Source organism: Chiloscyllium plagiosum, unplaced genomic scaffold, assembly GCF_037043375.1.
Source record: "Chiloscyllium plagiosum isolate Xiang-an unplaced genomic scaffold, Cpla_swu_hap1 HiC_scaffold_25, whole genome shotgun sequence".
NCBI lineage: Eukaryota > Metazoa > Chordata > Chondrichthyes > Orectolobiformes > Hemiscylliidae > Chiloscyllium > Chiloscyllium plagiosum.
The window spans coordinates 2,772,354-3,060,711 of record NW_028270163.1 but is presented as its reverse complement, the minus strand read 5'-3'; the positions used below and the strand labels follow the sequence as shown (position 1 = coordinate 3,060,711).

At 43.3% G+C, this 288,358-nt stretch overlaps 4 protein-coding genes across 13 annotated transcripts in view; 3 read left to right on the top strand and 1 right to left on the bottom strand.

The window, feature by feature from the left end:
• Positions 1–113,421, top strand: part of unc13d (unc-13 homolog D (C. elegans)) — a 198,255-nt gene extending 84,834 nt beyond the window's left edge. For 3 of the 4 annotated variants that reach the window (XM_088000394.1, XM_088000396.1, XM_088000393.1), the window contains 26 exons: positions 2,837–2,881; positions 4,628–4,696; positions 10,771–10,849; positions 11,602–11,709; positions 11,911–12,003; positions 14,065–14,168; positions 14,796–14,919; positions 18,341–18,465; positions 21,357–21,447; positions 23,077–23,133; positions 33,533–33,630; positions 34,201–34,252; positions 41,222–41,352; positions 43,254–43,374; positions 45,822–45,965; positions 48,575–48,667; positions 49,292–49,528; positions 53,960–54,028; positions 74,345–74,424; positions 78,342–78,447; positions 81,233–81,304; positions 83,279–83,362; positions 91,177–91,297; positions 91,398–91,524; positions 106,211–106,413; positions 107,890–113,421. In XM_088000394.1, coding sequence (XP_087856520.1) covers positions 2,837–2,881; positions 4,628–4,696; positions 10,771–10,849; positions 11,602–11,709; positions 11,911–12,003; positions 14,065–14,168; positions 14,796–14,919; positions 18,341–18,465; positions 21,357–21,447; positions 23,077–23,133; positions 33,533–33,630; positions 34,201–34,252; positions 41,222–41,352; positions 43,254–43,374; positions 45,822–45,965; positions 48,575–48,667; positions 49,292–49,528; positions 53,960–54,028; positions 74,345–74,424; positions 78,342–78,447; positions 81,233–81,304; positions 83,279–83,362; positions 91,177–91,297; positions 91,398–91,524; positions 106,211–106,413; positions 107,890–107,993 — 2,737 coding nt within the window. In that variant the 3' untranslated portion in view covers positions 107,994–113,421. The remainder of the gene's footprint in view (positions 1–2,836; positions 2,882–4,627; positions 4,697–10,770; positions 10,850–11,601; positions 11,710–11,910; positions 12,004–14,064; positions 14,169–14,795; positions 14,920–18,340; positions 18,466–21,356; positions 21,448–23,076; positions 23,134–33,532; positions 33,631–34,200; positions 34,253–41,221; positions 41,353–43,253; positions 43,375–45,821; positions 45,966–48,574; positions 48,668–49,291; positions 49,529–53,959; positions 54,029–74,344; positions 74,425–78,341; positions 78,448–81,232; positions 81,305–83,278; positions 83,363–91,176; positions 91,298–91,397; positions 91,525–106,210; positions 106,414–107,889) is intronic. The other variant, XM_088000395.1, reaches the window with a different exon arrangement.
• A 964-nt stretch (positions 113,422–114,385) lies between these two features.
• LOC122561961 (histone H3.3A) lies at positions 114,386–119,070 on the top strand. The gene is made up of 4 exons (XM_043714295.2): positions 114,386–114,460; positions 115,791–115,935; positions 116,451–116,604; positions 117,129–119,070. Exons 2-4 carry the CDS (start codon positions 115,808–115,810, stop codon positions 117,255–117,257), a joined length of 411 nt encoding a protein of 136 aa, XP_043570230.1. The 5' UTR covers positions 114,386–114,460; positions 115,791–115,807; the 3' UTR covers positions 117,258–119,070.
• A 15,312-nt stretch (positions 119,071–134,382) lies between these two features.
• On the bottom strand, positions 134,383–254,087 carry LOC122561959 (uncharacterized). 7 transcript variants are annotated; one of them, XM_043714294.2, is made up of 18 exons: positions 203,476–203,573; positions 198,787–198,823; positions 178,896–179,003; positions 175,617–175,701; positions 175,378–175,453; positions 173,943–174,099; positions 170,863–170,908; positions 170,296–170,354; positions 164,458–164,493; positions 160,515–160,567; positions 156,946–157,078; positions 154,981–155,177; positions 153,417–153,462; positions 150,770–150,835; positions 147,210–147,269; positions 146,516–146,598; positions 142,464–142,558; positions 134,383–135,209 (listed from the first exon to the last, which is right to left on the bottom strand). In XM_043714294.2, exons 6-18 carry the CDS (start codon positions 174,081–174,083, stop codon positions 135,175–135,177), a joined length of 1,050 nt encoding a protein of 349 aa, XP_043570229.1. In that variant the 5' UTR covers positions 174,084–174,099; positions 175,378–175,453; positions 175,617–175,701; positions 178,896–179,003; positions 198,787–198,823; positions 203,476–203,573; the 3' UTR covers positions 134,383–135,174. The 7 variants fall into 7 exon arrangements, with proteins under 7 accessions (XP_043570229.1, XP_087856512.1, XP_087856513.1 ...); XM_088000386.1 differs by lacking the exon at positions 175,617–175,701 and having other exon boundaries at positions 203,476–203,572; XM_088000387.1 differs by lacking the exon at positions 198,787–198,823 and having other exon boundaries at positions 203,476–203,492.
• galk1 (galactokinase 1) lies at positions 247,938–287,986 on the top strand. The gene is made up of 8 exons (XM_043714289.2): positions 247,938–248,099; positions 252,665–252,854; positions 256,484–256,603; positions 258,491–258,626; positions 278,844–279,025; positions 280,743–280,893; positions 282,569–282,731; positions 284,746–287,986. The coding sequence occupies exons 1-8, from the start codon at positions 247,938–247,940 to the stop codon at positions 284,815–284,817; spliced, it is 1,176 nt and encodes a 391-aa protein (XP_043570224.2). The 3' UTR covers positions 284,818–287,986.
• Positions 287,987–288,358: the final 372 nt, after the last annotated feature.

Below are 288,358 nucleotides of genomic sequence, written 5' to 3'. Positions count from 1 at the left end.
AGTGGGAGGGGTGTTAAAGTGTTCGGCCACAGGGCATTGTGGATTTTTTCGTGTGTGTCCATGAGATGTTCTCTGAAGCATTCCGCAAATAGGCATCCTGACTCCCCACTGTAGGGGGGACCACATCTGGAGCAACGGACACAGTAAATGACATGCGTGGAAGTGCAGGTAAATCTCTGACAGATGTGGAAGGCTCCTTTCGGGCCTTGGACAGAGGTAAGGGGGAAAGTGTGGGTGCAGATTTTGCAATTTTTGTAGTAGTAGGGGAAGGTGCCGGCAGAGGAGGGTGGGTTGGTGGCTGGCGTGGACCTGACAAGAAAGTCATGGAGGGAATGGTCTTTACAGAACGTGGATAGGGGTGGGGAGGGAAATATATCCCTGGTGGTGGGGTCTGTTTGTAGGTGGCAGAAATGGCGGAGGATGATGTGGTGTATCTGGACGTTGGGTGGGGTGGAAGGTGAGGACCAGGGGATTCTGTCGTTGTTGAGGTTGGAGGGGTGGGGTTAGAAGGCAAGGTATGGGAAGTGGATGAGATGTGCTGGAGGGCATCTTCGACCATGTCGGAGGGGAAATTGCAGTCTTTGACGAAGGAGGTAATCTGGTATGTTCTGTGGTGGAAATGGTCTTCCTGGGAGCGGATGTGGCAGAGGCAGAGGCAGAGGAATTGGGAATAAGAGATAGCATTTTTACAGGAGGCAGAGTGGGAGTTGGTGGTTTGTAGTAGATGTCCACGTTGAGTCAGTCACCATTAGTGGAGATGGAGAGGTCCAGGAAGGGGAAGGAGGTGTCCGAGATGGTCCAGGTGAACTTAAGGTCGGGGTGGATAGTGAAGTTTAGGGTGAGAGGGGAAAGACATAAAAGCGACCGAAAGGGTAGCCTTTTTACGCAGAGGGTGGTGCATGTATGGAATGAGCTGCCAGAGGAAGTGGTGGAGGCTGGTACAATTACAGCATTTAAAAGCCATCTGGATATGTACAAGAATAGGAAGGATTTAGAGGGATATGGGCCAACTGATGGCAAATGGAACTAGATCAGGAGCATTGACGAGTTGGAACAAAGGGTCTGTTTCCGTGCTGTGCATCTCTGACTCTACAACCTGACTAAAAACCATTTCTGCCCCTTAACAATCTACAGAAATTATCTAAAAATAAACACAACATACTTTGTGCAAAAATACAGTTTAGCACAATCTTAATGCTCAAAAACACCGATCTGGCAAAATAATACCAATCCTTGACCATTGAATCCTACAGTATAGAAGCAGGCCACTCGGCCCATCGGGTTCACTCCAACCCACCAAAGAGCATCCCACCCAGACCCAACTGCTACCCAACGCTGTAATCTTGCATTTCCCATGGTTAATCCACTACATTCCTGATGATGCAGCACATTCCTGACGAAGAGCTTATGCTCGAAAGGTCGACTCTCCTGCTCCTCAGATGCTGCCTGACCGGCTGTGCTTTTGCAGCACTACACTTTTTGACCATGGCTAATCCACCTGGCCTGCACATCCCTGGACACTATAGACAATTGAGCATGGCTGATCCATTTAACATGTACACCTTTGGACTAACTAGAGCAAACCTACGCGACATGGGTAAAATGTGCAAACTCCACACTGACAGTCGTCCAAGGCTGGAATTGAACAGCAGTCCCTGGTGCTGTGAGGCAGCAGTGCTAACCACTGAGCTACCAGTCCCCCGTTAAAATTAAAAGTCAATCAAGAGACAGATCTCAGGACACACAGAATCTTAAAAAAAATGCCCTCATCTTACTCACTGTTATAGTTACAAAAAGAAAACAGATTAACTTAGAAGTTTAAGACCATAAGACATAGGAATAGAAGTAAGGCCATTCGGCCCATCCAGTCCACTCTGCCATTCAATCATGGCTGATAGGCATTTCAACTCCTCAAGTTTTATAAGTCTTAAAAATCAAACTGTTAATTGATCAAGCTGAAAAACCAAAGATCGTCCTCTTTCCTGTAGTTTCAGGCAGTGGTTTTTAACAAAAAAAATCAGATACCTGTGCAGCTGCATGTGAAGCTGGACATTAGACCTCCCATGTCTGGTTTGTTGTTTCAGTGAGATCCGCTCTCCAGAGCTGTTGCAATTTCTCTGACAGCTATGAAACAACACTTGTTAGCTTCTTCATAAGGAGCTGATCTCAGAGTCTTATGCAATTCCTCAGTTTTACATGGTTACGGTCCTGAAACTCTCTCTCCTTTCTCCTTTTAAAGTACTGTATCTTTGATTTTGATTTATTTAAAAGTTCAAAAAACAATGCAAAACTTATAAAAACTATAATGACTACCCCAAGGAAGTGAGTAAATCCAGATAAGTGCTGAAAAAACCTTAAAACCAAGAGTAGCTCTCATAGCCACAATATTCTCCTGTCCACCATTTTTTTTCTTGGAACTCCTCAAGGAAGCCTTCTTTTGCCTCTCCATCCTAAACCCGAACATCAGCTAATTCAACACTGACCTGGATTAGGTCAGATCTGAATAGTGTCAGACCTGTATGATCTTTTGCTCTATCTGGGGACAGACACAAAATTATCAGGATCAGCTAGGGAGGCAGTGTGAAGGATTCAGCAAATAGTGGGATATTCCTTCCGGGTTTTGGCTAATTGAGGCACAGACAGAGGACGGGGTCAGCTCTGTTACAAAAAGACAAAAGATCGACACTAGACACTAGACTTGCTGCAACCCTGCAGCATAAGCCATTATACTAATCATATAGGCCATATCATTCATTCAAATGAATTGACTGGAATCTATTATCACTGTCCTCATTTCAAAAATCTCTGTTAATAATTACTGTCTCTTTTGTTGCAGTCAAGTCAAGGATGTCCATCATACTGAATTGCACATGGACATGTGGTGAGTGATCCCACTTGGTGCTGTTTTGCTTGGAGGGTATTGAGGGTACACTAGGACATGTCAGCTTTTTGGAATATATCTGAAATGACATTGAACCAATAGAGGAGAAGGTCATTTAATCCATTGCATGTGAGCAATCCTAAGCTAATTTCACTGCCCTGTTGTCTCTCCATAGTTCTGCACTTACATATACTCTAGATTTCCTCTCATTTCCCTTCCCCGCATCTTATCCCAGATCCAACCTTCCAACTCGGCACTCCCCTCTTGAACTGTCCTACCTATCCATCTTCCTTCCCACCAATTTGCTCCACCTTGCGCTCCGACCTATCACCATCATCACCCCACCTTCATCTACTTATCGTATTCCCAGCTACTTCCTCCCTCCATATCTCAGCCCCCTTGGGTCACCCCCTCATTCCTGATGAAGAGTTCATGTTTGAAACATCAACTGTCCTGCTCCTTGGATGCTGCCTAACCGGCTGTGCTTTTCCAGAACTACACTCTTCGACAATCTAGGTTTAAACAGAGCCATAAGAGGCAGCTGGGGAAAACATTGCCACACCAGGGTTGTGTCACCCTGGAAATCATATACAGTCCTCCTCTATGTAAAACTATACCACAACAACAAGTTTACATTTATGTAACATCTTTGTCCTAATGTCCCAAGGAGTTTCACAAATATTGAGCCAGATAGGAGATATTAGATTATGTGTCCAAAGTCTTGGTCAAGGAGAGAGTGGTTTTAAGGAGCATCTTAAAAGGAGGAAAGACAGTTAGAGAGGAAGAGGTTCAGGGAGGGAATTCCAGAACATGGGGCTTAGGCAACTGAACGCACTTAAAATCAGAATGAACAATAGACCAGAACGAGTGGAGTGCAGATATCTCAGAGCATTGTGAAGATTACAGAGATAGGGAAGAATGAGGGCAAGAGGAAAATTGAAAACTAGGATAAGAATCTTAAAATTAAGACAAGGCATTAGTCTAGGTCAATGAGCATATGGGTGATCAGGGATACATTATAGACAAACATCCTAAAACTGAAGAAATACCAAACAGGCTAGGGTACATTCTCCAGAGACTTTTATACATTAAATATATGGCACATACTTTCTAACCTCAGAGAGCTCATAGTTACCCAGTTAAAGAAGTCAGAAGAGGAGTCAAACACTATGTCTCACACACAGATTACTCTAGATTCTGCAGTTCACACAGCCTATCAACCAACAAGAAATCATCCAATATCTTACTCTGGATATCAGCTCCTGTTTACCCTCACCTGTGAACTCGTCAACTTAAAAGATTCACAACCTTACACTCAAATCTGTATGTGATCTCAAACTTCTTTGTCTCTTTAACATTCTCAGGCTCTTGATCTTCTGGATAACCTGCATTCCTCCATCTGTGGCTTCTTGGGTGCCCTTGAATTTTTCTGCCCCTCCATTGGCAGCTTGCCTTCAGCTGACTGACTTCTGGAATTCCCTCCCTAAACCATTCTGCCTTTCTCATTTAAGATATAAATTCAATCATACTCCTTTGACCAAGCTTTTGTATCACTTCATAATATCTCCACATTTGGCTCAGAGTCATAGTGACCTACAGCACAGAAAAAGGCTCTTCATCCTTCATGTACATTCCTATGAGGGGTTTTAGGATAATTTTCTACACTGCAGATGCTATGTTAATGTAAGTTTTTGTAAGTTTGATGTTGAATACTTTTCTCTTGTTTAAGAGGTTGTTTGTTTTCAGGGACCTGGATAACGATGAATCTGTGAAACACCGACTGGGAGAGATCCAAGGCATTGTTGGACTGAAGAGGTGAGCGAGTGACTCACTGCTGTCTGATTTGTGAGATCTGATTGCCTTGTGATGGTGACAGATACTGATGGATCCATCACAGAATATACAGTGCCTGAAATTCTTGTTATTTTAGCTGTAAATTGATTTTTAGATGATGACCATTTGGGATGGGGTCCCCTACCCTTATTCTTCGACAGCAGGTTCTGGTAGTGGTTACGATTCAACAACTTACACCTCCCCTGGATACATCTTTTTGTACCTTTACTTGTCCCATTACTATTCCTTTTTTCATAATCACTTTTGTTGTTAACCACTTCAGCTCTCCGCCTGATTGCAGACCTCCGGCACGGTGGCACAGTGGTTAGCACTGCTGCCTCACAGCGCCAGAGACCCGGGTTCAATTCCCGACTCAGGCGACTGACTGTGTGGAGTTTGCACATTCTCCCCGTGTCTGCGTGGGTTTCCTCCGGGTGCTCCGGTTTCCTCCCACAATCCAAAGATGTGCGGGTCAGGTGAATTGGCCATGCTAAATTGCCCGTAGTGTTAGGTTAAAGGGGTAAATGTAGGGGTATGGGTGGGTTGCGCTTCGGCGGGTCGGTGTGGACTTGTTGGGCCGAAGGGTCTGTTTCCACACTGTAAGTAATCTAATCTAATCTCCCATTTTGGTCTCTCTGTTTATTGCCCTCACCACACAATCGCTCACCCTCCCTTGAGATTTGCTGATGAATTGCTAATGGTTGCTTTGGTCAGTTTTTCCTCTGAACACAGTCTTCCATCTCTAGAAGTGCACAAGGAGTTGGTGGAGGTAATGGTTAGGAGGCTGTGGCCAGGTATCGGAAGGTGAAGGGCTTGTTCACCTGTGTGTGTGAAAACAGGAGTTCTATACCCAAAAGGCCACTTCAAAACCCCTATTATTGAAGATCAAGTGTAGGGCCAGGAGTGGGTCACAAAGGCGCTCGATTTTGCTCTGCCTCTCATGAACCCTGCCCACCCTCTCCATTTTGATTTCCTTTGTGTTGAGAAATCTCTTAATCTCAATGTCTGTACAGTATGTGTGTGAAATAAATATCTTGGACTTCTAATCCAAAATCCAAGCTAATATTCTGGGCATGAGTTCAAGTCGCACCATTGCAGGTAGTGAAATTTCAATTCTGTAATAAAAAAGCTAGCCCAAAAGTGACTATGTAATCATTATTAATTGTTGTAAAAACCCATCTGGTTCTCTCAGGTCCTTTGAGGAAGGAAATCTACCATCCTAACCTGGTCTGGACTACATGTGACTCCAGACCCACAGCAATGTACTTGACTCTTAATTGCCCTCTGCGGCAATTAAGGATGGACAATGCCAGCGAAACCAATGTCCCACAAATTAATATTTTTTAAAAATGAAGACATTTCTCCTCATCTCAGGTTTTAAATATTCAATTCCTTCTCCTGAGACAGTGTATTTAGTCTTTCAGCCAAGGGCAATAACCTCCCAGTATCTACCCTGTCAATTTTTCTCATTTTTTTAAAAATGAGTTTCAATGAGATTACCTCTCATTCTTCTAAGCTCCAAAAAATATGGACCCCCTTTATCTATCTCTCCTCAAAAGACAATGATTTGGAGATGCCAGTGTTGGACTGAGGGGTACAAAGTTGAAAATCTGGTGTTGTGTGATTTTTAACTTCAAAAGACAGTGGTATCATCCCAGGAATCATTCTAATGAACCTTTGTTGTTTCCCTTTAAGTCAACTGTATCCTTCCTTTAGTAAAGAAATCAAAACAATACTCAGTACACCAGGTGTAATCCCACTAGTCTTTTGTAGCAATACTTTCTCACTGTTCTCTTCCAAACACTTTGCAAGAGAATTTAATAAACTATTGTCTTCCCAAATACTTCTATACCTGCATGTCAGATACATGTTTTAATTGTGATTTATAGGACCAGGAATAAGTCATTCAGTCCCTTTGAGCTTGTTCTACCATTGAGGAGATCGTGGCTGATCTGTGGCCTAACTCTACATACTTGCCACGTGTCCCTTAATACCTTGGCTTAACAAAAATTTATTTATCCTGGATTTAAAATAAACTGATCAGCATTCACTGCCAATTATGGAAGAGAGTTCTCAACAGCTACCACCCTTTGTGGGTAGAGGTGCTTTCTAACATCTCTCCTGAATGGTCTGACCATAATTGTCATATTATGACCCCAATTCAAATACCCCAAAGTTGCCAGCCAAGTGGATAGGGTTGTTAAGAAAGCATATGGTATTTTGGCTTTCATTTAACAGAGGGATCGAGTTTAAGATCTGCGAGATTTTGCTACAGCTTTATAAATCCCTGGTGAGACCACACTTGGAATATTGTATCCAGTTCTGGTTACCCTACTATAGGAAAGATACAGAGGCTTTGAAGAGGGTGCAAAGAAGGTTTACTAGGATGCTGCCTGGACTAGAGGGCTTGCCTTATGAAGAGAGGTTGACTAAGCTCGGACGTTTCTCTCTGGAGTGGAGGAAGAAGAGAGGTGACCTGATCAAGGTATACAAGGTAAAGAGAGGCATGGATAGAGTCCATAGCAAGAGACTTTTCCCCACGGCAGGATTGACTAGCACGAGGAGAAAGGTATAGAGGGAACGTCAGAGGTAGGTTCTTTATGCAGAGAGTTGTGAATGCGTTGCCAACTGTGGTGGTGGAAGTAGAGTCATTAGGGACATTTAAGCGACTGCTGGACATGCACATGGATAGCAGTGAATTGAGGGGTGCGTAGATTAAGTTATTTTATTTTACATTAGGATTAACCTTCAGCACAACATCGTGGGCCAAAAGGCCTGTTATGTGCTGTACTTTTCTATGTTCTATCTAATTCTAGAATCCCCAACTAGTGAAAATAGTTTATCTTTATATACCCATCTTTTCCTGTTAATATCTTGAAGACTTCAATCATACCATCTTCTAAATTCTACTGAAAATAGGTCTGGTTTGTATAATCTCTCCTCATAACAACTCCACCCTTTAAAACATACTCTACTTTTTCATTCATTTGTCTATGTTATATTTGACCTGCTTCCAGTTTTCCAACTCATAACATGTGTAAAATAACCTCCTTATAGCATTTCGATTTAGCTTTGTATTGTCAGCAAACATGGATTTTTTCCAACTCATTCTTTTATCTAAATGATTTACATAGTTTGTGAATACCTGCCTCTTACAGCTCTTCACTAATCACATCTTTCAGTCATTTAATCGTTCCTCAATCCATGTTGATACCACACTCCCAATTTGATGACTCTTAATGTGGTATAGCAACTTCAGGCTGGGGCTCATTGGAGATGCTGCTATTATGTTCCCTTCCAGCTAGAAAATTGGTGAGGTAAGCCTGCCCCCAACCCCAGCATCTGCCTTGCTGTCATTTGTTTCTTTAATGCAAGATTTCCTTGCCTTTGTCAGTAAGAATTCTCACCTTAAAGAGCTGCCAGCCAATCAGTGCCAGCTTGGAGTAAAGGCCATTGCTGCAACTGCAGGCAGTTCCACCACACATGGAGTCAGAAATCTTGATGGATGGTGGGGTTGGGGGGTTCTGGTAGATGGGGTGCCTCTATTGGCCCAAGAAATCCAGAGAGAAGTACCGGTATCTTGTCTGATGGCAGCCTGTGCAGGGCTTCTATGTGGCGTTGGCCTTCCCTCACGTAAAATATTAGTGGCAGCAGGATAAGGCCCTCAGTATTTGACCCTTTAAGGGCCTCAATAAGCCTAAAGACAAGCAGGCTGCCTGAAGATCTCCTTACTATTTAAATCGTACACAGTGGTTGGTGCTGATGGTTAGGTGGAAAGACCGTCCATTGGATTCTATATGCCACCCCTCCATGTGCACGCTAGATTATCTCTTGGTTATGTCTTGACTGTGGTCATTCTCCATTTTAAATGCCTAATTCATGGATTGTTAGTGAAATCAGGATTGCAAAATGTTGGTTCGTGGAAGTGTCTATATTGACAAAACTGAATCGCAAACACACTCCAATGCCACAGTGACAGAGTTTGATGAGTGGAAAATGTTAATTATTACTTCACAAAGTTTAATTGTCATACAGAATTAATTTCAATGTATTCAAAATGGATAATTCTAAATTGCATAAGCTGATATACAGTCATAGTGATGTACAGCATGGAAACACACCCTTCCATGCCGACCAGATATCCCAACCCAATCTAGTCCCACCTGCCAGCACCCGTCCCATATCCCTCCAAACCCTTCCTATTCATATACCCATCCAGATGCCTCCTAAATGTTGTAATTATACCAGCCTCCACCACTTCCTCTGGCAGTTCATTCCATACATGTACCACCCTCGGAGTGAAAAAGTTGCCCCTTAGGTCTCTTTTATATCTTTCCCCTCTTACCCTAAACCTATGCCCTCTAGTTCTGGACTCCCCCATCCCAGGAAAAGACTTTGTCTATTTATCCTATCCATGTCCCTCATGATTTTATAAACCTCTATTAGGTCACCCCCTCAGCTTCGGATGCTCCAGGGAAACCAGCCCCAGTCTATTCAACCTCTCCTTATAGCTCAAATCCTCCAACACTAGCAACATCCTTGTAAATCTTTTCTGAACCCTTACAAGTTTCACAACATCTTTCTGATAGGAAGGAGACCAGAATTGTACGCAATATTCCAGCGGTGGCCTAATGTCCTGTACAGCCGCAACATGACCTCCCAACTCCTGTACTCAATACTCTGACCAATAAAAGAAAGCATACCAAACGCCTTCTTCACTATCCTATCTACCTACGTCTTTATTTTCAAGGAGATATGAACCTGGTCTTTTTGTTCAGCAACATTGCCTAGGTCCTTACCATTAAGTGTATAAGTCCTGCTAAGATCTGCTTTCCCAAAATGCAGCACCTCTCATTTATCTGAATTAAACTCCATCTGCCACTTCTCAGCCCTTTGGCCCATCTGATCAAGATCCTGTTGTAATCTGAGGTAACCTTCTTCACTGTCCACTACACCTCCAATTTTGGCATCATCTGCAAACTTACCAACTATACCTCTTATGCTCACATCCAAATCATTTATATAAATGATGAAAAGTAGTGGACCCAGCACTAATCCTTGTGGCACTCCAGTGGTCACAGGCTTCCAGTCTGAAAGACAACCCTCCACCACTACCCTCTATCTTCTACCTTTGAGCCAGCTCTGTATCCAAATAGTGAGTTTTCCCTGTATTCCATGAGATCTAATCTTGCTCACCAGTCTCCCATGGGGAACCTTGTCGAACGCCTTACTGAAGTCCAGATAGATCACGTCTACCGCTCTGCCCTCATCAATCCTCTTTGTTACTTCTTCAAAAAACTCAATCAAGTTTGTGAGACATGATTTCCCACGCATAAAGCCATGTTGACTATCCCTAATCAGTCCTTGCCTTTCCAAATACATATACATCCTGTCCCTCAGGATTCCCTCCAGCAACTTGCCCACCACCGACATCAGGCTCACTGGTCTATATTTCCCTAGCTTATCCTTACCACCTTTCTTAAACAGTGGCACTGCGTTAGCCAACCTCCAGTCTTCTGGCACCTCACCTGCGACTATCAATGATACATATATCTCAGTAAGAGGCCCAGCAATCACTTTCCTAGCTTCCTACAGAGTTCTAGGGTACACGTATTAGTGAAACACTTGTCTCCAGCTCAGTATTCCCCATCATTCCCATCTACAGTTCACAACTACCTTCATATCCCAGATTCCCCAATCCAATACTCCCCAACTTCCGTAGATGCCACCTTTCACTGAATAATCTATGCAATCCAACAATGTTATTTTCCCCTAACCGTTACCCTACACGCCCCAATCTCATCACCAGTCCATCATTTTTTCAGTGCCAATCTATATTCCCTTCTCTAAGCAGTCTCCAACCTGATACCCTCTCCATTTACTCCATACATGAAGGACCTCCCACTATCCCACCACAGTCAATTGTATCTGCCTTGACTATTCAGCCTGAAACTCAATTATGATTCTGGTGTCTGTGATTTGGCTACTGGATGTGTCTGTAACTTACTGTCTGATGGATTCTTGGTGCCTAATACCAATTATGATTCATGGTACAGGATTTTCAAAGATGTGAAGAAGGCTGCTCGAAAGCATGAACAGGACGATTTTCTGGGAAATGTGATCATTAAACTACAGGTGAGACAGTATGAGTGGACTTTAACTGAGAGTCGACAAGACCAGAAGAAATAGGAACAGGAGTAGGCCATTCAGCCCCTTGAGCCTGCTCCACTATTCGGTAGGATCAAGGCGCTTCACACATGAGTCTTCATCAGATGTTTATACAGACACACCAAGTGGCTGATGCCTGACTTGATTGTCCTGTGTCCATACCAGAACATGCTGAATCAGACCTACTAGATCCAATCAGAGTGTTTCAGGAAACACAGGAAACACTGAGAACAAAACCCCAAAACCCTGCAGTCTAGGCACAGAGTGCAGCCTTTTAACACTGCAGAGAATTATACAAACCAGGGCAGAGTGGTTTCTATCACACTTTTCATGACCACCGGACAACTTAAAGTGCTCTAAAGCTAATGAAATGCAGATGTACTGAAGAAAAGATGATTTCCAGCAGGTATTATTTTGATAGTAATGTTTTCAGACGGGATACTTGCAGTCTATTTGACCACTAAATCCGCAGTTTTGCATCTCATTTGTTAGTAAGAAGCTGTCTAATTCTTCTTGAAATATATTCAAATGTCTTGTTCCATTAGCTGAATCTAAATTAATCAGTTATTGTTTATTGATGCTGTTTTTTGAGGATTGAATGTCTCAGCCCAAACACCAGAACTGAAGGAGAGGATTGAATAGGATGTATAATGTGTGTGAAAGTTATGGATTCAATGTTTTGTTTGTTCTCACTTATGTTTTATTGTTGTATTTTACAGGATTTACCATATACTCCTGAAGATAAATGGTATTCTCTAGGACCTTGTACTGAGACATATCCTGATCGCGGGAAATGCCATCTCCAGCTAAAACTTATCCATGAAGAGGTAGAGATAGTATAGACCATGCCATATACAAATGCAGTATGCTATTGAGTAAAAGAAAGCATTAAACTAAATGCTACAAGAGGTTCTCATCCTCTGTTATTTTCGTGAAGTGAATTTAGTGGAGGCTGATTCTCACACTATGTGTAATTTACTGAAGAATCTAACAGAAGGAGGATTTATACACTATGTTTCTGTTCACAGAGGGACACCTCACTGAGCAAACAAGAGCCAGTGTTCCGCATCCATCGCAATCTGCTGCAACAGTTTGTACAGTATGATCGACTGCAGAAGCAGGTACAGATATTTGTGATGATGGGTGAGATGGTGCATGGCTGGCAATGGAACAAGTAGGAGTGAGCATGTGGGTAATTTCGGAGAGAGAGTTGAATGGGAGGGTCATTGTAGAGTTGGCCTAGCAGCTGGTATTGTATTATTGCTCAGATCTCAGAAAGGCATGATATCGTTAAAGCAGCTAGATAGCATCATCACTTGTGATGATTTTGGACAAAGGGTCTCCATTTTACTCTCTGGACAATCAGCTATTCTATTAGAAGCCAGTGAGCAGCTGGCCAACCAGCTAGGCAGTCAGTCAACTAAATATGTCATGTAAGTAAGACCTAAGTAAGCACATAACCCAGACTACATATGCAAGTCATATTATTCAATATAGTTAGTCGTTAATCAACTTTCAGTTATCTGTCTCAATAAGACCTAAGTTTCTGTGGTATATGCTATGTGGCCTAACATATAGAAAAGTATATAACATTAGTGTGTGTGTACTGGAATGGTGTTTGCAGAGAGCAGGAAAAGACAAAACTAAAAGCTGAATGGAACAGGCCTGGCACAGCTGCCTGGTAAAATGTGGACCACTGATGTGAAACAGATGTTGGATCTATTACTGAATGGATTGAAACATTTATTAGGCATATGCCTTGAACAATTATATATGATTACCTGACATTGGGCATCTGTCTAGTGCTGCTAGGGCATGAGACATAATCCTGTGAACCTGATGGATTTTACCCCATTAAACATACAAAAGGGGCTAGATTTTTTTCAGGCCAGCTGATGAACCTGGTTAATCCTCCTGAGAAGCCCCAAACAGGCTCCATCCCAAGCTGCTGTTGGGCACTCATTCCTTTATGGGACTAAGTCTGACGAGCAAGGTCTGCCAATTGATCAAAGGATCAAGAGCCCTTTATGCTCAGCAGTGCCCCCGAGAGGGGTGGTCACTGCTGGGACTACACCAACCAGAACAGGCAGCATGGAAAGTGGAGTCGGGGTTTCTGGTACCAGTCAACAAGGTCACAGTGATGATGTGCATGGTTGGTTAGTATGGAGTTGAGAAGGTTCCCAAAGATGTGGCCTCTGCTACATGGGAGCACTTTCGAGACCACATAATGCCTGAATACGAGCCCCCTGACAACCCACCTCAACTCTGAGTTTGCAGGGAGGCTGCCAGGGTTCACAAGGCATCCTCCCCACGATGTGGAGCCTGTCCACTGCTAGTAAAAAGCCAGCATTGAAAGGAATAGGTCTTCAGGCACAGTTTCACTCCATTCCCAGAGTGGCCAGAATGTCATGTCAGTGGGGCAGTCCATCCCCAAATCCTCTTTTAACCCTTCTTCCCAATTTTCCAACCACTCAGTCTCCAGCCCATTTCAAGCCATAAATTAATTCAAAAATTAGCCCACGGAGTCCAAATTCACCTGCAGAATATTAACACTGATAAACATAATGGAAAAGTCTGCCTTTAGTGAGATTGACACACATCATAAACAGAATTTCTGCCGCAATTCTTCCATTTTCTGATTTTTAGATTAAATTTAATCCTTTTGCCAAAATGCACAATTGCGCTTTTAAATCAGGTTGTGTAGATGAAGATTTGTCACTCTGTGTAAAGACATATCAACACACTACTAATCTTCACAGATATCCCTGAATATTCTTTCTATGCAGAGTCCAGCTTATCCTTATTCATATAAACATCCTGACCCCATACCCATACCATTCCTGGAGGAGAATAGCCTACTGCTAAATGGGTATGGATCTAGAGAAGAAAATCGGGTAAAAGAGACAATACCCAGTTCACACAGTCAGGGCTGTTGTGGGAAAATGCAAATCTTCATCCTGTCTCAGAATGGAGGCTTGAGGTGATGGTTCTATCCTGAGGGTGAGAAATGAAAGGCAGATTGGGACATTTGCTGTTCTCTTTGGAAGGCTACCTGGGGTTACTCAGGGTCAACATTAGAGGCCAAATTGGCCAAATTGTATTACAAAATTCATCCCAGTTCTGAAAAATTGAATTTCCATCAGCGATTGGCTTGATGTGACTGTTCACTGTTTACTTTGCAGACTGAGGCTATCCAAGGGGAAATGGAACTCAGTACATCAGCCATCACCATCTTGTCACTTCACGCTACACAGAATGATCTCTCACCCTTCCACCAAGATCTGGCGTGAGTATCTGATTATGATTACTGCGGAAAAGATGGAGCAACTAGTTTGTCCTGAGTAACACAGCACTGTCTAAACTTCCAATTTTAAGTTTATATTCCAAACAAAATATCCATAGTCTTTACAGAATTTCTCTGAAAATTGCACTGATATATTAACCATGGGACATAACACAAGGGGTAGCACTCATGAGACACGAAGTGCTCTTGTTTGGATCAAACTTTAGCTGAGGGCCCTCTCAAAAAGAGTCAACTGAAAGAACAGAGAGTGCTCCTAGCATCCTAACTCAAAACCTCCCCTACAATTAACAATCACTAAAACAGAGTAAAAAATTAAATTACATTACAACTTTAAAATACTGAAATACTATCTACTGCTGACAGAAAGAACTTGTCACTGCATTTCAACAAGCACTTCGTTGGTTATGAAGAGCTATGGGATTTCCAGAGGTGACAAAATACCAGTTAAATATATGTCTTTCTTCTATATTGTACAGATGGTGACATTTATCCTAAGCGTTTATCTAGTGTGCCTCCAAGGCACTCTAAGCTTCCTTCTATCAGCCCTCGGTTATGACCTTGGATTTCCTTTTGTACCCTGACCCTAGTGTATTGGCTTGTTCATTACAGGAAGTGGTTGGCCTATAGCAAACTGTACCGCCATGTGGAAGTCAGCTTCATCTCCTTGCTCCAACATCTCACCAGCATTGAGTACCAGTGGGGATTGGCACAGGTCACACTGCAGCAAGAGGCCGTATGTATGAACTGCAAGCTGTGGGGTCTTCAAGGGGACTGTAAATCAGGGGATACAGATCAAGATTGTGAACTGGATGGGGCAGGGTGGCGGTTGTACACACAGAGGTTATAAATCAAAGGATACAGTCGGAGAGTGTGAACCAGGAGACACACAGAGACTGCAAATTGGGGGCACATCTAGATATGTGAACTGGGAGGACCCACTGAAAGTGTAAATCAGAAGTTTGGAGGGGGGTGGGGGTGGGGTTGTACAGTCCAAGAATGTGAACAAGGAACATACAAAAACTATTAATGGGGAGATACCATTCATTAGGAAAGATGTGTCCCTGAGAGAGCGCAGAGGTGGTGTTCTGGAATGTTTCTACTGAAAAGGGACTTTAACCACAGGTTAGGGTAGAGAAACTGGGCTTCTCCTTACAGCCAAGAAGATTGAGGGATGCGGGATTACATCAGGTTTAGCTAAGGTAGATGAAGAAAAGTTGTTGTCATAAGCTGTTGGTGCAAGGTCAAGAAGGGTGGAGTCAAGATTTAAGATTTGGCAAAATATATAGAGGGAATGTAAGGATAAACATTGTTATGCAGTACATGGTAATAATCTGGAACTGTAGAGAGTGATGAAAGCACTAACATGATTATCTGAAAAGACACATGATGGATAAAGTTGCAGGGCTACAGAGTGACAATGGGGAGATGGCACTCACTGGATTGCTCTACAGAAACCTGACATAGAATTATCAAATCCCCTACCCTATTACTCTACATTTACCCCTAATCTACACATCCCTGAACACTATGGGCAATTTGGCACAGCCAATTCACTTAACGTGCACATCTTTGGATAGCTGCATGGGCCAAAAGGCCACCTTCTGTACTTGAAATGATCTATGAAACTAGACTATCCTTTCTGCATTAACTAGAGTTGGAAAACCTGAGCTTGAGATTCTAACCTTAAGAGTCACGGATGAGAAGTCAGAAACTGTAGAAAATATAGCACTTGGTTGTGAGAATGTTCAGAGACTTCACTCTGTATCTAAATCTAAATCCATGTTGTACCTGTCCTAGGAGAGTTTGATGGAGATAGTGTTGAGAGAGCATTGCTTTCAGTTTAAAAGAGTAGAGGGAGTTTTATTCTGTATTTAATCCTGTGCTGTCTCAGACTTGGTAATGTGTGAAGGGTTGAGAGAATTTTGCTTTCAGTTTAAAAGAATAAAGGAAGCTTTATTTTCAGTTTAAAAGAGTAGAGGGACCTTTATTCTGTATCTAAGCCCATGCTGTGCTCGTCCTGCAAGTGTTTGGTGAGGTCAGTCTAGAGGGAGCTTCACTCTGTGTCAACCCACATGCTGCCCCTGTACTGGGATTTTCTTATGGGTGATGTAGAGGCAGCTTTATTTGCAGGTGAAAAGATTAGAGGCCCTCTGGATTTAAGGAAACTTTATTCTATCTAACCCCGTGCTGTCTCTGTCCTTAGATTGTATCATGAGAATATTGTGAAGGGTGTTTTAAATTACAGTTTAAGAGAGTAGAGAATGCTCTATTCCATTTTTAACCCCATCCTGCACATGTGCTGAACGTGTTTTATGAGGACAATGTAGAAGGAGAGTTATTTTGTATGCTGTCCATCTTGTTAGTGTTTAGTGAGAGTAATGTGGAGGCTGTTGTAATTATAGTTAAAAGAGCAAAGCAAGTTTTACTCTGTATCTAACCCCATGCTTTACCAGTCCTAGTAAGAGTTGATGGGGACAGTTCCGTGGGAATCTTTACTTTTGGTTTGCGAGAGTTTGCTTTAATACTGTGCAGATCCAGTCCTGGGACAGTTTTGATTGGGACAATGTGGAGGGAGTTTAATTTCAGTTCAAAAAAGAATAGATGAAGCTGAAAAAAGTCGTGAGAGCTTTACAATGCTGTCCCTGTCCTAATAGAGAGGATGCTGCTGAAAATGTGTTGCTGGAAAAGCGCAGCAGGTCAGGCAGCATCCAGGGAACAGGAGAATCAATGTTTAGGGCATAAGCCCTTCTTCAGGAATGGGGAAAGTTTGTCCAGCAGGCTAAGATAAAAGGTAGGGAGGAGGGACTTGGGGGAGGGGCGTCGGAAATGTGATAGGTGGAAAGAGGTCAAGGTGAGGGTGATAGGTCAGACTGGGGTGGGGGCGGAGAGGTCAGGAAGAAGATTGCAGGTTAGGAAGGCGGTGCTGAATTCGATGGATTTGACTGAGACAAGGTGGGGGGAGGGGAAATGAGGAAACTGGTGAAATCAGAGTTCATCCCTTGTGGTTGGAGGGTTCCTAGGCGGAAGATGAGGCGTTCTTCCTCCAACCGTCATGTTGTTGTGGTCTGGCGATGGAGGAGTCCAAAGACCTGCATATCCTTGGTGGAGTGGGAGGGGGAGTTGAAGTGTTGAGCCACAGGGTGGTTGGGTTGGTTGGTGCGGGTGTCCCAGAGGTGTTCTCTGAAACGCTCCGCAAGTAGGCGGCCTGTCTCCCCAATATAGAGGAGGCCACATCGGGTGCAGAGGATGCAATAGATGATGTGTGTGGAGGTGCAGGTGAATCTGTGGCGGATATGGAAGTTTCCTTTAGGGCCTTGGAGGGAGGTGAGGGGGGAGGTGTGGGCGCGGTTGCAGGGGAAGGTGCCGGGAGTGGAGGTTGGGTTGGTGGGGGGTGGGGATCTGATGAGGGAGTCACGGAGGGAGTGGTCTTTACGGAATGCTGATAGGGGAGGGGAGAGAAATACATCCTTGGTGGTGGGGTCCGTTTGGAGGTGGCGGAAATGACGGCGGATGATGCGCTGTACATGGAGATTGGTGGGGTGGTAGGTGAGGACCAGTGGGGTTCTGTCCTGGTGGCGGTTGGAGGGGCGGGGTTCAAGGGCGGAGGAGCGGGAAGTGGAAGAAATGCGGTGGAGGGCATCGTCGACCACGTCGGGGGGGAAATTGTGGTCCTTGAAGAAGGAGGCCATCTGGGTTGTACGTTTTTGGAACTGGTCCTCCTGGGAACAGAACCCCACTGGTCCTCACCTACCACCCCACCAATCTCCATGAAGCTTTACTTTCAGTTTAAAAGATTAGAGAGAGCTTTACACTGTATCAAATGCGTGCTGTCCCTGTCCTGGGAGTGTTGATGGGGACAGTGTAGAGGGAGCTTCATTCTGTCCCTAACCCTGTGCTGTCCTGTTGTTACTGACACTGATTTTTGAAATATTGATTCGCATGATACTCCTGTGTTAAAATGACTGACCATGAGTGTTAAAAATAATGAAGAAAAAGTAACTTTCCTGCAGATTTGACAGTCATCTCCTGGACATGATTGAAGGTGGTAGATTACAGTCAATCGAATATCATGAATGGTGTTGTGTGTTTGACTGTTGTTTAACAAATGTTGTGGTGACCAGTAAATTAAATGCTGACTTCCAATTTCCTAACAGCAAGATGAACTAGCTGAGTCTTTCAAGTCATTCCTGGATTATGGAATTTCTCTTATCCAGAAGTACAGGGATGTCTTTCCAATGTTTGACAACAAGTCTACAGAACGCCAGCAATCTCTGCTCAGGTTAGTTATTTCCAACTGTTGTTCTGCACTGTGGTCCCCTGTCACAGGAGAGCACGTCCATTCCCAGACCCCACACGCTGTATCACTGACCATTCCCAAATCTCTTCACTTTAACAATGACCACAATGTTTAGTGAAGATGTACTGGGGATGCAGGTAACTGTTCTGAAGTTCTGGAAACAAAATTATGTGGATCACTGTGTATATCTGTCGGTAATCTCAGGACATCAAACTTGGCAGCATTTGTATGGAGGTAGTGCAAGCAAACCTAATGGACTGGAAATCTACATCAGGGTGAAGCACATATAGGCTATGGAGAAGATCCATGTCAATGCCTAAACCAGTAATTATATTCTGAGTGGAACAGGGGTGTGTTACTGTGAAGAGTAGCAGGATTTGTAGGTAATAGTTCAGAGAACATGAAAGGCTATAAAATAGATGATGGAATTCTCAGCTTTATCAGAAGATGTAGAATATGAGAACCAAAAGGTGGTAAGAAGCCAAAAGAAAACCTCATTGAGACCACAATGCAGTTTTGAGTCTCACACAACAGGAAGATATTGAGCTAAGAGAGAGAGGACAGCACAACCTCAGTAGGATGCTGTCCATTAGGAGGAAACATAAGTGCAAAGAAAGACTTCAAATGTTGTGGAAGCTGGATCAATGTCAAGGATTTTCCATGCATAAGTAAAGGGTAACTTGGTGACGGGATACCAGCCTGTGTGGAGCTATTTCAAGAATGTCTTCACCTAACATCATCCTGGTGAATGTTCTTTCATGTTTTTCATTCTCTGGCTTTGCCTCTCCCTCAGGCATTGCTATCTTGAGTCCTACCTAGAACTTAGAACATAGAACATAGAACAATACAGCACAGAACAGGCCCTTCGGCCCACGATGTTGTGCCGAACATTTGTCCTAGCTTAAGCACCTATCCATGTATCTATCCAATTGACGCTTAAAAGTCACTAATGATTCTGACTCTGCCACTCCCACAGGCAGCGCATTCCATGCCCCCACCACTCTCTGGGTAAAGAATACCCAGACTGGGTAAAGAGTCCTGGAGCTCTTCTGGTTTTTGCTTCACACCTGAACTCATTCTATTGTCCTGCACTCCATCTAATGGCAGAAGCTGCAGCATGTTGGTCATCCCAGCTATTACTTGCACTGACCAACATCTGCCACTAGGTAGAGTCTGGTCAGGGTAAACATACAGTGGAGTGTGGTGAGTGTATGTTCTATTATATTATGACCATTGAAAAGGAGTGATTGATTCCCCTTCTTTTAATCCCCCTTGATCAATCACATCAAATTTTTCCTTTAGCACATAGCTATTATACTTGAATTAAACCTAGTTAAATCAAGTCAAAAATGTAGGAGAGCCAATTCTAATGCTTCCTTGAGTGACAGATAGCAGAGTTTGCTTACTGTAACACATGCACACAACATAAGTAATAAAATTAAAAAGTAGATGGGGGTTGGGGAGAAGGAGGTTGTCTATGCAGACAGGGCAGTTGCAGATTAAAATTTTTAAGAGTGAACGCTGAGTCCCAACAGTTTCACTGTTGTCGTCTTTCCTCGGGAGTGGCGAAGCCTGGCGAAGCCTGCAATTTGTTGCTTTTTGAAAGAGGTTGAAAGCAAGAGGGAGTGAAAGATTGTCAGCTGTTATCAATCCATGTTGTTATCTCAGACATCTCTTACTCAAAGGCTGCTTTATGGATACTGGCATCTGTGTCATTGTTTCATTCCAAGCTGGAAAGTTGTAGGTAACTTTTCATCCCTCAATATATGCATCCATGTCCGAATGAAACAAGAGATGCAAATTTCTTGATGCCTCATTGAGTTTCAGTGCCTCTTGGATAAACTGATCATTCTGAAGCAGTTGGCTTCATGTATTATTTTTGGGTATGTCAGGAGATCACAGCAGCCATTTTAAGTCAACAGTGTACATGGAAGTCTCAGGTATTAAAATCAAAAATGACATGTGAGTATTGATAATCCATTTTCAGTAGTGTTGTAATTATTATTTAAGTATTAATTTTATATTTGGTAATATATTTTAATTTGCAAGTCATTTCTGCTAAGAATGCACAATGCTGCACATCTGTGGTACAGTATTTCAACTTATTTTTTTCTGGGTGAGGAATGTCTGAAGGAATCTAGCTTTAGCTTTAGCATTGATTCCATGGAAACCCATGATTTGCTCAAAATAATTTTGCATTAAGTCACAACTTTCAGAAATGCAACTATAACTTTAAGTGAGGACTTACTGTACAGGGCATTATGATAAGAATGTTTAAAATGAGGAAAGGCTTGCCTAGTGTGGCTAGTGTGGCTAGAAGCAATTGTTTCTATTTAATTTTTATTAGGAGTTATCATAGAGTCAAGATTCAAAGTAAGAGTTAGAACAGAGAGCAAGAGAAACCTTATTCGAAGGCTAATGATTGAGGTTGAAATTGGGTCTACATTGAAGAACAGATTAGAGGTGTTTTGATTAAAAGGTTAATGGAGCAAAGTAGTGATCATGGTAACTGGAATGTGTGCAACAATGGCAGTTCCGGTATGTTCAGGCAGATGGGCTGGAATTATGTTCAACATGGACTACTTGGACCGAAGGGTCTGTTTCTATGGTGTATGACTGTATGTGTTGGCCATCCTTAATGACCTGGTGAGACACTTTCTTCAACCACTGCAGTCTTTGTGATGAAGACACACTCACAATGTTATCAGGAATAAAATTCCTGAATTTTAACCCAGCAACAGTGAAAGAACATTCATGTAGTCCCAAATTACCATGGTGAATGATAGGAATAGACAATCTGCATTGTCTAATATTCTTGTTAATGCGATATATACTTCTGAGTTTCTTTCACAAAATCTGTCCTTCCATCACAGGGTCCTGGTGCAGATCTGCAAGATGAAGGCTTTTCTGAAACTTTGCCCTTCAGTTCCAGATCTCCATGACAGAGTTGTGGAAGCGATTAAGGTACAGTTCACCCCAAAAAGATACTTGTAACTTTTAATAATAGACATGATTTTGTGCAAAAACCGTACTTGATTCACAGTAATCCTAAAAGCTGCTCCTGGGCGTATGACTACGTCTTTATAAGTATTCTTGGCAATTACATTGTCTGGTGAAGGGAGGTTTGATTCGGTTACGAATATGAGGTTGGATTGTGGAGTGCCTGGGAGACTGGATTGTAATGTAAATGATAAATTGGATTGACTGGGAGTTTGGATTGTGTAGTAATTGTGAGATTGAATCATTCATGAATCAGAGATTGGATTGTCTATTGAATAAAAGATTGAATTGTGAGATTAGACTGTACTGTGACTGGGAAATTGGATTGTGTATTGAATGAGACTGAATTGTTTGGTATTTGAGAGACAAGATTGTAATGTGACTGGGATTTGGATTGTGCAGTGATTGCAAGATTGAATGTATTGTGATTGGGCAATTGGATTGTGTTGTGAACAGGAGATTAGATTGTTGGGAGGTTAAATTATAATGGGAGTTTGGATTGTGTAGTGATTGGAAGATTGGATTGTTCAATGAATCAGAGTTTTGATTGTGTAGTTAATGGGAAATTGGTTGCTATCATGACTAGGAGAAAATGAGGACTGCAGATTGCTGGAGATCAGAGTGTGGTGCTGGAAAAGCACAGCAGGTCAGACAGCATCCGAGGAGCAGGAGAATCGGCGTTTCGGGCATAAGCCCTAAGACTTGTGGGTCAGGGCTGAGAGATAAATGGGAGGGAAGGGGAGTGGGGTTGGGGGGAGATAACTGGGAAAGCGATAGGTGGATGAAGGTGAGGGAGAAGGTGATAGATCAGAGGAGGCAGTGATGGAGGGTCCGGAGGGCAGAGCCGAGTTGGCGTTCCTCCTCCAGGCATTGAGTGGTAACGGTTTGGCGTTGGAGGAGGCCCAGGACCTGCATGTCTTTGATGGAGTGGGAGGGGAAGTTGAAGTGTTTAGCCACAGGACGGTGGGGTTAGTGTGGGGTGCAGGTGTCCTAGAGATGTTCTCTGAAATGATCCGCAAGAAGGTGTTCTGTCTCCCCGATGTAGAGGAGCCAAAACGGATGCAGTAGATGACATTTGTAGAGGTACAGGTGAATTTCTGACAGATGTGGAAAGATCCCTTGGGGCCTTGGACTGAGGTGAGGGAAGTAGTGTGGGCGCAGGTTTTGCACTTCCTGCGGTAGCAGGGAAAGGTGACAAAAGTGGGCTGGTAGGGGGTATGGACCTAATAAGAGAGTTGCAGAGGGAATGGTCTTTCCGAAACACTGATAGGGATGGGGAGGGAAATATATCTCTGGTGGTAGAGTCCGTTTGGAGGTGGTGGAAGTGGCGGAGGATGATGTGTTGTATGTGGAGGTTGGTGGGGTGGAAGGTGAGGATCAGTGGGGTTCTGTCCTTGTTGCGTTGGGAGGGATGGGGTTCAAGGGCAGTGGTGCATAAAGTGGAGGAGATACGCTAGAGGGCTGGTGTCATGACTGGGAGGTTGCACTGTATATTGACTCAGGAATGTATCACGAATGTGAAATTAGAGTGTGAGATTGGATTGTATGTTTTGACCATTCTGTTATGAATATCCCTTTTTTTTTCCACTACAGAATGGCACCAGGGACTGGTATCAAGTCCATAAACAGTTATTGGAACCCATGATAAAGGTACAATAGTTACTGAATTATAGAGAATCTGTTCATTGAAAATTGCATTAGCACAATAGGAAGGAATGACCTAAATTCAGGAAATCAGGATCAGAAGCAGTGTGAGTAGAGATGAGGAATGATAAAGGCAAGAGGATATTTGTTAGAGTTGTGTACAAGCCTCCCAACAGTAACTACAGAGTACAAGGAAGAAATAAACAGGTAACAGGTTTGGTAATTATCATTGTGATTTCAAGCCCATACATCTAGTTTAAAAAAATAAGATGAGAAAAGAATAGTGTAGATGAGGGATCCATTGAATGTTTTTGGGATAGTTTCTTACACCAGAATGTTATGGTATTAACCACCGAGCAGGCTATTTTAGAACTTGTTTGAACAATAATATGAGTTTAATTTCTCACCCTATAATGAAAGCACTGAGTTGTAGTAACTGTAATACTTTTGAATTTTACATACAGCTTAAGGGAGAGAAGTGGGTCCAAGACTACTACTTTTAAATTTAAACAGGAGCAATTAGGAAGGCTTAAATGCAGAACTAGTAAAAGTGAACTGGCAATTTAGGTTAAGAGGTAGTTCAATAGAGATGCTGCGGCAAACATTTAAGGGGACATTTCAGAAAGCACAGAATAGATACATTCCAACAAATAATATAAATTTTAAGGGATGGACCTGCCATCTGTTGTTATATAAAAAAAGTCAAAAATAATATCATACTCCAGAAGAAGTACAGTTGTGCAAAAATGGATGGCAGGTCAAAAGATTGGACAGAACATTTAAAAAAACCAATGAATTACAACAAGATTAATGAGGAGGGAAAAATTGGAGTACAAGAGAAAGATAACCAAAAATATAAAAACAAATAGGAAAAGTTTCTTCAGATATATTTTAAAAAAAGAGTTAGGAAAGTACATATTGGTCCTATAGAAAATGAGTCTGGGGAATTAGGTAGTGGAGGATAAAGGGATTGGAGATTAATTGAACAGATATTTTGTCAGTTTTCACTTGAGATGATACAAGTAGCATCCCATCAGTAACTAAATGAGGAATTGTGAAAGGGAGGGAGGAACTCAGGAAAAATTACAAGTTGCAAGTGGTACTAAGTAAATTGTTGGAACTGCAAGTTGGTAAGTCCCCAGGTCCTAGAATCATAGAATCCTACAGTGTGGAAGTAGGCCATTTGGCCCATTGCTTCCACAGCAATCCTCTGAGGAACCTCCCACCCAGATCCACCCCCTACCCTATCCCTGTAACTCTGCATTCACCATGGCTAATCCACCCAGCCTACACATTCCTGTCCACTATGGACAATTTAACATTGCCAATCCACCTAACCTTGAATTGTGGGAAGGAACCAGAGGAAGCCCACAGAGGCACGGGGAGAATATGCAAACTCCACATAGGCAGTCACCCAAAGATGGAATCATACTTGGTTCCTGGAGCAATGAGGCAGCAATGCTAACTGCTGATCCACTGTCCTGCCCCAAGTCCTGATGGATTTCACCCTAGGGACTTAAAAGAAGTAGCCAGTGAGATAGTTAATTGGTTAGTTTTAATTTTCCAAAACTCATTAGACTTGGAGAAGGTTGCTTTAGATTGAAAAATAGTTAAATTCCTTTATTCAAAAAGGGAGAGAGACAGAAAGCAGGAAACTACAGGTAAGTTAGCTTAACATCTATCATACGGAAGATGTTAGAAGCTATTATTAATGACATTATAGCAGGGCACTTATATAAAAGCTCAAGATATTCTGGCAGAAGCAACGTGATTCTGTTAAAAGGAAATCATTTTAACTGATTTATTGGAGTTCTCTGAAGATGTCATGTGTCCTGTGGATAAAGGGAAACCAGTGGATATATTGTGTTTAGATTTCTAGAAGGCATTTTATAAGATGCCACATCAAAAGGACATTGCAGAAGATAAATGTTCATAGTTTAGTGGGTAACAGATTATCATGGATAGAAGATTGGCTGGCTAACATAGAAGCAGAGAAAGGAATAAATGGGTCTTTTTTTTCAGGCTGGCAAGATGTCATAAGTGGTGTGCCACAGGAGTTGGTATTGTGGCCTCAACTCTTTACAATTTACAGAAATGATTTGGATGAAGGGATCAAAGGTATGATAGCTAAATTTGCTAATGACACAAAGAGAGGTAAAATGAGTTGTGAAGAAGAAATAAAGAGCCTACAAAATGATCTAGATAGGTTAAGTGAGTGGGCAAAGATCTGGCAAATGATAGAAGATTGGTGGGAGAATAGGAATTTGTCAATTTTGGCAGAAAGAATAAAAATGAAGCAGATTATCTAAATGGTGAGACATTGCAGAGCTCAGATGCAGAGAGATCTGGGTGTCCACATGCATGAATCATAGAAGGTTAGTGTGCAGGTACAGCAAATAATCAGGAGAGCTAATGTTACATTTTACTGCAAGTGTAGGGAGGTTATGCTCGGTTACAGAAAGCATTGGTGACACCACATCTAGAGTACTGTGTCAAGTTCTGGTCACTGTGCTTACAGCAGGATGTTGTGGTGTTGGAAACAGTTCAGAGAATTTGTAGAATCATACAGCACAGAAGAGGTCCTTCAGCCCATTGGGGCTCTAAATTACTCTAAATCTACATTCGAACCATTATCTACCACTTAGCCTATAGCTTTGAAAGTTACGACACTTCAAGTGTTTATTCATCGTATCATAGAATGCCTATAATGTGGAAACAGGCTATTTGGCTCAACAAGTCCACACTGACCCTTTGAAGAGTATCCCACCCAGACCCATTCCCCTACCTAATTACTTTACATTTCCCGTGACTATTGCACCTAACCCAAACAACCCTGAACACTATGGACAATTTAGCATGGTCAATTCACCTAACCTGCACTTCTTTGAACTGCAAGAGGAAACCAGAGCACTCAGAGGAAACCCCATGAAGACACAGGGAGATTGTATAAACTCCACACAGTCACTCGAGGCTAGAATTGAACCCAGGTCCATGGCGCTGTGAGGCAGCAGTGCTAACCACTGAGCCACCGTGTTCATGTACTTTTCACAGACTTTGAGATTTCCCATCTCAACAACCCTCCCTGTGCATTCCAGATTCCCACCCATCATCTAGTTGAAAACATTTTCCTCAAATCCCCTCTAAACCTCCTGACTTTTACCTCAAAATTATGTCCTCTTGTATTGACTCTTCAACTAAGGGGATTGGCTGCTTCCTATCCACCCTGTCCATTCCCATCAGAATCTTATACACTCTCTCAGCTTTCTCTGCTCTAAGAAAAGCAACCCAAGTTTATCCAGCTTCTGTTCATAGATTACTTGGGATGGAGCAATTTACCACCTGGTGAATCTAATCCGCATCCTGTCCAGTGCAATCACATCCTTCCTATAGTGTGGTGACCACAACTACACACAGTACTCTAGGTAAGGCCTAACAAAAGTCCTGTGCAGCTCCAATATAATTTCCCTGCTCTCATAATCTATGCCACAGAGTCAGAAGGCACATTACACTAGGTTTATTTGAAAGCACAGGTTTTCAGAGCACTGCTTCTTTATCAGGTGAAGTCACCTGAAGGAGTAGTGCTCCTAAATGCCAGAACTGATAAAGGCAAGTGTCCTGTATTCTTTCTCATCTACCCTCTTAACTTGTCCTGTCACCTTCAAGAATCTGAACAGTACCCCAAGACTCCTCTGAACTTCCTAGTGTCCTGCCATTTATTGAATACAGAACAACCTCGATCATCTGAATAAGACAGCAGGGAGTATTTTGTTTAGATAACCAATTGTTCGGATAACTGATCTGATCATAAACAAAAGAAGCATTTACATGACTTTGAGATCTTGTTTGGATAATCCGAAATTCAGATAACTGATTTTGGATAACCGAGGTTGTTCTGTACTTAGATATCTTGTTTCTTCTACCAATATGAATCATGTTACATTTATCAGGATTAAGTTCCATCTGCTAGCAATCTTCCCATCTGACTAATCCGTTTACATCCTCCTGTAACCTAACACCTTCTTCTTCAATGTCAACCACCTGACCAATCTTTGTCATCTGCAAACTGAATTATCATCCCTCCCACCTTCTCATCTGCATCATTTATGATTATCAAGCAATAAAGGACCCAGCGTTCATCCTCGTGGTATGCCACTGCACACTGAGCTCCAGTCACATAAACAGCCTTCTACCACCACCCTCTGTCTCCTAGCACTAAGCCAATATTTAGATCCAACATGCCTAGTAACCCTGGATGGAGTGAGGACTGCAGATGCTGGAGATCAGAGCTGAAAATGTTTTGCTGGAAAAGTGCAGCAGGTCAGGTGTTGCTGGAAAGGCGCAGCAGGTCAGGTTGTTGCTGGAAAAGCGCAGCAGGTCAGGTGTTGCTGGAAAAGAGCAGCAGGTCAGGTTGTTGCTGGAAAAGCGCAGCAGGTCAGGTTGTTGCTGGAAAAGCGCAGCAGGTCAGGTGTTGCTGGAAAAGAGCAGCAGGTCAGGTTGTTGCTGGAAAAGAGCAGCAGGTCAGGTTGTTGCTGGAAAAGCGCAGCAGGTCAGATTGTTACTGGAAAAGCGCAGCAGAGAAACGTCGATTCTCCTGTTCCTTGGATGCTGCCTGACCTGCTGCGCTTTTCCAGCAACACATTTTCAGCTCTAGTAACCCTGGATCCCTAGACTAATACCTGGAATAATATAGAAAATAAGTGCAGGAGTAGGCAATTTGACTCCGAGTCCACACCATCATTCAGTATGATCATGTCTGATCATGCAGTTTCATTATCCCATTCCCACTTTCTCTCCATACCCCTTGATCCCTTTAGCATCAAGGGTCATGTCCAGCTGCCTCTTGACTATCTCAAACAAACTAGCCCCAACAGCTTTCTGTGGAATAGAATTCCACTGGTTCACAACTCTGAGTGAAGATATTTCTCCTCATCTCAGTCCTGAATGGCTTACCTCTTCGTCTTAGACTGTCACCCCTAGTTCTGGACTTCCCCCAACATTGGGAACATTCTTCCTGCATCCAACCTTTCCAATCCCATCAAGATTTTATTTGTTTCTGAGATCTCCCTGCATTCTTCTAAACTCCAGCGAGTACAATCCTAGTCGATCTAGTTTGTCTTTCATGTCAGTCCTGCGAACCTGGGAATCAGTCTCGTGGTCCTTCGCTGGACTCACTCAATGGAAAGAATGTCATTCTTCAGATTAGGAGGACAAAACTGCACACAATACTCAAGGTTTGGCCTCACCAAGGCCCTGTATAACTGCAGCAAGACTTCTTCTACACTTAAATCCTCTCGCTATGAAGGCCAGTATGCCATTAGCTTTCCTCATTGCTTGCTGTACCTGTATGCCAACTTCCAGTGAATGTTCCACCATGACACTAGGGTCTTGTTGCACCTCACCTTTTCCTAAACTGCCATTTTCCTAAACTGCCAATAATCTGTCTTTTCTTTTTCACATTTATCCACATTATATTGCATTTGCCAAGTATTTGCCCACTCAGCCAGCCTGTCCAGGTCACCCTGCAGCCTCTTAGCATCTTCCTCAAAGGACACACAACTCAGCTTAGTATCCTCTGCAAATTTGGAGATATTGCATTCAGTTCCTTCGTCCAAATTGTTAATGTATATTGTGAACAGATGGGGTTCCAGCACTAAACCCTGTGGCACCCCACTCATCACTGCCTGCCACTCTGAAAAGGATCTGTTTATTCCAACTTGCTGCTTCTTCTCTGCCAACCAGTTTTCTAAACACATCAATACATTACCTCCGATATTATGAGCTTTAATTTTCCTTACTAATCTTATATAGAACCTTGTCAAAAGCTTTTTGAAAGTCGAGATAAACAACACCTTCTGATTCTCCCTTATCCACACTACTGGTCACATCCTCAAATAACTCCAGAAGATTTGTCAAGCATGATTTCCCTTTAGTGAATCAATGCTGACTTCAACCAATTCTGTCATCATTTTCCAAATGCATAGTTATTACATCCTTAATAATTGACTCCAGCATTTTCTGAGCTGGAAATGTGTTGCTGGAAAAGCGCAGCAGGTCAGGCAGCATCCAGGGAACAGGAGAATCGACGTTTCGGGCATAAGCCCTTCTTCAGGAATGAGGAAAGTTTGTCCAGCAGGCTAAGATAAAAGGTAGGGAGGAGGGACTTGGGGGAGGGGCGTCGGAAATGTGATAGGTGGAAAGAGGTCAAGGTGAGGGTGATAGGTCAGACTGGGGTGGGGGCGGAGAGGTCGGGAAGAAGATTGCAGGTTAGGAAGGCGGTGCTGAATTCGATGGATTTGACTGAGACAGGGTGGGGGGAAGGGAAATGAGGAAACTGGTGAAATCCGAGTTCATCCCTTGTGGTTGGAGGGTTCCTAGGCGGAAGATGAGGCGTTCTTCCTCCAACCGTCGTTTTGTTGTGGTCTGACGATGGAGGAGTCCAAAGACTTGCATATCCTTGGTGGAGTGTGAGGGGGAATTGAAATGTTGAGCTACAGGGTGGTTGGGTTGGTTGGTCCGGGTGTCCCAGAGGTGTTCTTAAGGTCTTTCCTGGCTAACTTGTATCTCTAACTGAGCCTTCATATCTCATCCTAACATAAGCCTTCCTCTTCCTCTTGACAAGAGATTCAACTTCTTTAGTAAACCATGGCTCCCTCGCTTGACCACTTTCTCCCTGGCTGGCAGGTACATGCTTATCAAGGACATGCAGTAGCTGTTTCTTGAATAAGCTCCAAATTTCAATTGTGCCCATCCCCTGCAATTTCCTTCCCCATCCTATGCATCCTAAATCTTGCCTAATTGCATAATTGCCTTTCCCACAGCAATAACTCTTGCTCTGCATTATATGCCTATTCCTTTCCATTGCTCTAGTAAACATAACGGAATTGTAGTCACTATCACCAAAATGCTCACCTTCCTACAAATCTAACACCCGGCCGGGTTCATTACCCAGTACCAAATCCCCCTTGTTGGCTTGTCTATATACTGTTTCAGGAAGCCATCCTGACGCATTGGACCCATCTAAAGTACTCGAACTATAGTATTTCCAGTTAATATTTGGATAGTTAAAGTCCCTCTAACAACCACCCTGTTACTCTTGCTCTTATCCATAATTATCTTTGCTATCCTTTCCTCTACATCCCTTGAGCTCTTTGAAGACCAATAGAAAACTCCCAACAGGGTGATGTTTCCTTTCCGGTTTCTAACCTCAGTCCATTCTACCTCAGTAGACGAGTCCTCAAATGTCCTTTCTGCCACCATAATATTGTCCTTAACTAACAATGCCACACCTCCTCCTCTTCTACCATTTTCTCCGTTCTTACTGAAACATCTAATTCCCAGAACCTGCAACAACCATTCTTGTCTCTGCTCTATCCATGTCTCCAAAATGGTCACAACATTGAAGTCCCAAGTACCAACCCATGCTGAAAGTTCACCCACCTTATTCTGGATGCTCCTGGCATTGAAGTAGACACACTTCAAACCACCTTCCTGCTTGCCGGTGAACTCTTGCGACCTTGAAACCTCATTTCTGACCTTTCCACTCTCAACCTCCTGGACACTAGAACTACAATTTAGATTCCCATCTCCCTACTGAATTAGTTTAAACTCTCCTGAAGAGCATTAGCAAATATCCACTCCCCAGGATATTTGTACCCCACTGGTTCAGGTGTAGACCATCCCATTTGTAGAGGTCCCATTTACCCCGAATGAACCTCAATTATCCAGGTATCCGAAACCCTCCCTCCTGCACCATCACTGTAGCCACGTGTTCAACTGCTCTCTCTCCCTATTCCTCACCTCACTAGCACGTGGCACAGGCAACAAAGCAGAGATAACAACTCTGTTTGTTCTAGCATTAAACTTCCACCCTAGCTCCTTGAATTTCTGCCTTAAATCCTCATCCCTTTTCCTACCTACGTAGAATCCTACAGTGTAGAAACAGACCAATATGCCCAACAAGTCCACACCAACGCTCTGAAGAATATCCCACTCAGACCCATTCCCCTATTACGCTGCATTTACCCCTGACTAATGCACCTAGCCGACACATCCCTGAATATTATGGGCAATTTAGCATGGCCAATTCACCTAACCTGTACATTTTTGGGCTGTGGGTGAAAACTGGAGCACCCAGAGGAAACCCATGCTGGGAGTACTGGGAAGAATTTGCAAACTCCACAAAGACAGTTGCCTGAGGCTGGAATTGAACCCAGGTCTCTGGCACTGTGAAGCAGCAGTGCCTTCCGAATTAAACCATTTGTCCTCCTCTGCTGAATTTTAAATTTAACCTAGTCCTCAGGTTTGCTGCTTTTTCTGGCAATTTTATATGCCTTTTCTTTGGCTTTAACACTACCCCTGATTTCCATAGTTAAAAATCACACAACACCAGGTTATAGTCCAACAGGTTTAATTGGAAGCACACTAGCTTTCGGAGTGACGCTCCTTCATCACACTAGCGTCGCTCCGAAAGCTAGTGTGCTTCCAATTAAACCTGTTGGACTATAACCTGGTGTTGTGTGATTTTTAACTTTGTACACCCCAGTCCAACACCGGCATCTCCGAATCCTGATTTCCATGGTTGTTAGCCATGGTTGAGCCACCTTCCTGGTTTTACTCTTAGCCAGATAGAGATGTACAATTGTTGAAGTTCATTCATGTGTTCTTTAAATGTCTGCAATTACCTATCCACCATCAAACCTTTATGTAGCCTTCACCAGCCCGTACCATCAAAGTTAGCTGTCTTTAAGTTTAGGACCCTGGTCTCAGATTTAACTGTGTCACTCCCTTAATGGAGAATTCTACCATATAATGGTCACTCTTCTCCAAAGGGTCTCACACCACAATGTTGCTAATTAATCCTCTCTCATTACATAATACCCAGTCTAGGATGGCTTGCTCTCTAGTTGTTTCTCAACATATTGGTTGAGGAAACCATCCCTCATACATTCCAGGAAATCCTCCTCCATTGCATTGCTACCAGTTTGGTTAGTCTAATCAAAATGGAGATTGAAGTCACCATAATAACTGCTGTACCCTTACTGCATGCATTTCTAATTTCCTGTTAGATACCATCCCCAACCTGTTAGTTGGTCTGTACACAACTTCCACTAATGTCTTTTTCCTTTTGGTGTTCCGCAGCTCCACCCATACAGATTCCACATCATCCAGGCTAATGTCCTCCCTTACTATTCTGTATATCTCCTCCTTTGTTAGCAACAGTGCCCCACCTTCCTTTCTTTTCTGTCTATCTTTTCTGAAAATTGAATAACCCTGGACATTGAGTTCCCATATTTGGTCACCCTGGAGCCAGGTCTCTGTGATCCCAATTACATCACATCCATTAATAACTTTGTGCAGTTAATTCATCCACCTTATTACAAATGCACAAATGAGCAGATTGCTTATGGGAAAGGTCTAGAAAGGCTGGACATGTATCCTGTGCAGTTTAGAAGAATCTGAGGTGACTTAATTGAACAGAAGATCCTGAGGGGACTTGACTGGGAAGATGTTCAAAGGATGTTTCCTCTTGTGGGAGAATCTGGAACTAGGCGCCATAGTTTAAAAATAAAGGTGATCCATTTAAAACAGACACGAGGACATTTTTTTTTCTCTCAGAGGGTGGAAATTTGGAATTCCCTTCCTCAAAAGGCAGTGGATACAGAATCTTTAAATATTCTTAAGTCATAGGTAGATAGATACTTGATTACCAAGGGGGTATAAGATTATCACAGTTATGCAGGGATGTTAAAATCTGATCATCCATGATCTTATTGAATGTTACAGCAGGCTCGAAGGGCTGAGTGGCCTACTCCTGTTGTTTGTTCATATGCAGTATTTCTTACTCAGTGAAGGCTGGGAATGCTTTGTTTTGTTCTGTTAGCATGTGTGCAGATATGTGATGGAAAATATACCATGAAGAATTGGAACTTGTAGTGAACAAGAATAGGCAAATGGAGATTGAACAGTTTCCCATCTAACTGACAAGGCAGGTACAGCACAGGTTAGATATAGAGTAAACCTTAATAATATTATAGCTTCTGCGTTCGTGTAGGGTAGGGATTCCAAGGATTTACAATCCTTGAGTGAAGAAATTTCTCCTCATCTCAATACTAACTGATCATCACTGATACCGATACCTTACACTTTCTAGTGGAAATTACTGACTGCTTTCCATTTTCATAAACTCAGGAGAAATGTTCATGTGTACCATCATCCCAGTTGTGATGAGTCAACCAGCATAGAGTTGATTTATTGTTCTGTGGCCCATTCACATTCCACCCTTATCAGCATGTCTTCAGTGATTAAAAAGATCACATTTGTCCTTTGGATCTCAGACTACTTTTATTCAAGTGTGATATGAATGATCATTTTTGGTTTTAACCTTCATCATTTACCATCTTTATAGACTGAGGAAGAAATTGTGAAATCGCTGCTGATGTTCATAGACCACCTAAATAATGACCTATTGAACGACCGGAAAAAGCGGATGAAGATTTTCATGGGGTAGGATCCTGTAAACTCTTTGCATTCAAAATCACACTGGCATGTCATTGTCTAACTCCAGTTGTCCTCCAAAGCCTGTGAATGTTAGGCCCTCTTTCTGATATGGAAATTCACTGGTCTCAGCTGCTGGTTAATGAATTGGGACAAGAGAGCTACAACTCTGACTTGTGTAATTAACCCTTTAGGGCTGCAGTTCCCTTGTGTAGCTAACCCGTTAATGCTCTTAGTGTTGTCTCATGTAAATAACCTGACAACAATCTCTATACTCATGTGCAATTAATCCACTATCATTCTTGGTGCTCATGAATAATTAATCTGTTATTTCTCTTAGTGCTTTCCAATAGTTGCCTATTATCAACAGAACCTTGTGATCTCTCTCTCTCTGTGCTCTAGTAAATTAGATTGTATATGCCCTCAGTGCTGTTGTGTAGTTGAGCCATTGGAGCTATGACAAAATCAAAACTGAGAAAGTTAGAATAGTAAATAGAAATTAACTGGACTTGTCTTCAGACCATGTCCTGACTCAGTTTCGCCAAAATTGTACTGACTGTTTTATTTCTCTTTTCATAGCACTATCAAAGTGAATCTGTTCAATATCACCTACTTGCAGTTTCAGGAATTGGTAAGTATCAATTCAGTTACACCAATCCTGGTTGTAAATTAAACTGTGATCATCTCTGACAACACTCTTTTCAGAGACCATGGGTGAATGTAAGAATACTGGGATCAACAACCCTGACAGGAACATGTGGTTAGCACTGCTGCCTCACAGCGGCAGGGACTCCTGTTCGATTCCAGCCTTCAATGGCTGTCTGTGGGGAATTTGCACATTCTCCCCATGTCTGTGTGGGTTTTGGCCAGGTACTCCGGTTTCCTCCTATAGTCCAAAGATGTGCAAGTTAGATGGAAAGGCCTTGTTAAATTGCCTATAGTGTTCCCTGGTTTGTAGGTTAGGTGCGTTAGCCATGGAAAATGCAGGGCTTCATGGATAAGGTAGGCAGATGGGTCTGGGTGGGATGATCTTTAGAGAGTTGGTGTGAACTTGTTGGGTTGAATGGCCCATTTCCACACTTTGGAATTCTATTAAAACATGATTCCCTGGGATCAATACCCTGACCAGAGGATGATTCCCTGGGATCAATATCCTCTCCGGAGCATGATTCCCTGGGATCAACACTCCAGTAGGAACATCATTCACTGGAATACCCTGAAGGAACATGGTTCACTGGGATTTGATTAATCCTTAACCTCTTAGACATTAGGGACCATTTTGTAATTACAAACCAATTGTCACACAGAAAAACATTATACCCAAATCTGGTTAAGTGAACATACTTATATCAATAAATTTTATCCTACTCGAAGATCAAACGAACCCACATACCTTACATTTTACTATCATCCATGTGCCTATCCAAGACTCACTTAAATGTCCCTAATGTATCTGACTCTAACACTACTGCTGGCAGTGCATTTCATGCACCTCTATAGAGGTGTATAAAGAACCTACCTCTACTATCTGCCTTAACCCTTCCTCTATTCACCTTAAAATTATGCCCCCCCCCATGATATTTGTTAAGGTTGTAAGTTCAGGGTTACAGAATGAAGCAGGGCTCAGTTTTGTTTATCTGAGAGCTTTTTGTGATAGTTATATTTTTGTTGTGTGGGTTCCTTCTTCACTCTCATTAAATCATTTATTAGGTGATGCAGTCATCAAGTCATAGTTCAGCATGGAAACAGACCCTTCAGTCCAACTAGTCCATGCCAACCAAATATCCTAAATTAATATAGTCCCAGTTGCCAGTATTTGCCCCATATCCCTCTAAACCCTTCCTATTCATGTACCCATCTAGATGCCTTTTAAATGTTATAACTGTACCAGCTTCCATCACTTCCTCAGGCAGTTCCTTTCCACACACGCACCACCCTCTGCATGAAAAGCTTGCTCCTTAGGGCTTTCTTAATTTCAGGATTACTACCCGTACCACGGTCTAATAAGGCTAGGAACAGAGAGAGAGTACAGTTAAGCACGTAGCTACAGAGCTGGTGTAGGAGGGAGGGCTTTAGATATATGGTTCACTGGGGAAGGTCGGACCCCTATAAGAAGAACGAGTTGCACCTGAACTGGAGGGGCACCAATATCCTGGGTGGGAGATTTGCTAGAACTCTTTGGAAGGGTTTAAACTAATGTGGCAGGGGTGTGGGAACCAGAACAACAGGCCAGTAAGTGCAGGGACTGGGGACAAAAGTGAGACTGAGAAAGGCATAGTGGAGAGTAAGAGCAGGGAGAGGGAAGTTATAGGGCTCAGAGAGACTGTAGGTCTGGAGTGCATTTACTTCAATGTAACAAGTATAACAGGTAAGACAGCTGAACTAAGAGCATAGAATCATATGTTATTGCCATTATGGAGAAGGGACAGACTGACAGCTTAACATTCCAGGATATTGCTTTTAGATCAGACAAAAGGGGTGGGAGAGTTGACTTGCTGATAAGGGATCACCTCACAGCTGTGTTGAGGGAGGGCACATTGGAGGGATCTTGCAGTGAGGCATTATGGGTGGAGCTCAGGAATAGGAAGGGGGAAATCACAATATTGGGAGTTCCTATAGACCTCCCAACAACCCACGGAGGGAGAGGAGCAGATATGTAATCAGATACTGGAAAGGTATGAAAAAAGCAGGGTAGTTATTTTGGGTGACTTCAACTTTCCTCTTATTGACTGGGACTCCCTTAGACCCAGGGGCTCAGGTGGAGAGCAGTTTGTTAGATGTGTCCAAGAGGGCTTTTTGAGACATTATGTTGACAATCCAACCAGAGAGGAGGCCATATTAGACTTGGTATTGGGGAATGAGCCAGGACAGGTGATCAATGTTTCTGTAGGAGAGCATTTTGGGCTTACTGGCCATAACTCCATAAGATTTAAAGTAGTCATGGACAAGGTCAAGAGTGGTCCTCGGGTGAGGATGCTTAATTGGGCAAAGACCAATTACACCCACATTAGACAGGGACTGGGGAATATAGATTGGGAGCAGTTATTTGAGGGCAAATGTACATTTGGCATGTGAGAGGCTTTTAAAGACCAGTTGATTAAAGTACAGGATGTGTATGTCCTTGCAAAATTGGAGGATAGGAATAGCAGGATTCAGGAACCATGGATGATAAAGAAATTGTAAGCTGAGTCAAAAGGAAAAAGATCTATGCAGATACAAACTGAAACGTCCTTGAGGAGTATAGAAAAATTAGGAAGGAACTTAAATGTGGAATTAGGAGGCTAAAAGGGGCCGTGAAATGTCTTTAGCAAATAGGGTCAAGGAGAATCGCAAGGCTTCTTATACATTTTCAGAAGAAAGAGGGTAGCAAGGGACTGAGTGGGTCCATTCAAGGATGAAGGAGGGAAGTTATGTGGGAGAGATCCTTAATGAGTACTTTGTACCGGTATTTACCAAGGAGAAGGACATGACTGATGTTGAGGTCAGGGATGAGTGTGTGAATACTCTAAAGAATGTCAGTATATTGAAGGAGGAGGTTTTGGATATCCTGAATTGCATTAAGGTATACAAGTTCCCAGGGGGAGATGGGATCTATCCCAGGTTACTGCGAGAAGCAAGGGAAGCAGTAGGAGGGGCATTAGCAGATATCTTCACATCCTCTGTGACTACAAGCAAGGTTCCAGAAGTCTGGAGAAGAGCCAGTGTTGTTCCCTTGTTTAAGAAAGGAAGTAGGGATAATCCAGGAAATTATAGGCTGGTGAGCCTGATGTCTGTGGTGGGGAAGCTCTTGGAAAAGATACTAAGGAGCAAGATATATGCATATTTGGAAGAAAATTGACTAATTAGTGACAGGCAGCATTGTTTTGTACAGGAAAAGTCATGTCTCACCAACCTGATTGAATTTTTTGAAGGGGTGACAAAGATAATTGATGAGAGAAGGGCTGTGGATGCAATTTATCTGGACTTTAGTAAAGCATTTGATAAAGTCCCACATAGCAGATTGGTACAAAAACTAAAATCATGTGGGATTCAGGGTGGGCTGGCTAGATGGATACAAAACTGATTTGGACATAGAAGACAGAGGGTAGTAGTGGAATGGTATTTTTCAATGGAGACTGGTAACAAAGTGGTGTTCCACAGGGATCCGTCTTAGGTCCTCTGTTGTTTGTGGTACATACAAATGAGCTGAGGAAAATGTGGGTTGTCTGATTAGTAAGTTTGCAGGTGACATGAAGATTGGTGGAGTTGATGATATTGCTGATAATTGTCAAAGAATACAACAGGATGTAGATAGTTTGGTGACTTGGGCACAGAAATGACAGATGGAGTTTAATCCAGACAAATGAGAGGTGATGCATTATGGAAGATCAAATTTAGGTGTGAATTATACTGTAAATGGAAGAACCCTTAGGAACATTATCATTCAAATGGATCTGGACATGCAGGCCCACAGTTCCCAAAATGTGGCAACACAGGTGGCCAAGGTGATTAAGAAGGCAAATGGAATGCTTGCTTTCATTGGCTGAGGCTTGGATTACAAGAGTTGGCAAACCATATTGCAGCTACATAAAACCCTTGCTAGGGCACATTTGGAGTATTGTGTGCAGTTTTGGTCCCCACACTATCAGAAGGATGTGGAAGCTATGGAGAGAGTGCAGATAAGGTTTACCAGGAAATTGCTTGGGCTCGAGGATATTGGCTATGAGAAAAGTTAAAAAGACTAGGATGGTTTTCACTGTAAAGACAGTGGCTGAGAGGAGACCTGACAGAGGTTTAAAAATTTTGAGAGGTGTACGTAGGGTAGATAGTCAGAGGATTTTTCAATTACAAGGGGGCACAGGTTCAGGGTTGGGGGGGTGTTAAGGGAGACATGCGAGGGAAAATTTTCATGCAGAGAGTGTTAGGAGGCTGAAATGCATTACTAGAAGAGTTGGTGGAAGCAGGCACATTGGGGACATTTAAGATGCACCTGGATGGTTACATGAATAGGGAGGGAACAGAGGGATAATGGACCAAATAAGAGCAGAAAGTTTGTCTTTTTATAGTTTAGTTAGGACATGATGATCAGCACGGGCTTGGAGGGCCAAAAGACCTGTTCCGGTGCTGTACTTCTCTGTTGTTCTTTTGTGAATCTTCCTCCTCTCACCCTACACCTATGTCATCTAATTTTGGACTTCCCGACCCCAGGGAAAAGACCTTGGCTATTCATCCTATTATGCCCCTCATGATTTTATATACCTCAATAATGTCATCCTCCAGCTCTCCAGGGAAAATAGCCCAGCCTGTTCAGCCTCTCCCTATAGCACAAACCCTCCAACCCTGGCAACATCCTTGTAAACCTTTTCTGAACCCTTTCAAGTTTCATAACACCTTTCCTTAGTAGGGAGTCCAGAATTGTACATAGTATTCCAAAAGTGGCCTAATCAATATCCTGTATAGCTGCAACATGATCTCCCAACTCCTATAACCAGTGCACTGACCAATAAAGGCAAGCATGCCAAACACCTTCTTCACTACCTTATCTACCGGCAACTCCACTTTCAAGGAACTATGAATTTGCAATCCAAGGTCTTTGTTCAGCAACATGCCCAGGACTTTCCCATAAAGTGTATACGCCTGCCCTGATTTGCCTTTTGAAAATGCACACCTCACATTTATTCTAAAACTCCATCAGCCACTCCTCAGCCCATTGGCACATGTAGTAAAATGTGTGGTGTTTGTGTTGATTATAGATTATTTGGAATCTCACAGAAATGAAATAAGAAAAATTCATTGATGTTCTCAAGAATGATTAACCCTCCATTAAGCTTCAAGATACACTGCAAAGAAAGGATTAACTTCCTAGACACCATTGAGTTAAATTGACAGAAGGCAACAGGCCCAAGTTCATAAAGTCATAGAGGGGTACAACATGGAAACAGACCCTTTGATCCAACCTGTCCATGCCAACCAGATATCACAACCTAATCTAGTCCCACCTGCCAGCACCTGGCCCATATCCCTCCAAGCCTTTCCTACTCATATATCCATCCAGTTGCAATTGTACCAGCCTCCATCACTTCCTCTGGCAATTCATTCCATACACATACCACCCTCTGCGTGAAAAGTTTGCCCCTTAGGTTCCTTTAATAGCTTTCCCCTCTCACCCTAAACCTATGTCCTCTAGTTCTAGACACCCCCACTCCAGGGAAGTGACTTTGTCTATTTATTCTATCCAATCCCCTCATTATTTTATAAATCTTGATAAGGTCACCCCACAGCATCTGATGCTCCAGGAAAACTGCCCCAGCCTATTCAACCTCTCCCTATAGCTCAAATCCTCCAACCCTGGCAACATCCTTGTAAATCTTTTCTGAACCCTTTCAAGTTTCACAAATCTTTCTGAATTGCATACAGTGTCCTGTACAGCCACAACATGACCTCCCAACTCCTGTACTCCATACTCTGAGCAATAAAGGAAAGCATACTAAATGCCGTCTTCACTATCCTATCTACCTGTGACTGTACTTTTAAGGAACTATGAACCCACTCCAAGGTCTCTTTGTCCTAGTACATTACCATTAAGTGTATAAGTCCTGCTAAGATTTGCTTTCCCAAAATACAGCACCTTGCATTTAACTAAATTAAATTCCATCTGCCACTCATCAGCCCATTGGCCCATCTGATCAAGATCCTGTTGTAATCTAAGGTAACCTTCTTCGCTGTCCACTACACCTCCAATTTTGGTGTCATCTGCAAATTTACTAACTTTCCCTCTTATGCTCACATCCAAATCATTTGTATACAGTAAGCACTGATCCACTACTTCACATGAGGCACAAAGTGACTCATTCGCAAATGATAAAGTTTCTGCCTTATGGATTAGAAGCAACAGCTGACAGCAACTGGTAAGTGAAAAACAACCGGCTTTCTTGAGCTTCAGGTTTTTTCACTAGAGTGGGTGGTACTTCTTCCCTTTCCAGATATCCAAAAGACTTCATTCACACCCATAAGCTGGTCAATAACAGAGTTGTCAAATCAAAGAACTAATCGGAGTTATCATCAGGCTAATGACTTTTAGTCATCCACGACTGATCACGATTCCACAAAACAATTAGGAATCTAGCTGAACCTAGTTGCCTGCTGAATTTTTGGTAGGACAGAACTTAAACATTGCTAAAAAAAATTATATGTTAAAACTTTTCATCTCGCATTTATGGAAACAAGAATGTGAGAAACAGACGTGGCAAAAAAAAGACCCTATAACAACTTTTCCCATGGCAGTGCATTGACCAGTCAGAGTGTAACTGCCTGGTCTGAGAATTAAGATTAACAATTAATTGTTCTTGGTGTATCTCCAGGCTAATCATTGTCCAGCCAATCAGCACCCTCTTCCTATTTGCATAAAATGGTGTCTCTTCATTTCTTCGCAGCATCCCTCTTCTATTCAGGCATATAGAGTTGTGATATTTTTCAGCCATGACTTAATTGAATGATGCCACAGATTTGAGGAGCTGAATGAGTGGCCTGGCTTCTAAGACCAAAAACCATTGCTTCATATTGTCCCAAATCATCCAGACCAGTAAGTGTGCCTCACCTAGTATCATCTGCTTGTTGCTAGGTTGCTCAGGATCTGCAGGAGCAAGTGATAAATATTGGAGCTGGCAAATCCAAGGCAACTGTTGAGGGTCTATTCCAACTCTTCCAGAAGCTCAAACAGCTACAGCATCAAAAAATTTACTTAGTACCAAAGTAAGTACCAAAATTCACCTCTGAATGTATGTATATCATAGTGGCTACAAGAAACTCATGTACCAACAGTCTTGATTTATTTAGTGTACCAAATCACATGTACTCACACAGTCAACCACTGTCATGTATAAATTTATGCAATGTACCTCCAATACATCTCTGGTCACACAATGCATGCCAGCAATACAATAGTTATTGATGGTACAAAACATGCTCATGTGCTCACACAGTACATGTTCAACACACATTTACTATACCTCTATATCATATACTAAAATAGTTCATTGTTAACATGCATTTTCTTACTGTGTACATCTGATATGTATTCACATAAATTGCAGCTAACACTCAGGTACTCTGTTCAAGGATATTCTTGTAGATGTATTGTAAATGTCCTTTATAGTACTCTAAAGATTTTGTTCCTGGAAAATCATAATCCAGAGGACAAGAGTCCACATTCCATCAACTCGTTTAAAAATCTGGAAATAATTTGCTGGTACCAGTAGGAGACAAGTTATCAATATAACAAGTTTGAAGCCAATGCACAAAAGGAGCAAAAGGGAAAGTCTGTGATCGGGTGGAAAACAGGAGAGCTTAAAGAATTAAAAAAAAAATTAGTGCAGCATGGAAAGAGAGGGAAATGGGAGAAGAAAACAGGATGATTCTGAGATGGTAACTACAGGTAGCAGAATTATGACTACTAGCTGCTGTAGGGAGAAAATTTGGTGCATTGGTTATGAACTCTGTGTCAAATCCAGATGGCTATAACTTGTCAAATCAAAAGATGAGACATTGTTTCTTTGAGCTTCACTGGAACAGATTCTGAAGACAGAATGTCACAGTGGGAGTGAAGTTGAGAATTAAAATGACAGATAACCAGAAACTTGGAGTCGTGCTTGTGGAGCACAAAGTGGTCACCCCATCCATGCTGACCACAATGTGAGCAGTAAATGCAGTAACTAAATGAGAGAAATACAGATGATATGCTGGGCTGTAGATAGTGGGGAGTGAAGAGATAAAATAAATCACATTACATCTCTGGCAATGGAAATGTGCCATAGGATAGTCTACCCCATGCCATTATAGAAGGTGTACCATGCATGTACCCTATCCTTACTTGTTCAAGTTCCCAAATAGTTATTTTTGTGCTTCTTTCAATTCAGTTTACTGTATTGAGTGCTGTTCACCAGGAGACCAATGCACAACTATTTTGCAGAACACCTTCTCCAGTTTGCAAGCATGATCCCGAGCTTCCCAAGCAAGTCATTTTAATTTTCCAACACAATCCCAATTAAATTTAATTTTCCTTGGCTTCCTACACTGTTTCCATAAAGCTCAGTATAGGCCTAAGGAACCAGACCAAGATTAGGCACTTCACAGTCTTGCAGCCTAAACATGCAGTTTAAGATTTTTAGATCACAAATCCAGCCACTCATCTTCTAGTTGACAGTTGTTGACAATGATTCTGCTGCACCTTCCCTAGACTTAGCTTCTGTTTCTTCACATCCCCATTATCCTCTCCTTCTACTTTGATTGCACAGTCATCCTTTATTTCATTCAACTTCTGTCTTCACAGCTCTTCCATTTTGTTTTTTGCCCCTCCTTTGCCCTGTCTCTATACTCTCTCAAAATCCGTTGCATCTCCTGCTTTTCCCAATTCTGATGCAAGATTATCAACCTGTAGTGTTAAGTTTGCCAATGCACAGCTGTAGCTAGACCTGCTAAGTATTTCCCCCAGTTTTAGAAACATGAACAATAATGCCTGGACTGCCGCCATCTTCTCTACCATTGCGAACCTGCTAAATCTATCAAACCTCCTGATTTGTGACCAAATCTTGTTTTTATGCATTAGCCACTGTGTGTTTCAAACAGTTTGAAGATTGGTTCCCTGTGTTTTTCAGTGACACCACTCTTCCATTGGATGGCTTCCACAAATGGTTCAGTGAGTCTTTACCCAAGTGGTTGCAGATGGTATATGAGAATTCGGTGGAGATGGTTCAGCGGGCTGTGTGGAAAGACCAGGTATCACAGCTCTGAAATGAATAACCCGTGAGCTAATTGCTTTGTGTATGTGATGTGTGCCAGTCAGGACTATGTGGTTAGCATTCCTCTGTTGTCTGCTTCAGAAAAGCAACAGAGGAAGGGGACAGGATGGGTTGATGGGTTTTCTACTTTGAGAACTTGGTTAACTGCTCCATAAATGGAAAGGTAAAGACTGTTTGCTGACTGTCTGGCTGTCGGGAGATTGATACTGAATGTCTTGTGGGTGCTTGTCTGTGGGATTTGCTGAACTTAATCTGCCACAGAGAAATAGACCATTAGCCCAATTGGGGTCCTGTAAGCACAAGCCAGCCTATGAAATGAGGGCTGAGTCAAGTCAACCTTGTCTATCACAGTGTATAGGTTTTTATGAGGCAATATTACGTTTCACTTCACCTTCACTTTATTGTCATCAGAAAATTCTGTATGAAATTCATTTTGGGAATGTTGTTCACATGGTTAAAAAATAACCAAATAATAACAATAAAGCAAAAAGATCCTCTACATCAGATATCTGAATTTAACTAAATCATGTACAAAAACTATTCCAGTGTAATTAGTGTAATCAGTCAGTGAGTCCACATATTCTAATTCCTACATCAGCTCCTGTTAGTTATCCGAATGAATAAAGGATGCAATGAGCTTAGGGGCCAATTTGTCCTCCATTGGCAGGATTGTAGCCTCTTTCTCTAATGTATGTAACAGTCGTCCTTAGGAAAGAGGTGATTCTCATTGCTCGGGACAGCCTTTCATCACAATTCTCTCGCAGATTTCATCAAGGAAGATGAGCTCATCAAATCCCCTTCCTACCTGGTTCAAAAAGCTCTTTATCCTGAAAGAGTTTGAATTCTCAAGACAGGCATACCAAGCCAAGGCATTCCCAAAGCAAAACATGCTCAACTACTAGCATACAGCTTTTGATTTTGATTGCAGGACTAATCAAAAACATTTTAAATTCCTGAATATAACCAGGTATGTAATGCATACATCTGTGCATTGATTCCTTCAATTCAACATTTCTTGACACTAAGATAGTTGTAGTTATTAACAATTTTAATGCCTACATCATGGATTTTGACAGGAGCAGCATAATTAACTGGCTTTCTCCTTAGGTCTACAACTCATTGTCTTTGAGAGCAGGAAAGAGGAGCCTGTGGTGTTGGAGGTATATTAGCACGGTTAGAAGCCATGATATGGAGCTGCCAGTATTGGACGGGAGTGGATAAAGGCAGAAGTCACAACACCAGGATATAATCCAACAGGTTTATTTGAAATTACAAACTTCTGAAGCTCCGTTCCTTCATCAGGAGTCTTCACCTGATAAAGGAGCAATACTCTGAAAGCTTGTGATTTCAAATAAACCTGTTGGACTATAACCTGGTGTTGTGTCTTCTGAGCATGGATCAAGGATTGGCTAACTACTGGAAGATAAATAGTTGGGATAAGGAGGGCATTTCAGGATTGTGATCTGTAATTAGTGGAGGGCCACAGGGATCAATGTGGTATATATAAATAGGTGGGAAGGCAACTTAAGGATGGAACATCGAATCTGCAGAAGATATAGACAGGTTAAACAAGTGGGCATAAGCTTTGCAGATGGAATATATTGTTGGAAAGTGTGAAGTTATACACTTTGGCAGGAAAGTGGAGTTGAGGATTATCAGATCTGCCATGATGTCAATGAATGGCGGAGCATAACTGATGGGCCGATTGGCCTATTTTTGCACCTATGTCTTATGGTTATAGCTTTCAGTTTGACAGAATTGTAATCGCACCTTTTTTACAACATCGTCACCGAATTCCTAGTTTTAATTGTTATTCCTCATAAGATTCTCAAATATCATACCATCAGCATACTCCAAGATCTAATTGCGCCACCGTGCCATGTTAATGGTTAACACTGCCTCACAGCACCAGGGACCCAAGTTTGATTTCAGCTTCTGGCACTGCCTGAGTGGAGTTTGCACATTCTCCCCACATCTGCATGGGTTTCCTTCGGGTGCTCTGGTTTCCTCCCACAGTCCAAAGATGTGCAAGTTAGATGGATTGACATGGTAAATTGACAATGTCTAGGGGTGTAGGCTAGGTGGATTAGTTGTGAGAAATGCAGGGTTATAGCGTAGGGGGCTGGGTCTGGGTGGGATGCTCTTCAGAGGTTCAGTGTGGACTCTTTTTATTTTGATTTTGATTTAAGCTTTATTGTCACATGCACTCAAGTACAGGAGTACAGTGAAAAGTGTACAATGTTGCCACACATGGTGCCATTTTCGGTATGAAGGTGGACTAAATGGCCTGCTTCCACACTACAGGGATTCTGTGATTCCATGACAATCATTCATAGAGAGGATGAAACATATCAGTCACATTCAGTAGCCCTGAGGAGATTCTAACATTCAAACAGAAACTAACTGTCAGTATTATTTCTATAGCTGGAGTCTCTGGGGGATAAGAATAAACACAGTACCTCTGTTGTGGATATTGGAACCTGCTTTGCCAAGATCAAACACACTTGGACAGAGCTGAGTTGGCCAGAACCTGAAGAAGCTTTTGTCATCATGGTCAAGCTAACAGAGGTGAGTTTGAACCTTCTGAAGCAGCAGGGCTATGATATTAAGTAAACTTTATTCACATCATTGGGCTTACCATGATGGTAAGGTTCCCTCTATTACCCCTCTACCCAACAGAATTTTGTTTTGGCACTTTGGCCTAGACTTTCATCATGAGTCAAGTGCAAATAGTCATGAGAATTCCTTGCTCCATGATTTGATCTTGCCTCTTGCACGGCTTGTGTGGTGTAACCTGTTTGCCTCACTCTATCCAAGTTTTTTTTCACCCTATGATCTGTTTGTCCCTGCTTACTATAACCTGCCTGTACTACTCACAAAGGTTTTCACTGTACTTAGCTGCATGTGAGAATAAATCAAATTAAAATGCCAAAATACAAAATGCTAAAATACAAAACACTTTCTCACCCCTCTATCATTCGCCAATGCCTAGCGTACAAAATATAAGATACTGTGCGTCCCAAAACACTTACCACCTTACCTTTATATTAGAAACATCTCAGAACTGACTACAAGACTCCAATGTCCTCTGAGAATAATGACAGCACACAAACCAATAGCCATATTTCACCAGCTACTATCAAAGACAAAAGACCCCATACCTACTACTTGCACCTACAAAATATCAAGCAGCAACTGCGAGAAACATTGTCAGACAAACGGGCAGAAAATTTCACCACCAGAATACATGAACATCAGCTTGCAACAAAACGACATGATCAGTTCTCCCTCATGTCAATATGCGCTGACAATGAAGGACACCAATTCAACTGGGACAATGTTACGATACTGGGACAAGCAAAACAAAGGCAAGCTCGGGAATTCCTGGAGGCCTAGTATTCATCCACTGGTGCCGTAAACAAACTTACTGAAATAGATCCCATCTACAGACCACTACAGCTCAAAACCGGAAATAGTCATGACAGACAAAACTGTATACACTGGGCAGATCACAAAAACAGTGCTTCATCTGGTGGCTCCACAGCACTGAAGATGGCACCCAGAAAGGGAACAAAATACTTGAGAAAAATGTCAACCAGCTCAGTGAACCAACCAACAACTCCAGGGGAAAATTGTCTTCCAGAATTTGCTGTATTAAAAAAAAACTAGATCATAAAACCCATTTATTAAAATTTGTTCTTTCAACTAATAAAGCCTAATAATAACAAATCTTTTTGTGCATAAAACCTTATAACTGAAAGCATTAAAGTGGAATTCTAATTAATTCCAAAGTGTCTATAGCCATTTGTAGCTATCAATCAAACTGAAATGGCAGGTACCTTGATTTAATAATGGACGATTGCGATATCAGTCAAGTGGCAGCAATCCATTAATAGAAAGGTATGACAGAAATAACAATCAGGTTTCATTATAAAAAAAAAACTATCAGGCAATATTTTCAAGGATTTAATGGAGACGACTTTTAAATCCCTTGATAGCTCCCTTTGACACTTGCTTTTCAAACGTCGTCTTTAAATTTTGACGTTCCTCTGACAGCTCATCTAGACACTTTTGATAATGTTCACTTGACAGTTTCTAGTTTTAACAATTGAGTTTTTCAGGTCTGTTGACAGATTAAATGAGCTTGACTATTAATTTTTTTTTTTTTTTTACACACATTCATGCCTGCTTTTAGTATTTCCGATGGGTACCAATATGTTCTACAGCAATATCCAAGGGGACCTTAACTCTCTCAACCCTGGCTATCCAAAGAAAGGAAAAAAGTTCAGTCCTGTTCTGAGCGGGTCTATGCTTTGCATTTTGGGTTTCACAATCCTGAACTACCATAATCCAACTTGAACGAAGGCAGCTGGTGATATAAATGGTCAGCCTCCTCCCTTGTGAAAATGGGCACTGCCATGTTCAGTGGTGGGCCATGTCACTTCCAGGCTTGTTCCCCCATGAGATTTTTTTTCACCATTACAAGTAACCTGGAGTAATTTTGACTGTGCTGCACATGGTGAAAAGAGCTGTGCTGAGCATGGAAAGTGGTTGCCAGCAGGCCTGGGTTTGAGTCATCTGAAGACACATAAGGTCCAATTCACACTCTATAATTGACTACTTACAAAGAGGACTGAGGGAGCTACAAATTTCTCAAGGGATTTTTGATAGTCTCCAACTCTCAACCCCGATATAGGCATTTTCACCACAGAGCCTCATAAGAGATGTGCCTAGTTGTACCTTCAGTGTTTTTAGTGCCTGCAGTACAATTTAGAATTGGGTAGCTTGGGGTCATTAGGGGCTCATATAATGTTAAACCAAGTTGCACTCCCTCTCAAACAAAGCCACAAGATTTGAACAAATACAAGAAAAAAATCAAAAATTCTTGATAAGATAAAAGCACAACTGTAGTTCACATAGAATGTTGAGAATGAATCTGATTTCACTCTCCACTGTGCCATTACTCACCTGTAGAACATCTGTTTCAGTGTAATCATAATCCTGTGTCAAATCTTCAAACCTCATTGAATATCAGTGACAGGTGAAAATTCACCTGTTTATAGAGGTAATCTGATCAGTATAAAAATTGCTCTAATAACTTTGAAGCTCTGCCTGTTCGGTTTGACTGCACACACATCTGTAAAATTGACGATCTTCATGCATTCTTTACATTGCAGGACATGTGCAAGATTGCATTGATGTACTGTCGGCTGATTGAAGAGAGGGCAGAAGAGCTATCAGTCAAGCACTATCAAGTAAACACACGTGATGTGAGTGTAACACATCGGGATCCACACCTGGATTAAACGTGTAGTAAAACCTTCCACATCTGCATCTCATCAAGGCAATGTATCATCAGTAGTAGATATTGATCAGCATTTTATTAAGCATTCACATGAACAAAATGATATGTTGCAGATAGCTGTTGATAGAAACAATTGGATGTGCTAGTCAGTTAAAACCATATTAATTCCCAGATTTGGCCACCACTAGCAATGCCAAGATTTATTACACATACCCAAATTGGCCTCAAAGTGGTACATGTCCTTCCAGACCTGCTGTGGGCTTAGTGGTGATGGAACTTTCAAAGATGTGGGAATTTCAGGAGCAATGAGGCAGGGATGGTGGTCATTTGTCCATGTCATGGTATGTAACCAGCCCCAGAGATCCAAGTCTCACTGCACTCTTGCTGGAAATGTGGATTGAGGGGTTTTGGATATGGTGGGGAGGGGAGAGGTTGAAAATCATATCAAGCAACCTGTCGTATCTTTACTCTTATCAATTATGTTGATCTTGGTCCACTATGGTAATTTCTCAATTTGGAGTGTTAGTGGAGGCTGAAGGAATGGCAAAGAATTTCCATTGATGCAAATGTCCAATACCTTCAATTCCAGTCAGACATCCATGGAGTGAGGTCACTACAATTATGTGTCGTTCTCAATAATATGAAGCAGCTATGGGAGGTTATCTCCAAACTTCCAGAGGAACTAGACTGGCAAGGCCTGAAGGAAGACACAGCCGATATGATTCCAGAGGACCAGATCCAAAGCACACTGCACACTCAACTGGAAACATTCAATAGCTCAATCAACAATAAGATCAAAGGTGTGCTCCAAACCCTTGCACAGAAGGTATGGAAGATCCTTCAATGTAACCAGAATGTCCAGAATAAAGGCATCTCGCGGTACTGTTGAATTTTGGGGAGTGTGTTCAGTTACCCAGTTGACCATTTGTAAACAATGTTCGGGAAGATATAACGTTTGTTTAAAAAGCAGCAGTTTAGATACGATATGCTATTAATGAGAATATTATAATTTAAAAAGGAAATATATGGCTCATGACAGATAAGAATGCTTCTCCACTCTCAATGAAAGAGATGGGGTGGTGGTTTTGAAGTGGTGGGGTATTTGTCCCTGATGTCATACAGTCTTTGAAGGTAGGAGAAAGTGAGGACTGCAGATGCTGGGGATCAGAGCTTAAAAATGTGTTGCTGGAAAACGCAGCAGGTCAGGCAGCATCAAAGGAGAAGGAGAATCGACGTTTCGGGCAGATGTTTCCTTTGATGCTGCCTGACCTGCTGCGCTTTTCCAGCAACACATTTTAAAGTCTTTGAAGGTAGTCTTTCATCACAGCTGTTTTTATTCTTCTCTCGAGCTGATGTAAGGGAACTCCTAATCTTCTCTAAAGATTTTTTTTTTTTTCCCCTGGATCATCACCTCGCCTATCCCTGTTAATATCTTATTTTGGGCTCTGGCCATCTTTGCTCCTCCCACCCCTGCTCCCTGCAGCCCCAAACAATACCCAAAATGGTGTTTGAAAGAAGAATAGCCACAAGAGACTCCTGCACTACCTTCCTACCCCTTCTGGACAGTGACCCATCTATATGACTGAACCCCTTGAAATCTACTAACCATGACTCTGTGCCACCTGTATCCTCCACAGTATCTCCAGCCGATCCAAGTGGTCTGATATTAGACAGATCCAAGCACACCACCTGCAGTCATAGTCTCCAGGGGTAGTAAACTACTCCCTAATCTCCCACCTCCAGCAGGAGGAGCATGCCACTCATTGATTGCCCCTTAAACATTTGCTAACATGGACGTGCCTAAGAAGATCCACACTTTTCTCAAATCAAGTGTTTGTAGACTACTGCTGACACACTATGCTGCCTATATTCTATAAGGCCTAAAAGAAGAAGCTCTAAGTATGACCTTTTTTAAAAAAACCTCCATTCTATTACTCAGTTTTTTTAATATTAAGCATACAGAAGGGGGAAAAAACAAGTTAAATTCTTAAAATCAAGGACTTAGTTTAAACTCTCAGCAACTGAAAACCACCTCCTCCTTACATCCTCCAACTCCAGTTCTGAATAAAGGTATGTCGATTCCCTCCACCTCCTGGATTCAGTCTTACAAAAATAACAGATCCAGGAATCCTGCCCCTCCATCGTTATTTAAACTGCTACTAACAAACTCTCAATTAAGAAGTTGAAAAGGTCAATCTTCCAAGATCGATGCACACTAAAACAAAAACCTCTCTCTAGAGCCATTGACACCTCAGCAAACATGTGGATAGGCCTCTCCCACAAACTCCATATAAACCAATCTCTCCATCCTCACCTTTTTCAATTGGACTAAAGAAGTTCCAAAAATAATTTTGAATTAAAAAGTGTTTGCTTTTGTTCTAAGAAAACAGGAAAATTACAAGAAAATCCTCCAACACTGGAGCAGGTGCAAGATCACACTACTCCTCTTCTGCCTTTTTTTTAATATGTGGATGATGGTCTGACTTGGAGGTTCACAGTTACAGTTTGAGTTGTTCGTCTGTTTCTAGTTGTCGAGCAGGTAGCTACATCCTCCAAATTATCATAGAGTCAGATAGAAACGGATCTTTAGCCCATCCATTTCTATGACGACCAACAAATCCCAAATTTCTACTATCCTGAGTGAAAAACATTTTCTTCAGATCCCCTCTAAGCCACTGATTCATCAAGTTAAATCTGCCCTCTTGCCTTAGGCAGCCTGCCATGCAGAAAATATTCTCACTACTGGATACTCAATGACTCGAGACAGAGTTAAGCAAAAATAGCTCTTTGACTGAGAGCAAATACTTCACTGTATAAAAACAGATCATTTCCTTTTTAATTCTTGCCTAGTTATCTAGAGACAGGTAAAAACAATGACTGCAGATGCTGGAAACCAGATTCTGGATCAATGGTGCTGGAAGAGCACAGCAATTCAGGCAGCATCCGAAAAGCTTCGAAATCGACGTTTCGGGCAAAAGCCGAGATGCGTTGGACGACCGACTTGACACTGACATTTTCTACAAACCCACCGACTCCCACAGCTACCTGGATTACACCTCTTCCCACCCACCTCCTGCAAAAATGCCATCCCGTATTCCCAATTCCTCCGCCTCCGCCGTATCTGCTCCAGGAGGACCAGTTCCACCATAGAACACACCAGATGGCCTCCTTCTTTAGAGACCGCAATTTCCCTTCCCACATGGTTAAAGATGCCCTCCAACGCATCTCGTCCACATCCCGCACCTCCGCCCTCAGACCCAACCCCTCCAACCGCAACAAGGACAGAACGCCCCTGGTGCTCACCTTCCACCCTACCAACCTTCGCATAAACCAAATCATCCGCCGACATTTCCGCCACCTCCAAACAGACCCCACCACCAGGGATATATTTCCCTCCCCACCCCTCTCCGCCTTCCGCAAAGACCGTTCCCTCCGTGACTACCTGGTCAGGTCCACGCCCCCCTACGACCCACCCTCCCATCCTGGCACTTTCCCCTGCCACCGCAGGAACTGTAAAACCTGTGCCCACACCTCCTCCCTCACCTCCATCCAAGGCCCCAAAGGAGCCTGCCACATCCATCAAAGTTTTACCTGCACATCCACTCATATCATTTATTGTATCCTTTGCTCCCGATGCGGTCTCCTCTACATTGGGGAGACTGGGCGCCTCCTAGCAGAGCGCTTTAGGGAACATCTCCGAGACACCCGCACCAATCAACCAAACCGCCCCGTGGCTCAACATTTCAACTCCTCCTCCCACTCTGCCGAGGATATGGAGGTGCTGGGCCTCCTCCACCGCCGCTCCCTCACCACCAGACGCATGGAAGAAGAACACCTCATCTTCCGCCTCGGAACACTTCTACCCCAGGGCATCAATGTGGATTTCAACAGCTTCCTCATTTCCCCTTCCCCCACCTCATCCTAGTTTCTAACCTCCAGCAACACGATCCCCTTGACTTGTCCGGACTTGTCCGACCTGCCCAGCTCCTTTTCCACCTATCCACTCCACCCTCTCCTCCCTGACCTATCACCTTCATCTCCTCCCCCACTGACCTATTGTACTCTATGCTACTTTAACCCCACCCCCACCCTCCTCTAGCTTATCTCTCCACGCTTCAGGCTCTCTGCCTTTATTCCTGATGAAGGGCTTTTGCCCGAAACGTCGATTTTGAAGCTTTTCGGATGCTGCCTGAATTGCTGTGCTCTTCCAGCACCATTGATCCAGAATCTAGAGACAGGGGTTATTGAGAGACAAATCTTCTTGAACCCAAACAACAGGGGAAAGTGGCAGAAGCGTGTGCAGCATCACAGTTTTACGCAGTGTTGAGTGTAGACTAGATCAGATGGAGATGACAAATTCCCTTCTGTGTAAGTCATTGCTGAATCAGTTTAGGTTTTTATAACAATCCAGTAGCGTTTGTGCCTATGTTCTCTGATATGCCCTCTCATGAAAGCTCAATATATGCTGTTTGGCTAAACTCAAGTGAGGTTAAACTCCCCACCAGCAATGTATCAGCATTATTTTTAAATTTCCAACGATAGCCAAGAGGCAAGATGCTGTCATTGTTTTCTCTGAAGGAACCTTTTCCAAACAATGAGGAAATTTTCTTCATTCTTCAAACTGAGCCCTACTTACCTACACATCTCCAAAACAAAAGTATGACCTGTTCAGAGGAGGGATTGTAGCAAAACTAAATGCTATGCTTGATCTCTCTCACTGTTCAATTGTTAAGTGATGGCTAATCATCCATACTTAGAGTTTCTGCACAGTTCTTTCCTCATTTGCTTTTGTTGAAGACCAGCAGAAGCTGCTGCAAAATGGCCATTCCTAACATTACTTCAACTGGAGTAACAATGGGAGAGACCAATGTAAGGTAGTTCTTGAGATGGTATCAAGTTAAAGAGCAAATTAACCTCCTCAGTCATGGCTGACTGAGCCATAAAGTCCAAGAACACAATATTTGGCTTCATGAATGACTAACTGTAGTCAGTTCTACAGATATTTTTGGGAATAGAGAAATGGCAGTTCTTGGTTTCCCCTGTGGCTTGGGTTCAATTCCTTGTATGTCCAGTTGATGCAATTATGTTTTATTCACCTGTTACTGTGTTATAGCGAATTCTTTTCTATCGCCATTTTAGTCTGCGATTTACAGTTTGAAATGTATGATAATTAAAGTTGGGAGATGTCTAATTGATGCAAGTACATGGTTAAAGAACTTATCAAGTCTAAGTCTATCCTTATCTTGACTTTTATCAGCTGCAAGCCGACATAAAGATTCACATCTACAACTTGTCAGCATCCAGTGATACCATTCCATTGGATGATGTAAGTAATACGTCAATAACACCACCCAAGGAAGTCACAGTTACTGAAAACGGAAGGTTGAGTTGTTTTGCCAGGACACACACTGACTGCTATTAAAAGTAAACTCCCCAATTGCTTGCTTTTTAAATGGAGCTGCAAACTTAGAGATCCTGGACATATGGTATGATCTTGGTCTATAGTGAGCTGTAGTTCAAGTGTCAACTGTGGCTCAGTTGTAGCACTTATTGCTCCTGCACATCAGAAGATTAAGAGTTCAAGTCCCACAGGTGAATGCAAAATCTAGAGTGAGACATTCCCACTGTAGTACTCTGTGTATGCTGCATGATTGGAGGTGTCATTTTTTCAGCTGAGATATTAAGCCTTATCTATTGTCTCTGGAGGCAAAAGATGCTGCAGCACAATTTTAAAGAAAAGTAGTGGTGTACCGCCAGCAACCTGGCCAATACCTATACCTATATATTGGCCTCAACCAAACCATTAAATAAGTTATCCAGCCACTATCTTATTACTGTTTTTGGAAGCTGGTTACTTGCAAATTATCTATGGCATTTTCCACAATATGCCAGAGACTACATTATAATTACTGAGACATTCTGAAAGGTACAATATTTTTGAATGTTGTAATAAACTTTCATTCCCCATGTTGTAAAGAAAAAGATCAGTTAAGGGTTCTGATTGATTTGTGGTGAAACCTGCTGGAAAGTATATTGCATCAGGCAGCTATAGGATCATGCACAGCAACACAGTTGAATGGTCTGGTGTTATTTTTTTTGTCAAGACTAACCTAAAAAGGCTGGCTTAGATCAGTTATCAGAAGGTGCTCAATGTGTGCTTTTAAAAACAAAAAGAGGAGAAATAATAAGAGGGAAGGGGTTACAACATTAGGGACTAAAGTGAATACTTGAAATGTCAAGGCCACCACATGGAATATTGACCATCAAGTTTGAGGTTTTCAAACAGAAACATAAACGAGCAGGGAACAGAGGGAGACAGTCCATGTACATGCAGATGAGATTAATTTAGAATGGCACCATGGTCAGCACAGGTGGGCTGAAGGGCCTGTTCCTGTGCTTTACTGTTCTACGTACATTAGCAGTTGCCCAAATGGTTAATTGTCATCAGATTGATGTATTAGTTAATTAGAGTTGAACATATACCCAGAGTTTGGAGGACAATGTACATAGGAAGCTGGTTATGGCTGTTGGAGGTCAGTCATCTCAGCTCCAGGAAATCTCTGTAGGAGCTCCTCAGGGTAAGTGTTTTTAATCAACATCTTCAGAAATGATGCACCTTGCTGCAGACGGGACTTGTACACAAATCTTCTAGCTCAGAGGTAGAGATGTTACCACTGCATAACAAGAACCTAGTTCCCCATGTTACTACCCTAGACCCAACCAATTTGCCCATCCATGAGAAGTTCACTGATTACACAATATTCAGCAACATTCACAACTTCTCACATACTGAAGCAGTCCATGTCAAATGCAACAAGATCCGGACAATTTACAGGCTTGTGCTGAAAAGTGGCAAGTAACATTTGTGCCACACAGATGCCAGGTAATGATCATCTCCAATAAGAGACAGTTTAACCAATGTCCCTTGATATTTTTCCCATCACTTGATCTGTTACTATCACTATCCTGTGGTTACCATTGACCAGAAACTGAACCAGATTAGCCATATAAGTACAATGGCTACAAGAGTAGGTCAGAGGTTAGGAATCCTGAATCGCATAAATCGCCAATCCCCAATACCTGTCCACCACATACAATGCACAATTCAGAAGAATGTTGGAATACTCCCCACTTGCCTAGATGAGTGCAGCTCCAACAACACAATCCAGGTCAAAGCAGCCCGCTTGATTGGCACTACATCCTGAAACATGCAGTCAGTCCACAACCAGTGCTCAGTAGTAGCACTGTGTATTATCTACAAGATGCACTGCGTGAAATTCGCCAAAGCTGCTCAGATAGTGCCTTTCAAACTGACAACCACTTCCATCTAGAAAGATAATGGCAGCACATCCATGGGGGCCTCCAAGCCACTCACCATCCTGACCTGGAAATATATTGCCATTCCTTCAGTGGTATTGACTCAATATCCTGGACTTCCCTCCCTAACAGCACTGTGGGTCTACCTACAGAAGTTGAACTGCAGCAGTTCAAGGTGGCAGCTCATCCTCACTTTCCCGAATGCAGCTAGGGACAGGCAAGAAAGTGCTGTCCCAGCCAGTAATACCCACTTCTTGCAAGTGAACAATAAGAGTTATAGAGTCTTACAGTACGGAGACAGGCTCTTTGTTCCAAACTGGTGCATACTGACCAAAACATCCATCCACGCTAACCCCATTTTCCTGCACTTGGCCCATATCCTTCTAAACCTTTCCTGTCCATGTATTTGTCCAAATGCCTTTTAAATGTTGTTAATGTACCTGCCTCAACCATTTCTGCTGGCAGCTCATTCCATATGCATACAGCCTTCTCTGTTTTTTTTAAAAAAATTGTCCTTCAGGTTCTCTTTTATTCTTTCACCTCTAAACTTAAACGGATGCCCCTAAGTCTTCAATTCTCCAACCCTGGGGAAAAGACTGAGTGAATACACTCAATCTGTGCCTCTCACTATCTTGTACACCTCTAAGTTACGCCCTCAGTCGCCTACACTCGAAAGAAAAAGGTCCTAGGTTGTCCAGTCTCTCCCTATAACTCAGACTATTGAGTCCAGGCAACATCCTTGAAAATGTCTTCTGCACTCTTTCCAGTTTAGTAACATCCTTCCTATAACAAGGTGACAAAACTGAACACAATACTTCAAGTAAGGCCTCACCAACATCTTTTACAACTGCAACATAACTTCCCAATTTCTATACTCAATCCCTTTACTTAAGGCCAGTGTGCCAAAAGCCATCTTCACTACCCTGCCTGCCTGTGAATCCACTTTTAGAGAACTGTGAATCTGAACTCCAAGGCCCCTCTGTTCCACAACACCCCTTAAGGCCGTACCATTCACCATGAAACTCCTACCTTGATTTGACTTTCCAAAATGGAAGACCTCACACTTATCTATATCCATCTATCTGCCATTTCTTGACCCACTTCCCCAGCTGATCAAGGTCCTGCTGCAATTTCTGACAACCTTCCTCACTATCCATGATACCGGCTATTTTAGTGTCATCAGCAAACTTACTAATCATGCCTTTTACATTCTCATTCAAATCATTGATGTAGATAACAAACAGCAGTAGGCCCAGCACCGACCCCTGAGACACTCCACTAGTCACAGACCTCCAGTCTGACAGCATCCTTCCACTCTTACCCTCTGCTTCCTACCATTAAGCCAATTGTGTATCCAATTTGCCAGCATCCGATCTAACCTTCCAGAGCAGCCTACCATGTGGAACCTTATCAAAGGCCTTACTGAAATCCTTATAGACTACGTCTACCACCCTGCCCTCGTCAACCTTGCTGGTCACTTCATCGAAGAACTTTAATAAATTTGTGAGGCATGATCTCCCATGCATAGAGCCATGCTGACTATTCATAATCAAACTCTGTCTTTCCAATTTTATCTCTTAGAATCTTCTCAAATAACTTACATACCACAGATGCTAAGCGTACTGGTCTATAGTTCCCAAGCTTTTCTTTGCTGCCCTTCTTGAATAATGGCGCAAAATTCGCTATTCTCTCGTCTTCTGGGACCTTACCTGTGGCTAATGATGATGCAAAAATACCAGCCAGGGCCCCTGCAATTTCTTCTCTAGCCTCTTGTAGTATTCTTGGATACATCTGGTCAGGACCACGCGATTTATCCATTTTCATACATTCTAATACATCCAACACCACCTCGAATATGATATGGACTCTCCCCAAGATATCACTAAATGATAACATGTCTGAACATCTCCTGTTCTTCCTCTCGGAAAAGTACAACATTCTCCTGGTTTAGAGTTGTTTCTAGATTTTTGTTTCCTCTATCATGAAGACAGAAGAAAAATCTTTGTTCATCTTTTTCTAAAGAGTTGATCACGTAACTGTGTGGCTGGAGTCACGTGTAGGCCAAACCAGGTGAGGATGGCAAATTTCCCTCCTTAAAGGACATGAATGAACCTGTTTAGTTTTTATGTCTCTCAATGATTGTTCATAGTCATCATTACTAGAGCTAGCTTTTTTTTTCATCATGTAATTGAGAAAGTTACACTCCATTCCATCATAAAACCTACTAAGATTCAAAACCCTGTTGCCAGAGAATTGAGTTGGCTCCTTTTGGAATTCTAAACCGGTCTGTGCACAGATGCTGCCAGGCCAGCTCAACTTCACCAGCACTTTATTTTTAATTCAGATCTCTATCATCACCAGTATTTTGTTTTACTTTGTCTTTATTTATGGAAATATCTTTAAATTCCTTATTCTCACAGTACCCAATGTTCCCTGTAATATGTAAGATAATTCTTGTTTCCCACCATGTTCTCTTATTTCCCCAGTTTTTGGGGATGGTGATGAATTGGAGGTGAGTGCTACTCACCAACTGACAATCTGCCCCTCCCTGCCTATTTGCAGGACTGCAGTGGGAGGTTACGCTAACTGGGTGTGAACAGCTGGGATGGTCCAGTTCTCTAAACTGGGAATCTCGGAGTGAATAGTTGTTATGTAGAAGTTTTTCAGCCACCATCGCTGTAACTTGACAGTGGGGATGAGGATTAATGACCACAATTGACTGTGGAGACACCCTTCAGTAAAGGGGTTTGATGGAGAGGAGCAGGGGAGTTTATGCAGGGAGGATGTCAGTGGACAGAGGCTGTGGACTGGTGGGTCTATGAATTCCGCCTCTTCCCCAGGACCTGGTATTTACAGGGGCGCTCCCCCAATTCCAACCGCACCATGTGACCTCAGCCTGGGGGCTCACACGCGCTCTCAAACTCTAGGTGTTGGCCACCATCTGAACTATAGCTCCCATCAGGCCCTGCAGACCACACCTCTGTCTAACGCCAAGCTGCGGCCATCACTGGGTAAGTGCAGGGCCCGAAAGGCAGCATGGGTAATGACCATCCAATGTGTGTTGGAAGAAGTGAGCGGATCAGAAAGTTGTGTGGAGAGAAAAATAGTTAATGTCTAGAGTCTGATCTAACTTTTGTTCAGAACTGAAAAGGGGTGGAAAATGCTGTGTTTTTGAAAATTATTATTATTACTGTAGACAGTGGGGGAGTAAGCACGAGGGGAACAGATGGTGAGGGTGCCTGGGGTCTAAACTAGAGGGTAATAGGTTTTAAGGTGAAACGGGAAAGATTTAAAAGGGAGCTGAGGGTGTATGGATTGAGTTGTCAGAGGAAGTGGTGGAGACTGGTATGATTACAGCATTTTAAAGGCATCTGGATGGTTACATTAATGGGTTTAATAGGTAATTGGGCAAATGCTGGTAAATGGGATTAGATCGGATTGGAATTCTGGTTGGTGTGGATGAGTTGGACTGAAGGGCCTGTTTCCAAGCTGTATGACACACTCTATAAGCTTGTGCAATTTGGAAGAGGGAAGTGTGGAGGATAGAGAGGATGGAAGGAAGAGCGAGCAAGGAAGGACTAATGGAAAAATAAAGGGAGCTAACAGCAAACTGCATTGACATGGTGTCTTCATTCCAGTAAAACACACCAATCATTGAATAGTACTGTTATAAAGCATAATTTAACAAAGCCACATGATTGATAACTAGCTTGATGGAGATTTTTGAAGTGGTGACAGAGGGTTGCTGAGGGCGAGGCTGTAGATGTGGTTTATGTAGACTTCCGGAAGGTATTCAATATAGTGCAAATGAATAGACTTGAGAAAGGTTACAGTTTATGGAATAAAAGGGACAGCAGGAGCAACATGAATGTAAAAATGTCTAGAGACAGGAAGCAGGTTATAGTTAATGGAATGTTTGTTTGTTGTTTTTCCAATATTGGGAGCCTTGCTTTTCCTGATATATAGAGTCATAGAGATGTACAGCATGGAAACAGACCATTTGGTCCAACACATCCATGCTGACCAGATATCCCAACCCAATCTAGTCCCACCTGCCAGCACCTGGCCCATACCCTCAACCCTTCCTATTCATATATCCATCCAAATGCCTTTTTAAATGGTGCAATTGTACCAGCCTCCTCCACTTCCTCCGCCAGCTCATTCCATAGACGTACTACTCTGTGTTCGCAGGTAAAGGGACGGCTGGAAAATGGGAAGCCTTCAAAAATGAGATAACGAGAATCCAGAGAAAGTATATTCCTGTTAGGGTGAAAGGAAAGGCTGGTAGGTATAGGGAATGCTGGATGACTAAAGAAATTGAGGGTTTGGTTAAGAAAAAGAAGGAAGCATATGTCAGATATAGACAGGATAGATCGAGTACAAAGGCAGTGGAAGTATACTTAAGAGGGAAATCAGGAGGGCAAAAAGGGGACATGAGATAGCTTTGGCAAATAGAGTTAAGGAGAATCCAAACATTAAGGACAAAAGGGTAACTAGGGAGAGAATAGGGCCCCTCAAAGATCAGCAAGGCGGCCTTTGTGTGGAGCCGCAGAAAATGGGGAAGATACTAAATGAATATTTTGCATCAGTATTTACTGAAAAGGATATGGAAGATATAGAATGTAGGGAAATAGATAGTGACGCCTTGCAAAATGTCGATATTACAGAAGAGGAAGTGCTGGATATCTTGAAACCCATAAAGATGAATAAATCCCCAGGACCTGATCAGGTGTACCCTAGAACTCTGTGGGAAGCTAGAGAAGTGATTGCTGGGCCTCTTGCTGAGATATTTGTATCATCAATAGTCACAGGTGAGGTGCCAAAAGAATCAGAAAATTGTCTTGTACACACTTAACAAATTCCTCTCCATCTAAACCCTTAACACGATGACAGTCCCAGTCTACGTTTGGAAAGTTAAAATCTGACCGTAACCACCTTATTATTCTGACAGATACCTGAGATCTCCTTACAAGTTTGTTTCTCAATTTCCCTCTGACTATTAGGGGGTCTATAATACAATCCCAATAAGGTGATCATCCCTTTCTTACTTCTCAGTTCCACCCAAATAACTTCCCTGGATGTATTTCTGGGAATATCTTCCCTCAGCACAGCTGTAATGCTATCCCTTATCAAAAATGCCACTCCCCCTCCTCTCTTGCCTCCCTTTCTATCCTTTCTGTAGCATTTGTATCCTGGAACATTAAGCTGCCAGTCCTGCCCATCCCTGAGCCATGTTTCTGTAATTGCTATGATATCCCAGTCCCATGTTCCACTCCCCGAGTTCATCTGCCTTCCCTGTTAGTCCCTTTGCATTGAAATAAACGCAGTTTAATTTATTAGTCCTACCTTGTCGTTGTCTGCCCTGACTGTTTGACTCGCTTCTGTTCTCTCCAACTGATCACTTTCCTCACTATCTCCCTGGGTCCCACTCCCCCCACACCTAACTAGTTTAAATTCTCCCGAGCAGCTCTAGCAAATCTCCCTGCCAGTGTATTAGTCCCCTTCCAATTTAGGTGCAATCCGTCCTTCTTGTACAGGTTACTTCTACCCCAAAAGAGATTCCAATGATCCAAAAATGTGAATCCTCCTCCCATACACCGGCTCCCCAGCCATGCATTCATCTGCTCTATCCTCCTATTCCTCCCCTTACTAGCTTGTAGCACCGGGAGTAATCCAGATATTACTACTCTCGAGGACCACCTTTTTAAAGTCCTGCCTAACTCTCTAATCTCCCTTCAGAATCTCAACCTTTTCCCTTCCTATGTCATTCGTTCCAATGTGGACAATGACCTCTTGCTGGCCCCTCTCCCCAGTGAGAACATTCTGCACCCTCTCTGAGACATCCTTGATCCTGGCACCAGGGAAGCAACACACCATTCTGATTTTTCGCTGCTGGCCACAGAAACGTCTGTCTGTACCTCGGACTAGAGAATCCCCTCACACAATTGATCTCATGGAACCCGATGTACCCCTCTTTGCATTAGAGCCAGTCTCAATGCTGTTCGTGCTACGTTCCCCTGAGAATCCATCACCCCCTACATTTTCCAAAACCGCATATTTATTAATGATCTAGATCTTGGTGTGCAGGGGACAGTTTCATAATTTGTGACAGCACAAAATGTTGAAGAGTTAAAAACTGAAAAGGATGGTGTTGAGCTTCAAAAACATGTTGACAAGTTGGAGTGGGTGGATAGGAGGCAGATGAAGCTCAGTGTGAAAGGTGATACACTTCGGTAAAAAGAACTTGGGAAACAGCATAAATTAGAGGGTACTATTCTGTAGGAGCAGAAAGGGGTGCTGATGTACATTTTAATTAAAAATGGTACAACAGGTAGAAGGTGCAGTTAAAAAGTTGTCAGTATTATAGGAGCTTGGAAGACCAAAGAAGGAAGAATAAGGTGAATTTATTAAGAATACTATTTAGAGCTCAGCTGAAATGTACAGTCTAGGAGCCACACTATAGGAAGAATGAAAGCATTGGAGAGAGTACAGAAGGTTTACAAGAATCGATCCAGGGATGGGAAACTTCAGTTATTTAGACTGGAGAAGTTCAGTCTGTTCTCATAGAGTCATAGAGATGTACAGTAGGGAAACAGAACCTTCTGTCCAACCTGTCCATGCCGACCAGATATCCCAACCCAATCTAGTCCCATCTGCCAGCACCCGGCCCATATCCCTCCAAACCCTTCCTATTCATATAGCCATCCAAATGCCTTTTCAATGTTGCAATTGTACCAGCCTCCACCACTTCCTGGCAGCTCACCCTCTGTGAAAAAGTTGCCCCTGAGGTCTCTTCTTTATCTTTCCCCTCTCACCCTAAACCTATGCCCTCTAGTTCTGGACTCCCCCACCCCAGGTAAAAGACTTTGTCTATTTATCCTATCCATGTCCCTCAATTTTTTAAACCTCTATAAAGTCACCCCTCAGCCTCTAATGCTCCAGGGAAAACAGCCCCAGCCTGTTCAACCTCTGCCGATAGCTCAAATGTGCCATAGTGCCATAGTGATGTACAGCAGAGAAACAGACTCTTCGGTCCAACTTGTCCATGCCGACCAGATATCCTAAATTAATCTCGTCCCATATGCCAGCACTTGGCCTATATCCTTCTAAACCTTTGCTAATCACATACAACATTTCAAAGGCATAATTGGGTAATTGTACCAGCCTCCACACTTCCTCTGGCAGCTCATTCCATACACTTACCATGTTCAGCTGGAAAACATTGCCCCTTAGATTCCTTTTAAATCATTTCCCTCACACCTGAAGCCTGTGCCCCCAAGCTTTGGATTCACCTATCCTGGGTATAAGACCCTGGGATTTCACCCTATCCATGCCCCTCACAATTGTATCAACCACTAAGGTGACCTCCCAGCATCCGATGCTCCAGGGAAAACAGCCCCAGCCTATTCAGTCTCTCCCTATATAGCTCAAACCCTCAACCCTGGCATCTTCTTTGCGCATCTTTTCTGAACCTTTTCAAGCTTCACAATATCATTCCGATAGCGGGGAGACCAGGACTGAAAGCAGAATTCCAGAAGTGGCTGAATCAATGTGCTGTGCAGCCGCAAAATGACGTCCCAACTCCACTACTCAATGCACTGATCAGTCAAGGCAAGTACACCAAACACCTTCACTACCCTGCCTATCTATGATTCCAAGGAACTATGAACCTGCACTCCAAGGTCTCTTTGTTCAGCAACACTCCCCAGGACCTTCCCATTAAGTGTATAATTCCCGCCCTCATTTGCTTTTCCAAAATGGAGCACCTCACATTTATCTGAAATAAACTCGATCTGCCAATCCTCAGCCCATTTGATTGAATTCCCATTGTACTCTGAGGTAACCTTCTTCGCTGTCCAGTGCGCCTCCAATTTGGTGTCTACTGTAAACCTACTGTAAACTATACCTCATATATTTACATAGAAATCATTGATATAAATGATGAAAAGCAGTGGACCCAGCACCGATCCTTACACCATATTGCTCATCACAGGCCTCCAGTCCGAAAAGCACTACCCTCCATCTCCAACCTTCCAGCCAATGTGTATCCAAACAGCTGGTTCTCTCCGTATCCCATGGTGTCTAACTTGCTAACCAGTCTGTTATGTGGAACCTTTTTGAATGTCTTTCTTAAGTCCAAGTTAGTGATTTATGTACAAAGACATGCTGACTATCCGTAACCATTTCTTGCCTTTCTAATTACATATAAATCCTGTCTTTTAGAATGCCTTCCAACAGCTTGCCTGCCACTAACTTCAGGCTCACCAGTGTATTGTTCCCTGGCCTTTCCTGACCACCTTTCTCAAATAATGGCGCCTGTCTTGCAGCACCTCACCTATGGCTATTGATGATACAAATATCTCAGCGAGGGGTCCAGCAATCACTTCCTTAACTTCCCACAAAGATCTGTGATACACCTGATCAGATCCCACAGATTTATTCAGCTTTATGTATAAGACATCCAGTACAACCTCCTCTGTAATATGGACAGTTGTCAAGTTATCACTATTTATTTCTCCAAACTCTCTAGTTTCCATATCCTCTTTCAGTAAAAGCTGACATGAAATCCTCGGATAGTATCTCTCCCACCTTCTGTGGTTCCACAGACAGCCTTGTTGATCTTTGAGGGTTCCTATTCTCTGCCTGGTTACTCTTTTGTCCTTAGTGTTTTGTAGAATCTCTTTGGATTCTCCTTAAACCTCTTTTCCCCCCCAAAGCTATCTCAATCCTCCAACCCTGGCAACATCCTTGTAAATCTCTTCTGAACCTTTTCAGGTTTCACATCTTTCCGATAGGAAGGAGACCAGAATTGCATGCAATATTCGAACAGTGGCCTAACCAACATGACCTCCCAACTCCTGTACTCAATACTCTGACCAATAAAGGAAAGCATACCAAACGCTGCCTTCACTATCCGATCTACTTGTAACTCCACTTTCATGGAGCTATGAACATGCACTCCAAGATCTTTCTGTTCAGCAACACTCCCTAGGACCTTACCATTACATGTATACGTCCTGATCAGTTTTGCTTTCCTGAAATGCAGGACTTTGCATTTATCTGAATTAAACTCCATCTGCCACTTCTCAGCCCATTGGCCCATCTGGTCAAGATTCTGTTGTAATCTGAGGTAACCTCCTTCGCTGTCCACTACACCTCCAATTTTGGTGCCATCTGCAAACTTACTAACTGTACCTCTTATGCTCACATCCAAATCATTTAAGTAAATGACAAAAAGTAGAGGACACAGCACCGATCCTTGTGGCACTCCACTGGTCACAGGCCTTCAATCTGGAAAAACAACCCTCCACCACCACTGTCTTCTACTCTTGAGCCAGTTCTGTATCCAAATGGCTAGTTCTCCCTGTATTCCGTGAGATCTAACCAGTCTCCCATGTTGAACGCCTTACTGAAGTCCATCTACCACTCTGCCCTCATCAATCCTCTTTGTTACTTCCTCAAAAAACTCAATCAAGTTTGAGACATGATTTCCCATGCACAAAACCATGTTGACTATCCCTAATCAATCCTTGCCTTTCCAAATACACTACATCCTGTCCCTCAGGATTCCCTCCAACAACTTGCCCACCACTGATGTCAGGCTCACCGGTCTATAGTTCCCTGGCTTGTCCTTACCACCCTTCTTAAACAGTGGCACCATGTTTAGCCAACCTCTCACTTCCAGCACCTCACCTGTGACTATCAATGATACAAATATCTCAGCAAGAGGCCCAGCAATCACTTTCTAAATACTCAAATGTTATGAAGTTCCCATCCTTGCCACCTTGTCAAGCAGTGAGAATCAGATGCTCCCCACCCTCTGGGTGGCTTTATTTCCCCTTCAATCCCCTCTAAACCTCATACCCCTTATCATAAATCTATGGACCCTATTTATTGGCCCCTCTGCTATGGAAAAGAGCAAGGATTGGTCTCAATTGGGGGTAGGTTGATTTTAATTGAATCAGATGTGATTTGACCAGAGTGGACCAGGAGCAGATACTTTCAGGTAAATCTGTGTCCGATCTGGAAGATGCTTTCAAGAAAGAACTATGGAGACACTGCCAACTTTTGGAGTGCTGTGTACAGTTCTAGTCATCCTGTGATAAGAAGGATATTATTAAATTGGAGAAGGTTCAAAAAGGATTTACAAGGATGTTGCCAGGACTAGAAGGCCTGAGCTTTAAGAGAGGCTGGATAAACTGGGAATTTCACTGGAGACTAGGGAGTTGAGGAGCGACCTTTTATAGAAGTATATGAAATCATGAGGAATCTAGATAAAGTGAATAGCAAGGGTCTTTTCTCTAGCGCGGGGAAGTTCAGAACTAAGGGAAAGGGAAATATTTAAAAGGGATCTGTGGAACAATTTTTTTCTCACACGTAGTGGTTTGTATGTGGAATAAACTGCTAGAGGGAGTGGTAAATGCTGGCCCAATTACAACATTTTAGAAGACATTTGGACAGGTACATGAATATGAAAGGTTTAGAGAGATAGGGGCCATGTGTAGGCAGGTGGGACTAGTTTAGTTTGGGAAACTTGGTTGGCAGGAGCGAGTCAGACTAGAGGGTCTGTTTCCATGCTGTATGACTCTTTAACGTGTTCCAATAAAGAAAAAGGACGCAACCATCAAATCCTGTCATTCCTGGATATCAAAGAATATACAACATTGGATTAAGAGAAAGAGATTTTTGGCAGATATCAAGGCCTTAACACAGCAGAAATCCTAGAGATGGTCAGCATATGCAAGAGGGAACTTAGAAGGGAGATAGATTAGAGGAGCTGAAATGGGACATGAAAGGAATCTGGTACTGTTAGTCTAAAATGGAGCACATGACCATGGACTACTCTTCAGAATCTGTATCATTCTCGGATACATGCATCTACATTAAGGACAGACACCTCAGTACCTCAATCTACCACAAGCCCACAGATAACCTCATGAAGCTGCACTTCTCCACATTAAAGAAGCCATCCCAGATGGACAAGCCCTATGCATAGACAGGATCTGGTCAGATGAGGAGGAATGCAGTGGACACCTGAAGATTTTGAAGGATGCCCTAATAAGAATGCGATACGGTGCTCAGCTCATCGATCGCCAGTTCCAATGTGCCACAGTGGAAAAACTGCAATGACCTCTTCAGAAGACAGACCCATCTGGATTGGAGAGACCAAGCCATGTTCTTCGCAACCTTCAACATGTCATCGATGATGACTAACATCCTGCCAAGGTTATCCCAACACCTCCACTTCTGTGGGCGGCACGGTGGCACAGTGGTTAGCACTGCTGCCTCACAGCGCCAGAGACCCGGGTTCAATTCCCGCCTCAGGCGACTGACTGTGTGGAGTTTGCATGTTCTCCCCGTGTCTGCGTGGGTTTCCTCCGGGTGCTCCGGTTTCCTCCCACAGTCCAAAGATGTGCAGGGCCAGGTGAATTGGCCAGACTAAATTGCCCGTAGTGTTAGGTAAGGGGTAAATGTAGGGGTATGGGTGGGTTTCGCTTCGGCGGGTTGGTGTGGACTTGTTGGGCCGAAGGGCCTGTTTCCACACTGTAATCTAATCTAAATCTAATCAAACAACTGCCAAATCTTAACCAGACCATCATTCACAGCAAACTACCCAGCCTTCAGGGCACCATCGACCACAACACCTCGTAACCCTGCTGTGGCAATCTCAGCAAGACATGTCAGATTAACAACATGGATACTACCATCACACGTGGGAAAACCACCCACCATGTATACGACAGATACTCATGATTTAGCCAATGTTGCCTATCTCTTACGCTGCAGGCAAGGATGTCCTGAGACATGGTATGTTGGTGAGACCATGCAGATGCTACAACAATGGACACTGCACAACAATTGCCAGACAGGAATGGTACCCCCAAGTTGGGGAACACTTCAGCAGTCAAGGACAATCAGCTTCCAATTTCTGGGTAAGCGTCCTTTGAGAAAAGCAACAACACAGAATCGCTGAGCAGAAACTGTCAGCCAAGTTCCATACCCATGAAGGCTGCCTCAACCATGATCTTGGGTTTGTGTTGCACTACATGTGACCCCACCACACTGTTCTGTATCTATAAAATCTTCCTTACTGTCCTGTTTTGAGACCATAATCTTGGTAAATTGTTATGACCTCTCTACCTTAAGTAATCCAAAACTGTACAACTTAATTATTACTTTGGGTTGGACCCTCGGCATGCAACTCTAACACCTATCATGTTATTCCAGTCAAATAAAAATCAAAAGAACTGTGGATGCTGTTAATCAGAGGGCAAAGGTTGCTGTGGGTGCTCAGCAGATCTGGTAGCATCTGTGAAGGAAAATTAGAGTTGATGTTTTGGATTTGGTGACCCTTCCTCTGGTTTTTCTTCACAGATGCTACTGGAATTTTCCAGCAACTCCTGTTTTTGTTCCATGTTATTCAGTCATTTGGTTTACCATTTTTGATTTTTTGTAATTATCTCCCTGCCTCATTTATTTGGATTAAAGGTTATCCCTTTGGTGGTGGTTTAGCTATTGACACTTTACTTACACCGTCTGACACCCTTGGTTACCTGCAGAGACTTATTATTCAACACTCCACTCACACAATTTGTACGATCTTTTGATCTCTCTGTCCATAAATTCTGTGATCTTCCCTCTCACTTCATCTGACGAAGGGCTATGCTCCGAAAGCTTGTGATTTTAAATAAACCTGTTGGATTATAACCTGGTGTTTGTGTGATTTTGAAGAATGGAGCAGAGATACAGACCAGTCAGTGGCAGGGAAACAATTGGAAGTAATTCTGAGGGATAGAATTAATGTCCATTTGGAGAGTTAAGGATTGTCAAGAACAGTCAGCATGGTTTTGTTTTTTGTAATCCCCTGTTTTTTTTTCAGTGTAAGACACAAGGTGCACGAATCTTTATTCAAATTTCTACCACTAGTAAGCAAAGAAACACCCAAGTGACCAATGACAAGCAGTGCCCTTCACATCAAAGGGCAATGCTATGTGATCAAACAGTGAAGGGGAGAGCAGGGATTAAATCAAAATAGAGTTGGAGGGGGACAGCATGGTTTTATTGAGGGGAGGGTGTGTCTGACCAATTTGATTGAAGATTTTTGAAGAGGTGACCTGGTGTATAGTCTACTTGGACTTCAACAAGGCTTTTGATAAGGTCTTCCGTGGGAGAATGATGGCAAATGTAAGCGCCCATGGTAGCCTAAGACCAATGACAAATTGGATCCACAGTTGGCTGAGTGTCAGGAAGCAGAGGGAATGTTTGAGGGGTAATTTTCCAATTGGAAGTCTGTCCAGTGAGGGTGGGGTTCCACAGGAGTCCCAGGTATTGGGACCCCTGCTGACTGTGGTTTGTAGAAATGATTTAGACTTGACTGCAGGAGGGTTGGTTTGGAAATCCTTAGAACATTGGAAGATATAGATGCGCTGATCAGTGGCAAATAGAATTCGATCATTTGGGCAGAACAGACAAGGTGAGGGAATACATGGTGACAGGCAGGACCCTGGGAAGCACCAAATCAGAGGAACCTTGGTGTGCATGTACACTGGTCCATTAAGGTATCCGAACAGATGTATAAAATGGTTAAGAAGGTATATGGTATACTCATCTTTATTAGTCAGGCATAGAGTTTAAGAGCAGTGGATCATGATTAAATTGTATTGGTTGGGCCACAGCTAGTATATATAGTTCAGGAATCCAACTTCTGGGGGCGGGGGGGGGGGGAAAGTGATAGCACTGGAGAGGGTGTAGAGGAGATTATCAGGATACTGTCTGGGCTGGAGAGTTCCAGTTATGAAGACAGATTGGAGAGACTGAGATTGTTTTGCTTAGAGTACAAGAGTTGGCAGGTCATATTACAATTGTAATGAGAGGGGACGAAAAGAGAAAATGCTGGAAAATCTCAGCAGGTCTGGCAGCATCTGTAAGGAGAGAAAAGAGCTGACGTTTTGAGTCTAACTGACCCTTTGTCAAATGAGAGGGGACATTATTGAGATGTATAAAATTACGAGGGATAGGCTAGACAGGAAGAAACGTTTCTTCTTTATAAAGGATCATTGACCAGGGCATAGATTAAAGGTAAGAGACGGAAGGTTTAGAGGAGATGTGAGGAAAATATTTTTCGTCCAGAGGGAGGTTGGAATCTGAAACACAATCTGTAAGGGTTGTACAGGCAGAAACCCTCATAATATTTAAGAAATATTTGGATGTGCACTAGTGATGCCAATGTATACAAGGTGGCAATGTATACAAGGCGGCAATGTATACAAGGTGTGGGCGGCACGGTGGCACGGTGGTTAGCACTGCTGCCTCACAGCGCCAGAGACCCGGGTTCAATTCCCGACTCAGGCGACTGACCGTGTGGAGTTTGCACACTCTCCCCGTGTCTGCGTGGGTTTCCTCCGGGTGCTCTGGTTTCCTCCCACAGTCCAAAGATGTGCAGGTCAGGTGAATTGGCCATGCTAAATTGTCCATAGTGTTAGGTAAGGGGTAAATGTAGGGGTATGGGTGGTTTGCGCTTCGGTGGGTTGGTGTGGACTTGTTGGGCTGAAGGGCCTGTTTCCACACTGTAAAGTAATCTAAAGGCTATGAGCTAGGTGTTGGAAAATGAGATTGGAATAGTTAATGGGCTGTTTTTGACTGGCATAGATGCAATGAGCTGAAGGGCATTTTTCTATGCTACAGACCTGTCTGACTGTATATGAGGAAATGTTCCTTCCCATTTTTCCTATCACCGCCCCTCATATCCCTCTCAGCTCTAAGGAAAGCAACCTAGTCTGCCCAATCTTTCCTTATAACTGAATCGCTCCAGACTAGGCAACATCCTAGTGAATCTCTCTACACCCTCTTTTGTACAATCCCAACCTTCCTATCATGTGATAACCACGGTGCTCCAGTTGTGGCCTAATTAGCATTATATAAAGCTATATCATGACTTTTGTATTCAGTGCCTTGACTAATAAAGTATAATGTCCGCTCTGTGAAGTGTCATCTAAACTCAAAACGTTAGCTTGTTTTATCTCCATGGATGCTGCCTGACCTGCTGTGTTCTCCAGCATTTTTCATTTTCAGAAGTGTCCCATATGCCTTTTTAATAATCTTATCTACCTGTCCTGTTGAACATGCACACAGAGGTCCCTCTGATTCCCTGTACTTCCTAGGGTCCTACTGTTCATTGTGTACTCCTTGCATTGTCAGTCCTCCCAAAATGCATCACCTTGCACTTTTTAGGATTAAATTCCATTTGTCTGTTCTCCCATCTGTCCAGCCTATCTATATTTTCTGTCTAAAGCTTTCCTCCCTGCTGTTTACCATACCATGAATTTTTGTTTTCTTTGTGAACTTACTGATCATACCTGCTCCACTCATATAGGATGATAGGACAGGGAAACGGTCTGGGTGGTTACTCTTCGGAGGGTAGGTGTGGACTTCTTGGGCTGAAGGGGCAGTTTCCACACTGTAGGGATTCTAATAATTCTAAAATAAAGATCGTTAGAGCTCCTCTCTTGCCTCCCACAGCAGCTTTGAATACATTTCATGTGGGCTTGGAGAGTTGTCCTACATTGTCTTTCTCTATAATGATTACAGAGTACACATTTAAGAGTACACATTTAAAACCTCGCTTACATCTTGGGGCACCACACCTATTGCTAATTTTATCCCTAATGGTCCTAATTTTGTTGCGCCAAATATATTTATAAAATACGTTTTGAGCTTTCCTTTATTTTACCCACCAGTGTTTTCTCATTCTCCCCATCACTCTCCTAATTTATTTTTAAGTAACATCCTGGAGTTTCTATGCTTCTCTTAGACTTCACCTGTTTGGGCTCTTGGAATCTGCCAAAATCTTACCTTTTTTTCCTTATCCCCAAACATATACAGCCCTTGACACACAGCGGTCTGTGGTCTTGTTGGTCCCACCCTGCACCTTTATAGGAACATGTTGGCCCTCTGCATTATTCCTGACCTTGACCTATTCCTGATGAAGGGCTTTTGCCTGAAACGTCGATTTTCCTGCTCCTCGGTTGCTGCCTGACCTGCTGTGCTTTTCCAGCACCGCTCTGATCTAAACCATGGTTGATACTGGGTGAGTTAGCATAGAGGGAAGAGAAACCAGCGATGGGTGGATTTCATGGGTTGCCATGAGTTAACACCAAGTTGGCACACAAACTTGGCATATAGGCTATAAAGTGTCATGGGTGTGTGTACAGGGTCATTTTTTGGAAATGAGGGTACGAGGGATTGTGGAGGTGGCCACAGGGATGTACTTTGGAATTGGAGGATGTGGGAGTTATGATGGGTTGATATAGGGAGGTGAGGAATATTGTTTATATTATTCCTTTTAAAAAATTGAACAGTTCTGGACCCCTGAGTAAGGGCATCTGGCCAGCTTGTCTCTTAATCCAGTGTCCTCCTCAATAATTCTGAGGTCACCGACCCTGACGTCTAATGTTGTCTGCACACCCAGAAAGTCTGGTGTCCAGGAGCAGCCATTTTTAGATTCAAAGTTTGTGAGAAGATTTGTAGCTCGGGTGCTCTTGTTGTGGTTCTGTTTGCCGAGCTGGGAATTTGTGTTGTAGACGTTTCGTCCCCTGTCTAGGTGACATCCTCAGTGCTTAGGAGCCTCCTGTGAAGCGCTTCTGTGATGTTTCCTCCAGCATTTATAGTGGTTTGAATCTTCCGCTTCCGGTTGTCAGTTCCAGCTGTCCGTTGCAGTGGTTGGTATATCGGGTCCAGGTCGATGTGCTTATTGATTGAATCTGTGGATGAGTGCCATGCCTCTAGGAATTCCCTGGCTGTTCTCTGTCTGGCTTGTCCTACAATAGTAGTGTTGTCCGAGTTGAATTCATGTTGCTTGTCATCTGCGTGTGTGGCTACTAAGGATAGCTGGTCGTGTCGTTTCATGGCTAGTTGGTGTTCATGGATGCGGATCGTTAGCTGTCTTCCTATTTGTCCTATGTAGTGTTTTGTGCAGTCCTTGCATGGGATTTTGTACACTACATTGGTTTTGCTCATGCTGGGTATCGGGTCCTTCGTTCTGGTGAGTTGTTGTCTGAGAGTGGCTGTTGGTTTGTGTGCTGATATGAGTCCTAGTGGTCGCAGTACTCTGGCTGTCAGTTCGGAAATGCTCTTGATGTGTGGTAGTGTGGCTAGTCCTTTGGGTTGCGCAATTTCATCAATAGATGCCTAAGGGAAAGACAACGGAACGAGGACATGCCGCAACTAGCCACAAAACGACACGACCGGCTATCCTTAGTAGCCACACACGCAGATGACAAGCAACATGAATTCGACTGGGACAACACTACTATTATAGGACAAGCCAAACAGAAAACAGCCAGGGAATTCCTAGAGGCATGGCACTCATCCACAGATTCAATCAATAAGCACATCGACCTGGTCCCAATATACTGACCACTGCAGCGGACAGCTGGAACTGACAACCGGAAGTGGCAGATTCAAACCACTACAAATGCCGGAGGAAAGATCACAGAAGCGCCCTGTATTAATAGATGCCTAAGGGAAAGACAAAGGAACGAGGACATGCCGCAACCCAAAGAACTAGCCACACTACCATACATCAAGAGCATTTCCGAACTGACAGCCAGACTACTGCGACCACTAGGACTCATATCAGCACACAAACCACCAGCCACTCTCAGATAACAACTCACCAGAACGAAGGACCCGATACCCAGCATGAGCAAAACCAATGTAGTGTACAGCAAGGACTGCACAAAACACTACATAGGACAAACAGGAAGACAGCTAACGATCCGCATCCATGAACACCAACTAGCCATGAAACGACACGACCAGCTATCCTTAGTAGCCACACATGCAGATGACAAGCAACATGAATTCGACTGGGACAACACTACTATTATAGGACAAGCCAAACAGAGAACAGCCAGGGAATTCCTAGAGGCATGGCATTCATCCACAGATTCAATCAATAAGCACATCGACCTGGACCCAATATACCGACCACTGCAACGGACAGCTGGAACTGACAACCGGAAGCGGCAGATTCAAACCACTATAAATGCTGGAGGAAACATCACAGAAGCGCTTCACAGGAGGCTCCCAAGCACTGAGGATGTCACTTAGACAGGGGACGAAACGTCTGCAACACAAATTCCCAGCTCGGCGAACAGAACCACAACAGCCATTTTTAGAAGTTGGGTTCACACAGCTGACGTTTCTCCCAATTCTGTGCACCCAATTCCTAGAATGTTTCAGGGTAATTTTGCTTTAAAATGTAAACCTTTGTCAACTTAGATGTGCTATACTAACTTACACAAATTTGTTTATACTACTTTAGATGATTGTTCCTTTAATGAGCTTCCTGGAAAATGAGTTTGCATACATGGACACCAACCTAGTGCAAGAAAATTTTCAGAGGTCAGTAATTCAATAAACTTTCCGGTAGAAAGAAAATTATTTAAAATCACTGGAAATGTTGGAAATACACAACAGAATGCAGTCTATTTGGAAGAAGAAAAGAAAGTGAGGCAAAAGAGGAGGGGGAGTGACGTTTTTGACAAGGGATAGCATTACAGCTGGATTGAGGAGGGATATTCTCTGAAATAGTTCCAGGGAAGTTATTTGGGTGGAACTGAGAAGTAAGAAAGGGATGATCACCTTATTGGGTTTGTATTATAGACCCCCTAATAGTCAGAGGGAAATTGAGAAACAAACTTGTAAGGAGGTCTCAGTTATCTGTAAGAATATTAGGGTGGTTATGGTAGGGGATTTTAACTTTCCAAACATGGACTGGGACTGCCATAGTGTTAAGGGTTTAGATGGAGAGGAATTTGTTAAGTGTGTACAAGACAATTTTCTGATTCAGTATGTGGATGCACCTACTAGAGAAGGTGCAAAACTTGACCTACTCTTGGGAAATAAGGCAGGGCAGGTGACTGAGTGTCAGTGGGGGAGCACTTTGGGACCAGCAGCCATAATTCTATTAGATTTAAAATAGTGATGGAAAAGGATAGACCAGATCTAAAAGTTGAAGTTCTAAACTGAAGAAAGGCCAATTTTGACAGCATGAGGCAAGAACTTTCAAAAGCTGATTAGGGCAGATGTTCACAGGTAAAGGGAAGTCTGGAAAATGTGAAGCCTTCAAAAATGAGATAACGAGAATCCAGAGAAAGTATATTCCTGTTAGGGTGAAAGGAAAGGCTGGTAGGTATAGGGAATGCTGGATGACTGAAGAAATAGAGGGTTTGGTTAAGAAAAAGAAGGAAGCTTATGTAAAGTATAGACAGGATAGATCGAGTGAATTCTTAGAGTATGAAGGCAGGAGGAGTATACTTAAGAGGGAAATCAGGAGGGCAAAAAGGGGACATGAGATAGCTTTGGCAAATAGAGTTAAGGAGAATCAAAAGGATTCAAATACATTAAGGACAAAAGGGCAACTAGGGGGAGAGTAGGGCCCCTCACAGATCAGCAAGGCGGCCTTTGTGTGGAGCTGCAGAAAATGGGGGAGATACTATACTAGTATTATGCATCAGTATTTACAGTGGAAAAGAACAAAGAAGACAAAGAATGTAGGGAAATAGATGGTGATGTCTTGGAAAATGTCCATATTACAGAGGAGGAAGTGCTGGATGTCTTGAAACACATAAAAGTGGATAAATCCCCAGGATTTGATCAGGTATACCCTAGACTTCTGTGGAGAAAGTGAGGTCTGCAGATGCTGGAGATCAGAGCTGCAAATGTGTTGCTGGAAAAGCGCAGCAGGTCAGGCAGCATCCAGGGAACAGGAGAATCGACGTTTCGGGCATAAGCCCTTCTTCTGTGGGAAGCTAGGGAAGCAATTGTGGGGCCTCTTGCTGAGATATTTGCATCATCGATAGTCACATGAGGTGCTGGAAGACTGGAAGTTGATTAACATGGTGCCACTGTTTAAGAAAGGTGGTAAGGACAAGCCAGCGAACTATAGACCAGTGAGCCTGACGTCGGTGGTCGGCAAGTTGTTGGAGGGAATCCAAGGGACAGGATGTACATGTATTTGGAAAGGCAAGGACTGATTAGGGACAGTCAACATGGTTTTGTGCGTAGGAAATCATGTCTCACAAACTTGATTGAGTTTTTTGAAGAAGTAACAAAGAGGATTGATGAGGGCAGAGTGGTGATGTGATCTATTTGGACTTCAGTCAGGTATTTGACAAGGTTCCCCATGGGAGACTGGTTAGCAAGGTTAGATCTCATGGAATACAGGGAGGACTAGCCATTTGGATACAGAACAGGCTCAAAGGTAGAAGGGTGGTGGTGGAGGGTTGTTTTTCAAACTGGAGGCCTGTGACCAGTGGAGTGCCACAAGGATCAGTGTTGGGTCCACTTCTTTTCATCATTTATATAAGTGATTTGGATGTGAGCATGAGAGGCATAGTTGGTAAATTTGCAGATTACACCAAAATTGGAGGTAAAGAGGACAGCGAAGAAGGTTACCTCAGATTACAACAGGATCTTGATCAGATGGGCCAATGGGCTGAGAACTGGCAGATGGAGTATAATTTAGATAAATGTGAGGTGCTGCATTTTGGGAAAGCAAATCTTAGCAGGACTTATACACTTAATGGTAAGGTCCTAGGGAGTGTTGCTGAACAAAGAGACCTTGGAGTGCAGGTTCATAGCTCCTTGAAAGTAGAGACGCAGGTAGATAGGATAGTAAAGAAGGCATTTGGTATGCTTTCCTTTATTGGTCAGAGTATTGAGTACAGGAGTTGGGAGGTCATGTTGCGGCTGTACAAGCCATTAATTAGGCTACTGTTGGAATGTTGCGTGCAATTCTGGTCTCCTTCCTACTGGAAGGATGTTGTGAAACTTGAAAGGGTTCAGAAAAGATTTACAAGGATGTTGCCAGGGTTAGGGGATTTGAGCTATAGGGAGAGGTTGAATAGGCTGGGGCTGTTTTCCCTGGAATGTCAGAGGCTGAAGGGTGACCTTATAGAGGTTTATAAAATCATGATGGGCATGGATAGGATAAATAGACAAAGTCACTTCCCTGGGGTGGGGGTGTCCAGGACTAAAGGGCATAGATTTAGGGTGAGAGGGGAAAGATATAAAAGAGACCTAAGGGGTAACCTTTTCACGCAGAGGTGGTGTGTGTGGGGAATGACAGCGGAAGTGGTGGAGGCTGGTACAATTGCAACATTTAAAAGGCATTTGGATGGGTATATGAATAGGAAGGGTTTGGAGGGATATGGGCCGGGTGCTGGCTGATGGGACTAGATTGGGTTGGGATATCTGGTTGGCATGGACAAATTGGACCAAAGGGTCTGTTTTCATGCTGTACATCTCTATGACTCTCTGACTTGCTCAATTTGTTGTGTAACTAAAGTAGAACTACAGAATGAAAGATCATAAACAAAAATAGAAACTGCTGGAGAAACTCAGCAGATCTGGCAGCATCTGAGAAAGGAGAGTTAACATTTCGAGTCCAGTGACCCTTCTTCAGAGTTGATACTATCTCGGAAAAAGTGGTATGTGTGCGAATGACAGGAGAGTGAGAAAGAAAGTTAGGCAGTCAAAAGCATGGTGGATAGTAAGCCAGGGAAGGAGAAAATCTGATAAAGGGGACAATGAGTGGGTGAAAATGGGTTAGCTTTGCTGAATGCAACCCATTTCATGACCTCGCCTGTGAGTTGGGCATGGGTAAAAATGTGGAAGGAGATGTTCAGGTTTTAAGGCTGCGGAGAGAAAAATCATATCAGTCTTTAGTTCTGGTGAAAAGATGCAGTCTAAATAGCTTGCCTTAAATATAATGGGGCTTCAGGACGGGGGTCCATGCTCCCAGATGTGCTGTGAATACAAAACTTGTGGAAAGCTGAGAGCTAGTATCAAAACAGCATCCAATTGACTATCTCATTCTGTGTATTTTCGGAAACCATAGTAATATTCTGTTCTTGCTGTGATTGTAGATGAGGGTATACAGTATACTGTTCATTTGATTTTAATGGAGTATATCAAAAGGATATAATTAGAGGGATATGGGCCAAATGGGACTAAATCAGACTAGGATGTCTGGTCAGCACAGACAAAGTGAACCAAAGGGTCTGGTTCTGTGCTGTATGACTGTATGGGTATATAAATGGCAGTTCATAAAAACCGAAAGCACTGTAAATCAGAAACAAAAACAAAAACTTGCTGGAAATATTCAGCAGGTCTGGCAGCATCTGAAGAGAAATCAAAGTTAACACTTCAGATCCGGTGATCCTTCCTCCTGCTGAGCTTTTCCAGAAACTTCTGTTTTTTGTTATATATGGCAGTTCATCATATTAGCCATTCTCTGACTTTCTGACTATTCTCAGCCTTCTAGGTTACCTTTGGACAGATATACTTGACATCATCTACTCAACGTCACATCAAGGTGGTGTTTCTCAGAGGTTTTATTTGAAGCTGAACCATACTTTGGAGGTGAGATTACTTGGCCAATTCGAAGTAGATGTGATGTGATACCTGGAGCCCAAAACTGTAAATTCCTTCCCAATACAGAGCTGCTGTTGTCATATTTTATTCTAACTGACTTGGAGGCTCTGTACCCTTCCAACACTGCCACCACCACCACCCCCCCCACCAAAGCCATGAGTTAAAGGACCGAAGGAAGTAATTTTACAAAATTATGCTCATAATAGGGAGGCCTGTTCTTTTGGAATACATGCAGGAATCCATCCATAATACTGATAGGGAGTGGTGCTGGAATTCAAGCACAGAAAGTAGGAGCAAGAGTACGCCATTCAAGCTTGCTGCTCCATTTAGTATGATCATATCTGATCCTCTGTCTCAAAGCTGTGTTCCTACTTTCCTCCCATTAAATTCCACCAGCTACTGTGGTGGTATTTGAGCCCATATCCTGGATCTCTGGATTATTAGTCCAGTGTTTTTACCGCTTCACCAGTTCCACTGTCCTAAAACGAAAGCCTGATGCTGCTCAGCTACATCTCCATTATCAAACAACAAGATAGACTTCATGAAAGAGATACACAATATTGTAAAGACAACAATATTGTTAGCAAAACATAGGAGTTTGTCATCGACTTCAAGGGGGAGTGGAGGACACACCCCTATCTGCATCAATGGTGCTGAGGTGGAGATGGTCAAAAGCTTCAAGTTCTAGAAGTAAATATCATGAACAATCCGTCCTGGTTCATCTATATTGACGCTACAGTTAAGAAACCAACACCTCTACTTCCTCATAAGGCTAAGGAAATTCAGATGTTCACAATGACTCTTACCAATTTTGATAGATGCACCATAACAAGTGTTGTATCCAGATACATCACAAGTTGGTATGGCAACTCTCAGCCCAATATGCAGGAAATTAGAAAGTTGTAAACGCTGCCCAGTCTGTCACAAACACCAGCCTTCTATCCATTGACTCTGGGAAAACAGTAAACATAATCAAAGACTCTCCCACCCTGGTTATACTCTCTTCCACCCTCTTCCATCGGATAGAAGATACAAAAGTTTGAAAACACATTCAACAGATTTAAGAACAGCTTCTTCCCTACTAATATCAGATTTACGAACAGACCTCTCATATATTAGAGTTGATCTTCCTCTGCACTTCCTCTGAAGCAGTAAACACTATATTTTGCATTCTATTCTATTACCCTGATGTACTAATGTAAGGTGTGATTTATCTGGTTAGCGCACAAATCAATACTTCTCAATAGTAAATCAAATCAAATTAAATCATCTGTTCCTGGTTGTTAATGCCATGTTGGGAATGACAATTTGTAGTATTATTCCTTATTGTTTTAAAAGGTTCCTCCCCATTCCCTCCAGAGATCTGCAGTTCCCACTATGGGGCAGAGACCAAATACAGACTGTATAACAGCTTTGCAAAACACTTCTACTCAGTCTGCAAGCATGACCTGACCATCTGGTCATCTACCATTTTTAATACAACATCCTGTTCACATGCTCACATTACTATCTTGAGCCTGCTGCAGTGCTCCAGTGAAATCCAGTGCAAACTGGAGGAACATCACCTCATTTTCTGTTTGAGCACTTTCTAGCTTTCTGGATTCAACATTGAGTTCAACTCCAGACCATGAACTCTTTCCTTCAGTTTATTTTTCCCAATTTCGCCCCAATGTCTGGCCGCCTCTGTTTTCTTACAGCAGAGTAGACCAATATTCTACCATTACCACTGACTCTGAACCTAAATCTGTTCCCAGAACCTTTTGTACTGTGACACCTGTATCTCTAATCTCCCTCCCTCTCTAATCCAGACCCTGCCCCTCCCTTCTGTTCCTCTTGCTCCTCCCAGCTGTCTCTACAGCATAAAACCCTTACCTTTCCACCTCTCTCTTTAGTTCTGAAGAAGACTCATTAGACTCAAAACATTACCTCTGTTCCTCTCTCTAAGATGCAGCCAGAAATGTGGAATTTCCCCAGCACTTTGTGTTTTTGTTTGTCTCCGTCCTTGCCTGTTTCTGAAACTTATCAACCTGTTGTTATTCTTTTTGCTGATAAAATTTCTCCAATTCCCCCTTCCCCAGACAGTTTTCTATTTTAAGTATTCATCCCGTCCTAATGAATAATTTACCTGGTTCAACTTTTAAAATTCTCCTATTATTGTCAGTATTGGTTTTTCCTTTCATCAGAAAGGAAAGCTGGTGATTTCTGCTTACGGCCTTTCCTCAGTGCATGATGAACCAGCTCAAATATTTCAATGATGAAGGGCTTTTGCCCGAAACGTCGATTTCGAAGCTCCTTGGATGCTGCCTGTGCTCTTCCAGCACCACTAATCCAGAATCAAATATTTCAATGTTCAGTATAAAGCAGTTCTTAATCTTAAAAACAAGCATTTTCCCTGACGCTTTTTCTGTCACTGAACTAAATTTGTAACCATTCTCGAGCTATCTGTTTTATTCCTTAAGCTTTAACTTGGCAGACAAACCCATCATGTGGCTTTTAATGATATGCCTTTTGAACGTCCATGAGCACCACATTGGCCATCTCTGTTATCTCATTAAGAAACTCAATTGAGTTAATTAAACACTTTGCCCTTGACAAATCTATGCACGCTTTCCTTCATGAACAAACTTTCAGCCTAACTATATCTTTCAAAGCTTGGAGACTATTACTTGGAGGTCAATTGGACTTTGGAAATAACATTTGACTACTCTGATATCACCTAAGGTCAGAGACCCTTACTTTGTTATTGACACTGTCTGAGTTCCTTCCCTTTCAGAATCTGCTGAACTGTTTCCATGCCGAGGGAAATGGTTTGTCACTTAATGAACTACAGACTACCAGTTTCAAGGTGAGTTCTCAGGATTGCAAAACTTGTTATTGAAACATAGATATAATGCACTTTTTGGCAAAGCTTTACATCTTGCAGTTATCAGGACAATTCACAAGAATGACAAATTTGTTCTCACACATGGTTTAAATTTGCTGTCTTCATCCTATATTTCCGAAAAGATACTTGCTGAGTTTGAAGTCCTCTACTTGCAGCTACCCCATCATGAACCAAAATACGCTGAAGACAGAAGATGTGCTGAGTTGATTTAGTACATACATATTGTGGAAATCTGAATAAAATATCCTATTTTCACATCAGTGGGAATATCTGGTAGCATCATGAGGCCTCAATGCCAAATTGGACACACATCAGTCACGCCAACCATAGAGACTGGCATATTCATCTTGAACAGGTGCGACTGTAGCAAAGATTGCAGGTCGTTCTTAACAACAGGGCCAAATGAGTACCCATTAGACATGGCGGTCAGCATGACCAGCCAACCTTCCTCAAAAGTAAGTTAAACAAGCATTTGCTGGACTTGCGTAAGAGCAGTGAGCTGCTGGGAGCTAATTATGATTTGATTCATCTTCACAGCTCACCCAAGACCCAGAAGAAATGTCTGTTAAGGCCTTATCTATGTCTGGTCTGGCACAACATACCTGGAACAATAATAGTATGCCACAATGTGTCTTCAGCAGACTTTCCACTTAGCCAGGGAAGGATTCCTTCACATTTGCAAAGACCCTACAGGAGTTGGATATCACTAGTGTCTATGTTCTTATTTGGCATTGCCAGCATATTCACCAATGTACCACTCAGAGAACCTATAGACATCTGTGCTGCGGCACAATGTCATGGTGATCTAGACCCACCAACACCGTGGGCATCAGTATTCACCACCAGTTCTCCACCTGCCTTTACCAAGACCTGCTAGGTTGGCCTCAGCAGAAACCTGCCAACACACCTTCTCATGTAACTCCATTGTTGATATTTTGCAGGAATATTGTCGGATCAATGACCTCAGCTCCTGTGGGTGCTGCAGGGATTAGAGGACTAATATCCATTTATTTTGTCAATAGCCTCTTGAAGGTGGGACTTGCTCCCAAATGGAGGTGTAGCTTCAAATCAATGAATCACCAAGGACTGTAAAATTGTTTTGGAGCTTCTTGGTCACTTGGTGCTGAATTTGCACGCAACATTTTAGCCAGGAATGTGCCACTGCTTATGTATAAACTTTAGTTCCATTTGTCCCCTATTAATTTCACTCTATTCCTATGTTCCCAGTGGAGAGCTGCGCCCAAAGAGGGTACAGGATAATCAATTGGTCCTACCTTGTTTCAGCCAAGTCTCCAACTGGCACCAGAAACGTGAGATTGTTAATTGATTAATGAATGCGGTGCCTCCCTAGTCAGTATACACCTCAAGTCCAACTTTCTGCATGTCCCTAAATCCTTTAATTTCTTCAGTGTCAATAAGCCTATCAATCTCAATTTTGCATGATTAAGCATTCACAGTCCTCTGGATATAGAATGATTATCCCTGTATTAGTGTGGACAATGTCTCCTTTCTCTTGGATAGTGGGGTGTGGGGAGAGGAGAAGTAACTACTGAACACTTTGGAACCAATTTCCTTTTGGTCTTTTCCAAAGTTTCATCTATTTCCTAGCTGAATTTGAAAAATGTTCTGAAGAAGGGTTACTGGACTCAAAATGTTAAATCTGTTTTCTTTCCACAGATGCTGCCAGGCCTGCTGAGTTTTTTCAGCTATTTCTGTGGGCCTTAAAAGTTAATTCTGCACATTCTACTAAACACGCTGTGTATTTTCACCACTTGTTTTCTGTTTCATGTTTAATTTTAATATTAATTTCAAATTTTCATTACTTGCAATTCTTTGCACTTCTCATTTTTGACTTGTCGTTTTGCTCACCATATTAATGTAGTTCCTTTCATGTGCTGCTACACTTTGCTGTAAACTTATTTTAATTTATTTCAGGATCTGAAGGCTCACCTATCTCTGAATGCAGCAAGCACTCACGAGCTAGTCCAGAAGTTTTACGCAAAGAAAATCCAGCAACAGGTCTGCAGCATAGACTGTCTTCTAATGCAGTACTATTTGAGGTGTGAAAGTCTAACTGATGGAGCAGAGGCCTCACTAACTCTAGGAAAGCCTAGATAGATTTAAAGGACATTGAAGATCAGTAATCAAACACAATGAGATGAGTTTTTGTTTATGTGGACTGGGAAACAGGAGCAGGACCTCGAGATTCTGAACCTGCCCACGGGAGGAACAGTTATTGATGGGATTTTCATGGAAGTAGTTGCTGGAAAAGCGCAGCAGGTTAGGCAGCATCAAAGGAACAGGAGAATCGATGTTTCGGGCATAAGCTCTTCTTCAGGAATCTTCAGGTCATTCCTGAAGAAGGGCTTATGCCTGAAACGTCGATTCTGCTGCTCCTTTGATGCTGCCTGACCTGCTGCACTTTTCCAGCAACACATTTTTAAACTCTGATCTCCAGCATCTGCAGTCCTCACTTTCTCCTTTTCATGGAAGTACCCCATCAATTGACATGAAAAAAAATCCCCATCCAATTATAGGTGCTAAAGGAAAATCAGTGGCCTTCAGTCTGAAAGGATCAGCCAGCTAACATGGAGGTGCCCTCTTATCAGTCTTTTTAAGCATGATTTTAAAAGCAGCAGAAATATTCAGGTCCCCCCATTGGGATGGGTGGGGGTGGAGGTGAGACAGGGATTGGGAATGGTAGATTGGAACTTAGGATAAGGTAGTTGGGGGAATGGGATGGGGCATTGGGGCTGGTGGGTGAGCAGAAAATCCCTCAATAATGTGTCTTTTAGCTTTACCCACAACTATTCTCCACTGGGTGCCTGCCTCCAGGTGGTTAAACTGTTCCATGTTGTCGGGAAACTCAAAGATGACAGGAACATTGAATTCTAACTCCTTCAGTGTCATAAATGATGCTGCTACTGAGCCTGATTGGATGGCTCCTTTGAGAGTGCAGGAAGTCATGCAGAGATCAAAAACTCTCTTTAATAAAACTGGCCAGCCCCTGGAATGAGATTAAGAATCTGGCATGTGTTGTTGGTCCTGTCGATCTCAGTGAATCCTGACCATTCTCAGAGCTGCTGTATATCAATATTATTGATATACAGCAGGGACTACATAAGTTCTGAGAATAGGTTCTGTTGATGCACTCTCTGATATTATATATATTTATATATCATTACATTGACTGTCATTAATCACAATCAGGCAACAATTTACGTTGACTTCACAATATTAATGTTGGAATATACTTTACAGAGACAGGAGCAGAAGGAAAATGGATACTAATCAAAAGCAGACAAAAGGAAAGGAACCACAGATTTGGTCATGGAAGTGACTTATAATGAGGGCCTTAAAAGATGGAGGTGGGAGATGTTGAGGTGGAGAGGGTTAGGGCAGGAATTCTAGCATAAGGAGCCAAGCGGGTGAAACATGTGGCTGTCAATGTCGAGGCAAATAGTGGGTACAGCAGAGGAATGAAGGTTTCAGGGAATGCTGTCAAGCTTGAAGAGGCTATATAGAAGGGAGGTGCTAGTTCATGGAGGGATTCAAACACAAGGATGTAGAAATTAATCAAATATCCCTTCAATACCTTCCCACCATATCCCACAAAAATTCCCGCCACATTCCCCTGTCCCCATCTGCCATGTCTCTTTCTTGATAATCTAAGTCAATTCAGTTGACTTTTGATTTCATTTGCAGTGTTCATACTCTTTTAATGTTCTGGGAAAATGATCATGTGACTCAGTCTGGATTATTTTGGTTTTAACGTCTGACCTTTTTTACCACAGTGAATGATTTTCCTGAAGTAGCTCTATCCATTCTATTTTGATATGAAATTTAAATTTAGCATGCCAATAATCCTTTCAGTAGATTTTCAATTTTAAAAATTATTTGTATTGGTTTAATGGGAAGATGCTCATTTTTATAGAAGTGGTGTGCAGATGGTAACTTTCATATTGTAATTGGATAAATTCTTGCAAAGAAAGAGTTTGTAGGTACTGTGGAAAAAGGAGAGGGGAGTGAAACTGATTGGAGAGCTCTTTCAAAGAGCTAGCATCGGCATGATAAGCTAAATGGCACTTTCTTCTTTTACATGGTGGGTTTGGATCCTCTTACCTGTTGGCAAGATAGAATAAAGTTAGTTTGGGTAGTCTCAACTCAACTCCTCATGGAGAGAAATCCACATGGAAACATTTGGCAACAACTGGGAATCTGTTTCAGGATAAATGTGAGTGGACACATATCTGATAATGCAGCTGAGATGCAATGACAGGATAGTAGGCAGGAATCTGCCCTGACATTGTTTGATGTATTAAATTAATCTAGTTGTAAATAATTTTTATTGTGTTTTGGGAAGAATCAATCTGCATTTGGAGAGGCAGGGATTAATCAAAAACAGTCAGCATAGTTCTGTTAAGGGGAAGTCATGTCTGACCGACTTCATTGGGCCAGATATGTACACAGAGCATAGAACATTACAGCGCAGAACAGACCCTTCGGCCCTCGATGTTGCACCAGCCTGTGGAACCAATCTGAAGCCCATCAAACCTACCCTTGTCCATATACCTATCCACATTTAAAAGGGTATATGAATAGGAAGCGTTTGGAGGGATATGCTGCTATGCTGTAAATCTCTATGGTTATGATAATGACCATTTAAATGCTCTTAAAGTTGCCGAGTCTACTACTGTTGCAGGCAGTGCACTCCATGGCCCTACTATTCTCTGAGTAAAGAAACTACCTCTGACATCTGTCCTTTATCTATCACCCCACAGTTTAAAGCTACGTCCCTTTGCACTAGCCATTGCCATCTGAGGAAAAAGGCTTTCACTGTCCAACCCATCTAACCCTCTGATTATCCTATATGTCTCGATTAAGTCGCCTCTCAACTTCCTCTTTCTAATGAAAACAGCCTCAAGTCCCTCAGCTTTTCCTCATAAGACCTTCCCTCCATACCAGGCAACATCCTAGTAAATCTCCTCTGAATCCTTTTCAAAACTTCCACATCCTTCCTATAACGTGGTGACCAGAACTGTACACAATACTCCAACACCAGAATTTTGTACATCTGCATCTTGATCTCATGGTTTCGAAACTCAGTCCCTTTACCAATAAAAGCTAACACACCATATGCCTTCTTAACAAACCTATCAACCTAGGTGACAACTTTCAAGGATCTATGTATTTGGACACCGAGATCTCTCTACACTACCAAGAATCTTACCATTAGCCCAGTACTCTGCATTCCTGTTACTCATTGCAAAGTGAATCACCTCACAGTTTTCAGCATTAAACTCCATTTGTCACCTCTCAGCCCATTCTGCAGCTTATCTGTGTCTCTCTGTGACCTATAACCTTCATCACTATCCACAACTCTACCAACCTTAGTATTATCCACAAATTTACTAACCCATCCTTCTGTGCCGTCATCCAGGTCATTCATATAAATGACAAACAACAATGGACCCAAAACAGATCCTTGTGGTACCCCATTAGTAATTGAACTCCAGGATGAATATTTCCCATCAACCATCACCTTTCAGCTCGCCAATTTCTGATCCAAACCGCTAAATCACCCTCAATCCCATGACTCCGTATTTTGTGCCAACCGTGGGGAACGTTATCAAACGTCTTACTGAAATCCATGTACACCACATCAACGGCTTTACTCTCATCCACCTGTTTGGTCACCGTCTCAAAGAACTCAATAAGGTTTGCGACGCACGACCTACCCTTCACAAAACTGTGCTGACTACCCCTAATCAACTTATTCCTCTCTTGATGATTATAAATCCTATCTCTCATGACCCTTTCCAACACTTGCCCTACAACCGAAGGAAGGCTCACAGGTCTATAATTTCCCCTTCTTGAGATGAGGACAATGCTTTTGTTGTAATCTACATGGACTTCAGTAAGGCTTTGATAAGGTCTCGTATTGGAGACTGATAGCAAAAGTAAGAGCCCATGTGATTCAAGGAGACTTGGTAAATTGAATCCACATTTAGCTTAATGAGAAGATGCAAAGGGTGACAGTTGAAGGGTTTTTTTCCAATTGGAAGTCTGTGTCCAGTCGAGATCCACAAGGATCAGTGTTGTTTGTAAATGATTTAGACTTGAATATAGGGGGTTGATTAGAAAGTTCACAGATGATACAAAAATTGATGGGTAGTGAATAGTTAGGAAGATAGCCTTAGATTATAGGAAGATATAGACGAGCTGGTCAGATGGACTGATCAGTGGCAAATGAAATTCAGTCTGGATAAGAATGAGGTGATGCACCTGGACAGGACAAACAAGGCAAGAGAATACATGATGAAATCATAGGACCCTGGGGATTACCAAGGATCAGAGGGACTTTCATGTGCATGGGTTTAAGAGCAGGGAGGTTATGTTGGAGCTGTATAAAATGTTGGTTAGGCCACAGCAAGAGTATTGTGTATTCTGGAATTCACACTTTAGGTGCGATGTGGTTAGCCCTGGACGGGATGCAGAGAAGACTTACCAACACGTTTCCTGGGCTAGAGAGTTTGTTATGAAGTTAGATTGGACAGACCGGATTGTTTTCTTTAGAGTAGAGGAGATTGAGAGGGGACATGGTTGAGATGTATAAAATTGAGGAGCATGGAGAGGGTAGATAGGAAGAAACATTTCCCTTTGATAGAGAATCATTGACCAGGGAGGGTATAGATTTAAAGTAAATGGCAGAAGGTTGAGACGAAATGAGGAAAACCTTTTCACCCAGAGGGAGGTTGGAATCTGTAATCACTACCTGTAAGGGTGGTACAGGCAGAAACCCTCACAACATTAAGAAGTATTTAGATGTGCACTTGTGATGCCAAAGTACACAAGGCTAAGGGCCAAGTGCTGGAAAATATTAGAATAGTTAGGTGGTTGTTTTTGACTAGTGCACTCCCGATGGGCCTAAGGGCTCTTTTCTGTGTTGTAAACCTTTAAGGCTCTGTGAAATTGAATGAACTCAAGGGATAGCAGATGTTCTGGTGCTGTTTGATGCAGTACTGAATTTCCTCTGAAACTTCCATGGTCAAATCTCACTCCAGGTACATGGAACATTTTCCAGATTGACATTCTGGTGTACTACTAAACTGAGATCCATTTGATCTGTCATTATAAAGTATACCTCATTGAAAAATGAAGGAAGTATTCCTGATATTGTGGTTAACATTTATCTATCCTTGATTGCAGTTGGTGAGTACTCACTGTGCACAAATTGGCTGCCCCACTTCCTTTATTTTATAATGGTATATTCAAACATAATTAATTTTCTGTGAAGCACTTTGGGACATTATGGGGACGGAATGGCCTAGTGTTTTTTATGTCTGGACTGGTAATCCAGGAAATGTTCTGTGGATGCAGGTTCAAGTCCCAGCATGGCAAATGGTGGACTTTGAATTCAATAAAAATCTGAAATTAAGTGTCTAATCATGACCAAGAGTCCGTTGTCAATTGTTGGAAAACCCCATCTGGTTCACTAATTTCCTTTTGGGAAGGAAATTGCCATCCCTATCTAGTCTACATGTGACTCTAGACCCACAGCAATTTGTTTGACTCTTAACTGCCCTCTGAGCAATTAGAGATGGGAAATAAATGGTGGCCTAGCCTGCGATGCCCACATCCCATAAATGATGGTTCTGTTCGCCGAGCTGGGAATTTGTGTTGCAGACGTTTTGTCCCCTGTCTAGGTGACATCCTCAGTTCTTGGGAGCCTCCTGTGAAGCGCTTCTGTGATCTTTCCTCCGGCATTTGTAGTGGTTTGAATCTACCGCTTCCGGTTGTCAGTTCCAGCTGTCCGCTGCAGTGGTCAGTATATTGGGACCAGGTCGATGTGCTTATTGATTGAATCTGTGGATGAGTGCCATGCCTCTAGGAATTCCCTGGCTGTTCTCTGTTTGGCTTGTCCTATAATAGTAGTGTTGTCCCAGTCGAATTCATGTTGCTTGTCATCTGCGTGTGTGGCTACTAAGGATAGCTGATCATGTCGTTTCGTGGCTAGTTGGTGTTCATGGATGCGGATTGTTAGCTGTCTTCCTGTTTGTCCTATGTAGTGTTTTGTGCAGTCCTTGCTGTACACTACATTGGTTTTGCTCATGCTGGGTATCGGGTCCTTCGTTCTGGTGAGTTGTTATCTGAGAGTGGCTGTTGGTTTGTGTGCTGATATGAGTCCTAGTGGTCGCAGTAGTCTGGCTGTCAGTTCGGAAATGCTCTTGATGTATGGTAGTGTGGCTAGTTCTTTGGGTTGCGGCATGTCCTCGTTCCTTTGTCTTTCCCTTAGGCATCTGTTGATGAAATTGCGCGGGTATCCGTTTTTGGCGAATACATTGTATAGGTGTTCTTCTTCCTCTTTTTGCAGTTCTGGTGTGCTGCAGTGTGTTGTGGCCCTTTTGAATAATGTCTTGATGCAACTTCTTTTGTGTGTGTTGGGCTGGTTGCTTTCGTAGGTTAGGACTCAGTCTGTGTGTGTGGCTTTCCTGTATACCTTTGTGGTGAATTCTCCGTTCGGTGTTCTCTGTACCATCACGTCTAGGAATGGGAGTTGGTTGGCCTTTTCTTCCTCTCTAGTGAATCGGATTCCTGTGAGTGTGGCGTTGATGATCCGGTATGTGTTCTCTATTTCTGTGTTTTTAATGATTACAAAGGTACAAACCTTTGTAATCATCAACGCCACACTCACAGGAATCCGATTCACTAGAGAGGAAGAAAAGGCCAACCAACTCCCATTCCTAGACGTGATGGTACAGAGAACACCGAACGGAGAATTCACCACAAAGGTATACAGGAAAGCCACACACACAAACTGAGTCCTAACCTACGAAAGCAACCAGCCCAACACACACAAAAGAAGTTGCATCAAGACACTATTCAAAAGGGCCACAACATACTGCAGTACACCAGACTGCAAAAAGAGGAAGAACACCTATACAATGTATTCGCCAAAAACGGATACCCGCGCAATTTCATCAACAGATGCCTAAGGGAAAGACAACGGAACGAGGACATGCCGCAACCCAAAGAACTAGCCACACTACCATACATCAAGAGCATTTCCGAACTGACAGCCAGACTACTGCAACCACTAGGACTCATATCAGCACACAAACCACCAGCCACTCTCAGATAACAACTCACCAGAATGAAGGACCCGATACCCAGCATGAGCAAAACCAATGTAGTATACAAAATCCCATGCAAGGACTGCACAAAACACTACATAGGACAAACAGGAAGACAGCTAACGATCCGCATCCATGAACACCAACTAGCCACGAAACGACACGACCAGCTATCCTTAGTAGCCACACACGCAGATGACAAGCAACATGAATTCGACTGGGACAACACTACTATTATAGGACAAGCCAAACAGAGAACAGCCAGGGAATTCCTAGAGGCATGGCACTCATCCACAGATTCAATCAATAAGCACATCGACCTGGTCCCAATATACTGACCACTGCAGCGGACAGCTGGAACTGACAACCGGAAGCGGTAGATTCAAACCACTACAAATGCCGGAGGAAAGATCACAGAAGCGCTTCACAGGAGGCTCCCAAGCACTGAGGATGTCACCTAGACAGGGGACGAAACGTCTGCAACACAAATTCCCAGCTCGGCGAACAGAACCACAACAACGAGCACCCGAGCTACAAATCTTCTCACAAACTTTGAATCCCATAAATGAATTTTCTAAAATCCTAAGAATGGTGCTGTATAAAAGATTTTTTTCCCTTCTTTATTGTTCCTTCCGTTGAATAACAAAAAGAATTAAATATGCATTTCTCCCTAATGACACCTCCACTTTTTTGTTTAAGACTGCTGATGACTATTCCAAGTATGGTGCCGTGACTATAAAAGTCTGCTACGACACTGAAGGGAAAAGGCTCCATGTGGAAATCCTAAATGCTGTTAATCTCATGCCACTGGATTCCAATGGTAAGAAAGAAAGTGGTGTTACTGGCTGAGGAGATGTGTTTTTGTCTCATTACACTTTCTGAATCTCTTCCTCATTCCCATCCTATCTCTCCTTGTGCAGGTACTAGTGATCCTTTTGTGGAACTGACGCTGGAACCCAAACACATCTTTCCACTGGTAGAGAACAAAACAACTAGACGCATAGATAATGACCTCAACCCGCTCTTTGATGAGGTTTTCGAGTTCAGGTACATACAGTTATTGGTCATTTATAGCACTGACAATTTTGTCCATGGCATCTCTCTGTGATAACAACTCAGCTTGTCCCATTGCCCAACCTTTTCCCTCTTATTCTGCAAGCCACAGAGTCCTACAGCCTGGATTCAGGCCCTTTGACCCAATTCGTCCATGGATACCAGGTTTCCTAATCTGAATGAGTCCCATTTCCTTGCATTTGATCCATATCCCTCTAAACCTTTCCTATCCATGTATCTTGTCCAAATGTTTTTTAAATGTTATAATTGTACTTTCCTTTGTCACTTCCTCTGGCAGTTCATTCCATATACACACAACCCTCTGGATGAAAAAGGTTACTCCTCAGATCCTTTTAAAATCTTTCCCCTTGCACCTTCAACCTATGTTCTTTAGTACTGGACTCTCCTACTCTGGGGGAAAAACCTTGACTATTCACCTTCTCTATGTTCCTCCTGATTTTATAAACCTCTATAAGGTCACTCCTCAATGTCTTACACTCCAGGGAAAATAAAGTCCCAGTCTCTCCAACCTCTCCTTATAACTTAAACTTTCCAGTCTCAGTAACATCCTTGTAAATCATTTTTGCGCCCTTTCTAGTGTAATGATATCCTTTCTATAGTAGGGTAACCATAATTGTATGCATTACTCCAAACGTGGCCTTACCATCATTTGTACAGCCATAACATGACATCCCAACTCTTGTACTCAGTGCTCTGACCGATGAAGGTAAACATGTCAAATACCTTCTTTACCACCATGTCTATCTGTGAAGGAACTATCATTCCCAGTTCTCTCTGTTTGACAACCATCCCCAGGGCCCTACCATTAACTGTGTAAGTCCTGCCCTGTTTTGTCTTACCAAAATGCAACACCTCACATTTCTTTTAAATTAAACTCTACCTGCCATTTCTCGGCCCACTGGCCCAGTTGATCAAATTCCTGTTGTGCTCTGAGATAACCTTCACCGTCCACTACACTACCAATTTCGGTGGCATCTGCAAACTTACTAACCATGCCTGCTATATTCTCATCCAAAGCATTGATATAAATGATGAACAACAGTGACCCAACGCCGATTCTTGTGGCACACCGCTGGTCACAGGCCTCCAGTCTGAGTAACAACCCTCCACAATCACTATCTGTCTGCTATTGTTAAGCCAATTTTGTATCCAATTGGCTAGTTCTTCCTGGATACCACGTGATCGAACCTAATAAAGGATATTCAAATCCATTCTACCATTTCTCTTCAGGTTACAGAATCTGCCCCCATCATACTCTCAGGCAGGGAATTCCAGTTTTTAACAATTCACTACCTAAAGGTTTTTTCTCTTACCACCTCTGGTTCATTTGTCAAGCACTTTAAATCCCTGTCATTGATTCTCGAATCTTCGACAATGGTAACAATCTATCTCCATCTGCTTCGCAGACCCCTTATGATTTTGCTACTTGCACATCTTGCAACCTTCTTGTCTCCGGATTCTCCTGCCCATCTTTGCATCTGAAGTTACTCATCCCCAGAACTATCTCCTTTTGTGCAGTGCCCCAGAATTAGTCCCATTGCTCCAGCTGAGGCCAAAGCAGAGTTTTATAAAATTTAGCAGTGAGCGAATTCCCCCACCCAAAACCTGTTAGTGGTCTAAATCATGGTGAGTATGGTGACAAAATAAGCAAGAATGAAAAAAATCAGATTCTCAACATTATGAACGAAATTATCTCTAATTTCCCAAATTTCTGGACAGCACCCATGCATGCTCCATGGCCACCATCCTGCTTGACCCTTTAACTACGCAACTCTACATCAGCATGCTACCAGCCTCACCACAACATCATGCCTGCTCTCAGACTAATTCTGACACCTAACTCAGGCCTTGTGGAGCCTACAGACACCTATGTAGCTGTACATTTCATTGATCAGCGCAGGATGTTTTAGACATGGACATACCCATCCTATAGCTCTTAGCATTCTTTCTTAATACTTGCTGACTTTAGCACTGAATTAAAGGTGGCCAGTCTCTGCGGTTTAGTTTGCTTTTTAGAATGGGAGAGGTGGGCAGCAGTGATCAGTCAGACACAGGTTCGATACGCCACTGTACAACATCAGGCTACATCAATGTCAGAGCTCTAATATGTATGAGCAGCCTAGGCAGCAAACACACGGCATGTGCTTCAGATGAATTACAAATCACTGTGGTGGGGAAATTCTTCAGTCTATAATCAAGAATGGGGTAACTGAACATCTTGAAAATTTTCAGCTGATCAGAGCAATTCAGTGCATGAGTTGTATGACCCTTTGATCTTTTCCATATAAATTTTATGTCTTTCACTAACACCTGATGAAGGAGCAGCGCACCAAAAGCTTGTGTTTTCAAATAAATCCGTCGGATTATAACCTCGTGTCATGTGACTTTTGACCTTGTCCAACACTGGCACCACTACATCTTAACAGGTAAAGACAAAGTAGATAAAGATAAACTATTTCCAGTGGTTGGAGATTCTGAAACTATGAGGCATAGTCTGAGAATTAGAGCGAGGTCGTTCAGGAGAGATTTTAGGAAGCAATTCCACACACACAGGGTGTCAATGTTTGGAACTCTCTTTCGCAAATGGCAGAGGATGCTGGATCAGTTGTTAATTTTAAATCTGAAATCGATAATTTTTTGTTAAACAAAGGTATGAAGGTATGTCAGCCAAAGGCAGGAGATGGATTTCAGCCACATCTCATACCATGATCTCATTGAATGGTGGAACAGGTTCAAGGGGCTGAATGGCCTACTCCTGTTCCTATATTCACGTAGGTCTATTTGTGTTGTCAACTCCTCTACCTTGTTACATATACTGCATCCTTTCAGATAAAGAACCTTAAGCTTTAACGTTTTACTATTATACCTTATTCTGGTCCTAAGTCCTGCTACACTCCTGCGCATATTGGATTGGATACAGCTATTTTAAGGGAAGTCAACATTTGAGATGTGGGAGGCTTTCAAAGATAGGTTAAAGATAGTGCAGGATAGGCATGTCCCATTGAAAGCAAAGGATAGGAAAGGCAAGATTCATGAACAGTGGATGACAGGAGAAATTGTACAACTAGCCAAGAGGAAAAGGGAAGCGTACATAAGGTCCAGGCAGCTAAGAACAGAACATGCCCTGGAGGAATATCGGAAGAGTAGGACAAATCTTAAACAAGGAATCAAGCGGGCTAAAAGGATCATGAAATAGCTTTAGCGAGCAGAATTAAGGAGAATCTCAAAGCATTTCATTCTTATATAAGAAGCAAGTGGGTAACTAGAGACAGGATTTGTCCACTAAAAGATAACGAAGGAAGGCTGTGTGTTGAACCTGAGAGAATGGGTGAAATTCGGAATCATTACTTTGCATCAGTGTCCACTGAGGAGAGAACATGATGAATGTTGAGATTAGACATAAAAGTTTGATTAGTCTGGATCACGTTGGCATAAGTAGGAAAGATGTGTTGGGTAGGCTAGAGGTAATTAAGGTGGACAAATCCCCAGGACCGGATGGGATCTATCCCAGGTTGCTGAGGGAGGCAAGAGAGGAAATAGCTGGGACCCTGACAGATATCTTTGTGGCATCCTTAAACACAGATGAGGTGCCAGAGAACTGGAGGGTTGCTCATGTTGTACCCCTGTACAAGAAGGGTAGTAGGGATATTCCAGGTAACTACAGACCAGTGAGCTTGACGTCAGTGGTGGGAAAGTTGCTGGACAAGGTACTGAGGGAAAAGAAACTATTTATATTTAGAAAAGAATGAGCTTATCAGTGATAGGCAACATGGTTTTGTGTGAGGGAGATCGTGCCTTATCAACTTAATAGAGTTCTTCGAGGAAGTGACCAAGTTGATAGATGAAGGAAGGGCTGTTGATGTCATATACATGGACTTTAGTAAGGTGTTTGACAAGGTTCCCCATGGTAGACTAATGGAGAAAGTGAAGTCACATGGTGTGTAGGGTGTTCGAGCTAGGTGGATAAACAACTGGTTGAGCAACAGGAGACAGAGAGTAGTAGTTGAAGGGAGGTTCTTGAAATGGAGAAAGGTGACCAGTGGTGTTCCACAGGGGTCAGTGTTGGGGCCACTGTTGTTTGTAATATACATAAATGATCTGGAAGCGGGCACTGTTGGTATGATCAGCAAGTTTGCAGATGACACGAAGATTGGTGGAGTAGCAGAAAGCATAAGGGACTGTTAGAAAATACAGGAGGATATAGATAGACTGGAGAGTTGGGCAGAAACATGGCAGATGGAGTTCAATCCAGGCAAATGTGAGGTGATGCATTTAGGCAAGACTAATTCTAGAGCGAATTATACAATGATCGGAAGAGCCTTGGGAAAAATTGATGGGCAGAGAGATCTGGGAGTGCAGGTCCATTGTACCCTGAAGGTTGCTGCACAGGTGGATAGAGTGGTCAAGAAGGCATATGGTATGCTTGCCTTCATCGGACGGGGTATTGAGTATAAGAGCTGGCAGGTCATATTGAAATTGTACAAGACATTGGTTTGGCCGCATTTAGAATACTGTGTACAGTTCTGGTCGCCATATTACCAAAAGGATGTGGATGCTTTGGAGAGGGTACAGAGAAGGTTTATGAGGATGTTGCCTGGTATGGAAGGTGCTCACTATGAAGAGAGGTTGAGTAGGTTAGGTTTATTTTCATTAGAAAAAAGGAGATTGAGGGGGGACCTGATTGAGGTTTGCAAAATCATGAAGGGTATAGACAGGGTGGATAGAGATAAGCTTTTTCCCAGGGTGAAGGATTCAGTAACGAGAGGTCACTCTTTCAAGGTGAGAGGTGGGAAGTTTAAGGGGGATACACGCGGCAAGTACTTCACACAGAGGGTGGTGGGCATTTGGAACGTTGCCAGCAGAGGTGGTAGAAGCAGGCACGGTAGATTCATTTAAGATACATCTGGACAGATACATGAGTAGGTGGGGAGCAGAGAGATACAAATGCTGAGGAATTGGGCGACAGGTTTAGACAGTACATTTGGATCGGCTCAGGCTTGGAGGGCTGAAGGGCCTGTTCCTGGGCTATAAATTTTCTTTGTTCTTTGTTTTTTCTTTGTTCTAAATACTTCCCATCCTTTTTGTCACACTTTATCAGTCACCCCATCAACATCCTGCACTTCTGCTCTATCATTGTTTAAACTTCCCTCCAGTTGAGCAGCCTTAACCAATCCCCATGTCCAACCCACTAATTAGTTTGGAGCCCTATCTACAACCCTTATTATATGATCCACCAGGATACTAGTCCTACTGTGTTTCAAACGAAGGCTGCCCCAGTGGAACAGCTCACTCCCCAGACTGGTGCCAGTGCCTATGAGTCAGAGCTTATTTCTCCCACACCAGTCTTTTAGCCACGCATTTACCTCTCTAATCTTATTTACCCTGTGACAATTTGCATGTGGCTCAGGTAATAATCTGGAAATTAGTACTTTGTGATTCTGCTTTTTAATTTAACCCTGAGCTGCTCATAATCTCTCAGTAGAACCTCTTTCCCAGTCTTACATATGTCATTGGTACCTATGTGGACCACAACAACTAGATCTTTCTCCTTCCGGTCAAAAGAGCCCAGAAGAGATGTCCTGAACCTTGACACCAGGTAGGTAACACAGCCTTTGGCACACTGTGTTTTTGCTGCAGAGAACCATATCTATTCCCTTAATAATGCTATCTCTAATTACTATCACCTTTCTCTTGAGAATGGCATTCTGGACCACTCTGGAATGGCTGTGATCAGTTTGATCATCCACCCTACAGTCTGAGCCCTGGTCCACACCAGGAACAAAAACCTTGTACCTGATGGGCAGAGATACTGGCTGAGGCTCTTTCAAAACTAAATGTTGATCCAGAAAAGGACATTCCAAGGTCCCAGTTCCTGATCACTATCAAATGTTCTTGGGTAGTTCTTGTTCATTTGAAAAACAAGGCCAGCAGGAGTAGGAAACACTGGATGACCAGAGATATGGAGGCTCTGTCAAGAGAAAGGAGTAGGCATATGTCAGGTATAGACAGCTAGGATAAAGTGAATCCATTGAGGAGTATAGAAGTAGACTTCATAGAATAGAATCCCTACAGTGTGGAAACAGGCCCTTCGGCCCAACAAGTCCACCTCAACCCTCCAAAGAGTACCCCAAACACATTTCCCTACGCTATTACTCTACATTTCAAAACTAAATGTTGATCCAGAAAAGGACATTCCAAGGTCCCAGTTCCTGGGTCCCGGACTAATGCACCTAACCTACACATCCCTGAGCATTGTGGCCAATTTAGCATGGCCAATTCACCTAACCTGCACATCTTTAGATTGTGGAGGAAACTGGAGCACCTAGAGGAAACCCATGCAGACACTGGGAGAATGTGCAAACTCCACACAGACAGTCGCCTGAGGCTGGAATTGAACCCGGGTCCCTAGCGCTGTGAGACAGCAGTGCTAACCACTGAGCCACTGTGCTGCCCACCTTAAGAGGACTTAAGAGGGAAATCAGAAGGGCAGAAAGGGGATATGAGATAGTTTTGGCAGATGAGGTTAAGGAGAAACCAAAGAGATTCTACAAGTATATTAAGGACAAAAGAGTAACTAGGGAGAGAATAGGGCCCCTTAAAGATCAATGAAGTCAACTATGTGTGAAACCACAAGAGATGGTTGAGATCCTAAACAAATATTTTGCATCAGTATTTACTGTGGAGAAAGACATGGAAGTGAGGGAACTTTGGGAAATAAATTGTGATGTCCTGAAAATAGTCCATATTGTAGAAGAAGAGATGCTATAAGTATTAAAATGCATAAAGATAAATAACTTCCCAGGATTTGATCAAATGTACCCCAGGATGTTGTGGGAAGCTGGGGAAGAAATTGTAGGGCCCCAGCAGAGATATCTGAATCATCGACAGGCACAAATGAGGTGCTGGAAGACTGGAGGGTGGCTAATGTTGTGCCATTATTTAAGAAAGGCTACACAGAAAAGCCAGAGAACTGCAGACTGGTGAGCCTGACGTCAGCATTGGGTAAGTTGTTGGAGGGGAACACAGAGTGTAAAGTCCAGAATGAGAACAAAAAATGTCTTTTTTTATTATTGGATCAGTAAGCTGAGGAATGGCAGATGGAGTTTAATTTAAATAAATGTGAGGTGTTGTAATTTGATAAGAAAAGCTAGGACAGAACTTGCATAGTTAATCGTAGGGCCCTGGGGAATGTTGTTGAACAGAGAGACCTAGTGGTACAGTACATAGTTCTTTGAAAGTGTTGTCACAGACAGACAGGGTGGTGAAGAAGGCATTTGGCACATTTGCCTTAATTGGTCAGAGCATTGAGTATAAGAGTCACATTGGTGAGTCACATTTGGAGTACTAAGTATAATTCTTCTGGTCACGCTGCTAAAGGAAGGATATCATTACATTGAAAAGGGTGCAAAAACGATTTACAAGGATGTTACTGAGACTGGAGGGTTTGAGGTGTAAGGAGAGGATGGACAGACTGGGATTTCTTTCCCTGGAGTGGAGGAAGCTGAGGAGTGACCTTATAGTGGTTTATAAAATCATGAGGAGCATAGTTAAGGTGAACAGCCAAGGTCTTTTCCCTAGGGTAGCAGAATCCAAAAAAGGAGGGCATAGATTTACAGTGAGAGGGGAAAGATTTAAAAGAGACCTGAAGGATAACCTTTTCACACAGAGAGTGGTGCTTATATGGAACGAGTTGCCAAAAGAAATGGTAGAGAGGAGTACAATTACAACATTTAAAAGACATTTGGATGGGCACATGGATAGGAAAGTTACAGAGGGTTATGTGCCAAACACAAGCAAATGGGACTAGTTCAGTTGAGGAAACTAGTTCGGCATGGAGACGTGGGCTGAAGACTCTGTTTCTTGCTATATGACTATGATATAATGATTGTAAATAGTAATGTGTGAAAGTCAGAAAGGTGAAGAGGGACTACAGTCAGAGGTTACTGCCACAGTCAGTCAAGAGATTTGGCGAAATGCATTGCAAGGGTTTGGCCATGGTCAGTCCTGCAGAACATGTTCAGACAGTCCAAGGGGTTATAGGTAGGTCAGACTGGGTGCTGGGTATATTAGCCCTTTTTTGCATCAATCATGGAATGAGTATGATGAAATGGATGATGGAGGTGTTATAGAGTTATAGAGATGTACAGCACGGAAACAGACCCTTCGGTCCAACCCGTCCATGCCGACCAGCTATCCCAACCCAACCTAGTCCCACCTGCCAGCACCCAACCCATATCCCTTCAAACCCTTCCTATTCATATACCCATCCAAATGCCTCTTAAATGTTGCAATTATACCAGCCTCCACCACTTCCTCTGGCAGCTCATTCCATACACGTACCACCCTCTGCGTGAAAACGTTGCCCCTGAGGTCTCTTACATATCTTGCCCCTCTCACCCTAAACCTATGCCCTCTAGTTCTGGACTCCCCGACCCCAGGGAAAAGACTTTGCCTATGTACCCTATCTATGCCCCTCATAATTTTGTAAACCTCTATAAGCTCACCCCTCAGCCTCCGACGCTCCAGTGAAAACAGCCCCAGTCTGTTCAGCCTCTCCGTATAGCTCAAATCCTCGAACCCTGGCAACATCCTTGTAAATCTTTTCTGAACCCTTTCAAGTTTCACAGCATCTTTCCGATAGGAAGGAGACCAGAATTGCATGCAATATTCCAACAGTGGCCTAACCAATGTCCTGTACAGCCGCAACATGACCTCCCAACTCCTGTACTCAATACTCTGACCAATAAAAGAAAGCATACCAAACACCTTCTTCACTATCCTATCTACCTGCGACTCCACTTTCAAGGAGCTACGAACCTGCACTCCGAGGTCTCTTTGTTCAGCAACACTCCCATGATCTTACCATCAAGTGTATAAGTCCTGCTAAGATTTGCTTTCCCAAAATGCAGCACCTCGCATTTATCTGAATTAAATTCCATCTGCCACTTCTCAGCCCATTGAACCATCTGGTCAAGATCCCTCTTCGCTATCCACTACACCTCCAATTTTGGTGCCATCTGCAAACTTACTAACTGTACCTGTTATGCTCGCATCCAAATCATTTATGTAAATGACAAAAAGTAGAGGACCCAGCACCAATCCTTGTGGCACTCCACTGGTCACAGGCCTCCAGTCTGAAAAACAACCCTCCACCACCACCCTCTGTCTTCTACCTTTGAGCCAGTTCTGTATCCAAATGGCTAGTTCTCCCTGTATTCCATGAGATCTAACCTTGCTAATCAGTCTCTCATGGGAAACCTTGTCGAACGCCTTACTGAAGAACATATAGATTACATCTACTGCTCTGCCCTCATCAATCCTCTTTGTTACTTCTCAAAAACCTCAATCAAGTTTGTGAGACATGATTTTCCACACACAAAGCCATGTTGACTATCCCTAATCAGTCCTTGCCTTTCCAAATACGTGTACATCCTGTCCCTCAGGATTCCCTCCCACAACTTGCCCACCACTGACATCAGGCTCACTGTTCTATAGTTCACTGGCTTGTCCTTACCACCCTTCTTAAACAGTGTCACCATGTTTGCCAACTTCCAGTCTTCTGGCACCTCACCAGTGACTATCGATGATACAAATATCTCAGCAAGAGGCCCAGCAATCACTTCTCTAGCTTCCCACAGAGTTCTAGGTTACACCTGATCAGGTCCTGGGGATTTATCCACCTTTACTCATTTCAAGACATCCAGCACTTCCTCCTCTGTAATATGGACATTTTGCAAGATGTCACCATCTATTTCCGTACAGTCTATATCTTCCATATCCTTTTCCACAGTAAATACTGATGCAATATACTCATTTAGTATTTCCTCCATTTTCTGCGGCTCCACACAAAGGCCACCTTGCTGATCTTTGAGGGGCCCTATTCTCTCCCTGGTTACCCTTTTGTCCTTAATGTATTTGTAATACTTGAACAGGTGAAAGGATGAAGTGCCCCAGTGAGTGACTGAGATGTGCAGGGCAAGGAAGGTTTAGTTGTTTGCGAAAATGAGGTGATTGAGAGCCATTGAGTGAACATGATACGTGCAATACTGAGGATTGTAGTCCACCAGCCTTAGCGAGTGGCAGAGTCAGAGTGAGTGCGACCTCGTGGGTGTAAAGGAGCTGAGAGATGATGGTGACACTTCCGTAGAGAAGTATAGGAGATCATTGACCTTCATATGGTACTGTTGTGAGTTCCTTTTAAATGCAGGATGCCCCACTGCCTGTGCTGCAATCTCAATCCCGGTTGGCTCAGTTTGTTTGCGTGGACTCCTTTGATCAACTTGCAAAAGATCTCCCCTCCTCTTCACCATCCCATCCACTAACCCCTCCAGATCCCTATCCATGCAGTCGGGAGCCAGCTTATATTTCGTCTACAATATTTGAAGAGTTGAGAACTGCAGTGTGAGTACCAATTCCTGGCTTGCATAATCTAAAGTGATGTGCAGCTGGGTTTTAAACATGACTCCAGAGAAATGGAAGCCAGAAAGCTCTGGCAGTGACAAGTGCTTGCACCTGTCTGGTTGCATGATTCCTTGAGAAATGCACCCAACAGCTTGGTTGCTTAATTAATGATGTGAAAGATTCATTTGAAAAAATTTGTCCCGGGCTACAGTGGACACAGGAAACGCACTTGCCATCACACTTAGCTGCGAATCAGAGGACTCATCCCTATAACTTCCTTGTTTTTTTACTCCTCGCCTCTCTATAAAGCAAAGGATCCTTACTGGCCTTAGTAGCTGTTTTCTCAGCCACTTTCAATTATTTAAGCACAATATACACCCAGACCCCTCTGTGCTTGCACCCCTTTTTTTAGAATTGTGCTATTTATTTGGGGTGGCACGGTGGGTCAGTGGTTAGCACTGCTGCCTCACAGCACCAGGGACCCAGGTTCAATTCCAGCCTTGGGCGACTGTCTGTGTGGAGTTTGCACATTCTCCCCATGTCTGCATGGGTTTCCTCCGAGTGCTCTGGTTTCCTCCCACAATCCAAAGATGTGTGGGTCAGGTGAATTGGCCATGCTAAATTGCTATAGTGTTAGGTGCATTAGTCAGAGGGAAATGGGTCTGGGTGGGTTACTCTTTGGAGGGTAAGTGTGGACTGGTTGGGCCGAAGGGCCTGTTTCCACACTGATTCTAATCTAAAAAAAAGTCATATTGTCTTCTCTTGTTCTTGCTTCCAAAATAAATCACTTCAGACTTCTCTGCATTATTTTTCATCTGCCATGTGTCCATCCATTCTACTAATCTTCCCTCAACTTTGCTGAGGCCTGTCAAGAGGCTACTATATCTATTATGTAGTACATACACCACATTAACCACATTGCCCTCAACAGTGCTGGATTTCCTTAATGAATCCACATTTGTCGAAGTAACTGGTGAATGTGTTTCAGGTCATTGTTTTGAAAGGCTTTCCCATCACCAGCATTAATCTTACTGGCCTGTAGTTGCTGGACTATCCTCTGCATCCTTTTTTGAACAAGCATGTAATGTTTACAGCATTCCAGTTCTCAGGCACTGCCACTGTATCTAAGGGGATTTAAAGATTCTAGTTTAATTGGATCAAGTCTTTTCTCACCCACATTGTAATTGGCTCTCATGTAATTAAATATAATAAGTTCTATCACTGCTTGTTCCTTGTCTATGCCTTTGTTATCTCCAGGCTCTAACACTTGACCTGCATCTTGGCCAACCCCACTTGTACCTCCCATAAATTGGAGTTCATCTACACTATAATCTTTATGTCCTAACTTGCAGTAAGTCCTGTTCAACTAAGATCTGTAAGTGTGCTACCCTTCCACTTGCTCTCATCTTGCTTTTCAAAATTCTGATCCATGTTTTCAAACATGTCCATGACTTTATCCCTATCTCTGTAATCTTCTCCAATCAAAGTCCTTTGAGATGTCTCCACCTCTGGTGTATACTGATTAATTTGCTCCATCATAGGCAGCCATGCCGTCAGCTGCCTGGGCTAAGAGCATTGGGTTGTCTCCCTAAACCTTTCTGTCTTCCTCACAGACAGTATTTAGAGTAATAGAGATGCATAGCATGGAAACAGATCCTTCAGTCCAACGTGTCCTTGCTGACCAGATATCACAACCTAATCTAATCCCACCTGCCAGCACCTGGCCCACATCCTTCCAAACCCTTCCTATTCATATACCCATCCAGATGCCTTTTAAATACTGTAATTGTACCAGCCTCCATCACTTTCTCTAGCAGCTCATTCCATACACACCCCACCCTCTGCGTGAAAACGTTGCTCCTTAGGTCCCTTTTATATCTTTTCCCCTCACCCTGAACCTATGCTGTCTAGTTCTGGACTCCCCCACTCCAGGGAAAAGACCTTATCTATTTCTCCTATCCAAAACCCATCATTATTTTATAAACCTCAATCAGGTCACTCTACTTAAACCTACTAAGTTTTTGCTCACCCATTACTTGCTTAATAATGTTCTTGTGAAGAGCTGCAGTTATTTTATTACATTAAAAGCGCCATATAAATTGTTGTTATTGTTTCATAACTTTATTCTGCCAGGATATGGTTCCATAGTATCCTTTTTGTCAGTCGCCCAGTTTTCATGATGGGCTCTTTGACCACAGTGTATCACAGGGCAGCATGGTGATTGATTAGATTAGATTCCCTACAGTGTGAAAACAGGCCCTTCGGCCCAACAAGCCCACACAGACCCTCCGAAGAGTAACCCACCCAGACCCGTTTTCCTTTGACTAATGGACCTAACACTATGGGCACTTTAGCATGGCCAATTCACCTGCACATCTTTGGACTGTGGGAGGAAACCGGAGCACCCGGAGGAAACCCACGCAGACACTGGGAGAATGTGCAAACTCCACACAGACAGTCACCCAAGGTTGGAATCGAACCTGGGTCCCTGGCGCTGTGAGGCAACAGTGCTAACCACTGAGCCACTGGTTAGCACTGCTGCCTCACAGCACCAGGGACCTGGGTTTGATTCCACTTCCGTTTTTTTTACCACAGTCCAAAATTGTGCAGGTTAAATTGCTAAATTGCCCTTAGTGTCCAGGTGTGTACAGGCTAGGTGGATTAGCAATGGGAAACGCAAAATTAATGGAATAGGTGGGTCTGGGTGGGATGCTGTCCAGAAGCTCAGTGTTGATTGGCTGAATGGTCTGTTTCCACACTGTAGGGACTCTATGAAAGCCAAGCTGATCTGTTCTTTGAATGATGTCCATTTATATGCATCTCAAATAGACTATATTGACTGATGATCAGGGGCAGTAATGCTGGTTGAATGCCTACTCTCTAACCCAAGGGTGAAAAGGAAAATTGTGATAGGCATAGAGTACTGGATAGCACCAAGCCTGTGGCTTTCGTGGCCTGTATACTTCAACCTTGAAAGTAAAGATCAGGAGAGATTTGAGATTATTCATTATCACTCATCCTCCATTGTTGACAGCCAAAATTAACCATCAGTAGCTTGATTGTGAGGACTAAGTCAAGCACGCATTTGATTATGGGCTGCACGAAAGGTGCAATGTACCGACTGCGTGGTTGACAGCTTGGACTGCACATACACATACTCCTGCTCTCTCTCTCTCTCTCACACTCTCTCTCTCACACACTTGGATGGCTTGATACATTACAGGCTATTAGAGTCAATGAGTCATAGAGATATACAGCATGAAACAGACTCATCCAAACATAGTCCAACTCGTCTTTGCCAACCAGATATCCTAAATAAATCTAGATATCCTAAATCAATCTAAATTTCCCAGCATTTAACCCATATCCCTCTAAACCCTTCCTAATCATATACCAATCCAGATGCCTTTTAAAATTGTAATTATATCAGTTCCTCTGGCATCTCATTCCATACATGCAGCACCCTTTGTGTTAAAACATTGCACCTTAGGTCCCTTTTAAATCTTTCCCCTCAACCTTGAACCTATGCCCTCTAGTTTCCCCCACCCTGGGGAAAGACCTTGTCTATTTACCCTATCCATGCCCCTCATGATTCTATAAACCTCTATAAGGTCACCCCTCAGCCTCCAATGCTCCAAGGACAACAACCTCAGCCTATTCAGCTTCTCTCTATAGCTCAAACCCTCCAACCCTGGCAACAGCCTTGTAAATCTTTTCTGAACCCTTTCAGGTTTCACAACATCCTTCCTATAGCAGAGAGACCAGAACTGCATGCAGTATTCTAAAAGTGGCCTAACCAATGTCCTGTACATGACCTCCCAATTCCTCTACTCAATGCACTGACCAATAAAGGTAAACATACCAAACACCTTCTTCACCATCCTGTCTACCTGGGACTTCACTTTCAAGGAATTATGAACCTGCACTCCAAGATCTCTGTTCAACAACACTCGCCAGGATCTTACCATTAAGTGTATAAGTCCTGACCTGATTTGCCTTTCCAAAATGCAGCACCTCAAATTAAACTCCATCTGCCACTCCTCAGCCCATCGGCCCATCTGTTCAAGATCCCATTGTACTCTGAGATAACCTCCTTCGCTCTCAACTACACCCCCAATTAAAGGTGTCACCTTTAAGTTCTTGTTCTGAATTAGAACATTTACAGAATCCTAGATGTACAAAGTTTACAGGCAAAAATGTTAAATGTAGTTTATAAGAAGCCTGAGTATGGGGTAATAACTTTTTTTTTTGTTTTCAGCAATGTTACTTCAGAGCAGTGTTGGAGAGAGGGGGCCTGCCTACTTATTACTGTATTTGATCATGATACATTGGTCAGTGACGATCTAGAAGGGGAAGCTTACTTCTCTCTGCAAGACATCCCAGGACTGGACACTGAGGAACCTCTCAACATTAGCAAGGTTCCTCAGAGCCGATTGGCACTGAGCCATCCAAAACCAAATGGTAAGACATCACTTTTTTTTATATTTACCAGACATTTGTTGAGTTCTTTTCATCAATATGGGTGTCAATACTATTTCAGTATTAGTACCCATCCAAGTGCCCTGATCAAGAGGGTAGTGATCTGCCTTCTTAAACTGCTGCAGTCATGTGATGTGGATATTTAGGGAGGTACTTCTAGGATTTTATATAGTGAAGGATTGGTGATATATTTTCAGTTAGCATAATTTGAGAATTTGAGGGAATTTGCAGATGATAGCATTTTCTTTGTTGCCCTGATTAGATTAGATTAGATTACTTACAGTGTGGAAACAGGCCCTTCGGCCCAACAAGTCCACACCGCCCCGCCGAAGCGCGACCCACCCATACCCCTACATCTACCCCTTACCTAACACTACGGGCAATTTAGTATGGCCAATTCACCTGACCTGCACATTTTTGGACTGTGGGAGGAAACCGGAGCACCCGGAGGAAACCCATGCAGACACGGGGAGAATGTGCAAACTCCACACAGTCAGTCGCCTGAGGCGGGAATTGAACCCGGGTCTCTGGCGCTGTGAGGCAGCAGTGCTAACCACTGTGCCACCGTGCCGCCCTGCTCCATCAAGGCAGTCTATCCTCCACTTCTTTCAATTTTGAGAGAGTTCTGTAAACAACAGAACAATCTGGGAACAGTCTTGTGCACTGAAATATTTTAACAAGCCTCAATCACTATCAGGACATGTACAGCATGGGGCTAGAGACAAACTGAAGCTACCTCTACTCTTTTAAGCTGAAGGTAAAGTTTCATCAAACACTCCCAGGATAGGGACACCACGGGGTCAGATATAGTGTAATGTTTTTGCTGATCTTTTAAATTGAAAGTAAAGCGCTATCTATTCTTTTAACCTGAAAATAAAGCCTCCCTAATTCTTTTAAACTGAAAGTAAAGCACCCTTTACATTGCCTTATCAAACACTCCCAGGACCATACAGCACAGGATTAAATGCAGAATAAAGCTCCCTCTAATCTTTTAAAGTGAAAATAAAGCTCCATCTATTCATTTAAACTGAAAGTAAAGCATCCTGTACACCAACCCCATATAACCCCATCTCAAGACAGATTCAAGAGTGGTTTAGACTGGGCCCCTGTTTTTTCAAAATGAATGAAGTTATTCTTACTGTTTTAAAGCTTCCTCCCCTCTTCTAAACTAAAATCAAAAACTCCCTACATTCCCCAAACCAAAAATGAAGCTCTGTCTACTCCTTTAAACTGAAATTAAAGCTTCCTCTATGCTGTCTCCATCAAACACACCCAGCACCTATATGTTGAGGGTGACACATGAACAATTATGTGAGCTTGAGGGAACACTGTCGCACAAAGTGGTTTTAGGGAATGTGGAATGAAACTTGGAGGAGAAAATTATACACACTACATTTATTAAGACTTTTAACCACCTTGTAACTGTGAGATGTGTCTCTGGCTTTATTTTCTTGGCAGTAGACAACATATTGAAGTTATTAGAGGCACGAAAAGGAGATAAGGATGCTCAGGCATTTGTCAAAATACGAAGACAACGAGAAAGGAAGTCAAAGGAAAGATAAAAGTTGCTGCGACTTTGCATGCCAACACTGGAAGGAATCCCAAACACTGGATTTTCAGGCACCTCATCTCTTTGGCTCTGTAACATTGATGCACAAATGCTTGAGACTGACTAACACTTAGCATTAGGCTTTAATGGAAAATTGTGAAAAGTATGAGATAGTTACCATTGTGTGTGTCTGAGGGTCTGCAGATCAAGTTAGCCTGTCTTCCCACCAGTCTTGCTGTGTTAGTGAAGTCAGCTCCTGCTGTGAGATTTTTGGGGCTTCATGCTATTGCTTTCTTTACTGAAAAGACCTCGATTTCTTTTTGTCTTGAGCTATTCCTTTTGATTTCTCAGACTCATGGAATGAAAATTGCAATTGTCTGCGCTTGCTTTTGTGTTGTCATCTGTGAAATGGCATCTGAAGTGTGCATTCACAGATCCTTGTACTGGACTCTATACTGGTGAGGACATTTGTGTGCAAAGTGAATGTCAGCTGTATGTTTGCAGAGCCAGCAGAGATCATGAGATCAATCAAGATGTTATCTTTCACTGATTTGATATCAGTGGTGCCATTTTGGAACTCAACAGACTACCAGTGTCTTCAGCCAAATGTGTGTTTGTGTTTAGTTTGTGTTTTTGTCATTTTCTCTAATGCAAGATTTGTGTTTGCCTCCAGCTTTTGTTTGCCACAGCTACCTGTATCAGACTTTATAAAAGCTTGGCCTTGAGTGGAATCTGTCCTCCTTGAGCACCTAACTTCAGGCTGAATTTCAGTAATGCTCAGAAAGTGCTCCAATACTGGCAGTGTTACACTTTATACAAAATGTGAAAATTCCCATCAGTTCTGACCAAGAGTTCTCCCTGGTTTCCTGGATGATATTTATCCCTGGACCAATACCTGAAAAAAGATTATCTGCTCATTTTGCTGTTTTGTAGGATCTTGTATGCAACCTAATTGTTGCCTGTCCAATTTTGCAACAGTGACTATATTTCAAAAGTATTTCAGTGACTGTAAATCTCTTTGAGACATTCTGGATCATGAAAGGTTTTATATAAATGCAAATCTGTCTGTATTTCGTTACTATTTATTGGACCCTTCTGTGTGCAAAATTGTATGAGACAATTCTGAAAGGGGCGGGAAGGTTTTCTGAATGTATCATATTGTAGAAGTTCTATTTATGCATTAGAATTGACTTTATGAATATGTGCTTCCTGAGTAACCTGTGCTTATCTGGTACACAAGACATTGTGATTTCTACACAGAAACTGTTAGTGGGTAAGGCTCCCTGGTGGGACTCTAGGTTCTCCAAAAGGCCTTCTAAAGCCATCTGACTCATGGATAGGCCTGGACACTCTGTGTGTCGAATGCATTAAGGATGAATTAATATCACTGTTCACAAGACAGATTTTATTTCTCAAATAAGACACATACCTCAGTTAAAATTTCTCTTGTGCCAACTACAAACATTGAGTAAATTGGAATTTTTAGCAATTAAATCTTTGCACCTCCTTTATCTCTGTGCTTTCTGGTGTATTTGTTCTCATACCAGCTGCTGTGGCTCAGCAGTATTGTCCCTGAATCAAGAGGGTATAGGTTCAAGTTACACTTGAGTGTTACTGAAATAATGATATCCATCTGACAGCTCTCTGGGAAATTGAATACACCCTATTCCAACTCTTAGCCCTTTTCTTTATGACTGCCCACAGAACTGGTTCCCAATCACTGAAAGGGGGCTAATATCTTAAAGGTGACAATCTAGACCTGGGTAACAATATTAGGTTGCTATCAGTTATCAGAAAAAATGCTTGAAAGAATCATTACAGATGTAATAAGTGATTGCCTGGTTAGGGATACCAAATACTGATATGCATCATAAGAAAAGGTCAAGAATTACAAATTTGATTGCACATAGATCTGGATTGGGAACTGGCTGTGAAGACACAGTGGTGATAGATGGATAGTGGTGATAGTGGTGGATTCAGACCATGATGGATCATCAATAGTGTTACTGAGGGATCAGTGTTGGGACTGTTGCTTTAATAATGATGTGGAGATATGTGTTGGTGGCAGAATCTGCAAACTTACAGATGATACAAAGATCTGTGTGAGTGTTAACATTTTGTACAAAGCTGGAGTGCTTCAAACTGATCTTAATATGCTTAATAAGATTTGGAGATTGATCTCTGACTGGCAACTGATAATGTTTAATTTGCAGTATCCATTTTTGTGTGTGGCCAGGATAAATGCTGAAGTTACAGACTGTTCTCGTTCATGCAGAGTAGTGGGTGCATTCACAGGATAACTGATTGTAAGACTCACTTGGAATCCTGTGCCCAATTCTTAATTGGAGTCATAAAGCAATGAAATAGGCCACATTTGGAGCACTGTGTGCAATTCTAGTTGCCCTGCTATAGGAAGGATGTTATTAAATTTTGAAAGGGTACAAAAAATAATTTACAAGAATGTTACTGAGACTGGAAGGTTTGAATTGTAAGGAGAGGCTGGATAGGCTGGGACTTTTTCCCTGGAATGTGGGAGGCTGAGGGGTGACCTTTAAAGAGATTTATAAAATCATGAGGGGCATTGACAAGATGAGTAGTCGAGGTCTTTTCCCCAGGATAGGAAAGATTTAAAATTGATCTGAAGGCGAACCTTTTTGCGTGGTGCATATGCAGAATCAGCTGTCAGAAGACGTGATAGAGGCAGGTATAGTTACAGCATTTAAAACACATTTGGACAGGTACATGGATAGGAAAAGTTTAGAGGGATATGGGCTAAATGCAGGCAGATGGAACTAGTTCAGTTCAGAAAATCTGGTAGGCATGGATGGGTTCCTCACATAGTTAAACTTTCAAAGCCCTATCTACATCCTTTTTTAAAAATATTTTTATTGAAAAATCTTTCTTTACAAAATTAGGAAGTTACAAAAATACAAAAATATAGTATCATAAAATCAAAAACAACAATAAACCAACTATTATACTACTCTATGAAAGAATTTAAAATTACACTTATTACAAATAAATAAATAACACCGCTCAGCGCAATAATGCCATAGCTCTCAACATTTGAGAGCATCAATTATTAAACCCACATTTGTTTGAAATTCTTTCTCTCATGGCATTAGGTTTATTACACCAAATCATCATGGCTAGACAAAAGTCCTAATCAAAATGGTGGACAGATCTGCTTCCAAATAATTCAAAAAGGGCTGCCATGTCTTGTAAAAGTTGTCAGTTTTCTGGTGCATCACGTTTGTAAGAAAGTCTAAAGGAATGTGTTCCATGATTAACTTATGCCACCCTGAAAGACCCATGGGGTTCTCAGACACCCAGCACATCAGAATGTTCTTCCTCCCACAAAAAGTGAGGATGCTAAAAAGCTTTTTCCCATGTACGTCTAAGGGAAGTAAATTAACAAACCCAGGAGCGATGAGACTGGGTCCACCTTGATTTTGGTCCCCAAGACCCTCTCTGTTACTCCTGCCACAGCATTCCAATACGCATGGAGCCTGTGGCAGGACTATACACAATGACTGAGGGCACCTGTATTTATTTTACATTTGGAGCACATTGAAGATCCTGCTGAAATTTCGCAAGACAATCTGGGGCCAGATGAGCCCTACGAAGAATCTTTAACTGCATAGCATGGGTCCTATTACATATGAAAATCCTCCTCGCATTCTAACAAATATCCTCCCAAGTTTCCGAAGTGATCTCAACTCCTAATGCTCTTTCCCAGACCTCACTTAGGCGCTCAATGTCAACTGAGGAACCTCTCCCCAACAAATGATAGAGGATACTCACTGAAAGAGTGCTGTTAGCCTGAAGCACCCTCTTTTCCGTATCAGATCTATAACACTCAGAGCGTGGTCTCCTTTCAGATAAAATCTCTAATCTGAAAGAAACAAAAGAGGTCCCTACTCTACAATCCATATTTCTGAGTTATTTGATCAAATGACAACAACATTTCACCCTCAAATAGATCACCCAAACAAGAGACTCCCCTATCTGCCCAAAGTTTAAACCCGGATCCAATATCCCTGACTGGAAACCCGGCATGCCAACTATGGGAGCAAGAAAAGATGTTTTATACATATTACCCTCTATCTACCTCATTGCCCTCCATGCTTTGACCGTGTTAGTAACTACTGGATTACGGAAATGTAAGACAACTGTCCTCATTTTGTTGAAAAACAACAGGTTGATAAGAGGATACTTCGTCTGGGAGGCCTCAATGACCGACCATGTGGATGCTGAGTACGAACAGGCCCAGTCACTTACAAAAGATAGGAGGAGCTCAGTTGATATCTTCTAATGTCCAAGAGGTCCAGTCCCCCCAGTGCCTGGGGCAGTTGCAGTTTCGCAAGCTTAATAATGGGCCACTTGTAGTGCCAAATAAAAGAACTGGGCAGCACGGTGGCTCAGTGGTAGCACTGCTGCCTCACAGCGCCAGAGACCTGGGTTCAATTCCCGCCTCAGGCGACGGACTGTGTGGAGTTTGCACGTTCTCCCCGTGTCTGCGTGGGTTTCCTCTGGGTGCTCCGGTTTCCTCCCACAGTCCAAAGATGTGCAGGGTCAGGTGAATTGGCCATACTAAATTGCCCATAGTGTTAGGTAAGGGAACGCTAATGAGTACAAACACAACCTACTGGGCAACTCATCAGAAAATCCCTCCTTACCTTGGATCAACCTATTCCATTTTATGTTTCCTTAAATAAGGGAACCAAAACTGTTCACAGACGTGCTCTGACTAGTGTCTTGTCGAGTTTTGGCAAGATTTCCCTATTTTTATGCTCCATTTGTTTTGAAATAAAGACCAACAGTCTATTTACCATCCCTTGCTGAAGTTTAAGACAAGCCTTTATGAATCCTGCAGTCTTTACCTTTTAAATAATGTTCAGCCCTTCTATTCTTCCTGTCAAACTGCATCACCTCACATTATCTGCTTAGTTTTTCCCTACTCACTTAATCTGTTTATATCTATCTATAGACTCTTTGTGTCATCCTTTCCACGTCTCATCTTTTTGGTGTTACCTGCAATATTGGCACAAACACTTCCATCATCCATGTCATTAATATATTTTATATAATTATGGTTTCAGCAATGATCCCTGTGGCACTCAGCTAGTTACAGGTAGACATCCTGAAAATGCTCCCTTATTCCTGACTATCTGTCATCTATGTTAGCCAATCCTCCATCCATGCTAATATGCTACCTTCATGCCATGGGCTGTTTTCTTATTTGGTTGCCTAATTTGGAAATCCTTGTTTGGAAATATTGCATCTACAGGTTCCCTTGTATCCTGCTTATTACCTGCTGAAAATAATTTTAATAAGTTTGTTAGGCATGTTTTCCCATTCATGAAGCCAGTTTGCATCTACTTGATAATACCATGTATTTCCAAATGATCTACTATTAAATCCTATGGATGCTAAATATCCCCAATGGCACATGTTAAATCTTTTATTTTGTCTGCCTCCCTTTTTGAATAAGAGTATAACATATCATAGGGCAGCACGGTGGCTCAGTGGTTAGCACTGCTACCTCACAGCCCCAGGTACCCAAGTTCAATTTCAGCCTCAGGTGACTGTGTGGAGTTTGCACATACTCCCTGTGTGTGTGTGGGTTTCCTTTGGGTGCTCTGGTTTCCACCCACAATCCAAAGATGTGCATGCCCAGTGAATTGGCCATGCTAAATTGCTCGTAGTGTAAGGTGCATTAGTCAGAGGGAAATATAGGGTCAGGGAATGGGTCTGGGTGGGTTATTCTTCGGAGGGTCGGTGTGGACTTGTTGGGCCAAATGGCCTGTTTCCACACTGAAAACCTAATTAAATACTGAGATATAAGGAGCAGTGATATTATACTGACTAAAGGGGTCAGTAGGTTTATCCTTAATTTGGAGGAGGAATGGGGATTATACTGGAATTTGAGGGAACAATGAGATTAAACCGGGATAAGAGGAAGGAGTGACATTTATACTGGGATATGAGGGATGATGGGATTAAACTGGAATAGGAGGAGAAACATACTGGTTTATAGGGCTGGAGGAGTGAATATGAAGTTCCATCGCTCAGTTAAAATGCTGACTAAATGCAAATCCGAAGCTCTGTTGATAAACCTAAGTAAATTATGCTCACTTCCAATATGTGCCAGGCTTGGGCAAACTATGTCTTCCCGCGCTCTATGTGCCCGACCTTGATGCCAGCCGGAGGATCGAAATTCGCATGAAATAAACCAATAGACACTCACCGTTGCTCTTACAATTGATTGGTTCGCTCCGAGGGAATGAGCCTATAGGATGGCGAGTTTAAAGGCCAATCAGCGTCGGATATTGTGACCAATCAGAGCCGAGTGATTTCCCCAAGGGGAAAGGGGAGGTGACGTCAACGCGTCGACACGTGTTGATATAAATAGCGGTGTGGGCGGCCGCTCGCGAACTATAGCGAGCGTCAGGGGAAGGGAGTGTTTCAGGAAGGAGGGTGAGTTTTATTTGAGAAAGGCCCGGGCTGGCAGGCTGCCCAGGAGTGAGCCATCCACTTCTCTACTTTTATGTGTTTCGCGTCGTTGGTATTCGGTCGGGTTGGGGGGGATTGGGTTGGGGGATGGGGGTGGTTTCGGTTGTCGGGTTGATGTGTGGATTGGGGCCGGGGGTTTTCGGCCAGGCCAGCTGTAGTGTGGCTGCCACAAAATGGCGGCGGGTGGGGGTGGGGAGAGGAAACTGTGACAGCCTTTGTCCGAACGCGCTCGGGACAAAGGTAACGGCAACACGGGGTTCCCATCAGCAACCTATTACCCTTTCTGGCCATTTACTGTCCATAACGTTCCTCCCTTCCATCGCCTCCGTTTATCTGTCTCCTGTTTCCCCAGTCTCCGCGTTCCATTCCTTCCTCCTTCGCCCGTTTCCTCTCTTGTCCCTTTCCCCCCTCGTTGCTCTCTTTTGTTGCCCCTCGTTGGCCCCCGTTTCCCCCCCCCCCCCTTGCCCACCCTGTTTCTCTCTCCCCCCCCCTTGCCCACCCCGTTTCCCCCCCTTGCCCACCCCGTTTCCCCCCCTTGCCCACCCCGTTTCCCCCCCTTGTCCACCCCGTTTCCCCCCCCTTGCCCACCCCGTTTCTCCCCCCCTTGCCCACCCCGTTTCCCCCCCCTTGCCCACCCCGTTTCCCCCCCCCTTGCCCACCCCGTTTCCCCCCCCTTGCCCACCCCGTTTCCCCCCCCTTGCCCACCCCGTTTCCCCCCCTTGCCCACCCCGTTTCCCCCCCTTGCCCACCCCGTTTCCCCCCCCTTGCCCACCCCGTTTCCCCCCCCTTGCCCACCCCGTTTCCCCCCCCCTTGCCCACCCCGTTTCCACCCCCCTTGCCCACCCCGTTTCCACCCCGTTTCCCCTGATTCCCTCTTACTCCTCTTCCCTTTTTTTTCCACCCGTTTCCTTGTTCTGCCACCGATAGCGTCCCTAGCTTCTTCCCCACTCCCATTTGCCCTTCTCTCTCATTTTCCCCTCTACCTCCACCTTGACCCGCTTCCCCTGATTCCCTCTCCCCCGCTTCCCCTCTGCACTGCCTTGCCTACCATTTCCTTGTTTCTTCACCCCACCCCTCTGTTTCCCTCTACTGCTCCCGCTTTCAAATTTCACATTTGTCTCCCCCCATCCCTGATCCTATTACTTCCTCCCCCTTCAGCTCTTTCTAGTCCACGTCACTGTATTCCCTCTACCTCACCGTTTCCTCTGCTACATATTTACTACTGTTTTGCTGTGATGATTTGCTTGAGAGATGCAGAAGGTGGACTATTCTAATGCGCTTCTTACTGTCTTAGTCCCAGCTTAACACAAGATGGCTCGAACAAAACAGACAGCCCGTAAGTCCACAGGAGGCAAAGCGCCCAGGAAACAGCTGGCAACTAAAGCAGCAAGAAAGAGCGCACCATCTACTGGCGGTGTGAAGAAACCCCATCGCTACAGGTATTGAGATGTGTGTAATGTAAGTCAGCGGTTAATCCACTGAGAATGTTTCTCATCCTTTCTTGAGGTCGAGTTTTGATCACTGGGATTCATGTAACATTGTAGTTTCTCCTGACAAGTCGTTTGATTGTGCTTTCAGAGCCTTGGATGTGTTGATACAGCCGTAAAATGGCATGTGTAAGCCTGTTGATGGGAGTGCGAGTCAAAACGCAGTAACAAATGACTTGGACATTTTACATCTATGACTAATTTAGTTTCGAGCTATCCATAAAGATGGGTTTGAGATCAACTTTTTTTGAATTGAGATGAATTAGTTGACACTCAGTTGTTGAGCATCATCGACAAAGGGGTAGAGTTGCATGTGTTGTGACCATTTCAGTCTTGATTTGAAATGTAGTCCCTCCAGACAGTTGAGACTTGAGATTTCAGTGATCTGCCATTGATTTAGGGAATTATATTAAGGATATTGAGGGTCATTGATTCATTGTCTGATTTTGTAATCTATCTTGTCTCAGACCTGGTACTGTTGCTCTAAGAGAAATTCGACGATACCAGAAATCAACAGAGTTGCTGATTCGCAAACTGCCCTTCCAGCGTCTGGTGCGTGAGATAGCACAGGATTTCAAGACTGATCTGAGATTTCAGAGTGCTGCGATTGGTGCCCTGCAGGTGTGTGCAGTTAATATTACCATTACAACAGTGAGCGGTGGGAATGTACGTTTGGGTGATACACAGGAAATCTTGGATTAATGAGTGTCACAGTGTCTGACAAGTTTTCTGTGGTCTGTGTTAAAATTCCAAATGCTCCTGATAGTTGACCTACAATAGTCGAGAGTTTCTGTCCTAGAGATACAATGCAACACAAGTGTTTTTTGTTTATTGACAGAGATCTGAGGCAGAAATTGCCTTTTGCACAAGAGATATAGTGCTTGCCACATGCAGTTAAGCATAAAATATATAGCATCAGTCTGTTTGTCCCAAATTGGGTTGTTCATCCTTTGCATAATTTTATAGAGAAATTGACACGGCGTAATAAGACAAGGTTAGAGTTTGGATGGAAAGCATAAGTTCAAATTACGATGCTATGTTGGTGACAGAAGTTAATGATTACTTGTGTAAAAATAGTTTGTGTAACAGTCATATTAAGGTGAAAGCATTTACTCTCTTTTAAACTTCACACCTTTGTTCAACAGGAGGCAAGTGAAGCATATCTGGTTGGTCTGTTTGAAGACACGAACCTGTGCGCCATCCATGCCAAGCGAGTAACCATCATGCCAAAGGATATTCAACTAGCTCGCAGGATACGTGGCGAAAGAGCTTAATTGGAGCATGCTCGTTCCATCAACAATGGACAGCGGGACCTTTTTTAATATTGCAGATTTTACAGATATTGTCAGGATACGGACTTTTAAGGAGTGAAAATGTGCAAATGGAATATGTGGTATTCACTGTTTTTATTCAATTTTCTAAAGTTTAATAGGGTGGGTGGTTAAAATTGGGAGGGGAGCCCTTACTGTTATCTTCAAATAAATACATCGTAGCTAAATTGGAACAGATGCGTTTCCACTTGTTATTCGCATGAGGTGCAAGTGGAAGATACCCATTGCTCCTCAAGCACTTAAGTTTTTGTTTTGTATTATACTTGGGTTTTCTATCAGACTTTCCTAGAGCATTTTGTACTAGTCAACTGAAAGGAATGTACTGGGAAAAATGCTTCCTAAATATTGTGTCATTCCGTTGGTAACTCAGGAGGAATTGATGCAGTCTTACATCGAGTAAATTGCATTGATCTTTTGTACATCAAGCTGGAGTATACAGCTTGGCAGCTATGTACCTATTTATGCATTGTTTTTCACATTATTGATCTATTTTTTGGGGTGGGGGGGGAGTTATTGATTCATCTTTTATGAAATTGTTTATGAACTCGTTGCTTTTTGTTCTCATGCAAACAAGTGGTTTTACATTGGGATAATGCAGATAGGGGCTAGGTTGAATTCTGGATTGAAGTAGTCTGTGCAGTTCTCATAACTGAATGTTTAGCTGTTAGTTTGCTGAATGGCATTCATTGTTGGAGACAGTGGAGTGCTGCTCCTTTGTGATGTTTTCCTGCCTAGACTTGGAGGCTGATTGTACATATGGGAGTTATGAAGTTCTTGGTGATATCCCATGGGCCTTGCTTTGATTGCAACAGTGCAGTTGCCTGTCTGTTTTCCTGCCACAGACTCATTTCCAGGTGTATTGCAGTAGTATTGTTTAGGTGTCCAAAGGTATATTTAACTGTCCTTGGTGTTGCTGACAATGCTGTATGATAGAAGGCATCTTGGTAGCCAGGTAGCAACAATGAGCATTTGCTATTAGATTTGAGCAGATAAAGGCAATAGCTTTACCCAGACTAGTTCCAAAGGATTAAGTTCAGCAAATCTAGGTTTATGCTGTTCTGTCCTCCTGACACTGCAACCACAGCAGCAATGCTGTTTACCTTACCCAAGGAGGCTGAATTGGAGTTCCCATTAGCTTGTTCATTTAAGATTTGGGATTGGGCCACCCAGTGTAGATCTTTGGCAAGCATCGGTACGAATACAGTTCGTGTGACAGGGATATATATTCCCGTGTCACATATTTCCTCGAGTAGTCTCATCCAAGTAAAAATAGCGGTGCTACATTGGTTCCTATTGGATCATTGGCTCACCCAGAACACTTTGACAGAGAAGGTGCTCTGGATGTCTAGTGTGCTCTGGAGAATTTATGATCTATATGTATTGCGCTGAGGTGAACAAATGGATTGTCTTGCTGTCCATGGCATTTGATGCTCTTGTCTACTTATTAGTAAAAAGGAGGCTTGGTGCAGTTATCACAGTTTCCACAGAACAAGGAATAGTCTGTTCCATTTGTTTTGATATGGGGAATTCATTAGTTTGATTGGAATGGGTAAGTTCATTCTGTCGCATCATTTGTGATGGCTGTCAGCATTCTGCTATTGGAGGATGTCTCCTTGCACGGCGTTGGGTGTCTTGTTAATGACATTAGGAAGTCCAAAAGGGCCCACTGTGGTAAAAGGATCACATGCTATTCTACACTCAATACAGGAGCTGGTGTAAAATTGTAAAATTACATTAAAGTACATGAAAACCACAACCTTTTGACTTGCTGTAATGCTGTACTGTTATTATTAGTAAAAATGTACTGTATTTTAAATGCAATAAATGACCAAAACTGAAAACTGTATAAAGGAAACATAGCTCAGTGGCTGTTCAGTTTTGGCAACATCCAGGATCCAGATGTACAGTATTCCATAGATCAGATGTACACTGACTATGGAATCAGCACAGTCTGATTTCTAAGATTGAGTTGATTTGTTGGGGTCTTGTCACCAAATGGTAGTGTGAATGGTATCTAGAACATTGTTTATGTACACTGAATTCCTTTGATCTTTATAAGACAAAGCTGTCAGAAATGTACAGCCTAATGTGCCTGTGCTGACTCCAGATGAGTAGCTCATGATATTTTTTCCATATCATTCCTTCTCAACATCCATCTCATTACCTTTCAGTTGAACCTGCCTCATTCACAATCTCCTACTGGGTATCCCTTGATTTTGAATACTGGTATCTCTTTGCCAACTTGTGGAATTGTCCCACCTCCTTCAGTATATCTTCATAACTGAAATTCCTCATCTCTAGAAGCTGAGCTTTTCCATTCCCTCAAAATGGGAAAATGTGAAGTACAAAAGAATTTATCTAAGTGGAGACAAACTGCAACTCAAAGGAGCTTACAGAAAATTGTGTAACAAACAATCTGAACACAGGTGAAGCAAGGAATCAGGAACACTAATGGAATGTTGGCCTTTATTTCAAAGGGGATAGAGTATAAGAGTTGGGATGCCTTATTGCAACTGCAGCTGGTGAGACAACATCTGGAGTCCTGTGAGCAGTTTTGGTCCCTTTAAGGAGATTTTGGAGGCAGTTTAGAGAAGGTTCACTAGGATGATTGTTAGTATATAGGGTGTTTTCTTATGAGCAAAGGTTAAACAGGTTGGGATTCAAAAGGAGAAAGTGAGTGCTGGAGATCAGAGTTGAGAATGTGTTTGAAAACGACATCAGCTTGTTAAAGTACTTATTCTAGACGGCTCAGGGAATCCCTCATGGACTCTACCTGTAGCCTCACTTGGTTTGCCCCGGAGTTTGTACTCTGTGGCAGTCTGGAATGTAAAACTTTTACAGTTTAGTTTACCTTATTTCCTTTACCAATGGCATCAATGTTACACTATAACATAGATACCTACAAGCCACGCTTGAGCTAAGGTTCTAAAACCATTAGCTGAGTATTGGCACCAGCTCTTACCCCTAAGAGCTCTCACAGGCTACTCCCCTTATTGTTGCAAACAAGCTGTCTTTATATCGAAATTGGTATTAAAATTACAAAAGCCCCACATGTCCTTAATCAGATAAGCTGCAATAAAATGGCAAAAGTTTGCGAGGAAGAAAAACATTGACAGGTCTGTGTAAGCTTGACTAATAAAGCTACATGCACATCAAAATGGGACACCCTTGATCCAGCCAGGCCCCAAATGGCTGATTGCTTTGGTTAGATAATCTTCCCTTTTAACAGGACATCATAATGAGGGACTAGTCTAAACTTATGTGGAAAAGGTCATGAGGTTAAACCTTGCTCAGCTAACATGTCCAGTATCATTGTCCTACAAAACAGCTTTCTCTTAAAATCCCAGAATGCAAATTAAATTTATAACATTATCAGATCTTGAGCTCCAGGGAACAGCATTCAATCCATGACAAGCCAGTGTTCACTCAGATCAGACCATAATTAGTTAAACTTTCCACCAGTTTTTGTCATGTCTGTTTCTTGTGCTCTGTGACCCTTGAACCCTTCAGTCAGTGAATGTAATTTACAGAAGAGAGTTTTCTCTCACACACAACTTCCTTACTGTGCCACTCTCAGTCTGTGTTCTCCTAGCCTGTAAGGGTCATGAGACATTTCCCATTCCAGGACAGTCAAGATGTGAGAACTGAGCTTTATAAATTCAAATCTGCACAGTATGAATTACATTTTGGGCATAAGCCCTTCATCAGGAATCAAGTCCACAAGATGCTGCCTGACTTGCTGTGCTTTTCCAGCATCTCACACTCAACTCTGGGACAGCCAAACAAGATCAACCTTTCTCCCTCTGTATTTGCAACACAGGAAAATTTGTCAGAGAGAACCCCCCCAACCTCCAAGTAGTTCCTAACCAGACTTTTGGATGACCAATAATGAATGGACTTTGTGAATAATTAATTTCTCAACACCAGTTTTGTATCTGAAACAAGACGATGATTTATTAAATAGAGCTGCACTCTGTACACCGAGATCCAGAGCTTTAATTTATGGGGAAAAACAAGGGTCTCACCGCTAATCCTCGGTAACTACCAAGTTGGTTCTCAGCTGGAAAGAAACCCTTTTATTATTTCCTGTCACAGCAAAATTTGGCAGCCATGCTACTGCTGACCCTTTTATTCCATAAGCTTTACCTTTATAAGTCTGTGTAGTAGCAATTGCCTTTTGAAGGCCCCTGTACACTTTATGAGCATTATTGCCCTGATCAACCCCCATTACCTTTTCAAAAATCTCGCAAGTTAATCAACATCAGAACTCGGAACAGGAATAGGCTGTTTGGGCCCTTTGAGCCTGCTCCACCATTCAATAAGATTATGGCTGATCTTTTTGTGGACTCAGCTCTACTTAGTCACGCTCTCACTGTATCCCTTAATTCCTTTATTGTTAAAAAAAGTCTATCTTAGCTTTGAAAACATTTACTGAAGTAAATTTAGATTAGATTAGATTACTTACAATATGGAAACAGGTCCTTCGGCCCAACAGGTCCACACTGACCCGCCGAAGCGCAACCCACCCATTCCCCTACATTTACCCCTTACCTAACACTATGGGCAATTTAGCATGGCTAATTCACCTGACCTGCACATCTTTGGACTGTGGGAGGAAACCGGAGGAAGCCCAGTGAAGTGTCAACTACTTCACTGGGCAGGGAATTCCCTAGATTTACAATCCTCTGAGTGAAGAAGTTACCTACTGCATCCGTTACACCCGGTGTAGTCTCCTCTACATTGGGGAGACAGGATGTCTTCTTGCGGATTGTTTCAGAGAACATTTCTGGGACACACGCCCCCACCGGCCCATGACTGAACACTTCAACTCCCTGTCCCACTCCGTCAAGGACATGCAAGTCATGGGCCTCCTCCACCGCCAAACCATTACCACCTGACACCTGGAGGAGGAACACCTCATATTCCACAACCTCAACACCACTGGGGATCTCCCATCCATAGCCTCCAGTCTAATTGTCCGTGAACCCCGCACTGCTTGATTCTACCTCCTTCCTAATATTCACAAACCTGAGTGCCTCTGTTGACCCATTGTCTTAGCCTGTGCCTGTCCCACTGAACTCATCTCTTCCTGCATCGACATAGTCCAGTCCCCTAGTCCAGGAACTCCCCACCCACGTTCTTGACTCCACACATGCTCTTCACCTCCTCCAATATTTTCATTTCCATGGCCCCCAGTGCCTCATCTTCACCATGGACATCCAGTCGCTGTACACATCGATGCGCTATTTATCAGATATGTGGAACAGTCCATTTTCCACAGTTACACCGTCACCACTCCCCAACTGTTCCTCCGCTACATCGATGACTGCATCAGCACTACCTCATTCTCCCACAAAGAGGTTGAACAGTTCATCAATTTTACCAACACCTTCCACCCCGACCTCAAATTTACCTGGACCATCTCAGCAACTTCCCTCCCCTTCCTGGACTTCACCATCTCTGGCAACTAACCACAGACATCTACTACAAGCCCAATGATTCCCACAGCTACCTAAACTACACCTCTTCTCACCCTACCTCCTGTAAAAATGCCATCCCTTATTCCCAATTCCTCCACCTCCACCACATCTGTTCCCAGGATGACCAATTCCACTTCAGAAAGTCACAGGTAGCCTTCCTCCACGATTGCAACTTCCCTTCCCACGTAGTTGACGATGCCGTCCAGTGCATCTCCTCCACTTCACGCACCACTACCCTTGAACCCCATCCCTCACAACACAACAAGGACAGAACCCCCGGTCCTCACCTTCCACTCCACCAACCTCCGCCTACAACGCTTCATCCTCCACCACTTCCTCCAAAGGGACCCCACTACCAGAGATATATTTCCCTCCCCATCCCTATCAACGTTCCAAAAAAGACCATTCATCAGGTCCACGTCCCCCACCAGCCCACACCCCACTCTTGGCACCTTTCCCTGCCACTGCAGGAAGTGCAAAACCTGCGCCCACACCATTCCCCTCACCTCTGTCCAAGGCCCCAAAGAATCCTTCCACATCTGTCAGAAATTCACCTGTACCTCTACCAATGTCATCTACTGCCTCTGTTGCACCTGGTGTGGTCTCCTCTACATCGGGGAGACAGAACGCCTTCTTGCAGAGCATTTCAGAGAACATCTCTGGGACACCCGCATCCACCAACCCCTCCCACTCCGTCAACGACGTGCTGGTCCTGGGCCACCTCCGCTGCCAAACTGTTACCACCTGACGCCTGGACGAGGAATGCCTCATATTCTGTCTTGGGACCCTGCAACCACATGGGATAAATGTGGATTTTAACAGCCTCATTTCCCCTTCCCCACATTATCCCAGTCCCAAGTCTCCAACTCGGCACTGCCCTCCAGACCCTTCCATCACTCCCCTCTTAACCTATCACCTTCTCCCTCACCTTCATCCACGTATTGCTTTCTCAACCAACTCCCCCAACCCCACCCCCTCCCATTTATCTCTCAGCCTCCCGGCCCACAAGCCTAATTCCTGATAAGGAACTTATGTCTGAAACATTGATTCTCCTGCTCCTTGGATGCTGCCTGACCTGCTTTAGCACCACACTTTCCATTCTGATCTCCAGCATCTGCAGTCCTCACTTTCTCCTCCTCCAATTCATTCCTAAATCTGCTCCCTCTAATTTTGAGGCTATGCCCTCTTGTCTTTCACCTGCTCGTGGCAACATCCTCTCTATTACCTTCATAATTTTTTATGTTTCTATAAAATTGCCCCTCATTTTTCTAAATTGCAATGAATATAATCCCAATTTACTCAGTCTTTCCTCACATGCCAACTCTCTCAACTCTGTAATCAACCTAGTGAACTTCCTCTGCACACCCTCTCATGCCAGTACAACCTTTTCTTGAGACCAAAACGCAGTACTCCAGGTGTGGTCGCACCAGTACCTTGTACAGCTGCAACATAACCTCCCTGCTTTTAAACTCAATCCCTTTAGCAATGAAGGACAAAATTATATCTGCCCTCCTAATTACCTGTTGTACCTGCAGACCAACCCTCTAAGAGTCATGCACAAGGGCACCCAGATCCCTCTGCATCGCAGCATTCTGCAACTTTTTACCATTGAAGTAATAATCCTTTTTACTTTTACTCCTACCAAAGTGGATGACTTCACATTTATTAACATTGTATTCCATCTGCTAGACCTTTGCCCGCTCACTTGAAGTATCGATATTCATAGAACATAGAATATTACAGCGCAGTACAGGCCCTTCAGCCCTCGATGTTGCGCTGACCTGTGAAAATAATCTGATGCCCATCTAACCAACACCGTTCCATTATTATCCACATGTATGTCCAATGCCCATTTAAATGTCTTAACGTCAGCAAGTCTACTACTGTTGCAGGCAGGCCGTTTCATGCCCCTACTACTCTGGGTGAAGAAATTACTCTTAATAACTGTCCTAAATTTATCACACCTCAACTTAAAGCTATGTCCCGTAATGTTTGCCTTCATCATCTGAGGAAAAAGGGTCTCACTGTCCACCCTATCTAACCCTCTGATTAAGCCACCTCTCAACCTTCTTCTCTCCAACAAAAACAGCCTCAGTTCCCTCAGCCTTTCCTCGTAAGACCTTCCTTCCATACCAGGCAACATCCTATTAAATCTCCTCTGAACCCTTTCCAAAGCTTTCAATCCTTCCTATAATGCAGTGACCAGAACTGCATGCAATACTCCAGGTGCGGCCTTACCAGTGTCTTGTACAGCTGAAACATGACCCCATGGCTCCGAAACCCAATCCCCCTACCAATAAATGCCAACACATCTTTTCCTTCATAATTTTTTATGTTTCTAAAAAATTCCCGTGCTCCCCCCCCCCCACCCCCCACCCACCCACCATTCTTCTAAATTGCAATTAATATAATGTTTATAACAACCCTATCAACCTGGGTGGCAACTTTCAGGGATTTGTGCAACAGAAAACAGAGATCTCTATGTTCATCTACACTGCCAAGAATTTTACCATTAGCCCAGCACTCTGCATTCCTGATACTTCTTTCAAAGTGAACTACCTCACACTTTTCTACATTAAACTCCATTTCCACTTCTCAGCCCAGCTCTGCATCTTATCTATGTCCCTCTGTAACCCACAGCATCATTCAGCACTAGCCACAACTCTGCCTACCTTAGTGTCATCTGCAAATTTACTAACCCATCCTTCTATGCCCACCTCCAGATCATTGATAAAAATGACAAACACCAGCGGCCCCAAAACAGATCCTTGCGGCACACCATTTGGTAAGTGAGCTTCAGGATGAACATTTCCCATCAACCACCAACTTCTGTCTTCATTCAGCTAGCCAATTTCTGATCCAAACCGCTAAATCACCTTCAATGCCAAAATTACGTATTTTGTGCAATAGCCTACCGTGTAGAACCTTATCAAACACCTTACTAAAGTCCATATACACTACGAGGAGAAAGTGAGGTCTGCAGATGCTGGAGATCAAAGTTGAAACTTTATTGCTGGAACAGCACAGCAGGTCAGGCAGCATCCAGGGAACAGGAGATTCGACGTTTCGGGCACAGGCCCTTCCTCAGGACGTCAACTGTTTTACCTTCATTCACCTGTTTTGTCACCCATCACAAAACCGTGTTGACTATCCCAAATCAAATTATTCCTTTCCAGATGATTATAAATCCTAACTCTTATAACCTTTTCTGACACCTCACCACAACCGAAGTAAGATTCACTGGCCTATAATTACCAGAGTTGTCCCGACTCCCTTTCTTAAACAAGGGAACAACATTTGCTATCCTCCAGTTTTCTGGCCCTACTCCTGTCAACAATGACATAAAGATCAAAGCCAAAGGCTCTTAATTCTCCTCTCTGGCTTCCCAGAAAATCCAAGATAAATCCCATCCGGCCCCAGGGTCTTATCTATTTTCAGATCTTCCAAAATTGCTAAAACCTTCTCTTTGTCAACTTCAATCCCATCTCATCCTGTAGCCTGTATCTCCGTATTCTCACTAACATTGCCCTTTTCCAATGTGAATACTGATGAAAAGTTCTCATTAAGCGCTTCCCCTATGTCCCCAGATTCCACACACAATTTTCCATTACTATCTTTGGCCTTACTCTTACTCCAGTCATTCTTTTATTCCTGATATACCTTTAGAAGGCCTTAGGGTTTTCCCTTGACCCCATCCACCAAGAACTTCTCACGTCCCCTCCTGACTCTTCTTAGCTCTCTCTTTAGATCTTTTTTGGTAACTTATAACTCTCAATCATGCCTCATCCTCACATAAGCCGCCTTCTTCCTCTTGGCAAGAGCTTCAACTTCTTTACTAAACCATGGCTCCCTCTCTCGACAGTTACCTCCCTGCCTGATAGATATATACTGATCAAGAACCTGCAGTAGCTGTTCCTTGAATAAGCTCCACATTTCAAGTGTGTCCATCCCCTGCAGTTTCCTTCCCCATCCTATGCATCCTAACTCTTGCTTAATTACATCATAATTGCCTTTCCCCCAGTTATACCTCTTTCCCTGTGGTATATACCTATCCCTGCCCATTGCTATTGCAAACATATCAGAATTATGGTCACTATCACCAAAGTGCTCTCCTACCTCCAAATCTAATACCTGGCCGGGATGATTCCCCAGTACCAATTCCAACATGACATCACCCCTTGTTGGCCTGTCTACATGTTGTGTCAGAAAACCCTCCTTGAACAAAAATTCCTCTGCAACGTTTCACAGTCCTCTGCATGCTTTGCTGTGCTACTCATCTTAGTGCCATCTGCAAACTTTGACACACTACACATGGTCCCCAACTCCAAATCATCTCTATAAATTGTGAATAATTGCGGTCCCAAATTGATTCCTGAGGCACATCGTTAGAAACTGGTTGCCAACCAGAACTAGCACACGTTTATGCCCCACTCTTTGCTTCCTATTAGTCATCCAATCTTCTATCTATGCTAATACTTTCTTTGTAACGTCATGCATCTATATCTTATGCAGCAGCCTGTTATGTGGCACTGCATCAAAGGCCTTTTGGAAATCTAGGTACACCACATCCACTGGGTCGCCGTTGTCCACCTTGCTTGCAACATCTTCAAAAGATTAGTTAAGCTAACCTTTAGTCAAGCTAATCAAACCTGATTTTCCTTTGAGTCTTCTGGTGATGGACTAATCCGGAGGTTGATCATGTTAATTGGGAGAAAGTGAGGCCTGCAGATGCTGGAGAGTCAAGAGTTGAAAAATGTGGCGCAGGAAATGGACAGCAGATCAGGCAGCATCCGAGGAGGAGAATCAACAGCGGGCATAAGCCCTTCATCAAGAATGTAATTTCATGTTAAATCCCTAGCTAGCCCCCTGAATTCTGCCTGCTGGACCATACCTCCCCATCTTTTGTATGAAAGTGACAGTTTCATTCTCTCAACTTGGGAAGCTCTGCAGCCCCTCAGCAACATCCTTGACCTGGTCTCCACGGAGGCAAAACACCATCTTTGATTCAAGTCTGTAGCAACAAAAATATCTAGTTGCCTAACTAGTGAATCTCCTATCTATGGCTTTTCTAGCGTTCGTTGTGAGATCCTTTATAGCTAAGACAGAGTCTAAATATTGACTGGCAATTCCATAGGATTGGCTCTGTCTGCACTCTCAGTTAATGCGTGGGTTTCCTCCGGGTGCTCCAGTTTCCTCCCACAGTTTAAAGATATGATGGTTAGATGGATTAGCCATGCTAAATTGTCCATAATGACTAGAGATGTGTAGGTTAGGTGATTTAACAATGGAAAATGCAGGGACAGGGTGGGTCTGTGTGGGATGCTCTGCGGAGGGTTGGTGTGGACTTGATGGACCAAATGGCCTACTTCCACACCATGAATTCTATGCTGGGCACCCATTCCCCCTCTCTCGACATTTATAGAGGTAGCAGCTTCAATAAAAGTGTTCGATCCGTAGTTATCAGCATCATTGATGCGCCACTGTGACACCAGCTGCTGCTCAGGTTTTGAAATGAGCTCAAGTTGCTGCAACTGACATTTTCTGCATAAATGGACATCTCGGGCGCTCAGATAGGATATGACAATATTACAAAATAATTAACATTGATGCTTAATTAATTTAGGTATTTACAATTGCTTATTGTCCTCCTTTCTCCCAGTTTCCTATCAGGCACGAACTGCCACCACATCACCCCTTCATCCACTTGCCTGACTGATGCTGACTGCATCCACTTTGCACATGCTCTTCTGACATTGTTTAATTTTAACATCTTGTGGCCTGGAATATGTTGCTTTTGAACTTCATTGCATTAAGATCCCCTGTCCCCTGATTATCTTTTACTTTACGATTACAAATTTGCAATGCACCCTTGTGCAATTCAAGATCTAAATTAGTTTTATGCCTAACTGCTTGTGCAATGTATTTTTCTGGGAAGGTCTCACAAAAACATTCTTCAAAACCATCTTTGCTAATTGGATTGATTAGTTAAAACAAATATTTTTAAAACCTACACAACTATTAGTCACTTTGCTGCAAGCCTTCTCTTGGTCAATGATTTGACAACTGGTAGGTGACTAATGAATTATTCCACCAGCACTGACTTATTGCTAAACTTTCTGTTCTGAGCCAAGATCTTTTCTCATTGATGTCCTGTTTCAGACCAGTAATTTCTTGAAGGCTGTGAAATCGCTGAGTATTATTATAAGTTGCATGTTAGAATTCATGAGCAGTGACCCTGTAATGATAGTTGAGCTCAAACTGTGGTAAGTTTAACTGTCTTCTGTCAATTCGATGTGGTAGGTAATGTATTACACTAAATTACATTGGGATGGTCGGTGGTGGGGGGTGCGGGGGAAGATTCTGAAAGGTTAAGAACCAGATCTGTCTTTGGGTAAAGGAGAAAACTAAATGTTCAAAAGCTGTTAATGCCAAACAAAATGAAATCTTGAGAATTACTCCTGAACGAAGCATACAGAATATGGTGGAGGTTATGAATCAAAACAATCAAATGCACCTAACACTTATTCTTTGCAGGAGAAACTGAATACGCAGTTTTTAAAAAAAATTACACAACAGCATCATCTTTACCTACTCAGTTGAATTTTTGAAAAATATAGGATATTTATTTTCTGGTTTTGCCATGTGAGATTCTTCAATTGGTTTGGCTGCTTACCGTGCTTAAATCACATCACAGTGGCAGGATGCCTGGAGATCTCGATTTTGCTTCAGATTCAAATTAACATTAAAGAGGAAATCTCTGACATAGAGATTGTTAGACAGCTTTCTTCCAGGACAGCAGCAGTTATCTATTACTCTCAGTGGAATATACCCCAAGTAAATACAAGTCTGAATTATAATCAGTCATGTACTGCAGAGTTGGCTGGTTAAGTACATGATCCACCATATCCAGCCATCGAGTGCTTGTCATACCTGCTTGAGCTTTCCTGTAATAATGCTGATTGCCATTTCAAAATCTTCATAGAAAATCTATTTGAACAAGTATCATGGCAATTGTTTTGTTACATTTTTCAAAAATTTGATTCTTTTTGTCATAATGGAAACATCTGATATTTCACACAAAATAAAATTCCAGAGTCAAAGAGCCTGCATCAGTCATCAAAATACAGGACACTGTTATACATCAAAAATGCCTGAAATAGTCACACGTTATAGAAGTAATATTGCAGCATTAAAATGAAAAATTCTTGTCAGCGCAATGTTTTTGTGGATTATGGGTTTAGGATTGTACAGATACCTAAAACAGAGAAGAATGGGCAAGTATAGGATCAGCAGCATCCTTTGGATTTCTGCATTGTGCTGTAGACTCCAGAAAAGGCAGTCAGTTTCAAATGATTAACAACAGTGAACATTAATAGTGTTGATGTCAATACTACCACATTATCTTACATCTCCAGGCGTTTTTGTATTGTGGGAACAAGTATCCAAGGTATATGGCTTTTGAAGAAGGAATAGTCAGAAGCTATGCGCCTCCTAAGTACTAATAAAACAGGAAGGAGAAAAGGTTTATGGTCCTGCGTCAGGAATTTAAGTAACCAGGGCAGGGAAGGCAAGTTAACAGTGACTTAGTGCCACATTCTAGTGAATATAGGAATAGGAGGATTAAAAAGGTAATGTCTGGCTGGTGAAATGGTGCAGGAGTATCACTTCATGTTAGTGAGACCAATTCTGAGGCATGAGGAACTCATTCAAATCTGCTGTGTCTCAATAGTACTGTCACTAATCTGTTGCAGGAGATTGAGTAAAGCTGTGGAGAAGGATTTGAACTAAGAACAAAAATAAATGCTGGAAATTACAGTAGGTCAGGCAGCATTGGTGGAGAGAGAGCAAGCCAATGTTTGACTCTAAATGACTCTTCAGAGTCTTCCACATTACCTGCTGAACTTGGATATGCTGAACATTTGTGTTTCATGCACAAGGACCTCCAAATTATTCTGTGCTGCAGTTTTCTGTGAGCTCTCCCAATTTAAATGATATTCAGCTCTTTTTTTTCTGCTAAAAGATTTTACCCTCACCTTTTCCCACATTATATCCCATGCACCAAGGTTTTGCTCACTCATTTATCCGCTATATCCCTCTGCAGACTATTTTTGTCATCTTCACCATTTACCTTCCCACTTTATTTTGTGTCATCCATAAACTTCACTATACCACATTTACTTTTCTCATCCAAATCATAAAATACATTTTATAAATAATTGTGGCCCCAGCACAGATTCCTGTGGCACTCCACTAGTTACAGGTTGCCACCCTGAACATGTTTCCTTTATTCAAACTCTCTTTAGTTAGTCAATCTTCTATCTGTGCTAATGCACTACCTTCAATGCCATGGGTTATCTTATTAAATAGCCTTGTGTGCATTACCTTATTGTTTTATGGAAATTCAAATATTTGTTTCCCCTTTATTTATCCTGATTGTTTACTTCCTTTAAGAACTCGAAGCAATTTTTCAGACATGATTTCCCCTTCATGAAGCCATGCTGGCTCTGCTCGGTCATGTTATGTATTTCTAAATGTCCTTTTACATCCCTTTTAACGTATTCCAACATTTCCCAATTGATAGACGTTAAGCAAACGGTTTCTGTTTTTGCTGCTGCTATTAGCAAGCCTATCAGCACCAAACAGGGAGAGAAACAGCCTATGATTGGAGAAGCAGTGCCCTCTGGATTTGTCAGTCACTTTTGGTGACACGCCTTTTAAACAATGAGTTCACAACATGGATAAACATCCAGGGTGGGCCAGATTCTGATCCCATGCAGTAAGCTGGACAAGCCAGTGTTAAACTGAAGCCCTGTCTACCTTCCCAGATTGATGCAAAAGGTTCCGTGATATAGTTTCAAAGATCAGTGTGTTATTGTGGTGTCTTGGCCTATATTTATCCCATAACTAACATGACTAAAGCACTTTATCTTCTTGTTGCCTGTGGGAGCATTGCTGTGACACACTTTCTTGTCTTGAACGCACTATGACAATGATGACTCTTTAAAAAAGTGTATCAATGGCTGCACAATGCATTGCTGCTGAGGTTGTGTATGGGATCATGAATACAAGATATTATTAAATACAACACATTTTTTCCTTTCTCCATCATTTATTGAAGGATGGCTGCCTACAATTACAATACATAACTGTACATAATGCAATACCCAAAGTCTTCATACTTAGAATTATAAAACTGTTACAACAAATAACCTCATTCAACTTGTCTCGTGTGTTACCTCTTTCTAACACCAACTCACCTAGTCCTACTTCCCCACCTTTCCCTGTAAACTTTCGAAGTTTTTTCTCTTCTGTTAATTACTTAATTTTCTTTTGAATTCTCTTACTTTCCCTTACCCAGAGAAGCACATAAATAAACATATTTATTGCACGAAATGATCTTTGCCGCACCACCTCCTCAGCCTTTACAGACAGAAGGGAAATTTGTTCATTGACATTCAAAAGAACTGCATTGCAAGCTAGCATGGATGGAGTAACATGGCTCAGTGCCAATTTTCTCCCCTTCACACCCATGTGCAAACACATAGTAGAAGGCAGTTTCACAGTCAATGACTGCAATTACACCCAAGCCTGTGTTACAAACAGAAATGTACAGAAGACTTACTATTTAACCACATAATGCATCACAGCTGAGCATGATCCTTTTATCATCATGCACAAACCCTAATCAAGAACAGAATATCAGCCCTTTGTCCCTATCCATCATTCAATCAGATCATGACAGGATCTGTCCTGTAGTCTTAGAATCATAGAATCCCTAGAGAATAATTGAATTATAGAATCCCTACAGTCATTTGAGTCATCGAGTCCACACAGACACTCTGAAGAGCATTCAATCCAGACCTACCTCCTAATCTATCCCTGCAAACCTGCATTTCCTGTGGCTAATCCACCTAGTCTGCACATCTTTGGACTGTGGGAAGACACTGCAGCACCCAGAGGAAACCCATGCAGACACGGGGAGAATGTTACTTTGGAATTGGAGTGTGTTTTCCCACTTGAGATGTCCCATCTGTGACTGTGCCGTTTCATGAGCATGCACAAGCAACCTCGGTGACAGATTAAATCCTGCTTCTTTAAGTGTACCACAGACACCACAAATACCGACATACAAGTTACAACAATCAAAGGTGGCCTTTTCTGATATTGTATGGTACATTTTACAGCTGGTGCCATAAGATTTGACATTTACTCAAACTAAAAATCAATTATTTATTTCAATATTCCCAGGGTGCGCCAAGTTTTCAATCTAGACACTCCATTAAGGCAAGTGAGATCACTGAGAATATTCCAAATGAGGCCCTCCCTGCAGTAGCTTTCTACACCAGCCACAGCAACACTGGGATGTGACACTGTATGTAGTGTTCCACCTAGTGGTGACATTGGTCACAAACACAGCTTTTTGAAATAGCAGTTTGTTGTTTGTTGTTCACTTGTAGCTGGAGGTGATAGTGCAATAAGAAGCAGAAAAAAATTGTTAATAAAAACAGCCAATTGTTTGTCTGTAGCTGGTTCTAAATCCCAAGAACCTCTCTCTCAGCCAGGAACCTCAAATGTGTCCAAATCCATTTATCTGCCTTTGTTTCCGTAGCACATTGCCCAACAAGATCTATCAATTTTAGTTCTGAAATTTTAAATTGATCCTCAGTCTCAGTAGCTTTTTATTTTAAAAACGGAGTGTTCCAGATTTCCCTTTGTATCAATAAGTGCTTCTTGATATCACCTCTAAATGACCTGGCTCTGATTTTAGATTACATTTCCTTATTTTGAATTCCTTCACCATAAGGAGTTGTTTTTAAAGTTACCATATAAAATTCTTTAATCATCTTAAACATTTCAATTAGATCACATCCTGTGACCTCCTACACTCAAGCAAGCTATCCTGATGAGATTAGAGTGTTACTGGAAAAGCACAGCAGTTCAGGCAGCATCAGAGGAGCAGGAAAATTGACGTTTCAGGGATTCCTGATGAAGGGCTTTTGCCTATGTGCAGCCGTACCACAAGAGAGCCCCTTGATTACATTTTAAAAATATAATGTAATTTCCTACGCAACTGCTATCACACACCTGTAGAGCATGTGGGACTTGAACCCAGACCTCCTATTCCAGGGTGTGAAAGTGCCAGTGTTGGACTGGGGTGAAACACGTCAGAAGTCACACGACACCAGGTTATAGTTCAACAGGTTTATTTGAAATCACACAAGCTTTCAGAATGCAGCCGCTTTGTTAGCTGCCTCTTGCTGCAGCACTCTGAAAGCTTGTGTGGTTTCAAATAAACCTGTTGGACTAAAACCAACAGGTTTATTTGACTTCTGACTTTATCCTAATCCAGGGATAAGGCTCCACCACTACACCTTGATTACTTTCTACGTTAATTTGCTTCATGGGTTCAGCTGTTGCCATTTAGTCCCTATGCGCTGAAGAAAGGTGCAGGGAATGCAGGCTATTTTTGTGCATCATCACCACATTTTCTTCACTTTGGAGAGGCCCACTCACGTTTCGATACAGGGGCATGAAACACTACTTTTCCTTATAATCCCCATGCTGCCCCCGAACATTGTTTTATGGTGAAACATTCTAAGTACTCTTCAAAGTCCACCCCCAAAAACGATAAAACATTATAACTAACCTCCACTCAAGCAGTGAAACATCAGAACTGGGCCCCACATCCTACCTGTAAATGTCAATCATTGTGCAGCCTGTTGCAGTTGGTATGTGAAGTTTTTATACTGTTCCCAAGTAAAATGTGACTAAAAACCAAATACCACAGACTCTGCCACAAGGGGCATCAGATGGCAGACCATATTGTGTTACAATTGGAGGCACTACTGGCAGCTACATGTGTTATTGGTCCAATGAGGAGACAGATTAAGAACATCACATGACAGTGCAAATAGAATAGGTGATCTTGGCAGTAAGAGTGGAGATGGGAATAGTGCAAATTTATTTCCTAGCCACTATCCTGAGGTAGAGAAAGAGAACGATGTCCCAGTAATTTCAATGCATGTACTCCACTGGCTGCAACAAACAGTTTCAATAACCTTCTGCTTTGTGTTTCAAATCTGCAGTTATTTCTCCTTACTCAGAGGATCCCGTCACATCAGCAGTAATGGCTCCATTGTATTTAGAAATATGTAGAGACCCTCCTGAGTCCTACCCTTCTCTCTCTCATATTCACACTTGCTGCCCATTAGTGGGTCCTCCGTGTCAGATGCAGCCTTTGTTGGTGATGTTCAGTGTTGATTTTGAGGAGTCTGTCTTACCATAGCATTTCCGGACAGTCTTTGCAGCATAAATACCCAATCAGACGAGTTAACTATACAACAAGGTGACAAAGTCAGCTGACCACCTCCATTACGGTGTCACACGAACCACTCAGTATGTCGGAATCCTGCAGCTGAAAGATCAGAAGGTCAGGATTTTAATCAAGGAAAGGCCAAGTCTATTGATATGCAATTAACTTCTTCCCAGAAACCTCCTTAGGAGTAAGATCCAAAGGAGGGATCATTGGGCTGTGTTTTTATTCAAAGGGAATGGAGACAGGCAAGAAACAAAAGGTGTGCCTATTGAGCTGCTGGCTGCAAGAAAAATAAAAAAAAAATACAAGGGAGAAAAGCCAACAATTTTGAGGTCAAAGTTTATGATCTGGAATCGTTGAACTCCATGTTAAGTATGGAAGGCTGTAAAATACTCGACTGAAAGATGAGCTGCTACTGCATGATATTGACTGGAACAATGCAGGAGACAAAGGACAAGGTGCCAACGTCAACAAGACAAAAGTTAAAGGATAGGCGCTCTGGTTCATGCTTGCAGGCTGATTGGAGGACTTGGCGAAAGTGAGGACTGCAGATTAGAGTCAAGAGTGCTGGAAAAGCATAGCAGGTCAGGCAGCATCTGAGCAGGAAAATTGACATTTTGCGCAAGAGCCCTTCATCGGGAATGGGGGGAGGAGGGGAAGGGGGGGGGAGGAGACGGGGGGGGTGGGGGGGGGGGAGGAGACGGGGGGGGGGGGGAGGAGACGGGGGGGGGGGGGGGGAGGAGACGGGGGGGGGAGGGGAGACGGTGGGGGGGAGAAGACGGGGGGGGGGGGGGGAGACGGGGGGGGGGGGAGGAGACGGGGGGGGGGGGGAGGAGACGGGGGGGGGGGAGGAGACGGGGGGTGGGGGGGAGGAGACGGGGGGGGGGAGGAGACGGGGGGGGGGAGGAGACGGGGGGGGGAGGAGACGGGGGGGGGAGGAGGGGGAGGGAGTGGGGGAGGGAGTGGGGGAGGGAGTGGGGGAGGGAGTGGGGGAGGGGGGGGAAGAGGGGGAGTGGGGGGGGAAGAGGGGGAGTGGGGGGGGAAGAGGGGGAGTGGGGGGGGGAAGAGGGGGAGGAAGAGGGGGAGTGGGGGGGGAAGAGGGGGAGTGGGGGGGGGGGGAAGAGGGGGAGTGGGGGGGGAAGAGGGGGAGTGGGGGGGAAGAGGGGAAGGGGGGGGAGAGGGGAAGGGGGGGGAGAGGGGAAGGGGGGGAGAGGGGAAGGGGGGGGGAGAGGGGAAGGGGGGGGAGAGGGGAAGGGGGGGAGAGGGGAAGGGGGGGGGAGAGAGGGGAAGGGGGGGGAGAGAGGGGAAGGGGGGGAGAGAGGGGAAGGGGGGGAGAGAGGGGAAGGGGGGGAGAGAGGGGAAGGGGGGGGAGAGAGGGGAAGGGGGGGAGAGAGGGGAAGGGGGGGAGAGAGGGGAAGGGGGGGAGAGAGGGGAAGGGGGGGAGAGAGGGGAAGGGGGGGAGAGAGGGGAAGGGGGGGAGAGAGGGGAAGGGGGGGAGAGAGGGGAAGGGGGGGAGAGAGGGGAAGGGGGGGAGAGAGGGGAAGGGGGGGAGAGAGGGGAAGGGGGGGAGAGGAGAAGGGGGCAGGGCTGGGGGGGACGATAGCTGAGAGTGCAATAGATGGATGGAGGTGGGAGTAAAGTGATAGGTCAGACGGGAGGATGGAGTGGATAGGTGGGAAGGAAGATTGACAGATGTCACGGGTCATGAGGATGGTGCTGAGTTGGAAGGTTGGAACTGCGGTAAGGTGGAGGGTAGAGGAAATTGGTGAAGTCCACATTGATGCCCTGGGGTTGAAGGGTTCTGAGGCAGAAGAATGTTCTTCCTCCACGCATCGGGGTGGCGAAAAGGAGGCCCAGGCAGAGTTTGGGGGGGGGTGTTGAAGTGTTTGGCCATGGGGCAGTGGGGTTGATTGGTGTGGATGTCCCAGAGATGTTCTCTGAAGTGCTCTGCGAGAAGGCGTCCAGTCTCCCAGATATAGAGGACACCGCATCGGGAGCAACAGATACAGTAAGTGACGCGTGGGAGTGCAGGCAAAACTCCGATAGATATGGAAGACTCCTTTGGGGCCTTGTACGGAGGGTGAGGGGGGGGGGGGGGGGGGAAGTCTGGGCACAGGTTTTGCAAATCCTGCTGTGGCAGGGGAAGGTGCCAGAAGGGGAGGGTGGCTTGTTAGGGAGCGTGGGCCTGACGTGGAGGACTTGCCCAATCTGCATTTGATCTCCTCAATGTAGAGGAGAGTGCATTGTGAACAGTGAGTACAATGTGGTCTTCTCTACACTGGGGAGACCAAACACAGATCAGGTGACTGTTTCAAGCGACTTGCTTTCTAGTTTTCGGTCCAAAGTGATCACCTCACAATTGCCTACATTGATCTCAATTTTTGCCTATTTATTGATAACTTTGTAATTTTATGCTGACACCAACAAATTTGGTCATGTGATTTTCTAACCCATCATCTAAACTATTAGTAAATGCAGTGAATAGTTGAGGTTGCAACACGAATCCTTGTGGGACACCATATCACATCCTGCCAATTAGGAAACGTGCCTATTATCTCTAATCTCTGGTTTCTGTTATTCAGTCAGAGTCTAAACCAGGTCAATAATTACCATTTAATTCCAAGAGATTTAACTTTAGCAAACAATCTGTTATGAGGAACTCTGTCAAATCTCTTCAGCAAACCAAAAATATCCCTCTGTCTGGTATTTTAATTACCTCTTCAAATGAATTCAATCAGATTTATCAGGCATGACCTCTTCTTTACAAATTCATGCTGATTTTCTCTCACGAGCTGAAAGTCAAGGTGATCAGCTACTCTGTCCTTAATGATAGAGCAACAACAATTTCAGGCAATACATTAGGCTAACTGTTCCATAATTCCCTTGCTTAACTTTTCGAACAGGCAGTGTAAGTCTAGAGTCACTTCCATCAGGCAGGATAAAGCAATGGAGAATCGGGTGGTTAGGTAAGGGCAGTAAATGCTGGACAAGAAAGCAATACCCACATCCCATAATAAACAAAATTAGAAGCAAAACAATATTTACTTTAAATGATGAAAAATGTTCAAATTATTCATTACATTTGAGTAAAATTGAAATGATAGATATTGCGATGTCAAATCTTACCAGGGAACCACCCACAGAAACAAAATGCTTACAATGAACAACACTGCTTTACTGGTAAACTGGACCTACTGGTAAACTAGCACCTTGTACTGGTAAACTGGACCTACTGGTAAACTAGCACCTTGTACTGGTAAACTAGCACCTACACAACGTTGGTGAACGATGTTGAACTGTGGTCACTGTCATCACGAGTTATATCAGTGTACACATTAAGTGTTTGATATTGTTTACCCTAACCGTAATAAACTTTATTCAGATGTTTATTTCTGTTATTGAATGTAACACTGGAGGCTTATGTGAGCCTTTTAACCTGAAAAACAAATTACTGACTCAATCAGAAATGACCAAAACTCCATGCTTGTCCCCATCAAACTCAGGCTAACATTGGCTGCTCATGCCCAATTTATTAACAAAATTCAATCCCCACATATCGCTTCGCAGCACTCCAAAATCCCAGCCAATTGGTGTCCTAGCTTTTTCTCTTTCAGGTCTAAGGATACTTTAATTCGGTACGCTTCACTGGATGTGATGAAACAATGTGGCGATGCCTCATTTCAGTGGAAGCTTCTTTCCTTTTGTTTGTGATGACGATGATTTATGCAGTTTAAAAGGCAGGTTTTCAGCACCAATTTTCTCAAAAAGGCAGAATTTCTGTCCCCTCCACCTCCACATCTTACTGCTCCAGACAGCAGCATAGTGGTTGTGTTATTTATGGATAGAAACTATCTGGGGATGCATTGCTGTATAGTGCCAGTAATTCCTCCAGTACCATTACCAAGCTTCTGTTCATTTTGTTTCACAAGATAATTCAAATCAGGAGCGGGAATAGACCATACTGCCTTTAAAGCCTGCTCGGTATTCTAAAAGATCATGGCCAATCCAATTATAGCTTCAACTCCGACTTTCCTTCCTGCCCTCATGATTCTCAACTCTCTCGTAGATCAATAATTTGTCTAACTCAGGCTTGAATATATTCATAGACTCAGCCTCCACTCCTCTCTGGAGAAGCAAATCCTGAAGACTAAATAATCTGAGAGAGAAAAAAAATTCTACGCATCTCCATCTTATATGGGAGACACTTTCTTTTAAACTATGTCCTTACGTAGGGGAGCATCCTCTCAATGTTCACACAGTCACATTCCCTCAGTTTTCAGTAAGATTCATCCCATTGCTCTAAGCTCCAATAACTATAGGTCCAATGGCTTAAGCTTTCCTCACAAAATTACAGCTGAAAATGTGTTACTGGAAAAGCGCAGCAGGTCAGGCAGCATCCAAGGAACAGGAGAATCAACGTTTCGGGCATTAGCCCTGTTCCTTGGATGCTGCCTGACCTGCTGCGCTTTTCCAGCAACACATTTTCAGCTCTGATCTCCAGCATCTGCAGTCCTCACTTTCTCCTCCCAAAATTACATCCTTAATACAGGCATCAATCACGTGAACCTTCTCCAAACTGTTTATAATGCCGTTACATCCTTCTATAAATATGGAGATCAGAACCATACACAATACATCAGTTGCAATCTCATTAAGACTTTGTAGACTTGAAACAACAATTCCTTATTTTAATACTTCATTCTCCTTGCAATAAAAATCAACATGACATTTGCCTTCCAAATCACTTACTATACCAGTGTATTAACTTGACTTATTCAAGCATACAATACTCAGATCCCTCAGTACTACAGACATCTGCCGTCTTTTACTGAAAACATATTGTTTTCCTATTCTTCCTCCTTAAGAGGTCAAGCTGATACTTCCAATATTATACTACATCTGCCAAGTACAGGTAGACAACCTTTATCCGAAATCCCAAAATCCGAAAAGTTCCAAAATCCAAAAGTTTTTTGTGAAGTTGTTATCTCATTAACAAGGCTGTTTGGCATGCAAACAGTTAAACCAACCCACTCGATGCGTGTCACTCACATGCGACGTGGGGGCGGGAGGGGTATGGCCCAGCACTGGCAGGCCTCAATTCTCTGTCTCAGGGCCTGTGGTACTCTCAGTGAGTCTGCTGCTCGGTAAGGTTTTTTAAAAATATCATGGAACTGTCACTTCTTCCAAAATTCGAAAAAAACTCTGAATTCTGAAAACCAGCTGGTCCCGAGCATTTCAGATAAAAGGATTGTGTACCTGTATTTACCCACTCACTTTACCTGACCACATCCCTTTGCAGACTCTGTGTCCCCTACACAACTTGCATTCCTGCCTAACTTTGTGAATTTGATTCAACATTTGTTTCTTTGGTGTGACTGGCACAGTGACTGTTAACTATCCTGTAAATATGACACAAAGTATTTATTCATCATGATTGCCATTTCTTGATCATTGACAATCTCACCATTATCAATTTTCAAGGGCACACTTGCTTCTCATCATCATTTGTTCCTATTATTACATTATTTTGTAATAATTTTTGTTGATTTTGATATCTTTGCAAGTTTCTTTGATACTCACTTTCCTGTTTTTGCATTTTCGCATGTTATTTTTAGTCTTATGTTGTCTCTTACATCTTAACTGTCCCTGGCTGTACTTTTGGGTCAGTAGAATCCTTGTCTTTTTGGGGTATCAATGGTTCCATGTTATGGAAAATGCCTTTCTGAACACTTTCCTCTGATTGCCCATTAAGAGTTGCCCAGTTTACTGTCTTTGTCTTGTTCCAATTAAATATTTAAATTTAAAATCTTAATAAGTGTGCTGCATTTCTGTCTTTCAAACACAACATTGAACTCAATCATATTATGACCACTATTAAATAGGTATTTATGTGCTGTTAGCTAAATCTGGCTCATTACTATATCTAAAGGTGCTAAAGGGATCAAAGGATGTGGGGGGAAAACAGGAACGGGCTACTGAATTGGATCATCAGCCATGATTGTAATCAATGGTGGAGCAGGCTTAAATGACCTCCTCCTGCTCCTGGTTTTCTGTGTTTCTATGTTTTCTGAAACAATCATCTAAACTATTTTTTCCAGCTGAGTTCTTTCCCCACACAATCATCTTCACCACTTACTAATTCAAATTCCTTATAAACACCCTGTTCTGTATCAGGTCAGAAACCTGTTCCAGGAAAGAACCACTAGAATGATTCATTCTGCTTGGACCCAGATCCCTCATGGAGGCCATCACAGTGATAAACTTCCTTCCTGTTCGTACGATGGTGTCATTTTCCTTGAAATGGACTCTTTCACTTCAACCCTCTCCCCCCTGGTTACCCCTGTACTGATTTGCACAAGGCTTGGTTAATGATCCAGAATTAGAATTCCTGAATTCCTGTTCTGTCATATAGCTCAGAGTTAATGTACTAATCCAAATAAGATCCATTGTCTGCTCTTGCCTATTTACTGATCTCACAATGGGTCACAATGAGTGAATCTCTCTCTCCCCTCTCCAATCATCTTTCAAACGGTTTGACAAATGTTTCACTCTGACATCAGGTAGCATACAAAATGTTTGGGACTCGCAATCTTGCAAAGAAAACATACTAACCACAGTCTTAATTTTGTTTTTATATAATTACCACATTGTGCTTGTGCTTCTGTTTTCCTCCTCCTATTCCATCTCTCTATTTTGGACAGCCTCCTGCATCCTGCTCCAAAGAGCTTTGAACCAATTTCTGACTGTCCTTCTGATAGATTAACATTTTATTCTGATTGGTAGCAAGCACATTGTATTGGCCAGATGAGGATTAGTTTCCTCATTCCCCATTTCATCTGGGTTCATCTTACCCTGTACACTATAGTCACTCCACCATTTGGAACCACAAGATGGACTGAAGTCTGCAGCAAATGGTCCAGACGTTCTTCCTCACCTCTTATGTGTCTGACTGTCTTCATCTCACACTCCGGTCAAAGACTTCTGAGCCAAAGAAATTCCAGATGGAAACACCGACTTTGCTCAGGACAGTTTTCCTGTCAAAAACTCTTATGACCTGCTCTCAGTCTAATTAATGATCTTTACAAGCTTTACTTTGTTTTATTTTCTTTTGCAACAAGTCAACTTGCAGCAGTAAACAAACATGTCATGTACTGACTGCCTCAAGCATCTACTATAAATATTCAAAGTGAATTCCCACTTCAACCAAATTCCCAACTTCAGCATTCTGTAAACATACACTCTTCAACATTCTGGGCAACTGGCCCTACTAAGATCAAATGTTGTTTGCTCCATCTGTGAAGAATGATGATGATTTCGTTCTACTGTATGGGCACATATCCTCAAAACACTTACCTATCCTCAGAATAATTTCATTGGCCTCCTCAACAAAGTTGGACTCATACACCAAACAGTCGAAAGATGTTGTCTGAGGTGTTTCTGGGGAGTTCCTGAAATGAAGCAATCCCCTCTTAACATAAGAAGATCTCACAAGGATTTCAAATGCTACAGTGAGTTGAAGTCCAACATTGAATCACGGTTAACATTATTTGAGATTAAGAAATGTTCCTGGGTTCCATGTGTTTTTTTTTTATTTACATTGACTGGACTAGCATTCGCTGACTGTTCCTAGTTGCCCTTGAGAAAGTGATGGCGAGCTGCCTTCTTGAACCTCTGAGGGAGATACAAAACTTTGACCCAGTAACATTAAAGGAACAGCAATACATTTCCAAGTCAGGATGGTGAGCGGCTCGTATCTTCTGCCTTCATCCTTCTAGATGGAAATGATTGTAGGTTTGGAGGGTGCTGTCTAAGGAGCTTTGGTGCATTTCTGCAGTGCGTCTTGTGGATGGCACACACTTATGCTATGGAGTGTTGAAGATGGAGGGAATGAATGTTTGTGGATGTGGGGCCAATCAAGTGGGCTAATTTGACAGAATCATAAAGCACAGATACAGGCTCTTCGACCCAACTCATCCATCTCGATCAATTTCCTAAACTGAACTGGTTCCATTTGTCCTGGATGGTGTCAAGCTTCTTGAGTGTTTTTGAAGCTGCATCCATCCATTTGGGGAGTATTTCATCATACTACTGACTTGTGCCTTGCAATGGTGAACAGGCTCTGGGGAGTCAAAAGGCAAGTTACTCACTGGATTATTCTTTGCCTCTGACCTGCTCTTATAGCCTCTGTGCTTATATGACTTGTCTAGTTCAATTACTGGTTAATGGTAAGGCTCAGGACATTGGAAGTGGGGGAGTTCAGTGATGGTAATGCTGTTGAATGTTGAGGGGTGATGGCTAGATTGTCTCTTGTTGAACATGGTTATTACCTGGCATTTATGTGACAATCCCAATAAGGTGATCATCCCTTTCTTATTTCTCAGTTCCACCCAAATAACTTCCCTGGATGTATTTCCAGGAATATCCTTCCTCAGCACAGCTGTAATTCTATCCTTTATCAAAAACGTCACTCCCCCTCCTCTTTCTTTTCTATCCTTCCTGTAGCATTTGTATCCTGGAACATTAAGCTGTCAGTCCTGCCCATCCCTGAGCCATGTTTCTGTAATTGCTATGATATCCCAGTTCCATGTTCCTCACCATGTCCTGAGTTCATCTGCCTTCCCTGTTAGGCCTCTTGTATTGAAATAAATGCAGTTTAATTTATTAGCCCTACCTTGTCCCTGCCTGCCCTGACTCGCTTCTGTTCTCATCTGTACCAGTCTCAGATCGATCTCTTTCCTCACTATCTCCCTGGGTCCCCCCCCCCCCAACCTTACTTGGTTAAATCCTCCTAAGCAGGTCTAGCAAATCTCCCTGCCAGTACATTAGTCCCCTTCCAATTTAGGTGCAATCCATTCTTCTTGTACAGGGCACTTCTACCACAGAAGAGATTCCAATGATCCAGAAATGTGAATCCTTCTCCCATAGACCAGCTCCTCAGCCATGTATTCATCTGCTCCTATTCCTACCCTCACTAGCTCATGGTACCGGGAGTAATCCAGATATTACTACTCTCGAGGACCTCCCTTTTAAATTCCTGTCTAACTCTCTAATCTCCCTTCAGAAACTCAATCTTTTCCCTTCCTATGTCATTGGTTCCAATGTGGACAACGACTTCTTGCTGGCCCCTCTCCCCGTTGAGAACATTCTGCACCCTCTCTGAGACATCCTTGATCCTGGCACCAGGGAGGTAACACACCATTCTGATTTTTCGCTCTTGGCCACAGAGACGTCTGTCTGTACTTCAGACTAGAGAATCCCCTAACACAATTGATCTCTTGGAAGCCGATATACCCTTCATTGCATTAGGGCCAGTCTCAATACCAGAAACTTGGCTGTTCATGCTACGTTACTCTGAGAATCCATCACCCCCTACATTTCAAAATTAGCATATTTGTTTGAAATTGGGATAGCCACAGAAGACTCCTGCACTAACTGGCTACCTCTCTTACCTTTCCTGGAGTTAACCCATCTATGTGACTATATCTGAGACTTTCCCCCCTTCACATCATTCACATACTGTTGCAAATTCCTCTTTGCCACTGTCTCTCCAACCGATCCGATAAGATTCGCAACCAACAGCTTTTATTGCAGATATAATCCGCAGTAACCTGTAAACTTTCCGTAAACTCCCATATCTGACAAGAACTGCATATCACTCTACCAAAGGCCATTTTTGTTCCTTCACAATCTACAGATCTAGAAAATTACACTATCTTATTCCTCTACAAAACACTGCTCCAGGTTAAATTAATAGTTATGGCTTATATTTTAAGTTTAATCAAGAGACATATCTCAAAAAACATATAATCAAGAAAGAACCCAGTCTACTCACTGCTGCAGACTTTCTGTAGGCCACACTTAAAACACTTATCTGTTTCTGTACTGTGACTTCGTCCAAACAGGTTCCTCCAAGATCATTTGTGAATTTCACTGTTTGTTAATTTTCCCAGACGCACTCCGATGTCTGGCGATACATGAATTCAAACAGCAAAGGCAGTAACTGTGCAGGTTCATTGCTCTGTCAGTTTCTTTCTCTCTCTCTCCTGCTCTGACCTCACCACGTACTTCCTTTTTCTGTACCTCTCCCTTTTAAAACTATTGTTTTGACCGTTTTTTCTCCAAAGTTCCAGATTACCCAGAATTGTTGCTAAACAGGTGCTGCTTGATAGCACTGTTGCTAATACCTTCCATCACTTTACTGATGATCGAGAGTAGACTTTTGGGGTGTCAGTTGGATGGATTGGATTTATCCTGCATTTTGTGTATAGGGAATACCTTGGCAATCTTCCATAATGTCAGGTAGATGCCAGTATATTAGCTGAACTAGAACATCTTGGCTACAGAAGTGGCAAGCTCTGAAGCAAAATTCTTTAGGATTATTACAGAATGTTGTCATGGCCCACAGACTTTGCAGTATCCAGTGCTGCCAAATATTTCTTGATATCATGTGGAATGAATTGAATTGGCTAAAGACTGGAATTTGTGTTGCTGGAGACCACTGGACGTGGTCTAATACTTAATATTTTGCTATTACTTCCTGGAAAAATCAAACTATATTTAAGTTATTCGAGATTTACTGCCAGATTCTGAGCATGAATTACGTGCTTAAGACTTAAGGTATGAGGTTTTAATCCACATGTCAAAGTGTTAACATCCACTGAGCCACAGCTACCAGTGGAGGCCTATTCTTTGCTATGTACCCAATACAGGGGCAGGGACAGTGGAGTAATGTAGGAAAAAGGAACACCATTGTCTCTTTTTAAAAAGAGCTTTCCCTGCTCCATCCTGTTTCAAATGTGAACCATGTTGTGCATAGCCATGACGGCCACTTTTTTTTTAACATTACATTACATTACAGTGTGGAAACAGGCCCTTCAGCCCAACAAGTCCACACTGCCCCGCCGAAGCGCAACCCACCTATGCCCTACATTTACCCCTTACCTAACACTACGGGCAATTTAGCATGGCCAATTCACCTGACCTGCACATCTTTGGACTGTGGGAGGAAACCGGAGCACCCGGAGGAAACCCACGCAGACACGGGGAGAATGTGCAAACTCCACACAGTCAGTCGCCTGAGGCAGGAATTGAATCCGGGTCTCGGTTGCTGTGAGGCAGCAGTGCTAGAACAGTGGCTAACCGGGGGATCGTAACAACCCGCTAACTCGGGGGAGCGTAACGATCTGCTAACCGGGGAGGGATCATAATAATCTGAGTGAAAAGTTTGTGCCCAGATTCCATCACCAATCCCCTCAGCCCTCCACTTGCATTCTTCAGGTAAGGTGCAGACCTCACACTTCTTAGTACAGGAAGCAGCTGCCTGCCAACACTGTAATAGTCTCAATGGCCAGGCCAGGGATCAAGTCTACCTTTGGCCACGTATTGGTGCAATTTGTTCTACTTACGCCACACAGTAGGCAAAGAGGGTCCTCCTGTTTAACCGGTGTCCCACTGAAGAGATCTCAGGGAAGTGATGATGAAAGAGGACCTGAAAAAGAAACAATATCATCACCAGGGTTGCTGAGATTGTTGTAATTGTCTTACTGGAAATAAACAAAGCAATAGTCAAATATTGTCTTCATTTGTACAGCTGGCTCAAAGTGACATGAAATTCCTGTAATCGGTGGAATACAACCTTCAGCAGCAGATTCTGAATGAACGTTTGTGCATTATTTTGAGAAAGGGTATATGTTTGCAAGCGAAGAATGTGTACATGTGAGTGAGATAGAGGAGAGTTTGTGTGAGACAGTGTGTGTATATGTGAGAGATAGTGTGCAAGAGTATGTGCAAATGTGACAGTGAGAGAGAGGAGGGTCTGTCTGTGTGTGAAAGAGAAAAAGAGAGAAAGTGATTAAAGGAGAGAGTGTGTAAGAGAAAGAAAGAGTGCGTCTGTCTAGGAAAGTATTTAACCTGTGCTGTAGCTCACTCAATGTTTAAAGAGACATTGCAGAGAGATAGTCATAACCTTTGTTGTACCTGTACTAGGAATATGTGATGCTCACTGTTATAATTTCCCTCACCCTATTGTGCACCTAATTGACATTTTATCTTAAATAACAACATTTTGACTTATCTTTACAAAGATAGTGCAGCAATTACCTGTGTTGAGTTGTTTTTTAAGCAGATCACTTCGGTTTCTTTGACATCGAACAACACCTCCTAACAAAGGCAAATGGGATGGACAAAGTTGAACTAATTCAGTATTAATACAACATGCTACAGTAGGATAAAGTGTATTCAGAAGTTTTTAACATTTTCAAGATTTCTTTAAATAAAAATTTACAGTTTCTGGTTTTTGTTTAAATGGCTGTTCCATTGTCTTCTGTAAGAATGGCATATCATTGCTGGGAGTTCTGTGTGGAGAAGTCTAATTCATTGTGGTTTTAATATCAAAAGGTAACTGAAACTTTGCCATTTTGTTGTTAAATAATAAACAGAACACTGTCCATTAACCTGTTGAAGAGGGTTGTCTTTAATGTACAGTTTAGATTAGAACGGGCTGTACTGAACTGGAATAAGTTTAGTTGAATTGAGTTGGACCAAGTTCAATGTTCTGGATCAAATTCATTGAATGCCTACAGAATGGAAACAGGCCATTTGGCCCAACAGGTCTTCACCGACCCTCAGAGCATCCCACCCAGATGCATTCCCCTACTCCTATTACTCTACATTTCCCTTGATTAATGCGCCTAAACTACACATCCCTGAACACTATGGGCAATTTAGCAATTCACCTAACCTGCGCATCTTTGAACTGTGGAAGGAAACCCACACAGACACGGAGAGAATGTGCAAACTCCACACAGACAGTCGCCTAAGGCTGGAATTGAACTTGGGTCCCTGGTGCTGTGAGGAAGCAGTGCTAACCACTGAGCCATCATGCTGCTGAATGAGCTGAACTGCAGACAGTGAGGTCAGGTTGGTTTGGGAAAGGTAGGTTTGGGCTGGGTCAGGATAGGTTTGATATGTGGAAATAGGTTCTAATTGAGTTATGTTTGGCTGGATAGGCTTCAAAAAGCTGATCTACACACAAGCATCCCACCATGGTAATGCAAAAACTTTTTAATCAACCTATGACATACTTCCCTGACTATCATTTCTTGATGTGGAACCTGAACCTGCACCTTCTGAATAAAGGACACTACCACTGCAACAACAGACCCCCTCAATTAAACAATTTTACACATGCTGAACACATCTAGTTTGGGAAGTTTATTGAATTCACCTAGCTCTTCAAACGATGCAATTTATAAAATCTATGGCCAGATTTGTCAAGACATCCTTTGCTGTCCGTCACAAGTTGCCCTGAAAAAACAATGTAAAGCCATTTCTTTGGAGCATTGTCCTGGGCGTGCTTACATCAGACAAAGGAGCAGAAATTAGGCCATTCAGCCCATCGAGTTTGCTCTGCCATTCAATTATAGCTAATATGTTTTTCAACCCCATTCTCCCGCCTTCTCCCTGTAACGCTTGATACTGATACTCAAGAACTATCTATCTCAGTCTTAAATATACTCAATGACCTAGTCTCTACAGCCTTCTGTGGCAATGAATTCCATAGATTCACCACTCTCTAGTTTAAGAAGTTTCTACTGGATCCTCATCTGTCCTACCAATGGAAACATCTTCCCTACCTTTACTCTGTCCAGGTCATTCAGTATTCTATATGTTGCAATTAGATACCCCCCTCTTCCTTCTAAACTCCATCAATTATAAACCCAAGATCCTCAAATGTTCCTCATATGTTTAAGCTTTTCATTCCATGGTAATGTAGGGAAAGGATTCCAATGATTGATAATTAAGAGTAGAATGGGTCTTCTAAAAATATTCATTCACCAGATGTGAGTTTGGTGGCTAAGCCAGAACTTCGTGCCTATTGCTAATTGTCCTGGTGGTAGTGAGCTGCCTTTTCAAACTACTGCAGTCCATATGTAAGAAGACCAACAGAGGGAGGGACTTCCAGGATTTTGACCCAGCAACAGAGAAAAAAAAATGTTAATTTAGTACCAGGTCAGGATGATTTGTAGCTTGACGGGGAGTTCTGTCAGTTTCTATAATTCCCAGGAGGTTGATTGTGGGGGATTCAATAAATTTGAATGTCAAGGGGATTTTGTTTTTATATTTGTTCATGAAATGTAGGCATTGCTGGCTAAGCCAACATTTCTCCCTAGCTGCCCTTGAGAAGGTGGTGGACAGCTGCCTTCTTCAACTGCCGAAGTCCTCTTGGTGTAGGTACACCCACAATATGATTAGATTTTCTTTGTGCTGAACATACCCACAATGACCTTATGACAGAGGGAAGGTCACTGATGAAGCAGCTGAAGAGGATTGGATCTAGGACACTACCCTGAGGAACTCCCGCAGAGATGTCCTGGAGCTGAGATAATTGCCCTCCAAATTCCACAACCATCTTCTTAAATTCCAGAAATGACACCAACCACAGGGGAGCTGTCCTCCTGATTCCCATTTACTCCAGTTTGTGAGGGCTACTAAATCTATGGTCAAATGCAATCTGGTGGCAAGGGCAGTCATTCTCATTTTGGCTCTGGAATTCAGCTCTTTGTCCACGTTTGAACGAAAGCTCCAGTGATATTTGGAGCTGCGTGGCCCTTGTAGAACCCAAGCTGAGTATCAGTGATTAAGTTATTGCTAAGCAAGTGCCAATCTTTTCCATTACTGACAAATAATGAGAATAACACGGTGCAGTTAACTGGACTGGATTTGTCCCGCAGTCTGAATATAGCTGACCAATACCACACATTGCCAGGTAGATGCCACTGCCTTCACTTTTAGTCATGGTGATACCCAGCAACGTGATAGTGAGAAACCTAATGATGTTGGCAGTGAGGTCAGCAGGGGTTACTCGCTTTTGCCCTTGTTTAGAATGGTCATTATCTGACACTGATGCGACATTAATATTGTATCTCTGCAGTGAGCATACCAAGTTCCACAACACAAATTCCATCCGTGTCCAAAAGTCCAGCTGTTCCATCTTTCTATTGTTCTCCATAGGTTTCTCCTTGTGTCTGTCCTAACTTAAAACTCCTTAAACGAACCGCCCTACCCTAATTCCATAGCTATCACTCTATAAACCACTGCTGTCTCTGGCCAGCTGCACAATTCTGACCATCCAATCCTCGAAATAGCAGCAGAACCATTGCAGCCCTCTGCTGACATCATTCCTGGCATTCTTTTCCAAATCCACTTTGCCCCCACCCTCAGTTACCTCCTACACCTCCTCTACAGCTACTCACAATCTACTGACACCCTTCACTTTATCCCCCTTGCTGTGAAGCACCGTGGCCATTTAAAGAATTGCATCTCGCATATAATATGGGCATCAGCATTCTTGGTTGCTCTTGAGAAAGTGGAGGTGATTGCTCTGGAATCACTACAAACCACAATGTAGGTAACATTTACAGGGCTTGGGAGGGAGCTCCAGCATTTTAATGCAGCAACATGGAAGGAGTGATGTTACATTTCCAAGCCATGATTGTGCAAATTGGTAGGAAGTTAGGTGGTGAAGATATTTCCATGCACTTGCTACCTTTATGCTTCTAATCCGCTAAAATGGTATACTGTTGAGTCTGGGAGAGGATGGGTGTGCTACCAATCTTGTACCTTGTATGATGGAAGCATGAACCCCTGTGTAATCTCACCTGTGGTGGCAGATTTTGCTGCAGGACTTTCTCAATGCCCACATCCAGCACTTCCTTTCCACCATACTGCAAAAACAAATTAGTCAGTTATTTCTGCACTCTGTCCCTCAACCCTCAATCTCTTTTATACTGACAAAGCAGAAACAGCATTTGGAGTCATTAGACCCTGTTTTTTGAAAACAGATCAGTTAAGGTGAAGTTAGACTAATAATGTTAAACATCTGAGACAAACAAACTGCTGGAGAAATTCAGCAGATCTTGCAGCATCTGAGGAGACAAAATAAAGTTGATGCTTTGAATCCAGTGACCCTTCTTGGGCGGCACGGTGGCACAGTGGTTAGCACTGCTGCCTCACAGCGCCTGAGACCCGGGTTCAATTCCCGCCTCAGGCGACTGACTGTGTGGAGTTTGCACGTTCTCCCCGTGTCTGCGTGGGTTTCCTCCGGGTGCTCCGGTTTCCTCCCACAGTCCAAAAGATGTGCAGGGTCAGGTGAATTGGCCATGCTAAATTGCCCGTAGTGTTAGGTAAGGGGAAAATGTAGGGGTATGGGTGGGTTTCGCTTTGGCGGGTCGGTGTGGACTTGTTGGGCCGAAGGGCCTGTTTCCACACTGTAATGTAATGTAAAATGTAATGTAAAAAAAAACTGCATCTCTCCAGCAATTTCTGTTTTTATTAGTTTCAGATGTCCAGCATTGAAGTACTTATGTTTTGTTTTAATTTATTAAACTTCAGAGAGCCACCTACACTACCATTATACAACACTTAACATGCATTATAGTGGGCTACATAGTTAACCTAAACAAAACTTAAATATAGAATAACATGCTTAGTCTTTAATAGTATTTAATACTCTTATAGTAATACTGAGACCATGTGGACCTAATTTCCTGTGTCTAGATTAGAGCGGTGCTGGAAAAGCACAGCAGGTCAGGCAGCATCCGAGGAGCAAGAAAATCGACATTTTGGGCAAAAGCCCTTCATCAAGAATAGAGGCAGGGTGCCTGCAGAGTGGAGTGATAAATGAAGGGGGTGGGGAGAAAGTAGCATAGAATACAATAGGTGAATGGGGGTGGGAATGGAGGTGATAGGTCAGAGAGAAGGGTGGGGGAAGGTAGCAAAGAGTACAATGGGTAAATGGGGTGGGGATGAAGGTGATAGTTAAGAGAGGAGGGTGGCGTGGATAGGTGGAAAGGAAGATAGGCAGGTAGGACAGGTCATGGGAACGGTGCTGAGCTGGAAGGCTGGACCTGAGGTGAGGTGGGGGAAGGGGAAATGAGGAAGAAAATGTGGCTGTGGTAGCGAGTCTGTTTCAGGACATGGTTGAAGAGCTAATTTCCTGTGTGCCTGATCTGAACAAATTGCTTCATGCTTTGTGTTAAATTGCTGCCTATGATTTTGCACCTTAATCAGTTGTAAGAAATGGGTCTTTTTGTATCTTTAAAAACTGTGGACTGCAAGGAGAAAAAAATGTTTGTAAAAAACTGGGATTTACCAGGAATGGCTGTATAATTTCACAGCGAGGAATTTGACTGTAAACCTACTGTGAAGTCTTTTTTTGAGACAATGGTTCCTGCAAAATGGAGATTGTTAGGAACGTAGCATTTGTTCACAAGAGAAATTAATTAGTTCTCAGCTAACTGAGCTGGTTGGAACTGGAAACAAGTTGCAGAGACACAGACACAGAGAGAGAGAAAGACACTGAAGTATGTGCAGTCACCCTCCCCAGCAGAAGCTGCCTGTTCTCTGCAGTACACCTGGAAGAAAAGTATACCTTTCCTGCAGCAATTGCCATGAGCTGAGTTTTGAATTGATAAATCAGAGACACTTTCCAAGGGAATCAGTCACTTTGTACTTCTAACAAACCAGCATAAAGTTAACTGAACACTAAGGGCTTGGCTAGCCGAAGATGGATCATCTTGATATCAGAATTGGGAAGCAAAGGTCTTTGAATTGACTTGCCAATTTTTTTTTTCCTTTGCCAATAATTAATTCTGTGTGTGTACGGGAGTGGTGGTGGTGGTGGTGGTGGTGGTGGGGGAGGGGGTATATAACATAGTTACAACTTTAGTAAGTAGTGTTATATGCCAATGGCTTATATCTCTTTAGCTGGAGCCAATGTCTAATTACAAACAATAAATGATCATTTGTGTTTTGTGCAGAAACCCGATTCCTGCTTTGTGGCAACCTTGGTCTGAAAGACAGGTAAATTAGGGCATGGCGCATCCCTTAAAACAAAACCTTTAACAAGTTAAGTCCTCGAAATTAGGATGAACTTATATAGGACACTTGTTAGACCTCATTTAGTGTACTGTGTACAGTTCTGGGTGACACATTTAGAAAGAATGTGAACACATTGGATAGAGTGCAGAAGAGGTTTGCAGGAATGGTTGCAGGGATGAGGCACTGAAGTTTGAGGGAAGTTTGGAAAAGCTCCTTCTACTATCCTGCTATTTCTTGATTCAGCTCAGATTTGTTGAGATAATCTTCATTTATTTGGTTCATAAAGCCAAGCGAAAACTCTGTGTTGCCCTAAATTTGTGGATCAAAGAAAACGAATAAATGTAAGTTTGAACATGCATTTGCTCTCCTTTGCTCAGTATCACAATCATAACATTACCAGGGTGGAGTCAGGAAAACTGTGTTTACCATTCCAATGTTCACCTTGCCAAAGAATCGGAGTGAATACAGCAGCCTGTTGGACAAGAGAGATATTTATGGTTGTAGCATCAAACTTAAAAGTATTTAATTGTGTTTAGTCATGTGAACGTTTAAAATTGTGTTTCTGGTAATTACTGATCACTCTCATTATTCAGCAACTAAAACTAATAAACATATTCAAGCGAGCAAACACAGGGTCATGCTTCTTTCTAATTACTGTAAACAGATTTGTTTCGCATTTAAATTTAGGCCAGTGCTTATCCTAATTATTTAGAGGGAATCTGTACAGAGGGTCATGGGCTAGTTTGAGGTAGACAGGAAGTGAGTGGATGATTTCAATGTCAAGGGGGAATGATGTAAGCTGCTCACAGTTGGAGAAGATGGGGCTGGCATTCTGCTAAGCAAAGGAGCTAGCCTTTTCCTTGCTCTCCAGGATGACTCTGGAACAGGAGGCGGGGCTGGAACTGGACGGGGAAAGGCGATCATGTTTTCTTTGCAAAAAGATAGTTACTTGTAAAATATTTAAAATTACACTCCAAAACATTTCAAATTGTACATTATCTAAAGTGCAACAAAAGAAAACTTCTCTATTGAGCGTGTTACACTCTGAGCTGCCTTAATTTGCTATAAATGTGACATTAACAATATACATTCAGTGACTGTCATACAGCGCAAGACGATACCAATCCAATAAGATACCAAGCCCTTGGTTTACCATGACTGAAAGGTCTTAGACAGTGACCTTTCTCCAATGCACTTTTACACTGGCTGCTCCAAACTCTGGTGCATCCCTCAGCACACTGTTCTGAACGTTGGAGTGCGTCCGTCACGGACAACTCATTTCACTGGAAAACCAGCAAGTTTCGGAGAGACCAAAGAGTGTGTTTCACTGAGTCGATGGTCCTCCAGGTACAGTGGATGTTTGCCTTGCTGAGTGTCCATGGGAACAGCCTATAGAGCACACAGTCACCAAGTTCCTCAGAATGACCTTCTACCACTGCATTTACCTCCAGACCTTCTCTATTAAGACACATTCCAGAAGGAGGTGTGCAACGGTCTCTTCACCACCGCAGCTGTCTTGAGGGCAGTGCATGGTGACGCACAGAATCTGGCCAAGCATAAACAATCTGACAGGGAGTCGCCTTCTCACCATCAGCGTGGAAACTTCTTGGTGCTGGTCATGAGGCATTCTACCAAACGACTTTGATACTTTGCTCAGGGAACCACCTGACAGGATCTACCATCTTCTCTTCCCACAGAGCCTTGAGAAGATCGCATGAGAAAACAGAAGCATTCCATGGCAATATGACCAAAGCTAAGGATCCACACACAAAGCTTGATGCAGCTACACACAAAGGTGGCTATCGGGATGAAAGAGGGGATCAATAATACTTTAATAAAACATATTAATTCAGATGATCAAACCAGATGTAGTGGGATTAGAGGATGGTTAATCAGGCTGGATGCAAACCCAGGTATGACACAGCTTGCAAGCAGTGATTCACATCGTGGGTGGCATGAAGGCTGGGGTGAGAGTCTGTAATGTCCTCACCTGTCTTCCCGCAAACCGTCTTCTTTCATTACTTTGTTTGATTTGTTATCGCATTGGAGCTTGAAGTTAGGGATCTCTTTTTGCATCAGTTGCAGATGAGGCAGCATGGGTCCATACACTGTACCATCGTGCCACTTCCAGCGAATCATCTCGAAACTTAAAGGCTTTCCTCGAAGTTTCTGTAAAACTGTTTGTGCCTGGAGCCAAACACAGAAAAGGAGGTGAGAAGTCTGTGGTGAGAAAACGAGGATACTTTTCACTCACATTTCACTGAATGATCAACTGAACTGAAAAAGGGTCACCAATGTCAAATGTTAACTCTTTCCTTTCCACAGATGCTGCCAGCCCTGTGGCGTTTCTGCAGCAATTTCTATTTTGAATGTTTTTTTGAGTTAGCCAAGCTGTTAACTAGTTGAAACCTTAACGATTTAGAAACTATATCAGTGACATGAATGGACATCTAAATGTGTGACAGCTAAATTTACTGATGACGACAGGTCAGAAGGTAAATTGTCAAGAGGAGCTAGAGAGTTTGCAAAGAGATATAGATAGATTGAGTGCAATGTGGGAAAATGTGAACTTGTTCACTTTGGCAGGAAGAGTAGAAAAACAGAACTTAATTTAAAAAAGGAGAGAGATTACACAAATGAGGTGCAAAGTGGTCTGGGCATGTTGGTACATGAATCAGCAAAAAGCTACATGCAGGTACAGCACATTATGGTGAGACAAATAGTATGTTGGCATTATTGCAAAGGTAATGGAATATCAAAATAGGGAAATTTTACTGAAACTCTGGTTAGACCACATCTGAAGTATCATATACATTTTGGATCTTTCTGAGAAAAGAGGATACAAACGCATTCAAAGCCGTTCAGGGAGGATTCACTTGACTTTATTCCTAGGATGAGGGGCTTATCCTATGAAGAAATGTTGAACAGATTAGGCCCATGGGTTGGCATAGTGACTCAGTGGTTAGCATTGCTACCTCACATCACCAGAGACCCAGGTTAGATTCCAGCCTCAGGTGACTGTGTGGAGTTTGCATATTCTGCGGGTGTAAGACTATAAGACCATAAGACATAGGAGTGGAAGTAAGGCCATTCGGCCCATCGAGTCCACTCCGCCATTCAATCATGGCTGATGGGCATTTCAACTCCACTTACCCGCATTCTCCCCGTATGTGTCTATGTGGGTTTCCTCTGGATGCTCCAGTTTCCTCAGATTAAGTGGAATGGCCATGCTAAATTGCCCACAGTGCCCAGGGATATGCTGCCTAGGTGGATTAGCCATGGGAAATGCAGGATAACAGGGTTAGGACATGGGAGTGGGTCTAGGTGGGACACTCTTCAGATGTTCGGTCTGGACTTGATGGGCCGAATGGCCTGCTTCCATTCTGGAGAGATTCTATGATTCTATGCCTCTGGATCTTAGAAGAATAAAAGGTGATTATACTTAAACAAAAATTCTGAGTGCACAGGATAGAGTGAATCTGGGAAGATGTTTCCTCTTGTATGGGAGACTGGAATTGGGGGCATGGTTTAAGAACAAAAAGTCTCCCTTTTAAGACAGAAGCAAGGAGCAATTTCTTCTCTCTGTGGAATGTTAGTTTATGGAATTCTCTTCTCTAGAAAATAGTGGAAGCTGGGCTCTTATAATTATTCAAGGGAGAGTTAAATATACTCCTATTAGGAAAGGGAGTCAAGGAACAGTGGGGGTTGAGGTCACAATCAGACCAATGTCCTTACTGGCTGGCACAGCAGGCTGGAAAGGCTGAATGGCCTACTCCTGCTAAGTCCAATGGTTCGACCTTACATAGTCTGAGTGGGATACTCTTAGGTAGTCAGTGCAGACTTGTTGGGCCAAATGGCCTGTTTCCACACTGTGGGGATTCTATGATAATAAGTAAAGGCTATGGTCGACTCAAGGTCTGACTATGTATTGCCAGTGAGTACACTGGTATTTTACCTCTCCTCTCTGAGCATTTCGCAATGAAATCCCATTGATTCCATCAATAATGTCCCCAACATAGACACATTCATCTGCTTCAGCTTGACTTCCCGCAATCACCTCCGATACAAAAACACGCCTGTCAGTGTATCTGAAAGAAAAGGCCAACTGTCAATAAGCCTGTAATTTGATACCTGATTTCCAATCACAGATCCCTTTGGAAATATCCATATCACTACAGAGTTTATTGCTTGGAGCAGCAGACATTTCCTCCAACGATATATTAAGAATACTGAAGGCATTGAAGGTAGCTGGGAGTGGAATAGGTAGATGAAGGTGGGGAAGAAGGTGATAGGTCAGAGAGGAGGGTGCAGCAGATAGATGGGTTTGGTGATGGACAGGCCAAGAGGGCAGTGCTGAGTTGGAGGCTTGGAGCTGGGATAAAATGGACGGAGGGAAAAGGAGGAAACTGGTGAAATCCACATTAATCCTGTGTGGTTGCAGGGTCTCAAGGTAGAAGATGAGGCATTCTTCCCCACAGAAGGCTTTCGGTGGTTAGGGCTTGGCGATGGAGGCGGCCCAGAACTTGCAAATAACTCTATGACTATGTCCTTGGTGGAGTGAGAGGGGGAGTTGAAGTGTTCAGTCACGGGGCGCTGGGGTTGGTTGGTGCAAATGACCCAGAGATGTGGATTGTTTCAGAGAACAAGGTGATGTCCTTCTCCCCAATGTAGAGGAGACCACAGCGGGTGCAACGGATACAGTAGGTGACATTTGTGGAGGTACAGGTAAACTTCTGTCAGATGTGAAAGGAAACATAACTTTCTGCCGTCAAAAACTCAGGCAAGCTGTGGCTCTTTTCTCGAGAAAGGTGAAGGCAGTGGAGCGACTGCATAGAAATCTTAATTGTGAAGATGTAAAAAAAGATGGTTCCATTTGTAAGGGAGTGCAAAAGTGAATGAAGTCAGTCACTAATAAATCCAGTAACAAATTCAAATAAACTTTATGCAGGGTGTGGGTAGAATATGGAACACACTGCTCTATTTAGTGAGTGAGTTAAATAGCATTGCTATATTTAAGGGAAAAGTAAATAAATACATGAGGATGAAAAGTTTAGGTTACACTGAAATGATTAGATGGAGAGGAGTGAGAGAAGGATTGTGTGCAGCCTAAACACTGACATAGGCTAATGAGGCTGAATGGTCTTTGTTGGTGCTGTCAATTCTCAGTAATACAGAATCCCATTTCTAGGAAAGGCGCTGTACAGAGTACGGAGCGTTCTGTAGACAGGCAAAGTGTTCTCAGGGAGGACAAAACCTCAAACCCCTTCACAATAACTAGTGGCGGGAGGTTTCAAACACTGACACAGCCTGTGGAAAGATATCCCAGCAAAAAAGAAAAATTGGCACCTGCAGGAGAAATGGAAGCAAGCATTGATATACTGACACATTAATACAGAAACTGGAATAGGCCATTCAAACCACTGAGCCTACTCTGCCATTTAATACATTCATGGCTGATCAAACACTTCAGTATTTTTAACCACAGTGTTTGAAATCTCACACCACTGGTTATTGTGAAGGGGTTTGAGGTTTTGTGTACTGGGAAGGTAGGATGTCAGATAGGAAGAGGGGATAGGCTGCCTGATAATGTAGGGTGCTACCTGGGAGGGGGGGGGGGGGGGGGGGGCTAGAGAGTCAGATGAATATTGATGCAATTGATGACTGGCATGGACCAATGGACCTAAGGGTATTTTTCTGTGCAGTAGAAAACTCTTATCAATTGTGGGTAGAGTGTCATGTTAATAGGCCAGCTGGGGAAGCCATAGTGTGCGAAGGGTAGGATGCCAGCGCAATAGGGGGTATAGGACCAGGTAAGTAGGGGTAGCAGGTGAGTCAAACGACAAGTGGGAAAGGAATAAGGTGCCAGGATGTATGGTAAGTTGATGCAGTGTTGAGAGTAGGTTGGCATGGGTAGAATTCGGATCTGGGGAAACAGGATGTCAGGGATTCTGGTAACGACAGGGAGTAGGGTTGGGTTCATCGGTAGGGATTGGGGTAGGGTGGGGTGGGATACAAAGTAATCACTTAGCTTCTGTAATGTCTCTATTTCTCATTATTAATTCTCCTCATTCTGCTGAATGGAGCTACATACATTTAAGCCAAACATTTCTTAAGTACATATAGAAGCTTTTTTTTAAAAACTAGATTGCATTTGTGTTCTTTTCTTCCTGTCATTTTTAATTTCTTGGTCTTTCTTTGTTATATTCTAAAATCTTCCAATCCTCAGATTTATTACTATTTCTGACTACTTTAAATGTTTTAATCTTATACAATGCTTAACTTTCTTCATCAGCCACAGTTGACTGACCATTTGCATCTTGAAAGAATGTATAGTTGCTGTGAGCCATGTAACAGCTATTCATAGAATCCCTACAGGGTGGAAGCAGGTTATTCAGCCCATTGGGTCCACACTGACACTCTGAAGAGCATCCCACCCAACCCAATCCCTGCATTTCCCATTATGAATCCACCTAGTCTGCTGTAATTGTACCTAGCCTGGACACTATGGGCAATTTAGCATGGCCAATCCACCAAACCTACACATCTTTGGACTGAGAGGGGAAACCGGAGCACCAGTGGAAACCCAAGCAGACACGGGGGGGGGGGGAATGTGAAAATTCCACACAGCCGTTGCCCAAGGTTGGAATCAAACCCGGGTCTCTCGCGCTGAGAGGCAGCAGTTCTAATGACTGAACCACCGTGCTCTTTAAAGGCTGTCCCTTGCCTATGTACAGCCATATGTTTTAATGTACTTTGCCAAACCAGCTCAGCCAACTTGTGCCTCACATTTTCATAATTTCCCTTTTTCAAGTTTATCACCCTTGCTTCAGACTGAACTGCCTCCACTTTTAAACTCTATCGTATCATGGTTACACATCCCTAAAGATTCTTTTACAGCAAGATTATTAAGTAGCCCTTTCTATTTCATATTATTAGATCCAAAACTGCCCGTCCTCTAATTGATTCTTCAACATACTGCCCTAGAAAGCCATCACTAAGACATTCCAGAAACCTGTCCTCCATAGCTTGAGTGTTCAGTTGGTTTACCAGTCTATACGTAGATGAATTCACCCAACGATTACAGTGTTGCCCATATTCTTTTATCTCTTGATTCTCTGATCTCCATGTCGCACACTACCACTAGTTTTTGGTGGCTATCAATAACTCCAGCCAATGTCTGCTGACCCTTGCTCTTTCTTAATTTCAACCAAAATGATTTGATACATTGTTCTTCTGATCTGAGACCTACCTTTACTAATGTACTGATCCTCTCTCATCTTACTAGTCTTCTTTCTTGTCTGTCTTCTCAAATATTGAATATCCTTGCAATTTGTGTTCCCAGCCCTGATCACCATACAGCCATGTTTCTGCAATAATCATTTACTTCTATTTGTGCCTTTCGACCATTGATCTTGTTGTGAATGCTGCAGGGATTCACACTTCAGATAGTTCTTTAGAAAATATCCAAGCCAAGTACTTTACACTTGCACCAGTTGTTGCTAACATGAGGCAATTGGATCTTACCTGAGCACCATTCCCAGCTCCCGGCAGGGCACTGTGTCATATGTCTCACACACCTGGGTTAAAAGAAGCATTTATTGTCTCAATGTGAGAACAGGACCCTCACTGGGTCAGAAAGAGCTACCACAGTGTGAGGTGTCTTTTCCCTGGGGTGGGGAAGCCCAGAACTAGAGGGCATAGGTTCAGGGTGAGAGGGTAAAGACAATAAGAGAGACCTAAGGGGCAACATTTTCACGCAGAGGTTGGTGCACATATGGAGTGAGCTGCCACAGGAAGTGGTGGAGGCTGGTACAATTACAGCATTTAAAAGCCATCTGGATAGATATATGAATAGGAAGGGTTTAGAGGGATATGAGCCAAGTGCTGGCAAACGGGACTAGATTGGGTTGGGATATCTGGTTGGCATGGACGAGTTGGATATGTTTCCATGCTGTACATCTCTATGACACCATGACTAAGATTTGAAAGTTATTGTGCATTCAGAACCATTTAAATTAACTAATAAGAAAGACACCTGAACATAAAGTTATAGAAAAGACAATGATATAAATATCTGAAGTAATGGGAAATGAAGTACTATGTCCAATAAATGTCCTCTCAGCTCATCCTGACTTTGAATCCCTTTATCTAATTGCCTTCTATACTGTCTGATCAGTAACACTAAAATAAAGTATAATTAAACAGATAGGATAGAGAGAATTGAAAGAGAAATGCACAGCAGATAGAGCAGAACTAAAACATTTTAAATGTTAGATTTTTAATTAAAATTCTATTCCAATTACCTACTTGATCCATTGGAGGTGGGATTAATTTTCCATTGCAAAGCTGTTTTTGACTATTTTTTTATTCCTCCCTAACATAATTAGACTCTGCCTCAGCCTCAGCTCATCTATTGCTGAAAGTTCGTAAGAAGTTATCCTGGACTCAAAAAGTTAACTCTGTTCATCTCTCCACAGACCCTGCTAGACTTGTGGAGTTTCTCCAACTTTGTGTTTTTTGCTGAAAGCTTTATTTCTAATTGTGTTATCTCGAGACTTGACCAATGTGAAGCTGGCTTCCCACATTTCTCACGAGTAACATAAGGCCATTCAAAATTCTACGGCCAATTTCTTAGCTCACACCAAGTTTCATTCACCTATCACCCTGATTTTGCTGATCTACATTGGCTCCTGCTTAAACAATGCCTTAAAATTTTAAAATCATCCCTTTTATTCCATTGGCTTTGTCACCCAACATATCAGTCATTTTCTCCAGCTCCACAACCCAGAGATATCTGCACTCCGATTTTAGATCCATAGTAGCCTGGTGCCGCTACTATTGGATGTATTTTAGCTATTTGGATAAGCTCTCCAGCATCTGCAGTTCTTTACTTTAATATAGGCCCTAAATATGTGTAGGAGAAAGTGAGGACTGTTTAATCTTTTTTAAAGACACTTCTTAAAACCTACATTATTGACCAATCATTTGCATTCATGGATTCAGTGTAAAATCTGTGAAGCAAAAGTGAGGTCTGCAGATGCTGGAGATCAAAGTTGAAACTTTATTGCTGGAACAGCACAGCAGGTCAGGCAGCATCCAGGGAACAGGAGATTCGACGTTTCGGGCACAGGCCCTTCTTCAGGAATGAGCAGAGAGTGTTCAGCAGAAGATAAAAGGTAGGGAGGAGGGGCGTTGGAAATGTGATAGGTGGAAAGAGGTCAAGGTGAGGGTGATAGGTCGGAGTAGGATGGAGGCGGAGAGGTCAAGAAGAAGACTGCAGGTCAGGAAGGCGGTGCCGGGCTGGAGGGATTCGGCTGAGACAAGGTGGAGGGAGGAGGGGATGAAGAAACTGGTGAAGTCCAAGTTCATCCCCTGCGGTTGGAGGATTCCCAGTCGGAAGATAAGGCGCTCCTCCTCCGACCGTCACGTTGTTGTGGTTTGGCGGTGGATGAGTCCAATGACCTGCATATCCTCGGTGGAGTGGGAGGGGGAGTTGAAATGCTGTGCTACAGGGTGGTTGGGTTGGTTCGTCCGGGTGGCCCAGAGGTGCTCTCTGAATCGCTCCGCAAGTAGGCGGCCTGTGCCCAGAGGTGCTCTCTGAATCGCTCCGCAAGTAGGCGGCCTGTAGGCGCTCCGCCTACTTGCGGAGCGATTCAGAGAGCATCTCTGGGCCACCCGGACGAACCAACCCAACCACCCTGTAGCACAGCATTTCAACTCCCCCTCCCACTCCACCGAGGATATCAGGTCATTGGACTCATCCACCGCCAAACCACAACAACGCGACGGTCGGAGGAGGAGCGTCTTATCTTCCGACTGGGAACCCTCCAACCACAGGGGATGAACTTGAACTTCACCAGTTTCTTCATCCCCCCCTCCCCCCACCTTGTCTCAGCCGAATCCCTCCAGCCCGGCACCGCCTTCCTGACCTGCAGTCTTCTTCTTGACCTCTCCGCCTCCATCCTACTCCGACCTATTACCCTCACCTTGACCTCTTTCCACCTATCACATTTCCAACGCCCCTCCTCCAAGTCCCTCCTCCCTACCTTTTATCTTCTCCTGCTGAACACTCTCTGCTCATTCCTGAAGAAGGGCCTGTGCCCGAAACGTCGAATCTCCTGTTCCCTGGATGCTGCCTGACCTGCTGTGCTGTTCCAGCAATAAAGTTTCAACCAAAATCTTTGAAGCACCATTGGTGTTGTAGTCCTTTATAAAAATCAAAGTTCTTATTCAGTGCATAAGCATGAAGCCTAGAAAAATGATCAACCCAGGGAGCCATGAATTATGCTTGATCTCCTAGCACTCGAGTTAATGTATAACTGAACAATGGAGCTTGTACTGCCTGTAAAGTAATAGAGTCACTATACATCCGTAACATAGAAGTATCAGTTCAAATTCTGCTCAGTACAATTAGTTGATCTTTGTTGTGGTGTCACAATTGACTTTGGGCTCTAGATCAATCAGCCAGGGTTATCAATTCTATCAGTTGCTGCTAGAAAGTGCAAAAGTTTGAATACTGCTTTTAGACAGGGTCAGGCTAGGCCTAGTTAACCTCCATGGTTGAACAGGCTGCTGCTTTCACTGTCTCAGCTTCCAGGTGCACAGTAGCAACCTGGACTGCACTGGTGATTGTAGTCTTGAAAACCCAGGATGCAGCAACTTCAGGAAAGAGAATATTTGGAACTGCAAAACTACTGCATCAGTATATGATGAACAGTTCTGGTCACCATAACTTAAAAAAAAAGATTTACAATGATGATACCAGAGCTTAGATTTTATCAATAGCAGGAGAGTGAGCAGACTGGGACTTCTTCCCCAGGAGAGAAGGGTGATCTGATAGAGGTGCAGGTCGTTCTGCTATAACGTGACAATTGTGTTCCCCAACAATCTCACGCTTTAGAAAATTGTGCTATGGAAAACCGCTACAGAAAATCACGCTGGTGAAGATCGCGAATAGAAAATCGCTACATCTGTTCAGTAGAAAGTTCACATTATCCAAACAGTATCCACAATTCGTCAATCATGTTATAGCCAATTCACGTTGATGAAACACACGTTATGGCAGAATGATCAGCTTTTCAAATATTTGAACAGGTTTGATAGGGTAGATGTAAAATACACATTGCCATTGCAGGTTAAAGCAGAGCAAATGAATAGAAGATAGTCACTAGTAGGAAATTTAGGAGAAAAACTATCCAGAGAGTATAAGTTTGAGATGAAAAGCACAGGTTAGTTTCCAGTTAAGCTAGATAAACACATGATAAAAAAGAAATAAATGGATTTGTAACTGAATTTGAAAGAAACATGCACACAGCATAAATGTTATTATAGGCCTATTAGGCTGAATGGCCGGTTTCTGTTCCGTACATTCAACATATATTCTATGTAAATAATCTCCTTCTACCATGAAAGTATCGGGTTACTGCCACTCCCTCCAATTTCATATTAAAAGAATAAAAACACTTACTGGAAGCAGCCAGCTCTCATCCAAAAAACTGCTGTTCTGAAAAAGAACCCAAGCAGAAATATAACAGCGTGATGAATACCTCTACATGCACTGAAGCAAATATGCATTAGGCATTTAAATTAAAATAAGTCTGTCAGGCCTAGTTGGCACCAAGTAGCACCAAGCCTGAGAGCTCACTTAGAAAATGATACCACTGCAGAGGTTGGAAAAGGGCAATTTGGAGACTGACAAATGTTAGTGGAGGTAGAACAAATTGACTTACATCTATATGGAGTCATATCTGACCCAGGAATGTTTTATGCTGAATATTGAGGGAGCACATTTTCACCACCAATGCAGGAAGCTTCTGTGGAAAATCACCTGAATGAAACGCTGTAGGCAAAATTTTTGCTTTAAGTGGCTTCAGCCTATTTGCGTAAAAAGACTCATGCCTTCGTGTTCCCAGTGCCCCAGCTACACTCCCTATGCAATCTCTTTGCTGTCTTATAAATGCAAATTTGTCAAGCAACAGACTGACATAGTCATACTCATGGAATCACAGCTGACAGACAATGTACCAGACATCACCAACACCATCCCTGTATATGTCCTGTCCCACTGGCAGGACACACCCAGCAGAGATGGTCAGGATGGCGTTGCCCTGGGAGCCCTCAACTTTGACTCTGGATCTCATGAGGTCTCATGGCTTCAGGTTAAACGTGGGGGCAAGTAAACTTTCTGCTGACTACCATGTACCGTCCTCCCTCAGCTGATGAATCAGTACTCCTCAATGTTGAACAACACTTGATGAAAGCTCTGACAGTGGCAAGAGCATAAAATATATTCTGGGTGGAGGATTTTGATGTCCTCTGCAGCAGCCCTACTGATCGAGCTGGTTAGGTCCTAAAGGTGGTAAGGGAACCAACAAGAGAGAGAAACATACTTGGTCTCATCCTCACCAAACTGCCTGCTGCAGATGCATCTGTTCATGACAGTATCAGTAAGATTGGCCACCGCATATCCTGTCTGGAGACGAAGTCCCACCTTCACACTGCAAATACCCTCCATCACTGTGCTAAATGAGACAGACTTAAAACAGATCCAGCAACTGAAGAGTCATTCATGAGGCACACTGGGGGCAAAATTGTACTCCAGCACAACGTGTAACCTCATGCCCAGCAAACCCCCACTCAACCATTACCATCAAGCCAGGGTATCAACCCTGGTTCAATGGATAGTACAGGAGGGCATGTCAGGAGCAGTACCAGACATACCTAAAAATGAGGTGTCAACCTGGTGAAGCTAGCAAACAGGACTACGTGTGTGCCAAAGAGCAAATGATAGACAGAACTAAGTGATCCCAAGACCAATGTACCAGATTTAAGCTCTGCAGTCCTGCCACATCCAGTTGTGAATGGTAGTGGATAATTAAACAACTCACTGGAGGAGGAGGCTCCTCAAATATCCTCATACTCAATGATGGAAGAGCCAAGCATATCAGTGCAAAAGATGAGGCTGAAGCATTTGCAGCAATCTTCAGTCAGAAGTGCTGAGTCTGTGATCCATCTTGGCATTCTCCAATGGCCCCTAGCATCATAGATAACACACTTTGGCTAATTCAATTTACTCCATGTGATGTGATGAAATGGCTGAAGACACTGGATACCGCAAAGGCGATGGGCTCTGACAACATTCCAGCAATACTCCTGAAGAATTGTGCTCCAGAACTTGTTGCTCCCCTAGCTAAGATGTTCTAGTACTGTTACAACCCTGCCATACCTCTCAATGCAGAAAATTGCCCAGCTACGTCCTGCACACGATAGGCACAATGGACATTTCAGCACTCTATACCAGCATACCCCACAATGACGACATCACTCAATACCAACAACTACCAATCTCCAGGTATCATCCTACAACTCATCCGATTCATCCTCGATCACAACATCTTCACGTTTGACAACCAGTTCTTTAGCCAGACAGATGAAAGAGTCATGGGGGCCAAATTTGCACCGCAATATGCCAAGATTTTCATGCACAAGTTTAAACAAGACTTCTTTGCTGCACAGGACCTCCAACACTATACACTAAATATATTGACAACATTTTCTTTCTCTCGACCCATAGTGAGGAGTCACTGAAACAATTACACAGTGATATCAACAAGTTTCATCCCACCAGACTTACCATGGACTAGTCTTTAGAATCAGTCTAATTCTTAGCCACACATATCTCCATCAAGCATGGGCACCTCAGTACTTCACTCTAACACAAATCCACGGATAACCTCACGATGCTGCACTTCTCTGGTTTCCAACCTCAACATTTTAAAACATAAACCTGTTGGACTATAGCCTGGTGTTGTGTGATTTTTTTAAAACTTTGCCCGCCCCAGTCCAACACTGGCACTTCCACACAATAGGTGTGACAAATTCAACCTGGCAAATTACCGCCCCATCAGTCTACTCTTGTTTATCAGTAACAGGATGGAATTAGTTATCAACAGTGCTGTCAAGCAGTAACTGGTCAGCAACAGCCTGCTCGGTGATACCCTGTTTGGGTTCCACCAGCTACTGACCTCATTCAAACGTGGACAGAAGAGATAAATTCCAGAAATAAGGGGACATCAAAGCTGAATTTGACCAAGTATGGCATCAAAGAGTCATAGCAAACATGGAATAAATGGGTATCAGCAGGCAAACTCTGTGCTGGTTAGAAGGTGTTGTGATAATTGGAAGTAAGTCATCTCAGCTCCAGGACATCTCTGCATGAATTCCTCAGGTTAGGCCCAACCATCTTCAGCTGCTTCATCAATGACCTCCTCTCCATTTCAAAGTCAGAAATGGGGCTGTTTGCCAATGATTGCACAACGTTAGCATTATTCATGACTCCTCAGATACTAAAGCAATTCATGTTGAAATGCAACAAGATCTGGACAATATTGGGCTGTCAAGTGGCAAGGAATATTTGTGCCATACAAATGCCAGGCAATGACCATCTCCAATAAGAGACAATCCAACCAGTGCACCTCGATGTCATCCTTTTTATGTTCAATTTCTTTCAGAATAAAGGACAGCATTCCATTAGCCTTCTTAAATGCCTGCTGCACTTAGAGTCATAGAATAATCTGCACATTAACGTTCTGTGTGTCATGCAAGAGAACAGTCAGATTCCTCTGCATCTCAGATTTCTGTGGTGGTTCTCTGTTTTCGCTCAACTTTTCCTGATTAATTTGAATTTTTCGAAGTCCTCAACTATGACCTACAAAATGATCAATTCCACAATACTCCTCATGACAAACGTCAACCTAACTGGCCTTTAGTTTATTTTCTACCCCCCTCCCTTCTTGAATAGATAGATTATATTTGCTACTTTCTAATCTGATGGAACCTGCCAGAATTTAGTGCATTTTGGGAAATTAGTACCAATTCAGCTACTACCTCATTAGCAACCGCTTTTAAAACCCAAGGACAAATGCGATGTGATGCACGTGGGCAGGACAAACAAGCCAAGGGAATACATGATGAACAGTAGATCCATGAGAAGCACCAACGATCAAAGGGACTTTGGTGCACATGTCCACTCTTACTTTAAAGTATCAGAACAGGATGATAAAGTGGTTAAGGTGGTATATGGAATGCTTCCCTTTATTAGCCAAGGCATAGAGTTTAAGAGCATGGACGTTATGCTGGAACTGTAGAAAACATTGGTTAGGCCATGCTTACAGTATTGTGTGCAGTTCTGGAATCCATATTATAGGAGGGAAATGATAGCACTGGAGAGGATGCAGAGGAGATTGATCAAAATGCTACTTGGTCTGGAGAGATTCTGTTATTAAGACAGATTTGGACAGACTGTGTTTGTTTTCCTTAGAGCAGAGGAGAATGAGAAGGGACATGTTTCAGGTGTACAAAATTATGAGGGGCTTAGAAAAGGCAGATAGAAAGAAACATTTCCCCTTGATCAGTGACCAACAGCAGAGATTTAAGTTAAAGGGAGAAAGTTTAGAGGATTTTAGATTAGATTACATTACAGTGTGGGAACAGGCCCAACAAGTCCACACCGACCCGCCGAAGCGCAACCCACCCATGCCCCTACATTTACCCCTTACCTAACACTACGGGCAATTTAGCATGGCCAATTCACCTGACCTGCACATCTTTGGACTGTGGGAGGAAACCGGAGCACCCGGAGGAAACCCACGCAGACACGGGGAGAACGTGCAAACTCCACACAGTCAGTCGCCTGAGGCGGGAATTGAACCCGGGTCTCTGGCGCTGTGAGGCAGCAGTGCTAACCACTGTGCCACCGTGCCGCCCATGGGAGTAAAAATATTTTCACCCAGAGGATGGTGAAAATATGGAGCTCATTGCCTTTAAGAAACTCTCACCATATTTAAGATATATTTAGATGCACATGTAAGATGTTAAGCCATACAGGACTATGGGCCAAGTACTGGGAAATGGGATTAGAATTCCATTTTAACTGACGGGAATGCGAAGATCCAAAGAGCCTTTTTCTGTGCTGTAAATCTCTACGACTCAAAGTCCGTCTGTATCTGGGTCCTGGTCCACAGAATCATAAGTTTCCTTAGTCTCATTTTCCTGGTGATTGTTATTTCACCAAGTTCCCCTCTTCATTCCACATCCTGATTTAGAGTCATAGAGGTATAGCTAGCATGTTTTCTTATCCTCTATGGTGAACACAGAAGAGGCAAAAAGGTAATGGTGGTTCGGTGGCATTGTTTGTGAAAGACTAAATCAATGCAGTAGTGAGCAAGGATGTCAATGCTGGAATCAGTCAAGGTGGAGTCAAGAAGCAATAAGGACCAGAAACATTAGTGGGAGTTAACTACACTCTGTCCCCAATTTTTGGATGCTTGTACTCACAAACAAATTCCCATATTAATAATAACTTTCAGAATCCAACTTACAAATAGTCACTTGTACTCACAAATGACTATTTTACATTATGCTGTGTTATGTTCAAACTGGTGTATAAATAAGACTTGCAAACATACTCCGGAATGGAACCCACTTGTAACCAGAGACTGCCTGTATAAACCTCTGAACAATAGCAGAGAGGTAGGAGGTGGCATTAAACAGGAAATTTGAAATGAATGCAACAAGGCTGCCACGGGTGAGTTTAGTCTACATAGACTGCCCAAGCAATAATACTGTGGTGAATGAATTCTTGGAGTATATAAGATTTTTAACAATGGGGTTAATTAATAATCCTGTTGCAAGAGTTAAGTTAGGAAAAGTAATCATAACATGACGAATTCTTCAATGGAGTAGAAAGTGAAGGAAACAACGAAGGCATGAGAGTCAGTTGGCTGCAATGGACTCACTAACTTCATTAAAGGACATGGTAGTAGCTATGTTTAAGGAACTAATACATCAATTATATATTTCTTTTGGGTGAAAGAACACAACAGGAAAACTGTTCAATTGTGACTAATAAAAAAATAAGGATGGTATTAGATCCAAAGGGAAGTTGCTAGAAAAAGTAGCAAGGTTGAGAACTGGTAGTGGCTTAGTGTTCAGCAAAGGAAGACCAGCAGATTGATTAAAAGGGGAAAAATAGAATGAGAGAGTAAACTTGTGGATAACGTAACAGCAGACTGTAATACTTCTGTAAGTAAACAAAGAGTGCAAATGTAGGTTCCTTACCGTGTGAAATGGGAAAATTGATAAATATAGAGAAAGGAAATGGCAGAGCAATTAAACAACTACTCTACTTCTGTCTTCTGTGCAGAGACCCACCTCCTTGTCCTACCTCAGATGGAGGTCATGGTACTGTGGGTCAGATCTGCCTTTGAACAGTGAACTCAAGAAGAAGTGGAAAATAGACACTAACCTGCAAGTCAAGGGTGAAGTTCATCTGTGACAAGACCAGCAGCAGTGAAAGGAATGGTTCTGTGAGGAAAAAAAAACAGGAAAAAAAGTGGAAATTAAACTGTACTGGATCAGACCTAGTACTGAAGTCTTTGACATTTAATATTAGATAAACCTACCTAGTAGGAAGATTACAATGAAATTCCTTACATTCTTGAGTAAAGAATGTATAATTCGTAGGATAGGCTTTGCAATCATTACATACAGGGATGTTCATAAATTTCTCCAATCAATCAGTGACAGCACAGATTCAACAAGCAGCAGCTCATATCATCCATGTTTCTCACAAACCAATAATCAATATTCTGGACGTTAATTGCCTTTGAAGGAAAATAAAAGTATTGACTGTTCTTTCAAGACATGTTTTATCATCAACCCATGGTCACCTTGACCCATAAACTCCTCTCATCATCCATTCCTCAAACGCTTCACTGCCTCCCATAAACATCTCATTCCATCTATTAATCACCCTTCTCCTAACCCCAGAAAATCCTGCTTCCAAAGAATTCCAGACAACTAGATGACTTACCTGCAAAGCATTCAATGGCAAGGATAGAACTCTCAGGGTCATACCACTGGAACAAGAAAAGGGAAAGATTAGGTACAGAACAGCTTTGAGTGAATTTTTACCCTTGTGGGCAATCTAAAACTAGAATCACAGTTTTATGTTAAAGGGTGTTAGATTTAAAACAGATGAGAAGGGGAATTACTTCTCTCAAAGGAATTCATTACCTTGAGTGCAGTGAATGCCAACACTGCGTAAACCTGAGGAGGAGATAGACTTTTAATTACCAACAGGTTAAAGGGCTTTGCGGATAAGGCAGGAAAGTGGAGTTAAGGCTGAGACGAGGTCAGCCATAACCACATTAAATGGTGGAGTAGGTTCATGGGGCTGAAGTGTCTACTCATACTCATAGTTCGAATGAACAATCGCCCTCAGATCAATTCACCTCAGGCCAAGTGAATTTCTAAAAGATTACTACCTGCTCTTTTATTTGCAAACTCAAGATCTCGAGACATCCCCCATGAACACTTAAATGCAGCCATCAAAAACTTGCTTTTTTTTTGATACAGTTTCTCTCAGTACCATGAGAATCATAGCAATGCTACTGAACTAGTAATCCAGAAGTCTGGAGTAGTGCTCTGTAGACACAAGTTCAAATCTCATCAGAGCAGCTGGGGGAACTTAAATTCAATCAATTCAATGAATCTGGAATAAAAAGCTAGTTTCAAGGATGGTGCCCACGACCTTATCTGGTCTCCAGGCCTAAGGCAACTGCCCTCTGAAATGGCCTAGCAGGACACTCAATTGTATTAAACTACTAAGAAAAAAATCAAAGAACAATAAAACAGGACAGCGTCTCATAGACTATTCAGGAAACAGCCAGACATAGTTACATCTACTAAATGATACTTTACAATGTCCCAAATACCCTCAACATGCGAAGTGAATCAAACTAGTTTTTGAGATGCTGGGGCCAGAGTGAGGCTAAGATGGATCAATCAATTGTCACTACTGGCTTAATCTGACCTGTGGGATTCCTCTATCACTAAGGATGAAGATGTACATGGAGCCTCTTCCTCTTAGGTTTTCAATTGTCCACTACCATTCATGACTGGATGAGGCAGGATGGCAGAGTTTTGATCTGATCTGTTGATTAAGATATTATTTATCTTTGTCTATGTCTTCCACTGTTCAAATTGATTGTAGCGCAAGTCCAAATTTTACCTAAGTTTTTTTGGGTCTGCCCAGTGTTGTTCCTGGCATCCTGCCTTAGACTTCCATTGAACCAAAGTTGCTTCGTTGAACTAGGGTTGCTCCCCTGACTTGATGGCAATGTTAGAGTTGGATTGTATTGTGAGGTACTATAAGGTTACAGATTGTGGGTTGAATATAATTCTGCTGCTGTTGATTACCATGTTAGGCTGTGGGTTGACTCATTCATGGGCGGCACGGTAGCACAGTGGTTAGCACTGCTGCCTCACAGCGCCAGAGACCCGGGTTCAATTCCCGACTCAGGCGACTGTCTGTGTGGAGTTTGCACGTTCTCCCTGTGTCTGCGTGGGTTTCCTCTGGGTGCTCCGGTTTCCTCCCACAGTCCAAAGATGTGCAGGTCAGGTGAATTGGCCATGCTAAATTGCCCGTAGTGTTAGGTAAAGGGGTAAATGTAGGGGAATGGGTGGGTTGCACTTCGGTGGGTCGGTGTGGACTTGTTGGGCAGAAGGGCCTGTTTCCACACTGTAGGTAATCTAATCTAATTTGTTGGACTGATTTCTCCATTTTGGCACTGGATCCCATGTTAGCAAGGAGGCAACTGAACAGGTTGTATCTTTATCGTTTCTGCTGCCTAGGTCAAAATAGTCCATCATGTTTAATTCTTCTTTGGCTCTTTCATAGCTTTTAGTACAATCGAGAGCCTTGCTAGGCCATTTCAGGAAGCAGTTAAGTGTCAACTATACTACGTCGGTATGAGTCATGACAGACAGGGTAGCAGTGGCAGACTTAGAGTCATAGAGATGTACAACATGGAAACAGATCCTTCGGTCCAACTTGTACATGCTGACCAAATATCCCAATCCAATCTAGTATTATCTGCCAGCACCTGGCCCATAGCCCTCCAAACTCTTCCTATTCAAATACTCATCCAGATGCTTTTTAAAATGTTGCAATTGGACCAGCCTCCACCACTTTCTTTGGCAGCTCATTCCATATATGTACCATCCTCTGCATGAAAAATTACCCCTTAGGTCTCTTTTACATCTTTCCCTTCACACACTAAACCTATGCCCTCTAGTTCTGGACTCCCCAACCCCAGGGAAAAGACTGTCCACTTATCCTATCCATGCCCCTCATGATTTTATAAACCTCTATAAGGTCACCCCTCAGCTTCTGCTGCTCCAGGGAAAACAGCTCCATCCAATTCAACCTCTCCATATAGCTCAAATCCTCCAACCCTGGCAACATCCTCGTAAATCTTTTCTGAATCCTTTCAGGTTTTGCACAGGTTGAGGTTCTGAATGTAGGTTTGCTCACTGAGCTGAAGGTGGGACAGGCTGATGAATCAGTTGGTATAAAACAAACAGTTGTTTCCCTAGTGAATATTAGTGGAAATCCAACAGGTTGTTACAACAGTCTGATAATTTCATGATTATGATAACTGACATGACGTTTCAATAAATAATTTTGGATTCATTAATTAAATTTAAATATCCCCAGGCTGCCATGGTGAGATTTGAACCCATGCCTTCAGAGGATCAGTGGTGTCCTCTGGAGGAAAATGTCCACTAACTTGACCACAATGATAAAGTTCTCCCAGCTGAAAGATGGCACCTCTGACAGGAAAATACACCCTGAGTACAGCACAGGAACATTACCTTTGATTTATGTGCCTAAATCTTGGAGTAAGTGAGAGTTACCGACTGAGTGATATTTAACACTGGTGGACTGGGATTGAAGGGCATTTGTGAAGGCAGAATAAAAAGATATATGTGGAAGCAGTGGAACAATACCTGAAGAGAGCACTAAACATTTGTGAGGAGGGGATTACACAGATTTCGTGGAGAGATGTGCAAGGCGGCACGCAGTAAAGAGTGAATGGGCGCAGTTACCTCTATTAATCTTGGTGTGTGGCGAAGATGCTGTATTATAACTGCCAGGATCTTTTGATTCAGAGCTAGTCGGATGTAATGCCTCCCCCGGCCTTGTGCTGTCAGCAGCTTTTTGCAGGCAATAGTTTTCTCCAAGGCCATTGATACCTGAATCAACCTGACAGAATAGAAAGAGTACACACATATATTAAGAATACAGCAACTACAGGCAAAGGCAGGTATGTGACTAAACTCAAATATCCAAAAATTGCTGTCCATGTTATGTTGCTCCACAGTAATGTTTTGCAGAAATAGTATGTTGCTACTTGCTTTAAGACTGAAATTCACTGAACAGCATAAAATTATTGCACTTGCTTTGCAGATATTAAACCAAACATAACATAGAAACTTGAGGTTTATTAATTTAGTCTATCTACATGATAAATGAGAGGGTTGTAGGACAAGTGCTGGCAAACGGGATCAGATTAATTTAAGATATCTAGTCAGTATAGATGAGTTGCACCGAAGGGTCTGTTTCTGTGCTGTACAGCTCTATGATTCTATAGCTTGTCAGTCTCTTTAGCAAAATTAATTATTACACAAACACTGTCTCTTTGGAGATTTTCAAATTGTAAATGCAGTGTTTTAAAAAATAAGACTTTGCCTCTCTTCTCTCTTTCAATCTAATCTTCCTCCATTTTTTATGTTGCTTTATAATCCTTCAATTTGATTGATTAAAGAGATACATAGGTTACTTGCTTTTTTCACTTCAGTCTTATTGTTGTTTCCTAGCTCAGACTTTTAAAAATGTGTTTAAGGGAGAATCTAATATGCAGCAGATAACATTCAATGCCCTGCCACAGCCAGTTATGGCCCAATAACAACAGAAGTAATCAATTGGCTGTAATAATACTGTAACATGCTGAGGTCATAACAAATGGGAGTCGTTTACTTATTTTCTGCAGGCAATGGGCTAACCAAAATCACAGACAGTCAATTCACCAATCTTCCATTAAAATGTACAACCAAAGCAGCATTACCACTCTTTTAAGTTTGTAACTGGTGTGACTAATATCACTTACAAGCAGCTCATGTCCTATTTGGCCATTCTCTGCTCCTTTCCAACTTTATTCAAGGCTGTAACCACGCGGCTTATGTTATTGGATGATCTGACAAACCATGAGCTACATCCAACATTCCTCACCACGTTCCTGAGTGCAACATGTAATAGCACAAAATGTACTGCGCAAGCTTGTATTCCATGTGAACTAATGCATATGTACCAGAAAGGGTAATGGAAGGAGATTCAAAAACAGCTGCAAAAGGGAATTGGATAAAGGGGAAAGAGTAGGCGAAAGAGATTAATTGGACTCTTCCTAAGAACTGGCAGAGACATAATAGGCTGAATGGTCTCCTGCTGTACAGTAAAACTCCATGAAAATAAACCATGTATTACCCGCTACAGGGATCCAGCTGTGGAAGTTGCTCCAACCAGTGCCAGTAGTCTCTTCTTCTCAGGCCTAGGACTGGCTCTGTAACAAGACCACAGCACCATCAGAAACAGAAGTTGAATTTATTCTTTTTTTTCTCTCTCTCCCTCTCCTTTACTTCAGCTCCACCTTACATAATATTTAACTGTTCCAGAACTACAGTTCCTGTCCTAGTCATCTATGTCTTATACCCTAGATTGGTTACCTGTCCCTTGGTATATTTAGTTCAAAATCTTCCTCATCATCTTCAATTCACTCCACGACCTCATTCCAACCAATCTCTGCAACCTCTTTGAGAGAAATGAGAAACACACAGTCAAACAGTAAGAAAAAAACATACATGTATAGTTCTAGTTAAAAGAGATACAGTAACAGAGAATATCTGAGTGCAATGTTCCCTCTAATATTTATTTGTGTGCCCAGCCCTTATACTCTTTATCATGGAAGTGCACACAAGTGATAACCTAAAGGATTAACTTGCTTGCAGCCTGCATGATGAATTAAATGTTGTGATGGCACACAACTCAGAGGGAACATTGTTTGAATGTGTGATAGAGAATAGGAAAGAAGAGAAAGATAGAGACGGGAGAGGGGGTGGCTTGGGGAGTGAGGAAGAGAGAAAGAGAGAGAGCGAGCACAAGCAACTGAGAAAGAGAGCAAGAGGTTGAGAGAGAAAGAATAAGAAAGACAGAGCACACGACAGTCAGTTAACAGACCTTCCTCTCTCATATTCCCTGTTGTTGGTCCTTCCCAATGGCCTTCCTCCCGAGCCCCGCCTATTAGGTTCCACCCTGCCCAAGTGAGGTCCAATGTAGTCTGCTCAAAACCTGACCTAGAACATGCTTTTTATATGGAAATAATGCATATGCTGACTGTACATGTTAACTATGTCTTGACTGGATGCTGTCATTTAAGGTATTTGCATCTGAAAGGAATAACTGATATCACAACATAAGTTCCACTCATCAAGAGAAAAAGCTAACCTATGCTTCACTGACTCTTCTCAGTGTTAAAACAACGTAGTTGAAAGTAATTTGTACTTACTCTGGAGTTGAGCCTGATGTCTCACAGGACCATTTATCTAAGTTTAATATAATTAGTTATTAAGTACTGTGTAATAAACCTACTAACTGTTCATTAAGATTGAACCTATCTTCTGTCTAAGATGTCATATGGTCATCCTTCCCCACATGGTATCAGTAGCATTGACAAAAATCAAAAAGAAGGATGAATGGATAGAAACTACCCAAGACATTCTTGAGAGTTCTGGCAGAAACCAACATATGCAGGTCTATATACTGACTGAGCATGCTGACTGCACACTGTTAACTCTAAAATGACACTAAATGCTGCAAGCTAACTGTGCATGCTGACACTGTACATACTGACTGCTTCAGAGGTACATGCTCACTAGACAAACTGACTGTAGGCAGGTAAGAGTGACAGCAGCTTTACTGAATGAAAGCTGGGAACTTGGAGGAAACAACCTATGGCAGGTCCATGCCCTCTGATCCTATTGCACACCTTTCCCACAGTAAAACGTGTTTCTGCAGCCATTTCATTCATCGCTTCCTGATGCAAAGGATTCCAATTCTTCTGGACCATTGCAGACATTTTAATTTTACCAAGCCTAGCATTTCTGCATCCTCTCCACCTACTGCCAATACATCGTCACCTCCGCAGTCCCGAGCATACATTTTAACAAGCTGGGATTTCCCTATTTCCTATATGTTGCTACTCCCTGTGACTTTCTACCTACTGGTACAGAGACAGGCGATACTTATGCCTTATGCTGATTGAACCTAGGGCCCAGCTCTGCAGTACTATTATTAGGATTATCTTGAAATACTCTCAAACCCAAGAATGGTCACGTAAACAAATATCGCACTCCACTCCTGCACTCTGTACTACTAAACTAGAGAACTAACCCATGCTCCAGAAACTCAAAAGCCCTCGTTAATGCTGTCATATCTGACAATTGTCCATGCTCATTACTCCTGAACACTAAAGGCCTATTTCTCACCTCTGACATGCTAACTCCTAGCTTGCTGTGTGCATCTCAGACCTCAGAAAAGGTTATATTTGCTTAGAGGCAAAATATTTGCACAAAACACAAAAGCCACTCATTCACCACTTTCATGGCCACATGGACAGAGGTGCAGAAACTGGAGTCCAACATAGCAGTTAAAAAAACACAATAGCATGTAATAAAATGGGTCATCAAAATTTGGTTACCTACACAGTAATGATGAGTGTATTTCATTAATGTTGCTGTCTTCAGAAGCAATTTGGGATGGTCCAAAAATGGCATACATCATAAATATGAATATTTTCCTTAAATTAGAATAAGCCCCACTCAGAGGCATACCACTAATAGCTTTCCCTTGAACTGATGGGTGCCTTCAACACACTTGGATTTTACCCTTGGTTCTTCATCCTCTAGTGCTGACTGCCACTAGGGTCCAGTTCCAAAGGCTTGAAAAGTCTCAGACAGCACAACCCAGGAAGGCTTCAATGTGCCATTCAACTGCAGAAGAACCATGACATAGCCCAATCCAACTCATATCCACTGACCACATGGGTGCACTACTTTGACTACTGCAAAGCAATTGGGAACAGAAATTTGGGGTAAACACTTCTCATAAGGTGGCAGAGGATGGATGGGGGTTGGGGTCTGGGATGATGAGGGATGGGAGGATGCTGCAATTATAGCAGCTTACAACCATGAAATGAGCTAATCCAGCACAGATCTGATCTGTGATCACCACAGGATCTCCTGATTGTCAGTTGAAGGTGGTGCCCTTTGTGTGGACATCAAATCGTGACTGACCTCTCAGCTGAATACACAATGTCATGGCACTACTCAAAAAGAAGGAGTTGTCACTACTGTGTTGGCTTATACGTCCTCAACCATGTCACTAAAAAATTATCATTTGGCTACTTAGCATACTGCCATTTGTGGGAGCTTGCTATGTGGCTGTCAAGTTTCATTAAATCAACAACCATGATTACATTTTAATAATATTTCATTTGATGCAAAGAATTTTGGGTCATCTTAAGGTTATGAAAGTCACTACAAAAGTGAAAGCATCTTTTTTTTTTACATTATTCAACTAACCCATTGAGAACACAGTGGTTAGCACTGCTGCCTCACAGCGCCAGAGACACGGGTTCAATTCCTGCCTCAGGCGACTGACTGTGTGGAGTTTGCACATTCTCCCCGTGTCTGCGTGGGTTTCCTCCAGGTGCTCTGGTTTCCTCCCACAGTCCAAAAATGTGCAGGTCAGGTGAATTGGCCATGCTAAATTGCCCCGTAGTGTTAGGTAAGGGGTAAATGTAGGGGGTTCGATGGGTCGGTGTGGACTTGTTGGGCCGAAGGGCCTGTTTCCACACTAAGTAATCTAATTAAAAGACAAATCTGGCGAAGAAATGAAGCATTCTGAAATGCAAAATGCAACGTCAGAGTTTGTTGACTGTTACTCACGCCGGATTCCCTTTCGCAGGATAATCTCCAGAATATCACACAAGGAGGTGAGATGAATGTTACGATCTGTGATGGGATCCTTGTTTGCTTGGAGGCTCAGGATACATGCTGTTAAATGAACAGAATGATTCCTATTATATTGGCAGAGATGGTTACAATGGACAATAAAATCAACCTCGGCCTGAGGGCAAAATGCACCACATAAATGGTTCCAAGTGTGGCTGCCAGTCAGAGAATTACTGTATCTCTAAGGTAGCTGGCTATGAACTGGAACACCTATCTGAAACTCTACTATCCCCTGCTAACTTGCACCATCACCCCTATGTCTATTGGGATACTTTGTCCACTGACACAGCAATGCTCAATTTTAAAATGTTCAACCTTGTTTCCAACTCCCTGTATGGACTCGCCTGACTTTGGAACATCCTCCTCGAAATTTTTAGGATTGGCGATCCACCAATTCTGGCCTCTTGTACACCTCAATCTCCATTCCTTCACCGTAGGCTGTGAATTTTAGATTTTTCATTAATTTATATGCAGATAATTAATATATTGATAATTCAGTTCTGCCCCCATAAATAAAGAGACTGAAATTCCAGTTGCTAGTTAATATATAAATAAATGCTTCTAACAGTGAGTATAATTGTGTCTAGTTTATCCTTCATCAACTAGCTTTCTGGAATATAGTATGGTGTTGGAGGAAACTGCCTCAAGATGTTGATCGGAAAATAAAAACAAACAATTTCAGATAGAAAACTATACTCTCACTGGCCATTGTGAAAAATGACACAAAGCATTGTAAACTGTTGGGATATGAATATGCTCCAATGTGTTTTAAGTATGAAGCATTTGACTAGTAGAAGAATGAAATGAATACGTGGTCATGGGTAAGCTCCCTCCAAAAAAGAAACAAGGTATGGATTTGTTACTTCCTGCAAGAAGTAAAATCAATAGTGAAGCACTTTGTCGGATGAAGGCTGTTAGCAGTATAATGAAGAAGATTCAGACTTTTCACCAGAGTTCTTGGATAACTTTCTTTCCTGGGATGTGGGTGTTGCCCCAATTGATTTTGAACTGAGTTTTTTTTTGTTCATTAATGGGATGTAAATGTGGTTTATTTCTCAACCCTAGTTGTCTTTGGAGGTGGTGGTGGGCAGCTGTCTTCTTGACTGCAGCAGCCCATTTGGCCTAGGGACATCGACAATGCAGTGAGGAAAGGGATGCCAGGATTTTGATTGAGAAGTACCAAAGATGGTAGAGAGAGGTGGACGTGATATATATGGACTTCAGTAAGATGTTCAACAAGGTTCCTCATGATAGACTGGTTAGCAAGGTTAGATCAGACAGAATACAGGGAGAACTAACTATTTGGATACATAGCTAGCTCGAAAGTAGAAGACAGAGGGTGGTGGTGGAGGGTTGCTTTTCAGACTGGAGGCCAGTGACCAGTGGTGTGCTGCAAGCATTGGTGCTGGGTCCCACTGCGTTTTGTCATTTGTATAAATAGTTTGAATATGAACGTAGCAGGTATGGTTAGTAAGTTTGCAGATGACAAATTTTCAGTGTAGTGGACAGCGAAGAGGGTTACCTCAGAGTACAATGGGATCTTGATCAGATGGGCCAATGGCTAAGGAGTGGTAGATGGATTTTAATTTAGATATATGTGAGGTGCTGCATTATGGAAAGGCAAATCAGGGCAAGACTTATACACTTAATGGAAAGGTCCTGGGGACTGTTGCTGAACAACGAGACCCTGGAGTGCAGGTTCATAGTTCCTTGAAAGTGGAAGTCGCAGTTGGATAGGATAGTGAAGAAAGTGTTTGGTTTGCTTGCCTTTATTGGCAAATGCATTGAATATAGGAGTTGGGAGGTCACGTTGTGGCTGTACAGGACATTGGTTAGACTACTTTGAGTATTGTGTGCAATTCTGGTCTCCTTCCTACAGGGAGAATGCTGTGAAACTTGAAAGGGTTCAGAAAAGATTTATGAGGATATTGCCAGGTTGGAGGGTTTGAGTTATAGGGGAAGACTGAACAAACTGGGGCTATTTTCCCTGAAGCATTGGAGGCTGAGGGGTGACCATATAGAAGTTAAAATCACGTGGGACAGGGATAGGGTAAATAGACAAGGTCTTTTCCCCAGAGAGGGAGAGTCCAAAACTAGATGGCATAGGTTTAAGATGAGAGGGGAAAGATTTAAAAGGGACCTAAGGGGCAAGGTTTTCACCCAGAGGGTGGTACAAATATAGAATGAGCTGCCAGAAGAAGTGGTGGAGGCTGGTACAATTGCAACATTTAAAAAACATCTGGATGGGTATATGAATAGGAAGGGTTGAGGGATATGGGCTAAATGCAGGAAAATGGGATATCTGGTCAACATGGTCAAGTTGCACCAAAAGGTCTGTTTTCATGATAGTTATCTCTATAACTAAAGTAATGGTGAAAAAGTTTGAACTCTGGATTAGTGGCTTGGAGGGGAATCATAAAATTATACAGTCCAGAAGAGGCCCTCTGGCCCATCAAGTCTGTACCACTAAGAATATACTACTGTCTATAATGGCCCACTTTCCCATACTCCCACAATAGAACAAAAACAAAGAACAAAGAAAATTACAGCACAGGAACCGGCCCTTCGACCCTCCAAGCCTGTGTCAATCCAGATCCTCTATCTAAACCTGTATGCTATTTATTAAGGATCTGTATGCCTCTGCTCCTGCCCATTCATGTATCTGTCCAGATTCATCTTAAATGACACTATCGTGCCCGCCTCTACCGGCAACACATTACAAGAACCCACCACCCTCTGCATAAAGAACTTTCCACACATATCTCCCTTAAACTTTTCCCCTCTCACTTTGAACTGGTGACCCCTGGTAATTGAGTCCCCTAATCTAGGAATAGGTTTCTTGCTATCCACCCTGCCTATACGTCTCATGATTTTGTAGACCTCAAATCAGGTCCCCCCTCAACCTCCGTCTTTCTAATGAAAATAATCCTAATCTACTCAACCTCTCTCCATAGCTAGCATCCTCCATACCAGGCAACATCCCAGTGAACCTCCACTGCACCCTCTCAAAACATCCACATCCTTTTGGTAATGTGGCGACCAGAACTGTAGGCAGTATTCCAAATGCGGCCGAACCAAAGTCCTAGACAAATGTAACATGACTGCCAAATCCTGTACTCCATGCCCAGTCCAAATGAAGGAAAGTATGTCATATGCCTTTTTGACCACTAGATCCATAGCCTTGAAAGTTATGACACTTCAAGTGCTCATCCAAGTCTTTAAAAAGCACTATGAGTTTTCCTGCCTCAGGCAGTGCATTCCAAACCCCTATTACCCTCTGGGTGAAAAATGGTTTCCTCAAATGCCCTCTGAATCTTCTGCCTTTCACTTTAAAATTAAGGCCCTTTCTTACTGGAAGAAAGTGAGTACTGCAGATGCTGGATATCAGAGCTGAAAATGTGTTGCTGGAAAAGTGCAGCAGGTCAGGCAGCATCCAAGGAGCAGGAGAATCAACGTTTCGGGCATGAGCCCTTCTTCAGGAATGAGGAAAGTTTCTTAAAACTATGACCCCTCGTACTCGTCAACCCTGCCCTGGGGAAAAGTTTCTGGCTATTGATTCTATCTATTCCTCTCATTATCTTGTATACCTCAATCAGGTCTCCTCTCTTCCTCCTTCTCTCCAGAGAGAAAAGTCCGAACTTTTTCAACCTTTCTTCATAAGGCAAGCCCTCCAGTCCAGCAGCATCCTGGTAAACCTTCTTTGCACCCTCTCCAAAGCCTCTAACTTTCTGATAGTAGGGCGACAAGAACTGGACACAATATTCCAAGTGTGGTCTCACCAGGGACTTGTACAGCTGTAGCAAAACTCATGGCTCTTAACCTCGATCCCCCAGTTAATGAAAGCCAAAACACCATATGCTTTGTTAACAACCCTATCTTCAAAGTTTGTGCGAAGATTTATAGCTCGGGTGCTCGTTGTTGTGGTTCTGTTCGCCGAGCTGGAAGTTTTTGTTGCAAACATTTCGTCCCCTGGCTAGGCGACATCATCAGTGCTTGGGAGCCTCCTGCGAAGCGCTTCTTTGATGTTTCCTCCGGTGTTTATAGTGGTCTGTCCCTGCCGCTTCCGGTTGTCAGTTTCAGCTATCCGCTGTAGTGGTTGGTATATTGGGTCCAGGTCGATGTGTTTGTTGATGGAGTTTGTGGATGAATGCCATGCCTCTAGGAATTCCCCAGTCTGACCTATCACCCTCACCTTGACGTCTTTCCACCTATCACATTTCCGACGCCCCTCCCCCAAGTCCCTCCTCCCTACCTTTTATCTTCGCCTGCTGGACAAACTTTCCTCATTCCTGAAGAAGGGCTTATGCCCGAAACGTTGATTCTCCTGTTCCCTGGATGCTGCCTGACCTGCTGCGCTTTTCCAGCAACACATTTCCAGCTCTGATCTCCAGCATCTGCAGATCTCACTTTCTCCTCCAAATTAAGATGCAGAACATCAAAGACAGTCATCTCTCGGGTGTTACTTGAGCCATACACCAATCGGAATTGGAAAAAACAGAATTAAATGCATGGCATAAAGAGTGATGTGTAAAGAAAGGGTTTTGGTTCATGATGCAATAACATGCGAGGGAAAGTAATCTATTCTATCAAGATGGATTCCATCTTAATCAGGCTATAAGTGTCCTGGCCAATTCATATAAGGTTGGACTTCAAACTAACAGGTGTGAAGGGATGGAGCAGGGTTCAGGTGAAGAGAGATTCAGGAATCTAAATAAAAAGGTTGAGGCACTGGAACAGTGTACAGCAGTGGACAAGGTTAAACAGAATAGGATCCACAGCACAGAGAATGTAACAAAAACTATACATCACCTTTTAGAAGTATAACTAAGGTACACAGTCATTGCATTGATTAGAAAATTTTAAAGATAAACTAAAGATTCTTTATTTAAATGGATAAAGCATCTGTAATAAGACAGATTAACTAATAGCACAAATAAAAGGTAAACTATTCAAATCTATTTGGCATTACAGACATGTTCATGAAGTGATCAATGCTGGAATATAAATCAAGATACATAATATTTTGGAAAGACAGACAGAATGGAAAAGGAAGAGTAGCAGTGTGGATAGTAAAGGATGACAAAATGATGTCAGTGAGAAAGGATCTGGTCTCAGAAAATCATGTATTAAACTCCCGTGGGTAGTAAAGAAGGAGAGCTGGTGGGAGTAGTTTATAGGTCCCTAATAGTAGTAATGTTGATCCATTCCTGGTTTACTCAGGAATGTAGTATTAGATTTAAAGATGAAGCTTAGAATATTGCAAAGAATAATAGGTATGAAGGCTAACAGTAATTTAGAAACCAGCAAAGGTCTATGAAGGAAAAATAAAATGAGACTGAGCTAGGCAGAAATATGAAACTGATAAGATTTTTATAAGTATAATTAAGAAAACTAATATCAGAGAAAACTTAGGAGACCGAGATCTGACAAGAATTCTAAAAGTGGTAGAAATAGTACAGAAAGTGAAGACGGCAGATGCTGGAGATCAGAGTCAACGAGTGTGGTGCTGGAAAAGCACAGCAGGTCAGGCAGCATTCGAGGAGCAGGAGAATCAACATTTCGGGCATAAGCCCTTCATCAGGAATAGTAGAGATACCAGCTATGACTTCACAAAATTTCTCAAGAGTCAAGAACAGATTAGAAATTACTAAATATTAGACTGCTTTTCAAGATAGGAGAAAAAACAGTGAGCTACAGGCCAATTAACCCAATACCACTGTCAGGAAAATTGCGAAATCTGTTATTAAGGAAGCCTTAACAATACACTTAGAATATCAAAACATGATTAGAACAAATCAACATGGTTTTACTCGGGGGAAATCCTGTTTAACACATTGTTTCTTTGACAGACTGCTTTCCCTGGTCGGAGAATCTAAAACACAAATGGCAAGTTTTGAGCTGAGGGACTGATCATTTAGGATCTACATGAGGATAAAGCAGTTCACTCAAAAGGTTGTAAGTCTGTGAATTTCTCTATCCAGGAGGGTTAAGAATGTTCCATCATGAATATGTTAATGGCTGAGAGAAACAGATTTTTGATTTTCAGAGAATCAAGGGAAATGTAGAGTGGGCAGAAAAGTGGAGTTGAAGCCTAAGATCAGCCACAATTATATTAATGGTGCAGCTGGCTCAACTAGCTGAATGGTCAACTCCTGTTCCTATTTCTTGTATTCCTCTATTATAGTATCTCCTTAAGAAAATCAGAATGTAGACAAACATTAATGGCATCAGGAGATAAAAATCAGAGGGGAAAAAGGCAAGTTGTCTTGTTAATTACATAGTCAATTTGCTCATCTGATTTGGCAAATTAAAAATTCTGCTAAAGTACCACCATATCGATTGTAAACCTTCTATTGGCACATGACTTTAATCAGATACTATTGCTATCAATCTAAAAGGTATGAGATAATGTAAAGAAACCTGTCAATGACCATAACATGCACTAGCAGAAATAAGCCATTTGCCTCATTGAGTATTCTCTGCCATTCAATGAGACCATGGCTAATCTGATCATCCTCAAATTCACTATCCTGCCTTTTCCACATAACCCTTGATTCCTGTGCTGATTAAAATCTGTCTACATCAGCCTGATTATACCTAATGACCCAGGCTCTGAGGTAAAGAATTCCGCAGATCCATTACCCTTTCAAAAGGAGAAATTCCTCCTAATCTGTTTTAGACAGACAGACTCCTACTTCTCCCACAAGGGAAACAACTTGACAACATCTACCCTGTCAAGCCCCTCAGAATCTTATAAGTTTCAATAAGGTCTCTCATTCTTCTAAACTCAAAAAAAGGGACCAAAACTATTCACGGTATCACAGATGTTGTCTGACTAGTGCCTTGCATATTTCTAACAAATCTTCTCATTTAAAATCCATTTCTGTTGAAATAAGTCAACATTCCATTTGCCTTCACTATTACCCGCTGAACTTGAATATGGAGAGCCAGGAGCAGGCATGTGGGACTAGTTTAGCTTAGTTTGAGATTATGTTTGGAAACAGATCGAAGTGCACTCACTGGTAATTCCTTCACCAGCCTAGGATGCAGCTAATTAGATCTTGGGTCTCACTGGCCTTTAGCCCCATTAATTTCCCTTGTACTACTTCTCTTGTGATAGTTATTACATTTTTGCATCTCCACTTCTGCCCCTTGATTATTTAGTATCTTCAGAATGTTGTTTGTGTCTTCTACTGCAGAAACTGATGCAAAGTACTATTTAACCCCTCTGCCATTTCCTAGCTCCCATTCCTTATTTCCCCAGCCTCATTTCCTGAGGGACCTGTGTTCAATTTGGCTTCTTCTTCCTTCCTTTTATTTTTAAGGAAGCTCTAACTATCCTTATTTATAGTACTCGTTAGTTCACCTGCAAAGTTTATTTCTCCCTCTTATTTTTGGTCATCTTTTCTTGGTTTTTTAAATTTTCCCAAGCATCTGGCTTACCACTAATATTATCATATTGTATGTTTGTTGTTTTCAATTTGATCACTTTCTTAACTTCCTCAGTTAACCACAGTCAGTTTATTCTCTTAGTGGAATCCTTTTTCCTCGTGGAGATATTTCTTTCTTGCGTGTCGTGAACTATTTTCTAAAATATCTGCTTTTGCTCAGCAACCAATTCTTCCGCTAAACTCCTTCCTCTGTCCACTCCAGCTAAATCTGTTCTCATACTTTTGTACATACCCTTATTTAGATAGGACATAGTTTTTTCCGACCTAACTTTCTTCCTCTCAAACTGAATACTAAATTCTACCATATTATTATAGTCACTGATCAGTAAGGGATCTTTGACTCCAAGATCATTTATTAAAACATCTTCATATAAGGCTGTTATGGCACTGGTAACCTATCAGTGGTTGCATCCACAAATTGTTCCAGGAAACTCTCCTAAACTCATTCTACGAATTCTTCTTCCCAATCTATATTAAGACTAAAGTTATCCTTGATTAACATACATTTTTTAAACATGCCTTCATTAGCTCTTGATTGCTACTATGCTGTAAGATAGACAATTAAGGGACCCATAAATTACTCCAATCAGTGTCTTCCTCACCTTGTCATTTCATACCTACACCTATATGGATTCTATGTCTTCCAATTGAAGATCATTTATTGTTATCACACTTATTTCATTGTATCCTCACAAAAACCCTCATACTCCTGAATATTTAGTTCCCAGCTTTGATGGACTTGTAAATACATCTATGTTATGGCTAGAATAACCTTTTCTTTAAGAAAAGACCCATTAGTTTTGCCATTTTACAAATTTTCCCCCTTTGACCTTATTTGGTATTATTTTTCTATGCTAGTGGAGTCTGTATCCGCCCTATCCCACTATGGGCATCATTACAGAAAGAGCTGCCCTGAAAAGCTGTTATATCCTTTTGGTTTGTAAGCCTACATTACCTTCTCCTGAACACTCCATTCTACCTCATGTATTTTAAAGGGCAATTTCAAAGTTACGCGAAAACATGTGTGAACGTCATGGTCGTGAACAACACAACCAAAAGGCTTTTCAGTGATGGACTGTGAAAGCAACCATGTGGTGATTGATGAAGTGCTGCATAAAATTTGAGGTCAGCCAGATTATAAACTGATAATCACTCAAAGATGGACATTTCATGCAAGATGTTTCAAGAATAAAGTGCTTAATCAATTAGTGCCAAAAATGAATGATTAGGAATAGTCAGCATGGTTTTGCAGAAAGGGAGATCATGTCTCACAAACTTGATTGAGTTTTATGAGGAAATAACCATGAAGATTGATCAGGGAAGAGCAGTAGACATTACTTGGACTTTAGTAAACCTTTTGACAAGGTTCCGTAGAGTAGACTGATTACTAAAGTTAGATCACATGGGATTCAGGGTGAGCTTGCCATTGGAATCAAAATGGTCTTCTATCATTAAGCCAGAGTGATGGCAAAGGGTTGTTTTTTTGGACTGCAGGCCTGTGACCATTGCTGGTGCTGGGTCCACCTTTGTCTGTCATTTATATAAACTACAGAGATAAAATATAGAAAGCATCTTTAGCAAGTTTGTGGATGACACCAAAATTGGTGGCATAGTGGACAATGAAGAAGGTTATTTAAGATTACAAAGAAATCTTGATCAATTGGGTGGAGGACTGGCAGATGGATAAATGTCAGACACCACATTTTGGTAAAAAATAAGGCCAGAACTTACATTGGGCCTTAGGTAGTGTTGTAGAACAGAGAAAACAGGAACATAACTCTATGAAACTTGCATTACATATAAACAGGGTGGTTAAGAAGGCATTTATCATGTTTGCCTTCATTACTCAGATCTTTGAGTATAGAATGTTACGTTGGAGGTTGCAGAAGACTTTGGTGAGGCCTCTTCCAGAGTGCTGTGTCCAGTTCTGGCTATCCTGTTACAGGAAGGAAATTAAGCCACAAACGTTTAGAACAAGTTTACCAAGAAGGCTTGTGCTTTAAGTAGAGTCTGGAACTTTCTTCACTGTAGTAGGAGGTCGAGGGGTGATCTTAGAGGTTTATAAGATCATGAGGTGTACAGATAGTGTGAATGGCAGTTGTCTTTTCTCTACCGTGAGGGATTTCAAGACTAGGGAGCATATTTTTAAGGAGTAGGATTAAAGACGACATGGAAATACAAAGAGTAGTTTGTGCGAGGAATGAATTTCCAGAGGAAGTGATGGATGTGGGTCCAGATACAATGTTTAAAAGACATTTGGATAAGTACATGAATAAGAAATGTCTGAAGGGATATGGGCTAAGCACAGGCAGGTGGGACTAGTTTAGTTTGGGATTACAGTCGGCGTGGACTAGTTGGACTGAAGGCCTGTGACCAGTAGTGTTCCTCAGGGATCGGTCCATCCATGCTGTACAACTCTAAATTCCCAACTTACTGTACTTGCTGTATGATAGATTTCCTGCTCTAGGAAGTACTATAAATTTCCATTTTTAGCACTTTGTAAATATTTTCTAATCAATCTGTTCAGAGATGTTATTACAAGTCTCTGGAGTAGGTGGGACTTGATCTTGCATTTCCTGGTCGAGAATTATTTACATTTAGGGAGGTGGGCTTCAATTATAGTTAAGATCCTGCAAAGAAAAAAAGGTGGAAGGCTTTGAAACATTGTATACAACTAGCTGAGACTGAAATTAATTCAGGTGATTTAGCATTTTATAAATTCGTGAAAGGCAATGGAAAGACAAAGGCAATAAATAGGTCATGATTGTTTAAAAAATTAGCCTTATGATTATACCATATGATTAATTGAAATTGCTTAAAATCTCAGATTCTGAGATAAGGAAACAAGGCAGTTGCTCATGGTATTTTGTCACCAAGGTCCTGAGGAACATAACAGTAGATCAATGAATGGATTGTGGTATTGAGCAATGATAATGCATATGACTAAAGAGATCATAACCACTGGCCATCTGTCATACATTTTCCAACAATTAAGGGATGCAATAAATGTGGGACATGTATTTCAATTTTGATTGAATTTTGACAGCTGTACTACCAATTTTCTTTTCCATTGTATTACCATTTTGATGCTTCAAAATTGCCAAGGGCTCAGAACAATGACGTTAAATGAGGAAGAGGCCTGGGAGATGGTAGAGGAGGCTAAGAGATCAAAGAGAGCCAGAAACTGGCAGGAGAGAAATAAACCCAAGAAAATGAGAGGGGCCTGTTTCAGCAAGAGGGAAGATATCTTTGAGAGTGGGCATTGTCTATTTGGGCTGCAGAGTTTTAAAGTAAAACCAGCCTATTGCTCCAGCGAGCTTTTCAGAAATGGAATCAGGCTTCAAAGAGGAGCTAATTAATTCATGCTTGCTATTCAAAAAGGGAGAAGTCAAAAGTTAGTCAGATCACCATGGTAGCCTTTGCTTGGAGCTTGTGACCCAAACCGTTGGGTTGAGAGCTAATGGGATTCACGACTCAGTTTGGCAATCACTGTTGTACAGGACAATGGCCAAGAAAGGAGCTCATGGATTGGCAGGAGGTGAAAGAGTTGAGAAAGGCGGCACAATCCATGAAGTGGGCCCACTGTTTTCTGAAATAAATCATATACTAGGCAAAGGTCCTCCTATTGAGGAAGAGAGGGTGCTCTCTCAGTACTCATCCCAACAAACAGAAGAATGCAGACAGAGGCTGTAGCTGGTATAGATTAGATAATGAAACAGAAATAGAAACTGAATTCCCCTCATCATGAAGTTTTGCCAGCTACCAAATGATAAATTTGAGGATAAACTAATGAAAAAGACAAAACAAAATGAATTGTTGAAGAGAGTTTATTCTGAAATAACCAACTTTGTTACAAAAGGTAGTTTCAGACAGAAAAAGTACTTCCACCTGGGACTTAAGATAAAGCAAGGCTCGTTAGGGATTTTGAAAAGTATCAGGTAATAAAGATACTGGTGTGAACATCAGAGTGGAAAAGTAATCGTGAAAATCTTTTTTTTTGGATACATTAGTCAAGACAGTGTAGATCAATTGACATGAAAGATGCTTTCCTGCAGAGTCACACTTTTCAGGGAGAAACATTTCTAAAACTGTTGCATTTCTAAAGCCACCGAAGAAATAAATCAAACACATCCATTATTTATTCTTTCATGGAATGTCAGCATGTCTGGCTAGGCCAGTATTAGGTGCCCATTTCTAGTTGCCCTCATGAGCCATCTTCTTGAACCACTACAGTCAGTCAATGTGGTATAGGCACACACACTATTCTGTTAGGGAGGGAGCTCCAGTGTTTTGACCCAGTGACAATAAAGGAATGGCTATACAGTTGCAAATAAGGAAGGTGCGTGACTTGGCAGTGAACTTGCAGGCAATGGTGCTCCTGTGTATCTGCTGCCATTGTCCTGCCAAGTGGTAGTGCTCAATTTAAAATGTTTTACTGGTAGAATAAAAGTAGAACGTGTAAGATGGTGAGAAGGGAAACATTTAAAAAGGGACCTAAGGGGCAACTTGTTCACAGAGGGTGATGTGCGTATGGAGTGAGCTGCCAGAGAAAGTGGTGGAGGCTGGTACAATTACAGCATTTAAAAAGGCATCTGGATGGGTATATGAATAGGAAGGGTTTGGAGGGATGTGGGCCAAGTAGTGCAAATGGGACTAGATTAGATTAGGATATCTGGTCAGCATGGATGACTTGCACTGAAGGGTCTGCTTGTGTGCTGTACATCTCTATGACTCGGCTTTTGTAATATATATATTGACCTCAGTACTACTGAAATTAAAACAATTTAAAATTGGGAGTTTCCTTTGAGGGGCTTTTAAATATATTGATTTGGGTACAAGCAAAGTAAATCTGCAGTAACTTTAAATCAACAATCTTATCAGGAGAATATTTCCATCCTAGATAACTATACCAGGTTCCCACAGGAAGATGGTTTTATATTTAAAGAGACAGAGCATTGTGAAGCTTTATAGTCAGTTGAACTGGATCGTCATTCAAACTGGATTTCACATATTGAAATTGACTACCATGATGAATTACTTGTGATCAATACAAGTGGTTTTAAGGGCAATTAAATTGTGGTTCTGTTCGCCGAGCTGGAAGTTTTTGTTGCAAACGTTTCGTCCCCTGGCTAGGTGACATCATCAGTGCTTCGGAGCCTCCTGCGAAGCGAGCGCGTTGCAGGAGGCTCCCAAGCACTGATGATGTCGCCTAGCCAGGGAACGAAACGTTTGCAACAACTTCCAGCTCGGCGAACAGAACCACAACAATGAGCACCCGAGCTACAAATCTTCGCACAAACTTTGGGCAATTAAAATATTTTAAAAATAAAATCTTGCAACGTGCTTACTGACGTTTAAGTCACTTAGTCAATCCAAACAACTTGAAAACATTAAAAGTGTCAATCCTTCTAATATATTAATACAGCTAGTTTCATATTTTTATCTTTCAGTGGAAAGGTTATCCATTAAGTTGAAAATCATATGCAGGTGAAACACTGGTTAGGGTGGTATCAGTAGATCTCAGATTCCATCAAAAATGGAAAGTGACATTGGTGAGAAGAGAATGACAGTCCTCTTCATCAAAGCCTTACTCAAACAAGTGTGGTAATAAGGAGTCATAGCAAAACTGGAATCAATGAGAATCACGGGGCAAATTTTCTGCTGCTTGGAGTTATACTTTGCACAACAAAAGATTGTTGTGGTGGCTAGGTGTCAGTCATCTCAACTCTCAGTCATCTCTGCACAAGTTCCTCAGAATATCAGAGGTCCAAACATCTTCAGCTGCTTCTTCATTGACCCTTCCCTCCATAAGATCAGAAGTGGGGATGTTCACCAATGATTGCACAATGTTCAGCACCATTTGCAATTCCTCCTATACTAAAGCAATCAATGTTCAAATGCAACAAGATTTGAACAGTATCAAGCTTGGGCTGGCAAGTGGCAATTAACATTTGTGCCTGACAATGACTATCTCATCATCGCCCCTTGAAATTCAATGGCGTTACCATCACTCTATTCCTCACTATCAACATCTGTGGGGTTACCACTGACCAGAAACTCAACTAGACTCATCACAAACAGTGATTACTAGTTAGGAATACTGCAGCAAATAATTCACCTCCTTGACTCCCCAAAGCCCGGCACAAGTCAGGAGTGCAGTGAAATAACCCCCACTTGCCTGGATAGCTGCAGCTTCAACACCACAAGAAGCCTGACACCATCCAGGAGAATGAGCCCACTTGATTGGCACCACATTCACAAGCATCCACTCCCTCCACTTCTGATGCTCAGTAGCACCAGTGTGTACTGTAGAAGATGCACTACAGAAATTCACCAAAAATCCTTAGACAGCCACAATCACTACCATCTCGAAGGACAAGGGCAGATGTGTGTACACTACCACCTGCAATTTCCCCTCAAAACCACTCAGCATCCTGACTTGGAAGTGTATTATGAGTCCTTCACTGTCGCTGGGTCAAAACCTGGAATTCCCTCTCCAGGTGCATTGTGAGTCAACCCACAGCAATCGGGTTCAAGGAAGCAGCTCCCTAGGGCAACGAGAGATGAACAATAAAATGCTGGCCAGCCAATAAAGTCCATAACCCACAAGTGAACTTGAATAAAAAACAAACATTCTATACAATGGATGTACAGAAACTAGTAACTGGTGTAATAACTCTGGGAAATAAAATCTCATGAAAGTATGAGTGAATATATTTTCACAGTATTGCAACAAATACAAGAGAAAAAAGGCATCCTCAAAAAGCAAATGTTGATGAAACACATCACTGTCAAAAATCCCAATTGCTTCCAAGCATTCTTCCACTGTAGGTATTGCTAATGAATTTTGGATCATTCCCAGAAGCAGATTAGCATCAATTTGCTTTCCATTTGAAAATCAAAAGATACACTAGAATGTGCTTGCTATGATACTTCACAAATGAATGGCAACTAACTCATTTTGGCAACCAAAACTGTGAATGAACATTTATTCCCATTAGATGAATTAGTTCAGGAAGGTGTGAAAGTCAATCCATGAGTAGCTCAATTCTTCAAAGTGACAGAGTTGGGAGTTGTAACTTCACCAGATGGGACAGATTCTGACTTTCACAGATAAAAATTCTCAGACAAATTCCTTAATCTAAAACTGCCTTCTAGTCAGCTCCCAAAGAAATTTTATCCTGATGTTTGCTGAAAGGGCAAAGGTTTTATTAACTATTTTCAGATATACAAGGAGATGTTTATGAAGATAATTCTAAGGTTATGAGCTTAACCAGCTTAAGACATGGACACCAATGGTGGAGCAATGGAAATTACAGATGCACAAGATGCTGAATGAATGCAGAGTTCTCAGAGGGTTGTGCAGCTGGGACCAATTAGAGATAGCAAGGGGAAAGACTATGAAGGGATTTGAATGTCAGTTAAGAGACTTGAAAGCACGATGGCTCAGTGGTTAGCACTCAGTGCCAGTGACCTGGGTTTGATTCCAGCCTCCAGTGACTGTGTGTGGAGTTTCCACATTCTCCCAGTGTCGCATGGGTTTCCCCCAGGTGCTAGAGTTTCCTCCCACAGTCCAAATATCTGCAGGTTAGGTAGACTGGCCATGCTAAATTGCCCCATAGTGTCCAGGGATGTACAGGCTAGGTGGACTGGCCCTGGGAAATGCATGGTGACAAGCATTGCACAGGCTTCAGTTTCAACCCATTGGCCCAAGTGGCCTGTTTCCACACTGTAGGGATTCTATGACAGATTGGCCAGATCTGAATCAGTGGCGATGGGAGAACAAGACTTAGTGCAGGTTGCAAATTTTAGAACCGGATGAGCAAATATTGACCCTGTTAGAGGCAGTTACAAAGGAGAACTTGGGGATCCATCTCTTACCACAAGGAGAATGTGGTTTGATATCAAACTCCAGAGAATGAACACAAAAGCAAAACAAAATAGAACTGATGAAAAGACAACATCTTCCTGTACGTATGTTGCCAAACCTGCTATGTATTTCCAGTATTTCTTGTTTTTAATCTTGGTGAAATCAACAATAAGACAGACTGATCCTGATTGGTTTCTGGATTAGTGGTGCTGGAAGAGCACAGCAGTTCAGGCAGCATCCGAGGAGCAGTAAAATCAACGTTTCGGGCAAAAAAGCCCTTCATCAGGAATAAAGGCAGAGAGCCTGAAGGGTGGAGAGATAAGCTAGAGGAGGGTGGGGGGTGGGGAGAAAGTAGCATAGAGTACAATAGGTGAGTGGGGGAGGGGATGAAGGTGATAGGTTGGTGGGAGGGTGGAGTGGATAGGTGGAAAAGAAGATAGGCAGGTAGGACAAGTCATGGGGAACAGTGCTGAGCTGGAAGTTGGGAACTAGGGGGAGGTGGGGGAAGGGGAAATGAGGAAACTGTTGAAGTCCACATTGATGCCCTGGGGTTGAAGTGTTCCGAGGCGGAAGATGAGGCGTTCTTCCTCCAGGCATCTGGTGGTGAGGGAGCAGTGGTGAAGGAGGCCCAGGACCTCCATGTCCTCGGCAGAGTGGGAGGGGGAGTTGAAATGTTGGGCCACAGGGCAGTGTGGTTGATTGGTGTGGGTGTCCTGGAGATGTTCCCTAAAGCAATCTGCTAGGAGGCGTCCAGTCTCCCCAATGTAGAGGAGACCACATCGAGAGCAACGGATACAAAAAATGATATTAGTGGATGTGAGGTAGAACTTTGATGGATGTGGAAGTCTCCTTTAGGGCCTTGGATGGAGGTGAGGGAGAAAGTGTGGGCGCAGGTTTTGCAGTTCCTGCGGTGGCAGGGGAAGGTGCCAGGGTGGGATGGTGGGTTGTAGGGAGACGTGGACCTGACCAGGTAGTCATGGAGGGAACGGTCTTTGCGGAAGGCAGAAAGGGGTGGGGAGGGAAATATATCCCTGTTGGTGAGGTCCGTTTGGAGGTGCCGGGAATGTCGGCGGATGATTTGGTTTATGCGAAGGTTGGTAGGGTGGAAGGTGAGCACCAGGGGCGTGCTGTCCTTGTTATGGTTGGAGGGGTGGGGTCTGAGGGTGGAGGTGCAGGATGTGGACGAGAGGTGTTGGAGGGCATCTTTAAGCGTGTGGGAAGGGAAATTGCAGTCTCTAAAGAAGGAGGCCATCTGGTGTGTTCTGTGGTGGAACTGGTCCTCCTGGGAGCAGATATGCCAGAGGCGGAGGAATTGGGAATAAGGGATGGCATTTTTGCAAGAGGTAGGGTAGGAAGAGGTGTAATCCAGGTAGCTGTGGGAGTCGGTGGGTTTGTAAAAAGTGTCAGTGTCAAGTCGGCTGTCATTAACGGAGATGAAGAGGTCCAGGAAGGGGAGGGAGGTTCAGATGGTCCAGATAAATTTAAGGTCAGGGTGGAATGTGTTGGTGAAATTGATGAATTGCTCAACCTCCTCGCGAGAGCACGAGGTGGCGCCAATGCAGTCATCAATGTAGCGGAGGAAGAGGTGAGGAGTGGTGCCGGTGTTCTGTTCTACATAGCCAACAAAGGGACAGGCATAGCTGGGGCCCATGTGTGCCCATGGCTATCCCTTTGGTCTGGAGGAAGTGGGAGGATTCAAACGAGAAATTAGGGAGGACCAGTTCGGCCAAACGAATGAGAGCGTCGGTGGAAGGGTACTGTTGGGGACGTCGGGAGAGGAAAAAAAAACGGAGGGCTTGGAGGCTCTGGTCATGGCGGATGGAGGTGTAGAGGGATTGGATATCCATGGTGAAGATAGGCGTTGGGGACCAGGGAAATGGAAGTCTTGGAGGAGGCGGAGGGCGTGGATGGTGTGTCAAACATATGTGGGGAGTTCCTGGACTAGGGGGGGGGAAAATAGGACAGTGTCGAGGTGGGTAGAGATGAGTTCAGTGGGGCAGGAGCATGCTGAGACAATGGGTCGGCCAGGGTGGTCAGGCTTGTGGATCTTGGGAAGGAGGTAGAACCGGGCAGTGCGGGGTTCCCGGACTATGAGGTTGGAAGCTGTGGGTGGGAGATCTCCTAAGATGATGAGGTTCTGTATGGTCTGGGAGATGGTTTGGTGATGAGGGGTGGGGTCATGGTCGAGGGGGCGGTAGGAAGAGGTGTCCTCGAGTTGGCGTTTGGCTTCAGCGGTGTAGAGGTCAGTGTACCAGACTACCAGTGCACCCCCTTTATCTGCTGGCTTGATGGTGAGGTCAGGATTGGAGCAGAGGGATTGGAGGGCTGCACGGTGTGAGGGTGAGGGGTTGGATTGGGGGAGGGGGGTAGACAGGTTGAGGCGGTTAATGTTCTGGCGGCAGTTGGAAATGAAGAGGTTGAGGGCAGGTAATAGGCCAGTGCGGGGTGTCCAGGTGGATGCAGTGTGTTGGAGGTAGGGAAGGGGTCCTCGGAAGGGGGGCGGGAGTCCCAATTGTGAAAGTAAGCTCGGAGGCGGAGGTGGCGGAAGAAGTGTTCGACCTCACAACGTGTATTAAATTCATTGATGCGTGGACAGAGGGGAATCCTTTGTTGAGGACTGATCGTTCGTCCTCAGTGAGGGGAAGGTCTGGAGGGATGGTGAAAACTTGGCAGGGCTGGGAGCTAGGATCTGGGAGTGGGGGCAGAGCCAGTATCTGGAGTGGGTGTGATGGTGGGGGGAATGGGGTGGAGTCATGAACAAGGGTGGTGCTCCCCTCAGGGTTCTCGGGGCCGGGAATGGTGACAGTGGGATCGGTGGGGGGGGGGGGGGGGGGCGTCAGCAGAATGCAGGTGAGTGGCGTTGGTGGGGGCGGAAGTGGTGGCAGACACGGCAGTAGGGGTGGTGGAAGTCACTGAGCGTGTGACATCAGCGATGATGTGAGGGGCAGAAATGATGTCACGTGTGATGCAGGAGGAATTGTGAGGGGTGAAGTGGTTGTGGGAGTGGCCATGATGGGGCGGAAGTGACATCAATCAGCATGGGGGTGGCAGCTGCACCAGCCGCATGGCTAATGGCGTCTGAGAAGTTCCAGAGGCCGGGGGACTCTTCTGGAATGTTTCAGGAGCGCTGGTTATGGAGGTGGTTAGATAAAAGTTTTTTATACTTAGTTTTTGATGTTCTGATTTGTTTCAACTTTGAGACTGCTAAAGAAGGGAAAATAAATCAAACTCAAGGATGACTTGATTTCAGTCAAAATGAGTTCTCAGTAACTAAGGTGTCCATTGTATCGCTGTCTCTGTCACAGGTGGAGCAGTTGGTGGTTGGGGAAAATGGGAGAATGCGATGCCTGGATTGCCATGCACACCTTTAGCTCTGATGAGATTCTGGGTGTACAGATGTTTTGCCTCCACTTTAGGCAGTCTTATGCCAGAGTTTCCCAGGTGTCAATGCAAATATTGTACATTTAAGGAAGTTTTGAGATTGTCCTGAAAGTATTACTTCCTTTCTCCTCCTGGAGGATCACTTCCCTTATCAAAGCTCCAAGTAAAGCACTTGTGTTGGAGTTTTGCCAGACACAAATGATATGGAGTAGCTAACAGCAAGTGTTAGCTTTGATGCAAAAGATGTTGGCCTGAGCCAAATGACATTGGCATGCCTTTAGCAGAATTTTGCAGAGGAAGTCTCCACCACTGAGGTGCCTACTGTACCTAGTACATGTCACTGAACCATTTAGAAGTGGGTTTATTTTGAGACAATCTGAGAAATTTGCTCAGCCATGGCATTCTAATGGCTGATCAGGCAGGGTCTCTGCCACATCACTGAGGCGTAAATTCATACTGGTTAGTTTGGCATCAACCAAACACAGTAAAGACATCACTGTCTGATTTGCTGCTGTTAAGGTATTCTGTCACAACATTTCTAACGTACATGTTCCATCTTTATACTAAGTGTATTTTGACTAGAAGTTCAATTTTACCTACTTCCTTCATAATCTTGAAAATTTAAAATTTCTATTTTCAAATCAGGAAATCCAACTCCCCTTAACCTTGTCTCCCAATCTTAATACTGAATTACATTCATTGCGCTCCTCTCAATGACTGTAGATTATCAGCATTTCAGATGTGCAGGATCTGAAGGAGAGTAGATTGGAAGAACTAACAAGTAGACAGGGTTGAATAATGGATAACCAGGAAAAAAGTCAATTTGATCAATCAGAAGCGGCATTCAGTAGTGAGTTATGTCAATAGTGAATATACTGGAATTGAGGACATGAAAGATGAACAAGCGGAGAAAGAAGAATGCCAGAGATAATGGAACACCAGACACAGGGTGAGCTACAGTACAATGAGAAAATGGAGTAGTAATGAGCATAAATTTAATGAGAAGGTGTATGATGTTGATGTGACTAAAGGTGCAGTGCCAAATGTTAAGTGGTCTATGGACAAGGCAAATAATTTATTAAGGTGTTCCAGAGTTAATGTAACAGAGATAAAAATCACTCACCAATAACTATTCAGCTGCTACACAGACTGTACCCAGGCTGCTTGTGCACCAGTGATTGAGCCACACACATTTAGATTAGATTAGTGTGGAAACAGGCCCTTTGGCCCAACAAGTCCACACCGACCCGCCGAAGCGAAACCCACCCATACCCCTATATTTACCCCTTACCTAACACTACAGGCAATTTAGTATGGCCAATTCACCTGACCCTGCACATCTTTTGTGATGGTGGGAGGAAACCGGAGCACCCGGAGGAAACCCACGCAGACACGGGGAGAGCGTGCAAACTCCACACAGTCAGTCGCCTGAGGCGGGAATTGAACCCGGGTCTCTGGTGATGTGAGGCAGCAGTGCTAACCACTGTGCCACTGTGCCGCCCTAACAGTGACCAGCACTCGCACCCACAGTACTGTTTCCATTATAACTCTTCAACAAATGTTCATAATTTAGGACTGACCAACACCACTACTGCTATTAAATAAATCAGACTATTCTTCGAGTACTCAGCAATGTACTATTTTTTATGCAAGCAACATTAACTGTTAATATTGTGACATCAGTGTCAACAATTTTAAAAAAAGCAATAATAAATGTGAAATTTCACATCATATCTAGTTGAGCCGTAAAAATGTGATACCTAGTCATCCCAAATTAAGGCTGAACTTAGTCGTGGAGATGTACGGTCCAACTCATCCATGCCGACCAGATATCTCAACCCAATCTAGTCCCACCTGCCAGCACCTGGCCCATATCCCACCAAACCCTTCCTATTCATATACCCATCCAGAAGCCTCCACCACTTCCTCTGGCAGTTCATTCAATATTCCACAGCGGCCGAACCAATGTCCTGCCCAGCTGCAACGTAATCTCCAAACTCCTGTACTCAATCCTCTGACCAATAAAGGAAAGCATACCAAATGCCTTCTTCACTATCCTAATTATCTATGACTCCACTTTCAAGGAGCTATGAACCTGCACTCCAAGGTCTTTGTTCAGCAACACTCTAGGACCTACCATTAAATGTGTAAGTCCTGCTAAGATTTGCTTTCCCAAAATATAGCCACTTCTCAGCCCATTTGCCCATCTGATCAAGATCCCATTTAATAGGAGGTAACCCTCTTTGCTGTCCACTACACCTCCAATTTTGGTGTCATCTGCAAACTTACTACCTATACCTCATGCTTACATCCAAATCACTTATTTAAAAAGTGATGAAAGGTAGTGGCCCCAGCAGTGATCCTTGTGACGCTCCACTGGTCACAGGCCTCCAGTCTGAAAAACAACCCTCCACCACCCTCTCTTCTACTTTTGAGCCAGTTCTGCATCCAACTGGCTCGTTCTCCCTGTATTCCATGAAATCTAACCTTGCTGGGGTACCATTGTCGAATGCCTGACCGAAGCCCATATAGCCCATGTCCACCGTTCTGCCCTCAATCCTCTTTGTTACTTCTTCAAAAAACTCAATCAAGTTTGAGAGACATGATTTCCCACACACAAAGCCATATTGACTAGCCCGAATCAGTCCTTGCCTTTCTAAATACATGTACATCCTGTCCCTCAAAGTTCCCTTCAACAACTTGCCCACCAGCAACGTCAGAGTCACCAGTCTACAGTTCCCTGGCTTGTCCTTACCACCTTTCTTAAATATAGTGGTAACACATTAGCCAGCCTTCAGTCTTCTGACACCTCACCTGTGATTATCAATGACAAATATCTCAGCAGGGACCCAGCAATCACTTCCCTAGCTTCCCACAGAGCTCTAGGGTACACCTGACTAGGTCCTGGGGATTTATCCACTTGTGTGTTTCACGACATCCAGCATTTCCTCCTCTGTAATATGGACATTTTTCAAGATGTCACCATCTATTTCTCTACATTCTATGCCTTCCATGTCCTTTTCCACAGTAAACAGATGCAAAATACTTGTTTCGTATCACCCCATCTCCTGCGGCTCCATACTAAGGCCGCCTTGCTGATCTTTGAGGGGCCCTATTCTCTCCAGTTACCATTTTGTCCTTAATGTATTTGTCAAAATCCTTTGGATTCACCTTAACTCTATTTGCCAAAGCTATCTCATGTCCCCTTTTTACCCTCCTGATTTCTCTTAAGTACTGCCTTTATACTCCAAGGATTCCCTCAATATATCCTGTCTATACCCGACATATGCTTCCTTCTTTTTCTTAACCAAAACCTTAATTTCTTTAGTCATCCAGCATTCCCTACACCTACCAGCCTTTCCTTCCACCCTATCAGGAATATACTGTCTCTGGACTCTCGTTATCTCATTTCTGAAGGCTTCCCATTTTCCAGCAGTCAGTCAGTTTGCCCTGCAAACATCTGTACCCAATCAGCGTTTGAAAGTTCTTGCCTAATACTGTCAAAATTAGCCTTCTTCCAATTTAGAACTTCAACTATCTTTTTCCATCACTATTTTAATACCAATAGAATTATAGTTGCTGTCTTGACTATTTTGTTCCCCTTGTTCAGTCTTTTGCCAGTTATATTCGTGATTCTTCTTAAGCTTTATATCAGTTCCATAATTCAGTTTTGTGGCCCCAGCCACCTCTACCACAGAATTGCAATCCATCTACAGCCTGGTTGAGCTATTTTGCACTTAGAACAATTTCTCCTGTAACTCCTTTTCTCTTTATTCCCCCCCAGCACTTTAATTCAAAGGATCATCTCCCAGTATTTTCACCACCTCCAGCAGATCACCAAACATCTCCCATCCTTGCCTCTCCATTGTCAGCATGCTGCAGGGATAATTCTGAGACTTCCCAGTCCACCCCTCCTAAATGTATGCACACTGTTTGTTTAAAACACTGACTGTTCTGGTAACCCCACCCTTCTTGACTTTGACTGAACTATCAGGTTGTTAAAAAACAGAACTTGACTTTTAACTGCTTCCTTTGGTTTCTGTTTGTCTAGTGGCAATGCTTGGTCTTTATTCCATAGTTACAGCCAATTAAGACTGGTCTGGAAAGAGGTTGTTTAATCCCTTTAACCTATTTCACCAGTGAATCAGATATTCTGGTGGATCCACATCTTAATCTCACTTCTGCAGCCTCGCTGCTTCAGCAACACTATGTCCCTCCAAATATTTTCCCATTTTGGTCTATGCCCCTTGGCACCCTCATTCAACAAAAATCCACCATTTTCAAATTTAGAAATCACAATTATTCACCAATATCCATACCCCACAGAAGACAAAGTTCTGAATTTTCACTATGCATTACTGAAAAAGTGCTTCCTGACTTCAAGCCCAAGTAGACTAACACCAACACTATGCTACCCTATTCTAGATTCTCCAACTAGAGAAAGTCATTTCTGGTTGGTGCCAGAAAAACCCATCTGGTTCACTAATGTCTTTACCTGGATTGGCCTACATTCACACACTAGACAGCAGTATTTTGACTCTTAATTGCCCCCAGGCAATTAGGGATGGGCAATAAATACTAACCTAACCAGTGACACCCATTCAGTATCATTCACAGGATATTCCAAAAGCTGTACAGTCTATTGCTCTGGCTTTATATTTTCTCACTGAAGCATCTTGATATATTAAAGTTACATGCTGAATCTCCTAATATCCAAAAATCAATTTCTATTTTAAAAGTTTTTTGGGTAAATGAAACAAGAGCTTAATTAGGATTTTCTTTAAACAGCACTGTAGCACTGACTGTCCTTGTACAGTGAGGACTGCAGCAGTTCAAGGTAATTAAGGCTGGACAATAATTGCTAGTTTAACCAGAGATACACACATCCCACGATGAACTTTAAAACTGAGATACAAATAAGGAAAATGTTTATGATTCAAGTGTGGACATACAGTATAGCACTCCCTCAGTACAATATAATGCTTTCCACAACCATTGAGCTTGAAAGACAGCAAGACATTAATAGGAAGTCCCATCTTCCTGTTCTGGCAGATAAAACATCCCATAGCACTATTTCAAACAAAAGCAGGGTAGATATCCTCAGTGTCCTGGCCAACATCTATCCCTGAATCAACATCATAAAAATATCATGTTGCTTTTTGAGAGCATGTGCTGAGCTCAAACTGCCTGTTTCCAACATTACATTCAAGCACAATACAAATGCAATTCAATCTTTTTCCTCCTTTCAACCACCTTCCCTAAATCCCCATTACAGCTGGTATACAGTATATATAAATATCTGCTGGACCCTATTCTAAAATTACCCATCTCACTGTTCCCTTTTGCCAACAACAGTAATTATACTATTATTCTCTCCCAATTCAGGCATCACACTGCAAATAAATGCCCCAAGGTGGGCACAGATACCTCCAAAAAAGTGATTCCCAGAGGACCTACTCACTACCAGACTTAAAACATTCAAATCCCATTACCCTACCAAGCATACACCAGGCCCCTAGTCCCTCGTGCAGTGTCTATACCAGACATTTCTTCCCCTTTCCAAGGGCACTCTCCATCCACTCCAGACCTTATCCTTCTCCCCAGGCTCTATAGCATCGCATCGATCCTAGTCCCTCCCCGGCCCTTCTACCTATTCCCCAATCCTAGCACAACTCAACTTAACCCAGACTGGTTTTCCTCTTCTCCAATTCCTGGTACCATCCACTATCTCAGACCCTTCAGTCCCTCCCCAGGTCCCCAACCCCTCCTGCTAGCCCCTTGTTGCCCCAAACTCCATCAATACTGCACTCACCCTTCAAGGCGCCGAGAAGCGGCTCCTTTCTTGACATTGTCCTCTCCCAAGAATAGCACGGTCCACCGGAAGCTGCCACTCTAACCCTCCCAGACCTGCCCGGCCCGGCCTGCCACTCCCTCACCCTCAAACACCGACCAAGCCTCCCAGGACGGGGCCAGGTTAAACCATGCTGCTCGTCAATTCGCTGCCTGGGGGCGGGGTAAGCAACCACCCATGCGCAGGGACGAACACTCCCCGTCAAAAAGCGGGCGGAGGGTGGGACAAATAGTCAATCATCGGTCTGGGGGCGGGGCTAGCAATCAACCGTCAATTATCCGGCTATAGGCGGGGCTAACCCTCCCGTCAATCAGCGGGTTGAGGGCGGGGCTAATCCGATGTCAATTATCGGGCAGAGGGCGGGGCTAACACAAACCGTCAAGTCGCGAGAAGGGCCCAGATCAGAGCGGTGCTGGAAAAGCGCAGCAGATCAGGCAGCATCCGAGGAGCAGGAAAATGGACATTTCGGGGAAAAGCCCTTTAACAGGAATGTACGGGGCTAATACACACGGCCAGTTCCCCATTCATTTAAGAAAGAGATGGATAGAGCTTTTAGATTAGATTACTTACAATGTGGAAACAGGCCCTTCGGCCCAACAAGTCCACACCGACCCGCCGAAGCGCACCCACCCAGACCCATTCCCCTACATTTACCCCTGCACCTAACACTACAGGCAATTTAGCATGGCCAATTCACCTAACCTGCACATTTTTGGAGTGTGGGAGGAAACCGGAGCACCCGGAGGAAACCCACGCAGACACGGGGAGAATGTGCAAACTCCACACAGTCGGTCGCCTGAGGCGGGAATTGAACCCGGGTCTCTGGCGCTGTGAGGCAGCAGTGCTAACCACTGTGCCACCGTGCCGCCCACAAAGGATAGTGGAATCAAGGGTTATGGAGATAAGGCAGGAACAGGATACTGACTGAGGATGATCAGCCATGATCATATTGAATGGTGGTGCAGGCTCGAAGGGCAGAATGGCCTACTCCTGCACCTATTGTCTATTGTCTATTGGCTTAACACTCCCTGTCAATTTGCACGAGGGGGCGGGGCTAACATTCTTTGCCAATTAGCAGGAGGGGGCAGAATTAACACTCTTTTATCAGGCTGGGTGCAGGGCATGGAGGGGCAGGGCTAATTACGGGTTGTCGCACAGTGGGTTGGCGGTGTGGCTAATACATCTTGTCAATTAGCGGGAGGGGGTGAGCGCAGCAGTACCTGTCATTATCAGGCTGGGGCAGGGCTAACACTGTCCTTTTTCAGGGCTGATAGTAGCTAGGAGCACTTCTGAGGAAGGGTCACTGGTACGAGATTCTATTAGATTGGATTCCCTACAGTATGAAAACAGGCCCTTCAGCCCAGCAGGTCCACACCAACCCTCCGAAGAGTAACCCACCCAGACCCATTCCCCTACCCTACATTTACCCCTGATTAATGCACCTAACACAATGGACAATTTAGCATAGCCAATTCACCTGACCTGCACATCTTTGGATTGTGGGAGGAAACCGGAGCACCTGGAGGAAACCCACACAGATAGTCGCCCGAGACGGGAATCGAACCCAGCTCCCTGCTGTTGTGAGGCAGCAGTACTTTCTGTTGACTCGTTGAGCCACCTGTCCTGAACTGTTAACTCTGATTTCTCTCCACAGATGCTCCCAGACATGCTGTGATTTTTCAGCAATTTCTGTTTTTGTTTCTGAATTCCAGCATCTGCAAATCTATCGGTTTTTATTTATGTAGCGAGAAAAGAATGTGTTTTATGCAGAAGATGGCATGCAAGGATAGTAAATGATAGGTTGGGATAGAGCCCAAAGAGAGAGCGAGAAACAGCTAGAGACACAAAAGAGTGTTGTTAAAGGTCATTCTGGGTGACTGAATAGCTGCTAATGGGGTAATTGGTGGCTGACAATGAGTGGTGTGGGTTAGCAGCCCATGTGATGACAAGGCCTGGTATGTGAGGGTTTGGGAAAGCAGGGTAAAGGTGCTCAAGCCCTAAAGAAGGCTGTAGTGTTCCCAAGTAGAAAATGAGGTGCTGTTCTTCCAGCTTATACTAAGCTTCACTAGAGCACTGCTGCAAGCCTGAGAGAGAGAGAGAGATGTTGACCAGGGAGCACTCTCATCTTTTGAAATGGCAGGCAACAGGAAGCTCAGGGGTTTTTTTTGTGGACAGGACATAGGTGTTCTGTGAAGCAGTCACCCAGTCTGTGCTTTGTTTCCCCAATGTAGAGGAGATTGTATTGTGAGCAGCAACTGCAGTAGACTACACTGAGTGAGGTGTAGGTGTTACATCTTCTGCAGTTGTGGGGAAGGTGCCGAAGGGATGTGTTAGGAATAAAGGAGGAGTGGACCAGCGTGTCTTTGAAGGACCGGTCCTTCTAGAAAGCTATCAAGGAAGGGGAATATGTGTCTGGTAGTGACATCGCACTGGAGGTGGCAGAAATGGCAGTTAATGATCCTCTGGATGTGGATACTGGTGGGGTGGCATGTGAGAATGAAAGGGACTCTGTTGCTGTTGTAGGAGGGTTGAGAGGGTGGTGGGGGACAAAGTGCGGGAGATGGGTTAGATCCGACTGAGGGCCCTGTCAACCAGGGCTGGGGAATCTTAGTTTGAGGAAGATGGTGAACATTTTGGAGGGCCCCTTGATGAAGTTGGCATCATCAGAACAGTTGCGAGGGAGATAGAAGAACTGGGAGAATGGAATGGAGTCTTTGCAGGAGGTAGGGTGTGAGGATGTATCATCAAGGTAACTATGAGAGTCAGTGGGTTAGTAGGGATAATGATGGCCAACCTGTCCTCAAAAATGGAAACAAATAACGAGGAAGGGAAAGGAGAAGGTAAAGATGGACCAGGTGAAAGTGAGAATAGGGTAGAAATTGGTAGCAAAATACATAAACTTTTCCAATGCCAGAAAAAAAAGTGAAACAGCACTGATGATGTCATTGATATATTGGACAAAGATTTGTGGGTGGGGGCTTGAGTAGGAATGGAAGAAAGAATGTTTCATGTATCCCACAAAGAGACAGGCATAACTGAGGCCCATAAGGGTACCCATGGTCACCCCTTTGACTTGAAGAAAGAAAGGAGGGAGGGGACTGATGGAGCTGGTTCAGACTTTTTTCCAGGAAGAAGCAGAGAATTCTTGGACAATCCTGATGAGGATCAACATGTAAAGGAATTGCATCTCCGTGATAAAGAGAAGGTGTCTGGAGCCCGCTAAATGGAAATTCTGAAACTGCTGTAAAGCATCAGAGAAATTGCAAATGTAGGTGAGAAGGAACTGGACAAGGCAAGAAAATCACAGTCAAGGTAGGAAGAGATGAGTTCTGTGGGGCAGGAGCAGGTGGAAACAATGGGTTTGCCTGGACAGTCCTGTTTGTGAGTTTTGGGAAGGTGGTAGAAGCAAGCTGTGAGGGGTTCAGGGCCTATCAGCTTGAAGGTAGTGGAGGGGACATTACCAGATGAAATAAGGTTCGTGACCATTGTGGTCACATGGACAATTCTTGATGAAGAGGTTGAGTGCAAGTAAAAGGCCAGAGAGAGGATTCAGGTGGAAGGAGAACGTTAGCAGTTGTAAAGGTGTCTGTGGGATAAGGAGATGACACTTCTCCAAAGATATTGCCATGGAGGGGAAGGTGGTGGCAAGTTCAATGTTATTTTGATCCCAAAGTTCATTAAGGTGGGGACACAGAGGGATAACCTTTGCTGAGTACAGAACAACCTTAAGTACAGAGTAATGAAAGGAAAATATTACTGTTGTACATAGATATTTCTAAGGGGTCATCCAATGAAGCTATATGGGTGGTACTCAGAAATAAGAATGGGATGATCACCTGGATGGGATTGTACTATAGGCCCCTGAAGAGTCAAAAGGAAACTGAGGAGCAAATGAGTACAGAGATCTCAGATATATGTAAGAAAAATACAATTCTAATAGTAAGGGAATTGTAACTTTCCAAAATAGACTGCCATAACTGTTAAGGACTTGGATGGTGAGGCATTTTGTTAAATGCATTCAAGAACATTTTCTTTATCAGTATGTAGGTGTTTTTATCAATAAAGAAGGAGCAAAACTTGACCTTCTCTTGGGTAATAAGGCAGGGCACATTACTGAAATTGTAGTGGGACTAGTGATCATAATAACCATAATAATAATGAGGGCGGCACGGTGGCACAGTGGTTAGCACTGTTGCCTCACAGCGCCAGAGACCCGGGTTCAATTCCCGCCTCAGGTGACTCTCTGTGTGGAGTTTGCATGTTCTCCCCGTGTTTGCGTGGGTTTCCTCCGGGTGCTCCGGTTTCCTCCCACAGTCCAAAAATGTTCTGGTTGGGTGAATTGGCCAAGTTAAATTGCCAGTAGTGTTAGGTGAAGGGGTAAATGTAGGGGAATGGGTCTGGGTGGGTTGTGCTTCGGCGGGTCGATGTGGACCTGTTGGGCCAAAGGGCCTGTTTCCACACTGTAAGTAATCTAATCTAAACCATTAGTTTTAAAACAATTATCCAACTGGATTCTAGCAACAAACACATAGAGTTAGACCCCATCTACCACACCATGAGAAAAAGAACAGGAAATGACATCACAACAGAACATGACATTACCAACCCAAAGAAACCCATACATATAAATAGGAAGCAGGAATCATCAGTAGTGCTTTGCCCGAAGGCCCACTGAAGATGTTACCTAGTAGGGTGACGAACTATCTGGAAATGAACTTCCAGCTCAGCGAGCAAACCCATACCCAGAACCTCAACCAGAGCTACAAAGCTTCTCAAAATTCACTAAGTTATGGAAAAAGATAGGCCTTCTTTAAGTTGTTAATATTCTTAAATGGTGTAAGCCAAATTTTGATGTAATGAGACAGGAATTTTCAAGAGTTGATTGGAGTAGACTGTTCGCAGGTAAAGGGAAGACTGACAAGTGGGAGGCTTTCAAAAGTGAGATAGCCAGAGTTCAGAGGTAGTCATAGAGTTCAGAGGCATTACGTTCCTGTTAGAATGAAGGGTAAGTCAGGTAAGATTGGAACAATGAACAAATAAAGATATTGAGGCTCTGGTCAAGAATAAGAAGGAGGCATATATTCAGTAAAGACAACCGGGTTCAAGTGAATCTCTTGAAGAATACAAGGACAAAAATGTGAGAGCCTCGTCAGATAAGGAAAATCCAAAAAGAGATTCTACAAGTACATTAAGAGCACAAAAGCAACCAGGGTGAGAATTAAAGAGCCACTTCAATATTAACAAGGTAGTCTATATGTGGAACCACAGGAGATGGGAAAGGTACTAAACAAATATTTCGCATCAGTTTTTACTCTAGAGAAATAAGTGGAGGCTAGGGAACTTGGGGAAATAAATATTAATATCTTGTAAACAGTCCACATTACAGGTGAAGAAATGCTGGAGGTCTTAAAAAAAAATTTAATACACTGGATCAGGTCCTGAAGATTTATCACAGGATCTTGTGGGAAGTTAGGGAAGAAATTGGGGGGCCCCTAGCAGAAATATTTGTTTCATCTACAGCCATGGATGAGGTGCCAGTGGACTGGAGGGTTGTGCCTATATGTAAGAAAGGCTGTAAGGAGAAGCTGGGAACTATAGACCTGTGAATCTGACATCAGTGGTGGGTAAGTTATTGGAGGGGATTCTGAGAGATAGGATTTACATCTATTTGGAAAGGCAAGTACTGATTAGGGATAGTCACCATGGCTTTGTGCATGGGAAATGTTTCTTACAAAGTTGATTGAGTTTTTTGAGGACGTAACTAAAAAGATAGAGGGCAGAACAATAGATATTGTCCACATGGTCTTTGATAAAGCCTTTGACAAGGTTCTGCCTGGAGACTGATTAGTAAAGTTAGATCACATAGGATTGGATATTAAATTGGTTTGAGAGTAGGAGACCAAGGGTGTTTTTTTTGGGTCTGGAAGCCTGTGACCAGTGGTGTTTCACAGGAATCCTATTTTATTTGTAAATTATATATGATTTGCATGACAGTTTAGGCATGGCTAGTAAGTTTGCAGATAACACCAAAATTAGTGGGATAGTTGACAGTGAAGAAGATTACCTAATATTACAAAGGAACCTTGATCAATTGAGCCAATGGGCTGGGAGTGACAGATGGAGTTTAATCTGGATAAATGCAAGGTGTGCATTTTGATAAAACAAACAAGGGAAAGGTTTATACAGTTAATGGTAGGACCCTGGGTAGTGTTGTAGAACAGAGAGGAATAGAGGTTCCGGTACACAGTTCTTCGGAAGTTGCATCACAGGTAGACAGGGTGGTTAGGAAGGCATTTAGCACATATGCCCTCATTGTTCAGACCACTGAGTAAAGGAATTGGGATGTTGGTGAGGCCACGTTTGGAGTAATCTGTACAGTTCTGGTTACTCTGCTATAGGAAGGATATTATTAATTTGGAGAGGGTTTAGAAAAGATTTACCATTCAGTTATCAGACCCTATCATTGCCTCAATGTGTATAGATACTATCCTGCATGAGTAAGAAATGCCTTTGGGGGGGGGAATCCAAGGTGGCAGTGATCTAGGAAATCGTGTTGCAGAGCTCCACACCGCATCGCAAGCGGGACGAAGTCCTAGCCTGCCCTACCCAGACCACCACGATAATCTGGGACTCTGGAAAGGTCATGGAGTCCCAGGAAACTGTTAAAAAACAACTGTTTAAGAAGGGTGGTAAGGACAAACCAGGGAACTATAGACCAGTGAGCCTGATGTCAGTGGTGGGCAAGTTGTTGAAGGGAATCCTGAGGGACAGGATGTACATGTATTTGGAAAGGCAAAAACTGATTAGGGATAGTCAACATGGCTTTGTACACAGGAAATCATTTCTCACAAACTTGATTGAGTTTCTTGAAGGAGAAAGTGAGGTCTGCAGATGCTGGAGATCAGAGATGGAAATGTGTTGCTGGAAAAGCGCAGCAGGTCAGGCAGCATCCAGGGAACAGGAGAATCGACGTTTCGGTCCTGAAGAAGGGCTAATGCCCGAAACGTCGATTCTCCTGTTCCCTGGATGCTGCCTGACCTGCTGCGCTTTTCCAGCAACACATTTCCATCTCTGAGTTTCTTGAAGAAGTAACAAAGAGGAGTGATGAGGGCAGAGTGGTAGGTGTGATCTATATGGACTTGAGTAAGGCGTTCGACAAGGTTCCCCATGGGAGACTGGTTAGCAAGGTTAGAACTCATGGAATACAGGGAGAACTAGCCATTTGGATACAGAACTGGCTCAAAGGTAGAAGACAGAGGGTGATGGTGGAGGGTTGTTTTTCAGACTAGATGCCTGTGACCAGTGGAGTACCACAAGGATCGGTGCTGGGTCCACTACTTTTTCATCATTTATATAAATGATTCGGATGTGAGCATAAGAGGTATAGTTAGTAAGTTTGCAGATGACGCCAAAATTGGAGGTGTAGTGAACAGTGAAGAAGGTTACCTCCGATTACAACAGGATCTTGATCAGATGGGCCAATGGACTGAGAAGTGGCAGATGGAGTTTGATTTAGATAAATGTGAGATGCTGCATTTTGGGAAAGCAAAGCTTAGCAGGATTTATACACTTAATGGTAAGGTCCTAGGCAGTGTTGCTGAACAAAGACCTTGGAGTGCAGGTTCATATCTCCTTGAAAGTGGAGTGACAGGTAGATAGGATAATGAAGAAAGCGTTTGGTATGCTTTCCTTTATTGGTCAGAGTATTGCATACAAGGGTTGGGAGGTCATGTTGCGGACATTGGTTAGGCCACAGTTGGAATATTGTGTGCAATTCTGGTCTCCTTCGTATCCGAAAGATAATGTGCAACTTGAAAGGGTTCAGAAAAGATGTACAAGGATGTTGCCAGAGTTGGAGGATTTGAGCTATAGGGAGAGGTTGAATAAGCTGGGGCTGTTTTCCTTGGAGCGTCGGAAGCTGAGGTGTGACCTTATAGAGATTTATAAAATCATGAGGGGCATGGATAGGATAAATAGACCAAGTCTTTTCCCTGGGGTCGGGGAGTGCAGAACTAGAAGGCATAGGTTTAGGGTGAGAGGAGAAAGATATAAAAGAGACCTAAGGGACAAGTTTTTCACGCAGAGGGTGGTACGTGTATGGAATGAGCTGCCAGAGGAAGTGGTGGATGCTAGTACAATGCAATATTTAAAAGGCATCTGGATTGGTATATGAATAGGAAGGGTTGGTAGGATATGGACCAGGCAATGGCAGGTGGGACTAGATTGGGTTGGGATAGCTGGTCGGCATGGACAAGTTGGACTGAAGGGTCTGTTCCCATGCTGTGCATCTCTATGACTCTATAAAGGGAGGACGTGCATCCTAGGCTGGGCCTGCAGCCCACCCTGCAGGATCCTTGGATTCGATATCTTACCAGGCCCTGGTGAAGGAGTTCACGAAATCTCATGAGATGTCAGGGAAACAGACAGAGGAAAAGCTGGCCCTGATCTCTATCATGATGCAGAAGCATGAACAGCAGCTGGGAGTCCTGGAAAAGTGGACGGATGTGGTTTAACACAGAGTCGCAGTGGTGGAAGCTGTTACTGGTTCTTCCAAGGATAGGATCCTGGCCCTGGAGACGCAGGTCCGTAATTTGCTTGACCAAGATGATGACCTCGAGAACAGGGACAGGAGGAAAAATATTTGGATTGTAAGTCTGCAGGAGGGTAAGGAAGGTGAACGGCTGGTGGAATTTATTGAGGACTGGATGCTGAAATTCCTTTACTTGGAGGTTGGAATGAGAGGCTTGAAGATCGAGAGGGCTCACCTAGTCACGGCGCAGAGTCAGGTCTGGGTCAACGTCCTCGTCCTATCTTGGTATGGTTTCATCGTTATAGAAATGAGGAGAGAATCGTGAAAGCTTTCAGAATCCAGGGGAAGGGTATGAATGCCCTAGTTATAAGAGCTCTAAGATCATATTCTTTCAGGACTTCTCAACGGCGGTGATCCGGAAAAGAAAATCCTATGGTGGCGTGAAGAGAAGACTGAGGGAGCTCAGGATTCAGTACTCTGAGGTATCCAGCGGTGCTTCGAAACATCTTAGATGGATCTGTACATCTCTTTGACACGTCGGAGAAGGCAAGAGACTTTGTGGACAAATTAACTTCATCTGAACAATTTAATATGTACAAATAGCAGTGTTGTTTGGGTATGTCTCTGTTTTTCTTTTTTAAAAAAGAGGAAGTCCAGTCAGGGCTTTCTTTTCCTATCTTTTTTATTGGTAATAATCGGGTCTAACCTATGTTTGGCGGTGGTTGAAATGTGTACTTTCAATTTCTAAGTTTTGTTATACCAAAGGATGGGTGGGATACTTATCCTTTTTTTTTTCAAAATTTCATTGTTCACAGTGTATTTATTTTCCTTTTCTGCTTGTGTTTGCGGTGTGGCTCTAGCTAAGAGGAGGGAAAATGATTGGGATGGCTAGATGCCTACTTATGGGCAGTTTATGCCCGGTTCAGGTATTTAAATGCCCTGGCTGCAGTATTGGCATCGGGATGGGAAGTTGGGTTTTGGAATGTGTAGTTGTCCCTTTTGGGCAGGGGTGAGCTCCCCTATTCAGCGCTGTTTGTATGTTGGTTTGTTTTTTGGTTTATGTTGTATATAATCTTTGATGGTTTTGTAGGTTTGTTAACTGTAGTGATTTTAGTTTATGTAGTTTTTATGTTCGTTGGATTTTGCGACAATAAGGCTCCTCTCTGGAATCTAAATGTTACTGCAGAAGGTTATGGCTAATGACTTGATTAAATCGTTACCTGAAACATAAGAGGAGTCACTCACCAATTAAGAGGAAGAAGGTATTTCGACATCTGCACAGATGTCACACCAGGATTGATTTTTTTTCTGACCCCTGTGGTAACCCTGAACTTGATGGCATCTTGTATGATTGGTAATATTACCATCTCCGATCACGCTCCAGTGTACCTGCTGATTAAGGACGTCATAGTGGGCCTGAGGCATTGGCGAATGGATACCTTAATCCTTAAGAAGAATAAGTTTGTGGAGTACTTCTCTGAGGAATTTAGGGCATTCCTGGACATTAATTCAGGCTCGGTTAGTCGCCTGTCCATCCTTTGGGAAACTTCCAAAGCCTATGCCAGGGGGTTAGCTATTTCCTACTCTGCCAGTAGGAAGTGGCAGAAGGGCGAGCAGCAATGTCTTCTTGAAGCACGGTTGAAGGCAGCCGGGAAGGCTTACTTTGACGGACCCTTGTTTGTCACACTACAGAGGTTTATGGCACTGCAGTCTGCATTGAATTCCGTGCTCATACAGACAACAAAGAAGGAGCTTACTTTTGCAAAGCAAAGGTTATATGAGCATGGTGACAAGCCAGGCAAGTACCTAGCGTATTTCGCCAGGAAAAGGAGTGCCCCTCAAGCCATTACATCGATTAGGTAAGGGTCTAGGATGATTCCATGTGATTCCAAAAAGATTAATGTGGCATTCCAGAGATTTTACTCTTAAGTTATACCAATCTGAGGGTTTTGAGGAGGGGCAGGCCAAGATGGAGTCCTTTTTCAATGATCTGGAGCTCCTGGGTGTGACCCTCAAACAAGAATCTTTTCTTAATGACCCCTTATCATAGCAAGAGGTGCAGGAGGCTGTGAGGCAGCTTCAGAGTGGAAAAGCGCCCGGGCCTGATGATCTATGCAGCAAATTCTATAAGGAATTTATAAACATATTGTCAGGCCCGATGCTCAATATGTTCAATGCCTTGTATAGTCATGATCGTCTCCCGCCATCTCTGAGAGGCCAATATTTAGCTTATTCTTTAAAAAGGGAAGGTCCTGGAGGACTGTGCTTCTTACAGGCCTATTTCACTCTTAAATGTGGACTTCAAAATCCTTTCCAAGACTCTTGCATTAAGGCTGGAGACTGTGTTACCCACTATTGTTAAAGAGGACCAGGCGGGCTTCATAAAAGTCCGCAGATCCTCCAATACTGTTAGGAGGCGACTCAATGTAATTCAAGCATGTCAATAACAGTCAATTCGGGGGTTGGTGATTTCTCGAGATGCAGTGCAGGTATTTGACCAAGTTGAATGGCTGTACCTTTTTTATAGTCTAGACCGGCTTGGCTTGGACAAAGTCATTATAAGATGGGTAAAGGTTCTCTACAGTGACCCTCTCGCTGCGGTTATCACCAATGAGGTACGATCAAACAATTTTAACACTTTTAGGGGCAGCCGGCAGGGCTGTCCCCTTTCGCCATTGCTTTTTACATTGATGATTGAAGCATTGATGGAGGCCATTTGTAGGGATCCTAATATATCCAGAAATGGGGGTCAAAATTACATAAGATTTCGCTGTACGTGGACATTGTCCTCATTTTTTGTCAAATCCAGGAGTTTCGGTGACTTGCCTGATACAATGCATCAGCACATTTGGCACCTTTTCGGGGTGCAAGATTAATTTTGCAAAATCAGAGGCTATGCCTATGAGTGGTCCTACGAAGGAGCTAGGTCTTGAGGGCAAATCTCGATTTCCATTTAAGTGGTCATGGGGATTTTATGTATTTGGGCATATTCATCACTCTAGTTCTTGATTGGTTGCTTAAAGCTAATTTTGTTCAATTATTCAACAAAATCAAACAAGACCTTCAAAGATGGGAGGCACTTCTGGTCTCATGGTTAGGGTCAGACAGCAATTATTAAGATGAATATTCTTCTCCGTTTGTTGTACCCTATATGGATGCTCCTCCTGATTTTTGATAAGCAAACATTCAGGAGACTGAACGGCTGGTTCAGTTCTTTTATTTGGCATCGTAAGCAGCCCTTATTAAATGAGCTAAACTGCAATTGCCTCACAGAGTCGGGGGAGTGGATCTCCCGGACATTAAAAACGATCAGCTAAGCTCACTTTTATTTCACGTGAGTGATTGGGCTTGTGGGGACCCTCTTTCAAAATGGTTGGATATCAAAACCTCCCAGGCAGGGTGCACCCTTCCTGGCTTGCTGTTTTTGGACAAAATGAGGACACTGTAGGTAATATTGCCATAACTCAATAGTTATCAATACTGTTAAAGCATGGAGGGAAATTCACCAGAGGGAAGGCAATATTGACAAAACATTTTTTCTTACACCTATATTGGGTATGCTGAGTTTTCAACCCGAGTGAAAGATTCAGGATTCAAACATTGGGCACCTTGTCTTGCATGGGTGATTTATTTGAGGGAGACACAATGATGTCCTTTGATCAGTTAACATGAAATACAAGTTATCTAACAGTGACCTCTTTTGTTTTTTTCAAGTTAGGGATTGTATTCAAAAGAAGACTACACTTTTAACTGATCCCTACAAATCCAACATAGAGAGGAGGGTGCTCAGTGCTAAGAGTACACTTTCTGTTAGCACTTTATATCGTCAATTGGGGATGCCCCCTCAGTTGAGTTTGAACGACTCTGCAGGGTGTGGGGGAGAGAGCTAGGTGTTGAGGTCTCCTCAGAGGCATGGGAAGGTATTTGGGAAAATGCAAGAAATATATCAGTTTGCAATAGGACCCATGCTTTACAGTTGAAGATTCTCCACAGGGTCCACTGGCTCCGGATTGTTTGTCAAAATTTAAACCAGGGGTATCTTCAACACGTCCCAAAGTGCACGGTCTGTATGGGCACTCTTACCCATTGTCTCTGGTCCTGTGGTAAGATTCAAACATACTGTAGCGCTGTGGTGGGTGCAATGGAGAGGATTTTGGGTGTAAGGGTGGAGAAGGATCTGATCTCTCCTCTTCTTGGCCTGCCCAGTGTGTTCTCTATAGATGTGCTTAAGAAAACACTTTTCAACATCCTCACTTTCTGCGAAAGAAAGAATATCTTGGGTATCCGAAAATCCTCCAAACCCGTTGTGTTGGCAGAAGATTGTTATGGAGCATATCCCCTTGGATTTTCTCACAAGTATGGTACACCACAAAACTGAGAATTTCTATAAGACATGGTGGTCCTTTTTGGAGTACCTGGACACAGATTTGTCTGCCACACTAATAAGGGCTTTTATATAACCCTTATGATTGTGCTCTATGAGTCCAATATCCAGAGAGGGGGAACTACGAGAGTAAGAATATGTGAAAACTAATGCTCTCGAAATTTGAGACTGAGTGTTTTGTTTAGCTGAGCCGTATTATTATTATTTATTAGTTTGTTGTTAGTTATTATTAATTTAGTTATGTAGTTAGTTGAAGTTTTTTAACGTATTTTTTTTCTACCTGTTGTTCATGGATAAGATAAGGACAGTTATGGACCATTGTCATTAGTACAGTCAAGGCATGGTGGGCAATGCATCAAGTGAAGGTTACTTATCCAAGACTTCACCACTTACACCTATAGTTGGCATGCCAGGGTTCTGACTAGGGATGATGGACCCAGGGTTCAAACTGTGATCAGCGAGAGGTGTTTCTAGTTTGGGAGAATTGGTTGAGGGGGAGGCTATGATGTCTTTTGAGCAACTGAGCCGCAAATACGGGTTGCCCAGCAGAGATCTTTTCCATTTTTTTCAGGTTAGGGATTTCATCCAGGAGAAGACTACGCTTCTCACTAAGCCCTCTAAGCCCGATACAAAGAGGTTGTTGCTACGTTGCACAAGCACCCTTTTGTTTAGTGCCCTCTATCGCCTGCTGGGTATCAGAGCCTGGCAGGATATTAACTGTTTGTGAGGTCTGGGAGCCAGAGCTAGGAGTGGAGATTTCTTCTGAACCATGGAGAACATATGAGAGAATGCTCGGAAGATCTCAATCTGTAATTGAACATGCGTTACGCAGTTAAAAGTTCTGCACAGGGTTCATCTGGCACCAGACCATCTGCGAAGTTTAAAAAAAGGGGCATCTTCAGTGTGCCCCAAATGTAAAATAAGTGTAGGTACTGTTACCCATTGCTTCTGGACATGTCACAGGCTCCGTGTTTATTGGAGCGCTGTGGCGGTAGAGATAGGGAGGGTATTGAGGACAGAAGTTAAAGTAGACCTGATATCTGTCCTCTTAGGTCTACCGAATTTACCATTTTAGTAGGGCATGGGAAGAAACTATTTAATATTTTTGCATACTGTGCACAGAAGCATATTCTAATGAGCTGGGTGTCTGAGAACCCGCCAGGCTGGCTGGGATGGCAGAAATTAATTATGGAGCACATTCCCTTGGACTTTTTTTACAAGCATGATGCACCACACAACAGACCATTTTTATAAGACATGGCAGCCCTACTTGAGTTACTTGGATGTCGATTTGTCAGTTATCTTAACTAGGGCATTTGTTTAACCAGGATGGTTAGGTTTGTCAAGCCCTGGGCCCTGGAGGGGGTCTCCTGAGTTAAAGAGGGTATATATACAATGCTCCCGTTCCTTTGTTTGGGAGCTTTGTGCTGAGCAAAGCTGTTCTGTATTCTGTGTTTTTTTTTTGTTTTTTTTTGCTTTTCTTTCTTTTTTGATCTATTAGTTATTTACTTATTTATTGGTGTTGCTTTGCACAATGTTAGGGTTTGTTTTGTATTATAGAGTAGGTTAGTAGTTAGTAGACAGTAGTTGTATTGTAATTTGTGTGTTTTTTTTATACTGATATTTGTTATTGGTTGTATTTTTCAATAATTTTATATTTGTAAAGTTAAAAAATTTTGCTAATAAATATATTTACAAAAAGTATATGTTTTTTTCTGTGCATATTTATACATTTGTACATGAGGGCTGTTTGGGTTTTTTTACATTTTTTGATGTTCTTTCTTTGTATTGTTTTGAATTGTTTTGTTTTATATTTGTTGTAGTATTAAAAAATCTATTTTTCAATAAAAATATGTTTTAAAAATACCTTTGGTTTTTGCAACTGCAGGGAATGTCAAATTCCAAAGCTTTCTTTTTTTGATAAGCAACAACAGAACTTCCTCAGTACCTGTGAATGTAGATTTTAAAAATTATGAACTTTTGCAACAAAAAAGACTCTTGCCCACCTCTCATCGGCTGCGCAGTCTCTGAGGCTTGTGCACAGCAGCAACCTCCAGAACCAAAAATCAATGCTGTGAGCGATGTGCTAGACACCAGTCACTGCATGGAACATTGGAGTGACTTCACAGACACATAGCTGCAGAGCTGAGAGGGAACATTGTTTGGCATCTGACATTTGCAAGTCCCTCACAATCATCAAGGCATTTTTCTGATTGACTGGCAGGCTGTCTAGGAAGCACCGACCTGCGCTGCAGGGTGCATTGGCAACTAGCATTGAAAGGATAATGAAAGGACACTTTGCAGAATAGGAACCCTGATCACAGATTTGACATCAGCTGCATCACTTCCTTCTGTAATGGGTAAACTTAACAATGGAGAATTTCAGGATAACAGATAATGATTATTTGATTCTTACTATGGAGATTGTAATGAGAGAGTTGTTGTGGTTTTGTTCACTGAGCTGGGAATTTGTGTTGCAGATGTTTCGTCCCCTGTCTAGGTGACATCCTCAGTGCTTGGGAGCCTCCTGTGAAGCACTTCCTTGATGTTTCCTCCGGCTTTTATAGTGGTTTGTCTCTGCCGCTTCCGGTTGTCAGTTCCAGCTGTCTGTTGCAGTGGCCGGTATATTGGGTCCAGGTCGATGTGCTTATTGATTGAAACTGTGGATGAGTGCCATACCTCTAGGAATTCCCTGGCTGTTCTCTGTTTGGCTTGTCCTATAATAGTAGTGTTGTCCCAGTCGAATTCATGTTGCTTGTCATCTGTGTGTGTGGCTACTAAGGATAGCTGGTCGTGTCGTTTCGTGGCTAGTTGGTGTTCATGAGATAGGCTAGGTGGAGCTTATAGAATGAGTTCCCTGATTGAGTCTGTTAGTCTGGTCCAATCAGGGAGCCCTGGCTGATAGATAAAAACAGGAGTCTCAGTGTAGGAATGGGCTGCCTTTGAGTGGCCAGAAGGTAGGAGGTTTGCTGGGTTGTCAGGGGTGTCTCTGATATATGCACTGTTTTATTGTTTGGTTTATCAGACTGTCTGTATGTGATTGTGTTTATTGTTTCCTTTTGATATAATAAGGTGGGATTTAAAGTTTGTCCTCTTTTCCCTGTGAATTGGTTGTACTGTGGGGTTTGGGGGTTCTGGCTTTGCTTCCCCTTTCCCATGTAAATTGCCTTTTCTTGTATACAGCTGTTAATGTTAGCTGTTTGTTGGTAATTCGTACTGGTTAATAAAATATTAAAAAAAGAGAACAGGAGTGTTGGCGTTGATTGGCTGGAAGGTGGGTGGGATGGGTGGTTTGCTGGGTTGCCAGGGGTCTCTGTGATATAATGCACTGGTTTATTGTTCAGTTTATCAGACTGTCTGTATGTGATTGTGTTTCCTGTTTCCATTTCAATATAATAAGGTAGGATTTAAGGTTTATCCTCTTTTCCCTGTGAAATGGTTGTATGGTGGGGTTTGGGGGTCTGGCTTTGCTGCCCCTATCCCATGTCAATTGCTGTTTCTTGTAAACTGCTATTCATTGTTAACTGTTTGTTTGAAATTTGTACTGGTTAATAACATTAAGAAAAGAAAAAAATATAAACTGGGTGTCAGAAGTCCTATTGCTCCAGAGCTGGCGCTGAGGAAGTTGGATCAGTAGGGACTCTCTAAGTGTAAAGAAAGAGTGACTTGGTGATGGGATACCAGCCTCTGGAGTTATTTCACACACACAAAGTGCATGTACGCAAAACATGCTTTTCTAACACAATTCTTAAGCAGAAAAGAACTCCCAATGCAGGTATCAGGGAGAGGGATCGATGAAGACTGGGCAAGATAAATCTGACCAATGAGGGATCTAAAGGACTTCTCTTGTTATCCCCCACCCCATCCCATAATCCTGTTCTTCTGACCCATCCTCCTTCCCAGTTTTCTTTCCACCACCTCCCACACTCTTCTAATTGCCAACCTGGCTTTTCACAGGGCGCTGATCCTACCTTCTCCACCTCATCCTGAGTTCCAACCTCTTGGCTCACCCCTCCCCCCCCCCCCGCCAACCATTTTCCCATGTCCCAATCTCACCACCCTCCTCCCAGGACCTCGATCCATCACCAGTCTCCAGCAAAGCCATGCATGCACAGAAAATGGTTGCAGGATCAAAACACTTCACCAAATTTGCATTCGTAGTGCAAGTATCTCCCTTAAACATACTGCGCACCCCTAACAGTCAGCAAACGCAGCCACTTTCTAACCCAGCAGAGGGAGCTTTACTCTTCAAAAAATGGCTCTCTGTAGTTCATTATAGCATAATGTTTGACGTTATCTGCTGTTTCCGACAGTCTTTGCAGGCATTGTCTGTATCTCCCCCAGCCCAGCTCTAGCTGCTGATTGTACAGCTTCTTTACGTTTAACAAAACCAGAGATTACTGGCAAAACTCAGTAGGTCTGGCTAGTATGGGAAGTATGCATTGAGATGGTGACTCTTCATCAGAACTGGCATTCCTTGTTATTCTTATATACCTGTACACTGTGCATGTGTTAAACTACTGAACTAGGAGCTGGTGCTCCCTGTGCTGTGATAGGTTAGAATAGTTTGCCTTAGTTATTCACCTGTACAAATTTGTTTAATGTTCCCCTTGTCTGCTCAAGTATCCATGATCCATAGGTACTGCAGGCATCCTTTCTGATCACATCAAACTATAAGGTGGAGGAGCAGAAGCAGGCCATTCAGCCCACTAAGTCTGCTCTGCCATTCAATGAGTTCATGGCTGGTCTGATAATCCTCAACTCCATTTTCCTGACTTTTCCCCATAATCCTGATCCCTTTATTAATTAAAAATCAGCCTGGAATGTACTTGATGACCCAACCTCAACAGCTCTTTGTGGTAAAGAATTCCAACGATGCAAATGCTCTGAGAGAAGAAATTCCTTCTGATCTCTGTTTTAAATATGCAACCTTTCATTCTGAGATTATGACCGCTGGACTGAGAGTCTCCTGTAGCAGGAATCTACCTTTCTGTACCTACGCTGTCAAGTCCTCTAAGAAATTTGTAGGACTCCATTAGGTTGCCTCTTATTCTTCTAAACTCCAGTGATTATAGGCCCAAATTACTTACCTCTCATCATAAGATAGTCCTTCCATACTCAGTATCAGAACAATCTCTGCACTGCATTCAATTAAAGGTACATCTTTTCTTAGATAAGGGGCCCAAGACTGTTCACAGTATTCCAGCTGTTGACTGACTAGTACCTTGTATAGTTTTAGCAAAACCACCTTACTTTTAAAACATTCTATTCATCTTCTCTATCACCCATTGAAATTGGATGCTGGCTTTTTGTGATTCATGAATGAGAACTCCCAAAATCCCAAATCCTTGTGTTCTGGGCATTTTTGTGGTCTTTCTCCACTCAATTAATTTTCAGCTCTTCTGTTCTTCCTGCCAAAGTGTAGAATTTCATATTTTCCCACGTTTCCATCAGCCAAGATTTTGCCCACTCACTTAAACTGTCAATATCCCCCTCCAGATTCTTTTGGTCCATGCTCACTGCTTTCCTTCCATTAATTTTTGTGTCAGCTGCAAAATTGGCTATAGTACATTCACTTTCCTCATTAATGTATACTTCAAATAACTATGGCCCCAGCACTGATCATTGTGGCACTCCACTAGTTACAGGTTCCCATTCTGAAAATGCCCTCCTTATCCCAACTCTCTGTCTTCTATTAGTTAACCAATACTCTATCCATGTTAATATGTTAGCTGAAACACCACAGGCTCTTCTTCCATCCAAGGATGGCTCCATCTGGCAATAGTGCAGCTCCTTTACTTTTTCTACCTGCCTTTGTACATCTGTGGTTCCCATTTATTTTTTCAATATAACTGTAAAATGAACCCTGAACTAACTAAAACTTCTTTCAACCCCTTTCACTTTCTTAATATTTGCTTAACTAGCGTCTATCTGCATACTCATGGTATCTCTGCCTTGCTTTGCATTGTCTTGTATTGCCATGTCAATTAATGATTCGGAGATGCCGTTGTTGGACTGCGGTGTACAAAGTTAAAAATCACACAACACCAGGTTATAGTCCAACAGGTTTAATTGGAAGCACTAGCTATAGGAGTGCCGCTCCTTCATCTGGTCGTTGACAACCACCTGATGAAGGAGTGGCACTCCGATAGCTAGTGCTTCCAATTAAACCTGTTGGACTATAACCTGGTGTTGTGTGATTTTTAACCATGTCAATTAACACAGTCACACAGTTTAGAGTGCTGGTCAGCAGCCCTCATACAAGAGGGTAGATGTCTTAGTATACTGGAGTGTGCCACATCAATCTCTAGCCCATGAGCCAGCAGCTCTCACAGAAAATGCTCCCCATGTGCAGCATGCAAACAGCCTTGTCTCAAAGTTTAGGTAAGCGGTCCTCATCAAAATCTAGAAAGGGACACATCGCTAAGAATGTCTTGGCACAGTAAGACAAACACAGCCTCCTGTACCTGTCTTGGGATTGGACATGATCAATCATCCAGTTGGCCTGATCTTAGTCAGGGGGTCTATGTCTCTTCAGTGTGGAGAGTGGGTTACTGTCAGTCTGTAGCTCCTTAGTGGCCAGTCTTTGTAGGGGTGAGATAGGTCTAGTGTAGTTAGGGAGATATAGAGGCACCAGTCAGGGCTATCTGGTTGGGTCACTCAAGGGTGGGATAGTGGCTTTGTGCTTAGCACTGCTACCTCACAGCACTAAGAACCCCAGTTCAATTCCACTCTAGGACAAATGTCTGTGTGGAGTTTGCGCATTCTTCCCGTGTCTGCATGGGTTTTCTCTGGATGCTCTGGCTTCCTCCCACAGTCCAAGATGTGCAAGTTGGATGGATTAGCCATGCTAAATTGCCCATAGTGTCCAGGGATATGCAGGTTATGTAGATGAGCCATGGGAAATGCAGGGTTACAGTAATAGGGAAGGGGGCTGGGTCTGCTCTTTGGAACAGTGGTATGGACTCAATGGGCCAAAGGGCCTGCTTCCACACTGTAGCAATTCTAAGGGTGTGGGCCATGGTCACTTTGTCGGGTCTACCCACAGAAACTAGGGAAGTGGGTTGAGGGTTGGGCAGGCGGGGCAGGACACACTAATGTGAGGCCCTTTAAAGGGAAATGACATCACAGACAGAGCCATGCACTGTTCAGAAAATAGACCTGCAGCATCCCTAATCCTGGTGGATCCCAATAGATTGGCTCCCTGTGTGCTGTGTAGACATCAGAGGCCAAGGAAAGAATAAGGATGTTGTATGGAGAGGTCTAATGGTTTCAGCAGGACCCACTTGTCCTGTGTACACCTTATTTCTCTTCCTTCCACATGCCGCAGCAAGCTCTCAACACAGACATCATTCATAGAACATAGAATATAGAACAATACAGCGCAGAACAGGCCCTTCGGCCCTCAATGTTGCGCCGACCTGTGAACTATTCTCAGCTCTTCCCCCTACACTATCCCATCATCATCCATGTGTTTATCCAAGGATTGTATAAATCTCCCTAATTCCATGGAACATCATGTGAGGACGGGAAATGAGGTGTCACAATAGCACAGTGACATTTGGGGTTTCACGGAGACTCAATCAAACACATGTAGAGCCAAAACAATTACATTTATAGAGATGTGAGAATTTATTTACTTGCAATGTCACTGACACCTCCCTAAGCAATCAATTTGAGATGGAGGTAAGGCAATTTTCTTTTCTCCAAGAGTCATAAGTCTATGGAACTCTCTTCCTGAAAATGTGATGGATGCAAGGACCTTAAATATTTTAAGGCAGAGGTTGATTAGATTATTTTAAGCAAGGGGTGAAAAGTTATTGGGAAATACAGATTTGAGGTTGCAATCTAATCAGCCATAATCTTATTGAATGGTAGAGCAGGCTCGAGGAGCAGAATGGCCTACTCTTATTCTTTGCTGTCTGTTCAACCTGCTCTGCCACTTTCATTGAATTCCCTACTTATAGCATCAGGTCTTTCTCTTCTGCTTCACCGCTTTAGAAATATTCTTTACTTTCAGTTACCTCTCCTACCACCTATGACCTGACCTGTCAATTATAACGCAGTCAGTTTAATTGTCGGAATTTAGGGATATCATCAAGATTAGCATTAACTCACTATTGTTGCATGACCTATGGGGTCTCATAATTAGAGAGATCTTCCGCACAGGAAAAGGTCCATCGAGGCTGCACTGACCAAAAACAGCCTCTTAGCTATTCTAAGCCCATTTTCCAGCATTTGGCCCATAGCTTTGCATGCCTTACCTATAATAATAAGATCTAAATATGACTGACTGTTACAGGGCCATTCTGGTACTTGCTGAAAATGTGTTGCTGGAAAAGTGTAGCAGGTCAGGCAGCATCCAAGGAGCAGGAGTATCGACGTTGCGGGCATGAGCCCTTCTTCGGCTCATGCCCCAAATGTCGATTCTCCTGCTCCTTGGATGCTGCCTGACCTGCTACACTTTTCCAGCAACACATTTTCAGCTCTGATCTCCAGCATCTGCAGTCCTCACTTTCTCCATTCTGGTACTTTCCATTATTAGTTCTGATAAACAAGATCTACCTGCTAATTGATTCAGTTTACCCCTTTTCTTTTTCTTTGGCCAATAAGGTGTTCATTGGGTCATTCAGCCTTGCAAACCTGTTCCATCTTTCCAGGTGATCACTGGAGATGCCACCACCCTACGACTATATAAAGCCAGAAAGTTTTTACTAAATTCATGGATTGAATGTTATACTGCTCCTCTGAGTGGGAGTGTGACCTGGAAATATGTGAATCATTGACTCCACTCCTGCCTTTGAAAGATGCCTGATCATGGTCATGTGGCCAGTTGACAGCCACCAGGCAGGAAGCCAGCAAGCTGCTCAGTGGAATGGTCAACACTGGGCCTACTTGGAGAGTAGAGGTGGGTGTCTGAATGGAGGGGGCAGGCCAGAAACTGGAAGTGAGTCATGGTGACTCCTGGCAGGGAATTGTGAAACCAGCTCCAGAACTCATGATCTTTTTGCAAATCCATTGAACTATTGCAGCAGGTATAAATGTGGTGACTTTTGTGCTAATAGTGAATCATTGAAAAGTCTTGCCAGGGTGGAAAAGACATTTGAATGCAGTTGACCCAGGAGAAAAGACAGAAATCACAAATACTGAGATGTATAAAATGTGAGGGGTATAGATGGAGTAGACAGGAAGAAACATTTTCCCTTGATAGAGGGTGCATAGATATAAGGTAAGGGGCAGAGGTTGAAACATGTGAAGAAAAGCTTTTATACTAGACAGTTGTGGGAATCAAGAAATACTTGCCTATAAGGGTGGTAGAGGCAGAAGGTTTTAGATGTATTTAGATGGCACTTGCAATGCCAAAGTATGCCAGGCTATGGGCCAGTTGATGGAAAATGGGATCAGAATTATTAGATGCTTGTTTTTGACAGGTGCAGATGTGATGGGCCAAAAGGCCTTTTCCTTTGTTATGGAAAATTAACACCAATATATCTACTACCTCATTAGCCATCTCTTTTAAGACTACGATGAAATCAATCTGAGAGTAGCAACATTTCAGCCTGCATCTCCATGAGTTTGGTGTTGAAACTTTATTGCTGGAACAGCACAGCAGGTCAGGCAGCATCCAGGGAACAGGAGATTCGACGTTTCGGGCACAGGCCCTTCTTCAGGAATGAGCAGAGAGTGTTCAGCAGGAGAAGATAAAAGGTAGGGAGGAGGGACTTGGAGGAGGGGAGTTGGAAATGTGATAGGTGGAAAGAGGTGAAGGTGAGGGTGATAGGTCGGAGTAGGGTGGAGGCGGAGAGGTCAAGAAGAAGACTGCAGGTCAGGAAGGCGGTGCCGGGCTGGAAGGATCCGGCTGAGACAGGGTGGGGGGAGGGGGGATGAAGAAACTGGTGAAGTCCAAGTTCATCCCCTGCGGTTGGAGGGTTCCCAGTCGGAAGATAAGACGCTCCTCCACCGACCGTCGGGTTGTTGTGGTTTGGCGGTGGATGAGTCCAATGACCTGCATATCCTCGGTGGAGTGGGAGGGGGAGTTGAAATGCTGTGCCACAGGTTGGTTGGGTTGGTTCGTCCGGGTGGCCCAGAGGTGCTCTCTGAATCGCTCCGCAAGTAGGCGGCCTGTCTCCCCAATATAGAGGAGGCCACACCGGCTGCAGCGGATGCAGTAGATGATGTGGGTGGAGGTGCAGGTGAATCTGTACAGTTACTCAGTACAGTTCCCTGGTGATTGTCATTTCACCAAGTCCCTCTATCTTTTCCACCTCCTAATTTACAGCATTTTCCTTGAATGTTTTTGTATTCTCTATAGTGAAGACAAATATTTGTTCATTTCATCTGCCATGTCTATATTATCTATGATTAACTTCCTATTCTCTCTCTAAAGGACCACCACTCACTTTACTTCACCTTTTTAAATACATGTAGAAACTCTTGTTTCTAGCTAGATTTTTACAATTCTAGCTAGTTTCTTCTCATGCTGTAATTTCTTTCTCCTGTTCATCTTTGACATACACTCCACCATTTCTTATATTCTATCCAATCATCTGATCTGCTCCCAATTATAGTTAGATAATCTGCTTTTCCCTGAAGTTGAAAATTTTGCATCTCACATTCTTGTTATTTTAATCAACCAGTTCAGCAGTGTTTTAAGATGCATTAGTACAGGTGGGACTTGAACTCAGGCCTTCTAGCTCAGAGGTGCTTCCCTTAAACTTCCATAGTGGTGGGTCTTCATAATGTTTCTTTTGAGTAGGAATATATTTGTGCTGAGTGCCCTTAAAAGTCTCTATTAATCTATCCTCCAGCTAGCTCACCTTTTGTACCTGCATAGTTGCTTTTATTTAAGATTAAAAATATTATAAAAAGATTTAATTTTCTCCCTTTCAGACTGAATGTGAAATTCAATCCTATTATGATAAATGCTAACTTGGAGTGCCTTTTATTTGAGGTCATGGATTAACTTGGTTACTTTACACAATGCCAAGTTTAGTGTAAACAAAAAAGTTTATCTCATAGCATTCCATGGATTTGGTGAAGATAGTTACTGGATGGCTAACAGGTAATATGATACTGAATACTCACATTCTTCAGATGTAAGAACGACATTGAATGTGTGGTATGAGCCCCAGGCAAAAGGAGACTTGAGTTAGCCACCTTTTGGAGCCTAAGATGTGATTCAGTTATGGATGTACAGTATGTTATACAGGAGGAATTTCTGGAAGGCAAATTCCTAGCCTTTACCAAAGCAAGGATGATTGAGTGGGCCTCAATGTATGGTGCAGGGAAGGTAAATTTAAGTTCAGGATGAAAGAATTTCAGAATCATAGAGCCAACTCTGAAATATACACTGATTATCCAACCGATAGACCAGGATCAAGATATGAATTTGTTTGAATCCCTATCGGAAATATCTGTACCATTGCATGCACGATAAAGCAGTCAAGGTCATTCTGATCTAGATGATATAAAACTGCCAAAAAGATCAACTAGGAGAAAGTGAGGACTGCAGATGCTGGAGTACCAGAGTTGAAAAATGTGGTGCTGGAAAAACACAGCAGGTCAGGCAGCATCCGAGGAGTAGGAGAATTGACGTTTCGGGCATAAGCCCTTCTTCAGGAGGGCTTATGCTCGAATTCCTGAAGAAGGGCTTATGCCCGAAACGTCCATTCTTCTGCTCCTCAGATGCTGCCTGGCCTGCTGAGTTTTTCCAGCACCACATTTTTCAACTCTGCCAGATAGATGCCCAGTAAAAACTGGAGAGTAGTTTATTTAATGCAAATAATGAATGCCTTCATGAAATAACAGGCAGGAGGCTGGAAGAACACAGCAAGCCAGGCAGCATCAGTAGGTGCAGAAGTCGATGTTTCGGGTATAACACTTCTTCAGGACTAAGGGTGGGTGTGGGGGGAGTTGCAGATAAAGGAGGAGTCAGGGGTAGGGTGGTGAAATGGGGATAGGTGAAGACAGGTAGAGGGTACAACTCGGTTGGTCAATGGAAGGAATTAATATGGTTGGTGGGGGGGTGGGGCTAGGAAGGGAGTCAGGGTGATGAAGATGGAGGATATTTGAAATTGAAGAACTTGGTGTTAAGTCCTCTGGGCTGTAGGGTACCCAGGCGGAACATAAGGTGTTCCTCCAATAGGCGCTGTGGCTTGTTTTGGCAATGGAGGAGGCCAAGGATGGTCATGACGGAAAGGGTGTGGTTGGGGGTATTGAAATGGGCAGTGACTGGGAGGTCGGGTTGCCCCTGTGAACCCGGCTGCGAGGCTTGGTGAGCCATTCCGTAAATTACACCCGAAATGTTGACTTCTGCACCTCCTGATGCTGCCTGGCTGGATGTGTTCTTCCAGCCTCCTGCCTGTCTACTTAGTGAAATAACAGACTGATAAATCAGGAACAGTTTGGGAACTGCAAAGCAATCAATCCACTTCCTTTTATTCAATCAGGTCTTCACTCGTGAGGCCAGTATTATTGTCCATACCTAACTGCTCTAGAGAACATGATGTGGAGATGCAGGTGTTGGACTGGGGTGGACAAAGTTAAAAATCACACACCACCAGGTTATAGTCCAACAGGTTTATTAGGAAGTACATGTTTTCGGAGGGCTGCTCCTTCATAAGAACAAAACAACTAGGAGCAGGCCCATCTGGCCCTTCAAGCCTGCTCTGCCATGGCTGATCTTATAGTGGCCTCAGCTCCACTTATAGAGTCATAGAGATGTACAACATGGAAACAGACCCTTCGGTCCAACCTGTCCATGCCGACCAGATATCCCGACCCAATCTAGTCCCACCTGCCAGCACCCGGTCCATATCCCTCCAAACCCTTCCTATATCCCGTAGAAAGTGAGGACTGCAGATGCTGGAGATCAGAGCTGAAAATGTGTTGCTGGAAAAGCGCAGGTCAGGCAGCATCCAAGGAGCAGGAGAATCGACGTTTCGCGCATGAGCCCTTCTTCATGAGCCCTGAAGAAGGACTCATGCCTGAAACTTCGATTCTCCTGCTCCTTGGATGCTGCCTGACCTGCTGCGCTTTTCCAGCAACAAATTTTCAGCTCTATTCATATACCCATCCAAATGCCTCTTAAAAGTTGCAATTGTACCAGCCTCCACCACATCCTCTGGCAGCTCATTCCATACACGTATCACCCTCTGCGTGAAAACGTTGTCCCTTAGGTCTCTTTTATACCTTTCCCCTCTCACCCTAAACCTATGCCCTCTCGTTCAGGATTCCCTGACCCCAGGGAAAAGACTTTGTCTATTTATCCTATCCATGCCCCTCATAATTTTGTAAACCTCTATAAGGTCACCCCTCAGCCTCCGACGCTCCAGGGAAAACAGCCCCAGCCTGTTCAGCCTGTCCCTGTAGCTCAAATCCTCCAAACCTGACAACATCCTTGTAAATCTTTTCTGAACCCTTTCAAGTTTCACAACATCCAACCGATAGGAAGGAGACCAGAATTACACGCAATATTCCAACAGTGGCCTAACCAATGGCCTGTATAGCCGCAACATGACTTCCCAACTCCTGTACTCAACACTCTGACCAATAAAGGAAAGCATTCCAAACGCCTTCCCACTATCCTATCTACCTGCGACTCCACTTTCAAGGAGCTATAAACCTGCACTCCAAGGTCTCTTTGTTCAGCAACCTTACCATTAAGTGTATAAGTCCTGCTAAGATTTGCTTTCCCAAAATGCAGCACCTTGTATTTATCTGAATTAAACTCCATCTGCCACTTCTCAGCCCGTTGGCCCATTTGGTCCAGATCCTGTTGTAATCTGAGGTAACTCTCTTCGCTGTCTAGTACACCTCCAATTTTGATGTCATCTGCAAACTTACTAACTGTACCTCTGATGCTCGCACCCAAATCATTTATGTAAATGACAAAAAATAGAGGACCCAACACCGATCCTTGTGGCACTCCACTGGTCACAGGCCTCCAGTCTGAAAAACAACCCTCCTCCACCACCCTCTGTCTTCTACCTTTGAGCCAGTTCTGTATCCAAATGGCTAGTTCTCCCTGTATTCCATGACATCTAACCTTGCTAAACAGTCTCCCATGGGGAACCTTGCCAAACACCTTACTGAAGTCATATAGATCACATCTACTGCTCTGTCCTCATCAATCTTCTTTGTTACTTCTTCAAAAAACTCAATCAAGTTTGTGAGACATGATTTCCCACACACAAAGCCATTTTGACTATCCCTAATCAGTCCTTGCCTTTCCAAATACATGTACATCCTGTCCCTCAGGATTCCCTCCAGCAACTTGTCCACCACTGAGGTCAGCTCACCGGTCTATAGTTCCCTGGCTTGTCTTTACCGCCCTTCTTAAACAGTGGCACCACGTTTGCCAACCTCCAGTCTTCCGGCACCTCACCTGTGACTATCGATGATACAAATATCTCAGCAAGAGGCCCAGCAATCACTTCCCTAGCTTCCCACAGAGTTCTCGGGTACACCTGATCAGGTCCTGGGGATTTATCCACATTTAACCATTTCAAGACATCCAGCACTTCCTCCTCTGTAATCTGGACATTTTGCAAGATGTCACCATCTATTGCCCTACAGTCTATATCTTCCATATCCTTTTCCACAGTAAATACTGATGCAAAATATTCATTTAGTATCTCCCCCATTTTCTGTGGCTCCACACAAAGGCCGCCTTGCTGATCTTTGAGGGGCCCTATTCTCTCTCTAGTCCTTAATATATTTGTAAAAACCCTTTGGATTCTCCTTAATTCTATTTGCCAAAGCTAGCTCATGTCCCCGTTTTGTCCTCCTGATTTCCCTCTTAAGTATACTCCTACTTTCGTTATACTCTTCTAAGGATTCACTCGATCTATCCGTCTATATCTGACAAATGCTTCCTTCTTTTTCTTAACCAAACCCTCAATTTCTTTAGTCATCCAGCATTCCCTATACCTACCAGCCTTCCCTTTCACCCTAACAGGAATATACTTTCTCTGGATTCTCGTTATCTAATTTCTGAAGGCTTCCCATTTTCCAGCTGTCCCTTTACCTGCCCCCAATCAGCTTTTGAAAGTTCTTGCCTAATACCGTCAAAATTGGCCTTTCTCCAATTTAGAACTTCAACTTTTAGATCTGGTCTATCCTTTTCCATCATTGTTTTAAATCTAATGGAATGATGGTCGCTGGCCCCAAAGTGCTCCCCCACTGACACCTCAGTCACCTGCCCTGCCTTATTTCCCAAGAGTAGGTCAAGTTTTGCACCTTCTCTAGTAGGTACATCCACAAACTGAATCAGAAAATTGTCTTGTACACACTTAAGAAATTCCTCTCCATCTAAACCTTTAACACTATGGCAGTCCCAGTCTATGTTTGGAAAGTTAAAAAATCCCCTACCATAACTACCCTATTATTCTTACAGATAGCTGAGATCTCCTTACAAGTTTGTTTCTCAATTTCCCTCTGACGATTAGGGGGTCTATAATACAATCCCAATAAGGTGATCATCCCTTTCTTATTTTTCAGTTCCACCCAAATAACTTCCCTGGATGTATTTCCGGGCATATCCTCCCTCAGCACAGCTGTAATGCCACTCCCCCTCTTCTCTTGCCTCCCTTTCTATCCTTCCTTTAGCATTTGTATCCTGGAACATTAAGCTGCCAATCCTGCCCATTCCTGAGCTATGTTTCTGTAATTGCTATGATATCCCAGTCCCATGTTCCTAACCATGCCATGAGTTCATCTGCCTTCCCTGTTAGGCCTCTTGCATTGAAATAAATGCAGTTTAATTTATTAGTCCTACCTTGTCCTGCCTGCCCTGACTGTTTGGCTCACTTCTGTTCTCAGCTGTACCCGTCTCAGATCGATCTCTTTCCTCTCTATCTCCCTGGGTCCCACCCCCCCCACCTTACTAGTTTAAATCCTCCCAAGCAGTTCTAGCAAATCTCCCTGCCAGTATATTAGTCCCCTTCCAATCTAGGTGCAATCCGTCCTTCTTGTACAGGTCACTTCTACCCCAAAAGAGATTCCAATGATCCAAAAATGTGAATCCTTCTCCCATACACCAGCTCCTCAGCCATGCATTCATCTGCTCTATCCTCCTATTCCTGCCCTCACTAGCTCGTAGCACTGGGAGTAATCCAGATATTACTACCCTTGAGGACCTCCTTTTTAAATTTCTGCCTAACTCGCTGTAATCTCCCTTCAGAATCTCAATCTTTTCCCTTCCAATGTCGTTGGTTCCAATGTGGACAATGACCCCTCTCCCCTGTGAGAACATTCTGCACCCTCTCTGAGACATCCTTGATCCTGGCACCAGGGAAGCAATACACCATTCTGCTTTTCCTCTGCTGGCCACAGAAACGTCTGCCTGTACCTCGGACTACAGAATCCCATAACACAATTGATCTCTTGGAAGCTGATTTACCCATCGTTGCATTAGAGCCAGTCTCAATACCCAAAACTTGGCTGTTCGTGCTGCGTTCCCCTGAGAATCCATCACCCCCTACATTTTCCAAAACAGCATACCTGTTTGAAATGGATATAGCCACAGAACACTAGGTGCCTACCTCTCTTACCTTTCCTGGAGTTAACCATCTATGTGACTGTATCTGAGACTTTCCCCCCTTCCTATAACTGCCATCCATCACAAACTGTTGCTGTTGCAAATTCCTCATCGCTTGTATCTGTCTCTCCAACCGATCCACTCGATCTGATAAGATTCGCATCCAACAGCATTTATGGCAGATATAATCCACAGTAAACCTTAAACTCTCTTTAAACTCCCACATCTGACAAGAAGTACATATCACTGCAAAGGCCATTTTTGCTCCTTCACAATCTACAGCCCCAGAAAATAACACCGTCTTATTCCTCTACTAACACTGCCCCAGGTTAAATTAATAGCTATGGCTTATATTTTAAGTTTAATCAAGAGACTTATCTCCAAAAACATATAATCAAGAAAGAACCCACTGTACTCACTAATACAGCCTTTTTCTTGGACAGACTTAAAACAACAATTAACTTTTCTGATTCTGTGCTGTGAACTTTGCCCAACAGTTCCTCCAAGATTAGTTGTGAATTTCACTGTTTGTTAATTTTCCCAGATGCACTCCGATGTCCAGCGATACACAAATTCAAACAGAAAAGGGGGTAACTGTGCAAGTCCTCTCTCTCTCTCTCGGTCTCTCTCCTGCACTGTCCTCACCATGTGTTTCCTTTGTCTGCTCTTCTCCTTTTTAAAACTGCTGTGTTTTGACTTTTTTTCCCCAAAGTTCCAAAACACTGCAACAGCATATAAAACGGTAATTGCTGCTCCTGGAATTTGAGGAAATCACCTCCAACACCTAAAATACCTCAAAAAAAGGAGCAGCTCTTACAGCCAGAAATGTTTCCCGTCCTCCATCTTGGATTACCCAAAATCCTTCTTACTCGCCCTCTCACCATGACTCTTATTACCTTTACTGTTCAAAAAAAAACTATCTTAGTTTTAAAAACATTTACTGAGGAAGCCTCAACCACTTCATTGGGCAGGGAATTCCATAGATTCACAGCCTTCTGGGTGTTGACTAGCTACCTGATGAAGGAGCAGCTTCCAAATAAACCTGTTGGACTATACACCGGTATTGTGTGAATTTTAACTTTGCCTTCGAGAAGGTGGTGGTGAGCTACCTTTTGAACCATGGCAGTCCTTGGAGTTCAGTACATCCACAATGCTGTGAAAGAGGGATTTCCAGGATTTTTACCCAGTGATAGTGAAGGAACAGTGATATCTATATCGAATTGAGTGTGTGGTGCTGGAAAAGCACAGCAGGTCAGGCAGCATCCGAGGAGCAGGAAAATCAATATTTCGGGCAAATGACCTTCATCAGTGTGAGAAACAAATTAATATTAATAAATTAATTAATAAATTTCACTTCGAATCAAATTCTGAAGCAGCGAATTTTATTGATACGTACTTGCAAGAATGGGTGCCTAACAAGTAAGCACCCCGATCTGAGGGTTACATTCTGATTTATGTGTTCAGCTGTGTCTCTCGGTTCTCCCCTTTCACCCCATTGGTTACTTTTGCTGTGGCACATAGCCTATTACAAGCTCTAGCTTCACTCCACCTTTGTCTAGCTTCTCTCCGTCTCTGTTTACTTCTCCCATTACTCTAAGCCTGTCGCCCCTTATTCTTATTTATCTCATTCCTTATATGTGACTATCCTGGCATAGTTTGCTGTCTTCATGCGATCATCCTGGCAAACTAATTTCCATCCGTTGGCCACATCCCTCCTGCGACTGGCACACTATTCTCCTGTTACTGGTACATCCCGCTAAATGATTGCTCTGCCCTATTAGTCATAGATAATTCTACGTGTTTTCACTTCTTCTATTTTCCTATGCCTGGTACATCCTGCTACATGGTTGCTCTGCCCTATTAGTCATAGATAATTCTACCTATTTTCACTTCTCACTGTTTAGTATTGGCATGTGCAGCCTAATTTTATAATGTAAGCTTTTGCAAAAGCAACACCTGTTCCCTTATTCTGCACAATTTTAACCCTATACCTTACAATCAGAAAAAGGGCTTTTGCCCGAAATGTCGATTTTCCTGCTCCTTGGATGCTGCCTGACCTGCTGTGCTTTTCCAGCACCACACTCTTAACTCTAATCTCCAGCATCTGCAGTCTTCACTTTCACCTAATAATATTTATATACCTAGTTCAGTCTCTGGTCAATGGTCTTACCCAATAATTGATAGTGGGTGGATGTCAGCCATAGTTATACCATGAAATAACATGGGGAAATGTTTAGATTCTGTCTTGTTGGAGTTGTTCATTGATTGGAATTTGTGTGCTCTGAATGTTACTTGCCATCGAGGTCTTGATGCATTTGGACATGGACTACTTCAAAACCTAAGGACATTTCAAATTGTCAGATGCTAGTACTATAGCCTAACTGAACAACTTGGCTGCAGGTGCACCAAGTTCTGCAGCACAGGCTTCAGGACCATTCCCAGAATGTTGTCAGGTCCATAGCTTTTGCAGAATTCAATGTATTCAGTCATGAAATGAAGCAAATTGGCTGAAGACTGGCATTTACGATGTTGGGGACCTCCAGAAGAGGCTGAGACTGAATCAACTAAAGGGTGGGACAAAATAAATTAATTACTGACTGATTGTTGATTTTGAATACCAATAGATCAGCAATCATACAGCTGTATCATTTGTAATGCCCATTGAGATAATGTATTTCCAGTGACAAGTGCAGGAGTTTCTACAGGGAAGAATGAAAGGAGATTAAATTGGCTGAAGAAGGTAGGTGAAGACTTTACATTAGCAAGATATTGTCACGGTGCCAGAACTCTCTCCAATGCCAATAATGCCAGTCATAAATATGCCTTGGAGAAGCAAGAGGGATGTGAGGATACAATGAGGTTCACCATGGTGATGCAAGGAAGTGGTAAATGTGTGGCAAAGAGTTATAAGGAAGTCACAAGGGCCACAGGTGAAGTGGTAGTGTGGAATCGTGTTCAAGTAACGACAGAAATCAGTGAGTGCAAAAGTAGCCTCTTTATTCAGCAATCACAGCACAAGTTCGAGGTGGTAATAGAATCCTGGAATACAGTTCATACAAGAACCCTTTTATATACTGTTCTTACATATATTAAAATCGCAGTAGTGTGGTGTTAGATTTTTTATTTATAGTACACAAAATTTGAAGGGCTTCTGTCCTGGGAGACAGGAGATGGGTTAAAATGTGCTAAATGCTGACTGCTACTTCTGATGGGTTGTCTGTCCAGTCTGGTTGCATGATTAGGAGATGTTAGCCCTTTATCTTTTAAATGAGTAAATGAGTAAAACTGCTAGGCGTATGAGTCATAGAGTCATAGAGATGTACAGCATGGAAACAGACCCTTCAGTCCAACCTGTCCATGCCGACCAGATATCCCAACCCAATCTAGTCCCACCTGCCAGCATCCGGCCCATATCCCTCCAAACCCTTCCTATTCATATACCCATCCAAATGCCTCTTAACTGTTGCAATTGTACCAGCCTCCACCACTTCCTCTGGCAGCTCATTCCATACCCGTGCCACTCTCTGTGTGAAAACGTTGCCCCGTAGGTCTCTTTTATATCTTTCCCCTCTCACCCTAAACCTATGCCCTCTAGTTCTGGACTCCCTGACCCCAGGGAAAAGACTTTGCCTATTTACCCTATCCATGCCCCTCATAATTTTGTAAACCTCTATCTAAATGAATTAAAAATTGTGATAAAAGAATAAAGGATATTAAACTGATTACTGCAGCTAGGTTGTGAGATTTATTTACTATTTGCCGGTATGAGTTTCATTCATGCATGCAATTCACGCAAGCACTGTTTTGTCAATTAGTTTCTCAAAGGGATAATGGCCTAGTTACAAGGTGTTTAACAGGTACTTAATCTATTCAGGTCCAGGAGATGGTTGGTAAGGGCTGATTAATATTATAATGCTTCGTGGAGACTTGACGGTGATGGTATTGTTCTGTATGAGATGGCTGATGAGGGCTGATTGATATTATAATGTTTTGTGGAAATTTGAGGGGGATGGTATTGTTCTGTATGCTGAAGTAAACGTAGCTTGTAGCAGGGGCAGATAAGGTGTGGGAATGCAGTGATGGGTTGTTTTTAAATTTGGTACTACAGAACTTGGATTTGGATACCCCAGAGGGTACTAATATCCTGGGATGGGGATTGGGGGAGAGGGGGAAGGGGTGGAATTTTCTAAAGCTCTTCGGGAAGGTTTATACTAATTCAGCAGGGGGATAGGAACCTCAATTGTAGTTCCAGTATACAGGAGGTTGAGAGTAGTGAGATCAGAAATAAGGTTCCAAGGTCACAAAAGGGCACCAGCAAGAAAGAAGTTGGTTTGAAGTGTGTCTACTTCAATGCCAGGAGCATCCAGAATATGGTGGGAGAACTTGCAGCATGGGTTGGTAGCTGGGATTTCATAGTTGTGGCCATTTCGGAGACATGGGTAGATAAGGGAAAGGTATGGTTGTTGTAGGATTCTGGACTTAGATGTTTCAGTAAGAACAGAGAAGATGGTTTAGGGGTGGGGGGAGGCTGGCAGTATTAATCAAGGAAAATATTACGATAACAGAAAGGACATTTAAGGACTCGCCTACTGAGGTAGCATGGGCTGAGGTTAGGAACAGGAAAGGAGAGGTCACCCTGTTTGGAGTTTTCTATAGGCCTCTGAATAGTTCCAGAGATGTAAAGGAAAGGATAGCAAAGATGATTCTCGATAGGTGCAATAGTGACAGGGTAGTTGTTTATGGGGACTTTAACTTTCCAAGTTTACTAAGAAAGTTGACGTTCACTCCTCCCTAGAACATCTTGATACTAAGAACAGCTACGTAAAAATCCTACCATTGACTACAGTTCAGCCTTCAACACCATTATCCCCTCGAGACTGGTTACTAAATTTAGTGAGCTCGGACTATGTCCCACTCACTGCAACTGGATCCTCAGTTTCCTGACCCACAGGCCACAATCAGTGAAGATTGTGGACAATATTTCATCCTCATTAACATTCAACACTGGAGCCCCCCAGGTGTACTTACTCAGCCCCCTACTGTACTCACTTTATACCTATGATTGTGTCGCCAAATGCCAGATTAATGCCATTTACAGATTCACTAATGACACCACCATAGTCAGACGAATCTCAGATGGTGACGAAACAGACTACACACGGGAGGTGGAAGACCTGGAAAAATGGTGCACTGAGAACAACTTAGCTCTCAATGCAGGCAAAACCAAGGAACTCATTATTGACTTTCAGCGAGATGTTACTCATGCCACCCTACACATTAACAGCACAGAGCTGGAAAGAGTGGAGAGTGTCAAGCTTCTGGGAGTGGTCATTCACAACAAACTTTCTTGGACCCTTCATGTGGGCACACTGGTTACAAAAGCCCAACATCTCTTCTTCCTCAGGCAGCTGAGAAAATTTGGCATGACAGCGAATACCCTTGCCAACTTTTATAGGTGCGCCATCAAGAGCATTCATTCTGGATGTATCACTACCTGATATGACAACTGTACCATTTAAGATCGGAGACGGTTACAGAGAGTGGTGAGCTCAGCCCGGACAATTACAAAGGTCAACCTCCCATCTATAGAATCCATCTACCAGGCCCTCTCAAAAGAAAGGCCGCCAGCATTCTCAAAGATCCATCCCACCCTCGCAATGTTTTTCTCCAACCTTTACCATCAGGGTGAAGGTACAAAAGCCTGAAGCAGGTTTCGAAACAGTTTCTACCTGACTGTTGTTAGAATGCTGAATGGACTCACAAATCCTTAACATTCGCCTGTACCTGTGTTTTTGTTTTTGCCGCTGTTTACCTATCATTTACTTTTCTATGCTATTTAACTATGTGATTAGATTCCCTACAGTATGGACACATGCCCTTCGGCCCAACAAGTCCACCCAGACCCATTCCCCTACCCTGTATTTACCCCTGACTAATGCACCTAACACTATGGGCAATTTAGCCTGGTCAATTCACCTAACCTGCATATCTTTGACTGTAGGAGAAAGCCGGAGCACCTGGAGGAAACCCATGCAGACACGGGGAGGATGTGCAAACTCCACACAAACAGCCACCCAAGACTGGAGTCGAACTTGGGACTCTGGCATTGTGATGCAGCAGTGGTAACCACTGAGCCACCGTGCCAACCTATGTTAGGATGAGATGTGAAGGCTCAGTTAGGGCGCTTGAGAGTTACAAGATAGCCAGGAAATACATAAAGAGAGAACTAGGAAGAGGAGAAAGTGAGGTCTGCAGATGCTGGAGATCAGAGCTAGAAATGTGTTGCTGGAAAAGCACAGCAGGTCAGGCAGCATCCAGGGAACAGGAGAATCGACGTTTCGGGCATAAGCCCTTCTTCACATTCCTGAAGAAGGGCTTATGCCCGAAACATCAATTCTCCTGTTCCCTGGATGCTGCCTGACCTGCTGCGCTTTTCCAGCAACACATTTCGAGAACTAGGAAGAGCCAGGGGACATATCGTTGGCTGATGGGGCCAAAGAAGACCATAAGACCATAAGACATAGGAGTGGAAGTAAGGCCATTCGGCCCATCGAGTCCACTCCACCATTCAATCATGGCTGATGCGCATTTCAGCTCCACTTACCAGCGTTCTCCCTGTAGCCCTTAATTCCTCGAGACAACAAGAATCTATCAATCTCGGCCTTGAAGACATTTAGCGTCCCGGCTTCCACTGCACTCCGTGGCAATGAATTCCACAGGCCCACCACTCTCTGGCTGAAGAAATGTCTCCGCATTTCTGTTCTGAAATGACCCCCTCTAATTCTAAGGCTGTGTCCACAGGTCCTAGTCTCCTCGTTTAACTGAAACAATTTCCTAGCATCCACCTTTTCCAAGCCATGTATTATTTTGTACGTCTCTATTAAGTCTCCCCTTAATCTTCTAAACTCCAACGAATACAATCCCAGTATCCTCAGCCGTTCCTCATATGTTAGACCTGTCATTCCAGGGATCATCCGTGTGAATCTCCGCTGGACACGTTCTAGTGCCAGTATGTCCTTCCTGAGGTGAAGGACATACTGGCACTGAAGCTTTCTATAGGTATATCAGGAATAAAACAATGACTACAGTAAGATTAGGGCCAATCAAGGAGAGTAGTGGGAAGTTGTGCATGGAGTCCGAGGAGATAGGAGAAGCACTAAATGAATATTTTTAATTTGTATTCACACTGGAAAAAGACAATGTTGCAAGGAGAATACTGAGATACAGGCTACTAGACTAGACGGGATTGAGTTTCACAAGGAGGAGGTGTTAGCAATTCTGTAAAGTGTGAAAATCGATGTCCCCTGGGCTGGATGGGATTTATAGAGGATTTTCGGGAAGCCATGGAGGAGATTGCAGAGACTTTGGCTTTGATCTTTGTGTCGTCATTGTCTACAAGAATAGTGCCAGAAGACTGGAGGATAGCAAATGCTCAAAAAAGGGAGTAGAATTAACCCTGGTAATTATAGACCAGTGAGCCTTACATCGGTTGTGGGTAAGTATTGGAAAAGAGATAGGATTTATAATCACCTCGAGAGGAATAAGTTGATTAAGGACAGTCAACACTGTTTTGAGAAGGGTAGGTCGTGCATCACAAACCTTATTGAGTTCTTTGAGAAGGTGACCAAACAGGTGTATGACGGTAAATTGGTTGATGTGGTGTATATGGATTTCAGTAACGCGTTTGATAAGGTTCCCAAAATTGTAGGCTATTGCACAAAATAAAGAGGCATGGGATTGAGGGTGATTTAGCAGTTTGGATCAGTAATTGGCTAGCTGAAAGATGAAAGAGGGTGGTGGTTGATGGGAAATGTTCATCCAGGAGTTCAGTTACTGGTGGTGTACCGCAAGGATCTGTTTTGGGGCCACTGTTGTTTGTCATTTTTATAAATTACCTGGATCAGGGCATAGATGGATGGAGTAGTAAATTTGTGGATGACACTAAAGTCGGTGGAGTTGTGGATAGTGCCTAAGGATGTTGCAGGTTGCAGAGGGACATAGATAAACTGCAGAGCTGGACTAAGAGGTGGCAAATGGAGTTTAATGCGGAAAAGTGTGAGGTGATTCACTTCAGAAGGAGCAACAGGAGTAAAACGTACTAGGCTAATGGTAATATTCTTGGTAGTGTAGATGAGCAGAGAGATCTTGGTGTCCATGTACATAGATCCCTGAAAATTGCCACCCAGGTTAATAGGGTTGTTAAGAAGGAATACGGTGTGTTAGCTTTTGTTGGTAGAGGGATTGAGTTTCGGAGCCACGAGTTCATATTGCAGCTGTACAAAACTCTGGTGCGGTCACACTTGGAGTATTGTATACATTTCTGGTCACCGAATTTTAGGAAGGATGTGGAAGCTTTGGAAAGGGTCAGAGGAGATTTACTAGGATGTTGCCTGGTGTGAGGGGAAGGCTTTATGAGGAAAGTCTGAGGGACTTGAGGCTGTTTTCAATAGAGGTTGAGAGGCGACTTAATTGAGACATATAAGAGATTTGGAGGATTAAATTGAGTGGACAGTGAGACCCTTTTTCCTTGGATGGTGATGGCTAACACAGGGGACATAGCTTTAAATTGAAGGGTGATAGGACAGATGTCAGAGGTAGTTTCTTTTCTCAGAGAGTAGTAATGGTATGGAGTGCCCTGCCTGCAACAGTAGTAGACTCGCCAACTTTAAGGGCATTTAGCTGGTCATTGGATAGACATATGGATGAAAATGGAGTCATTTAGGTTAGATGGGCTTCAGATTGATTTCACAGGTTGGCTCCAACATCGAGGGCTGAAGGGCCTGTACTGCACTGTAAATACTATGTTCTATATTCTATGTTAAGAGGAAGGAGTTGGAGGGTGCTATGAAGAGGGAGGGTAGAGGTGAGGGATGTGAGCAGGAGGGAGGTGAGAGGGAGCTGGTGGGGGATGTGTGGGGGATTGGAGAAGGGAATCTTGGTGTGGGATGAAGAGAAGGGTGGGGGAATGGGATGAGGGGCAGGTGTCGGTGTGGGGGAGAGGGAGAGTGATGTGAGATGAATGGATTGGGGTGATATGTAAGGGGATGTTGTGAAACTTGAAAGGGTTCAATAAAGATTTACAAGGATGTTGCTAGGGTTGGAGGGTTTGAGCTATTGGGAGAGGCTGAATAGGTTGGGGCTATTTTCTCTGGAGCACTGGAAGCTGGGGGATGACCTTATAAAATCATGAGGTGCATGGATAGGATAACTAGGCAAGGTCTTTTCCCCAGGGTAGTGGAGTCCAAATTGAGAGGGCATAGGTTTAAGATGACAGAGGAAATGTATAAAAGGGAATTTAAGGAGCATCTGTTTCACGCAGAGGGTGGTGACAGTATGGAATGAGCTGTCAGAGGAAGTGGTGGAGGCTGGTGCGATTATAACATTTAAAAGGCATCTGGATGGGTAACATGGATAGGAAGGGTTTCGAGGTATATGAGCAAAATACTGGCAAATAGGACTAGATTTATATATAGATATCTGGTCGGCATAGACAGATTGGACTGAAGGATCTATTTCTGTGCTGTATATCTCAATGTCTCTTTCATACTTATTCCATTCTGTACTAACAAAGCTGTCCCATCTCCCTTTTGAAAAGTTGCATATTCTGAATATTTCATTCCTAGTTTTGGTCTTCTTGTAAAGATATGTTCATAATAGCTATGAGGTCATAATCATTAACCTCAATTTGTGTTATGAATTTATTCATTTTGTTCTGAATATTAATTACACTGCTTTTGCTTTGTAAGCCTATGTATCCCTTCTTTTGAAAATTCCACCAACACCCCTCCAATCCCAAATTAGTTTAAAGCTCTCTCCACAGCTGTAGTTACTGAATTTGTCTGGATATTGTTCCCAGCATGGTTAAAGTGAAAACTGTCCCAAGGACACAGCTCGATACTGGTGCCAGTGTCCCACAAAATGAAAACTATTTCCAGTTGGTGGCTCAGTGATTAATACTGCTGCCACACTAGGGACCCAGATTCAATTCCAGCCTCAGATAACTGTGTGGAGTTTGCACTTTCTCCCTGTATCTGCATGGGTTTCCTTGGGGTGCTCTGGTTTTGTCCCACAGTCCAAAGATGTTCAGGTTAGGTGAATGGCCATGGGATATGCAGGGTCACAGATATAGGGTAGAGGAGTAGGTGTGGGTGGGATGCTCTTTAGAGGGTCATGTGGACTCAATGGACTGAATGGCCTGCTTCCACACTGTAGGGATTCTATGACTTCTGCCAATTATAAATTAATGATTCTACACACATATGCTTGGTAGTTGAAACAAAAGAGATGGATTAACAGCAGAATTTTAGAATTATTTCTTTCAGTATCTGAATATGGCTTTGTGCTCTGTCAACAGAGAATTGGATAATGCAACTTTCCACAGAAAGGGAACTGAGAGATGTTGATGCAACTGACCTCCGTAGATTTCTTCCTACTATGGTTTGCACTTCCCTCTCAGGGTCTGAGTTAAACTACAATTGAACTAATGAGTGCGTTGTTACTATGATGAACTCTCCTGCACCCACAACAGATTGAATCCAAGCAAAATAGTTCTTTGTCCCAAAAAAGTAATATTGCCTCTAGGCAGCAGTTGACTTTGCTTGTATTTCCAAATTGCAAACAACTCCTTGCACATTCTGCCTTTTGAAACCAGTATCCATTTGCCTCATTTTCAATCCATAGACCAAAAATAATACGCTTATTCCAATTGCGATACTGGCATTTATAATTATATGATAATAATGATGAACTTTTATGCACACACTTGCACTTTCTCAAATACACACACACACTCTCAAATGCACACACTTTCCCTGTCTCTCTTGCTCTCACAGACACACGCATACAGAGGAATGGACACAGACGCACACACTCTCTTACGCACACATACACATGCTGGGGGGAGGGAGGGGAATTACAGTATTTCATTCAAGGTTCTTTTCTGTCAAAAAAACCTGATCTCAGCTTAAAACATAGATTCAAAGCGGGACTTCACAACTAAAGTGCATTGTCTAACCTGAGCTGTCACCTCTTCTACATTGATAAAATCTTTAATTATCAAAGGCTTGACGGGAATCTGGATTTTGCATTTTAATCAGCAGTCTACCTCCTAACTGATTAAAGGATACAACATGGGCAGCTAATTTTAAAGTTGTTAACATTTTGCATACAAATACTGTGTCTTATACCTCTTTATCATACCATGCCTGAGGAAGGAGCTGAGCTCCAAAACTTTGCAATTTCAAATAAGCCTGATGTGGAGAAGCCAGTGTTGGACTGAGGTGTACAAAGTTAAAAATCACACAACACCAGGTTATAGTCTAAAAGGTTTATTTGGAAGCACCAGCTTTTGGAGCGCTGCTGTTTCATCAGGACAACCACCTGATGAAGGAGCAGCACTCAAAAAGCTAGTGCTTCCAAATAAACCTGTTGGACTACAACCTGGTGCGTGATTTTTAACTTTGTCAAATAAACCTGCTAGACTATAACCTGGTATAGTTTGATTTTTGACCTTGTCCACCCCAGTCCAACTCCAGCATCTCCACATCATTTATATATTTCTTAATTGGACTATTGAGTCTTATTGTGAGCAACACATTTTATAAAGTATCTAAACGTTTTGAAACACGAGGGTCCTTCAGTTGCATTGAAAGATTGGAGTAGCTAGAGTGATTATTTTGGAAAAAAGTTAAGATTTGATAGAGATGTTCAAACTCCTGACAGGGCAGAGCAGAGCAATTTAAACTGAACTTAACAATAAACTTTTTTTATTTAAAAAATATACTATATTCATAAAATTATTTGGATCTCTTTACAATTGGTCATGTCATTCTTGTGCACACATTACATTGCTTTACATACAGACATCAAAATTTATTTTTCCTATATACAAGTCAGTACATTTACTATCCAGCTCTTCTGCTGAGGCGTCAGCGGAGCCCAAATGACTGCGTGGGCCCCCTGTTCTTCTTAGGCAGGCAGATGTTACACGGTGGTCTTTCCCCACTGCCTTAACGGCAGCTGCCCCAAGCTCCAGCACGTCCCTCAACACATAGTCCTGGACCTTGGAATGTGCCAGTCTGCAACACTCAGTCGGGGTCAACCCCTTCAGCTGGAAGATCAACAGGTTTCGGACCGCCCAAAGAACGTCTTTCACCGAGTTGATGATCCTCCAGGCACAGTTAATGTTCGTCACGGTGTGCGTGCTGGGGAACAGACAGTAGAAAACGGAGTCCCGCGTCATGGTGCTGCTCGGGACGAACCTTGACAAACACCACTGCATTCCTCTCCAGACTTCTTCTGCGTAGGCACATTCCAGAAGGAGGTGTGTGACAGTTTTGTCCCCCCCGCAGCCGCTTCGAGGGCAGCGTGCGGTGCGGCTGAGAGTCCGGGCGTGCATAAAGGATCTCACGGGCAGAGCCCTTCTCACCACCAGCCAAGCCTTGTCTTGGTGCTTGTTGGAAAGTTCTAACGATGAGGTATTCTGCCAAATGACTTTGACAGTCTGCTCAGGGAACCGCTCGATTGGATCCGCCCTCTCCTTTTCCCGAAGGGTCTCAAGGACACTACGTGCTGACCACTTCCTGATGGACTTGTGGTCAAAGGTGTTTTTCTTCATAAACTTCTCCATGAAGGACAGGTGCTACTCGGAACGTTCCGCGGCAGCGAGGCCAGGCCAATCCTTCCCAACACCGGGGACAGGTAGAACCTCAGTACGTAGTGACACTTGGTGTTTGCATATCGGGGATCCACGCACAGCTTGATGCAGCCACACACAAAGGTGGCCATCAGGGTGAGGGTGGCATTGGGTGTGTTTTTTCCCCCGTTGCCCAGATCTTTATATATCGAGTCCCTCCGGACCCAGTCCATCTTTGATCTCCATGTAAATTGAAAGATCACCGGGGTGACTGCAGCCGCATAGGTTCTGGGAACAAGCCAGACCTGTGCCATGTATAACAGCAATGACAGTGCCTCACACCTGATGACCAGGTTATTTCCCGCGATGGAGAGCGACCGCAGCTTCCATCTACTCAGTTTCTGCCTCACTTTGCTGATATGCTCCTCCCAAGACTTGGCACACGCCCCAGCTCCGTACCAAATACCCAGCACCTTCAGGTGATCGGTCCTGACGGTGAAGGGGATCGAGGATTGGTCGGTCCAGTTCCCGAAGAGCATGGCCTCGCTCTTGCCTCGGTTTACCTTGGCCCCCGAGGCCCATTTGAACTGGTCACATATGCACATGAGTCTGCGCACGGACAGCAGATCCGAGCAGAAAACGGTGACGTCATCCATGTACAGGGATGCCTTAACCTGCAGGCCCCCGCTGCCAGGAATAGTCACCCCTCTCAGGCTCGCATCCTTCCTGATGGACTCGGCAAATGGCTCTATGCAGCACACAAACAAGGCAGGAGAGAGAGGGCAGCTCTGCCTGACTCCAGATCTGACTGGGAAACTATCTGATTCCCACCCATTGATTGAGACTGCACTGGCAATGTTGGTGTAGAGCAGTATGATACACTTGCAGATTCCCTCCCGAAAGCCCATTTTGGAGAGAACATGCTGGAGTTGGACTGGGGTGGACAAGGTCAAAAATCAAACTATACCAGGTTATAGTTTAGCAGGTTTATTTGACAAAGTTAAAAATCACGCACCAGGTTGTAGTCCAACAGGTTTATTTGGAAGCACTAGCTTTTGGAGTGCTGCTCCTTCATCAGGTGGTTGTCCTGTCAAAGGCTTTCTCCTGGTCCAGGCAGTTGAGGCAGGTGTCCAACCCTCTGTCCTGCACATAGGCGATTGTATCCCTGAGGAGTGCGAGACTCTCAGCGATCTTCCTGCCCGATACAACACAGGTTTGGTCAGGGTGAATCACCGACCCCAGAGCAAACCCGACCCGGTTGGCGATAACCTTTGACAAAATTTTGTAATCCGCATTCAATAGTGAGATTGGTCTCCAATTTCTGAATTCCACCCTCTCCCCCTTCTGCTTGTAGATGAGGGTGATGATGCCTTTCCTCATGGATTCACTCATAGTACCTGCCAGAAGTGTACTGACATACACCTCCAGCAGGTCCTGGCCAATCAAATCCCACAGAGCGGAATAGAGCTCGACCGGTAAGCCGTCGCTTCCGGGAGTTTTATTCTTTTTGAAGGACTCGAGGGCCTTGGTCAGCTCATCCAGCGATAGCGGCTGGTCCAGCCTCCCCCGTGTTCTGTCATCTAAGACCTCCGTGATAGAGGACAGGAACGACTGGGAGGCCGTGCTGTCAGTCGGCTTCGCGTCATACAGACTGGCATAGAAGGATTTACTGATCCTCATGATGTCAGCCTGAGATGACGTTATCGAGCCATCTTCTTCCTTCAGGCTGCTGAGCACGGAGCTCTCTTTGTGCACCTTCTGGAAGAAGAAACGTGAGCACGTCTCGTCCTGCTCCAGGGAGCGGACCATGGACCGGAAGATTATCTTGGAGGCCTCCAAAGAGAATTTAACAATAAACAAATCAGAGGGGACATGCAAAAAAGATTTTAGATTGAACAAGTGGCCCAGATTTGGGGATAAATGATAAATGACAATACATTCCTGACACACACCCAACATTCCTCCATTCACAATGAAGTGCAGAGAGGGTGTGACACCAGCAACCAATCAGCATCGACGGGGTGGGGAGGGGTGTGACACACATGGTGGGGCGGTGTCCCCTAGCGGCCAATGGGAGGCGCGGACGTGAGCGGGCGGTGCCGGCGGCATCGATCAACAGATAAGGCGGGGACGACGGAATGATTGACAGACGCAATTTATATCTGATTGACGGATGGGGCAGAGGGGGCGAGGCTGATCTTTGATTGACAGAGAGATGGGCGAGTAGGGTGTGGGGTAAGTGCGGTGCTGACGTTTGATTGACAGGAGGGGGCAGTGTTTGCGTTGATTGACAGGGGGGGCAAGGCGAGGGCACGGCTGGCCGCGCGGCTTGCTGATGATGGCGGACGCCGGGGTTGAAAGGTTGCTGCACGACACGCTGCGGGCTTTCAGGGAGAATTACCCGACCTGCGAGCCGAGTGTTGGCGTGGCCGCTCCGGGAAGAGTGAATCTCATCGGAGAGCACACAGACTATAACCAGGGATTCGTGTTGCCGGTGGTGAGTGGGAGGACAGCGTGAGGGAGGGCCGAGTGGTTTGGGAAAGAGAAGGAGGGGGCGTGAGGAAGGCAGGACATATAGAGGTGCGATGTAGTGGAACAGGGCCAGGGTTCAGCATGAGGGAGGGGCAGAGCGGGTGGGGGGGGGATGGGCGGGAGAGGAGGGTGTTTGTGGGGATACAGTGGGAATGGGGTGGGATGGGCTGGAGTGAGAGTGTTTGTGGGGATACAGTGGGAATGGGGTGGGATGGGCTGGAGTGAGAGTGTTTGTGGGGATACAGTGGGAATGGGGTGGGATGGGCGGGAGAGGAGGGTGTTTGTGGGGATACAGTGGGAATGGGGTGGGATGGGTTGGAGAGGAAGGTGTTTGTGGGGATACGGTGGGAATGGGGTGGGATGGGCTGGAGTGAGAGTGTTTGTGGGGATACAGTGGGAATGGGGTGGGATGGGCGGGAGAGGAGGGTGTTTGTGGGGATACAGTGGGAATGGGGTGGGATGGGCTGGAGAGGAGAGTGTGGGGATACAGTGGGAATGGGGTGGGATGGGCGGGAGAGGAGGGTGTTTGTGGGGATACAGTGGGAATGGGGTGGGATGGGTTGGAGAGGAGAGTGTTTGTGGGGATACAGTGAGAATGGGGTGGGATGGGCTGGAGTGAGAGTGTTTGTGGGGATACAGTGGGAATGGGGTGGGATGGGCTGGAGTGAGAGTGTTTGTGGGGATACAGTGGGAATGGGGTGGGATGGGCTGGAGTGAGAGTGTTTGTGGGGATACAGTGGGAATGGGGTGGGATGGGCTGGAGAGGAGGATGTTTGTGGGGATACAGTGGGAATGGGGTGGGATGGGTTGGAGAGGAGAGTGTTTGTGGGGATACAGTGAGAATGGGGTGGGATGGGCTGGAGTGAGAGTGTTTGTGGGGATACAGTGGGAATGGGGTGGGATGGGCTGGAGTGAGAGTGTTTGTGGGGATACAGTGGGAATGGGGTGGGATGGGCTGGAGTGAGAGTGTTTGTGGGGATACAGTGGGAATGGGGTGGGATGGGTTGGAGAGGAGGGTGTTTGTGGGGATACAGTGGGAATGGGGTGGGATGGGCTGGAGAGGAGGGTGTTTGTGGGGATACAGTGGGAATGGGGTGGGATGGGCTGGAGAGGAGAGTGTTTGTGGGGATACGGTGGGAATGGGGTGGGATGGGCTGGAGTGAGAGTGTTTGTGGGGATACAGTGGGAATGGGGTGGGATGGGCTGGAGTGAGAGTGTTTGTGGGGATACAGTGGGAATGGGGTGGGATGGGTTGGAGAGGAGGGTGTTTGTGGGGATACAGTGGGAATGGGGTGGGATGGGCTGGAGTGAGAGTGTTTGTGGGGATACAGTGGGAATGGGGTGGGATGGGTTGGAGAGGAGGGTGTTTGTGGGGATACAGTGGGAATGGGGTGGGATGGGCTGGAGAGGAGAGTGTTTGTGGGGATACAGTGGGAATGGAGTGGGATGGGCTGGAGAGGAGAGGAGGGTGTTTGGTGAGTGAGGGAGATTGAAGAGTGATGGAGACTGCAGCGGTAGGAAATTGTTGGAGAAGAGGGATTTTGAGGGAAGTACGTTGAGTCCGTAGCCTTAATGAGCCGAATGCGAGAGGGGTGTGGTGCGCAAGTGTTGGCAGAAGTAAAGGGATGAGCTGAGGGGTAAGAATCAGTTAGAGATAATGGGGAAGATGGTAGAGATGGGGTGGGAAAGAAGGTGTTTTAGTTGATGATGGTTGAACGATTGATGTAGGTCAGGATTTGGGGGAACCTGCTCCCCAACCAGTCAGTGGGAGGAGAGCTGAGAAGTTATAGGCAGGGAGAAGGGAAGGATGGGCAGGAGAAAGGCTTCTTGCACTGGGAGGAAGAGATCCAGCTGGGGAGCAGGTTCCCCCAAATCCTGACCTACGTCAACCATCATCAATAAAACAGAGAACGTGGTCTGGCTGATTGTGGGATCCTTTTGTACTGAGATGAGTGGAGGGATACCAGACTTTACAGGAACAAATTACTGCAAATGCTGGAATCTGCTGAAAACGAACAATGCTGAAAATCACAGAAAGTCAGGCAGCATCGAAACATTAGCTGGCTCTCCCATTGGATGCTGCCTTACGCACTGTAATTTCCTGCCAGACTTTATACATTGTAACAGAGTACAAATCACAGTGACCGGTGTTGGTTGTAAAATGCCTTGATACTTTCTGATTCCATCAATCGTGCTCTGAAAATCCCATGATCTTGCATGTAAGAAAATGCTTTCAAGTGCTGAATGAGAAAGCTTTGTGGAGGCTTAACTTTAAAGCAAACTACTGAACATTATTAAAAATCACACAACACCAGGTTATAGTCCAACAGGTTTAATTGGAAGCACACTAGCTTTTGGAGCGATGCTCCTTCATCAGGTGATAGTGGAGGGCTCGATCGTAACACAGAATTTATAGCAAAAATTTACAGTGTGCTGCAACTGAAATTATGCATTGAAAAATTGATTGTTAAGCCTTTCATCTGTTAGAATACAGTGATAGTTTCACTTCTCGCATGTGTAAATCACAAAAAGTTTTTTAAAGTTGCATTCTCGGGTTAGCTGTTAACAATGGTGATAGCTAGACAATATGTTGAAGGTGTTGGCCCCCTGTGTTCTCTGTCTATGCCATGATGTTTAGATTGATTCTAATCTAAAAAGTGAGATAACAGAGTTTTACATAAATTCATGCAGTTTTTGAGCTCAGAGTTCTACATGAATGCATGCAGTTTTTGAGCAAAGTACAATGTAACTCTGCAAGTACAAATTCACCCCACAAAATATATGTGTGCATGTGGGCCTTTGTCTGTCTGTCTGTCTGTGTGTGTCTGTCTGGGGTGGTGTGGTGAAAGGGTTAAAATTGTGTCCCAATACATGTGTGAATCTAACCGAAAATGGAAGGTGTCGCTTAGTCCCGTGTGAATCTTATTACACACCTTCCCGTGTGAATCTTCTTATCTGTATGTGACCAGAATGGAATGTGTTTTTCAGCCTTGCTCTGCTGTTCACATGAATGTTTAGATCTCGAAAAGAGTATATCAGCTGGAAAAGTCTCCAGTTCGGTAGAGTCTGCTCCGGGGTTGCGTTTAACCGCCGAGCGTGGGTTGTTGGCAACCGCTCTACGAGAACTGACGGCTCCCAGTTCCGGTAACACGTAGAGTGAGTATAAACCAGACCCGTTGTAAGTACGAGACCTGGTTGTGGCGACGCTGCGGGGAATAAAACACTTATATTCTAGCAGACTCGCCTCTTGGCTGTTTGTTCTGTGTCAGACTACTTTCCTGCGAGCCTGGTCCTTGACCTTGAGAATTTTTTAAAACAGGTGGGGGTTGTGAGTGTGAGAAAGTGTGTGTGAGTGCAGAGTGTCTTAAGTCTGTGAGGGGGTGCATGTGGGAGTGTGTGTGTCTATAAGGGTGTGTGTGGGTGTCTGTGTGCGCGTCTGTGTGTACCTGTGTCCGTGTGTGCGTGTAGGAATAACTGTGTGTGTGTGTGTAGTGCAATGGTGATCACCAGTAATGTGACATGAACCCAAGGTCCCGGTTGAGGCCCTCCCTATGGGTACTGAACTAAGTTTGGTAAATTAGCTAAGTTCGGTACCCATAGGGAGGGCCTCAACCGGGACCTTGGGTTCATGTCACATTACGGGTGATCACCATTGCACTACACACACACACAGATATTCCTACACGCACACACGGACACAGGTACACACAGACGCGCACACAGACACCCACACACACCCTTATAGACATACACACTCCCACACTCACACATGCACCCCTCACAGACTTAAGACACTCTGCACTCACACACACTTTCTCACACTCACCACCCCCACCCCAGACAGACAGACAGACACACACACACAGACAAAGACCCACATGCGTACATATATTTTGTGAGGTGAATTTGTACTTGCAGAGTTACATTGTACTTTGCTCAAAAACTGATGCATTCGTGTAGAACTCCGAGCTCAAAAACTGCATGAATTTATGTAAAACTCTGTTATCTCACTTTTTAGATTAGAATCAATCTAAACATCATGGCATAGACAGAGAACACAGGGGGCTAACACCTTCAACATATTGTCTAGCTATCACCATTGTTAACAGCTAACCCGAGAATGCAATTTAAATAAAAGGTTTTGTGATTTACACATGAAAGAAGTGAAACTATCACTGTATTCTAACAGATGAAAGGCTTAACAGACAATCAATTTTTCAATGTATAATTTCAGTTACATCACACTGTAAATTTTTGCTATAAATTCTGTGTTACAATCGAGACCTCCACTATCACCTGATGAAGGAGCGTCACTCCGAAAGCTAGTGTGCTTCCAATTAAACCTGTTGGACTATAATCTGGTGTTGTGTGATTTTTAACTTTGTACATCCCAGTTCAACATCGGCATCTCCAAATCATGACTACTGAACATTAGGAAGAGAAGTTTAAATACAGATAGAAAAGAGATTCTTTGGCTGTCTGATTTTTGAATGGTTGTTCTTGGTGGCTAATAATATGTTAATCCTTAAGGCTCTCCCGATGATCACAGTGTTGATCGGCTGTCAGAGTGCAGATGGGATAATCTCATTACTTACTACGGCAAAGGAGGCAGATGAACCAAAACAACTGGAATTTCCCGTGCCAACTGAATCAAAGCCTCTGAGTCCTGGTGTACCTCGCTGGGCTAACTATGTGAAGGGAGTTATTCAGCATTACAGGGGTAAGAATGCTCATTGTTCCTAGAGATCACTAACATGTTGAGCTGCAATTTGTTTAGGTAAGTAGAGTCCAAAATAAGGATGATCATATAAGACAGACATTAATTTGGGGGCTGTGTTGTGGCACAGTGGTAATGTTCTTATCTCTGGACAAGAGACCTTTATTTATAGGGTAGTGTACTGATAAATGAAATACATCGACCACAAATATTCAACAACATTTTATTTCCATAAAAAACATTCTGGAAAACTTAAATGTACAAAGCTTATTAATAGAGTAATATATACAAATTCATGAACTACATCGACTATAAACATTCAACAACATTTTATTTCCATAAAAAACATTCTGATAAAAACATTTGGTAAAACTCAAACATACACAGCTTCAGCACTATGGCAGGCGGCAGTTTTAAAGGCTTCTTCAAGTGTCACCTGTCTCCTTAACATAGGCTTCTGTCTAAGCAATCTCTCTCTAATTGAGTAAATTGCCATAACCTCTTGCTCACCAAGAAATGAACATTGTTCAAGGCCAGCAATTAACTGATCACACATTTTCACCATATCATCAATGGGGACTTTTTCAACTGTGTTCACTAACTCATCATCATCATCATCATCACCAATACTGTCCTCACACTTATCTGTACAGGAGCCCGTATTTAAAACCATTTCAGCAATGTTCCCATCGCTCAAGGAATGCATGACAGGCACATCATTGTCAATGTTCAGCATTCCTTCGATGTCAGCTTCATGTAATTTATTTACACTTTCATCTGATAAATTTTGTGCGTAAGTAACAAGGATTGCTATCATCTTTTTCTCTTCAGTGACATGAAATCCTTCAAACTCCTTACAAGAAACATTGTTGTAGGCCAGAGTCTGTGCCAAGCATTTGTTAATGTTGCTTTATCAACATCATTCCGAGCATTAGCAACTGCGTAAATGGCATCCTTAAGACTAAACTCTTACAGGAAGACTTGAATTCCTATCTCTTTGTTGACTGCAGCAAGCATACTGTTTAAAAAAATAGTCTTTATACTTAACTCTTCATGGAGCGTAAAATTCCTTGGTCACAAGACTGTAATACCGATGTCACATTCGGGGGTAAGTAAATGCCAAAAACATTACTTTTCACAAGCTGTTCGGCAGAGGATGTGCGGAGCAGTTGTCCAGGAACAATAACATTTTACACTTTTCCTCCAGTCCGGCTTGTCTGCAATGAGCTCGTGCTGCTGGTAAAAATTTCTCTAGTTACCTATGCTTTCTTGTTTGCATATTAATGCACAGGCAAATTACGTACACCTTTTCGTCATCTCCGATGTTTGTTTTTCCCAATCACTGCCAATTTCAACTTGTGTGTGCCTGCAACAATGACACACCCAAGAATAGTTAATCTGTCCTTAGTTTCCTTAAAACCTGTTGGTGTTCTGTTATTAGCCGTTGCTAATGTTTTTCTGGGGACATAGCGCCAGTAGAGAGCTGTTTCATCAGCATTGTAAATTTGTTCAGGACTAATGCCTTCATCAGATATCAGCTTGGCAAATTCATCAACATAACTTTCAGTTGCTTCATGGTCCGCAGAAGCCTTTCGCTACAGATTTTCAGGTATTTCACACCATTAAGCTTCTTGAATTTCTGCAGCCAACCTTCTGAATATTGAAATTCGCCTTTAATGTTCAGTTCTTTATGATATTTCCAGCTTGTTCCATGACCATCAAACCAGTCAGTGGCATACTTATATTCTTCGTTGTCTAATCCACTCCATCGACACACGGTTAAGATCTTCATTTTTTGCCCTATGCAGTGTTTTCCTTTTTTTCATTAGTTGATAGTCATCACTGTCACCATAAAACTTCAGTAACTTTTGATTAGATTTTTTAGATTAGATTAGATTACATTACAGTGTGGAAACAGGCCCTTCGGCCCAACAAGTCCACACCGACCCGCCGAAGCGAAACCCACCCATACCCCTACATTTACCCCTTACCTAACACTACGGGCAATTTAGCATGGCCAATTCACCTGACCCTGCACATCTTTTGGACTGTGGGAGGAAACCGGAGCACCCGGAGGAAACCCACGCAGACACGGGGAGAACGTGCAAACTCCACACAGTCAGTCGCCTGAGGCGGGAATTGAACCCGGGTCTCTGGCGCTATGAGGCAGCAGTGCTAACCACTGTGCCACCGTGCCGCCACCATGTCTTTCTGTTTCTTCAAATCATAGACAATGGTAGTTCCGACACCATATTCTTCAGTAAGATGCCACACAGCCACACCACGATCAAGCTTCTGCAATAACTCTATGCATTCTTGATAATGACAGATGCTTTCATTTCTTTATACGATTGTTAGGTAAAAACAATGACTGCAGATGCTGAAAACCAGATTCTGGATTAGTGGTGCTGGAAGAGCACAGCAGTAAAGGGAGCATCCAAGGAGCTTTGAAATCGACGTTTCCTGATGAAGGGCTTTTGCCCGAAACGTTGATTTCAAAGCTCCTTGGATGCTGCCTGAACTGCTGTGCTCTTCCAGCACCACTAATCCAGAATCTGGTTTTCAGCATCTGCAGTCATTGTTTTTACCTAGTTGATTTTAACCCTACTGCGAATCCTCTTGCAAGGATGCCTGCCTTGAAGAAGTTTTCCTCCTCTCTCTACAAGAATCTCAGGGTTCCTGATGAAGGGCTTTTGCCTGAAATGTCGATTTCAAAGCTCCTTGGATGCTGCCTGAACTGCTGTGCTCTTCCAGCACCACTAATCTAGATTTATACTATTGTTAGCCATATATGTATCTGCACCTCTTTTTGACATTTTCATTCTAAAATTAAACAGTTTAGCACAGTAAATACAATACACAACTGACGCTTCCGAGTGCTGGGCCACACTGCCACGTGGGTCGAGTGGGTGCAGCCTTCACCCGCCAAGAAAAGCCCGTGATGTTACACAGACATGAATGGCGCTGCACGCTCCATGAGCTTTTCGGTTTTTGGTTGCTCAGATAAGGGATACGGAGCTGTACTGTTAACATTGAGAGTGTTCAGACCTGCAGCTCATAACATGTTGCTTCTTTGAAAATAACCAGCAGATCAGTTGACCTCCAGATCCAGGCTCCAATGACTATGGGGAGATTACAGCAAAATGTATGCAGTTTTGTCCTCTACTGATCTGAAGATACAAACTTGTCAACTTTGTCACCACTTTTTGTTTTGTAACTCATTGCTTATGATTGCTAGTTAGTTTAAATTTTATGTAGAATTTCTCATAGTTAAATTTTAGGAGAAACTGAGGACTGCAGATGCTGGAGAGTCAAAAAGTGTGGTGCTGGAAAAGCATAGCAGGTCAGGCAGCATCTGAGGAGCAGGAGAGTTGACGTTTCAGGATTCTTGAGAAGGATTTATGCCCAAAACATCGACTGTCCTGCTCCTCTGATGCTGCTTGACGAGCTGTGCTTTTCCAGCGCCACAATTTTTGACTCGTAATTAAATATTGTCAAAAAGATTACTACTAGTGTACTGAGGTGCACCGGCTGGTGTACAGCAGATGTACTTAGCTATTTTGTTAGTAGTTTTGAGTATTTTTCCTTGCCCTCTGACCCATATGGATATGCTGTCTATTATATCTTTGTAGCAGGTCCACTAACTGGGTTTAAGGCAGTGATGGCAAGTAATGTTCCATTAGGAGGAGGGTTGTCCAGTTCAGCATCTTTGGAAGTTGCCATGTACACCTTCCTACAGCAAATTTGTCCAGGTGAGTGAAATGAGATGCTTTATAATTGGAAAATGATCAGTCTCTGCAATATTTCTTTGCCTCTTTCACTCCCAAAAAGGTTTAGTGATGAAAGTCTCCCTGAATTACTGGTCCTCTCCAGTCCAGTTGTTCAGTTTTTGTATTGAACGTATCCAAATTACTCCGTGGTAATTACTCTGTGAATTGTTCCTACTGTTTGGCTGGACCATTCATAGCAATCAGGGCAAGTCCACCAACTACTGTAAAGACTTGGCTTCAGTCCTGTTATGACCTTTTCATGATAGCACATGGATCTTTTTACGGATATTTGCACCACAAAGTGCCAGCTCCAACAAGATAGAATCCAATCATTGCCCTATGATGTTTAATAGCATTACATCACTGAATCCCCTGCTGTCACTATCTGGGAGGAGGGAGTGGTAACTATTAACCAGAAACTGAACTGGACTAGCCATATAAATACTGTGGTTACAAAAGCAGGTCAGATGCTTGTAATCCTGCAGTGAATAACTCCCTTCTAATCTCCCAATGTTTATCAACAAGGCTCAAGTTGGGAATGAGGTGGAATGCTCTCCACTTGCCTGGTTAGGTGCAGCTCCAATAACAAGCAAGAAGTTCAACCCTGTGCAGTACAATGCACTCTATCTACCTCCTTCAACATTCACTCCCTTTTTCACCACTGATGCATAATAGCACACTGTGTACCTTCTGCAAAGTACACAGCAGTAACTCACCAAGTCTCCTTCAACACCATCTTCCAACCTCAACCTCAACTGCAACCTCAACAATATAGAAGGACAAGGACATGGGAACACTACATGCTGAAAGTTCACCTTTAAGCCACACATTATCCTGACTTTCTTGTCATAACTTCACTGCAGCTGTGTCAAAATCCTGGAACTCCCTATGTAAAAACATTGGGTATACCTACATCACATGGGAAGGCAGTGGCCTTGGTATATTGCTGGACTATTAATCAGAAATCCATAAACGATATGAGGACCTGGGTTCAAATCCCTCCGGTGGTTGATGGAATTTGGATTCAATTAAATGACTGGAAGTTAGAGTATAATGATTACCATGAATCTGTTGTTCATTGTCAGGAAAAATCCATCTGGCTCATTCATGTCCTTGAGGGAAGGAAACTGCAATCCTTAGCTGGTCTAACCTACATGTCATTGTAGACCCACAGCAATGTAGTTGGCTGTTAACTGCACTCTGGGCAATTAGTCAATTAGCTGGACAATAAATACTGGCCTAGCCAGCGAGGCACTCATACTACGAATGAATTTAAAAAGTCAGTATTTCAAGTAGCTCACTACCACTTCTCTAGAGCATTTAGAAGCTGGCATGAAATGCTGACATTCTATGAACACATTTTTAAAAAGTCATGGTACTGGACTGGCAGGTCACAGTCTATGAATTAAAATATGATTAGCCCATGTTAAATATAATTCATTAAATCTGCTGGCATCAGAAAAAATAACCGTAAATGCTGCTGGTAGATTGTCTCAGAAACCCCACTGATTTACTGGGGTCCCTTTGGTTAAGGGACTTTTTTCCTATACTTGCTACACGTGATTCCACTCCAACGGTATGGTTGCCTTTTAGTCCCTTCAGAAATGGTCTTTGTTCAGGCAACTAGGGATAGGCAAATGGAATGGATTGTCTGAATTCCAACTGATTAAACTCTGGAATTGGCTTTGGAGGACAGGCCTAATGATTGTGGCACACCATTTAGGATGGGAGAGAAAGGTTGTTGTGGATTGTTGAATGACACATCTCCTGGCAATAGGAACCATGTCTATATGTCATAGATAAGGCATGTGTCTTGGTGGTGGTAACAGTGCAATAAGGCCTCACTATGTTTAATTTTCTGATCATCAGATGACGGAGATTTAATGGAAAAAGCCCTGGCCTGTCAGAAAGCTGAGCATACTTTTGCCTCCATGCCTTGTGGAATCATGGACCAATTCATCTCAGTGATGGGGCAAAAGGATCATGCCTTGCTTATTGATTGCAGGTGAGCCAAAGAAGGCATATGCATCTGTTGAATATGATCTGTGATCTCGTGATAATCTGTGTGGCGCTTCCCCCCCCCCCCATTCAAAGCAAAACGTTCAGAGACACAGTGTAATTTTACTTCCTTCATTTTTATTTGGGCCCTGGAGGGAGAGAGAACAATCACCCATGTGCACAAAGACATGAGTTCACAGTCTTCTCTGGAATAGCAGTTTGTCAACAAATAGCATAGTCACTTTACAGGGAGGAGTATCCAGATGAGGCAACATACATATTAATTGGGTGACTGTTACAGTCAATGAGTATCAATAGCAGAGACCAAGCCCTTTACTGTTATACAATAAATGTACTTAACCTTTTTAACTGGGTTCATATAATGGATACTTTTCCCCTTGTTAGCTGACCTTGCATACTTAATGCTTCCGATATTGTTAAGTGGCTGTACATAATGACTGCTTTTTCACCTTGTTAACCCATTACTCTTGCCTCCAGCATCCCATTGTTAACTGTAAGTTTTTATCTGATCTGAGTCATGCTCAGCTGAACTTCTTGTTTCACAAAACTCAGAACTTAACTCTTTCCCTGGCTGCTTATACCCTATATGCATTCTCAGTTTTGATCATGGATCAGATGACAGTACTACCATTTGAGTCAGATGATTGTGGGTTCAAAACCACTCCTGGAACTCTCGCACAAAATGTGGGCTGATACTCCAATGTAGTACTGGGAGAATTCTACACTGTCTGATTTCATAGAGTCTTAGTGGCCTACAGTACAGTTGCTTTGATGCATTGAGTCTGTGCTGGTCAAAATCAAGCACTTCACTGTTCTCATCCCATTTACCAGCACTTGGTCTACACCTTGGTATCACAAGGTGCATGTCTAAATACGTCTTAAATGTTTTGAGGGTTTCTGCCTCTACCACCTTTACAGGCAATGAGTTCCAGATTCCCACCACCTGCTGGATGAAATAGTTTATTTTTCCTCACACCTCTAAATCTCCTGCTACTTACCTTCAATCAATGCCCCTTGTCATTGATCACTCCAAGAGGAAAAAATGTCTCCTCTCAATCTTTGCTTCAAGGGAAACAACTTAAATCTATCTTCGTAGCTAAAATTTTCCATCCCAAGCAGCACACTGGTAAACTACTCTGCATCCTCTCCAGAACAGTCAGAGTAATGTGAATTCCAGAACTGCACACAATACTCTATCTGTGGCCTAAACAACAAATAATATAGTTCCAGCATAACTACCTGCTATTGAACTCTGTCGAGGCTAATAAAGGCAAGTATCCAACCATATGCCTTCCTAACCAATCTACATGTCCTGCTATCTTAAGGGACCAGTGGACATGCACACTGACTTCCCTATGATCTTCTTGCCTTATTTGTCCTCCTGAGTGCATCATCTCACACTTATCCTGATTGAATTCCATTTGCCACTGATCAGCGCATTGACCAGCCCATCAATATCCTCCTGTAGTCTAAGGTTATCCTCTCAATACTTAGCACCTCATCGATTTTTATATCACCTGTGAACTTACTGATCAGGCATCCTACATCCTACATCCACTCCCTCCGTTGCAATCCCAACCTCACTATCAAACCAGCAGACAAGGAAGGCGCGGTAGTAGTTTGGCGCACCGACCTTTACACCGCTGAGGACAAACGCCAGCTCGCAGATGCCTCCTCCTACTGCCCCCTTGACCATGACCCCACCCCCCACCACCAAACCATCATCTCCCAGACCATCCATAACCTCATCACCTCGGGGGATCTCCCATCCACTGCCTCCAACCTCATAGTCTCACAACCCTGCACCGCTCGCTTCTACCTCCTGCCCAAAATCCACAAACCTGACTGCCCCGGCCGACCCATTGTCTCCGCCTGCTCCTGCCCCACCGAACACATCTCCGCATACCTCGACACTGTCCTGTCCCCCTTAGTCCAAGAACTCCCCACCTACGTTCGGGACACCACCCATGCCCTCCATGATTTTCGCTTCCCCGGTCCCCAACGCTTTATCTTCACCATGGACATCCAGTCCCTGTACACCTCCATCCCCCATCACGAAGGACTCAAAGCCCTCCGCTTCTTCCTTTCCCGCCGTACCAACTAGTACCCTTCCACTGACACCCTCCTTCGACTGACTGAACTGGTCTTCACCCTGAACAACTTCTCTTTCCGATCCTCCCACTTCCTCCAAACGAAAGGAGTAGCCATGGGCACCCGCATGGGCCCCAGCTGTGCCTGCCTCTTCGTAGGATATGTGGAACAGTCCATCTTCCATAACTACACTGGCCCCACCCCCCACCTTTTCCTCCGCTACATCGATGACTGTATTGGCGCCGCCTCGTGCTCCCACGAGGAGGTTGAACAGTTCATCCACTTCACCAACACCTTCCACCCCGACCTCAAATTCACGTGGACAGTCTCAGATTCCTCCCTCCCCTTCCTCGACCTTTCTATTTCTATCTCAGGCGACCGAATCAACACGGACATCTACTACAAACTGACCGACTCCCACAGCTACCTGGACTACACCTCCTCCCACCCTGCCCCCTGTAAAAATGCCATCCCATTCTCCCAATTCCTTCGTCTCCGCCGCATCTGCTCCCAGGAGGACCAGTTCCAAAAACGTACAACCCAGATGGCCTCCTTCTTCAAGGACCGCAATTTCCCCCCCGACGTGGTCGATGATGCCCTCCACCGCATTTCTTCCACTTCCCGCTCCTCCGCCCTTGAGCCCCGCCCCTCCAACCGCCACCAGGACAGAACCCCACTGGTCCTCACCTACCACCCCACCAATCTCCATGTACAGCGCATCATCCGCCGTCATTTCCGCCACCTCCAAACGGACCCCACCACCAAGGATATATTTCCCTCCCCTCCCATATCAGAATTCCGTAAAGACCACTCCCTCCGTGACTCCCTCGTCTGACCCACACCCCCCACCAACCCAACCTCCACTCCCGGCACCTTCCCCTGCAACCGCAGGAGGTGCAAGACTTGCGCCCACACCTCCTCCCTCACCTCCCTCCAAGGCCCCAAAGGAAACTTCCATATCCGCCACAGATTCACCTGCACCTCCACACACATCATCTGTTGCATCCTCTGCACCCGATGTGGCCTCCTCTATATTGGGGAGACAGGCCGCCTACTTGCGGAGCGTTTTAGAGAACACCTCTGGGACACCCAGACCAACCAACCCAACCACCCTGTGGCTCAATACTTCAACTCCCCCTCCCACTCCACCAAGGATATGCAGGTCTTTGGACTCCTCCATCGCCAGACCACAACAACACGACGGTTGGAGGAAGAACGCCTCATCTTCCGCCTAGGAACCCTCCAACCACAAGGGATGAACTCGGATTTCACCAGTTTCCTCATTTCCCCTCCCTCCACCTTGTCTCAGTCAAATCCCTTCTCTGGGAAGCAAGGGAGGAGATTGCAGAGCCATTGGCCTTGATTTTTATGTCCTCTTTGTCTACAGGAGTAGTGCCAGAAGACTGGAGGATAGCAAATGTGGTTCCCTTGTTCAAAAAGGGGAGTAGGGATAACCCTAGTAACTATAGGCCGGTGAGTCTCACTTCTGTTGTGGGCAAAGTCTTAGAGAGAATTGTAAGGGATAGGATTTATGCACATCTGGATAGGAATAATGTGATCAAGGATAGTCAGCATGGTTTTGTGAAGGGCAGGTCGTGCCTCACAAACCTTATTGAATTCTTTGAAAAGGTGACGAAGGAGGTTGATGAGGGGAAAACGGTAGATGTGGTATATATGGATTTTAGTAAGGCGTTTGATAAGGTTCCCCATGGTAGGCTACTGCAGAAAATACGGAGATATGGCATTGAGGGTGAGTTGGAGGTTTGGATTAGGAATTGGCTGGATGGAAGAAGACAGAGGGTAGTAGTTGATGGCAAAGTTTCTTCATGGAGTGCCGTCACTAGCGGTGTTCCGCAAGGATCTGTTTTGGGACCATTGCTGTTTGTCATTTTTATAAATGACCTGGAAGAGGGGTTAGAAGGTTGGGTGAGCAAGTTTGCGGATGATACGAAAGTCGGAGGAGTTGTTGACAGTGAGGAAGCATGTGGCAGGTTACAGCAGGATATAGAGAAGCTGCAGAGCTGGGCAGAAAGGTGGCAAATGGAATTCAATGTAGCTAAGTGTGAGGTGATTCACTTTGGGAAGAATAACAAAAAGATGGGGTACTGGGCTAATGGTCGGATACTTGGTAGTGTGGATGAGCAGAGGGATCTTGGTGTCCATGTACACAGATCTCTGAAAGTTGCCACCCAGGTAAATAGTGCGGTGAGGAAGGCATATGGCGTACTGGCTTTTATTGGTAGAGGAATTGAGTTCCGGAGTCCTGAGGTCATGATGCAGTTGTATAAGACTCTGGTGCGGCCGCATCTGGAATATTGTGTGCAGTTTTGGTCGCCATACTATAGGAAGGATGTGGAGGCACTGGAACGGGTGCAGAGGAGGTTTACCAGGATGTTGCCTGGTATGGAAGGAAGATCGTATGAGGAAAGACTGAGACACTTGGGGCTGTTTTCATTAGAGAAAAGAAGGTTTAGGGGTGACTTGATTGAGGTGTACAAGATGATTAGGGGGTTAGATAGGGTTGACAGTGTGAACCTTTTCCCGCGTATGGAGTCGGGTATTACAAGGGGGCATAGCTTTAAATTAAGGGGGGGTAGATATAGGACTGAAGTTAGGGGTAGGTTCTTCACTCAGCGAGTCGTAAGTTCATGGAATGCCCTGCCAGTAGCAGTGGTGGACTCTCCCTCTTTATGGGCATTTAAGCGGGCATTGGATAGGTATATGGAGGATAGTGGGTTAGTATAGGTTAGGTGGGCTTGGATCGGCGCAACATCGAGGGCCAAAGGGCCTGTACTGCGCTGTATTCTTCTATGTTCTATGTTCTAAATCCATCGAACTCAGCACCGCCTTCCTAACCTGCAATCTTCTTCCTGACCTCTCCGCCCTCACTCCAGTCTGACCTATCACCCTCACCTTGACCTCTTTCCACCTATCGCATTTCCGATGCCCCTCCACCAAGTCCCTCCTCCCCACCTTTTATCTTAGCCTGCTGGACAAACTTTCTTCATTCCTGAAGAAGGGCTTATGCCCGAAACGTCGATTCTCCTGTTCCCTGGATGCTGCCTGACCTGCTGCGCTTTTCCAGCAACACATTTTCAGCATCCTACATTAAAGTCTAACTCATCAGGCTGCAACACTGATTCTTGCAAAATCTCTCAAATGTTTGTGTTGATCTCTCTTTACACTTTCCCTGTGACTGTAATACCATATTCTGCATGCTATTCTGCTACCTGAAGCACTTGGTATGGTACAATCTACCTGTAGAGCATGCAGAAAAAACCTTTCACTATATCTTGATACATGTGACAACAATAAATCAAATCAAATTAAATCAAGCCCCACTAGACACACATTTCTAGTCACGAAAACTCACCGCAACCTTTACCTCTGCTTCCTGCCATTCTGCCAATAACTGATGTCCTGTACAGACGCAACGTGACCTCCCAACTCCTGTACTCAATACTCTGACCAATAAAGGAAAGCATTCCAAATGCTTTCTTCTCTATCTTGTCTACCTGTGACTCCACTTTCAAGGAGCTATGAACCTGCACCCCCTGGGACCTTACCATTAAGTGTATAAGTCTTCTAAGATTTGCTTTCCCAAAGTGCAGCACCTCACATTTATCTAAATTAAACTCCATCTGCCACTTCTCAGCCCATTGGCCCATCTGGAGGTGGGTTACTCACTGTAGTATTCCTAGCCTCTGACCTACTCTTGGAGCCACTTGCATTTATATGATGAGTCTGTTGAGTTTCTGGTCAATGATAAAACCCAGGATGTTGATGGTGGGGATTCAGTGATGGTAACGCCATTCAATGTCAAAGGGTGGTGGTTAGATTGTCTCTTGTTGGTAATGGTTGTAGCCTGGCATTTGTGTGGCATGAAGGTTACTTGTCAGCTCAGATATTGTCCAGACCTTGTTGCTTACTGCTTCAGTGTTTGAGCAGTTGTGAATGGAGCTGGGGGGTCATTGGGAAACATTCCCACTTCTGACCTTATGATGGAGGGAAGATAATTGATGAAGCAACGGAAGATGATAGGGACTAAGGCACTACCTTGAGGAACCTCTGCGGAAATATTCTGGAGCTAAGATGACTGACCTCCAACAACCACATACATCTTCCGATGTGTCTGGTGCATCAGGTGTGACACTAATCACAGTGAGTTTGCCTCCTGATACCCATTGATTTCAGTTTTGCCAGTGCTGTTTGATGCCAAACCTGGTCTAATGCAGCCTTGCTGTCAAGGGCTGTCACTTTCACTTCACCTCTGGAATTCAGCTCTTTTGTCCACGTTTGAACAGAGGTTGTAATGAGGTCAGGAACCGAGTGGCCCTGATGGAACCCAAACTGGACGTCACTGAACAGGTTACTGCTGAGCAGGTGCTGCTTTATAGCACTGTTGATGACACCTTCCATCATTTTACTGATGATTGAAAGTAGACTAATGGGGCAGTAATTGGCCGAATTGGATTTGTCATGTTTTTTATGTATATGACATACTTAGGCAAATTTCCACATTGTTAGGTAGATGCCATTGTTGTAACTGTACTGGAACAGCTTGGCCAGGGGAGTGGCAGCTTCTGAAACTCAAGTCTTCAGTACTATTGCTGGAATGTTGTCAGGGACAGGAGCCTTTGCAGTGTCCAGTGTCTCCAACTGTTTCTTGATGTCACATAGAATGAATCAAATTGGCTGAAGACTGGCATCTGTAATGTTGGGGACCACTGGAGGAGACCGCGATGGATCATCCACTTGACACTTCTGGCTGAAGATTGCTGTGAAAGCTTCAGCCTTATCTTTTACACTGATATGCTGGGTTGAGTGGTGGATATGCTGAACCATGAGGTTTCAGGTTGTGCTGGAGTATAATTCTACTGCTGTTGATGGCCCACCAGCGCCTCCAAGGGTGCCCAGTCTTGAGTTACTAGATCTGTTCGAAGTCTGTCCCATTTAGCACAATGATAGCGCCATACAACACAATTAGGTTATTCTCAATGTGAAGTCAGGACTTCGTCTCGATAAGGATTCTGCAGTGGTCGCTCTTACCGATACTGTCATGGACAGATGCATCTGCAGCTGGCAGATTGGTGAGAATGAGATCAAGTGTGTTTTTCACTCTGTAGGTTCCTTCGCTGCCTCCCGCAGACCCAGTCTAGCAGCTATATCCTTTAGGACCTGACCAGTTCGATCAATAGTATTGTTGCCAAGCCACCCTTGGTGGTAAACATTGAAATCCCCCACCCAGAGTGCATTTTGTGCCTTGCCATTCTCAGTGCTTCCTCTAAGTGTTGCTCAACATGGAGGAGTACCGATTCATCAACTGAGGGAGGACAGGATGTTTTGCTTGCCCATGTTTAACCTGAAGGTACAAGAGTTCATAGGGTCAGAGACAATGTTGAGGACTCCAAGAGCAACTCCCTCCTGACAGTATAGCATGGTGCTGCCACCTCTGCTGGGTCTGTCCTGCCGGTGAGACAGGATATATCCAGGAATGGTAATGGAGGTATTTGGGACATTGTTAGGCATTGTATTTTTGGAATGATTCTGTGAGTATGACTGTGTCAGGTTGTTGCTTCCATAGTCTTTGAGACAGCTCTCCCAATATAGGCACTAGCCCCTAGATATTAATGAGGAGGACTTTGCAGGGTCGACAGAGTTGTTTAGAACATAGAACATAGAACATAGAACATAGAACAATACAGCACAGAACAGGCCCTTCGGCCCACGATGTTGTGCCGAACTTCTAACCTAGATTAAGTACCCATCCATGTACCTATCCAAATGCCGCTTAAAGGTCGCCAATGATTCCGACTCCACCACTCCCACGGGCAGCGCATTCCATGCCCCCACCACTCTCTGGGTAAAGAACCCACCCCTGACATCTCCCCTATACCTTCCACCCTTCACCTTAAATTTATGTCCCCTTGTAACACACTGTTGTACCTGGGGAAAAAGTTTCTGACTGTCTACTCTATCTATTCCTCTGATCATCTTATAAACCTCTATCAAGTCACCCCTCATCCTTCGCCGTTCCAACGAGAAAAGGCCGAGAACTCTCAACCTATCCTCGTACGACTTCCTCTCCATTCCAGGCAACATCCTGGTAAATCTTCTCTGCACCCTCTCCAAAGCTTCCACATCTTTCCTATAGTGAGGCGACCAGAACTGCACACAGTACTCCAACTGTGGCCTAACCAAAGTCCTGTACAGCTGCAACATCACTTCACGACTCTTGAATTCAATCCCTCTGCTAATGAACGATAATACTCCATAGGCCTTCGGACAAACTCTATCCACCTGCGTGGCAACCTTCAAAGATCTATGTACATAGACCCCAAGATCCCTCTGTTCCTCCACCTCACTAAGAACCCTACCATTAACCCTGTATTCCGCATTCTTATTTGTTCTTCCAAAATGGACAACCTCACACTTGGCAGGGTTGAACTCCATCTGCCACTCCTCAGCCCAGCTCTGCATCATATCTAAGTCCCTCTGCAGCCGACAACAGCCCTCCTCACTGTCCATAACTCCACCTATCTTCGTATCATCTGCAAATTTACTGACCCACCCTTCAACTCCCTCATCTAAGTCATTAATAAAAATTACAAACAGCAGAGGACCCAGAACTGATCCCTGCGGAACTCCACTTGTAACTGGGCTCCAGGCTGAGTATTTACCATCTACCACCACTCTCTGCCTTCGACCGGTTAGCCAGTTTTCTATCCAATTGGCCAAATTTCCCTCTATCCCATGCCTCCTGACTTTCCGCATAAGCCTACCATGGGGAACCTTATCAAATGCCTTACTAAAATCCATGTACACTACATCCACTGCTCTTCCCTCATCCACATGCTTGGTCACCTCCTCGAAGAATTCAATAAGACTTGTAAGGCAAGACCTACCCTTCACAAATCCGTGCTGGCTGTCCCTAATCAAGCAGTGTCTTTCCAGATACTCATAAATCCTATCCCTCAGTACCCTTTCCATTACTTTGCCTACCACAGAAGTAAGACTAACAGGCCTGTAATTCCCGGGGTTATCCCTATTCCCTTTTTTGAACAGGGGCACAACATTCGCTACTCTCCAGTCCCCTGGTACCACCCCCTTTGCCAGTGAAGACGAGAAGATCATTGCCAACGGTACTGCAATTTCCTCTCTTGCTTCCCACATAATCCTAGGATATATCCCATCAGGCCCGGGGGACTTGTCTATCCTCAAGTTGTTCAAAATGTCCAACACATCTTCCTTTCTAACAGGTATCTCTTCTAGCTTACCAGTCCATTTCACACTCTCCTCTTCTACAATACGGTCCCTCTCGTTCGTAAATACTGAAGAGAAGTACTTGTTCAAGACCTCTCCTATCTCTTCCGACTCAATACACAGTCTCCCACTACTGTCCTTGATCGGACCTACCCTCGTTCTCGTCATTCTCTGGTTTCTCACATACGCATAAAATGCCTTGGGGTTATCCTTGATCCTATCCGCCAACGATTTTTCATGCCCTCTCTTAGCTCTCCTAATCCCTTTCTTCAGGTCCCTTCTGGCTATCCTGTATCCCTCCACTGCTCTGTCTGAATCCTGTTTCCTCAACCTTATGTAAGCCTCCTTCTTCCTCTTTACCAGACATTCAACCTCTCTCGTCAACCAAGGCTCCTTCACACGACCATTTCTTTCCTGCCTGATAGGTACATACATATCATGGACACGTCGTATCTGCTCTTTGAAAAAGTTCCACATTTCCACCACATCCTTCCCTAACAGCCTATGCTCCCAACGTATGCTCCTCAAATCCTGCCTTACAGCATCGTAATTTCCCTTCCCCCAATTATAAAATCTACCTTGTTGTGCGCACCTATCTCTCTCCATAACCAAGGTGAAAGTCACAGAATTGTGGTCACCATCACCAAAATGTTCACCCACTAACAAGCCCACCACTTGTCCCGGTTCATTACCGAGTACCAAATCCAATATGGCCTCCCCTCTGGTTGGACAATCTACATACTGCGTTAGAAAAGCTTCCTGGACACACTGCACAAACACCGCCCCATCCAATCTACTTGATCTAAAGAGCTTCCAATCAATATTTGGGAAGTTGAAGTCGCCCATGACTACGACCCTGTGGCTTCTGCACCTTTCCAAAATCTGTTTCCCAATCTGTTTCTCCACATCTCTGCTGCTATTGGGGGGCCTATAGTAAACACCCAACAAGGTGACTGCACCTTTCCTATTTCTGACTTCAGCCCATACTACCTCCAGAGGCAGATCCCCCTCAAACTGCCTCTGCCATTGTCTTTCTCAGTGCCGAGGTCAATGCCAGGTGATCTGTCCGGTTCAATTTCTTTGAGACTTTGTAGCGATTGGTACAACGTAACAGCTTGCGAGGCCATTTCAGAGAGCAACTGCGAGTCAACCACATTGCTGTGAGTCTGGAGTCACATATAGGCCAGACCAGTTAAGGGGGGGGAACAGATCTCCTTCCGCTGTTGGCGGCACGGTGGCACAGTGGTTAGCACTGCTGCCTCACAGCGCCAGAGACCCGGGTTCAATTCCTGCCTCAGGCGACTGACTGTGTGGAGTTTGCACGTTCTCCCCGTGTCTGCGTGGGTTTCCTCCGGGTGCTCCGGTTTCTTCCCACAGTCCAAAGATGTGCAGGTCAGGTGAATTGGCCATGCTAAATTGCCCGTCGTGTTAGGTAAGGGGTAAATGTAGGGGTATGGGTGGGTTACGCTTTGGCAGGTCGGTGTGGACTTGTTGGGCCGAAGGGCCTGTTTCCACGCTGTAATGTAATGTGAAAAAAATGTAAATGTAATGAACCAGATGGGTTTTTCCGACAATCGACAATGGTTTCATGACCATCATTAAACCCTTAATTCCAGATTTTATCGAAATCAAATTCCACCATCTACTGTGGTGGAATTCGAATCTGGGTTCCCAGAACATTGTCTGGGTCTCTGGATTCATAGACTAGGGATAATACCACCAGTACATCGCCTTCCACAGAGGTAGTAAAATTATGTTTCTATAAGAATATATCAGTTAAATCAACAAGTAACCACTAATTTAAAAAAAAATGTTCTAGGGACCCAGGTTCGATTCCAGCCTTGGGCGACTGTGTGTGGAGTTTGCACATTCTCCCTGTGTCTGCGTGGGTTTCCTCCGGGTGCTCCGGTTTCCTCCCACAGTCCAGAGATGTGCAAGCCAGGTGAATTGGCCATGCTAAATTGCCCATAGTGTTCGCTGCATTAGTTAGAGGGAAATGGGTCTGGGTGGGTTACTCTTTGGAGGGTCAGTGTGGACTTGTTGGGCCGAAGGACCTGTTTCCACACTGTAGATAGTGTAAGCTAATAGTAGCCTCCTCAGCCAATTAAATTGGCGATTGTCTGTGGTGCTACTCCTGTGATAGACGGTGCATTTTATCCTTAATGAAGTTGACAAAATTGTTACGATGCAGAAGGAGGTTCTTCGGCCCATCGTATCTACACGGGTTCTATTGCTTAGTGGCAGTCTCCTGTCATTTCCCGATAGCAGTCCACACCATTTATATTCAAATAATCATCCAGTGAACCTGCCTGAAGATTTCCAGGCAGTGCACTCCATACCCTAACTACTCGCTGTGTGGAAAATGTTGCTTCTTATGAATCACTTTAAATCTAAAGCTAAAAATCACACAACACCAGGTTATAGTCCCAACAGGTTTATTTGGAAGCACTAGCTTTTGGAGCACTTCATCAGGTGGTTTAAATCTATGCGCTGTCATTCTTTTTCCTTTTACAAGCAGGAACAGCTTCTCCCACCCTACTCTATCTAAGCCTGCTCATGATTTTGAAAACCTGTGCCAAATCTCCTGTCAACCTTCTTCTGTCCAAGGAGAACAGTCCCAACTCCAGGCAGCCCCTAGGTTATGAATGGGTTCAGTGCTTGAGTGCCTTCATAAGTCGATTTGTGTGCAAGTTGGAACACAACACAATGTGAAATAGCTGTTTGTAAGTGCAAGCAAAAGTTCACATGTCAGCTATTTAAAATCAATATTGATATGAAATCTCATTTGTAAATATGAGCGTTCAAACATCGACATTCATAAATTAATATTATTGTACTTGCTGTACCCAATGTGACCTACTCTACATTGGAGAAACCAAATGCAGACTGGGTGATCGCTTTGCAGAAAATCTCCGGTCTATGTGTGAGCATGACCCCTTAGCCGGTCATTTTAACACAGCAATCTGCTCACATGCCCACATGTCTGCCCTTGGCTTGCTGCGGTGTTCCAGTGAATCACTGCACACACTGGAGAAATAACATCTAATCTAGGCAGTTTATGACCTTCTGAGTTAATATTGAGTTCAACATCTTCAAATTGTGAATTATTTCTTCCCTTAACTTTTAGCTTGTTACATTCCATTATCATGTCCTCTTTCCCTTCCCTCCACCCAGGCGGACTGTCTGTCTTTTCAAGTCTGGCAGGAGACACATTGTTCTGCCATTCTCACATTCTGATCACTTAATCTGAACTATCAACATCTTTTCAGCACCTTACAGCCACAACCCCCATAACACCCCCACCCCAAACTATACCATAAATACTGTACCCTTCACACTTCACTTCAGCTGTGATGAAGAGACTCGAAATGTTAGCTTGCTCTCTCACCATGGATGCTGTCTGACCCACTGTGATCCCCAGCATTGGTTGTTTTCAGCTGCATAACCTCACGTGTTTAGAGGAGAATTTCCATGTGTTCATTTATCTGCACTTTTAGGCTGTCACAGAACACTACTTTGTTCTGACTGACTTTTGCTAGACTACTCTCTCCTTTTGTTCTTCTTACTGTGAAGACTGATGTAAAGTATTTATTCAACTTATCTGCCATTTCCTGGTTCTCCATAATTATTCTCCCAGCCTTGTTCTCTAAGAGGCCTTTCTTAACTTTGGCCTCTCTCTTCCTTTTTATAAAGACTAGACTATTGCTGTGGTAGTATGGCTCTGATAACCAAAGCTCTGATAGCTTGGTTTGAGTCATAATTTGAGGAGAAAGTGAAGAAGGGCTTATGCCCGAAACGTCGATTCTTCTGTTCCTTGGATGCTGCCTGACCTGCTGCGCTTTTCCAGCAACACATTTTCAGCTTGAGTCATAATTCCTCTGGTTCCAGTCCTCTTGCCTCTCATTCAAAGCCTCATTCAGTATTGCCCATCCAGCTGCCTTAAAAATTTCACCACCATTATATCTTTACTCACAAGATGCTTAAAGGGATAAACTGGGTAGATGCAGTTATGAAGTTTCCCCTAGGAGTCTAGAACAGTGGGCAAAATTAAAAAATAAGAGGGTTCCACTTGTGTCCAAGATAAGGAGATTTTTTTGGAGGCTTGCGAACCTTTAGGATTCTCTTTCACAAAAGGATGTGATGGCTCAGCCATTGAGTATGGTTAGGGTAGAGATTGATACTTTTCTGATCACTAATGGCATACAGGGTTATGGGAATAGGGTGAATAAACAGCACTGAAATATTTGATCAGCCATGATTGTATTGAATGGCTGTAGGCATGGCGAACTGAGTGGACTACTCACGTTTCTGTGTTCCTATTCTTCATCAGCCTCCAATCTAAGGAATACTATAAAATGAAATTTGGCACTGAATCACACAAGGTGATATTAGGTCAGATGACCAAAAGCTTGGTATAAAGACAGTTTGAGAGTGTGAACAGATTTAAGGATGAAATTCTAGAGATGAGGGCTTCATTGCCACTACTGGAGTGCTTAACATCAGGGATATTCAAGAACTGGAGGAGCACAAATAACTTGAATGGTTATAGGGCTGGATATGATTACAGCTGAAAAATGTGTTGCTGGTAAAGTGCAGAAGAGAGAGGACTGGGAGATTTGAAAGCAAGGATGAGATTTCTAAAATTGAGACACTGCTAAACCAGGATTCAGGGCTAATATGCAAGCATGAATGAAGAGTTGAGTGGGACTTTAGTGTGATTTAAGATGTGGCAGCAGAGGTTTGGATGATCTCAAGGTTAGAGAGAGAGTCAAAAATGGGAGACTAGCCGGGATTGAACCAGTTAAATCCACAGGAAACCAACATATGGTTGAGGGTTTCAGCTTAAGATGAGTGAGGCAAAGGTGCAGTTGGGTAACGTCATGCAAGTGGATGAAAGGAAAAATGAGAAGTGGCCGATGCAGTTGAGGAGATTGTCTTGATCTTCATGAGAATAAAACTGATCTTGGAGAAACATTTCACTCGACTGAGAATCAAGCAATGAAGGATCAAAATAATTTTCAAGCCATGTGGCTAAGTATATTAGGAAATGCTGGGGAATTGGTGCAATGTGCAGGGAAGGTGATTTCTCTGCTTATTTATTGCACTCAAATCATTTCCTCCTTGCATCTGATCTTTGGTTCCTGAAATCTCCACCCCTTAGTCCCATGGCAGTGTTTTCTTCCTGTAGCTTATGTTGACCTGTAGTGACATATGAACAATACAGCAGAACAGGGAGTTTTGTATTTTTGTGCACAAATCACCGAATGTTATTGTGCAGGTGGAATTTGGAAAGCAAATGCTAAGTTGACCTTTATTACAAAAATGTTGGAGGAAAACAGTGAAGACAGCTTATTGCAGTTGTACAGTGAGAGCATACCTAGAACTACTGGGTTTTTGGTTCTTTTTCTGAAGGAGGGATAAACTTGTCTTAGAGAATGATGAAGACTGATTCCTGAGATGAAGGGACTGTCATGTGAGGAGACTAGATCTATATGCAGTAAAGCAGAAGAATTGCTGTTGCTGAAGATACAAAATCCTTAAGGTGCCTGACAGGATAAATGCCGGAAGAATGTTTCTATTGGCTGATGTTTAGCATTAGAGGTCAAAGACTCCAAATAAGGGTTCTGCAATTTAGTTCTGAAATGAAAAATTTCTTCATTTGAAAGGCTGTGAATGTTTGTAATTTTCTTGTACTTCAGAGGAGTCTGGATACTTAGTCATTGAGTATATTGAAAACTGAAATCGACTCGATTTTTAGAATTTAAGTGAATTGAGAGGTATGGAGATAGGCCAGAATATGACATTAAGATAGAAGGTCAGCCACGATCTTTGGCAAAGGACATCCAGATCTATTGCATCTTTGTGGATAAAACATGTTTCATTCACTTTCTCGTCGTATCTCATCTCTCTCTCTCTCTCTTTCTGTGGTTCAGCTTAACCTTAATTAGAGGGCATAAATGATTCAGTTAAACTAAATTATGCTCACACCTAAATTATTGTTCTAATCTTGTTTCTATCTAATCCATGATATATTTTGACTTTAGAGTTAGGTTAGGAAATAGTCCTTTATTCCTGATGAAGGGCTTTTGCCCGAAACGTTGATTTTACTGCTCCTCGGATGCTGCCTGAACTGCTGTGCTCTTCCAGCACCACTAATCTAGGAAATAATAAAGGTGCTTTAATCTGTAGCTAATCTATGTTGTATCTGCCAGGGAGTATTTGTAGAGCACAGGACAGGAACAGGCCCTTCAGCCCATGATGTTGTGCCGAACATGATGCCGAATTAAACTAATCCCTTCTGCCTGCCTTTGGTCCATATCCCTCCATTCCTTGCATATCTTAAACACCCCTATCTTATCTGCCTTCACCACCAGCCCTGGCAGTGTGTTCCAGACTCCTACCATTCTCTGTATAAAAACTTGACCCTCATATCTCCTTTGAAATTTCCCCCTCTCACTTAAATGTATGCCCTCTAGTATTAGACATTCCAACTTTGGAAGAAGATTCTGACCATCAGCTCTATCTATGCAGCTCATAATTCTGTCAAGTCTCCCCTCAGCCTTCACTGCTCCAGAGAAAACACCTAGAGTTTTTCTAGCCTCTCCATACCCTCTAATCCAAGCAGCATTCTGGTAAACCTCTTCAGCACATTCTCCAAATCTTCCACATCCTTCCTGTAATGTGGTGACCATAATTGAATACGAGAAATTGTGAATGCGTCGGTGATTATTTTCCAGAGTTCGATAGATTCGGGATCAGTTCCTGCGGATTGGAGGGTGGCTAATGTTGTACCACTTTTTAAGAAAGGTAAGCGAGAGAAAGCAGGAAATTATAGACCAGTTAGTCTGACCTCAGTGGTGGGAAAGATGCTGGAGTCTATTATAAAGGATGAAATTACGACACATCAGCATAGGTCAGAGTCAGCATGGATTTATGAAGGGGAAATCATGCTTGATTAATCTTCTGGAATTTTTTGAGGATGTAACTCTGAAGGTGGACGAGGGAGATCCAGTAGATGTAGTGTACCTGGACTTTCAGAAAGCTTTTGATAAAGTCCCACATAGGAGGTTAGTGAGCAAAATTAGGCCGCATTGTATTGGGGGTAAAGTACTAACTTGGATTGAAAGTTGGTTGGCTGGCAGAAAACAAAGAGTAGTAATAAACGGCTCCATTTCGGAATGCAGGCAGTTACCAGTGGGGTACCGCAGGGATCAGTGCTGGGACCGCAGCTCTTTGCAATATATATTAATGATATAGAAGATGGTATTAGTAATAACATTAGCAAATTTGCTGATGATACTAAGCTGGGTGGCAGGGTGAAATGTGAGGAGGAGGTTAGGAGATTACAGGGTGACCTGGACAGGTTAGGTGAGTGGTCAGATGCATGGCAGATGCAGTTTAATGTGGATAAATGTATGGTTATCCACTTTGGTGGCAAGAACAGGAAGGCAGATTACTACCTAAATGGAATCAATTTAGGTAAAGGGGCAGTACAGAGAGATCTGGGTGTTCTTGTACACCAGTCAATGAAGGTAAAATGCAGGTACAGCAGGTAGTGAAGAAGGCTAATAGCATGTTGGCCTTCATAACAAGAGGGATTGAGTACAGAAGCAAAGAGGTTCTTCTGCAGCTGTACAGGGCCCTGGTGAGACCACACCTGGAGTATTGTGTGCAGTTCTGGTCTCCACATTTGAGGAAAGACATTCTGGCTATTGAGGGAGTGCAGCGTAGGTTCACGAGGTCAATTCCTGGAATGGCGGGACTATCTTACACTGAAAGACTGGAGCGACTGGGCTTGTATACCCTTGAGTTTAGAAGACTGAGAGGGGATCTGATTGAGACATATAAGATTATTAAAAGATTGGACACTCTGGAGGCAGGAAACATGTTTCCGCTGATGGGTGAGTGCCGAACCAGAGGACACAGCTTAAAAATACGGGGTGGACCATTTAGGACAGAGATGAGGGGAAACCTCTTCACCCAGAGAGTGGTGGCTGTGTGGAATGCTCTGCCCCAGAGGGCAGTGGATGCCCGGTCTCTGGATTCATTTAAGAAAGAGTTGGATAGAACTCTCAAGGATAGTGGAATCAAGGGTTATGGAGATAAAGCAGGAACAGGATACTGATTAAGGATGATCAGCCATGATCATATTGAATGGTGGTGCAGGTTCGAAGGGCAGAATGGCCTACTCCTGCACCTATTGTCCATTGTCTATGTGTGGCCTAACCAAAGTCTTATATAGCTGCAACATGACATCCGGACTCTTGCACTCAGTTCCCTGATTAAGAAAGGCAAGTGTGCCAAATGCCACCTTTACCACCCTATTTATTTGCCTGGCTACTTTCAGGGAGCTATGGGCTTGAACCCCAAGATCCCTGTGTACACTAATGCTGAACAAGGTCCTGCCATTAATTGTATACCTTTCCTTAACATTTGATCTCCCAAAATGCAGCACCTCACACTTACCTGGTTTAAACTCCATCTGCCATTCTCTGCCCATATCTGCAACTGATCTACATCTTACTGTATCCTTTGACACCCTTCTATACTATCCACAACTTCACCTATCTTCGTGTCATCTGTAAACATACTAACTCATCCATTTACATTTTCATCCAAATCATTTATATATGTCACAAAAGCAGAGGTCTCCTGCAGAATACAACTAGTCTCGAACCTCTATCCTGAAAAATACCCTTCCACTATTACTCTCTGCCAATTCCAAATTCAAGTGGCCAAGTCACCGTGGATTCTATGCATGTTAAGCTCCTGGATGAGCTTACCATGAGGGACCTTGTCGAAAGCCTTACTAAAATCCATGTAGACAACATCCACTGCTCTACCCTCATTAATCATCTTTGTTATCTCCTTGAAAAATTCAATCAAATTAGTAAGACACGACCTGCCCCACAGAAAGTAATGCTGACTCTCTCTAATTAGGCCATGCTTTTCCAAATGCGTGTAAATCCTATCCCTAAGAATTCTCTCCAATATCTTCCCAACCACCAGTGTGAAACTCACTGGTCTGTCGTTTCCTGTATTATCCCTATTACTCTTCTTGAGCAAAGGAACAACATTAGCTGTTTGCCAGTCCTTCAAATCTCTCCAGTGGCTAGCACGATTACAAAGATCTTGGTCAAGGCCCCAGTAATCCTCTCTCTTGCCTCTCTCAACAGCCTGGGGTAGATACATCATGCCATGGGGACTTAGTTTTTTTCAAGAGACCCACGTTTCTTGATTTCAAAAGGCCACGGCCTATTAGCATGCTCCACACTAATCTCATTCTGCCCCATATTCTTCTCCTGGGTGAATACTGATGCAAAGTACTCGGTTAGGATTCTTCCCACATGCTCTGTCTCCGAACACAAGTTCCCTCCTTTATCCTTGAGTGGGTTCTTCTCCCTGTATGTATAGAATGCCTTTGGATTCTTGTGACCCTATGTTGCTAAACTCATTTCATGGTCTCTTCTTGCTCTCCTAATTCCCTGCTTGAGTTTTTTCCTGCTTTTTTTTATATTCCTCAGATACCCTGTCAATTTTAGCTTCCTAAACCTTACATATGCATCTGTTCTTCTTTTGACTAAATTTGCAATCTACCTCATTATCCAAGGGTCTCTTACCTTGCCATCCTGTTTCTTCCCCCTTACTGGAACATGTCGGTTTGAGCTCTCTTCAGCAGGTCTTTAAACAATTCCCACATATCAAACGTGGACTTCCCTGATAACAGCTCCTTCCAATTAACACTCTCCGGCTTCTGTCTAATACAGACATAACTTGCTCCCCTGCCAAATTAGTACCTTCCTGCAAGGTCCTGACTTATCCTTATTCATAGCTATCTTAAGGAGTTGTGATCACTGAAAGGTCAGTCACCTGGCCAGGCTCATTAGCCAGTTAAGGTCCAGTATGGCACCTCCTCTATTGGATGACCCCTCCAGTATACCCTCTCTGAGTGCATCTGTGATGTTCTCCCTGATTAGTAATGCAACTTTTCCACCTCTTTTACCTTCTTCTCCATATCACCTAAAACAACGAAACTCTAGAATGTTGAGCAGCCAGTCCTGTCCTTCTCTCAACCAAGTTTCTGTAATAGCCACAACATCATAGTCCCATGTACTGATCCAGGGTATAACCTGCCTTACTTATAATACTCCTTGCATTGAAATAAACACACTTCAGCCTGATAGTACCTTTGTGTTCATTTATCTGTCTCTGCCTATCCTTCCTTTCTGACTTTCTCCTTCACTTTAATCCCCCCACTTGCTGACCTGCTGCTCTGGTTCTCTACCCCTGCACTCTAGTTTAAACTATTTGATGAATCATAAAATCCCTACAGTGTGGAAGCAGACCACTCGACCCGAATCCATACTGACCCTCCGAAGAACATCCCACCCAGACCCAGCCCTCCACCCTATTCCTGTAACCCTGCATTTCTCCTGGCTAACTCACCTAGCCTGCCCATCTTTGAACTGTGGGAGGAAACCCACCCAGACACTGAGAGAATGTGCAAACTCCACACAGACAGTTGCTCTAGGGTGGGATCAAATCCAGATTCCTGACACTGTAAGGCAGCAGTGCTACCCGCTGAGCCACCATGCAGCCCTGAAGCAATAATCTGAATATCTCAAAAATAACATGCCCCAACTCAATGTGCTACAAAGTTCACAAAAGGCCCAGGAATAAGCTAGTGAGTTTTTCTCAACATTTATGGGAACCTTAATGTAAGGAAGGTGTGAGGTTAATTATTTTCATATTTTATGACTGTTCTTTTGGATGTGCATTTGTGGTTGCCCTCAATGAGAAACACATTCATAGGGCTAGAAGTACTTAACTCCTACTGTTCCAAACTCAGGTCTTTGGAAGTTACCCCTGTGCCCCTTAATGACCCCAGTGTGGTGATCCTGATCACAAACTCCAATGTGCGACACACTCTGACAGGAAGCGAGTACCCAACTCGACGCATGCAGTGCATGGAAGCTGCAAGGGTGCTCAGGCAGGAGAGTCTCCGAGATGCTTCCATGGATGACCTGAAAGGTGTGTATTGGCTTGGCTTTTATATATTGTCTTTAAGCAGAGGTGGGTGGGGGCCAGAGAGAAAAAGCACATTGTTGATTAGCGAATAAGGAGTACTGGGGAAGATTGGTTTATGAAGTATGTGAGAGATGGATTCCATTTCTGGGGAAATCATGGTGCATGTGTTAGTGACATTACTTGCCATTATGCAGCGTGTAAGTGACTTATATGTTACATTGTGGATCTACACTTCAACTTAGCTAGCACTTTTTCTGCTTTGGATGCATAATTGGTACTCACTCGGTTGTAAGGCACTTTGGATATCCTGAGATCATGAAAGGCATTATACAAGTGCAAGTGTTTCTTGAATCTGTTTTTGGACTTGTTGGGATAGTTAAATGACATTAGCTGTCAATCCACCCACCTAATTTACATCACTCCCCATTATCATTCTCCTTTGGTCATAACTCCCAAACTCACCCTGCAAGGATAATACCATCACTTCCAATTTACAGCAGATTGATCCTTCTTTGTTGCTGGGTAAAAGTCCTAGAACTCCCACTCTAATCAGATGGTGGATTCATGTCACAATGAACTATAGTGGGTCAGCAGGATGACTCATTCACCCCGATTTGAGAGCACATGATATTGGGCAACTTATGATGGTGTTACCAGTTATGCCCACATCCCATTAATTAATTTTTAAGAAACACTTAATAGAATTTAAAATTACAACCACCGTTTCTGTCTCTGTTCCTGAAAGCGCTCTCCTGTCCACTCAGTTCCATTCAGTACCAGTTTCCAGCTTGTTCAAAGTACACCAGTGACTGTGGCAGCAGAAAACTCTAATACTGAGTTTATAGGGTCAGAAATTACGCCTAATCCACTGGATGTGGGTCTATGCTGGTACCAGCTCCAATCCCTTTGATTTCAATTCTGTCTTTCCCCAGTTGCTATGATGTGGTGTTTTTCCTCAAGTGTTTATCTAATTAATTCTTAAAACTACTGACTGACAATTTCAATAATAGTTTGTGTATTCAATAATAGCATTCTGTATTCTTGTCACCCAGATTAAAGGGCAGCTGTAAGCATTAACATTGAAAGGAAGCCAGATTTTGCCTAGAGTGCCTTTCAGGTTCTTAAGATGCCCCAAAGTTTGTTACAAACAATGAATGCCTTTTTGAAGTACACAAAGAATTGTGTGAGTAGCCAAGGTGCAGACAGTAAAATCCCACAGCCAGCAGACAAAATGTCTTGTGGTTATAAAATTATAGGAAATAAATGCTGATGTCTTTATCACAAGGAATGATTAGACTAAATTGTTTCTTATCATTGGCTTTGTCATCTTGAAAAGTTGGGTTAGATATCACACTATTTACTGGTTTCTCAAAGAAACACGTGCAATAAGGCCATCTCAATTGTATTTGTGGTATTCTGCTGTATGCATTTTGAGCAATATGTTTCTTAACATTATAAAACTTCAAAGTACTTTATTGTCTGTAAAGTATTTGGGATATCTTGAAATACACTATTGAATTTACTAAAGAAATATACATTTGCTTCTTCTTTGGCGTAATTCATTTCTACCTTTTGCTCCCTCTCTCTGTGCCCTACTCATGTCTTACCTTCCTCATGTGCCTCCTCCCTTTCCATTCCATCCTACTTGAACCCCCTCTTTCTCTTTCTTTCCCATGTGTCTACTTCTGCTCTGTCTGTCTCCGCTGTCTCTCGCCCTTAGCGGCTGAGGCCCATCTGGATAAGGAGGTGTATTGCAGGGCACGTCACGTCATCAGTGAAATCAAACGCACGACTGATGCAGCTGAAGCTTTGAAATCCAGGGATTACCAAGAGTTTGGGAAACTGATGGTGCAGAGCCACAATTCACTGAGGTACAAAGGAATATGGAGCAGAGAGAGGGAAGTGAGAGTAAGATGATGCTCTTAAAGTACTTTATTTCCTCAGTGGTTGAGACTGATCACCTGGTGTTATGCGATGACAGACCTGTGCCCACCAGAGTTGGACGTACCAAGTGTATGTATGTAGATATTATACAGATACCTCGTGGCACCATAGCTCAGTGTGGTATAGTGACATACTTGTACCCACTGGTACCATAGCTCACTGTGGTACAGTGACAGACCTGTACCCATAGGTACATATATACCATCCAGTATATGGCACTTTCAAGGTCAAATGTTGTCTTTCATTATTAGAAGGTGTTCGGAAATCTGGAATCTATAGTGTTATGGCTGGGGTGTTTTCACAACCAAAGTGACCATGGTGTGAAAATTACACACCATTTTGCCAGTGACTGCAATCTGCACATCCAGTGCTGGATATGTACTGAATGCCAACCTCAATCCAGTGTAGGTCTGGCATCAGGTATTGTAATGTTGGTTTCCTAATGCAGCCTCACAGCCAGAGTCCAATACAACATTGAGTGGTAAAGTCTGATATTCAGAAATGATGAGTGTAGTTTGTGACATTTGTAATGATACGTCTGATCTCACCAACTCATCAGCAATCGCATCCTAGGCAAATGTTAAATCTTGACGTTCATCACACTAGAATTCCAAGTTTAATCTGAGTGACTCTTGTAGTGCCTCCTTTTAGCCATACTGAATAAGTTGTTTAAGTTATACAATAGACCTTGGCATTCCTGGGTTAGTGAGGAAAAATAAGAGATATTCTGTGCTCCAAATCACTATTTGGCATACTGCTGAATAAACTATGCTTGTGTATACTTGTGAGGCTCCATCGTTACATTCCTAAGGATGGTATTAGCAACTGATGTCCAGGTGTAGATGCCAAGGATAAGGAATTGGGCAACGTACTATAAGGTTGATACTGTTACAATACGGAGGTGAACACCTCTATTAATTAAATTATAACGTTGAAGGTGTGTACTGTACCTTTAGGACTGAGTGAATGCTGTTCTGAACTGAGAGATCACAAGCACCTGTGTATATGACCAGATGGCAGTCCCAGAGTGTACTGGAAAATTGAAAATATGTAACATTTGGCTGTGAAATGGATAACTCAGTTTTGGTTGCTGTTTTGACAGCAATTCAAATTTAACCAATCAGTTTAAATTATCCCCCAGGATTCTAAAACCCAATTGAGTTTGAATTTATTGTTTTCCCAACATTGAACCAATGAGGCGATCCAATCTTGGGGGTATACATTTTGAAAACTGGAGACAGAGAGCAACTGCCATTGAGCTAGAGAGTGTTTCCTAATTTCTTGGATCTATCAAAGGTACCTATTCATATGAAACATACACTAAAAAGCAAGAAGACAACCCAGGGAATTCAGAAGCCGGAAGAATGAAATCACAGAAGATGACAGCGTCTGTGTGGTTTTGAAATTAAGTTCTGTAATTTTAGTAAGTGTCTTATTGGAACAGCAAATTGTTATAGAGTTGGAGGCAGGAAATAAGCAGTCAAAAGAAAGGGGGGCTTACGATTGTGAATAGTTGTTGTTTCATGTTCACTTTTACAGCTAAAATTAAGATAGTTATTTTCTTCTTAGTTCACTTCTCTCTCATTTTCTTCTGCTTGATAGAGATGATTATGAGGTCAGTTGCCCAGAACTGGATGAGCTGGTTGCTGCAGCAATGGATGGTGAGGGGGTCTACGGCAGTCGAATGACTGGAGGTGGTTTTGGCGGCTGCACGGTTACTTTATTGGACACTGCAGCTGTGGAAAATACCATCCAGCGGATAAAGGTAATGCTTGAAAAACAAAGACACAAGATCAGTTTGACCTCTGGTGAGGTGCAGACTATAGTTTATAATCTGGGTTAAGGGTAGACTTCATTTTACCTTCTGGGTTACAAGTGGGCTGCAGCTTATCTTCTGGTTTGGGGCAGACTGTAGTTTATGCTCTGTGTTAGGGGTGGACTGCAGTTTATCTTCTGAGTACAAGAGTTAGGAGGTCATGTTGCGGTTGTACAGGACATTGGTTAGGCCACTATTGGAATATTGCATGCAGTACTGGTCTCCTTCCTATCAAAAGGATGTTGTGAAACTTGAAAGGGTTCAGAAAAGATTTACAAGGGTGTTGCCAGGGTTGGAGGATTTGAGCTATAGGGAGAGGCTGAATAGGCTGGGGCTGTTTTCCCTGGAGCGTTGGAGGCTCCATGGTGACCTTATACAGGTTTGTAAAATCATGAGAGGAATGGATAGGATAAATAGACAAAGTCTTTTCCCTGGGGTGGGAGAGTCCAGAACTAAAGGGCATAGGTTTAAGAAGAAGATATAAAAGGGACCTAAGGGGCAACTTTTTCACGCAGAGGGTGGTGCATATATGGAATGAGCTGCCAGAGGAAGTGGTGAATGCTGGTATAATTGCAGCATTTAAATGACAGCTGTATGGGTATATGAATAGGAAGAGCTTAGAGGGATATGGGTCAAGAGCTGGAAAATGGGACTAGATTAGATCAGGATATCTGGTTGGCATGGACGTATTGGACCGAAGGGTCTGTTTTTGTGCTGTACAGCTCTATGACTCTTATTAGAGGTGGACTGCAATTTATCCATTTGGTTATTTGTGGACTGCAGTTTATCCACTGGATTAGGGGCAGACTGTAGTTTATCAACTGGATTAGGGATGGACTGTAGTTTATGCCCTAGTTTAGCTGGAATCAAGTTGAATAATTGCAGCTCTGGTTGGATTTTCCCTCCCAATGAATGTCCAATTGTATAAATGGATGCACAAATTTGAAAATGTAGGTATGTTAAATATTTCTACAGATGGGGTGAACCAAAACAATCTTAATTAGGTATGAGCAATTTCAAAGTGAAAGTAGGTTATTCACCAATGGCAATAAGGGTGGTGAAAATCTACAATTCTCTTCCCTCAACTTAGCTGTGGGTTCTGGGGAACAATGTAGTTCTCAAGACTGATTGGCTGTTAGTTTTTATTGTATTCATTCAGAGAGGTGGGCACTGATGACTGGCCAGCATTTATTGCCCAACTCTAGCTGTCCTTGAGAAGCTGGTGGTGAGTTGCCTTCTTGAACTGCTGCAATCCATAACAGGAGGCTCAGTTGTTATGGGTCTGGAATAACTCTGACTCTGCTAATAGACTTCTAGTTTCTGGGTTTGCCTCTATCATTGTTGCTGAATTCTGGGAACTGTATTCATCTGTTTCAATGGACCAGAACGCTTTGCATTTTAGTTAGCTCCTCAACTTAACACAATGCTTCATTAATCTTTCCTCTTCTATGTCTAACCACAGTGGGACAGAATTAATCCATTCTTGGAATCTATTAATTTTTAGTCCCACTGGTGACTGTCTTTCATGTTAATGTCTGGAATGTATATTACTGATGGGCTTTACTTAGCAATTTACCTGCCGCCTGCTTCTTATCCTGCTTGTCCTCTAACCGAGGCACTTGGGGTTTTTTCTCTTGCATTTTTCACTTTCCTGATCTTAAAGTGTTAAGGACATTCTGCATCTATTAGTAGCCCTCCTTGAGTAGTCTCTTGGCTTCCCATCTCCGTTTTGGTTTCATGTATTTAATATTTGACTTGCCTGTGTAGTTTCTTCTTCTGACAGCAAGTACTAATAAAAATAATAATATGGCCTCTGCTTGTTTTCAGTCATGTGGGGTGCAGTCAGGTAGCACCCCAGTCTCTTTGACCTTTTAGCATCTTGCCCTGAACAGGTCAATGCAAACATTGGCTTTCTAACCAGAAGATTCTTTGCAGAACATAAGTTACCATCTTTAATTAACAGGACACGTACAGTGGAACTGCAACATTCTATTTAGCTAAACCGTCCAGTGGTGCCCATGTACTGAAACTGTGAGAACATATTCTTACCAACTCAAGACAGACAATTATCTACATCCAATCGAGGGAGCCGTGTAACAATCCACAAAGCGACTCTCGCCTGATCCCTGTATATTGGAAGAAACGTTTTTTGACCATGTGAGAGAGAAAACATTTTTCAGAAAGTTTAACAAAAACTGACTGCTGGATGACAAAACTGAAACCAGCTGACTCCTCGTGAGGAATCAGATAATATGGACTTTAATCCATTGGATTCACTTGGCTTAGGGTTCAGTACTGCACCATAGAACCTAACACAGCCATTGTGCAGATATAATTGGGAAAGCTATCTGTCATCTGTTGTATTGTAACTAGTTTGCAGGAGTCGCCAGTCTCTATCCCAGGCCGTCTATGTTTATCCCAAGGCTGCTTGTTGCATATTGAGTTTGTAAGTAAGGCAGGTGAATGGAGTTGAGATACAGATCAGCCATGATCTAATTGAATGAAAGAATGAAAAGGTCATTCAGCCCCTCGAACCTGGTCTGCCATTTAAAAAAGATCATGGCTGATTGTGGCATAACACCACTTTCTTTTGTTGCCCTCATAATCCTTGATTCCCTTGGCAATAAAAAAATCTGCCTAAGTCAGCCTTGAATATATTCAGTGAAGATTGCTGGAATAGATATGAGGGGCTGAATATTCTGCTCCTGTTTCAATGCTCTTACCATTTTGTACTTGACAAAAATTTAGTGTCTCCCAGCATTGCTGCACATGGCAGTCTTCTGTTGGCAAATTGATTAGGCTTTTTGTTTTATTTTGGAGAAATTGACTTTTACTAGAATATGATTTCAGGGGCACCAGACCCCTCTCTCCTTTAATAGCAGATCCACATGGTCATTCTCTGTGTTTGAGCCTACGCTGTGAGTATTGATGGATTACTACTACTGCACAAGGATTGCTTGATGTCTGCGCCTGCAGGTCTCATCAGAACTCACTGCATTGTGATCGAGCATTGAACCCAGGAATTTGTGAGATTCCTTACCAACCCAGGCTATGGATGTAGCCCACTGAGCCATCCAGAGAAGAGTTGAATTATTGCTGGTGTGTTATGATAAGCACATGAGGATGTGACAAACTGTTACTTCTTGGTATATGGTACTATTTGGCCCAGGTTTTCTGTTGTTTCTCATTAAAGTTTAGGGTACATTTTGTACAAATTCACATTTCAGCTATTCTTTGAGAAATCCATATTTTACACTCAAAAAATCCAGCAATACAAAACAAAACAGCTGTTGCTGTAGAAACACTTTGTACAATGGTCTGAAGTGTTTGCTATTTTAATTCAATGAACCTTAAAAGAAATTGCACAATACATGTCTTCCACGGTACATTTTTGAAGTTAGTCAGAGAAATTACATTACCTGCAAATTCAAATTCTAGCACTGTTCCATTAGATCAGGGATGATCTATCATTGACTGGCATTAGTTTTATAACCATTACTACGTTTACTTAGGAAAAAGTCTATCCGTCTCAGTCTTGAAATTCAGTTTTCAGCAGAGGAAATAGTTTCCTCTTTCACCTTCCTTTGACCACCTAAAACACTCATCACTCCTTAAACCTCTACTAGTCACAATAGATTACAGTCTATATACAGCCAATAATACAAACTATGCACACACTGAGCACTCCTAATGGAGTTGATTTTATATGTGGTGAGTTGTTAAATTTAAATGCAGTTGCCTTTTGGGGTTGCTTGTACCCCTCCCTCATTTCCCCAAAGCAAGTTCCCACTCACCTACTCTTCACCTAGTCTCTGTTGTTTCCTTTTGTCTCTCTAAAAACTTTGTTGAGGACCAATGGACTATTATTTGAGGCACCATTGCTGCTGCTAATGGCCTGGTGACAAGTGACAGTAGTACAGTCACTGATCTTGTTTATCACTTGAATGAAACTCATGTTTCTGCTGTTGAGTTGGGAAACACCATTAATGGAGCCTGATTGTTGGGAATTGCATATTGTTTTATCAACTTGGAATTGTTTAACTCCTGAAGGTGAGGGACAGTGGTGATAATATCTGGAGCATTGTCAAAGTAGAGACATTTGTTAATATGGAGCTCAGAAAAAGCACAAATTTGGTGCAAAATTCCCACTACACTGCCCAGGCACTAAATGTTAGGGGATAATTGTTACTTGAGTTTCAAATTTTCTGACTTTCAATTAATAGTACCAAAGTGGTATGTAATGTGTGTCAATTCCTGAATTTGTGTTGATGGCAGGTTAAGATTGAATACAAAATCAGGACATTTAAATAAAGTCTTGAATTTGTATAGCACCTTTCACAAACTCTGAACACTCCAAAGTACTTCCTAGTCAAAGTGTGTTGTTGAATTGTTAGTGTTATTCTGTAAGAGACATGGCAGACAGTTTCCAGACTACTGTAACTCATGATTTGGAGATGCCGGTGTTAGACTGGGATGTACAAAGTTAAAGATCACACAACACCAGGTTATAGCCCAACAGGTTTATTTGGAACCACTAGCTTTCGGAGCACTGCTCCTTCATCAGGTGGTTGTGGAGTATAAGATACCTGTTGGACTATAACCTGGTGTTGTGTGATCTTTAACTATAACTTATGACACAGTTTAGCCAGATACCAGAAACAGTTGTGCATATGCATTCAGCTTGCATAGCATTTCCTACTGCATGTGAGTTCCTCAAATCCCTTTATGCCTTAGTAATAGTTATAACTCAATCAAATTTATCATGATTCTGAGTTTTAGCATGGCAGAATTTAAGAATTAATACTTTGTTTTAAAGAATGTCTATTGCCTACTTTAGAATGACAAGCTTTACTACTTTTGGGAATGTTTGGATTATTGTTAGTAACCACTAAAGAACATTTAATTTGGCCATAAAAGGTCAATGATTTTCATTGTGCTATAGTGCATAGTTAATTCATGGACAATAATCAGAAATTTATGACCAGAAGAGGACTGTACTGGCTCTTCAAGCTCTTCAGTTGATTAGAACAAATGTTTTAAAGATTTTTTTGCACAAGACGATACCACTCTCCAATTAAAAATGTAGTTATCTACTTTTGTGGAGAGTAATAAGGAGCCAATGACCAAGATTATTTTTGAGTTAAAGCATGAATACATTTTTAACTGTTAAATGTGAGAAAAATAATAAAAAATGCACCATCAAGCATATGGTCTCCGAGTAGTCACTTGCACGCCTCTCCCTCCACCCCCAACCCACAGGTACAAAGGTAAAAGAAAATAGTGTCCAAAAAAATGGTTTAGTATTTTGGTTGTCTTTGAGACCTAAGATATTAGTTTGAGGGCAATTTTGATTAGCTGGCTTCTTGAATACAGACTATTGTAGCAAATATTACAGTTATTGAAAAGTGTCAATTCCTCAATGATTTTTCTCCAGCTGTTTCTGTGGGAATCAGATGCCATCTTCTTTAGAGGGGGAAAGTGGAGACAGAAACCTTATAACTTTTGCTCAAATGCTCTCGGAACCTTCTTTGAACTACTAGTCCAGTGTGTATTTCCAGAATATTCTTTTGGGTTGG

Coding starts and splice junctions, on each gene's coding strand:
- LOC122561961 (XM_043714295.2), top strand. CDS start 115,808: ATGGCTCGAACAAAACAGACAGCCCGTAAGTCCACAGGAGGCAAAGCG. Junction 115,936..116,450: donor AAGAAACCCCATCGCTACAG/GTATTGAGATGT, acceptor ATCTTGTCTCAG/ACCTGGTACTGTTGCTCTAA. Junction 116,605..117,128: donor CTGCGATTGGTGCCCTGCAG/GTGTGTGCAGTT, acceptor TTTGTTCAACAG/GAGGCAAGTGAAGCATATCT.
- LOC122561959 (XM_043714291.2), bottom strand. CDS start 203,512: ATGTCAAGAAAGGAGCCGCTTCTCGGCGCCTTGAAGG. Junction 170,355..170,862: donor TGCCATTGAATGCTTTGCAG/GTAAGTCATCTA, acceptor TTTTCCTCACAG/AACCATTCCTTTCACTGCTG. Junction 153,463..154,980: donor GACGGTTTGCGGGAAGACAG/GTGAGGACATTA, acceptor CTTGTCCAACAG/GCTGCTGTATTCACTCCGAT.
- galk1 (XM_043714289.2), top strand. CDS start 247,938: ATGATGGCGGACGCCGGGGTTGAAAGGTTGCTGCACGACACGCTGCGG. Junction 252,855..256,483: donor AGTTATTCAGCATTACAGGG/GTAAGAATGCTC, acceptor ATATCTTTGTAG/CAGGTCCACTAACTGGGTTT. Junction 282,732..284,745: donor ATACCATCCAGCGGATAAAG/GTAATGCTTGAA, acceptor TTTAATTAACAG/GACACGTACAGTGGAACTGC.